Source organism: Argiope bruennichi, chromosome 8 (genome assembly GCF_947563725.1).
Source record: "Argiope bruennichi chromosome 8, qqArgBrue1.1, whole genome shotgun sequence".
In the NCBI taxonomy this organism is placed as follows: Eukaryota; Metazoa; Arthropoda; class Arachnida; order Araneae; family Araneidae; genus Argiope; species Argiope bruennichi.
This window is the reverse complement of record NC_079158.1, coordinates 10,079,140-10,367,497: the sequence shown is the minus strand read 5'-3', so window position 1 is coordinate 10,367,497 and position 288,358 is coordinate 10,079,140. Positions and strand designations below refer to the sequence as shown.

Here is a 288,358-nt window from a genome sequence, read left to right as displayed (position 1 = left end):
TTAAAATTTATTATAACCAATTTTCTCCATCATTCCTACAGTTAAAGTGAATTATTCCAAGTCATATACGTCAAAAATAGAATTTAATTAAAAGAAATTTCTATATTTATTCGAAATTTTAGTTGCCGAGTTCACGCATATGCGCAGAATTCTTTCGTATTCTTAGCATTGTGCTTTTAGAAAAGATTTACACCGTATATAAATTTTTGCTGGACTGTCGTAATGAAAATCTTAGACCTTTCAAAAGAGCTCGGGTTACGACGCTTGGTGGCTGGATCGGCAGAGTGTGGCACTTAGTTTTGCAGCTCTTCAGTTCGAGGCTCGAAGCCGACCAATGTTTTTATATATTTTTCTTTTTTTTTTAATTTATTATAACCAATTTTCTCCATTATTCCTACAGTTAAAGTGAATTATTCCAAGTCATATACGTCAAAAATAGAATTTAATTAAAAAAAATTTCTACATTTATTCGAAAATTTAGTTGCCTAGTTCACGCACATGAGCAGAATTCATTCTTATTCTTAGCATTGTGCTTTTAGACCGGATTGACACCGTATATAAAATTTTGCTGGACAGCCGTAATGAGAATCTTAGACCTTTCAAAAGAGCTGGGGTTACCAGGCTTTGTGGCTGGATCGGCAGAGTGTGGCACTTAGTTTTGCAGATCTTCAGTTCGAGACTCGAAGCCAACAAATGTTTTTATATATTTTTCTTTTCTTTTTTTTTAATTTATTATAATTAATTATATCTATCATTCCTACAGTTAAAGTGAATTATTCAAAGTCATATACGTCAAAAATAGAAATTAATTAAAAAAAATTTCTACATTTATTCGAAATTTTAGTTGCCGAGTTCACGCACATGCGCAGAATTCATTCGTATTCTTAGCATTGTGCTTTGAGACCAACACCATATTTAAAATTTTGCTGGACAGCCGTAATAAGAATCTTAGAACTTTCAGAAGAGCTAGGGTTACGAGGCTTGGTGGCTGGATCGGCAGAGTGTGGCACTTAGTTTTGCAGCTGTTCAGTTCGAGGCTCGAAGCCGACAAATGTTTTTATATATATATATATTTTTTTAATTTATGAAAACCAATTTTCTCTATCATTCCTACAGTTAAAGTGAATTATTCCAAGTCATATACGTCAAAAATAGAATTTAATTAAAAGAAATTTCTATATTTATTCGAAATTTTAGTTGCCGAGTTCACGCACATGCGCAGAATTCTTTCGTATTCATAGCATTGTGCTTTTAGAAAAGATTTACACCGTATATAAATTTTTGCTGGACAGCCATAATGAAAATCTTAGACCTTTCAAAAGAGCTCGGGTTACGAGGCTTGGTGGCTGGATCGGCAGATTGTTGCGCCTAGTTTAGCAGGTCTTCAGTTCGAGGCTCGAAGCCGACCAATGTTTTTATATATTTTTCTTTTTTTTTAATTTATTATAACCAATTTTCTCCATTATTCCTACAGTTAAAGTGAATTATTCCAAGTCATATACGTCAAAAATAGAATTTAATTAAAAAAAATTTCTACATTTATTCGAAATTTTAGTTCCCGAGTTCACGCACATGCGCAGAATTCATTCGTATTCTTAGCATTGTGCTTTGAGACCAGATTGACACCGTATTTAAAATTTTGCTGGACAGCCGTAATAAGAATCTTAGAACTTTCAGAAGAGCTAGGGTTACGAGGCTTGGTGGCTGGATCGGCAGAGTGTGGCACTTAGTTTTGCAGCTCTTCAGTTCGAGGCTCGAAGCCGACAAATGTTTATATATATATATATATATATATATATTTTTAATTTATTAAAACCAATTTTCTCTATCATTCCTACAGTTAAAGTGAATTATTCCAAGTCATATACGTCAAAAATAGAATTTAATTAAAAGAAATTTCTATATTTATTCGAAATTTTAGTTGCCGAGTTCACGCACATGCGCAGAATTCATTCGTATTCTTAGCATTGTGCTTTTAGAAAAGATTTACACCGTATATAAATTTTTGCTGGACAGCCGTAATGAAAATCTTAGACCTTTCAAAAGAGCTCGGGTTACGAGGCTTGGTGGCTGGATCGGCAGATTGTGGCACTTAGTTTTGCAGTTCTACAGTTCGAGGCTTTATACGACAAATGTTTTTATATATTTTCCTTCCTTTTTTTTAAAATTTATTATAACCAATTTTCTCCATCATTCCTACAGTTAAAGTGAATTATTCCAAGTCATAGACGTCGAAAATAGAATTTAATTAAAAAAAATTTCTACATTTATTCGAAATTTTAGTTGCCGAGTTCACGCGCATGCGCAGAATTCATTCCTATTCTTAGTATTGTGCTTTTAGAAAAAATTGACACCGTATATAAAATTTTGATGGACAGCCATAATGAAAATCCTAGACCTTTCAGAAGAGCTCGGGTTTCGAGGCTTGGTGGCTGGATCGGCAGATTGTGGCACTTAGTTTTGCAGGTCTACAGTTCGAGGCTTTATACGACAAATGTTTTTATATATTTTCCTTCCTTTTTTTTAAAATTTATTATAACCAATTTTCTCCATCATTCCTACAGTTAAAGTGAATTATTCCAAGTCATATACGTCAAAAATAGAATTTAATTAAAAGAAATTTCTATATTTATTCGAAATTTTAGTTGCCGAGTTCACGCATATGCGCAGAATTCTTTCGTATTCTTAGCATTGTGCTTTTAGAAAAGATTTACACCGTATATAAATTTTTGCTGGACTGTCGTAATGAAAATCTTAGACCTTTCAAAAGAGCTCGGGTTACGACGCTTGGTGGCTGGATCGGCAGAGTGTGGCACTTAGTTTTGCAGCTCTTCAGTTCGAGGCTCGAAGCCGACCAATGTTTTTATATATTTTTCTTTTTTTTTTTAATTTATTATAACCAATTTTCTCCATTATTCCTACAGTTAAAGTGAATTATTCCAAGTCATATACGTCAAAAATAGAATTTAATTAAAAAAAATTTCTACATTTATTCGAAAATTTAGTTGCCTAGTTCACGCACATGAGCAGAATTCATTCTTATTCTTAGCATTGTGCTTTTAGACCGGATTGACACCGTATATAAAATTTTGCTGGACAGCCGTAATGAGAATCTTAGACCTTTCAAAAGAGCTGGGGTTACCAGGCTTTGTGGCTGGATCGGCAGAGTGTGGCACTTAGTTTTGCAGATCTTCAGTTCGAGACTCGAAGCCAACAAATGTTTTTATATATTTTTCTTTTCTTTTTTTTTTAATTTATTATAATTAATTATATCTATCATTCCTACAGTTAAAGTGAATTATTCAAAGTCATATACGTCAAAAATAGAAATTAATTAAAAAAAATTTCTACATTTATTCGAAATTTTAGTTGCCGAGTTCACGCACATGCGCAGAATTCATTCGTATTCTTAGCATTGTGCTTTGAGACCAACACCATATTTAAAATTTTGCTGGACAGCCGTAATAAGAATCTTAGAACTTTCAGAAGAGCTAGGGTTACGAGGCTTGGTGGCTGGATCGGCAGAGTGTGGCACTTAGTTTTGCAGCTGTTCAGTTCGAGGCTCGAAGCCGACAAATGTTTTTATATATATATATATTTTTTTAATTTATGAAAACCAATTTTCTCTATCATTCCTACAGTTAAAGTGAATTATTCCAAGTCATATACGTCAAAAATAGAATTTAATTAAAAGAAATTTCTATATTTATTCGAAATTTTAGTTGCCGAGTTCACGCACATGCGCAGAATTCATTCGTATTCTTAGCATTGTGCTTTTAGAAAAGATTTACACCGTATATAAATTTTTGCTGGACAGCCGTAATGAAAATCTTAGACCTTTCAAAAGAGCTCGGGTTACGAGGCTTGGTGGCTGGATCGGCAGATTGTGGCACTTAGTTTTGCAGTTCTACAGTTCGAGGCTTTATACGACAAATGTTTTTATATATTTTCCTTCCTTTTTTTTAAAATTTATTATAACCAATTTTCTCCATCATTCCTACAGTTAAAGTGAATTATTCCAAGTCATAGACGTCGAAAATAGAATTTAATTAAAAAAAATTTCTACATTTATTCGAAATTTTAGTTGCCGAGTTCACGCGCATGCGCAGAATTCATTCCTATTCTTAGTATTGTGCTTTTAGAAAAAATTGACACCGTATATAAAATTTTGATGGACAGCCATAATGAAAATCCTAGACCTTTCAGAAGAGCTCGGGTTTCGAGGCTTGGTGGCTGGATCGGCAGATTGTGGCACTTAGTTTTGCAGGTCTACAGTTCGAGGCTTTATACGACAAATGTTTTTATATATTTTCCTTCCTTTTTTTTAAAATTTATTATAACCAATTTTCTCCATCATTCCTACAGTTAAAGTGAATTATTCCAAGTCATATACGTCAAAAATAGAATTTAATTAAAAGAAATTTCTATATTTATTCGAAATTTTAGTTGCCGAGTTCACGCATATGCGCAGAATTCTTTCGTATTCTTAGCATTGTGCTTTTAGAAAAGATTTACACCGTATATAAATTTTTGCTGGACTGTCGTAATGAAAATCTTAGACCTTTCAAAAGAGCTCGGGTTACGACGCTTGGTGGCTGGATCGGCAGAGTGTGGCACTTAGTTTTGCAGCTCTTCAGTTCGAGGCTCGAAGCCGACCAATGTTTTTATATATTTTTCTTTTTTTTTTTAATTTATTATAACCAATTTTCTCCATTATTCCTACAGTTAAAGTGAATTATTCCAAGTCATATACGTCAAAAATAGAATTTAATTAAAAAAAATTTCTACATTTATTCGAAAATTTAGTTGCCTAGTTCACGCACATGAGCAGAATTCATTCTTATTCTTAGCATTGTGCTTTTAGACCGGATTGACACCGTATATAAAATTTTGCTGGACAGCCGTAATGAGAATCTTAGACCTTTCAAAAGAGCTGGGGTTACCAGGCTTTGTGGCTGGATCGGCAGAGTGTGGCACTTAGTTTTGCAGATCTTCAGTTCGAGACTCGAAGCCAACAAATGTTTTTATATATTTTTCTTTTCTTTTTTTTTTAATTTATTATAATTAATTATATCTATCATTCCTACAGTTAAAGTGAATTATTCAAAGTCATATACGTCAAAAATAGAAATTAATTAAAAAAAATTTCTACATTTATTCGAAATTTTAGTTGCCGAGTTCACGCACATGCGCAGAATTCATTCGTATTCTTAGCATTGTGCTTTGAGACCAACACCATATTTAAAATTTTGCTGGACAGCCGTAATAAGAATCTTAGAACTTTCAGAAGAGCTAGGGTTACGAGGCTTGGTGGCTGGATCGGCAGAGTGTGGCACTTAGTTTTGCAGCTGTTCAGTTCGAGGCTCGAAGCCGACAAATGTTTTTATATATATATATATTTTTTTAATTTATGAAAACCAATTTTCTCTATCATTCCTACAGTTAAAGTGAATTATTCCAAGTCATATACGTCAAAAATAGAATTTAATTAAAAGAAATTTCTATATTTATTCGAAATTTTAGTTGCCGAGTTCACGCACATGCGCAGAATTCTTTCGTATTCATAGCATTGTGCTTTTAGAAAAGATTTACACCGTATATAAATTTTTGCTGGACAGCCATAATGAAAATCTTAGACCTTTCAAAAGAGCTCGGGTTACGAGGCTTGGTGGCTGGATCGGCAGATTGTTGCGCCTAGTTTAGCAGGTCTTCAGTTCGAGGCTCGAAGCCGACCAATGTTTTTATATATTTTTCTTTTTTTTTAATTTATTATAACCAATTTTCTCCATTATTCCTACAGTTAAAGTGAATTATTCCAAGTCATATACGTCAAAAATAGAATTTAATTAAAAAAAATTTCTACATTTATTCGAAATTTTAGTTCCCGAGTTCACGCACATGCGCAGAATTCATTCGTATTCTTAGCATTGTGCTTTGAGACCAGATTGACACCGTATTTAAAATTTTGCTGGACAGCCGTAATAAGAATCTTAGAACTTTCAGAAGAGCTAGGGTTACGAGGCTTGGTGGCTGGATCGGCAGAGTGTGGCACTTAGTTTTGCAGCTCTTCAGTTCGAGGCTCGAAGCCGACAAATGTTTATATATATATATATATATATATATATTTTTAATTTATTAAAACCAATTTTCTCTATCATTCCTACAGTTAAAGTGAATTATTCCAAGTCATATACGTCAAAAATAGAATTTAATTAAAAGAAATTTCTATATTTATTCGAAATTTTAGTTGCCGAGTTCACGCACATGCGCAGAATTCATTCGTATTCTTAGCATTGTGCTTTTAGAAAAGATTTACACCGTATATAAATTTTTGCTGGACAGCCGTAATGAAAATCTTAGACCTTTCAAAAGAGCTCGGGTTACGAGGCTTGGTGGCTGGATCGGCAGATTGTGGCACTTAGTTTTGCAGTTCTACAGTTCGAGGCTTTATACGACAAATGTTTTTATATATTTTCCTTCCTTTTTTTTAAAATTTATTATAACCAATTTTCTCCATCATTCCTACAGTTAAAGTGAATTATTCCAAGTCATAGACGTCGAAAATAGAATTTAATTAAAAAAAATTTCTACATTTATTCGAAATTTTAGTTGCCGAGTTCACGCGCATGCGCAGAATTCATTCCTATTCTTAGTATTGTGCTTTTAGAAAAAATTGACACCGTATATAAAATTTTGATGGACAGCCATAATGAAAATCTTAGACCTTTCAGAAGAGCTCGGGTTTGGAGGCTTGGTGGCTGGATCGGCAGATTGTGGCACTTAGTTTTGCAGGTCTACAGTTCGAGGCTTTATACGACAAATGTTTTTATATATTTTCCTTCCTTTTTTTTTAAATTTATTATAACCAATTTTCTCCATCATTCCTACAGTTAAAGTGAATTATTCCAAGTCATATACGTCAAAAATAGAATTTAATTAAAAGAAATTTCTATATTTATTCGAAATTTTAGTTGCCGAGTTCACGCATATGCGCAGAATTCTTTCGTATTCTTAGCATTGTGCTTTTAGAAAAGATTTACACCGTATATAAATTTTTGCTGGACTGCCGTAATGAAAATCTTAGACCTTTCAAAAGAGCTCGGGTTACGACGCTTGGTGGCTGGATCGGCAGAGTGTGGCACTTAGTTTTGCAGCTCTTCAGTTCGAGGCTCGAAGCCGACCAATGTTTTTATATATTTTTCTTTTTTTTTAATTTATTATAACCAATTTTCTCCATTATTCCTACAGTTAAAGTGAATTATTCCAAGTCATATACGTCAAAAATAGAATTTAATTAAAAAAAATTTCTACATTTATTCGAAATTTTAAATGCCTAGTTCACGCACATGAGCAGAATTCATTCTTATTCTTAGCATTGTGCTTTTAGACCGGATTGACACCGTATATAAATTTTTGCTGGACAGCCATAATGAAAATCTTAGACTTTTCAAAAGAGCTCGGGTTACGAGGCTTGGTGGCTGGATCGGCAGATTGTGGCACTTAGTTTTGCAGTTCTACAGTTCGAGGCTTTATACGACAAATGTTTTTATATATTTTCCTTCCTTTTTTTAAAATTCATTATAACCAATTTTCTCCATCATTCCTACAGTTAAAGTGAATTATTCCAAGTCATATATGTCAAAAATAGAATTTAATTAAAAAGAAATTCTACATTTATTCGAAAATTTATTTGCCTAGTTCACGCACATGAGCAGAATTCATTCTTATTCTTAGCATTGTGCTTTTAGACCGGATTGACACCGTATATAAAATTTTGCTGGACAGCCGTAATAAGAATCTTAGAACTTTCAGAAGAGCTAGGGTTACGAGGCTTGGTGGCTGGATCGGCAGAGTGTGGTACTTAGTTTTGCAGCTCTTCAGTTCGAGGCTCGAAGCCGACAAATGTTTTTCTATATATATATATATTTTTAATTTATGAAAACCAATTTTCTCTATCATTCCTACAGTTAAAGTGAATTATTCCAAGTCATACACGTCAAAAATAGAATTTAATTAAAAGAAATTTCTATATTTATTCCAAATTTTAGTTGCCGAGTTCACGCACATGCGCAGAATTTTTTCGTATTCATAGCATTGTGCTTTTAGAAAAGATTTACACCGTATATAAATTTTTGCTGGACAGCCGTAATGAAAATCTTAGACCTTTCAAAAGAGCTCGGGTTACGAGGCTTGGTGGCTGGATCGGCAGATTGTGGCACTTAGTTTTGCAGTTCTACAGTTCGAGGCTTTATACGACAAATGTTTTTATATATTTTCCTTCCTTTTTTTTAAAATTTATTATAACCAATTTTCTCCATCATTCCTACAGTTAAAGTGAATTATTCCAAGTCATAGACGTCGAAAATAGAATTTAATTAAAAAAATTTCTACATTTATTCGAAATTTTAGTTGCCGAGTTCACGCGCATGCGCAGAATTCATTCCTATTCTTAGTATTGTGCTTTTAGAAAAAATTGACACCGTATACAAAATTTTGATGGACAGCCATAATGAAAATCTTAGACCTTTCATAAGAGCTCGGGTTTCGAGGCTTGGTGGCTGGATCGGCAGATTGTGGCACTTAATTTTGCAGGTCTACAGTTCGAGGCTTTATACGACAAATGTTTTTATATATTTTCCTTCCTTTTTTTTTAAATTTATTATAACCAATTTTCTCCATCATTCCTACAGTTAAAGTGAATTATTCCAAGTCATATACGTCAGAAATAGAATTTAATTAAAAAAAATTTCTACATTTATTCGAAATTTTAGTTGCCTAGTTCACGCACATGAGCAGAATTCATTCTTATTCTTAGCATTGTGCTTTTAGACCGGATTGACACCGTATATAAAATTTTGCTGGACAGCCGTAATGAGAATCTTAGACCTTTCAAAAGAGCTAGGGTTACGAGGCTTGGTGGCTGGATCGGCAGAGTGTGGCACTTAGTTTTGCAGCTCTTCAGTTCGAGGCTCGAAGCCGACAAATGTTTATATATATATATATATATATTTTAATTTATTAAAACCAATTTTCTCTATCATTCCTACAGTTAAAGTGAATTATTCCAAATCATATACGTCAGAAATAGAATTTAATTAAAAGAAATTTCTATATTTATTCGAAATTTTAGTTGCCGAGTTCACGCACATGCGCAGAATTCATTCGCATGCTTAGCATTGTGCTTTTAGAAAAGATTTACACCGTATATAAATTTTTGCTGGACAGCCGTAATGAAAATCTTAGACATTTCAAAAGAGCTCTGGTTACAAGGCTTGGTGGCTGGATCGGCAGAGTGTGGCACTTAGTTTTTCAGCTCTTCAGTTCGAGGCTCGAAGCCGACAAATGTTTTTTTATATATATATATATTTTTTTTAATTTATTAAAACCAATTTTCTCTATCATTACTACAGTTAAAGTGAATTATTCCAAATCATATACGTCAAAAATAGAATTTAATTAAAAGAAATTCCTATATTTATTCGAAATTTTAGTTGCCGAGTTCACGCACATGCGCAGAATTCATTCGCATTCTTAGCATTGTGCTTTTAGAAAAGATTTACACCGTATATAAAATTTTGCTGGACTGCCATAATGAAAATCTTAGACCTTTCAAAAGAGCTAGGGTTACGAGGCTTGGTGGCTGGATCGGCAGAGTGTGGCACTTAGTTTTGCAGCTCTTCAGTTCGAGGCTCGAAGCCGACCAATGTTTTTATATATTTTTCTTTTTTAATTTATTATAACCAATTTTCTCCATCATTCCTACAGTTAAAGTGAATTATTCCAAGTCATATACGTCAAAAATAGAATTTAATTTAAAAAAATTCTATATTTATTCGAAATTTTAGTTGCCGAGTTCACGCACATGAGCAGAATTCATTCGTATTCTTAGCATTGTGCTTTTAGAAAAGATTGACACCGTATATAAAATTTTGCTGGACAGCCGTAATGAAAATCTTAGACCTTTCAAAAGAGCTCGGGTTACGAGGCTTGGTGGCTGGATCGGCAGATTGTGGCACTTAGTTTTGCAGTTCTTCAGTTCGAGGCTCGAAGCGGACAAATGTTTTTATATATTTTTCTTTTCTTTTTTTTAAATTTATTATAACCAATTTTCTCCATCATTCCTACAATTATAGTGAATTATTCCAAGTCATATACGTCAAAAATAGAATTTAATTAAATGAAATTTCTATATTTATTCGAAATTTTAGTTGCCGAGTTCACGCACATGCGCAGAATTCATTCGTATTCTTAGCATTGTGCTTTGAGACCAGATTGACACCGTATTTAAAATTTTGCTGAACAGCCGTAATAAGAATCTTAGAACTTTCAGAAGAGCTAGGGTTACGAGGCTTGGTGGCTCGATCGGCAGAGTGTGGCACGTAGTTTTGCAGATCTTCAGTTCGAGGCTCGAAGCCGACAGATGTTTTTATATATTTTTCTTTTCTTTTTTTTTAATTTATTATATCCAATTTTCTCCATCATTCCTACAGTTAAAAGGAATTATTCCAAGCCATATACGTCAAAAATAGAATTTAATTAAAAAGAATTTCTACATTTATTCGAAATTTCAGTTGCCGAGTTCACGCGCATGCGCAGAATTCATTCGTATTAGCATTGTGCTTTTTGAAAAATTTGACACCGTATATAAAAGTTTGATGGACAGCCGTAATGAAAATCTTAGACCTTTCAGAAGAGCTCGGGTTACGAGGCTTGGTGGCTGGATCGGCAGATTGTGGCGCTTAGTTTTGCATGTCTTCAGTTCGAGGCTCGAAGCCGACAATTGTTTTTATATATTTTTCTTTTTTTTTTAATTTATTATAACCAATTTTCTCCATCATTCCTACAATTAAAGTGAATTATTCCAAGTGATAAACGTCAAAAATAGAATTTAATTAAAAGAAATTTCTATATTTATTCGAAATTTTAGTTGCCGAGTTCACGCACATGCGCAGAATTCATTCGTATTCTTAGCATTGTGCTTTTAGAAAAGATTGACACCGTATATCAAATTTTGCTGGACAGCCGTAATGAAAATCTTAGACCTTTCAAAAGAGCTCGGGTTACGAGGCTTGGTGGCTGGATCGGCAGATTGTGGCTCTTAGTTTTGCAGATCTTCAGTTCGAGGCTCGAAGCCGACAAATGTTTTTATATATATATATATATTTTAATTCATTAAAACCAATTTTCTCTATCATTCCTACAGTTAAAGTGAATTATTCCAAGTCATATACGTCAAAAATAGAATTTAATTAAAAGAAATTTCTATATTTATTCGAAATTTTAGTTGCCGAGTTCACGCACATGCGCAGAATTCATTCGTAATCTTAGCATTGTGCTTTTAGAAAAGATTGACACCGTATATCAAATTTTGCTGGGCAGCCGTAATGAAAATCTTAGACCTTTCAAAAGAGCTGGGGTTACCAGGCTTTGTGGCTGGATCGGCAGAGTGTGGAACTTAGTTTTGCAGCTCTTCAGTTCGAGGCTCGAAGCCGACCAATGTTTTTATATATTTTTCTTTTTTTTAAATTTATTATAACCAATTTTCTCCATTATTCCTAAAGTTAAAGTGAATTATTCCAAGTCATATACTTCAAAAATAGAATTTAATTTAAAAAAATTCTACATTTATTCGAAATTTTAGTTGCCTAGTTCACGCACATGAGCAGAATTAATTCGTATTCTTAGCATTGTGCTTTTAGACCGGATTGACACAGTATATAAAATTTTGCTGCACAGCGTAATGAAAATCTTAGACCTTTCAAAAGAGCTCGGGTTACGAGGCTTGGTGGCTGGATCGGCAGATTGTGGCACTTAGTTTTGCAGGTTTTCAGTTCGAGGCTCGAAGCCGACAATTGTTTTTATATATTTTTCTTTTTTTTAATTTATTATAACCAATTTTCTCCATCATTCCTACAGTTAAAGTGAATTATTCCAAGTCATATACGTCATAAATAGAATTTAATTAAAAAAAATTTCTACATTTATTCGAAATTTTAGTTGCCTAGTTCACGCACATGAGCAGAATTCATTCTTATTCTTAGCATTGTGCTTTTAGACCGGATTGACACCGTATATAAAATTTTGCTGGACAGCCGTAATGAGAATCTTAGACCTTTCAAAAGAGCTAGGGTTACGAGGCTTGGTGGCTGGATCGGCAGAGTGTGGCACTTAGTTTTGCAGCTCTTCAGTTCGAGGCTCGAAGCCGACAAATGTTTATATATATATATATATATATTTTAATTTATTAAAACCAATTTTCTCTATCATTCCTACAGTTAAAGTGAATTATTCCAAATCATATACGTCAAAAATAGAATTTAATTAAAAGAAATTTCTATATTTATTCGAAATTTTAGTTGCCGAGTTCACGCACATGCGCAGAATTCATTCGCATTCTTAGCATTGTGCTTTTAGAAAAGATTTACACCGTATATAAATTTTTGCTGGACAGCCGTAATGAAAATCTTAGACCTTTCAAAAGAGCTCTGGTTACAAGGCTTGGTGGCTGGATCGGCAGAGTGTGGCACTTAGTTTTGCAGCTCTTCAGTTCGGGGCTCGAAGCCGACAAATGTTTTTTTATATATATATATATTTTTTTTTAATTTATTAAAACCAATTTTCTCTATCATTACTACAGTTAAAGTGAATTATTCCAAATCATATACGTCAAAAATAGAATTTAATTAAAAGAAATTCCTATATTTATTCGAAATTTTAGTTGCCGAGTTCACGCACATGCGCAGAATTCATTCGCATTCTTAGCATTGTGCTTTTAGAAAAGATTTACACCGTATATAAAATTTTGCTGGACTGCCGTAATGAAAATCTTAGACCTTTCAAAAGAGCTAGGGTTACGAGGCTTGGTGGCTGGATCGGCAGAGTGTGGCACTTAGTTTTGCAGCTCTTCAGTTCGAGGCTCGAAGCCGACCAATGTTTTTATATATTTTTCTTTTTTAATTTATTATAACCAATTTCTCCATCATTCCTACAGTTAAAGTGAATTATTCCAAGTCATATACGTCAAAAATAGAATTTAATTTAAAAAAATTCTATATTTATTCGAAATTTTAGTTGCCGAGTTCACGCACATGAGCAGAATTCATTCGTATTCTTAGCATTGTGCTTTTAGAAAAGATTGACACCGTATATAAAATTTTGCTGGACAGCCGTAATGAAAATCTTAGACCTTTCAAAAGAGCTCGGGTTACGAGGCTTGGTGGCTGGATCGGCAGATTGTGGCACTTAGTTTTGCAGTTCTTCAGTTCGAGGCTCGAAGCGGACAAATGTTTTTATATATTTTTCTTTTCTTTTTTTTAAATTTTATCATAACCAATTTTCTCCATCATTCCTACAGTTATAGTGAATTATTCCAAGTCATATACGTCAAAAATAGAATTTAATTAAATGAAATTTCTATATTTATTCGAAATTTTAGTTGCCGAGTTCACGCACATGCGCAGAATTCATTCGTATTCTTAGCATTGTGCTTTGAGACCAGATTGACACCGTATTTAAAATTTTGCTGGACAGCCGTAATAAGAATCTTAGAACTTTCAGAAGAGCTAGGGTTACGAGGCTTGGTGGCTCGATCGGCAGAGTGTGGCACGTAGTTTTGCAGCTCTTCAGTTCGAGGCTCGAAGCCGACAGATGTTTTTATATATTTTTCTTTTCTTTTTTTTTAATTTATTATATCCAATTTTCTCCATCATTCCTACAGTTAAAGTGAATTATTCCAAGCCATATACGTCAAAAATAGAATTTAATTAAAAAGAATTTCTACATTTATTCGAAATTTCAGTTGCCGAGTTCACGCGCATACGCAGAATTCATTCGTATTAGCATTGTGCTTTTTGAAAAATTTGACACCGTATATAAAAGTTTGATGGACAGCCGTAATGAAAATCTTAGACCTTTCAGAAGAGCTCGGGTTACGAGGCTTGGTGGCTGGATCGGCAGATTGTGGCGCTTAGTTTTGCATGTCTTCAGTTCGAGGCTCGAAGCCGACAATTGTTTTTATATATTTTTCTTTTTTTTTTAATTTATTATAACCAATTTTCTCCATCATTCCTACAATTAAAGTGAATTATTCCAAGTGATAAACGTCAAAAATAGAATTTAATTAAAAGAAATTTCTATATTTATTCGAAATTTTAGTTGCCGAGTTCACGCACATGCGCAGAATTCATTCGTAATCTTAGCATTGTGCTTTTAGAAAAGATTGACACCGTATATCAAATTTTGCTGGGCAGCCGTAATGAAAATCTTAGACCTTTCAAAAGAGCTGGGGTTACCAGGCTTTGTGGCTGGATCGGCAGAGTGTGGAACTTAGTTTTGCAGCTCTTCAGTTCGAGGCTCGAAGCCGACCAATGTTTTTATATATTTTTCTTTTTTTTAAATTTATTATAACCAATTTTCTCCATTATTCCTAAAGTTAAAGTGAATTATTCCAAGTCATATACTTCAAAAATAGAATTTAATTTAAAAAAATTCTACATTTATTCGAAATTTTAGTTGCCTAGTTCACGCACATGAGCAGAATTAATTCGTATTCTTAGCATTGTGCTTTTAGACCGGATTGACACAGTATATAAAATTTTGCTGCACAGCGTAATGAAAATCTTAGACCTTTCAAAAGAGCTCGGGTTACGAGGCTTGGTGGCTGGATCGGCAGATTGTGGCACTTAGTTTTGCAGGTTTTCAGTTCGAGGCTCGAAGCCGACAATTGTTTTTATATATTTTTCTTTTTTTTAATTTATTATAACCAATTTTCTCCATCATTCCTACAGTTAAAGTGAATTATTCCAAGTCATATACGTCATAAATAGAATATAATTAAAAAAAATTTCTACATTTATTCGAAATTTTAGTTGCCTAGTTCACGCACATGAGCAGAATTCATTCTTATTCTTAGCATTGTGCTTTTAGACCGGATTGACACCGTATATAAAATTTTGCTGGACAGCCGTAATGAGAATCTTAGACCTTTCAAAAGAGCTAGGGTTACGAGGCTTGGTGGCTGGATCGGCAGAGTGTGGCACTTAGTTTTGCAGCTCTTCAGTTCGAGGCTCGAAGCCGACAAATGTTTATATATATATATATATATATTTTAATTTATTAAAACCAATTTTCTCTATCATTCCTACAGTTAAAGTGAATTATTCCAAATCATATACGTCAAAAATAGAATTTAATTAAAAGAAATTTCTATATTTATTCGAAATTTTAGTTGCCGAGTTCACGCACATGCGCAGAATTCATTCGCATTCTTAGCATTGTGCTTTTAGAAAAGATTTACACCGTATATAAATTTTTGCTGGACAGCCGTAATGAAAATCTTAGACCTTTCAAAAGAGCTCTGGTTACAAGGCTTGGTGGCTGGATCGGCAGAGTGTGGCACTTAGTTTTGCAGCTCTTCAGTTCGGGGCTCGAAGCCGACAAATGTTTTTTTATATATATATATATTTTTTTTTAATTTATTAAAACCAATTTTCTCTATCATTACTACAGTTAAAGTGAATTATTCCAAATCATATACGTCAAAAATAGAATTTAATTAAAAGAAATTCCTATATTTATTCGAAATTTTAGTTGCCGAGTTCACGCACATGCGCAGAATTCATTCGCATTCTTAGCATTGTGCTTTTAGAAAAGATTTACACCGTATATAAAATTTTGCTGGACTGCCGTAATGAAAATCTTAGACCTTTCAAAAGAGCTAGGGTTACGAGGCTTGGTGGCTGGATCGGCAGAGTGTGGCACTTAGTTTTGCAGCTCTTCAGTTCGAGGCTCGAAGCCGACCAATGTTTTTATATATTTTTCTTTTTTAATTTATTATAACCAATTTCTCCATCATTCCTACAGTTAAAGTGAATTATTCCAAGTCATATACGTCAAAAATAGAATTTAATTTAAAAAAATTCTATATTTATTCGAAATTTTAGTTGCCGAGTTCACGCACATGAGCAGAATTCATTCGTATTCTTAGCATTGTGCTTTTAGAAAAGATTGACACCGTATATAAAATTTTGCTGGACAGCCGTAATGAAAATCTTAGACCTTTCAAAAGAGCTCGGGTTACGAGGCTTGGTGGCTGGATCGGCAGATTGTGGCACTTAGTTTTGCAGTTCTTCAGTTCGAGGCTCGAAGCGGACAAATGTTTTTATATATTTTTCTTTTCTTTTTTTTAAATTTTATCATAACCAATTTTCTCCATCATTCCTACAGTTATAGTGAATTATTCCAAGTCATATACGTCAAAAATAGAATTTAATTAAATGAAATTTCTATATTTATTCGAAATTTTAGTTGCCGAGTTCACGCACATGCGCAGAATTCATTCGTATTCTTAGCATTGTGCTTTGAGACCAGATTGACACCGTATTTAAAATTTTGCTGGACAGCCGTAATAAGAATCTTAGAACTTTCAGAAGAGCTAGGGTTACGAGGCTTGGTGGCTCGATCGGCAGAGTGTGGCACGTAGTTTTGCAGCTCTTCAGTTCGAGGCTCGAAGCCGACAGATGTTTTTATATATTTTTCTTTTCTTTTTTTTTAATTTATTATATCCAATTTTCTCCATCATTCCTACAGTTAAAGTGAATTATTCCAAGCCATATACGTCAAAAATAGAATTTAATTAAAAAGAATTTCTACATTTATTCGAAATTTCAGTTGCCGAGTTCACGCGCATACGCAGAATTCATTCGTATTAGCATTGTGCTTTTTGAAAAATTTGACACCGTATATAAAAGTTTGATGGACAGCCGTAATGAAAATCTTAGACCTTTCAGAAGAGCTCGGGTTACGAGGCTTGGTGGCTGGATCGGCAGATTGTGGCGCTTAGTTTTGCATGTCTTCAGTTCGAGGCTCGAAGCCGACAATTGTTTTTATATATTTTTCTTTTTTTTTTAATTTATTATAACCAATTTTCTCCATCATTCCTACAATTAAAGTGAATTATTCCAAGTGATAAACGTCAAAAATAGAATTTAATTAAAAGAAATTTCTATATTTATTCGAAATTTTAGTTGCCGAGTTCACGCACATGCGCAGAATTCATTCGTAATCTTAGCATTGTGCTTTTAGAAAAGATTGACACCGTATATCAAATTTTGCTGGGCAGCCGTAATGAAAATCTTAGACCTTTCAAAAGAGCTGGGGTTACCAGGCTTTGTGGCTGGATCGGCAGAGTGTGGAACTTAGTTTTGCAGCTCTTCAGTTCGAGGCTCGAAGCCGACCAATGTTTTTATATATTTTTCTTTTTTTTAAATTTATTATAACCAATTTTCTCCATTATTCCTAAAGTTAAAGTGAATTATTCCAAGTCATATACTTCAAAAATAGAATTTAATTTTAAAAAATTCTACATTTATTCGAAATTTTAGTTGCCTAGTTCACGCACATGAGCAGAATTAATTCGTATTCTTAGCATTGTGCTTTTAGACCGGATTGACACAGTATATAAAATATTGCTGGACAACGTAATGAAAATCTTAGACCTTCCAAAAGAGCTCGGGTTACGAGGCTTGGTGGCTGGATCGGCAGATTGTGGCACTTAGTTTTGCAGGTTTTCAGTTCGAGGCTCGAAGCCGACAATTGTTTTTATATATTTTTCTTTTTTTTAATTTATTATAACCAATTTTCTCCATCATTCCTACAGTTAAAGTGAATTATTCCAAGTCATATACGTCAAAAATAGAATTTAATTAAAAAAAATTTCTACATTTATTCGAAATTTTATTTGCCGAGTTCACGCACATGCGCAGAATTCATTCGTATTCTTAGCATTGTGCTTTTAGACCAGATTGACACCGTATATAAAATTTTGCTGGACAACCGTAATGAGAATCTTAGACTTTTCAGAAGAGCTCGGGTTACAAGGTTTGTTGGCTGGATCAGCAGATTGTTGCGCTTAGTTTTGCAGATCTTCAGTTCGAGGCTCGAAGCCGACAAATGTTTATATATATATATATATATATATATATATATATATATTTTAATTTATTAAAACCAATTTTCTCTATCATTCCTACAGTTAAAGTGAATTATTCCAAGTCATATACGTCAAAAATAGAATTTAATTAAAAGAAATTTCTATATTTATTCGAAATTTTAGTTGCTGAGTTCACGCACATGCCCAGAATTCATTCGTATTCTTAGCATTGTTCTTTCAGAAAAGATTTACACCGTATATAAATTTTTGCTGGACAGCCGTAATGAAAATCTTAGACCTTTCAAAAGAGCTCGGGGTTACGAGGCTTGGTGGCTGGATCGGCAGATTGTGGCACTTAGTTTTGCAAGTCTACAGTTCGAGGCTTTATACGACAAATGTTTTTATATATTTTACTTCCTTTTTTTTAAAATTTATTATAACCAATTTTCTCCATCATTCCTACAGTTAAAGTGAATTATTCCAAGCCATATACGTCAAAAATAGAATTTAATTAAAAAGAATTTCTACATTTATTCGAAATTTCAGTTGCCGAGTTCACGCGCATGCGCAGAATTCATTCGTATTAGCATTGTGCTTTTTGAAAAATTTGACACCGTATATAAAAGTTTGGTGGACAGCCGTAATGAAAATCTTAGACCTTTCAGAAGAGCTCGGGTTACGAGGCTTGGTGGCTGGATCGGCAGACTGAGGCGCTTAGTTTTGCAGGTCTTCAGTTCGAGGCTCGAAGCCGACAAATGTTTATGTATATATATATATATATATATATATATATATATATATATATATATATATATATATATATATATATATATATATATATATATATATATATATATATATATTAATTTATTATAGCCAATTCTCCATCATTCCTACAGTTAAAGTGAATTATTCCAAGTCATATACGTCAAAAATAGAATTTAATGAAAAAAAATTTCTATATTTATTCGAAATTTTATTTGCCGAGTTCACGCACATGCGCAGAATTCATTCGTATCCTTAACATTGTTCTTTTAGACTTGATTGATACCGTAAATAAAATTTTACTGGACAGCCGTAATCAGAATCATAGAGCTCTCAAAAGCGCCTGGGTTACGAGGCTTCGTATCTTTATCGACTGAGTGTGGCACTTAGTTCTGCAGGTCTTCAGTTCGAGGCTCGAAGCCGACAAATGTTTCTATATATTTTTCTTTTTTTTAAATTTATTATAACCAATTTTCTCCATCATTCCTACAGTTAAAGTGAATTATTCGAAGTCATATACGTCAAAAATAGAATTTAATTTTAAAAAAATTTTATATTTATTCGTAATTTTAGTTGCCGAGTTCACGAACATGGGCCGAATTCATTCGTATTCTTAGCATTGTGTTTTTAGACCAGATTGACACCGTATATAAAATTTTGTTGGACAGCCGTAATGAGAATCTTAGACCTTTCAGAAGAGCTCGGGTTACGAAGCTTGGTTGCTGGATCGACAGATTGTGGCACTTAGTTTTGCAGGTCTTCTGTTCGAGGCTCGAAGCCAACAAATGTTTTTATATATTTTTCTTTTTTTCTTAATTTATTATAACCAATTTTCACCATCATTCCTACAGTTAAAGTGAATTATTCCAAGTCATATACGTCAAAAATAGAATTAATTATAAAAAATTTCTATATTTGTTCGAAATTTTAATTGTCGAGTTCACGCACATGAACAGAATTCATTCGTATTCTTAGCATTGTGCTTTTAGACCAGATTGACACCGTATATAAAATTTTGCTGGATAGCAGTAATAAGAATCTTAGACCTTTCAGAAGCACTCAGGTTACGGTGCTTGGTGGCTGGATCGGAAGAGTGTGGGACTTAGTTTTCAGGTCTTCAGTTTGACTCTCGAAGCCGACAAATGTTTTAATATATTTTTCTTTTTTTAAAAAAAAAATTATTGTAACCAATTTTTGCCATCAGTCCTACAGTTAAAATGAGTTATTCCAAATCATATACGTCAAAAATAGAATTTAATTAAAAAAAATTCTATATTTCTTCGAAATTTTAGTTGCCGAGTTCACGCACATGAGCAGAATTCATTCGTATTCTTAGCATTGTGCTTTTAGACAAGATTGACACCTTATATAAAATTTTGCTTGACAGGCGTAAAGAGAATCTTAGATATTTCAGAAGCTCTCGGGTTACGAGGCTTGGTGGCTTGATCGGCAGAGTGTGGAACTTAGTTTCGAAGTTTTTCAGCTCGAAGCCGACAAATGTTTTTATATATATTTTTCTTCTTTTTTTTTTTAATTTATTTTAAATAGTTTTCTACATTATTCCTACAGTTAAAATGAATTATTACAAATTATATACGTCAAAAATACAATTTAATTTAAAAAAAATTCTATATTTATTCGAAATTTTAATGGTCGAGTTCACCCACATTTGCAGAATTCATTCTTTTTCTTAGCATTACTTTTAGACCAGATTGACACCGTATATCAAATTTACTGGACAGCCGCAATGAGAATATTAGACCTTTCAGAAGCACTCGGGTTACGAGGCTTTGTGGCTGGATTGGCAGAGTACGGCCGTTAGTTTTCCAGGTCTTCAGTTCGAGGCTCGAATTCAACAAAAGTTTATATATATATGTATATATTTTTTTAATTTATGAGAACCAGTTTTCTCCATCATTCCTACATTTAAAATGCATTATTCCAAGTCATATACGTTGAAAATAGAATTTAATTAAAAAAATTTCTATATTTATTCGGAATTTTAATAGACCAGTTCACGCACATGCGCAGATTTCATTCGTATTCTTAGCATTGTGCTTTTAGACCAGATTGACACCGTATATAAAATTTACTGGACAGCCGTAATGAGAAATTTACACGCTTCAGAAGCGAGGCTTGGTGGCTGTATCGGCAGAGTGTGGCACTTAGTTTTGCTGGTCTTCAGTTCGAGGCTCGAAAATGAGAAAAGTTTTTATATATTTTTCTTTTTTTAAAAAAAATTTATTAAACCAGTTTTCTCCATCTTTCCTACAGTTAAAATGAATTATTCCAAGTCATATACGTCAAAAATAGAATTTAATTTTTAAAAAATTCTATATTTATTCGAAATTTTAATTGCAGAGTTCTTGCACATGCGCAGAATTCATTCATATTCTTAGCATTGTGCTTTTAGACCAGATTGACAACATATATATATTTTTGCTGGACAGCCGTAATGAGAATCTTAGACCTTTCAGAAGAGCTCGGGTTACGATGCTTGGTGGCTGGATCGGCAGAGTGTGGCACTTAGTTTTGCAGGTCTTCAGTTCGAGGCTCGAAGAAGACAAATGTTTTTATATATTTTTCTTTTCTTTTTTTTAAAAATTTATTATAACCAATTTTCTCCATCATTCCTACAATTACAGTGAATTATTCCAAGTCATATACTTCAAAAATAGAATTTAATGAAAAAAAAATTCTATATTTATTCGAAATTTTAGTTGTCGAGTTCACGCACATGCGCAGAATTTATTCGTATTCGTAGCATTGTGCTTTGAGACCAGATTGACACCGTATATAAAATTTTGCTGGACAGGCGTAAGGAGAATCTTAGACCTTTCAGAAGAGCTCGGGTTACGAGGCTTGGTGGCTGGATCGGCAGAGTGTTGCACTTAGTTTTGCAGGTCTTCAGTTCGAGGCTCGAAGCCGATAAATGTTTTTATATATTTTTCTTTTTTTTTAATTTGTTATAACCAATTTTCTCCATCATTCCTACAGTTAAAGTGAATTATTCCAAGTCATATACGTCAAAAATAGAATTTAATTAAAAAAAAATTTCTATATTTATTCGAAATTTTAGTTGCCGAGTTCACGCATATGGGCAGAATTCATTCGTATTCTTAACATTGTGCTTTTAGACCAGATTGACACCGTTTATAAAATTTTGCTGGACAGCCGTAATGAGAATCTCAGACCTTTCAGAAGAGCTAGGGTTACGATGCTTGGTGGCTGGATCGGCAGAGTGTGGCACTCAATTTTGCAGGTCTACAGTTCAAGGCTTTATACGACAAATGTTTTTATATATTTTTCTTTCCTTTTTTTTTAAATTTATTATAACCAATTTTCTCCATCATTCCTACAGTTAAAGTGAATTATTCCAAATCATATACGTCAAAAATAGAATTTAATTAAAAAAAATTTCTATATTTATTCGAAATTTAAGTTGCCGAGTTCACGCAGATGCGCAGAATTCATTCGTATTCTTAGCATTGTGCTTTTAGACCAGATTGACACCGTTTATAAAATTTTGCTGGACAGCCATAATGAGAATCTCAGACCTTTCAGAAGAGCTCGGGTTACAAAGCTTGGTGGCGGGATCGGCAGAGTGTGGCCCTTAATTTTGCAGGTCTTCAGTTCGAGGCTCGAAGCCGACAAATGTTTTTATATATTTTTTTCTTTTTTTTTAATTCAATATAACCAATTTTCTCCATTATTCCTACAGTTAAAGTGAATTATTCCAAGTCATATACGTTGAAAATAGAATTTAATTAAAAAAATTTCTATATTTATTCGGAATTTTAATAGACCAGTTCACGCACATGCGCAGATTTCATTCGTATTCTTAGCATTGTGCTTTTAGACCAGATTGACACCGTATATATAATTTTACTGGACAGCCGTAATGAGAATCTTACACCTTTCAGAAGCGCTCGGGGCACGAGGCTTGGTGGCTGGATCGGCAGAGTGTGGCACTTAGTGTTGATTGTCTTGAGGTCGAGGCTCGAAGCCGACAAATGTTTTTATATATATATTTATTTATTTTAACCAGTTTTCTCCATAATTCCTACAGTTAAAATGAATTATTCCAAGTCATATACGTCAAAAGTAGAATTTAATTTTAAAAAATTCTATAATTATTCGAAATTTTAATAGTCGGGTTCACGCACATCCGCAGAATTCATTGGTATTCTTAGCATTGTGCTTTTAGACCAGATTGGCAAAGTATATCAAATTTGGCTTTGTGGCTGAATCGGCAGAGTGTGGGACTTAGTTTCGCAGGCGTTCAGTTCGAGGCTCGATCCCGACAAATGTTTTTAAATATTTTTCTTTCTTTTTTTTAAATTTATTATAACCAGTTTTCTCCATCTTTCCTACACTTAAAGTGAATTATTCCAAGTCATATACTTCAAAAATATAATTTAATTAAAAAAAATGTGTACATTTATTCGAAACTTTTTCGAAGAGTTCACGCACATGCGCAGAATTCATTCGTATTCTTAGAATTGTGCTTTTAGACCAGATTGACACCGTATATAAAATTTTACTGGACAGGCGTAAAGAGAATCTTAGACCTTTCAGAAGCGCTCGGGTTGCGAGGCTTGGTGGTTCGATCGGCAGAGTGTGGAATTTAGTTTTTCAGGTCTTCAGTTCGAGGCCCGATGCCGACAAAAGTTTTTATATATATTTGTTTTTTTTAAATTTATTTTAGTGAGTTTTCTCCATCATTCCTACAGTTAAAATGAATTATTCCAAGTCATATACGTCAAAAATACAATTTAATTTTTAAAAATTTCTACATTTTTTGGAAATTTCGCAGAAATCATTCATATGCTTAGCATTGTGCTTTTAGACCAGATTGACACCGTATATAATATTTTATTAGACAGCGGTAATGAGAATCTTAGGCCTTGCAGAAGCGCTCGAGTTACGATCCTTTTTGGCTGGATCGGCAGAGTGTGGCACTTAGTTTTGTAGGTCTTCAGTTCGAGGCTCGAAGCCGATAAATGTTTTTATATATTTTTCTTTTTTTTTAATTTGTTATAACCAATTTTCTCCATCATTCCTACAGTTAAAGTGAATTATTCCAAGTCATATACGTCAAAAATAGAATTTAATTAAAAAAAAATTTCTATATTTATTCGAAATTTTAGTTGCCAAGTTCACGCATATGGGCAGAATTCATTCGTATTCTTAACATTGTGCTTTTAGACCAGATTGACACCGTTTATAAAATTTTGCTGGACAGCCGTAATGAGAATCTCAGACCTTTCAGAAGAGCTAGGGTTACGATGCTTGGTGGCTGGATCGGCAGAGTGTGGCACTCAATTTTGCAGGTCTACAGTTCAAGGCTTTATACGACAAATGTTTTTATATATTTTTCTTTCCTTTTTTTTTAAATTTATTATAACCAATTTTCTCCATCATTCCTACAGTTAAAGTGAATTATTCCAAATCATATACGTCAAAAATAGAATTTAATTAAAAAAAATTTCTATATTTATTCGAAATTTAAGTTGCCGAGTTCACGCAGATGCGCAGAATTCATTCGTATTCTTAGCATTGTGCTTTTAGACCAGATTGACACCGTTTATAAAATTTTGCTGGACAGCCATAATGAGAATCTCAGACCTTTCAGAAGAGCTCGGGTTACAAGGCTTGGTGGCGGGATCGGCAGAGTGTGGCCCTTAATTTTGCAGGTCTTCAGTTCGAGGCTCGAAGCCGACAAATGTTTTTATATATTTTTTTCTTTTTTTTTAATTCAATATAACCAATTTTCTCCATTATTCCTACAGTTAAAGTGAATTATTCCAAGTCATATACGTTGAAAATAGAATTTAATTAAAAAAATTTCTATATTTATTCGGAATTTTAATAGACCAGTTCACGCACATGCGCAGATTTCATTCGTATTCTTAGCATTGTGCTTTTAGACCAGATTGACACCGTATATATAATTTTACTGGACAGCCGTAATGAGAATCTTACACCTTTCAGAAGCGCTCGGGGCACGAGGCTTGGTGGCTGGATCGGCAGAGTGTGGCACTTAGTTTTGATTGTCTTGAGTCGAGGCTCGAAGCCGACAAATGTTTTTATATATATATTTATTTATTTTAACCAGTTTTCTCCATAATTCCTACAGTTAAAATGAATTATTCCAAGTCATATACGTCAAAAGTAGAATTTAATTTTAAAAAATTCTATAATTATTCGAAATTTTAATAGTCGGGTTCACGCACATCCGCAGAATTCATTGGTATTCTTAGCATTGTGCTTTTAGACCAGATTGGCAAAGTATATCAAATTTGGCTTTGTGGCTGAATCGGCAGAGTGTGGGACTTAGTTTCGCAGGCGTTCAGTTCGAGGCTCGATCCCGACAAATGTTTTTAAATATTTTTCTTTCTTTTTTTTAAATTTATTATAACCAGTTTTCTCCATCTTTCCTACACTTAAAGTGAATTATTCCAAGTCATATACTTCAAAAATATAATTTAATTAAAAAAAATGTGTACATTTATTCGAAACTTTTTCGAAGAGTTCACGCACATGCGCAGAATTCATTCGTATTCTTAGAATTGTGCTTTTAGACCAGATTGACACCGTATATAAAATTTTACTGGACAGGCGTAAAGAGAATCTTAGACCTTTCAGAAGCGCTCGGGTTGCGAGGCTTGGTGGTTCGATCGGCAGAGTGTGGAATTTAGTTTTTCAGGTCTTCAGTTCGAGGCCCGATGCCGACAAAAGTTTTTATATATATTTGTTTTTTTTAAATTTATTTTAGTGAGTTTTCTCCATCATTCCTACAGTTAAAATGAATTATTCCAAGTCATATACGTCAAAAATACAATTTAATTTTTAAAAATTTCTACATTTTTTGGAAATTTCGCAGAAATCATTCATATGCTTAGCATTGTGCTTTTAGACCAGATTGACACCGTATATAATATTTTATTAGACAGCGGTAATGAGAATCTTAGGCCTTGCAGAAGCGCTCGAGTTACGATCCTTTTTGGCTGGATCGGCAGAGTGTGGCACTTAGTTTTGTAGGTCTTCAGTTCGAGGCTCGAAGCCGATAAATGTTTTTATATATTTTTCTTTTTTTTTAATTTGTTATAACCAATTTTCTCCATCATTCCTACAGTTAAAGTGAATTATTCCAAGTCATATACGTCAAAAATAGAATTTAATTAAAAAAAAATTTCTATATTTATTCGAAATTTTAGTTGCCGAGTTCACGCATATGGGCAGAATTCATTCGTATTCTTAACATTGTGCTTTTAGACCAGATTGACACCGTTTATAAAATTTTGCTGGACAGCCGTAATGAGAATCTCAGACCTTTCAGAAGAGCTAGGGTTACGATGCTTGGTGGCTGGATCGGCAGAGTGTGGCACTCAATTTTGCAGGTCTACAGTTCAAGGCTTTATACGACAAATGTTTTTATATATTTTTCTTTCCTTTTTTTTTAAATTTATTATAACCAATTTTCTCCATCATTCCTACAGTTAAAGTGAATTATTCCAAATCATATACGTCAAAAATAGAATTTAATTAAAAAAAATTTCTATATTTATTCGAAATTTAAGTTGCCGAGTTCACGCAGATGCGCAGAATTCATTCGTATTCTTAGCATTGTGCTTTTAGACCAGATTGACACCGTTTATAAAATTTTGCTGGACAGCCATAATGAGAATCTCAGACCTTTCAGAAGAGCTCGGGTTACAAGGCTTGGTGGCGGGATCGGCAGACTGTGGCCCTTAATTTTGCAGGTCTTCAGTTCGAGGCTCGAAGCCGACAAATGTTTTTATATATTTTTTTCTTTTTTTTTAATTCAATATAACCAATTTTCTCCATTATTCCTACAGTTAAAGTGAATTATTCCAAGTCATATACGTTGAAAATAGAATTTAATTAAAAAAATTTCTATATTTATTCGGAATTTTAATAGACCAGTTCACGCACATGCGCAGATTTCATTCGTATTCTTAGCATTGTGCTTTTAGACCAGATTGACACCGTATATATAATTTTACTGGACAGCCGTAATGAGAATCTTACACCTTTCAGAAGCGCTCGGGGCACGAGGCTTGGTGGCTGGATCGGCAGAGTGTGGCACTTAGTTTTGATTGTCTTGAGGTCGAGGCTCGAAGCCGACAAATGTTTTTATATATATATTTATTTATTTTAACCAGTTTTCTCCATAATTCCTACAGTTAAAATGAATTATTCCAAGTCATATACGTCAAAAGTAGAATTTAATTTTAAAAAATTCTATAATTATTCGAAATTTTAATAGTCGGGTTCACGCACATCCGCAGAATTCATTGGTATTCTTAGCATTGTGCTTTTAGACCAGATTGGCAAAGTATATCAAATTTGGCTTTGTGGCTGAATCGGCAGAGTGTGGGACTTAGTTTCGCAGGCGTTCAGTTCGAGGCTCGATCCCGACAAATGTTTTTAAATATTTTTCTTTCTTTTTTTTAAATTTATTATAACCAGTTTTCTCCATCTTTCCTACACTTAAAGTGAATTATTCCAAGTCATATACTTCAAAAATATAATTTAATTAAAAAAAATGTGTACATTTATTCGAAACTTTTTCGAAGAGTTCACGCACATGCGCAGAATTCATTCGTATTCTTAGAATTGTGCTTTTAGACCAGATTGACACCGTATATAAAATTTTACTGGACAGGCGTAAAGAGAATCTTAGACCTTTCAGAAGCGCTCGGGTTGCGAGGCTTGGTGGTTCGATCGGCAGAGTGTGGAATTTAGTTTTTCAGGTCTTCAGTTCGAGGCCCGATGCCGACAAAAGTTTTTATATATATTTGTTTTTTTTAAATTTATTTTAGTGAGTTTTCTCCATCATTCCTACAGTTAAAATGAATTATTCCAAGTCATATACGTCAAAAATACAATTTAATTTTTAAAAATTTCTACATTTTTTGGAAATTTCGCAGAAATCATTCATATGCTTAGCATTGTGCTTTTAGACCAGATTGACACCGTATATAATATTTTATTAGACAGCGGTAATGAGAATCTTAGGCCTTGCAGAAGCGCTCGAGTTACGATCCTTTTTGGCTGGATCGGCAGAGTGTGGCACTTAGTTTTGTAGGTTTTCAGTTCGAGGCTCGAAGCCGACAAATGTTTTTATATATTTTTCGTTTTTTTTTTTTAATGTATTTTTTTTTTTTTTTTTACTTATTTTAAACAGTTTTCGCCATCATTCCTACAGTTAAAATGAATTATTCCAAGTCATATACGTCAAAAATAGAATTTTATAATAAAAAATTTCTATATTTATTCGAAATTTTAATTGACAATTTCACGCACATGCGCAGAATACATTCGTATTCTTAGCATCGTGCTTTTAGACCAGATTGACACCATATATAAAATTTTGCTGGACAGCCGTAATGAGAATCTTAGACCTTTCAAAGCTCTCGGGTGACGAGGCTTGGTGGCTGGATCGGCAGAGTGTGGCACTTAGTTTTGCAGGTCTTCAGTTCGAGGCTCGAAGCCGAGAAATATTTTTATATATTTTTCTTTTTTTTAAAACTTATTTTAAAAAGTTTTCTCCATCATTCCTAAAGTTAAAATGAATTATTCCAAGTCATATGCGTCAAAAATACAATTTAATAAGAAAGAGACATTTTAAACAAAGAAATATACGCCGATTTTTTAAAGTAAACTATCAGACTCTCAATTTTAGAAATATATCATTCAGTATGTTATATTTGTATATGATGTTAACCTTTTCATGAATAAAAACTGTATAAAATATTTCGGCATTGATATGTATTCTGCTTCAATCATTATGCAAATTCTATACAAACATCTCACTGTGCAATTCTGCTGATAATTTGGAGTTAAATGTATTTCAAATTAAAGCAGTTTAACGAAGTGATTTAAAATAGAAGTTACCAAATCAAATAAATCATCATTTATTTATTTTTCTTTTTCGAAAAAGAAGCCTAGTTAAAATTCCGACAAAACGGTCATCAACATATTATCGGCGATGTGTTGCATAAACATACAATTTTTTCTTCGCGTTTAATCTTTTCAGACTCTTTGTAGCGGAATTCAGAAAAGTATTCAGAATGATTAATTTTATAATATTTCAATGCACTTTCATTTATTTTAACTCTTTCAAGCATAAATGGTTTATTTTTTGAAATGATTTATTTCATCAAAGCATTAAATGCATTGAAGTACAGTTTTTAAATTACTTAATTAAGTATATCTTTAAGGTTTAAAAATATAGTTAATAAACTTTAAACTATATTAATTTATTTGAAAATGGAGCCACTCTGCCTGAAGCAATATAATATTTGATAGAAATGATCCAGGAAATAAATCACCGCTCTTGAAATAATAGTTAAATCCATATTCATAATTTTAATTGAACATCTTAATAAGAAAATAAAGCCTGTATGGCCGACTAAAATATATATTCCGGTAAGAATAGATAGATTAGTTTTTATTACTTATGAAGGAGAATAAAGAATTTAGAAGCATAACTGAAATATATGAAATTTCAAAAGGGTGAGCATTATTAATATATTCAAAGAAGAATACTGATTGAATTGTGAGGTATTTTTATAAACAGAATAAAAGTAATTAAATAATTTTTAAGCACATTTTGATATCCTTTTTCAATTATAGAGAAAATTTTCGGCTTGCCATTTTAATAGATAGTACGGAATTTTAAAATCTGATCGACAGAAATCAGAATCTCCCACTTTTCAAATATTTTATAAAACTTATCATTTTACATTTTTTTTTTATATAATTCAAGAAAGCCCGAAAAATGTGATGTGAGTGCCGGGAAATGTGAAAGCCGAAGCAAGAAACAGCACTTGTAGGAATTCATAGCACAAAGCACACTGAGAGAATTCGCTGGTGATGAACACTCCGCCGAGATAAATCATTCGACCATCACTTCTTGCATTCGAGCCTTTGCTTTTAATGTTTCCAATGCTCGAAAAGAAATTACAAATTCTCGAGTCCTAATGCAGATATTGTCAAGATTTCCACACATTCGAGAACCTTCATTTTTGCCGCCAATTTTGTCGCCAAGGAGTCGAAAAATTCAACTACCATTGATTAGTATTCGTTAAAAATTCCTTTCACAGAATGAGACTAACGGAAATGATATTAAAGATTCATAGCAATATTTAGTATACGCGATATAATCTTTTTTCATTGGCTGCTGTTCATTATATTGAATAACTCCGTTTTTGTCCCTTTAAAAAAAATCAAAGTAAATCGGGGGAAATCATTCACATTAAACTTACCTGAGGAAGACCAACAGCAAATGTTATAAGGCCGTTTTTTTTATTTATATTTGTAACTCATTTTGCTATTTCTGATTTCGGTTTAACAAATATTCTACAGTTGCTTGTGAGTGACCTCTGAGATTGATTTGAGAGCAGCTGGTCATATTAAACCTTCTTCAATAAAATACAAAAACAATTATTTTTCCGTAAATAATGCATTGTGACTAGACTTTTATAAAACAATACCTTTTTTTTTTAATGAAACAAAGGTTGAACAATATTTCGGCAAATTAATTGTTCTTATTTTATGATCTTTTTGATAAAAACAGTTAAGGATAAAGCATTCTTCAAAAGGATTTAGAGTATCGTTTGGTGGAAATTTGAATATGCAAATCACTATTTATGTTCCAGTTACTCCAAAATCTTTTTTTATTTAAGTTTGTTTCATTAATATTATTTGCTAATTCTTAAAAGAATTTGATATTGTAAACAATAGACAAACTTGTTTTTAGTACTTTTCAACCATTTTTTATTTACTTGTATTTGAATATGGAAATGCAATGTATGCATTTCAAATTCTTATTTAGACATGTTTTATCGTTTCGGACGGTGAGAGTTTTAAAAAAAAATTTGAAGAACGTTACATTTTCTAAAAGCAAAATTACCATATTAAAGATTAAAATGGAAACTTCAATCCAGGAAAACATTAATAAAGAGACCTATTTGCTACGTTTGCTTATATTGGAATATCCCTAAATCTTTTTGTTTTAGTTTATCTCCGGCTGTTTTGAAACAACTTGTATAATTTTATGTACGGGAATTTATTTTTCGGATTCATTTAAAAGATGAAAAATAGGATGGAGAAGTCGGGGGGGGGGGACAGATGGATCCTAAAATGAATGTATACTCCTGGTGTATTCTAGTGATAAAAATATATGCTGGATTTCATCATTCCAGAACCTTGCGTGTTCGACTTATTTCACTCACATCGAACGAATACAGGCAGACAGACTATTCCAACACGAACTATCTCTAAATTAAAGGCAAGTAAATGCGCTTACCTTTGTTTTGTTGGTTGGAATCTCTTTTTGGTTACATACTGGTGTTGTTGTCTCCATCTGCAGCTGAAAATCTCAAATATCTAATTAGTGGCAGGTTCAGTGACTGTATGACTCATTAACATGGGGAACTTTTCTTTAAGAATATTATTTTAATAGTTACTTGATTATATGTTACATGATTAAGAATATATTTACAAGTTAAAAGAGTATAAAACGCGTTCGTTGGTTGCCGCCAAATCGAGAGGAAGTCAACAAACCCCTGGTGGTGAGAAGGGAAAGTTCTTCACAGTTAAAACTGGTTACAGTTAAGGCCTGGTATCCAACACTCTCCCACCTTTGAGTTTCGTAAAGGACTTTAGAAACTCAAACCAATGAGTCTAGGAGAGCATTGGGCTTTAAAAGCCGGCCATAACGGGATCTTCTTGGTTGTCTCACATCTGAAACAGCATGAGAGTCACTAGAGGTAGGTGTACCATCAGGAATCATCATTGTGGATGGAGAATCACTCTTTGGGAGACATGGGATAGCAGATTTTTCACTTTGGCTGACCTCAAGAGTTAAAAGTCTCTGGATTGGACGTAGGAAAGACCCAGATTTGGTCTGGACTTCCACGAGACGAACTTTCTTGTCTTTTCCAAGATATAATTTGATGACTCTTCCCAAAGGCCAATTTATTCGCTTGACGTTACTATCACCGATGAGAACAATGTCTCCTTCTTTAATTTTAGATTCATTACGAATCTTTGAAAATTCTCTAAGATGTCCAAGATATTCGATTCTGAAACGTTTTCTGAGATCTTGACACACTTTTTGCCTGTAGAAGAATCTTTTATTCATTCTCTTAGCATCTATTTGATCTATATCTGGAACTCCTATTTCTTTTACATCTTGTAAAAACATAGCAGGTGTTAATGCTATAAGGTCCTCATTGTCTTCACTTAAGTATGTCAAAGGTCTTGAATTTATAATGCCCTCAGCATCACATAGTACAGTGTACAATTCTTCAAATTGTAAGGAGGCCTTTCCAAGAATTTTTCTTAAGATAGATTTCAACATACCTATAAGCCTTTCCCAAAATCCACCCCACCATGGGGCTGATGGGGGGTTGAATTTCCACAGGATTTTCTTTACTGAGGCATATTCTTGTATTTTAACCCAATCAACAGATTTCAGCTCATTAGAAGTACCCACTAAGTTGGTTCCATTATCTGAATAAATTGTAGCTGGTCTTCCTCTTCTAGAAATAAACCTTCGTAAAGCTAGAATAAAACTATCTGTTGATAAACTTGTTACCAGCTCGATGTGGACTGCACGATAAACTGCGCATGTAAAAAGTACAGCCCAACATTTGCTTTTGTTTTTCAAATATAGTGGTCCGCACAAGTCAACTCCTACTACTTCAAAAACATAAGCATCTCTGACGCGATCTTCGGGTAGTGGAGCACTTGCTACTTCTAATGGCCGAGATGAAAAACGTTGGCATATTACACAAGTCCTTATTACTTGAGGTATTGTCTTTCTGCTTTTTAAGATCCAATAATTCTCCCTTAAACTCGACATCAAAATCTGTATCCCAGCATGACTAAGTTCAACATGCTTTTCAAAAATAAGTTTTCCAATAACATCATGCTTTGAAGGCAGCAAAATTGGAAATCTAAATGTCGGTAGATCACTTCTTAGAGAAATTTTGGTCTTTACTCTTAATAAACCATCTGAATCCAGGAATGTCTGTAAGTTCAGTTTTTCATTCCCCAAAAAACATTGACTTTGAACTTGTTTTAAAATGTACTTTTCTGCAGCCTCTACTTCTTCAAAATCTAGGGTACCGAATTTTCTTTCTTTTTTCTGGGTTTTAGCATTTTTATAAAAACGAAAAATCCAAGCCGTGATTCTGGTCATTTTCTGGAAAGAAGATACCTTAGAAAAGTACTCTAATTGCTCTGTCGTGGTGTTAGTGACAGACACAATAGATTTTCTCTTTTCGGAGTTTACAACGTCGAAATCTGGCATAGTTTCCGAAACAGGCCAATCTTCTATAGGCATTCTCAGCCAATTTGGACCCTTCCACCAAAGAGATTTCACAAGTTCCTCTGCATTGGAACCTCGTGATGGAAGGTCAGCTGGGTTTAATGTTCCACTTATATGCCTCCAGTCTTCAGGATTAGTGAGTTTACGGATTTCCAGTACCCTGTTGTAAACGAACATGGCCCAATTCTCATTTCTTTTGATCCAATATAAAGCATTCAAAGAGTCAGACCAGTAGAAGATTGGTATGTTCTCAAGTCCAAGTTCGGATATGTTTGCTTTTGCCAATCTAGCTCCAATAGTGCAGGACAAAAGTTCTAGCCGTGGAATAGAGATCTTTTTCAAAGGAGCAACTCTATTTCTAGCTTGTATCAACTGGCACGACGTGCTATCAGCAGATTCAGCTCTCAAGAAGATACATGTAGCGTAGGCACTCTGACTTGCGTCACAAAAAACATGGATGGAAAATCTGGAATCTTCTGCAAAGTCCTCACGTACACATCTTGGTATTTCAAGATCATTCAATTTCGGTAACTTCATCTTCCAGCGTTCGAATCTTTCAGTTATCAGCAGAGGGAGTTCAGCATCCCAGGACAGCCCCAATTTCTAGCATTCCTGCAACAAAGATTTGGGCTCTAGAGTCACTGGACAAGAAAATCCTATCGGATCAAAGATTCGATGAACGGTTGACAGGATTTTTCTTTTTGTAATAGGTCCTTTATCTTCTTTCATCAAACTTTTCGAATCTAGAGATATAGTGTCCTTCGGTCTTCTTGCCTTTCTTCAGTTTTGTCTTCAGTAGGAGAATGCTCCCACCCTCGAAGTTCAAACTTGGCAGTAGATAATAGTGCTTGTGATTCCGAAATAAATCTAGCGAGTTCTTCTTTTCTGTTGGCGCTGAAAACACAATTATCAACGTAGAAGGACCTCATAAGTTGCTGGACTGTTTCCTTGAGATGATCTGGGGCGTTTTTTAAATGAAGTTCTAATGTAGCTCCTAGAAGGAAAGGACTGGAGGAGATTCCGAACACAACTCTTTTGTGCTGCAGGATCTTGATATTTCCGTCTTTTCTTCTATCCTTCCATAAAAATCTGAGATATGGTCTATCTCGTTCTTGTAATCCAATTTGCAGAAAGGCCTTCTTGATGTCAGATATCACTCCATATTTTTCAACACGAAAGCGATTTATGAGAGATGGAATGAGTTCTACAAGATTTGGTCCCTTTTCGAGGCAGTCATTAATAGAAGGTGTATTCTTTTCTTTAGCTGAACCATCAAAAACGGGTCGAACTTTGGTCGTCGAATTCTCCTTGAAGACAGGATGGTGAGGTAAGAAATGCTGTCCTTCTTTGATTTCTTGCATAGGATCAACTTCTTCAATAATACCCTCATTCTGCCAATCCTGAAAAACATCATTATAATCGGTCAGCACGTTCTAAGGCTTTAATACAACTGTTAAGTCTTCGTTCAGCTATCTTTCTGCCATCAGGAAGAGGTGGATGATCATGTATCCACGGTAGACTGACAATGTAGCGCCCCTCGTTATCTCGTGTTACACTGCGTTCAAAATGTTCCTTAGCCGCTTCTTCTAGTTCTTTTCTAGTTTGAGTTTCCTCAGGGTCATTGATATTCAATGTATCAAGCCTCCAAAGATCGGATATATTTACGTCGTTGACAAATAGCGACATTAGCGTGCTGGAGCTATCATTTTTATTAATTCCTGATCTTCCAATAACTGTCCACCCTAACTTGGTGTTCATCGCAATTAGATCAGGCGAAAGTTTTTTAATTTCTCCTGTAAATAATCTGGCTGCCGTATCTGCCCCTAATAATATGTGAATCTCCTTGGGATCGTTTTCATACAAACAAAGATTTTCATCTAAGCAAATATCACTAACAAATATACCCAATTGTTTTACTTCTTCGATGTTTTTAGAATCTAATTTGGGAAGAGAAGTGCAAATTTTATTCTGATCCATTACTTCTACATTACAACAGAAATTATTTTCTGTATTACGCAATTTAATGGAATACATCTTGTGGTTTTCCCGCCTTTTCAGTCCTCCGAAAAGTCCATGAGTCACCGTTTGTTCCCCAAGACACTTCAATTTCATTACATCCGCTACGTATTTGCTGACATACGACCTCTGGCTTCCGAGGTCAATGATCGATCTAACATAGTGTTTTAAATCATTATTTTCGATGCTAACAATTAAAGTCTGCAGATAAACCTCCCTGGAACATAAATTATTCGCCAACACGAAAATTTCATTTAAAAGATTATTCTCATCCTTACTTTCATTAAAATGGGTATTATTTTTCGGAACAGAATTATCTTGATTGCATAATATGGATAAATGTTTTTTACCACAGAGAGTACAAACTATTTTTGACCTACAAAATTTAGCAACATGAAATTGCTTTGCACAAATAAAACACGCAGCTTTTTTAGACAGTATACGTTTCCGTTCTTCCAAACCTAAAGTACGTACGTAGTCACAATCAACAGCATCATGAAATTTATTGCAGAATAAGCATTCCGGTGTTTTTATTTTTACTTCAGAACTAATCAATTCTGAACTGCTAAATCTCTTTGCAGTGGAACATCTAGGATTATTTATTTTTCCGCTCGATGAGTCATAACGCAACGGGGGAAATGAATACTTTTCTTTTTTCGAACTCATAGGAGAAGCATACATTAACGTTCGTTCTTTTGCTTTCAGCTGAAGAGACAGGAAGTCGAGCAATTCATCTATTTCATATTTATCCGATTTCATGTTTTTATTATATTCTAAAACGAGATCGGGGGGAAGGCATTTTAACAGGATTGGGCAAAGTAAGTTTTCATAGGTTTCTTTCAAAACATTAAGAGATTCAAGAGATCGGATTTCCGTCTGTATATTATCAAACATTTTTCTGAATGATACAATATCATCTGAGTTCTTTAATGGGCAGATACGCAGTAAATTATTCAAATGGGTATTAATGAGAACATCTGATCTTCCGAAGCGTTCTTTAAGCAATTTTATGGCGATTTCGTAATTTTCTGGTGTTAACGCAAATCCTTCTATGGTACTAAGGGCAGAACCACCTAGGTGTGCTTTTAAGTAATTAAATTTACTGACTTCACTTAATGAATCATTTTCATGTATGGCTGATTCAAAGGAGTTCCAAAATGAAAGCCATAAACTTGATAGAATTTAGATATCGCAAGTTTTGGCAATTTAATGTTCGATGATTCTTTATAACAGGAACTTGGAACATTCAAAGAATCAACATTTTTTTTGTTCGTTCGCGAATTTTTTTGGTCGCTCTAAATTTCCAAGTTATAATTTTTTGGGTGCATTCCGATACTTCTTTTACTTCTTTTTCTAATTTGTCCTCGGAAACGAATTCTTCAATTTGTGAATCTAGATTCTTTAATTCACTTGACTCAACCGCAAGCTGCTCTAACATTTCTTCTAACATATCGACATTTACATCTGTTTTCGTTAGTTCTGTTTCAATAGTTTTACAAATTTTGGTAACAGATGTTCTCAATACTCCCCGTTTCTTTCTTAACCTGCCACTTTTATCATCCATTTTTAGAATTGAACAGTTCGAAATTTATATTCAGTAAGATTCAATCATATATAAATTCAATAATAATAATAAATCAGTTCAAAATTCTAATATATATTTTTCAGCTCTAAATTGGAATAAACCACACCAATTATCCCGGCAGGGATGCCAAATAATATTCCAACACGAACTATCTCTAAATTAAAGGCAAGTAAATGCGCTTACCTTTGTTTTGATGGTTGGAATCTCTTTTTGGTTACATACTGGTGTTGTTGTTAACAGCTGAAAATCTCAAATATCTAATTAGTGGCAGGTTCAGTGACTGTATGACTCATTAACATGGGGAACTTTTCTTTAAGAATATTATTTTAATAGTTACTTGATTATATGTTACATGATTAAGAATATATTTACAAGTTAAAAGAGTATAAAACGCGTTCGTTGGTTGCCGCCAAATCGAGAGGAAGTCAACAAACCCCTGGTGGTGAGAAGGGAAAGTTCTTCACAGTTAAAACTGGTTACAGTTAAGGCCTGGTATCCAACACAGACATTGTTCACCAGAATGCATTTCGTTCCGAATTTGATAGAAATCAACGATTTTTCTGCTTCGTATCGAATTCCATTCGTCAGGCTTTTGAGTTGCTATGTTCCCAAACCTATAGACTAGCAACGAAAAACCCTTCTGAAATGGGCTCTAGATTTATAGAGTCCTAAAACGGAAAAATTTTCCAAAATTTTAAGGGTGGATTCTTTGACAAATATGAAATTTTCTCTTTGTAAATTGTGTAGACACGAAGTAAAAATATCATATTTTTACAATAACTGCAATGGGGCTCTTATAGTAACAACTGAAGAGCTGTTATATGAAAATCTTGCCTATTTTTTTACTATTCGACTATAAGCTGATCTGCATTGTTTGTGATCGGTGCCTATTAGTTTTGGACTTCACTCGTGTAAAATCGATTGCTCAACTTATTCCATCCAAGCTACGAGTTAGAAGAAAATAATTTCCTATTTCATAATTTATTAAATTAAATAATTTAGGAATGAAAATACATTTTCATTTCTTTAAAAAACTCTAATTCCATGTTATACTTTTTTTCACTTTTTACAAACAGCGCTATATAAATTTAAATTAAGATACATTTTCTTTAAACCGAAAATAGAAAAATCTTTTTTTAGTTAAAATACAAAAGATAATTCTGAATTTAATTTTAAAATGGTTAAATGTTGAAAATAAGAGAATGGAGAAATCTAGTTCAAGAACACATCTAAAAATAGTTAACATCAACGTTTTTTTAAAAATCAAATCAGAGCCATCAGTTGAAATTTAAATTGATTATTTTCAATTCTTTTTGTTTAATATTAAAGATATAACTAGGGTAAATTTTCACAAGAACTTTAAAATAAAAAAAAATTAAAAATATTATTTTGAAATTAAAGACAATAAGATAAAATTTCCGCAATCGTTTTTTGAAAAATAAAATTAAGATTTCGATAAAAAACTTTGTATGAAAATATCTTGAATTTGAATGAGGTAAAGAAATTGCTCGATTATTTATTCAACGCCAAATATTATGCAGCAATTAAATGATTATTGGCTCTGCAATTAAACCAGTTTGTAATTTTAGCGAATGATTCATCTTCAAGTACAACGCTAAGTTATTTGACCAAAACCTGTCAGTGTTTCTTACGTTCTATTATGACGCTAGCTTCATAAGCCAGTTAACAGCCTCTGGACAGAGGGGATCACTTTTGACTAGTGGTTAAGTTACGAGGCTATGGAGCCTAGAGTCGCTTTTTCATTCTAGCCTTGAAAACATCAGATGAATAATTCCTTATTCTTTCAATGCTATCTTCAATCTTAGCAGGGCTCTTGTTGCTTATTATTTTCACACTTGGGCACTGTCATTATTTGTGAAACTTATATCCTTTCTTCTTATTCAGTTTTAGTTTATAGCAATCTAAACTATATGTTAGTTATTTATATAACACTAATCATTATTTTCCTTATCGATAGATGTTAAATTTTTGGTGAACAGAAATACGATCACCTGAACTTATTTATACTAAACGATTTCAAGTTAATTTTGTTTTATCCAATACTACTTCATGATTTTTTAAAAATATTATTTCGTTATATCTACCTTTACTCATTAATGTTAAGATGTTTTCAAACGTCCCCGATTTGATTATGAGCTTCAGAAACGAAATTAAAGTACAGAAAGAAAGTCAGAAACGAAATTAAAGTTTAAGTAATTTTAAGATAACTGATATTAAGATATTAAATAACTTCATCTAGATATTAAATAACTTCATTTTTGTTTTCAAAAAGGTTAATTTTAGTTTGGGGAAAAAAGAGTAAAAAAAGTGTTTTTATTCTTAAATGCGATTCATTTGATCCACAGTAGATACCCCTGGCAACTGCACCAAGGGCATTTGCCTCGCCTGCCCCAGTCTAACTGTCACTGTGAGATTCCATTTCTACTCGAAAGAGAAAGCAACTGTGCGTAGACAAAAAACGCTCCATTTGGGAGGATGCGAAAAAGAAAACTATTCAATAAGCCTTCCTCTAACTTCATTTTCTGTAATAAGAGATTTTTTTCCCAATCCACTTTTAATTCGGTCGAGATCCCTTAATCTTTTGGAACAATTCAATTAAGGAAGGATTCTGAAGTCATTCATTAATGAGTTTTTCCAGTTACGCGCCCTTTCTTCTTGATAAAGAGAGATGATGAGTTTTTTAAATCTTCTCTGACAATTACATTTCCTGGACTTGCCTTCAAATCCTTTTTTTTTTTTTTTTTTTTTTTGTCAACATGATCACGTCTATACGTTGTACAACGTATGTGATGAAAAATCCGCTCAATATTTTCCGCAATGCAGATCGTTAGACTTGAAGCTATCAAATTTAAATTGTAGTTAACTTCTGAGGAGTAGATGCTACTCTATGAAAGGAATTTTCAAAATTTTAATTAGATATTTAATTAAAATAAATTAAAACGTTAACTTTTCCTATACATTTCAAAGCATATTATTGTACATACACACACACAAAAAAAAAATTCTTGTTTACACCGTCAATAAAACATTTTGATTTGTTATTTTAAATTAAATTTTCGTGAGTTATTTCTTCAATTGCGCCGAATTTTGTTCTCATTAAGCCTTTCTTTGTTTAAATTTAAAACTAATTTTGTACACAATTTTGAGAGAATGTCTTTTCTTTATAGAATTCAATACAACAAAATAAGAAAATTACGATTAATCGAATTGAATGTTTTAATCGTACTCGTAAGGTGAAGAAAATGTAAATACAATAATTTAATGTCCCAATTATTCTGGTACAGTCGCTAATAAATGAAATGGGACACTTCTATAACTTTTTTATATTTTTTATCGCATGTTATTCATAAAATTGAAATCAACCGAAATGACTCCAGCAGGCAGCTTTAATTTAAACAAGAAACTGATTAGCCAAGGAAATTAACATAATTACTATCTCAATTTATTTTTTATTGTAATCACTTTTTTTGCCGAATTGATTGACCTTTTCGAAATTCATCTAATAATAAATTGTTATCATAAAAAAAAATCTAGACACGTAGTTTTGAAAAGTGATGATTCCAATGTTAAATGCGTCTTACGAACTCTTTACAATATCTCTGAAACTATCATATATTTATCAAAAAATTTCTCTCACTTAAAGAGCATTAACTTATTTCCAAAAATTACAAACTAATTGCATTCATAACAAAATTTTAATATTTTTAATAAATTTTCGAATATAAATGGTGAAAAAAGTGAATTGTAATACACTAACATTTTTACACAAAAACAAAATTGACTTCCTAAAATATCGAATATTTAGATTACAGCATTTAGCATTTGTGCAATACGTGAAGTGAAATTTACGAAATTTTCTGTTGATATATTCGGAATAATATGTACAATAGTGTAAAAAACTTTTAAAAAAAGAAATTCTCAATAACACGTTTCAAATTTGAACTGGGATACAATCTGCAAAATAAAAAAAATTCTACTGCCATCATACTGCCATCTACTGCCATCAAGCCTCGTATACATACAACATCACTTCATGCCCCTGCAACTATAACCTACTGTTTATTTAAACAGTATAATAAGAACAAAGTGGGAAAGACATTGAAAGACTCTCCTGTTCTATTCATCGCTGTGACTATCACGCAAATTGTTCGACGTCTGATATTTACTGATTAAAATTTGGTAAGGGTATTTGAATATTGAATAAAAAACAAAAGCTGAGAGCAATGAGCTGGTTGAAACTCCATTGGGAAGTGGCCCTGGCTTATAAAGTAAGCTATCAAAGAGAAACTGAAAACTTATGCTAAACTACATAAACAAACTTACAGTTTGTGTGTAATAACAAAATTCCGGAAAAAATAATAATAATAAAATTATTAACAATTCAAACTTGAAATGGTAAATCGTATTAAGAATCTTAGACCTTCATGATGCGAGTGGAATGTGTGGCCTAGTGGATAGAACGCCGGCATCCTTTCCTTTACCTTTTACTGGACTTCAGTTCGAATCTGGAAGCCACCGAACAGTTTTACATATTTTTATTCTTTTTTTTTATTTTTATATTCCATTATTATTCTACATACTATATCCACAGTTAAGACGAAATCGACCCATATCCATACTTCATAAATTAGAATTTGACTTCAAATTTACTATATATTTATTTAAAATTTGAAGTGCCGAGATCTTGCCCATGCGCAGAGAGCATCCGTATTCTTAGCATTATGCTTTTACACCAGATTTCAATTACATTTCAAACTTCAAATGTTAAATCTTATTAAAAAACTTGGACTACTACGTTGCGAGAGGGATGTGTGGCTTGATGGAAAGAACGGAAGGAGCCCACCGTCGCTTTTTGCTGGTCTCCAGTTCGAATGTGGAAACCGTCGAACAATTTTATATTTTGTTTTTCTTTTTTTTTATATATGTTTCATTATTATTCTACATAACATATCTACGAATTCCACCAATATTCATACATCATATAATAAAATTTGATTTCAAAATATCTATAATTTTAATCGAAATTTTAAGTGTCGAGATCATACACAAGCGCGGAAATGATCCGTATTCTTAGCATTGTGCTTTTACACCAGATTTCCATTGCATTTGATTCTTAAAGTGGTAAATCAAATTAAGAATCTTTGACTCCCTGATCTCCCATACGGATGTGTGGCCTATTGGATAGAATGCCAGGGTGCTCACTGTTGCCCTCTGCTGGTCTTCAGTTCGAATTTGGAAACCTACGAATAGTTATATACATTTTATGTTTCATTATTATTTTACATACTAGATCTACATTTACTACGAATTCGAACCATATTCATATATCATATAATAACATTTGACTTAAATATTTGTAAAAATTTATTTGAAATTTTAAGTGTCGAGATCTTGCACATGCGCAGACATCATCTTTATTCTTAGCATTGTACCTTTACACCAGATTTAAATCGCATTTCAAACTTGTAGTGGTAAATCGTATTAAGAAACATAAGTCTCCGAAACGTCAGCGGAATATATGGCCTGGTGGATAGAACGACAGAACGTTTTCTGTTGGTTTTTAATTCGAATCTGGAAACCGACAAATGATTTTATATATTCTCATTCTTTTTTTTATTTTTATTTCTCATTATTATTCGGCATACTAGATCTACAGCTATTACAAAGTCGACCCATATTCATACTTCATAAAATAAAATTTGACTTCAAAATATCTATCATTTTAATTGCAATTTTAAGTGTAGAGATCTTGCACGTGCGCAGAGATCATCCGTATGCTTAGCATTGTGCTTTTAGAGCAGAATTCCATCGCATTTCAAACTTGAAGTTATAAATCGTATTAAGAATGCGTGAGCACTGTGCTGCGAGAAGGATGTGTGATAGGGTGGATGTAACGCTATAGTGCTTTTCGCAGCCTTTAGCTGATCTTCAGTTCGAGTCTGAAAACCGGCGAAAATTTTATTCCTTTTTTTTTTTTTTTTTCATTATTATTCTATTTGATTCATACATGAATGATATACAGTCATGTTATCATGTTGCGTGTTGCTTTAAGAACAAATATAGAAATATCACGACAGGTGCAATTCAAAAGCTGCAATTATTGTTTTATTTTATACTAGCAGCCTTTGGCGACCAGCCGGTTCGCCAATCTTAATGTTCGTTTAAATTTTAATAATTAAATATTTTACGCAATTCCAACTTTAATAGATTCTTCATCAAAATATTTTAAAACTTCAAATTTTGATAGTCGTATAATTCACCCATAATATTATAAAGGCCTTCAGTCATAACGTAATATGTATCTCTCTAATTTTCTGTTACCTCTCGTAGAATTTATGCTTTAAATTAAAGTGGAAAGAATTAATCTGCAATGAATATAATAATATTTTTTACTGAAACAAAGCATTTTTTTATAATATGATTACTAATAAGAGAGTCACTGAGCGTTTAAACTTTATGGGCACTAAAGAATATCTTTCTTAATTTATTTATTATCTCAAGAATTTGTCAACAAAATTTTCTCAGATTCATCATGAACAGATCGATTAATGAACAATGTTTAATTTTAAATGCATCAAACACTAAGAAAATAAAATGAATCGTTTAAAATAATCGGTCGAAAACAGGTTGAAAAAACTACTTAAAAAACAATGTACTTAAAACTATAAGCATATACAAAAAATATATAACTAACATAAATACAATTTAATTACAAAAGCATGCAACTAAACGAAAAATAATTTAAATCATCCGTTGATAATGGTTGCCATGTCAACAATCAGAACACAATACGCATGCGTGAATTTTCAACGCCAGTTATGGTAACGCAAATGCGTGAACTTTTTTTCGCCAGTTGGGATAACGCTATGCAGATTAGACATTTTTAATTTCCTTTATTTTGTGTTATTTTAATTCAAAAGTACTTCAGAATGAATCTGAAAGATCGATTAAGTAACAATGTTTAATTTTAAATGCGTAAAACATTAAGAAAATAAACAGAATCGTTTGAAATAATCCGCCGAAAAATGTTAACCCTAGCCTCATTACTGTTATGAGAAAGAAAAAAAACTGAAGCCTTACTCATTTGGCGGTGGGAAAAATGGAAGATTTTTTTGGCGGGAAAGTTAGTTTTTAATTAATAATTAAAATTCTAATTAAAAATTCGAAAAAAGGGACCCCAGGTGCACATTCCCGACCTCTAAGGTATACATGTACCAAATTTGGTAGCTGTAGGTCAAATGACCTGGCCTGTAGAGCGCCATCACACACACACACACATTGAGCTTTATTTATAAGAATATATTATGAATGTTTTGTGATAATTATTTAATGGGAATTGTTGTGATTTTTACATATTATGAATTTTTTTATATTAATATGTATTGTGAATGTTGGCGATTTTTTTGTTACGAATTTTTGAGATTGCTAAATATTATGAATTATTGGGCTGCATCGGTTCATGATTAATACTTCAAATTGTTATGTTGATAAATAATATGGGGGGTTGGTATTTACTTACTCGTAAAGCATGGAATATAATATTGAAGTACTTTTTGTTTACTACCTTACTTATGCAGTGTTTTTCCAATATCATGCAAGATAGGATAACGTGAATTTATATGCATACAAAACATGCTTTAGATATTTATTTCTAGAAAAAGAATCAATTTATGTGAAACTTCGGTCGTATACAAATTTATAATTTTGTAAATGTAGAAATACATTGTTTTTGTTGGAATCAAAGAAGAAAAAAGGATATTAAATCTCTGTACTATATTTTAAAAAAATTCCGCATATCTGAAACAAGAAATTTCTAAAACAGCAATAAAAGATGCGTACATTTCAGAATTAATAAAATGTATTTAGCTTTAATTAATTCTTATGGTGATATAAGTTCTAAGCAAAGTTGAAATTTATGTGGAATGAAATGTTCATTTGTAATTTTCTAAGAAAATCGTTAATATTTTTAGGCGCTATTGGACGTTCTTTAGGATATTTCGCTGTATGTTTCAGTTCGACCGTTTCAATGCGGTTTTCGGAAATTGTGAAAACAAACGGGAGGAAAAATCTCTAAATATGCGAAATAGAAAAAAATGCGAACCAAAGTAAAAATTATCATAAATCAATCGGTCAGATTACAAATTCGAAACTAATTGTAAAATAAGAACATTTTTATTAGTATTTAATTTGATAAATTTGTGAAATTAAGTTAGTAATTGTAACCGTTTAAACGTGATCATTACTTTTTGATAAAATATATACAGTGGCTCAAAAAAATTGAGAGTACACCTTACTTTTACTTGATAAATTCGCCTTTTAATATAAATAACACATTACCGAGAAGAGCAAACATGTTTTTATTTTTACCCATAACAAATGGTTTAATTTAGAGTAAATATAAAGAAAAATCAACGGAAAACTTCTAAATTGAAACATTTCAGAAGCATTTTAAATAAACATACTCAGATTTTTGCCTCAAAAAATGGAGAATACACCAATAAAATTTTTGCAATATCTCGCATAGAAACAAAGTGTCACCGTTAAGTTGTATGTCTTTTGGCTGTTATAATGGCCTCTAGACGTCATGGTACCGATTCGACCCATTTTTGGTGGTATCTGAAGATTTTTTTTTTTTTTTTTTTTTTTTTTTCCTATTCTTCTTGCAACACTTGGTTTAAATGGGTTTTGTTTCTAATTTTGTGTTTTTGAACCTCTTTTTCGAGTATGGTCCACGAATATTCAATGGCATTGATGTCGGGGTACTGTGGTGGTGTGTGTAACTGCTGTTTACAATGAAAAAGACATCACATTTTGACGTTTCTGTTTGGGGTTTCTGAGCATTCTGTTTGGGGTAGTTGTCCTACTGGAAAATGAAATTTCCATCTAAACACAAATTTTTAGCACTCTACTTTAGATTGCTGCGAAGTATATCCAATATGGTTTTTAATGCCATCTATAAGAATTAAATTTCCTATTCCGGATGAAGCCATGGAACTTCGAATCATGACGGAGTCAGCGCCATGTTTAACTGTAGAATGTATATTTTTTGGATCCAAAGCAATATTAGACTTTCTCCATACAGAACGAGGGCATCCGGCAGCATCCAATACGGATGACTGTAAATCAGTCTTTCTTATGATGACACTATTCGTGCTGGAAAGCAAAATTTCACGTTTGTAACAGTATGCTTTAGATTTATTTAAAAAAAAGTATCAAAATATATAAAAAATTATTTCTAATCTTTCAAATATGTAAATTGTTGGCTATTTCAGAATACGGTTTATGATGGCTCTATCAATAAAGAAAGTGCTTGTGTCCTACATGAAGCATTAGTAAAATAGTTTTTTATGAATTTCCGGAAACAAAAAAAAAAATTATTATTTCAAAATTGATTCAAAGTGAATGTCGGCAATTCTGAATATAGCAGAAGACTTATTTCTATCATAAGTTAAATTAGTAGCATACTTCTAAAAGTGGAATAATTCTTTACGCCTTCCTTAAAATGGAATAATTCCTTTCGTGAGTTTTGAGTAGACTGACAAGCATTTATAAAATTCAAGCATCTCAATTTCACTGAAATCTAAACAACACTAGCTCCATTTGCTTATATAATTTGGTACTTCTTCTATATCTAAAGAAAAAATAATTTACGAAAATAAAGAAAAAGTTTCTTTTAAGTATTCAAGTTTTTTAATTCTATTTTTTTATATTTGTTCGGCTGTTAAATATTTGTTGTCACATAAAATGTAGCGTTATTTTATTGCCTTCTAAAATATTTACTAATGTTAAAATGGCACGTCGACATAACATGATTAATAAATGATCATTGTGTAAATATTATGGTTCATTTTAAACCAAAACAGCTTTCCTTCATCGAATCCATAATTACAAACAATAATAGCAAAAAAAAAAAAAAAAAAAGATTTCTGTTCATTGTTATTTTTATTCCAAGCAGTCACTAAAAAGCAAGAAAGTGAAATGATGCGAACTTTTTATAGCATATGTTTTGTGCATATTTAATTCATCAAATTAGAAAAAGTAAACCTAATTTTAATTGAAATTACATCAATTACTTGTTTGAAAAGCTAGCAAATTTAGCAATAAACGGAGAATTTATTTCATTATCTTCATTAGGATTGCATTTTTTATAAAAAGAGTGTATATATTAGAAACTTATATTGAAATTAAAATTTAAATAATAATATTTAGCTAATTCGAATTTGGGAGAAAAAAAAATATTCTTAAGAGAATCGCTTATCTATCCTAATTGCCTTTGATTGTTTTTGAGGATGACCACTTCATTAAAATCGATTACTAATGGTTGACGGTGACGGGAAAAAAATTCAATATTTTTGTTAAATTTCACAAATGCATTAAATAAGTAGAGCAGTTTAGAAATTCAAAAATAAATTCTTAATAAAAAACACTTTATAGACATTTAATATGGCATAGTTCTTAAAGTATTAAACTGAAAATTTACTTATTTTGAAGCATTTAAGAGCAAAGATATATCACTTTTCAATTAAAAAAATAATAATAATGCTCAAAAAGTGATAAAGAATTTTTGAAAAAAATGCAATGGGATACTTTTGGGTATGGGTCAATAGTACCTAAGTATCTAATTATGTGGCTATAGAATTGTTTATTTTTTTCCAGCTATCTAGTCATTTTATCAAAATTTATTATTATAGATCAAAATTTATTATTATAGATTATCACTCAAGAATTTTATTTTATTATTATAGATGATGAGGCTACTGCTTCTGAAATTTATTATATGCTATTATTTGAACGTCTGAGATTACCAAAATTATTTAGTTCCTGCTCTGGGCAAATACTAATTAATATATTGCAAATGTTGATTGCTCAATACAAAAACATTACAAATAAAGATATATTTCAAACAATAATAAGTGAATCTAAAAGCAATTTTAATCCTTCATAAATCCTAAAAATTTTAGTCATTTAATTTGTCATAATATATATATATATATACAGTAGACTCCCGATTATCCGCGGGCGGGTTATCCGCGCCTGCCGCCCAAAGTTTTTTTGACTGATTTCTTCAAAAAGGTGCAGTTTTACAGTTATGCTTTTGTTATTACATAATACATTACAATATTAAAATAGTACATATGTATTAATTTTTCTGTGTATCCTTGACGCCTCTCGTAAGTACAAAGCACTTTTCTGTTTTCATTAACAAAATGCCTTTTAGGTTAGTTTTGAGTGATATACTAAAATATTAAGCGTTAGTTAAACATTTCCTGCTGTTTATTTTACGTTTTATTGTACATAAAACGATTTTTCAAAGTTGGAATGACTGTTTTCTCTTTTGCTATACCCATTTTTAGCTTTTTTCGGATTATCCGCGATTTTCGTCGGCCGCGCCACCCAATTCCGCGGATAATCGGGAGTGTACTGTATATACACGCCAACCATCTAATGGGAATTTTTGAGCATACAGTTACCAGCAGAAATTAAGACAAAATCTCCCTGTTTATATTTATGCTGGACAACTACTCGTATATCGACATTATCACTCGACGATCGAAGTTTAAATGCTGCGGAACTTTCGTCCCTTACAGTATTCCTAGAAACATCTGACTTTTGTAACCGCGCGCAATAAACGAAAGCAATAAAATACGACTTGAATGAACGGTCATTTGTAGCCTGGGGACGGACGGCCGCACAAAACGTAGAGAGGGGTAGAAACTGCCGGCACTCTCAGTGCATTTCTATTGAAAAACCCCTGCGTGTTTTCAACAGTTTTCTCGTATTTCTACTGCCGATTTTTGAAAAGTTTTACACACAGAATGAAACCACCCAAAGGGTTAAAAAAAGAAAATCTGAAAGGTATTTTTTCAGATTCGAAATGAAGATCTGCAAAATAAGAGCAAGTCCACTGCATCATACCACCATGCAACGTAATGCGTTTTGGTTGATAAAAAATAACTTCTATCTTGGGAAAGGACTTCATTTACTATATGATGTTATCTGTATTCTAAAGGAACAATGTATGGGTGAGGAGCATAAATTGCACATGTGCGAGTACCCTGGCATCTAAAAATTATAATTCTTGTACAGATATTTTGCAGATTCGCAAATTTCTATTATTTGAAGTGAAAATGATGGAATATTTTGTAAATATATTCCGAATTATATGTACAATAGTACAAAAAAAATTTTAAAAAATGAAATTCTGAATGACAGGATTCAGATTCGTACTGAAGACCTGCAAAATAATAGCAAGTCATCATACCCCCACGCCACCTACAAAGCAGCGGACGAGAAGAAATAACTTCTAACTTGAGAACATGACTTTGTTTACTATTTGATTGTATATCTATCCTTCATTCAAAATGTGTTGGATAGAAGCACGTATTGCGCATGCGCGAAATACATGCTTCGAAATACATGAAATTTACGTAATGCTCTGTAAAAATGTTCGTCATTTTAAGTACAATAATATAAAAACAAACAAAAAAGAGATTCTGTATGATAGGTTTCAAATTCGAACTCTTTCGGGCGCAACGGCTCGGTACTGAATTCGAAAGTTTAGATCCCGTTTATGAAGTTGAAAGAGAAGTGTGACTTGCAATTAAATATGTATTTTGTTTCACTTTATTGATATTCTGAAACAATATAGGCATTTTCATTATAACAATTTGAAGAAGAATCAAAAATGTGTCATAACAGAAAGTCTATCATCCATTTTCTCACCATCTTACAATGGAATTTTTTTCTGGTGTCTTCATCCCGGTGAAGCCCCTTTCTTAAAAATTCTATTTTCTCTATTGTTAACGTTTTCCTATCACCATTTTTCCAAATGTTTAGTAATTCCTTTAAAAAAATTTATTCAAAAATAAACACTTTAATTTCGAACTCACAGATAAGAAAGGTGTATTTGTACAGTGAAATATCAAACAGATTTTCTTCTGTTGATTTTCCGAATAACAAAATTTTTCGGAACGGTTCATCTTCTCTTCTCAAAGGTTTCTTAATATTCAGATATTTTTATGGCAAAGGTAATAAAATAGGTCTTATGTGTTAGACCATTGCTATAGGAATTTATTTTCCCCTCCAACAACATTTCAGTTCTTTTATTAATTGGAAAAACACATCAGCCAGAAAACGCTCATTTTTGTTTTCGCTAAAAAGCTTTCGTCTTGCATAGGAGTATTATCTTGTGACATACGCATATGTTGGTAGCATATGTGTTCGAATTCGAACACATATTGTGGAATGCCCTAAGTAACATCTGATAGTTGGAAATACATCGAACATGAACAAAAATAAATGATGGGACTCACGCCGTAATTTTCGCGATAAGGTGCATGTGTGTGTGTGTGGGCGTGTAAGTGCTCTGTTGCCCGATCGTGTGACTACAGCTGTAAATTTTGGCTCATGCATACCATGGAGGTCAGGAATCTGCACCTTGGAGTGACTTTTAAAAAAAATTTCATTACTTAAAAATTAAACTGAATTTTGATGTTTCCCCTCGATAATTTCCAAATTATCGTAAAAAAAAGTAAACTTTATGACTTTTCAAAATTTAAAAAAAAAAAAATCTTAATTTGGCTTTTTAAATTCGTGATTTTAATTTTTTCTCCCCAACCTACTCCTGAGGGAAGAGCGGTCCATGCTAAATTTTAAATCTCCCATTTTATAAAAATGTTTCTCCGTCGATGCACGAATCGTCAATAATTTCATCCAAACGAAATGCGCCACAAAATCCGGTGGCTTATGGGCGAGCCTTCCGTTGCTTTCAAAAGTTCTTTCTAGAAAGCGTTTTTACTCTCTTTCGCACTTCCAATTAGCGAAAAGTTTAATGAATCGTGACATCGTTAAACAAGGAAGACCTGATTTGCTTTAATTAGGGGAACCGGCACTTCGTTTTTTTATTTTTTTTATTTCTGAGCTTCGCCAGTTTTTTTAATTTAATTTCATCCTCTTGAATTTTAATTTGACGCAAAGCTTCGTGGAGAGCGTCTTTTGACAAAGTGGCGGAATCCAGCTATTCACGCAGAACGTTAGAATTTTTTTGTATAGAAATTTCGGACACTTCTTTTTTGAAACAGGATTTTGAACTAGTGCGCTTCGTCTAATTAATTTTGAAATTTATTCCATAAATTTCATCGGAAGAGAAAATAGATAAATAAAAAGAAATGGTCTCCGCTTTCGCTGAGTCTAGTTCCTTTTGCGTTTAAATATGGCCTTCTAAATTGAATCTTTTTGTTTGCAGTTTTCTTTTTATTTTGCCTGAATGTATAGATCATTAACTTTAGAACAGAGTAATAATGTATTTCAAAATTTTTTTCCTATCAATAAAGGCGTTTTTCTAACCAGTTTATTGATTGATTACATAACTACCGCTTACTCCTCGGAAGCTTAAAATATTTGACAAAACAAAAAAATTCATATGTACCAAAAATTCCTCTGTGTGTGTGTGCGTGTGTGTGTGTGTGTGCGTGCGTGTGTGTGTGTGTATGCGTGTGCGTGTGTGCGTGCGTGCATGAGTGTGTGTCAACAGTTATCAAATCTGGCTTATGTATATTTTAGAGGGTGGAAATGTTCATCTCAAACCACTTTTTCAGAATTTTAATTCAAAATTAAGCGCACTTTCGGTATTTATTTGTGATAAGTTCCGAAAATATTTCGGCACATTCGACCTCGTAATTTTGAACCACGGTCAGATGACGAGGACGACATCTGAACTGGAAGCCCCCCCCCTCTGTCCCCACCACACCAGCTGGAGGACATTTGGCCCGGACGAATTTAACGTGCACCAGACCCGCTTACACGACAGTTCTTCAGTGAAATCCGATCACTAACCTAAAACCTACCGGTTCCGAAGCCGGGACCTTACCACCAGGCTATCGCGGCACTCATTGTCGTTTATGCGAATGTGATCGCTGAGGAACGATTAAAATTCTTAGGGATACAAAAAATTAAACCTCATCATGATTATTTAAACGATAGTGACTACTTTATAAGAAGTGAGCTAACCGAGACACAGTGGTCAAAGGGTATTGTTCGCTCTCGAGTATAAAACTCATCTTAAAAGAGGTCGGGTAACTAATCCAGATAATGACAAATCTGATGGCATCTAACAACTATAATTTTACGAATATAGCGACAAAGGACAAGATGCAATACATTTCTGTGTCATACATGGTCCTGAAATATACTGAAGAGTTTCGATATCCATGCTGACTGATGTGACCTTCTATTCGCATTTATTCCACAGACACCCTCTATTGACAAAGTATAGAACTAAAACAAAAGGTTTAAAGAAATAGCTTTTTATTTCTAATTTCTTAGAAAACCTTTTATATAAATAAATAAATAAAGTAAAATGCTTTAAATAAAATAAAATTTAAATAAGTAACTTAAATCAATCCCATTTTGCTTAAATTAAAAAATTAAATATAATTATTAATAATAATTTTTATCAATAATAATAAAGATTTTAAAATTAAAAGTGTGATTGAAATAAAAATTATTTCGGATAAACAATTTAAAAGCAATACAAGGGGCTTATGTAATGAAAGAATCTGTCAATCTTGCCATGCAGTTGCAGTAATAAATGGATAATAAAGAAGTCTGTGAGATACTTGAAAAAGAATTGACAGTCGATGTACAAGAGACGTGGAATTTCATCGTTATTCTAGAAGTCGGTACATCCATTGCAGATCGACTGGAAATGTAAGTGACGGTGAATCAATAGTTTTAAGAAGCGAAAAAGGCAAAAAGTTGAAACATGTGCACGAGATTTAAAACATTGAGTTGTATATAAACGCACTGCTAGCTATCACCGACGAGAATGATCGCTTCGAAATTTCTTCGCATACTTTCTACTAAAGATATTAGCGCCTTCTTTCTGCATAAATTTGTGGACCTTGAGCAAGGCCATAAACGCCACATGTACTCGGAATTTTCTTTTCTTTGACCTACACATAAGCGTACTTCGTAATAGAATAGAGAAAGACGAGAGCCCTTTGGAGGTCTTTTTTTTTTGGAACGATTTAAATCAAAATCTGCCGCAAAACAATGCTTTTAGTATCAGGATCACATACCAAATTTCATTAATTGCGGAATTAGACTTCATCAATGCGAGATGGGAAATTGTGAAGAAGTTCAAATAACTTCTTAACCATAAGAAGTTATTTTCAAGCAAATATGATGTAAAAAAAAAAATTATTTTGCAAAAATCGTTAAGTAAAATATATCATAAACAATAACATGAATAATTTATAGTTAGATGTCTTTCTACTAATAATAAAATTTTAATGCATATATGAGGGAGGAAATAACAGACGTAATAAAATTTCTGAAAATTAAATTATTTTCTGACTTGGAAATAAATGCTATTATATTATTATGACAAATTATCAAAAAACAACTATTTTTATTCACATATGGCATTGTTTTACAAGATCGGTTAAGTGGAATAAATTTACAGTAACCAACAGCACGAATAGTTCATGATCCAGTATATTGCCATGAATAATATATCCAGTATTTATTTCCACTACTAATAAAGGAAATTATTACTATAGGTCAGATCGTTGAAATTAGAGCCACCAAATTTGTCATATATATATATATATATACTTTTAAGAGTGAAAATTTGAGGAACTATTTTTTTACTATCATCTTTAGAAAAGTATGAAAAGGTAATTAAAAATTAAACGTTTGATATGCTTCAGCTGTCTTTTAAAGGCTCTTTCTTAAAAATGGATTTTACACTTTCTTAAAACTCGGAACGTTTTATTTTTGCAAGTACAATTTCATATCTCTACACTTTTTTTCTCAAATGCTATAAAATTTTTAATAATGAATTTAATTTTTAAAAAATTAAATTTAAATGAATTTTTAATACTAAAATTTGAGGAAACCCTTTTAATCGCTTAACTATTTTGCCCGTATGCCATACATGCATCGATTTATCCAATTTTATAGTTGTAAGCACAAAAATAAACCATTCATAACGATTATAATTCAATATTAAAATTACTTTGAATATATAGATAAGTCAAGTATTCAATGGATTTCCATTTGAATCAAAATAAGAAAATATTCCCAAAATAGAAGGTGTTATCTTATTAGATAGTAAAGAAAATAAAACACTTAAGTGTTAATTATAATGATTAAATTAGATTCATTTTTTCAGGGAAATTCAGCTTAAAACAATTGTATGTATTTATTTTTTAGTGTAAGAAACAAGTCCATGAATTAAGTGAATAATTATGCATCGAATTACTTTTCCTAATGCAAAGAGTTAAATATTCATACGCTTGAATTTCTTCCATATCGCAAAATTTAGAAGAGAGACGAACACGATATTTACGTTTTTAATAGTGCTATGATGTTATAGAACTGTTCTCCATTGGGAAGTTTCATGTGTACGAAAAGCAGAACTTGAGTACAAGAAATAAAATAACAAGCCTTTGATTTCAGAATTATGAATATGATCTAAACGATTTGTTCAAATTCAAATATAACCAATTTTCTTGGAGAAGCATCTGGTCATCTGAAGAGACAAGTAATAGATAAAAACTCATACCTCATACATTTTCATGAAATACCTCATACATTTTCAAAAAATCAACCTAAAATAAATCATCAACATACTAAATAAATTAAAATTGATCAGAGTTTTAAAAAAGCGGTCGTAAGAGAAATGTCTCGGGCTAAAACCACAAAATACCTAAATCTGCCACTTATAAGCTACAAACAAATTACTAGAATTTTTAAAAAATCTCATATTGTTGCAAAAAAAACCATATAAAGGTATCTAAAAACTTAACAAAGCGCGTCAAAGTTTACCAGCGAGTTGTGGGAATAATTCTATAATTCTATATTTGGCATGCAAGAAAATTAACAATGCTTAATATTACTTGCAATTTCTTAGATTTTATAGAATTACTTGCAAGATTTAACCCATTCATGAAATATTTGGTCCATTCTGTAGAATTAGAATAGTGGTTTTCATTTATCTCATGAGTCAAATGGTTTCTGCTTTGACTCAATTAGCTTTCCTAACTAACTTTTTTTATTTCGTCTTCAGGCATTTCCCAATTTCTTTAGATAAAAACCATTGCGAACAATGATCACTTCTTCGAAGATAAATACAATGTACAAGAATGATATATTTGTTTTGAAACAGAAAAAGATATCAAAACCAGAAATTGAGAGAGTATTAGAATAGAAAGAAATCGGGTAACTGAGGAGGGTAAGAATTCTACAATGGAATTATTAGCAAAGACGTAAAAACGTGCTGGCATTCAACCAACAGAATTAAAAAGCACGGTATATGCATGGGATACTTGGAATTAATTTTAATTTCCGGAGATACTTCAACGTCGCCATTTCTTTAAAGTTCATTGGAATGATTTTAAATCATATATATTTTTGCAATTTCTTCTATTGGCTGGAGCACATTAAAAGGGTATGTTGAATGTTTTCTTTCAAACCCACGATAAAAAAATGAGGCAGGGATGTCACCTCAAATATGGTAAAGCCTCAAGATATCAAAATTGATTTTTCTGTAACTTTAAAATACTTGGAACAGAAATCTAATCGATTAAAAATAAGGTCTATTCATTTCAGTCACTTACATTATTTCTTGTTCAATTGAATTAGATCTCTTTATCAATAAGACAAGATATATATTCAAATCCAGCATTGATGGTTATACGTTATACGTTAGCATTATTTTTTTTTCTAAATATAGAAATTGGATTTTTTTTTTAGTAATAGCAAAGAAAATAACCAGATATTAAAAATGAAAGGAAGGGACAAAAACGTTAAGATTTTGTGGAGGAACCTATTTCATCTAATCAAGTATATTTTTCGTTTCTTTTCCGTTATAGTGATTAGTTCTTCGAAGAAATCGAAATTTATCGAGTAATCCTATATTTTATATATAAATCGGATTCATTCATTCATGAAAACGATTATAATCGAATGAATTCATCTACTTAAATGCGACTTCGTAAACCGATAAAGAAAGACATAGAGTCATTTTACTTCCTACTTATTTATAGAAATGACATTCAAATTTCGATTCTATTCTAAAAATATAGACTTTAGCGATGAATGTCATAGCTGCAGATGTTTTTGAACACTGAAAACAAGAAAAAAATGAGATGTTCATTTTTAACTAAATTTAGATCTCAAATAGCCATTTTATTTTAATATCAACTCCCCCCCCCCCTCTGCTACAAAAGCTTGAAACTTACATTAATGAAATTGCTACAGAATTTTCAAAAATGAATTAAAAATCCCTTATTTTATTCCAGTTTAAATAAACTGCACACGAAACTTATTTTATAAATTTACGAAACGATTACTTTGGCAGCAAAATGCAAATTAGTTTCGATTCATTTATAATTGAGTTTTTTGATAAAATAATTTAACTACTTATCAATGCATATTCTGTGAAGCTACTATACGCAGTTGGGACGCTACATACAAACAACAAAATGAAATAAAATCATTCGATGAGCAGATTCGTCAAACTCACAATTCCAAATTTTTTTACGATTACATTTCTTTCTCTTTACACTTATGTATGATAAAGTAAGAAAGGAATATCTGACATGAATGAAATTGTATATATGACCTTGTCACTAAAATTATCATTCTATTTCAGATTTTGATTGCTAAGGGTTAGGAGGAAAGGTGTTTAAAATGCATACTCTTTTTCTTCATTGTAATATAAAGTCCAAAATGCTCATGTATAGGACCATGAAAATAAAATATGAGCACTCATGACGTTCATCAATTGTTAAGTGGGGACCTTTTTTACTTTATCATCTACGTAAGTAGTATATACAGTGGCTCCCAAAATTGAGTATACACTATACTCTTTCTTCTTTAATTTTATTCTTTTTGATCTTAACATTTCTACTTATGGCTAATATTTATAAAAACGACAAAATATACATTAACAAGAGTATTAGGCTGAAAAACAAAACGGAGGAATCAATAATATTTTTATTACAGTAATTTTTATGTCAAAGTTGCAAATTCCAAAGTCACAAAATTGGATATACATCTAGCAAAATCTGTCAACAAAAAGAGGAAAAGATAAATTAATATTTTGTTGCATATCCTTTTGCATTTAGAACAGCTTGTAAACGGTGTGGCATTGAGTTGATAAGAGTTTGAGTTGTTTCGACGGATATTTTCGACCATATTTCTTGTAGTACTCTTTTTAAGTGTTCCTTGCTCCTAATAACGTGTTCTTGAACTGATTTTCCTAATTGTGCCCACAAATTTTCAATCACATTGAGATCTGGAGATTGAGGAGGGGTGTGCAGTTGCATTTTACAATTATACAACAACCATAACTTAACTATTTTAGCTGTATGTTTCGGGTCATTATCTTATTGAAATATTAAACTAGACCCTAAACCCAAATTCTGGGCACTTTGTTTTAAATTGTTCTTCAATATATCCAAATATTTAATTCTGTCCATGATTCCATCAATGAAAATTAAATTTCCCACTCCTTTTGCAGACATACAGCCCCATACAAGAAGTGAACCACCTCTATGCTTGACAGAAGAATGAATGACAGAATTGGGCTTTCTCCAAACATAACATCGACCATCACTACCAAAAACATTGAACTTACTTTCATCACTGAATATTACTTGAGGAAGCTTTGAAATATGCCTTTTAGCAAATGAAATTCTTTTCTCTCGATTTACTTTGGAAATGAATGATTTTGTTCTGGCTGTGCGACCATTACGATTTGCTTTTCGGATTACTCTTCGAATTGTTTCTGCAGAGACACACTTTCCAATTGTTCTTGAAATAGATGTAGCGATTTTTGTAGCACTCACCTGAGGACTGTTTGCTACCTCTCGAATAACTCTTCTCTTGGTCGTGGCACTGATGATTTCTTTTCTTCCTCTTCCAGGTTTATTAGCAATTTGTCCCATACATTTTATACTTCTGGATAATTTTTTGAACGCATCCGTGACAGCGTTGAATTTTCCTTGCAATTTCTCGTAGAGATTTACCATCTTCAGACAATCGAATAACAAGTTTTCGAATTTCGTTTCATTTCATTTATTTCTTTTCTAGAGCTCATTATGATAACCAAAACGTTTGTTTTCGCTTGGAAATCAATGATTGCCAATTAGAGTAGCAAAACTATTTTACTTATGCATTTGAAAATAACTAGTGGTAGTCAAGTCGCATATTTTATAAGATGTATACTCAATTTTGTGACTTTGGAATTTGTAACTTTGACATAAAAATTGCTGTAATAAAAATATTATTTATTCCTCCGTTTTGTTTTTTATCCTAATACTTTTGTTAATGTATATTTTGTCTTTCTTATAAATATAAGCCATAAATAGGAATGTTAAGATCAAAAAGAATAAAATTAAAGAAAAAAGAGTTTAGTGTATACTCAATTTTGGGAGCCACTGTACGTAGTATAGAGAAACTTTCGAACTCGAGTTTTTGTCGAATCCTCACCTTTCAGGACTCCCTGAGTTCGAAAAACATATCTTTGGAAAATGTCCGCGTGTCTGTCTTAACAAAGAAAATTCAAAAACGCTTTGAACTAGATGGTTGAAATTTAGTATATGATATTTATACCTAATTTGTAGATTTCTATCAGATTTCGAGGAAAATCTGTTCTGAGGATGTGTGTCTGACCGAATATAAGTTAACACGATAGCTAAGAAATACAGAGAGATAAGATTCGGTACACAGATTTAACATCTATACAGTATAAACCTGTAAAAGTTTGAGGTAAAACCAACAAATGGTTGACCGTTTGTCGGTCTGTATTTTCAGAAACATGTAAATGCGATAGCTAAAAACCTCAATGGCTTAAATATATCAAATTAGGTATGGAATTTGGTGACTACAAATCTTTGTTTCAGTCGATTGAGAAAAAAATATTTAAAGCACAAATCGGTTTTTGGATGTCTATTAACAGAACTATTTACCGCGTGCCAGGGATTAATCGCCAAAAAATCTCCAAGGAGCGCACTATAGATTCAGTAAAAATGCTGAATTCACGCCAAAAGTAAATATTTCTTAACTATTATACGCCATCGTTATGCAAGGTGTTTTCTGGCATGAACAAGTTTATTTAGAGAATATGCGAGAAAGTTTTAAGGAGACCACTCCGGCTAGTTACATTTTTAATATCGGGGAGTTCATTTTGTTAGTTTCTTTTTCATGCTTGAATTCATCTCTGTGTAATGGCATACAAAGCTGCTTGGGTTTTTTAAAAAAATTTTTAATGTTTTTTAGTTTAACAATTTTACTTTATTTTTCAATTAATATTGTTACGAAATTTCCCGGGGTTCGTTTGGATAATGGGAGTTATATGGTGTGGAGAACACTCAATCAGCAGGCTGCAGTAGAAAATAAAACAACGAGGTTGAAGTGGTTGAAGTTAAAGGAGAGCCCGCTTCCAACAGAAGCTATCTCCTGTAGATGGCTAGTAAGTAGATGCAAGTTGACTTGGCTTCACATGAATGCCGTGGACTTTTTACTTCGAGAGGAGCGGTCCGAAGGATCGTCCTCTCCAGTTGCAAGAAAGAAATGAGGCTTGGCCGGGTGGGACCCGGTGAAGCAGAAGAGAGAAGGGGAGTAGGTGCGGCGGTGTCCAATCAGGAACGACTGGCTGGAGGGGTGCGGGTGAGGGAGTTGTTGACATTTTCTTGGCAGTTTTCGGAGCCAGGTGGTGGATAGTCTATTGTCTGTGGAGGACGAATCAGGAGCTTGTTTATGGGAGGTGGGCGGGTGAGTCTGGACTTAGTCGAGGAGTGCGTTGAGAAGGATCAGTTTTCTTTCATCTTTGGATTTAGTTTCTTTTAATTTGGCTGCAACTGTTAGTAATCCGGGAAATTCTTTCAATAGGTTTCTTATTTCTTTAAATGCTTCAAATAGTTCCTTCATCTCCGAGATGTTAATTTGGGGGTTGTGGATTTCTAAAGTTGGGGCAGGATCAGGTAGCTGTTGTTGGTGCTGAGGTCTCTGTCTGGGTGCAGGTGGGTTTTGGGCTGTTTCGGAGGCTTTTTCAGGGTTACTATTTTTATTTCCAAGGATGTCTGCATAGGATCTTCTATTTCTAGTCGATGGGGCTGTTGTAGGATAGGCAGGACAACCTTTCCAGGAGGCCAGGTGACCTGTGTTTTTGCAGTTAATGCATAAAGGCTCTTGGATTTTTTCCTTCAGTAGGCATTCGTTGGTCATGTGATCCCCGTTGCATTTTATACAGCGCGGATTGCATCTGCAATTCCTAGCGCTGTGGTGAAACCCAGCACATCTGAAGCACATCGTGGCCTTTGCCGGTCTCCTGTATGTTTCAATTTTGACTCTGATATAGGATAGGTGGGTGATGTTATAGACGTTGTTGAAATTCCCAGTTTTCTTGATTTCCACGAGGAAGATGGGGTAGTAGGTCTTGTTTCTATAGTTTTTTAGCTGAGAGATGCGTCCAATTTTAAATTGCAGGGCTTCGAATTCTTGTTTTAACTCGTTTATGTCGTGGTTTATTGGCAGTCCCTTGAAGATGATTTTCAGCGGTCTTTCAGCAGGGTCTTCGGTCAAAACATACTCAAGCTTCTTTTCGCTAAGGATTTCAAGGATTCCTGTTCTTTCAGCGTCGGTATTGGGGGCGATTTTGATGAATCCGTTGTTATAAATATTATCTGTGTTGGGGAATGTTCTGTTTATTTCTTGCAATACCAGGTTGTATCCTTCTTGTAACATGTTGTAAAGTATTTCACTCTGTTTATTTTTTTGTCTTATGTATGTGTTCAATTTAAGATTGTGCAATATTATTTTCAATGTCTGAATACAAACCGTCCACCTATAACCTAAGAATTATTTGTTTTGTTTTGATTTAGCTTGTACTGTATGGCAACATCTTGTAAATAGTGTAGTTTGTTTTGAATGTGTTTGTCCGTTAATAAAGAGCTGTGATATGCAATCAGGTCGTTAATTGCATTTAAGAACACTGCTTAATACACTTTTTCGTGAGTATATCACTCATCTGGAGATCTTTTGATCATTTGAGTGAATTGTAATAGAAAAGGCGTCCGCAACGATATTTTTACTGCCATTGTTTACACTTCTGTTAGCTTAAGATGAATGGGGGGAATATCTTTTCTTGGTTGCGCTGTATCCTCTAGGATTTGAAATTTATTGCAGGTGGCTATGTCTGGGTTATCAGTGGATGTGGATGTTTTTCTTTTTGCCGCGTGTCTCTTGTCGATAGGTTGGAAGGGCTGCTCAATTTCAATATCCATCTGTGCAGGCTGATCCTCGATTTCGGGGGTGTGTTTGTCACAATTCATGACAGGGCACGGGCCTAACTCTCCATCTATGTTGTCGATGTCAGCTTGTATCTCTTTAAGTTTGGCGTAGTCATCAAGGTATTGAGTTGTGTTATCAAGGTTGTTTTCTCTCATTTGCTTTAAGGTGTCGATAAAGGTAATTGCAATGGTTTGTTGTTGCTGGATTCTGGTTTGGAGATGTTTGATGTGTGCACATAGATTTTTGTCCCAACTATGTACGCGGCAATTTCTCTTGATCCAGGGTTTTGAATTCTTTAGCTTCCCCTCACATGTGGATATTCGTATTTTGAACTCCTCTATCCATGATTGTCTGTCACTCTCGTTCATTATGTAACTGGGAAGGTTTTGTCGTAACTCAAATTCCTTTAATCTTTTCTCAGCATCTTTCCGGTTCCTGTACGCTTGGCACAGAGTATTACAGCGCAGCTCTATCTCTCTGATAAATTCAGTGGGCTGAGAGAGGTCTCCTGGATAAACACTCCTCACACTACATTTGCTACTCGTACTAGATGCGTCCGAGCGACCGCCTCCTTCCATGGCTGGAGACGGAATGAAACTAGAAAAATGAAAATGACTGAAAATACTGAAAAAAAACAACGAGGTTCTGCGGCTGCTTCCTTTTATAGGTCTCAGGAGGCGGGGCTAGAAGCCTCTCAACCAATCAGGAACGTTCAAGGCGTAACTCGGTTCCTACTGGACGGTCGGGAAAATTCTCGATGTTTCGGATATAATCTATTTTGGCGCCAAAGTCGCCAAGCTCTGGGACCTCCTATGGAACTAACTATGGTGGGAAGCCGCATCACAGGTTCGTAACAATAAGTTTGCAGTAGCGCTTTTCCATTTGAGACAGGAAATTTTGTGGTCATCGAAAACATTTGGATTTCAGAGATTAAGTGGAAATCTCAAGTTCGAGTTTTAAAATTGGAATCCACTAAAGAGAGCTGCTGTGCAAATAAGCCTTCGGGCCAAATGTCCTTACGCTGGTGTTGTGCGGAATTTTTGAGAGAGACACTTTGATCATGATTAAAAATGACGAGGTCGTTTCTTCAATTATTCGTCCTTTTGCTTTAATAAATGACGTTAATGTAATTAAACTGAAAACTTTTGCTATCTTCGTTTGCATATAGTTTTTTTTACTTTCTCGTATAAGAGGTATAGCTGTTGTTGTTTCTAATGACTCTTGTCATAGACAAGCCCACTGACTTTAGAAGTCAGTGATTTTAAGCCAAAGATGCTCTTGTTTTTTAATTAGGGCCAAGAGTACGGCTTAGCTGCACATATGTCACAACCCTTTTTACGGAGCGGTCTTTCATTCTTGCATTTCTTTCACTCATCCACATATCGTAATTTAGACCCGAATCAGGGAACAGTCACCCCTGATCTAGCACTCCTAGTGGTATTGCTCTCGACATGGACTTTGTGTTCACGACAGATTTATACGTGCGCCAGCCACCCCACACGCGGAGAGTCCTCGGCCGGCAGGGCTCGAACTCGCAACTCAACGGATATGAGTCCAACGCCCTACCAACCAGGCTATCCCGACCCTAATAAGAAGTATAGAGGAAGTATTATAAAAGTCAGAAATTCGATACAGATTTTCACAAATCCTTATGCTTCAGACCTGATTTCGGAAAACATATTTTTTGGCGTTATGTCTATTGTCTGTCTGTGGACACGATACTTCAGGATACTTTGAGCTAGAAGGATAGAATTTGGTACATAGACTTACTAAATAATTTATAGATTTCTTTCACATTTTGAATAAAATCCGATCTGAGAAAGTCTGTTCGTCTGTTTTACTATTTGAGTGCAAGGAAATGAGAAACTACAAAGCATAAAGAGCGGGGGGGGGGGGGTAGTTAACTTTTGGTATGAAGGTCTCGTATCTAAAATATAGATGCTTATCAAATTTTTATCTAAATATGTCAAAGGGTCTGTCTATAATTGTACACGCTTGAAAACGCAATAAATCCCTTACATACATTATCTTTTAATTGCATTTGTAGTTCTATGTTAAATTTTGGTTTATTGGTCGGCATAAAAGCATTCAAATGGGGTCAATTCACGGTCACGTGTCAGGTACCAAACAAACCGTATCTGTTCAATTTTCAACCGTTCTGCGCATGTCGGGATGTCTGCCTATAACGTTGATGAAACCATTTTTTAGTAAATGTTACGCTAGCCGATCAATTATTAAAAACTTCTGATTTTTCTTTTTAAGATATTATTTTGAATTATTTTCTCCAAATTTTCGTAGTTATATGATTTTATTTCTTATATTAAAATTTTAATTAGTATTTTCAATGGAATTATTGTTTTTGCATAATTAATTAACGTCGCTTTTTAATTCGTTTGGTGCTGCTTTATTCTTTCCTTTCCCATATCCTTTTTTTATCCAAAGGATACATTTTGACAAATAACTATGGCAGTGTTTTTGAAAAATTACATATGTTCTTTTTTTACATATTATTTAAATATTATTGAATGTTGAATCTTATAAATATAGTTCTTTTTAAAAATAAATTATTACTCTTAGATAAGTTAATATTTTAAAGCTTACTAATAAAATTATTAAATTTTTTCCTATGTAATGATTTTTATTAATATTGAGACTTTGATGTTTTCAGTTTGCTCAGAGGAAAGAACATGAAACTCAAATTAGTATATATTGAAGAAATTATGTTTACAATTTCAAATTATGAAATAGATACCAATGTATAGATATGTATGTATATATTATGTATAGATACCTTTTTTTAAATCTATGCAACTTATGAATCAGTTTATTTCATTTTAATTTGTAGAAATCATTAAATGAAAACAAACAAAATTACACTTGCATATTTTTTATTTACACATTACAAAAAAATATATAGATAGATAGATAAAATATATATGATAATTATTTGAAAAAATGTGATCAAATGGATGTTTCAATGTACTCACTAATTCAAAAAACTATTTATCAACATTTATTTTTCTAGACACTTAGAAAAAATATAAACGCAGTATGACAAGAATGTCAATGTAAATGATGAAATCAATTTTATTAAACAGAAACATTCTAAATACTAAACAACAGTTTTTTTTTATCACGAATAAAAACATTATGTTGAACAATATACTTTTAAAGCAGAACATTTATAAAAAAAATTTTTAATGTTAAAGTTGCATTGAATGAATATCATAAAATAAAACATACAATACAGTAAATTTAATAAACAAGAATATGTATATATAGAGAGAGAATATATATACATATATAGAGAGAGAAAGAGAGAATATATATATATATATATATATATATAGAGAGAGAGAGAGAGAGAGAAGTTAAATAGGATATAAAGATGAGTTAGAAGAAACACTTTTATGCTTTTACAGAATTTTATAATTCAAAATTGATACGTTAAAAAAATAGAAAAAAAAAAAGTGAAACATGCATGTAGCAATGAAGTTGGGAATAAAAATTATATAATAAATGCTGATATGGAAATTGATTTCCAATGAAAAGACCTGTATTTCTTAAAACAGAAATCACTGAAGTGCACAATGGTATAACATGATATTATGATAACAGTCAATTTCAGTTTAAATACAATAAACTATTGACATTACATTTTTAGCAATAGAAAAGTTGTTTGATATAAATTCACTTTGAATCCATCACAAATCTGCAAATGTAATTAGAAAACTAGTAATAATGCTTTCTGGAGCCATCTATTTTGCTCTTTTGTTATTAGACATGATTACCCAGCAATAACTGAATAACATGAATTAATAAAAGATAAAGAAAACTTTAAGGCTCATAATAAAAAAGTAAAGCATCATAATGCATTTTATTATAATGCCAAAAACTAAAAATCAAATGCAAAAATTATTTGACATTAATTAATGGTTTTTATACTTCACTAATTTATATACTTAATTAAATGACACGTGTTTTCAAAACTTAAATATATATATATTTCTTATATATAGCATTCAATTTATCAAATTAAGAGCACGTTTAATAAAATACATCAATTATATATACATATTATAACAGTCAATAAGAAAATTCAATTTTCAGTAGTTAGTAAAGATTTCACTTCTTAAATAAATCTTTAAGAAATTTATTCACTTCCACCTAAGTTTAGCATTATAGCAGTTGTTATTTTTGAAGTAGGAGTTTGTTTACTTACATTAATTAAATTTTGATAAGATTTTTTAGAAAATGCAATGTAATATTCATGTAAACATTTTAAAACCTTCTAAGCATATTCAAAATTATCAGAAATTTCATCAAATGTGAATAAAGTGAATTAGAAATGCTCTCACGATTTTGTTTGATAGTTTTTGTTGGCAAATCGCTTACCAAATTCTTTTTTTCGAAGAATTTTTCTAAAAAATTATTGAAACATTTGCGGTTACTGGAATTCCATTTACGATTTAATAAATGAACACACACTGAATGAATTCTTCAAAATGATCGAAGCATATCACCGACTTCGAAGGCTTGAAAAAATCTATACCAAAGGTACCAACCCTAGGCAGGATTGTTGAAAGGAAAATAAGAAAACATTTTATCATGACAGTCACTCTTGTGCTTCGCATTAAAACATCCATCAGCATTTCCTCTTTTAACACATAATAAGAGGAAAGAAAATGACTCAAAAATTATAACTTCAAATGTAAACAAAAAAAATCCGCTTCATACTCGGCGGAGAACGTTAATGGCAGACTACTCGACGAAAGCGGTGCGGATGAAACTTAAATGCCATGCGCGGATAGCTCATGACATGTGACTTTTACGTCACATGAATTGACCCCATTGCATATACGCTCGACAGATTCATAAAAATGTTAGATGCATGCCAAAGATTTATGTGGCATAGCCATTGTTCGCTAATGTCATGTAAAGAATTTGCGGCTTTACTCATGGTCCAGAACTTTATGCGGGGTGAGGGGGATAAGACCTTGATTGGAGAGTATACGAGAGAGTTTCGGGGTGAATACTACCATTGATTTAAATGGATACGATAACAACTAGCCAATGAATAATATATATGTTTTAAGATTAATCAACTACTTTGAAATATAAATATTACCATAAGCAAACAAGTTTCAATTGCTCTCTTATTCACTGATCTTCCTGGGTAACTGTTCAGAACGGAACAGTACTCGACTGTAGATCACTGGCCCACATATTACTATTGCTGCTAATTTGCGAAAAAAAAAAAAAAAAAAAAAAAAAAAAAAAGGACCATTTTTTTATAATAATACCATAATCATTTTCGAAGCCAAACATTAATGTGCATGAAAATCAAGCTAAATTGAGAAATTTCATTGTGTTTTTAATTTGGGTTCTTCGAATACTTTTAAATTGATTACATCCATCACTTGAATAAATGATCTCATTTCCTGGACATAATAATAAAAGAATAGCCGATAGTTAGTTTTATTATGTTTAATTTAAATCCAAAACAAAAAAATATTAAATTATAAAAAATCTTTTTGTTTATCCAAATTGTTTGTTTAACTGTATCCCCGCCTATCATGAATAAATAATTCTTTTTTTTAAAAAATCTTCAGTTGAGGTGAAGGATGAATTGCTGTACAATACCAGCGGGAATGGTCCTCCTCAAACATTTCTCGCATACTCTGTCATAAAGCTATTATTTCCGAGAACGCCTTGCATGGCTCAGGTGTACGATAACTATGAAATAGTGCCTCTTGGCGTGAATTTAACATTTTAATTGTAACTATCGTGCAATCCTTGGCAAATATTTTGCACAATGGAAAGTTTTTGGTTTATGCACTTGCTCAATGAAATAACAACTTATTGTTTCCAGCTTCGGTCTAAGTCTTCGTGAAATGGGAAACTCTCTTCACGTGACCAGTAAGTCCTGCGACAATAATTGGGGGAGAGGGGAGATCTTTTTCTGGAAAGTGCGTACCTTGAGTCCCACTCATTTCGCCATTTTCCCCCTCACTTGTGGTTTTCCGGGTTTTTTTTTATATCTATTTATTTTACCGACAATATATGGGAAGTTCCCTATCGACGTCCACAAGCGAGAGTGGTCCTACAATGTGTCAGAGGACAGATTTATGAGCATAGCTATAAAGGCAACGGGCCGTTGGAGCGGGACTTTCTCTATGCATGGCTGAATTCTTGTTCTTTAGCTTTCATTGGTCAGATCGTATCTGTAATGGCAAATAATAAAGCTTTATAAGTCAGATAACAGCTCCTGGACAGGAGTGATTGCTTTTGTCTAGTGGTCATGTTACTCGGCTACGAACCCAAACTTTGCGAGTTCGATCCCCGTTATCTCCAATCGCTATATATATATTGTTACTTTATAGCGTGATTCAAGACCTGTAATCAAAATATCATCAGTAAAATCATATGAAGGATTTGAATCACACTTTTCTTTGAAAAGTATTGGTCATTGGTGGTTGTAACTTTTGATATTGGTTATATGAATGCTTTAATTATTCTTTTTACTCCCTCAATTAAAGAATGCTTTCTTTTTGGCTCTGTAGCGCGAATATTTTTCTTTAATTGTTTTAAATTTTTAATTTTTGTATTTCACGAGAAAGGCTTCTTTTTTTTTTACTTAATCTTTATTTTACAATTAATTGCTTCTCATTACAAAAACCTACATCTTTTATCCTCTTTTAATTAGTAAATTTAATTAGTAACTATTAATTAGTAAAATTAAAAGTTATATTTGAATTTATCTAATTCACACGTAAAGTTGCATAGATCGCTTTGAATCAATGCCACAATTTTACTTTCATTCATTTTCTCTGCTTTAATCTCTCTTCACTTCTAATTCGTAGCTTTATTCCTGTTGCAAAGATTTTGCAGCAATAAACAACCAAATTTTCACTTGTTGAATAAATGTTTATGTAAACAAACAAGAACCGCTTCAGGGATGTTATGTTTATACCTTTTTGAGATGTAGAATTATATTCTTAACTTATTGTGGTTATGGATTTATATGCGATTGGTAATCAGAAAGAAAAAAAATTACCGCTTTCATTATTTTAGTTTTTATAAGAGATGTTGTTTTTGTAATAGCTTTTTTGATCATATAAAATAACAAATAATTTTTTTAATTAAATCTTTGAATAATTTTTGTGACATTGTTTTGACTTCCGTGTGAAAGTGAATGTGAATAAGTTACTTTGCCTTCCTTTAAAAATCTAGTGGCCTACGTTAAATAAATAAAAGCATAAGTAGAAAAACATTTTATGAACTTTATTCAATTCATGTTTACATTAATGATGTTCAGGCATTTTTTTTTTTAATTAAACAACTTATATGCATATAAATCATATAAAATGAGGAATTTATAATTTAAACTCATGATAGTAATAGTGAGTTGCAAGAATATACGTTTTTAGCATGATAAATGCTTCATTTTTAACTTTAATATTTTTAATGAATTTGCATTAGTAGAATTAAATTTATAGTAATCCAAGGTACTTAAGATTTTAATTCTATGTTATTTTATGTCAATTTAAACTTTTAAAATCTTCTCTGTAGTTTCCTTATAGAATAGATTAAAACAAAATCAAATTAATTTGAATGAAAACTGAACACAGTAAACATTTACTAAATAATCATAACCAAATATTTATTTTTTATTTATTTCAGATGGGAAGACTATATTTTAAAATGGCAGTGTTTTCAAATTTAATTAGAAAATGTCATTCTTTTTTTCATCCTCCTCCTCCATATTTCTTTTATGGAATGTTAAAAAGCATCTTGCGGTTTCATAGTATTAAAATACTTGAAAGACAAATGTAGATAAAATTAGTCTGTTTGAGTGCAGTAAAAAGTATTTAAAATGCTATTTTAACTAATCACTTAACATTTTATTATTTAGAGAATAAAATCCAAGCGTTAACCCTGAAAGACCAACATTTTCAAACTTCTGTTGCCAGTAAGTATTTAGCTGTTATTTTTCATCTTATTTTTTGCATACTATACTTATTTCATATTTGCAAAGAAGGAATTTTGCAATTAATTGCATCCTATTATAATAGAATTTGGCATCCTATTATAATAGAATTTCAAAATTTTGTGCACTTGTTTATTCTTAATGATTATACTCTACTTTGATAATTACAGTTAATAGATTACATTTAATTCAATATCTGCTGCAAACTTGTTGGTAATTTGAGAGGAAAATAATTTTTGTATTTCATAATATTTTTGTAACAATGAATTATGAATAAAAGACTAAAAAAATGAGAAATTATTTTTTTAAAATGTCTATTTTTTATTATGCTAATAAATTAATAAGTGCTGAAAAAATATACTTTGAAAAAAACATAACATTTCTTTATGAAGCATTTAGTCGAAACAATATCTCAAGATAACTCATAAAGTTTTCTCTTTTTCAAGATTTTTTTAATGTTTTATAATTATTGAAATCTAGAATTTCTGAATTTTTTAAATTTTAGTTCATTACATTTTTCACATATAATTTTATTACAAATATATCATTTGGATTACTTAAAATTGTTATTCAGACCATATTAAATTCAAATTAAAAGTAAAATTTATTATGTTATTTATTTTAGATTACCTTTAATATTTCACTTAATCTCTTTGAGTAAAAAGAACATGTAAAGTGTTTTTTTCATAAAAATCCCTCTCAAGACATATTGGTAAGGAATTTATGATAGTTAATTTGGATACTAGAAAAGCTTCTAAAATTCTGTTCATTTACCATAAGCCATTTTCTTTTCAATATCAATTCTGATAACCAACATCTGTTGATATCTACTCTTCAGGTTTAATTTAATAGTAATTGAAATGTTAAATAAAAAACCAGAATCTGTATCCAAATTTCATATTAGTTTTGTTTCAGCTGTTAGCAAAGAAAAATATAAATGCAGTATTTTCCAGAATTTTATCCCTAATGAATTTAATATTAAGAAACTAAAAAAAGCCTGTTAAAAGGATGCAGTAAAATATGAATTAGTTTTTAATGACTTAAGATTTATAAATACTTTTTTACTTCATTGATGAAATTATTTAAAGTCATCAAAAATTTTGCTAGGTATACTATTTGTTTTGAAAATTGGTATACTATTTGTTTTGAATTATAATAGAATTGCAAGCCCTTTTAAATAATTCTGTTTAAAGAAATTTTATTTGATATATTTTGTTTTAAAAATTATATATATCTTTTTTTTTTTTCTAGCAGAAAATTCTGAATACTATTATTCTCTTTTTAACAAAGATGAACAGGATGGGAATCTCCGAAGAAAAATATATGTAAAGGAATTTCTTAATATTTTTAAATATTTATGTTTTGTGCTTTTCTGCATTTAATAACTTTATAAAAAGTAAAGTATACTGGACATTTCATATACAAGCTAGTAGAAATTATTATTTTAGAAATAATAATTATTTTTGTGACAAAAGAAATCATGGAAAAATTTGTAACAATCTTTTAATAATAATGAAAGGAATAATTTTTGTTAGTTTTTTTTTTCCCTTTCTTTTTGTACTTTTAAATCTTTAATAATTCCATAAATTTATGTTAAAAATTCAAAAGTGTTTTTTATTAATATATTTTCATATTCATAAAATTTTAGAAAACACTATGAAATTTTAATATAACACATCAATAACATATGCAGTACAATTTTAAAAAAACACTATATTTCTTTTCATATTAAACATTTTAAAAGAATATTATATACTTACTAATACTTTTTACCTTTTATTTAGCCAGCCATTTTTATGTTTATTTTTAAAAATAGCCACTCTAGGGAGAGAGAAAAAATCTATGCAGGCACTTAGAAATATCTCTCTATATTTATTTTTCAGACAGAACTTAAACCTGTGTATCAAATTTCTTAGCTACAAATGCAGTCTATTTGTCTGGACATCATGACACATATATACACTTTTCCTTTATAAGCATGGATTATTTATTTTGTACTCTTTATAATTATTTATCTATTTTTAATTTATTTTTACCATCACATTTTTAATATTATTTATATTGCATATTATAATTCCTATTATCTATTTAATACTATCAAAAAGTCCTAAAAGCCTGCAACTTTTTTAAGGTAAAAATAAATGAAACTATGTAAAAAAGTAAAGATAAACTATGGTGAAACTAAAATTTATATGGCTCTTAGACAATGTCAGTTTTGCTTATAAAAATAAACAAATGGAATATGAGAGGAATAAGCAGGTGGAGCTTGTTTCTTTCGTTTGCTTGTTTTATTGTTTTGCTTCCTTCGTACATATGCTGATATCAAACCTGTGAGAAATAATATAATGATTTCAGGTATAAACATTGATTATGAAATCAAAGTCAAATCTTACTAACTTAAAAAAAAGTAACCTCTTTAAATCACTAACAAAGCAGAAAATGTGACATTTCTTTTAAAGAAATTTATATGTTTTATTAATATTGATTCTAAAATATCCATTTATTACCAGCATCAAACTTGAATACTATTACAGAAATCATCCCTTTTGCAACATTTACTTTTTTATTGTTTCCTATGAGCTTGCTTTAGTATCTGATCAGTATCATATATTACTTACTTGATATAGTATCATATATTACTTACTTACAAACTTGAGTACTACTACAGAAGTCATCCCTTTTGCAACATTTACTTTTTTATTGTTTCCTATGAGCTTGCTTTAGTATCTGATTTAGTATCATATATATATATATATATATATACATATATATGAACCTTTTTTGTGACTTAACTGATGAGTTATTTTATTTTACAGTTTTTATTTTAACTTCAAATAATGTATCATTGGTATTTTTTCAATTTTTAAAAATGTAATCTTGGATCTGATATCTTGTTTAGAAAGGAAAATATTTTTTCTCAATTGTGTGCTGCTTACTTTTAATATACTTTATAATTATGAGAAATAGGGAGATGTTTCAGAATTTAAAATATAGTTTTATATTCTTTTTTATCTTTGCTTATCTATCACATATTTGATTCACCTTGAACAAACATGGCACTTGAATTAATCTGTATCAGAGAAGCAATATTCAAATTTTAACTAATGCAGTTTTGTCAACAATCTCAGTGCAATCATTTTTTTTTTGTTGTTAATATTTCAATTCTTGAATTTTCAATGCATGATTTTTGCAGCTTTGTATCATGGATCAGTTGCAACGAGAAAGAGAGGACACCACTTTCTCCAGAAACTGTCTCTTCTGCAAAAAGCATTTCACTGGAAACAGGTAAATTTCTCTAATCAGATCATCTGTTTGATTTCTAGCAAGAATGAATGTCAAATAAAATTTATGTAATTTTGTTTTTAAGTCTTTAAAATATATTATTTTTTATTCAAAGTATTGATATTTATTTAGTGTTATTGTTAAAAGTAAGCTTAAAGAAAAATTTAACTTAGAGCAAATATTATATAAGTATTTAACTGATGATAATAAGAAGGAAATGTTTTAAATCTTGTAATAATATAAACCTATGCTAAATGCTGTTAAATATGCAATTAACGTTTCATTAATTAATCACAAAATGAAAATTTCTTTGAATATTATATTATTTTAATTAATTAAAAGCCAATTTAAAAAAAAGAAATATTTTGAGATGCATTTCAGCTCTCTCATGCTTGAAAGTTGGTAGTCCCTGGTAAATCTGTTTATCTTCATAGTAACAAAACATCATCTTCTTTTAATTCGTTAGAGATTAGCTGATATGTATGATTTGCACGAAGTGAAAATATTTTCATGTCTTTTATTAATAAAATATTAAATATTACTCACTATTCATAAAATTTTCATTATTTAATAGCAAGATTTCAATTATAATAAAAGTCACTGTTATTGTATATCAGATTAGCTTTTGTGTGACTATTCTATTTCAATATTTTTAAAATTTAATTATTAATCATCAATTCATTTAATTAAATTTTAATTCCATGTGAGTTCTACCACTTGTAGGTGAATTTAAGAAAAAGAATGGATCTCAAGATTTTGTAATATACAAGCATAAAATTAAACATTAAGAAATTGATAAAAATAAGATATGACAATTTTTACTTTTTAATTCAGTCTAATTCATTTCTAACAACAGACTGCCTTTACTTGAAAATTGATATGTCTGAACTGGTTTTTCAACGTTTTATGCGATATTGAAATAATAAATTTCTATATATTTTTTTTAATTTTAGGTAGTGAATAAGCTATTATTTGAATGAATATAATTTAGTTGCTTTATTTCCTATTTTAAGTATTAAAAAGGAATGTCAATTTTTTAACCTCTTAAAAACTTCACGTATTTGATTTCTTAAAAAATCTTATATCATATGTTAATTAATAATTTGCCTTATAAAGTGCAAGGCAGTTATTGATGTTTCTTCAATAAAGAAAGTTCATTTTTTTCACTTCTTACCTTCCTTTTTGGCTATGTTTTAAAATTCTGTTATCATAAATTAAAAATTCTGTCTGGTTGTAATTTTCTTTCTTTTACTTTTTATATAGATCTAATCTACTTGCCCACTTAAAGGAACAGCACAATTTTTACATTGGAGATCCAAATAACATTGGTAAACAGATTTCATTCAATATTTGTTAAAAACCTTGTGACATTCACTCATGTTAATAACTTCTTTTCCTCTATTTCAGTGTTTATAAATGAATTGTTAGATCACCTGGAACAAATGCTAAAGGGGTAGGTATTTCTTAATCATGTTTTATCATTCCACCACGTCTATGACTTATTATCACAGTGTGAAAACAAATCAGTAGTAGCCATTGGTCTTCAGCTTAAATGCCTAATAGACATCTGATCATTTAGATGTACTTGACACTGATAAAATTATCAATTCTGTTTTGAAAATGAACTAGTCATTTCCATAAAAAAAGAAGTTATTATTGCTATTACATATTTTAGTGTTTCATTTTATTTATTTATTTATTGCATAATTTTCAACAGTTACTTTTATATTTGCAATGAAATTCAAATGGCTTTTGTTGTTTCATGAAATATTTAATCATGTGGAGTTTTTTCATTTCTTAAAAGGCAAGGAGACAAATTCTGTTTTATTACCAAAAGTTCAGAAATTGAAGCCATGCTCATTGGTGAGCAAAGTAGTATAGCTTCGCCTCTAAGAATATGAAGCAAAGGGAGAATGAAAAAGCAAGCAATCATTCAGGAAGGGGATTCTTTGTTTCTGCCATTGACACTGTAACTGATATAAAAGAATTATTAGGACAGTTAATGTAACCATTGTTGCATCCTGATAGGCTTGGGAAATCTGTGCAATTGTGAAGTTAAAGTGTATTTTTAGGTTTAAATATAATTTGGTGAGAAAACATTTTATGAACGAGGTCAAAATAAAATTATTACATATGCATACTATATGATGAAAATAACTGAATACATTTGAATTTACACATTCCCCCCTCTCCCCCTCCCTAGGATGGAGGAACTTAATCTGGCATTATTTATTTTCATTTTAAAAATTAATATTTACAATTCTATTCATAAAGATGTTGCCATTTTCAAAAAAGGAATTTCATTTTGTGTGCAACAAAGGAGTTAATTTTGGCTCAGTATCAGTAGCACTTTTCACAATGAGCCCAAACCATTTCTTTCTCCATAATTTTTTAGACAGATCTACAAAAGTGCATATAATTGAATCGTCATTGAATTCCTACATATTGTGAAGATTCAGGAGAAATTTACCCGACCTTTTATGGAGAAATTTTTTAAAAAATAATTGAGATTTCTTATTATTGTTTCATTTTAAAAGTTTTCAAATACTTTTAATCAGTACCGTATCTTAACAATTTAAACTGCAGCTTTTTCACAAAGAAAAAAAATGCATTTCTGATGTTTTACTTAATGGAGTCATTTAGAGGGGAGGGGAGGATGGTTAGAAATCAAAATTAAATGACTAGGTCACTAGATGAAAGTTTGAAAGAAAAACAATTATTTAAATTGCAATCGCGTGAGAAACAATATTCAGTGTGGATCCCACATTGATCAGAAACTATTATAAAAGAAGGAAATTTAATTAGATTAATTTTCAGTATTCCAAAGTTTACTAAAAAGAATTGAAGGAGAGGAGAAATAATAAATTATGATTGTCTGTATATAAAATATTCTGAAATTTGCTGTATAAATAAAATAAATTGCTGTTATTAAAGGAAGGAAAATTGCATGAAATTTGTTTTTCGTTTCTGTCAATATTAAGGAGCTATCACTGTTTGGATAAAAATTACTGTTTTGAATTTGGATAAAAGAAATTAGTATTCTTTTCCTGTACTAGAAATGAAGGATTCTATTCATTTATTCTCTTTATTATTTACTGAAGCGCCTCTTAATATTTATGTCTCAAAATTTAAAAGTTGGCACTGTTGTTATTTCTAATCAATAAAAAGATGAATAATTGTTGTTGAGTGCCATATTCATGCTGAATTAATTCAATACCAGTTGAAGATTGAAGATTCATTAATATGAGTTTAATAGTCAAACTTTTCAGTTTCGAAGCAAGTTTATACTTTCAAGGAAACAGATTTCTTTGCTTTTATTCTTCTTTTTTTTTCTCCTAGTTCGCAGTGCTTCTTTTGTGAAAGGATATATAGAGATTACCTTACTTTAAAGGAGCACATGAGGAAAAAGCAACATAAAAAAATCGATCCACTTAACAAATACTACGACAGATTTTATTCAATTAATTATTTGGTAAGTTGTGTTTTTCTTCTGCCATTTGTCTATCTTGCTTTTTCTTGATTATTATCATATGTGAACATAATGTTGTTTTGGTTAGGGAGTTTTGAAGCTCGAAATAGTGTAGGCAATGAATAAAGCATGAATGGAAATTCTCAATCATCATCTTTTAATCACATATATTTTTTAGCTGCTTTTACCAGTACTGCTTTATTATTACGTATGCTTCTTTGACAGAAGATGCCTTTTTAAAAGGTTGACATAGAACTATGACATCATAGCTATTATTTCATATCAAAATCGGTCAAGCTTCAAAACTTTGTTTGCTGGCTAGAAAAATTGAAAATGAAAGTTTAAAAAAATTATATATATAGGAATAGAGACCGATAGAGAAGTCTCGTGATTGTTTCAAACCTGGTTTAAACTAATTAATGATTTTAATTAATTAAGACAAATAATTCATAGATTTCATTTTAATTTTTCTCCAGTTTTGTATATTTACTTAGTCTTTGTTTAGCACCCGACCAAAAACATTTCTCCAAATTTATGCTCCTCCTCAAAGCAAGGTTATGGAATGTTACTGGTGAATTTACAATAATTTTTAATTCATAGAGGATAATTGCAGAAATCAGGTTTTAGAAATTTAGATTCTGCCATCAGGCAAACATGGCAAAATATTTAAAGTATTTAAAAGATGAAGTATTCTATTTTGGTTTTGTTTTAGTAAAAAAAAGAAAAGAATCCATTATTAAATGTAGCTCATTAAAGTGTTTATTCTTTTATCCTAATTTGTGTTCTCTTCTTTTTTAATTGCTGTGCTAGCTTATAAAGCGAATTTATAAATTGTTCTTCTCTTTCTTTTTTTAAAAATTGATTTTCAGAAAGAAAAAAAAAGACGTAATGAAAATTTTATGAGATTTATGCTGGGAAGGAAAAAAAAAAAAATTATACTGCAAAACTATGCTGACACAAAGAAAAATAAATAATATCTACCTTGAAGAGGCCATGCCTCATATCTGAGACTAATTGCTATGAATCCTAGAAGTCAGGGATTTTATATAAAAAAAAAAAAAAACCCATGAGAAATAAGATTTAGTTAGAATATTCTCCCTTCAGGATTTCTTTTTTTAAATACTAACATAATACATTTTATGCTTTCTAATGCAGTGATGAAAACTGAGTGTGGATATTGAGCATCTTCCTTTGTACCAAATATTCATGCAGATTTACAATATTACTTACCAAGACCATGTACTAAATCATTGCATTTCCATGTTAATGTATGTGCAGATAATCAGTAGGTAGTAAAACTTAGTGTTTAATATTGTGTCTGCTTAGTTATTTGTATTTTTAAATTATTGTGTTTACGTAAGCACGAAGAAATGGACTTCTCATAGATTGATTTGGAAAAATGTCACATACCGAATTTCATGCTGTAGCTCTTCCGAATAATTCCAATAATGTATTTTTTGAGCCCAAGGAGGTTTGAAATCTTGAAATTCATCGAAATCTTGAGATTTATTTTTTTAATAGTTGTAATTTTTTTTCATATATCATGAAAAAAAGTTAATTAATTAATTTTAGAATGATACAGATTTAATATAAAATGATTCTCTACATACAACTATTAATGTCACAATGTCAACACCTTATTCAAATGCTGTCATAAATAAATCATGAGTGATATCACACAAATCCATTTCCTTCTAAAGTGGGAATGCCTTCAAAGTCATCCACCCTTATTCCAATGGATTTATTCTTGTGCAGTCGTCATGCAGTGTCTGTAAAACTGTGTTATCCTTTTTTACATATCTTTAACATCTGAAGTGTTCAACGAAAAGTTTTAACCTGAGATCTGTGTATATTACTGTTACATTGCTCCCAGAAAATGCTTTATTATTGTTACCACTATATCACAATGTCCTACTATTTTGCACACTTCTTAATATAATATTAGTTTTATTAATTTATTAGCTTGCTTCAGAAAATACCATACTTCTTCTCTCTTTCCATGAGATACTTATTGAAGTGACAGAATGTCACTAAATTTGGATTCTAGGACCTCTAGTTAAGTTATCAGTGCATGTGTAGAGTTATTTATATTAACTTTAAATAATGCCCTACCAAATTGCGTGAAAGAAAGTCATAAAATATTCCATTTCAAGACTGTCAAAATTTCCATGTTCCTCTTAGTCAGAAAGGAAGAACGAAATAAAAGATTCTTAAAATTATGCCTGTCTTTCAGCACGATAATTCAAAGAGATCATGAACAAGAAGTACAAAATTTTATAAGATGTCTCCACACCTAAATTTCAGACACCTCTCACATTTCAGAGAATTAATAATTTAACTTGGAAATAAATGTTCTTAATGAATCTTCCATACTCCTTAATAAAGATTTACAGAATTGGGTATGAACATAAAATAAACCCTGGAATTCAGATCTTAAAAAAATAAAAGTATATTTATCGGCAGTATTTTCGTATTTTTTTACAAGAAACATTTCATTAAACAGTAATTTTAAAATTTTTATAATTAATTAATTTTTTTTTTTTAATTTTGGGTTTTGAAAAATTTTCTGCTATGCAGAAATGTTAGCTTCTAGCATCATTAGGAAGCGATTCAAACGTCCGGTAGAAGACTCTGCTAAAGAGCCAGGAGTTTATCTCTGTACAAAGAGAGATAATACTTCACTTGAAATTTACTTTAGATTGTTAGTGAATTTAGACAGAAGAACGTGCAGAACTAAATAAATTAGGGATTAAGTTTGTGCACTGAGAAAAATTGATGGTGCACAAACGATTTCTAATAGGAGTGTCATGTAAGCATACTGAATGTTGTTTAATTTAAGTAGAATGATTCTAATTAAAGACATGAAATAAAATTGAAATGGCAGACATGCTCGAAGAAAAATTTTATCAGCAGTTTATTTACAGACGAAATTTCTATGATTCTGTCTACGATGTTATAACTTTCAAACTGATCAAACCTATGATTAAAGATATTCAGGTGCACTCTATGAAAATCATTAAATTTCATTTACTTTTATTTAGCTTGCATTGTTTCATATTTGTGTAGATGAGAACCGCAGTCCCTTCCTGTTTTCTCGTATATGGAATCCAGAGAAAGCATTGTAATCGTCAAAAAATTTGACCTCAAGATTTTGGCGAAACTCATCATTTTAGGCTTTCCTGAGTTCGAAAAGTGTGGACTTAGTTATCATTATGTCTGTCTGTACTGTCTGTGGTATAATGTTGATTACTATGGTATTAGGTTGATCTGTAAAACGCTTTTAGCTAGATGAATGAAATTTAATGTATGTTCTTTGCGACAAATTTGTAGACTGCTATTAGTTTGTGAGCGAAACGTATTCTGTGGAAGTCTGTCTGTCCAAATATAGGTTAATACAAAAACTACAAAGCAAAGAGAGCTATATGTATAAAATTTGATACACGCATTTAACCTCTCAAATGCAGTTAACATTAAAATTTTGAACTAAATCCATCAAGGATTGGGCTGACTTTTTGTCGGTCTGTAAACGCTACATTTAAGAAATGCAATGATTTAAATATATCAAATTCGGTCTGTGATTTTGTGACTAAAATTGCAGTTTTGTGTCAAATTCTGGCTTTAATCGATAGGAAAAAACGGACGGAATCAATTGTATTGTGCTATGTATTGATTGCCAAAAACATCGCTAAGGATCACACGATAACTTCAATAAAAATTCAAAATTTGTGAAAAAAATTAATATTACTTAACTATTATTCGCCAGTTTCTTGCAAAGCATTTGTAGCTTTATCCATGGCCCGCAGTTTTATAGTAGGTAGATCGGTTTAACACCTTTATTTAGAGAGTACCCGACCCCCACTGCTTCACTTACTCCCTCGTGCATTTTATTTCGTACAGTTGCATGCTGTGGATGACAGTGCAATATTTTGAAATTTCTAAAATATAATTACTGTTTAATTAATATAATAAAGTTTTGGTTCCATGACCAGGGTGTAACCGTGTTTTTAATTTGGGGGAAAGAAAAGGAAAAAAAACTTCGAGATATTAGCATATTTATGATAATGAATATAAGACAAAACAAAAAAATTGGAAATAGGAAAAATAAAATTTTTTTTACAGAATACTAAGAACAATATTTGTTTAAAATATAGTTGTAGGGTTTTATATATTTTGCATATGTTTAAAATAGGGCGAACAGTTTATGAAATATTTATTAAAACCTATGTTAAAATTGTTTGAACTTTTTCCTGCTCAGTTAGAATTGATAAGACTTTTACAATTTGTAATTCTTTTTTTTTTTGGGGGGGGGAAATACATCTTTACTTTAAAGTTCTTTGACATTTTTTTTTTTTTTTGTAAAATTTATTAAAATTTAGAAATGACATATTGCCGCGTCAATGCGTGTGTCGGCATTTTTATCATTCTTCAGATTGATTAGTTTTCTTTCGTGTAATGATTCTATAATATTTTTAATATTTCAAACGCTTTTTATCGAAATTTATGCATTTTATTGTTCAGTTTAGCTTGCTTATTTTATTTCTTAGTGTCTGCATTTCATATAATTCATTGTTTTATGAAGTTCAACTTTCTATCTTCTAAGCCGGTGTCATGTTCGAATGTGTGAATTTTTCTCTAAATGTGTCTCATTGGTCCACATTCCATAATAGGAATCAGGCAAAACATGGAAAGATGTTGAAAAAGAAGCTGATGATTATTCTCAAGACAGTGGAAAGTGAGTGTGTTTGAATCTATGATTTCTGTTATTTGTTAATTTTTTATTAAATAAAGAAATTCTGTAAAATTTCTAAAGATTAATATCTAAAAAGTTATTCGCTATTTTACCAAAAATAAGCTTTCTTTATTTGAAAATTGATTATTAAAGAGAAAATAGTTAAAGACAAAAAATTCTAAAGCTGTCAGTGTTTGTTGCATCATTTTAATTTTAAAACAAACTAACCTCAGCCTTCTTTTTTGAATATTATAATGATAGGTTACGCTTCATGGTGTAGTCAAGGAAAGTGTGAATGTCTTCTTTTGCAGTTTCGATGACACATCCGCATACCTATTTTCTTTTTTCGAAATTGTAACTTATTTGTGTTCTCATGCACATGGACATCTTACTAATTTTGATGTGTTTATTTCATTATATTTTCGATAGATAGGCATGTGTCCCCCTTTCTTCCTAAGATATCTGAAAAATGAAGATGCATTCAAATTTCGAGTTCTAATTTCTTCATAATTGTTAATATTTTCTTTTTCTATTCTTCAAGACAGCAAATATCGGTGTCCTGTTTTATTTATGTAAAACATTGACTCGACTCCTAAAACTCTTTTATGACTATTTTCTCCACACCTGCCTCAATGCAGACAATTGTTCCTTTCTCAAATTAAAATATTTGATAATCATGAATATTTTAGGGAACTGATGGATTGGGGTGATTGCAGTGTCACCTATGTTTGCTTGTTCTGCTCAGATTCTGCTTGTGATTTCAACCAAGCCTGGCAGCATATGAAGGTCCGTATATTTCCCACTTAAACTTTCTTTTGCTGTTATTAAAATTGTGGAGGAATTTGTCACTCAAGCATATATTTACAGACATGAAAATATTAAAGTTATACTAAATGATATGAATTGCATTTTATTTCTAATCAAAATGAATGTGAATCAGTCATTTCATCATATATTTCATGCGAAGTTTGCTTGCAATTATAAAATGTGTAGATGATGCATGTCTTTAGTTTGAAAGAACTCAATGGCTTTGCAAAATGACAGAAAGAAAAACAGAAAAAAATTGATGGAACAGAAAGAAAAAAAATCAGTTGTATAATTGAATTTCTGAGTAAGTGAGATAATTTTTCTTAGCCTTATTTTTTCATGTATGTGATGCCATCTATAAAAATTTCAGCATATTAAATTTGTTGATCACATTTTTCAATCTATCGAAATATACAATTATTCAGGGGTGTTTGTGCTCCGGGGAAACCCCGGAATTCCGGGGATTTTGAACTTCGATACCCGGAAATTCCGGGGATCGTCGTTCAAAAGGAAGTAGGAATAATAATGAATTATTTATTTTGATCTGGGCGATTTTGTTTGCTTTGAAAGCAGAAAACGCAAGGTCAGCGTGTGTGGTGAAAACTTTTCCTTTCTTTCTCCAAAGGCAGTGATAATGCGTGAAAAGGGGGGAAAAACTTCTTTTTTGTTCTTTCCTTATTGCGAGTTATGACTCATTCCCCCGGTTCTCGGATATTCTCTTCTGGATTCTTTTCGGCAAGTAGGCGCGGCAGAAAAAAAAGGGAGAGACTTCGCGACCAGATGTGCGATCACGTGACTCTGGGTTCAAAGGTCTTATCTCTCCTGGCATGGCGCCAATAAGTAGAGAAGGGGGATTTTTCGCCGTATTAGCTATTTGTCATTGATCGCTTCGCAACTTTTTTTTCTCCGCTGTGTAAAATTTTCGTTTCATTTATTGATGCACGTGTAAATTTTTCGTTTCTCTTATTGAAATATTTTTTTATTTATGTACGCAAGAGAATTTCACTTTGAAATTTCAGCATATGAAACAGAAATTACCCCTTAAAAATTCATATCTAATTAGTTTTACAGCATTAGATTCAGAGCTAAGAGGTAAAACCAGTACAATATTAGCTTTTGAAAAATTATCATCTTTTATGTCCCATATTTTTAGTGATAATGAAAAGTCAAAAGTAGAAGCTGAAATAAGGTTATACCAGAGTGATATTGATATCACCAAAGAAATGCTCTACACATCTGATGAAAGTGGAAATCAAGTCAAGTGTACAATTGATAAATATTGGTCTAAAGTTTTTAATTTAAAAGATGATTTCACAAATGATTATAAGTATACTACATTGGCTAAATTGGTCAAAGCCTGCCTTAGCTGCTTCCATGGCCCATTAGTGGAAAGTGCATTCAACTTAATGGATACACTTGTCACTGACTATAGAACCTCTCTTAAGATTGATTCCCTAGATGCAGTGCAGACTATTAAATATGATTTAATGGCTTCTAAAGAAACCTCATGTGAAAAATATGGCTCAAAAAATCCAATGACTGATCCAATTCACAAAGATCTCTTACTGAATATGAACAGAAGTTGGAAAACATATCAAGAGGACTTAAAAACATGTATTTCAGATGAGTCACCTATAAAAGTCTCTGAAAAACCTTCTACATTAGCAGAAAAGCAAACTGCTTCTACCTCTGCATGTGCAGTTCTCGAGGAAATTTCTTCAACTGTAAATGAGGAAAATAAAAGTCAATCTTCCTGCAATTATGAAGTTCACCACAAAAGAAAGACAAGCCCACAAACATCAGAAAATAAAAAAAAAGCAGCAGAAATTAGATAATTTTTTTAAAGAATTAATTCAGGTAATTTAAAATATTTGCATAAAATGTAGTAGTTTATATGTTTGAAAATTTATGGTTATTAATTTTGCAAAAAAAGTAATTAATTCATTGAACTTTTATAATTTGGTCATTCAATATTTCATAATTGTAATTTTTCATTTCTCCCCCCCCCCCTTCTCGAAACTCCAAAATGCCGGTAGTAAGTCCGTAAAAGTTTCAGGGGATTTTTTGGGGTCCCACAAACACCCCTGTAATTATATAGCTAATCAAAAGTCATAAAAGATTTTTAAACATTAAAATGCAGGCAAAATTTTATATCTCAGTTACATTTTAAAATTGCCACCATAGATACTGCATGAAAATTGTGATGTCTGCCTGCTTACTAAATTGTCACCTGAGTTCATGACATCTTGTGCTAATATAGCTGAAAATTATTTGGAGTAATTACCTGGCAAATTTTATGGAAGTCATTTTCTTGTTCTGTGTGACATGTCTATCGAAAGAGGACAAGATTCGTATTTCTCTTCTTTGACCCAAAGTTGGTTTAAACTTCTGACTTGAAAATTGCGATTATTTTGGTACTGCTGTGTGTTGGTTATGTGGCAAATCAAAAAATGCCCCTGATGATTTTAAAATTTTCTGATTTCAGGAAGTACATGGTTTTGACTTTAAGCAGTTGAAGACGGCTCATCAGTTAAATTTTTATCAGCAAATCAGATTAGTCAACTACATACGGAAAAAGGTAAATACATTTTTTGTTAAATTAAAATGAGAACGCTATGATATATAATTAAAGTGCCACAAATGAATACAAAAACTGACTTTAGAAGAAAATGTGTCGCTGAAAATAATATTTTTTTGTAGATGTTCATATATTATTCTACTATGCAGAGAATAAACAATTATTTACGAACATTTCAGCTGCGTTAGTATTTTTGCAGTTTACTTTATCTCCCTTATACAAACTCATCAACAGATTTGACTCTGAGAGTTCGATCTGTTTTATCAATTTTTTCTGAGTCCGAAGATGATTTTTTCTTGGGGGGGGGGGGTCATGACAGTGCATTTGCGAATGCCACAACTCAAAAACACAACTTTAAATGATGAAATACGGAATGTAATCTTAGAACTTTAAATGAGCAGTTCTTGTATAAATGTATTATATATTTCTTGCATATGCTTGCATACAAATTTATTTCGTGTAGCACGGAAATGTCTCTAACGATTTGGATCAAATTTTATATTTAGTTAATGTTTTGCTTTTTAAGTCCTGAAAATAAAAAACGCGATTTGACACGCTCAAAAATTTATAATTAACTATTGGAGCCTTTTTCTATCTGCTCATATGCTGACGATGTCATACAGCACCATCTCATAAATTTTTGTGATACTTGCATTGTTGCTATAGGATACATAATAACCTACTGGTTCCTCAAAATTTTGTGAGATGGCGCTGATGGATGTTAGATGAAATAAGATTGAAAAATATTAATATGTAAACAGTATGTGATACGTATTTAAATATTTTCTCCAATAAAACATAATTTTACAAAAAAAAAAAAAAAAACACTACCGAACGAAGTTTCGTTTTTCAAGTACTCTAATATTAACAGTACAGATTTGTTTCAAATTTCGTATTAAATCCAACGATGGATTAATTGTCTATATATTTACATGCGTATGAATGGCGCTACTAAAAAAATGTAGCGATTTAGACGGATGGAATTTAGTATGCAATCTTGTCATGAAATTTTTAAATCTAAAATAAATTTTGGAACCTTAAGGAAGATGTTTAAAATGAATACTCGGTATTCTTCATTATACATGGAAGAGTGAGAAAAACTAATGTATGCATGCAACTAAAGGAGCTATGCAACTCATCAACGTAATAGGATGTGGTCTGCGCCTATATAAGGCAATAAGTGTCTTGCAGAGCTGTTAGATCGATTCTGGCTGCTGTCATGACAGGTTATCAAGATTTAAATGATTTTGAATGTTTCATTAAATTTGACACTCTAGAGATGGGACTTAACATGTTCGAGTTAGCGACAAAATATGTTTTCGTGTACTACAATTTCGTGAGTATCTAATATCCGACAAAACATCAAATCTTCAAAATCGACACGGCGGGAAAAAGATCTCGGGAAAAAACGCAACCATCGTCGACTGATGAGAATTTTTAAACGAAGTAGACGTGCAAAACTTCTACAAATTTCCTCTGATTTCAATGTTGGGTATAAACAAGTGTCAGCTTTCGAACTGTTCTTGATCTCGAACTGATTTTGGAGTCAAAAGCCTACTCGAATATTATTTTGACTGCACGTTACAAAGATTTACGCCTCCTAGGACCACCAACAATGCTGTCCTATTGAATTGTCGATGACTCGAAACACTTTGATGAATCTCGTTTCCAATTGTACCGGGCGGATGGACGGGTATAAAGACAACCTCATGAATCCATGAACTTTACATATTGTAGGGGATGGTTCAATATAGTAGTCTTTGAGATGGTATAGGAGGTGTGTAATTGGTGTGATGCGGAATTCCTAATATGTTAAAAGATGATTCTGAGAAGTGACCGTCCTGTCCGTTTACCTACACCCATTCAAATGTATTGTGCATTTCGATGGATTTCGATAATTCCACCAGGACAATGTGACATCCCATAAGTCGATAATTACTATCGAGTAGCTCAAGGAGCACTCTCTTTCCTTTAGACACTTCTGATGGTCACCTAAATAAGTCCGCAAGCCTTAACATTATTGAACTTATATGTGATACCTTATAACGCGCTACTTAGAAGAGACCTCCTACAGATTTGTGAATTGCCCTGCAAAGTTTATGATGTTTGTTTCTTCCGGTATATTTTCAGACATTTGTTGAGCCCATACCACTTTATTTTGCGGCATTTCTGCGTGCTCTTGATGGCTCAGTGGGCCATTTTTTCTTCTCGTCAGACCGTTCTTCCGTGTTTTCCAAAGCATGGTTCATTCTGTAGGAAAAAGATAAGTTCAAGGAGCTGAGAAAAGCCATAGAAACCCATCTTAAAACATTTTATCAATTTTTTTTTAAAAAAATATTTAATTAATATATTTAAAATATTTTTAATAATATTTAGTAACAATATTTGTAATTTATTTTATCCAAAAATATGTAATTTTTAAAAAATATCATATCAAAATAATGCTCTTGGTGTGCTGCACGTGGTTTTTACCAAAAGCATCTCTTTTGGGATGACACGCTACTGATTTGTCGTATTCTCCTGCCGGAAGTCAATTGTAGCAAGAGCAGGAAGCCTGGCGTAGTTGTTTGCTGCATTTTTTTTTAACTTGGGGATGTTGGATGTTTTTATTACGAGAGCTGCAGTTTTTGTTCCTACCTCTTACTCATTAAACCAGGACCCATCGCGCGAAATGGCAGTGTTGAGAAAGTTAAAACTCATTGGCATGTCTTGTACGATCTCTAAACGGAATTGTTTTAGCTGCATCATTAACAGTGTTGATAGAAACTTCGCTAAGATATTCTTTTGAGCCCATATCAACAATCAAGATAGAATGAATGAATTCTTACTTGGTCTACAATTTCTCTGTTAGTTCCCCAGAGATTTTCCATCCTTCTATGGCATATGATTGATGGTCATGGGGGTATACATGCCTCTAGCGCTAGACTTAGAGGGCGGCATGGCGACAAAACATTAGTGTAATTATGAAAGTTTTTTAAATTAAATATGACAAGGGGGAAAAAATAACCTCATGCTTTGGTGCCATTTCACTTGCTAAACTGATGTTTATCAAGGGCGGAAAAATCATATTATTGTCCAGCCGCTATTTGCCCTTGCTTCGCTACTGCCAAGGCTCTGAGTTGACGAGCTCAGCTTTATATGTTGAGGACCCACCAGAACGTACTTCGCTCTCCATTTATGAGTGATCATCTTTGGAACTATCCCTGATGGCCATTTACCGATTAGGAATACTCAAAATCCGACTCAGTAGTATTATTTATGTTTTCTAGTCATTTTAACAAAATGAAGATCAAACAACTTCCCAAATTATCATTCGTCTGCTGTGACTATTATCAGCTGTCTACAGGGGATTAATTTACTGCAGATACAAAAAAAAAAAAAAAAGTCAAGCTTGTGCGTTATAGTATCCTTCACATCTGCTTCAACGATACTTTCCTTGCTTCACTTGTTTACACACACACACTTGGAGGAGTAGCACCAGTTGCTGCATAATTATTTTTCTTTTTCATCACATACTTTTTTTTTTTCATATGTATGCCTCACAACATATTATTCTCAAAAGATGTTTTCTGGATGCAGATGCATGAGAAAGAGTGTATTTCCTGTGACTTAAAGTTCGACTTCCATGTAGACTTGCTGACACACTTAACGATGTCTGGCCACCTAACCATCTTGCCCCACCCATCTCTCTGGGATCAGCCCATGTGAGTCAGCTTTGTGTTTACATTATCATTTAAATAAATAATTACTTTAGATATTTTTTTTTAATCGAATATAATCGTATCTGCAACGATGTATGTTCAGATTTAACTAAACAAAAATCTTGAAAGGGAAGCAATTTCAAATATAGAAAAATAAATTAGTAATTTTAAAGATTTTATTAATTAGATTGAATGAAATTACACAATGTAATGACTAGGAACATGGAAAATAAATTTTTGCCATATGATCAATCTTCATAATGTATAATTTATTCATGTAATAGTTAAAATTGTTGAATTTAATTATTTAAATTGAGGATTTATCATTTGTAAGCATTTGCGAGTCCACCTATTCGAACGGTTAATACTCCATCAATTTATCATTCTTTCTGTCAGTCCCTTTTTATATTAATAATTTATTCTTTACACCCTATTAACTTCTGTCCATTCATAATGAGTGGCATTTTTTTATTGTAATTTATTTGAAAATTAGGACGGAAAACAAAATAACCCCTTTGCCAAAGACACATTTTAATAATGAAGTTAATCCTACTAGATGCTAAGGAATAAATGTGTCAAATTTCGGTCGAATCTATTCAAAGGATGCCAAATTTTATTTGTTTCTGTTGGACATCAAACCTCTCTGTCCTAAAATTGTTACGTAGGCTGTCAAAGCTGCGCATGCGTCAGATACTTGACGTTTACATCATATGCATTCTTCATGATTCTGATTATGTTCTTATTATGTGTTTCTGTATAAATAAGTACTTTTGCTGTTTTGCTGCATAAATCTCCTATTGCATAGTTTATTTTCGTTATAAACTCCGTGATTATTTTCTATTTATTACGGCTTCGAAGAGAATTTACTTTGAAAAGCAAAATTCAATTTCAGAATGAGTTTTTAAATGTATTTTTAAAATTATTTCAGGTATTATTTTCCAACTTTTGAGAACGACAGCCTGCTGTGCGCTCTGGAGGACGAAAACTCGGACTGCGAAGAAGGAGCAATCTACCCCGAAGACATTCCAGTGTGATCAGGTGTAAATAGAAATCGTTTGTTTAGTGCACACTTTCTAATTTGTAATTTATTGTTATTGGGACATTTGTGTGTTTTCAAAAATAGTGCACGATTTTAATGTTTTCAAAAATTAATTGTTTGTGTTTGTTAATGTACCAACTGATAATAATTTAAGAATTATATTACTGCATAGTGAAATACATTAAGGTCTGCAATAAAAGCACAATTATAATTATTCCAAATGTGTACAAAATAATTATTTTTAAATCTGGTGGTCTAGCCAATAATTATAACTGCATGAGCCGGTGAAAATGATACAGTAAGAAAATGACATCACAGTGATTATGAAGGAGAAAAAAATTTTGACATATTCATTCGAAATGAAAATATGAAATGCTTATTCCAATTTCCTTAAAAATACAGTCGAACCTCCCTTCAATGAGAAGAACAAAGCGTCAAAAACTGACTCGCTTGCAGAGCGAGTAGCAAGGGGACACTATAATGTCGCATGCTGGATTGAGCTGCACCAGTTTGTGCTGCACAGAACCCTTAGAAGAAGCTTAGTTAGATAGCGTTATCGAAAGCGACTCCGAGGGGTTTTAGCAAGTGCCTGTGAGGCCTTAATCGATGAGATTGCGTCTCTGGTCAATATTATAACACTAGAGGTAGATAGCCATGGGGTCGATGGAAGGAAGAAGAGCAGAATCACTAAAGAACTTACGGAGCTGCATTCTGTGCCACAGCAAAAGGCTGCGGAGGAAATAAAAGACTCGGCAGAGCAGCAACTTTCTAGTTAAATAAGGGAGTTGCTGAAAGAATGTAAAATTATTGCGTTGTAGGCATCACCATAATAAGGCAGTAGCTGTGCGCGTTACAAATTCATTTAACGGTAACGTTGCGTCTATTCTTTGCTAAATTTTGGAGCGTAGCTAAAGACAAATATCTTTAGGCGATTTTCTCTTTAAAAAAAGCATGCAATATATAAATATGAAATACATAATTATAAATTTGTTTCAGTACTTTTTCTATTTACTTCTGGATTCCTGTGGGGGAAATTGTTTCGCTTAGCAGGTGTTTCATATTGCGAAAGAGTTATGCTCGTCAAACGATCGCTTCACTTCCTTGATAAAAGAGCTGCATTTGTATCAGCTCCTTTGCAGTTTTTTTTTTTTTCTTTTGGTCGTAAGTTTTTTGATAAAAGAAATTAATTTGCACACTTTAATACTAATAAAAGTGTCCTTTACAAAATAAAAAAAAATAAAATAAAAAAAACTTTATTTCCATTTATATAAGTCCTGTTCATTTCGATCTCTGCAATCAATTACAGAAGGAACGGCGTGAAGAATATGATCTAGCCACGAAGCGATATTAGGAGCTTCGCAATGAGCAGGGCCCTTTTTCATTATCGTAATGATGGTCTCGGCTACGGGGCCAAGGGAGGGGGGGTTCAGGTTTGAAATCCGACTCTATCAAAGAATCACCGTATAAATGAGCTTCCATCGGGATCCGTTGCCCTCCTTATGGTATGACGCCGAAGTTTAGAGAAGGGACGGGAGGGGGGAGGGATATCGATTGAAATGTCATTCCCATTGTCAAACTACAGTCCAAAATTGCAAGGTCTGTTCCGAAATAGTTCTCGTGTTGATTCTAAATGGGATGTGAATGGTATGATCAAATCATGCTAAACTCCTGATCGCGGGAAAGTTGCGCTTGTAAGGTTGAATTCTTGCAATTGGTGCTTGAAGTCTGTCGATAATCAAAATTTCTGAATAAACGGTAATGTGCATTACAATTCATTTTTTGACATCACTAACGCTTTCTTGTAGACATTGCTGTAATCGCCGAGTCCATTTTCGGTATTATATCTGCCGGTCACCATGATAATCTGAGTTAGACAAATGAAATTCGATATACAGTCTTTACATGAAAGTCATAGATTTGTCCTCAGATTTTAAACGAAATTTATCAGTCATCACGAAATCTAAATTCTGTACACGACAAGCTAGATGTTTGACATTTGTCATGTAGTCTGGTCACCAAAGTTGAATTCTATCAAATTTTGATTCAAGGGAAGAAATTCATCTACACATACAATTTATTTCGCTGCAATAGAAATCGATTGCTCATCGTGAAATAAATTTCCAGCAAAAATATTTCAAGTTTTTTGAAAATTTCGATAGTTATTTGAAAAATAATACCCCCATTGTTAAATGAATTACAAAAACTTTTGGTGATATCTTGAAAACTCATATATATTTTTCAAATATTTTATCTGATTAATAGAGCATTATTTTATTGCATAAAGTGATGGATAAAATTCATAAATAAAAATAAATTAATATATTTTTTTAATTTTTAAGTACGAATGTGAGATAAAAAATGAATTCTAACAGTAAAATGTTTACATGAGAACAAACCTGAGATTCCGAAATATCAAAATTCTAAAAATTAAGAGCATTTATCTGTCATAGTTTTTAAAATATTCACCAAAAGAAAACTGCAAAATTCCCGTTGCTGTCGCCTTAATACGTCTACATGTTATGAACCTCTTGATAATTCTGATTGCATCTAATTCTGTCGATCCTCTCATCGTGAAGTGCGAGCATTAACTGTGCCATTGTAAAATCGTCATTGGTCAGATGATTTTTATATAAAATGGAATTTTCTTTTTCATCAAAAAATAAACATATTTAATCAGTTGATATAAAAGATATAGAATATGAAATAAAATTTATGATTGGGAGAAAGATTTTATGTTGTTTAAATGCGATCGTTAAAAAATCATTTATATTTTCATATCTTTTCCTGTGAAGATTTAATTATCAGTCTTGTTGTTCATTCTATAGATATTTATGAAATTTTAAATAAAATGTATGCATAAATAAATATTTTCAATATTTGAGATTACATTTGATATGAGGATTTAGAATAACAGTGCTGAACACTGTCCCATTTATAAATGAAAGTTAGTGACAAATTTTTGCTTTGCAAAATTCATAGATAGCATCATTTAAGAAATATGGAATACAGGTATATGATGTGATGTGCGTCAAAGCCACTAATCGGTTTTATGGCAACTTTCCTCTCTTCTAACATGATTGTGGATTTTTATGTACATTCACTTTATGTCTCTCCTGAGGCCATTCGCTTATATTGTAATCTCTCGTTTTATAGCACTGAAAACATCTCGTTATTCATTACCTTAATTTGATTGTGTGATTAGTTATAGCAGCACTATTGTCATTCGCATTCAAACTACACAAAAAATGTGCCATATGTTCTCAATGCACAACAGTATTGCATGAAGGTAATTGAAATAGAGTTTTAAAAAGACAAAAATTGTTATTAAAAAATTCGATGATGTGTCTGTTGCCTATATTGGATATAATCCTGCTAAATTGCATCTATTTTCGCGCTTCTTTCTGAAGGTTTGTAATCGGATTCGATTAAAAAGTTCCAATATCGCAAAGCTTATATTGTTATGAGTATATAATATTGCTTGCCCGCACAGTTAGTTACATCGTAAGAAAGACAGTTTTACAGACAGCTCTGATGGATGCTGATTGGATGTCGGTTTAATGACCGAAGGATTGCACCATTTGGCAACTAATTTGACGACAAAATGGAAGCTTTTAGAATCTAGGAATTTTGGCGATATGACTAGTAAGAGGCTAATAATGCTGATCCTTCTAAAACTTTCTAAACCCTGCTCCAAAAGCTATAAAAAACGGATAAACCAAGCTGGAGTCGGTTGGAATCAGTCCTGTGAAGTGCAAGCGTTGAGTGGAACTCAAGCGATTAGTGAATTGAGGATAGAGCCCTGCGTTGATCCTTAGAATTAAATATTGAAACAGCCATCGAGTCGTGTAGCAGTAAATCTACAGCTGAATACAACTAAAGTGAGTTGAATGGCAGTCATTATTATTTATAAGTGGTAAACGAGATTGATCGAAAATATCCCTTTATTATTAATAATAACCTGTTTATCACTTTGACCTTAACACATACACAGAATTTGAATTTTCTTCGATTATCTTTGTTTTACTTTAATTTTAACACATTTGCAGTTCTTAAAATAACTATAATAATACCTTAAAATAACTCTATCTTTGAAATAAGATCAAAGTCCCCGTATAAAAGAATCTGACATAAAATACTGTGAAAAAAATTTCATTTCCAGGATTAAAGGACTGAATAATGAGAAGAAGAAATGAAGCCAAATTTGTTTTATATGAACTCGTATATTCAAAAATTCCACTGCCACATGCTAAAATTCGACCCAATCTAGACACTGGAGGAGTATACTATGTATGATTAGGCTCTCTGAAATTACGATACGGTCGCCAAATTTAGTTGTCTCTTTCAAGCGATAATTCACCAAATGTAGCAATTCAAAAATTTCAATTGTAACCCGAAAAAGCGAAAATAAATATTTTTCAAGCTGATCGACTAAAGTTTTATGAGTGGGGAGAGCGTACCGTAAGTTTAAGTCTTAACATTTTTGTAAACGCAATACATTTTCTTCTTTATACTATGAAACCCACGAAAAATAAAAATATTATTTATAACTTTCACTGCCAACTTTTGTATACTTCATTTTTTTTTTTAATAAGGTCCATGTTCGTTCGTCAAAACATGATTATTATAACTATGTTGCGAAGAAAGATTGATTTTCCTAATTGAGGTGAATATTCAGCATCTGTTTGCCTTAATCATTGGAAATTACATTAATTCATAAGCAAAAAGAGACTGCGTGAGCTACCAACTAATTTGTTGGTGATAGAATGACACAATTGATAAAATGTCTTTGATCCATATTTTAACCAAGTGACTTGTAAGTGAGTATGACAATGTAATGTTTACTATCCACATCAGTCATCTGTAGATTTCTTGGAGTTTTTACTTTTCATTCAATATCAACGAAATGCAAAAACTTTACGCAGATCAGCTGAAAAAATCAACAGAAATGGTCAAATTTTGGCGGCTGCCTCATGATTTTACATGTTAATATTGAACGTTACTAACAGAAAAGTATTCGCGAGTTATTATCGTAGTGGCAGTATCTCCTAAAATATCCAGTTCTCTTATCATCTGAGCCGCGGTCCGCTTTCAAACTTTGATGAAATTAGTGCAGCCTTTCAACTTTATTTTGAAACGTAAATCTTTAAGCAGTTTTCTAAGAACTAGGGAAAATTCGATTTATAATAATTTTCGTAAAATATTTTTGGATAAAAAATTACTATCGATTCTATTTCGTGGACTTATGAATCGTTAATAAACATAAAAATCGACGAATCTACTTTGGCACTCAGCCGCTTAAATAGAAATGTATTCGGTACACTCATTTTCCCTCATCATAAGAAACTGAAATAAGCATTAATATAAACCTGCTGTATCTGAGTGATAATTTCCATTAACAAATCATAGCGATGAATTTCATCCCTTACAGAATAGCGCCAAAGTGTGGCCAATGATTGGCAGCTATCTGTATCGGAATAGTACTAAAACTGCAATGCAATGAAATTTTGTTCAACTCCTATAAAACATGGGTACAAAACATTGATAACTAATGGTTACATCGATTTATTTCATAAAATTAAATTCGTGGTGGTCGTTTGTAAAGTCGAAGGTGATAAATGAGTTTTTAAAAGATATAAGAATATAATTATCAAAATAACGAATACTGCTATCAGAATGGCCAGTGTCCACCAAAGTACTCTTTGTTCACTTTTGTCATCAATTTTCCGCCCTTTGATGTTGATACAGTTTCCTGCACCATCGCAACGGAAATTTCCCGAATCACTGCAGTGGCTCCTGGCTAATGCTGCGAAAATATCCGTCCAGGGATTTTTTAGAGCAATCGTGTGTGCCGGTTGGCATTTGTTGCCTTTCTCGCAGCACACAAAGCAGGCCAAATGTTTTTCCTTGCAAGTGCAGTTTTTCAGGCCATTGTCCTGGCAGATCGAGCTGTTGCATGCGCCTCTGTGGCACGTCTTGGAAGTGCCTTGGCAAGGATATCCTTCTGGAGCCTGTTGGGGCTCAGGACATGTTGATGAATTTGTCTCGCAGTAGCTGATGAGGCAAGCCGCGTCGCTCTTGTAGCACACTCTATCGATGTTGGCATTCATTGAGCAATCGTCAGAGCAGCAAGGGCTTTCTTTGGGACTGCAATGAGCGCCTGTTAACCTCCGTATTGTGCATGGCTTCTCTGGAGATTTCGCATCTACTGGTGTGCAGCAGGGGTCCAAAGACTTGCAGATCCCTTCCCACCCACAATCGCATTCCTCGTCACCCTCCCGAATCCCATTGCCGCAAGTTCCAGCGTAAATTTTCAAGCACTCGCCCTGTTCTTGCAGGATGCGGTAAATTTCCTGTCGACTACAAGGAGAGAAGACGTTGCTGTTTTCTCTCAGCACTCTAGTAGTCTTAGGATGCATCAGATAATAACCTTTCTCTCCTCCAGGAGAACATAATAAGTTGTCCATGGGATCATGGTCACTGCCGAAAGAATGGCCTATTTCATGAGTGACGGCAAGAAGAGTAGTTATGAGAGGTAAAGTCTGACCGCGGGAATTGCGGATTGTCACAGCGGCTGTATTGAGGCTTCTCGGAACATAGGTCAGTCTGCCGGTCTTGAGTTTGAGAACTTTTTGACATATCCCACCTGGCGTACCTCTGATGCCGGGGGTCGGCTTGTAAGCTCGACCAATGGCATTTGAGGAGTAGCGCCTGTAGCAAAGACAGACAGATAGACAGTGGTTTTGAATCCTTCTGGTGAACCTTTTTAAGAAGTCTAATAAATCAGCAGCGTACGCCATCGGATAATCGGCATCATTTTCGCTCTTATACACGAAAATCTTTTTCACTATAATTCTTATATTATCTTTCAACCCATCACCATCAAAATCGGTTTTTCTAAAAACTGAATCTGCGTACTTCCCATGTAAATACAGAAAAGCGCTTAGTGCATCTGTATCTTTGTTGAAATAATGATAAATTGTATGGTCGGCGACCATTTCAATTCGGCATGCGTAATCTGCATCGGGTTGGGCGCTTCTGTCGATTCCTTTTGGATAATTAAATCGGCCGAAATAATTTCCTGTGAAGGGAAATAATAAATTTCTGAGTAAATATGATTTAAAAGTTGGACGCTCCTGCGAATCTTTGAATTCATGCTTATGTGGCTCTTCTATAAAACCTTCGACATCTTCACTTCTATAAATGACGGCGCTTCCGTAATAAGAAGAATTTGAAAGAAAGAATTCTGCCGATTCCATGAAGTATACGTCACCACCTTCCACAAAAGTTCCGCAAAAAACTTGGTTGCACAAATATCCAGCGATAGTTACGTCAGAAGTCGTGTCATTTGTAGCCCCTTCGAAAAACGCCGAATTGATTCTAGCAGACGTGAATGATCCGCTATTTTCAAATGATACGACTTCCACATCTTGGAATCCTACATCTTCGTGGAGAAACAAACAGAAGCTTCTGTTGAAGGCTCGGAATTGAATCTCTAGTTCGGCCGTCGTATTTCGGCTCGCTACAAAGCTTGGTGTGATTATTTCGTAATTCTTGACTTTGTGGTCGTACATGCTTTTGGCATATGCCGGACGACTTGCTGTTGCAATGAAGAGAAACAACCAGCCTGCAGGCAGGTATAAAACAAGAGAAAAACTGCCAATGTGCATTGAAATAGCTTACAACTAATATCAAATCATTTGCTGGTGAGTTTCAAAATAAAGTTTGAGTATTGCCATTGGGAAAAATTTTAAATATGGTAAAAAAAAAAAAAAAAAAAAAAAACCCAGTAAATTATATTGCTATTTTAAGCTGTAAGCCAAGCATATGAGATGCATAACTTTTAACACATATCTTTGAAAGTCCTCTTTCTAGTCACTATAAAAATTGATAATTACAGGATTTTTTAAAAATTTTATTTTGTATTTGCAACAAACAAAGACGGCGAACAAACAAAGAAATTGAGCCTCGAGATCTTCCATTTTAAGGTGAACTGTGATTAAATGATGACAACTTACTTTCTTACTGAACGCGACTTAACACCGCCCTAATTTTAGGGGGAAAGAAAATTTGATTCACTTAGATAATTCATTTGAGTGCAATGGCAAAGCACTTTTCCTCAACATGAACGTGACAACGAGATCTTATATAATTCTCTGAAATATACTTAACAAGCATTTGAAGTCTGGTTACAGCAATTGCTTAGAATGTGGTTAGGAAGTATTGACTAATTTTGAGTTTGCAGTGCAAAAGAATTTATCACGGATTATCTCAAATTAGGGCAGTTTTAGAGAAAGGACCCATTTAGTAATTCCGTGACAACCTTCCCGATGTAATTTTCAATTCTATAAATTTTCAGATCGATATGTATGAATGACATTATTTCCCACATCTTCAGATGCATTTATCATGATAGGAGGAATTTTAATCAGTAAAATTTGAACTTTCCAAAAGAAATCTAGACTGAAAATTACTACCCACTAACCGTGAAACTGAGCAAAGCATCCGCATTAACTTACTGTTGGGATAGTTTCATTATCATCCAATTTACTCATATTTTTATGTAGTAATTAATCTACGGGAAAAAGTAGGCAGGCAGTTATATTTTGTAAATTATGCTTTGTATTTCGATCCTCTTGATCTAAATTTATTTTTTTACATTGTTTAACTATATTTTCTTTTATTTTAAATGACTAATTTAATGAATAAAACAGTTTTTAACGATTTTTGATGTGTGTGAAAATAAGACACATGCTAAAATAATTGGAAGATATTGTAAACCTTAGTTTTGGAAGATATTGTAAACCTTAAAAGTGAGTGTTTCATTCATTTTAACTGTTTTTGCTCAAACAAATATGCCATTTTATTGAAAGCTGTCTTTTTCAGAATGCTTAGCGTAAAATCTATTAGTGAATTTCAAAAAGATCAAATGTTTACCTACAAAAATGATGATAAAAATATTAGAGAGATAACATTCCAGCTTAACTAGCTCTCTGTGTTTCAGATATAAACAAATATTAAGCAGCGCAACACTGAAATTTTCAGTGGCGCATTGGAGCTAAAAATTCAGCTATAAAATTCTTTCTATACATATAACATACGTTATGCACTTGGCCCACCATGGGTTTTTTGCATAAATGCACGTGTGAAATGAAACTTTATGAAAATATTATATTTTCTGTAGTATGCAGTTTTATATTTCTAACAAGTTAACACAATGTATAATTTTTCTTGTTTTAAGTCATTAGAAAATGCTCTTTTCAAACTTCCTAAAATATCTTTTTGCTAAAATGTTTTATTTTGTACATCAGATAAAGATTATTTTTAATGGATAAATGCTTATTATTACAATTTATTTAATTTCCGCTTTTTTCAGATTTTCACGTAGTTTAAAAATGTTTTCTTTCTCTTCCCTTTTTTTTTAAATTCATGTGCTTTTTTTTCCCCAAATATACAATATTTATTTGATTAATTTAAAAAGTCCTGCATTTAATTGGCTTAAGAAATTTTTTGTGAAATAGTTATTTTTCTGTTTTTAAGATAAAGATTATTTTAGAGATAATTATTTAATCTTTAACTGTTTTTATATAACCCTTTTTTTATTTTATTCCCTCCCTTCATTTTAATTTTTTTTTTAATTTTATTTCGAATTTTATATGCCAAAGTGATGATAGAATAATTAGAAACAATAGATAGATAATTAGCTAATTTTAATATTCTGGTACATAGAGTTTTATTTGAGTTTTGGTAATTTTTTCTTCGATATTAATGATGATATATAATGGCATATTTTTCTTTTGCTTGATCATGTTATTTCACAATTGAACGAAAATTGGAAGACCTTTTCTAAAGCTTTTAAGATATTACAGCATTCTTTCGAAAATAAATTTACACACCGTAATATATGTGTTATTAATGTTTTACTCATTTCAGAATTGCCATTTTTCGTCTTTTGAATTTTAAAATGTTAATTGTATGAAAGACTCTTTAATTTGAATGATTTTATTTACCTATTGTTAAAATTCTAGTGCATATTCAAATTAAATATATCAATAATACTTATAAACTAAAAATAAAAATTTATTTAATTCATATACATAATTAATTTTTCAAGACTTTCGATTTCGAATTCGAGTTTTATTAAAACCTCTCAATTTCACCTGTTAAAAGCATTATTTTAATCGGCTTTTTTTTTTTTTTTGTCTTTTTTTATGAAGAATGAAAGAAACTGGCGTTTTCTAAATCAGCAATAAAAAAGGTAAAATTTTAAAAATGACTATATAAATGAAAAAAAAAACGGAGTATGATAAATTGTAAAATGCCAGGCATTCTATTGATATTGATATACTTTATTGAAGGAGTTTTAACATAATTATTTTCTAAATATTTTTAATGAAAAAAATATGAATATTTTTTATATATATATAATGGAAATCCCTTTTATTTGGAGTCGTTCTGGTTGTCAGCATGAAATATTTATAATTTATAATAGGAATAAATAAATAATGAAATGAAGATATACTGAGAAACATCGATATATGTTTGACGACATATAGCGATGATGAAGTTTGGTCATCGACCACCCCTAATACAAAGTCACAATGACTCTTATTTATATTAAGATAAAGCAGCATCATTCTCTTAACCATGACTCCAATCACCCTTAAATAACATTGAAAAATAGTATTTGTATTGGAAATTGAACTTCTCATGTAAATGTTACATCATAAATTTTACAAGAAGGAAAAATAGTGCAAATTTTCTTCTTGTCCATTCAGTTGAAATTCTCTGGATTCTTGGTTTTCATGTTTCTAAGAAATTTTTCCTTTCAAACTCATTTCTTTTTTTAAAAAAAATAAAAAATTTAGACTTTATGTTAACATAATAATCAATCCCTTTATTTCAGATTAACAATTCGATTATAAAAGGCACCGTTGATTAAGCACAAAATAATGGATGCACACACACATTTTGTGATATTTTATTAAAGCTTTTAATAAATTGTCAGGTGTCAGTCGATGATCACAATATGTAACCGGCCACGCATAAAGAACAAGCTCAGCACCTTCGAATGAGAAGATCACGATTATCACACTTTGAATGAATCTGCAGGTCACATCACTGGCGGATAGATGCGACTATTTTAACAATTATTAATAATTTGCCTCATTTTTATTCATTCTGCATTAACTTCCCGGTTTAATAATAGCGTCTCTTTAATACTGATTTCACTTGATTTATTTTTGCTTGTAAATGTTGAAAGAAGAATGTCCAGCGAAAACTGTAGAGACCCCCAATATTTTCTGTGCAATCTCGTTCGGAGGAAATACAAGAAATCGCTGTTTGAAAGATACATGCTTTAGGAGTTTTGAACGCGTTACAGATGGTCGATTAAAAATTTGATTTATCCTGATTTATCATTCAGAAGATATGAAAAGCGTTTTGCCGAAGCAGCAATATGCGTTACGTGGGCATTCATTTGGATCCGACCTCGCGATACTTCTTAACAGATTGAACAATTATGAAGCTCTATTACATCTACGATGAGAGTAGTTCGATTATTCGAACTAACGAGAAAGGGGGGAAGATCACTTTAATTGAAATACGATGGTAATTCGGAAAGTAAGCTCCATTTGTGCTGACAACTGAGAAAATAGCAATGTCACGAATAGCCACTGATATGTGGTAGAGCAAGTTCAACTGAAAAATGAACGCAAAACATTTTTCGGCATTTGGAATTCATTGTGAGCCATAAGAACGATTTACAGGCTTGTCAAGGTCCAGTTTGGTCTTCGTTCATGGTAATGTTCCCCAAAAAATTTTGCCATTATTCCTTTTGTATGTTTTTGATCATCCCCTCATCTTGTCCAGATTTGGCACTGAATGGTTAATACCCTTCCAGCCCGCATCGCAGTACCATTTGAACGACGCATCCCGAAGTGTTGTCACAGACTGACCTTATTCTCTGGTGGCCAACTTTCTTTGAAAAATGAAATTCAGACCTTGTAAAAAGTTCTGACAAGTGTCTCAATTTGAATGACAGTTATGTTGAGAAGTAATGCGGTTTCTTTCTTCCTTTTTTTTTTTTTTTTTTTTTTTAATGCGCATAATAAGAGCTCTGTTTGCCAATTTTTACTTAACGGAGCTAATTTTCCAAATTACCCTCGTTTCAACATCACTGCACTGCAGCTACTTTAAATTGTTTTAGGACTTTCATGATCAATGTCCAATTTTAATTCGTTTTTTACTGCGTTAGTTAACGGTGTTCCAAACACTTAATAATTAATTTTATATTATTTTGTTTAGAAAGCAAAAGTATCAATAACCGAAATTTTCTATTTTTATAATGTTTAGCTATTAGTTACTTGAATGGCATTACACGATAAATGTCAGAGAAATCAAAACCACAACAACATAAAATAAAGTTATAAAAATGAAATCAAACGAATAAATTGTATTGATTTTATGGGCATACTGTAATTCGCAATGGTGACATAGCATGCTAAAATGCAGATGATAGAAATCGAAATAAGTAACTAAAAATGAAGACATGATTAAAAAAAAAGAAAAGAAAGAAAGAGACAGTGAAATTAGAAAAGTAGCCTTAATTCTTAAAATTTTTTGAATAAACTATTTTTTTTAAATCTTAAAATTCGGTACATTATGCTAAATGGCTAAAATAAATTTTATTAGAAAAAAAATCAAATACAAATTCCATTCAATGTTGCATCGATTTCTTTTATATTCATGAGAAATAGTACATCGGAACAAAAACATGGAGAAATTTGTTGAAAACAGCACAAAATATTAAATAAAAAAAATGTCTATATTAAATGTTAAATTCATGTTCCGAAGTTCATTGAATCACTATTACATATCTCAAGGCTAGGAGTGCGAAAAATCCTTTTATAAGTATAGATTACATATCGACGCGCCTAATAATGATTGCTTGATGAGACCCGCCTGTGTTCACTGCTTGCTTACACCCTAATAATAAGAAAAAAGATTTTTTCGAAGTCTGTTTTCAGACACAGAATACATAATTTTTTTAAAAAAGAAATTGAAGCAAATTGAAACTCTTTCAAACGTGAGAATCGTGAACTTCTGCAGCACCAAATAAATGAAAACACAGACAGGACCAAGAAAAATGTAACAGATTCGCAGACATATTGATGGTAACATAAAACAAAAGGCCTTTAAAAGAGACCCATGAGGATTGGCCGAAAAAGAACATTCCGGTGAAAACTAATTAATATATGATTAGTAGCTTAATCATAAAGTTAGCACTTTTCATACTGTTTTAAAGTTTCAAATTAATATTATCTAGACACTGGGTTTTTTATTTCTAAATGAATAAAAAACTCATTGAAAAGCAAATTGTGAGTTAGACATTTTGTAACATTTTTTTCCAATAAAAATTGCATAAATCAAAATAAATAAATGCGACGAATACGGAAAAAGTAATTAGAATTTTAATCTCAATTAAAAATAGACTTAGATAGTTTCTTGTTTATTTGCTATAGAACTTTTTCTTTTCAAACCAAAAATGAAGTAAGCTCAAGATATTATTTAGTCGGATTAAAAACCTCCAAAAATGGCATTGCTGTCAATATCTGCAGTGTATGGCTAAAACTTGAAAGCGCTATGTATGACGCTTCAGGCCAATCCTCACAATTTTCTTGCGCATTGAAGATTAAAATGGAATCAATTCATGTTCCAATTTGGAATCCACTGCGCATCGCGGCATAAAGTTAAGAAACATTTCTTTTTCTATTTAAAACAATTATTTAATTTTTTCATCGTACTTTCTCTGACCATGTGATTATAGTTTTCAAATTAATCGATGTTTTTTATTAGTTCAGTTATTTTATTTAATGAATTTTTTAAATTTACATTCAATTATTTGTATTTATTAGAGTGAAGGAATATAAATTCTATACTTTTTCAAATTTTTAGTTAATTTTCCTCTTTTATGATTTTTCCTTTTTTTCTATTATGATTTAATTAGCAGATATGTATGTAGAGAACACAATGTCTTTGAATACTCACAATTCATGATTTAATAAAATAAAATTGTTAAAAAGTGTTTTCATAACAATATTTTTTCACATTATTGTATTGTTTCTATATTAAAAAAAAAAGCCGTGAAGAAAAATGTGAATTGAAATGTGCTTTCTTTATGGAATATTTAATTGGATGATATTCATCATGACGTCATGAATTGACTCCATTACTGCAATGAGGAAGGGGTTGGGGGGCACCATGTTAGACCAGAAGTTTAAGGCAAGTGGCATCTTAGAATGGTAGCATATAACATGTAAACTACATGCACATTTATCGGAGGGAAACAAAAAAGAAGAAAAAAAGAAAGAAAAAAAAAAAAAAAAAAAAAAAACGTCAAACGACGCGTGCTCATTCAGAGTTTTATCCTAGAAGCACTTGGTGTGTGTATCCAACAGTCATATCTAAACTGTACAAGTCGTCGGTGCATCGTCGCTAAGGGATTCGGCACAAATCTACGCCGAGCCGGTCTGCATCCAAACATCTTTAAAATGCTTCATCACAATCAGTAGGGATGTTATGCCTACAGTGCATGAACTGGATGCATTCGGTTTCCTAATACGTAAAACTTCACCGAAAACAACAAATACGAACTGCGTTGCTATTGCATACGAACATTTGCTAGACAAGCTATGTAGACATGACAATACTTTCTTTCTGAAAATTAATTTAGAGCAAACCGCGACGCTCGTAGAATTTTGTCGGATCCTAAAGTGCATTTTACATGGCTCCCACACCGTAGTTCTGTCGCTAAAATAAAAAGAAACCTTTTCAAAACTTTTTTTTCGCTTTATGAAAAAGAAAATAAGTGTTTGCTAAGTATCTTCATAATATTTAAGTTTAATTGATGCTATGAAATTACATCCCAACATATTTTGGTCATAAATCTCGACCCATTTAAGTTAATCTTCAGAGCTATTACTGCAATTTTTCAATAAAGAGTCTCTATTTATAGATCTATAGAAGTGGATGAATAAGAAACAACAATGCAAGAGTAAGCATACTCGAATTCTTTCTATAACTTCCCCCTGAAAGTAAAATTTCAACCGATTTCGTACTGCGACATCAAAACGAAACACTACCGGCGAGTAGGAACCATGTGCTACAGTTGCAACAGATTTCCTCACCTGAAAATGAAGTGTTGTTTCACGATATAAAAGAGAACATTCTATTTCTAGACGTTCTGTCTGCCGAATATTGGAAAACGAAGAAGACCGCTAAGTGTTTTCACATCGATACTGAAAAAGACCTGTAAAAAGCTGCCGTCAAAGAAAGAAGAGATCTGAGGCTAGTTTTCCAGATGCACGGGCGACAGTAACTGCCAGCAGGTTTGCCGCAAGCTTCAAATGCAGAAGAACGTGGAATGTCGATGCAGATGGCGCCTTTTTCTTATTAGCAAATACAGCCGCCTTCGTCGTCCTTCGGTTCTTTCGGGGGCTCCTGGGGCTTCAGAGGAATAGCTAGAGAAGATTTAGGAAAATTTTCCAACAAAAAAAAAACAAACATATGAACTGCTTAAAACTCTTTGCCATAGGACGTGTTAAGAAAATACAACAAACCTTAATTGAAAAAAAAAATAATTGAATAATATTTTAAATTAATTGAATAACATTTTTATATGTTATACGATAACATTAAATTTATCTTAGAATCTATTTGAAAATCATGGTGAAAACAAAAGACGAAAATAAAGCTGCAACGTTATAGGAATTGAATAACTACGGCATACAATTCATATATTAATATCAATCAATTACCCATTGTCAAAATGATCAAATGAAATATACAAATGACCAAAATGCTACTAACACGTCATTATACATCTAATTAACTTTTTAAAATTAATTAAAACAATTCTAAATAAGAGTTTTTTGGTTTTTTTTGGTTTGACTCATCATTTTCCAATGTTTGGCTTAAAAATCATTTGGAAAAAGATTGTGTGAATTTGTCTTGTTCAAAACATTCCTTTCACTTGCTTAGGAAATAAAGAGAAAAAGTTTTTTTTTTTTTTTAATTTTTATTCAAAGGATTAAATTTTGATTGCAGTCATCAGAGGTGGATTTCGACAAGCCACAAATATGAAATGATTTTGAGGTTTTTTCCAAAAAAATTCTGTTGAAGATAAAAATATAAAATGTCATGTTAAATTACGTATACTTTTAGTGCTACAAGGCCAATGCTTATCATCTAACATTATTCGGTATTTCTGTTAAAGGCAATTGTTTTAATGTTATTACTTACTGGGTTCCTTCAGTTTTTATAAAGAATACACTTAATTGTACATTCTTCATTTATACAAAGTGTATATGCTATGCCATTTTTCATAACATATATCAAAGAGATAAAAGAATTATAATACCTTGACCGCTCTTTACATTTATTATTTTAATCTCAACATTTCTTTTTCTTTTTTATTTTAATGCAAAAAAAAAAAAAAATAAAGCCATGGTGATTTTTTTCTTCAGTCTGCGTTTGTTTTGATGGGTTGGACATAACAGTGACCAAACATTCGAATTTTGTATTAAACAGAAATAAAGCTTGAAAAAAAAGTTATCAATAATTACATCTGTTTCAAGTTTTTTTTTTTTTTTAAGGCATTTATTCAATTAAAAAACGGGGGAAATGCAAGCTCATTAATCTTCATAACTTACTTTTTTTAAACAGCGCTTTAAGACAGTTTAAAATATTTCTTAAAAAGTATTATCTACTGGTGAGTATAAAGTAAAATCTCTAAACAGGACTGCTTCCGACGAGGTTTCCTTCTTAAGCACTCAAGTTCAGGAAGTTAACAGTGTCGGCGATTAGCAACAGACCGCACTTTCCTCTCCGGAACCGAGAACAAAATAAGCATTTCTACTTCAAAGAACACCTATAAATGCAATGAACAGATCATCGCATTCTGAGTACAATGGCATTTTGATTAGTTCGTTCTGTTTAGACAGCACCATCATTTCCCTTGTGATCAGACAGGGATTTTATAAGTAATGATACTTAGACTTAACATTCCGTTTAGCTGTTTTCATCCATTTGCTTACTTTTTAAAGAAAAAGAATGGTGGAAAAAGTTTTTATGTGGAGTATATAATTCTTGTAATCAGATGGCAAATTCGCGTCAGCGTAGCATAACAATGTAATTGGAAAATATTTTGAATTTCAAAATTGCATAATAAAGGTACAGAATTTTATAACATCGATGAAAAACACTTGCAGGACGTTAGCACAAAACAAATTGTACGGTTCTCGATTATAGTGAGTAAATGTCTAGGAATACTTCTCCAGCAATGCATTTCATGTTTGTGATTCATGTGTCAGACTTCATTTTAAGGGGAAGATTGGTAATATGAAGAAATTATAATGCTACTGTATTGCAATACAAAATTTTTTTGCCTTTTCCTTTTACAAAATTTGATCCAAAATAGTTTTGATCAAGGTCTTTCTTTGTTTCCTCGTAAACAAAGTACAAGGTAATCACAAAATAATTATCAAATTCCGAAAATATAATTTTACACCGTTCATGTTTAAACAGGAGTAAGAAAAGGTAAAAGAGGTTCTCTTCCCGCTGGACATGTTTTGAAAAGCCATTAGCATTTTTTAATAGAATGATGAATGCCGTCGTTGTTTTGGCAAATGTGTGCGGAAAAAGTACGGAGCCGGGTCATTAGTTTTGTCAATTGATTTTGCTTTTAATAAGCCAAATAGGACATAAAATATTTATAAATGAATTCTTTGGAGATGACAAAGCTTTTGTTTTTAAATGATTCATGTTCAAATAAAATAAATATTGCTTTTGTAAATTAAAGTAAGTTGTTAAGATCATTAAACCTAGTGAATAAGATGACACTTTATTCACCCATTTTTCGTTGATTCTCATTTTCATATGCAGGGACGACCTCAGGATATTAGGGGCCCAATTGGAAACAATTTTCGATAGTACATGGTGCGCAGACAACTTTCACCCAGAATATAAAGTAAATTCAATAAATAAATACTTTTTAAAAAGCATGTTTATTAGCGAACAAAGAAGCAGAAGATTTCTTTACTTTATATATATATATATAAATTTTTAGTCATTAATTATTATTATATACTAGTCATTAATTAATGCTATTATGGAATCTTAAAATAATTTTTTTTCAAACTTAACTACTAGATGGTACTATTCACAGGGAATTAAAATTTAAGTAAATTGATTGGTCAATTCATAAATAAATTCGGAAAAAAATTAAAATTGTGTATAGTCATACAGAATATAAACATGTGTACAATTTCAAAATTCTACTAAGAAGTAAGAAAAAGAAGTGATAATTCTCATGAAACAAGTAAGCATTTTGTTACAAAGACATTCCATTAATTACAAATTGCATTAGAAAGAGAAAAGTGTCAAATAAATAATATGCTATAAAGATAAATATTTTTCAGATTTAAATCAATATGTTTATGACTACTTAAATGTCTCTGCAACTTGCAACGTTTTGCGTTGAGATGTGTTCCCACTGAAGAAGATTCACTCACCAAATGGGAAGGGGGAGGGCGGACGTAACGATGTTAGTGGCGATAGCAAAAGATTACTGTAAAGCAAATCTGAATGTTTAAATTTCAAAACTTAATGAAACTACCTACTTAAAAAGCTACATCTTTTTCGAGATGATATAATTGCTCAGAAATACGAATACTGCTGACAGTTGTTGTTGTTGGGGGGGGGGGGGAGGGGGAGGACAAGGCATATGTAACTTTCCGGTTTAAATCCAATTGAAAATCCAAATTCTGCTGTTGTGTTTAATCCCAGTGGGTTAAAGGACCCGTGCGGCTTTTTTAAAAATTTCAATTTTCTTATTTGTAAAAAAATACTGGGCGTTTCTTCAATTTGAAAGTAACTTCAAAAACCAATAATTCATTAATAACTGAAGATATATTTTGCACAGAAGAGAGTGGAAATGAATTTCATGCACTTTAATTAAGGTGTAATGTTATTCACACCATCAGATGATTTTGCACCGTAGTGCATGGAATAAGAATATAAGTGAGGTAACGGCATACAAATGATGCACGAGAAATTCTTCATTCCGGTTCACAAGGAATCGCACTTTTTGCAGTATTAAGAACCGATTCAGATGGTGTGGCAAAACATGAACAACAGAAAATAATTTTTATTTTTTAATTTTTTTTGTAACACCTTGTCTGAAATCGAAGCTCTTGAATGAAGGATGATACACTGAACATTATCTGCCGATACGTTTATTATTCTCCCATTCCTTTATGAATATTTACTGTTTATTGAAAAGGTTACTTCCGAATATATCAAAAATGTATTGGACTCTCTGGAACATTTTTTTTTTTTTTTTTGGCGAATGTGTTACATAACAAATTTGAATCTGGCGTGTTCTAGCGATAATGCACAAATACTAAGGACCGAACCGAGTACGGCCTTCTTTCGATATTTGCTTTTAGAGTACTATTTGCCTGATAAAGAATCTGGGTTCATTTGTAATTGAAAAGTTTCATTACGATTATTAAATAATTAGTAGAAGATATCTATATAAAGTGCAAATAGTAATTATTTTATCTAATTTAAACTGAGCAAAGAAACTGGACACTTAAAAAATTCTGTAGCGGCTTTATCTCAAAAATTACAACAGCCAGACCTAACCAAATGAGTGGGGGATTGGAACAAAGATGGGACCTATAAATAGCCGAAAGGGATCACATAATAATCCCAGTTTACATGATGAAAATTAAACGGAGATTTAATAAAAGCCACTTTTTTGAAACGTATTACTTTATCAGTTGTATTCATCAGATATTACTCGTTCAGATAATCAATACACAAAGTGATTCGGCTCTTGTACGGTTATTAGCCGCCTTCGAAGACCAGCTTGTTCGACGGGAATACTGATTAACGTTAATGTTTTTTTATAATAAATAATTTCAATTTTCAAATTTCGATAAACATTTAACCCGCAATTTTTTAAGCATTTAAAATTTAACAATGAAGGTTAATGTGATCTTTGCTCAAAATTTTAGTACAGTTCAATATCTAATTAGTGCTTTTTGCATGAACACCAGTTCACCTTTTCCAAATCACAAGCTGGCCTCAGTTTCTAATAATATTTTTAACTGTCCTTTTCTATAACCTTCCTGCAATGGAATTAAGGGGGAAAAACCTCTGGCTTACAATTCCTCCATTTTCTACCTCTCCCTTTTGAAATCTTCAAGAGGCGTTTCTTTTCGAAAAAGAAATCTTTTTCTTTCCGAACAGAATTTTTTCCCGTACATACCGACGAAATAGCTGGGTGGTGGTTTTCTTATAAGCATTCCTGCTAATATGTCCAGTAGAATAATTCCCAACAATATTAAAGACCTGAATCTGGAGCTTTTGACAGTCGAAGTACAGTTCCAAAATACCAAATTTAACATTATTAATTCATATGCTCCACAAGATTTTGATATTGATCAAACAAAACATTTCTTTAATTCTTTGTCCCTGCCTACTTCCACCCTGGACAATTTTAATTTGCACCACACCCTTTGGGGAACATCTCGTTGATTGGCTAACTTATTCGGGTCACATAATTCTTAATACAACTACTCCCACACACAGTTCATTCGGAACTTAATGAATCTCATATCTTACTCTTTGTTTATCTGATATTCATAAACAAACCTCTTACTATGTAATGGATTCAAGTTTCAATAGCGATCACAATCCTATAATTGTTTCCCGGTCGGTGATAGAAAGTATAATTAAAAACAATTAATGAGTCGAGGATTACACAACAAACACATAAAAATTTTAATAATGCCAAATAACGTTCCGTAGAAGGAATTATAATAATTGCAACTAAGATAAAAATTCAAAATACTTGATTTAAACTATTGTCACATAAGAGTTACCCTCCTTGGTGGCATCTTTTTTGGCATAATTATGAAAAGCTCAATAAATAATTTCGAAAAAAAAAGAAAGAAAGAAAAGAAAAAGAAACAACCAGAAACATTTCTGTGACAAATTGGATACAACAGAAAAAATGTGCAAGTCCGTTTCGTTTTCGCATAAAAAAGGCGAAAAGAGAATATTGGGACAAAATTTACATAATATTTAGCAATCCAAAAAGTTTTATAAAATCCTAAATATACTTTCGAATCAGAAAATTCGAACTCTAAACACAGCAACATTATTATACAAAACAATCACTATATTTGCGATCCAGCACATCCAAGTGAATTATTTGCAAATAAATGTTCTAAACAAAATACAAATATTGAACCTATTACCTTGGACTTCTATAGAATAAACTCCTTCCTCAACAACCAATTCGAAATTTGAGATTTTAAAAAAGCAATCCATAAAACTAAAAACTTTATTTCTGAGGCTGACAACATCCCAACCATCTAGTTTAAAAATCTCAATAATGATCAACTTCAAATTATTTTGAAATTATTTCAACACCAGTTTAATTCGGGTGATATCCTCAAACAATGGAGAAAAGCTCTAACATTTCGATTCTGAAACCAAACAAAGACAAAACCAAAGTTTCTTCCCACCGCCCACATCTCAGTTTTTTTTTTTTGCAAAGTCTTTGACCGTATCCTCATTCAACGCATTACTTATTATTTAACTTGTAACAAAAGGCTTCACAATAGCCTACATGGTTTCACACCCTTCAGAGATAATCAAACTGCTATTTACAATATTCAAGCAAAAATCACAGAAACTCACGAACAAAGACGTTGGTGTAAATCTCGATATCACAAGTGCATATGATTCTGTCCAAAATTGACAGCTTTATTTTTAAATGCTTACAATTTGGTATTATAGGCAACATGGCAAGTGGTTGTTCAACTTCCTTCAACCCAGAACTTTCCAGATTCGCTGGAACCACTCTCTTTCTAGTATCAAAACACTGAACAAAGCCTTACCTCAAGGCAGTATTCTTTCACCCATTCTGTTCATCTTTATGCACGACTTCCACGAAACCATAGAAGATGGGAGTAGAATGTATTCTTTTTGAGGATGATATCTTTGTTTTCTGTAGCCATCATTCCTGGGAAATCATTATCAAAAAAGTTCAAAACACATTTCGAAACATATACAAGCAGTGCAATTGCAGGAAACTAGAAGTCACTCCAGAGAAAAATGCAACAGCTGAATTGTCCTAGAAAAAAATTGAATGTATCCACATGTTTCTTACGCAGGCCACCGTTTAAAATGGAATGAAACGAATAAATTTCTTAGTATACATTTTCCTAAAAAGAATCAAAACTTATGTAAGTAATTCTCAAATACCTCAGAAATCATGCACTCAAAAAGATAAATAGTCTCAAGATATTTGCATTAAAACATCATGGCCCCAGAACTAAGGATATTATCAATACCACAACTAACAGAATTTTTAACATATTTTACTATGGTTGCACAGTAATCAACAAGTTTTCTGAGACATTTTAAAGTATGGAATTCTATTCAAACAATAGCTCTGAGAAACGTTCTAAGTCTCTCAAAATGGACCTCGAATATTGTCCTCCTGAAAATTGCTTCACAAGAAATGATGAAAAATTCAAGAGACTGGCATCCCAATTTTTCATTAAGCAAACCCCTAACGGTTTACGTTCCCGGCTTCTAACAGAGCGATAATCATAATAATCGAGAAATTCAATCAAGTATCAAAGACAAAAAGTCCATTTCGTTTATTCTCAAGAATTTAAACGAATCTTCGGGTCACATTATCACCTTGCCTGAAATCCCACTGACTACCTCTAATCATTCCGAAATTTTTTCTAACAGATTTTATATTTCAAAAAAAAAAAAAAAAATTACCATTGATTGAAATAAATAACTTTCAATGAATGCATTCGGAATTTCTTTCCTGATCATTTTATTATTGCTACTGATGCATCCAAAACACTTTAACACACCTCAACTGCTGATTTTTCCTCTATTCAAAAATTGATGCTTCGAAGCCATCCTAATAATTCCATTTTTAATGCAAAAAGTTTAATCATTTCTGAAACACTAGATGTTTTCGTCGTTCCTACAAATGATTGCTTGATTCTTATATATGACTACTCCGAGCCTACATTCTTGAAAAATATTTCCATCCAGTCGCCAAAAAACGTATAATCTCCAAAGTAGGAGATTTAATCAAACTAAACCAAAGAATATCTCTTTCTATGGGCGCCTGGTCACTCGGATATAATCAGGGACGAGCTTACAGTCATTTAGCCGAAGAAGTTACAGAAAATACACCTTGGATTGAATGGATCTCTCCTGAAGATATTTCAAGCCTCAAGAAAGCAACATATCCGATCACAATCAATAATTACCGAAACAGCAAGTATTTCACCTCCTTAGGAGACATTCCTAGCATTGGAGCACTCTCTTCCTGGTCCAGATATCAGGGGATGTTGTTGTTTTGGCCAGACTATTCAGCAAAACAGTTATAACACCAAAACCTTCGAATCATTTTAACCTCCAAAATGATCCACTTTGTCATGAATGTAACAACATTAATGATACTGAACACAAAATTCTTTCGCGCAAAAAGTACACTTATTATAGGAACAAGTTGTGGACGTTTCTACAATTAGATAAACAAGATATCTTCACACATGCTTTGGGAAAAATATATCAAACAAAACCAATCTTCAATATCTGCTAACTTCATTGATCACATTCTGCTGCAAAGTTGCTCTGTAACTGACTGAAACTTCAATCTGTTTGTGTGCGCGTTCTTGTGTTTATAGATGAAATTTCTTGCTCTCTCCATCAGGGATAGCAGCCATTCTAGATAGAAATTCCAACCTCTTACCTTCCTTGTGATTATACGAACTTAATAACAAATAGTTTAGAAAAGATTAAAAGAAACTGCCAAATATTACTTTTAAACCTTTTTCTTCCAACACATCAGAAGAAATTACTTCCTCTAATAATAATAAAAAACTCATGCTTTTATCTTTAAATTATACCATTCCACTAACATCTAACAAATTTGGAACCTGTATACCATGGAGTTCAGAAATATGCACCTCGAAGCGATTTTTAAAAAATTTAATTAGAATTTCAGTTAATTAAAATTAAGCGAAATTTCGGCGTTTTTCTGCAATAACATCGGAAAATGTTACCATACAAACATAATTTTTAGATCCAGTAAAAGTTTAAAAATTTTTCTTTTTAATTATACCAATGTTTTAACTTATAAATTAAGTTTTTATTTTCATTCATTTTTTAAAAAAAATACTTTAATTATATTTTTCAACATTTCGCACCAAATAAAAACAAATTTAACCTGCACGAACACGTTTCGGGTGCATGTGAAAAAAAATTTAGTTTGTATCAATATGTTGCCATCCCATTGATAAAACCTCAAATTAAAAAATAAATTAACTGTTACTGGAAATTAAATCTAGATGTCTGCACATGTTTGTATGAAATGAAATAAATAAGAAATATAATATTTTCTGAAAAATAAATGCTAGAAAAAAATTTCAGACTTTTTACAACATTTATATTATTAATTCAGTAAATCAGTTTTATTCAAGACAAATGTGGTTTAATATATATACAGGATATCCATCTTAATAAGCGCCAAAGAGCTATTATGTAAACCTTTAATAAAAGACTTACATCTGCTAACAAAATGGTCTAAATGAAATAAATAAATTATATTTTATGTAACTTAAGTCAATAAATGTTTTAATGAATTACGAATTTTAAATTTTTCATAAACCATCGCCCTGTGAATCATATTTAACAAAATATTATTGAAACACTAATATTTTAAATAAAAAGAGCTTCTCCCATTAAATTAATTCCTAAAACTTACTGATTTAGAAGTATCACTATTCTATAAATAGGCACAATTTTAGACCTTTCCATCCACCGTCTTAAAGAAAATATGTCACTCCATGCCCAGGCTTTCTACGGCCAGATCATATGACCTACAGCTACCAAACTAGGCCCATATATACGTTAAAGAACAAGGATATGTACCTCAAGAGTGATTTTTTAAAAATTTTAATTAATTAAAAATTAATCGAAATTTTGTTGTTTTCCCTCGATTATTTCCGAAAATATTACAACACAAAATTGATCTTTACATCATCTTAAAAGTTCAGAAAATAATCTTCCATTGCTAACAATGTTTTAACTTAAAAATTAAGTTTCTACTTTTTAAAAATTATTTTCATTACATTTTCCAACAATTCATTTCGCACAGAATGAAAATACAATTTAATCTTTCTGAGGATATTATGAGTATGTGGGAACAATTAGCGTTTATCAGCGCGTTACCACCACGTTGACAAATCTCAAATTACAAGATTAAATTAACTCTTACTGCAAACTAAACCTAAGAAAGCAATTTTCAACACGTGTTTGTATGAAATAGAATAAATATAAAATAAGATATTTTCTTTAAAAAAAAAGGAAAAAAAAAAGTTTCTGCCAATTTAAAATGGCTATATTATTGATTCAGTTATATTGAAGGCACACACAGGATATCCACTCTACTTGGAGCCCAACAGTTAATTTCTAAACCTTCATTAAATGCAATATATATTTAATAAAAATGGTCAAAATGAAATAAATAGTTTTATTTTATGTAGTTTGAATCAATAAATGTTCTGAAGAATGACGAAATTTTAAATTTTTATACAAATCCTCTGTTTTGTGAATCATATTTAGTAAAAGATTCTCGAGATATTAATACTTTAAAGAAAAAAAAAAAATCCAAATTTTTTCAATTAAAACTTAAATTTTGAAAATATGAATGTCTCTATTCCAGAAAAACGCGGGATTTTAGACCTCTTGAAGAAAATACGCCATTCAGGCCTTGAACTTTCCTCAAGAATAATAAAATCTAAATGTAATTGTCAATTATCTTAAAATAATGATATTCAAAGCTTTATAACTCGATCGCAGAAGAATGGAAAGATAAGACTGTCACAATAATTTTACTTCATATGATTCATAAGATCGAAGGATTGTATAAAATTTAGACTTCATAACTGTTTTCAAAATGACATTTATTGATCGAAATAAAATATTATTCTCCGCATTTAAATCATTTTGAAGATAAAACTGAATTTTACGAAGAATCAGAAAATTTTTAATGAACCAAAACAACATCTTGTTCTCACATAATAATAATAAAAAAATTAGCAGCTCTAAATCTCAGCGAACAAAGTAGTCTTAAAAGACGGCTAGTTTAAATTAGTTCTTGATTATATAAAGTTAATATTTTAAATCCAGTTTAAAATAGCATCAAAAACTAAAAATACATAATTTCTTTCGTTTTCGAAACACGTAATGTGATTGACTTGATGTTAATGGGATAAATAAAAGGTCGATATTAGTTTCTTTTTCGTGAAAAAGATTATGAAAGTTGAAAATCATAACAGCAACAAGACTTGGGTCTTAGTTACGTTACCTTCTTCAGAAAACGAAAAAGCAAAACTAATTTAGCTAATTATACCAACTATTATTTGACGTCGTGGAGGGGGGGGGGGGGTAACGAAAGTTTTTAGGGAACATATTTATATATATATGCAATAAATTAGATATATTAGAGTTTTTTATTCTCCACTGCAATTCCGAATAACCAACTTTACAATTCCTAAATTGTTTTGATTATGAATACATTTGCTAAATTGAGCGTTAATCGTAACTCAAAACGACAAATTAAAATTACACCGAATTATCATTATAAAATCATAAATTAAAAGCGGGGAATTGCAATGAAAGGGTAAATTTTTTTAAAGAATATATTGATAAACAGATAATACAGAACAATTGGATGCAGAATTCGTCCTAAATTTTATGCATGATATCTGTATTCAGAATTGAAATAACTTCCTATATATGGCTCTAACGATCCTACTTAGCTGAAATTTGGAAACTGAATTCGGAGTGATATTTAATATGATGGTAACATATTTCTAGGACGTTTTATTCTATAAAATACTGGTGCAACAGCCAGCTAATTCTAAGAAAATGGCCCTCAAACTTCCATTAAGTTAGTTCATAATTATTTGTCACTATGCCTGAGTATCGAGATGTGGGATTCGTTAAACATTAACATCTACAAGGTCAAGGGTCTCGAGCTACGTTTAAGTAATTTCAGATTAAACTAAGAATATCTATAGAGCAATTAATTTCGTGTAATTGATTTTCCCCCCACAAAAATAAATGTTTAACCACATGGGACTTGAATTACATTTAAGATAAATTAAATAGATTATAAAGATATAAGATAATTAATTAGATTATAAATAATTTTAATATCTATTATCCTCTTAAGAAGTTTTCAATTTTTGGATTTCAATGGCGAGAAATTATTTGCTCGTCGAAACCCCGTATTTGTCTCGGGAACTGAAGAGAACAGTTTACAATTTATTAAATCCATAAGCAAATGTAGAAAGTAAGTGATATGTTATCGATACAAAGCAACACGACGGTAACGGTACAAAGCAACACGAATAAGAATTTATACATATTATATATATATATATATACACGAAGTAATGAAAAAGACTAATGGAATAATGTTTTATAAATTTCGTTAGACTGAAATTCTTCTGCAGGAACATTTTTCTACCCTTTCTGTTATAAGAAGTTTGAGAAAATGAAGCGGTTCTTTTCAGCTTTTGTATCCATTGGAGATTCTCATATCGCCCTTTAATTCAATATAATACAGATAATGAACATATTCGTGAATACGGATAATAATAGTTTATAAAATGAAACCACTCTAGAATCAAAGTTGAGATTAAAGTATGAAGTTACTTATAATTAAGGTTTGCAAGCGAAAAATAATTGGACTTTATCTGTATCCTCAGGTTCAATTTCTCATGAAGCGTTACTGATGGCTGACGAAATTTATGAATGTAGAATAAATACCTAGAATTAATGATTAATTTTTTCGATGTGAGTAATTATAGGTAATATTTATCACAATTAAAGTAATATTTTTCTGTTTGAAAATAAATATTAAACTAATACTTTTTAATAAAAATAACTTTAAAAATGATAAATTAATTTCGTTTATGATTCATATATTAGGCGAGTGAATGTTTATTAGTACATTAAAATGAAAACATATCAATAGAACCTATTTGTAAATTTTTAATTTAAACTGAAATACGTTTGAAATGAAATTTAAAAAAAAAATCCTAGTTCACGATCGAACTTCGATCCCGCGCATGAGTATGCCTTCGGGACAAATAATAATACGCGGAGCTGAAAGTTTGTGGGCCTTTTCCGCAGAATTGGCTGCCTTTGAATTTTGATATTTTATTGAATGAACAATCTGAAAGCATGTTATAATTATTGTACTAATTCTCATTCCGAACTCAATCTTCCAGCCAGCATCCTCTTCTTGTCAAAAACTTAAATGCAAACATTCTATTGCTTGGGCATGAGTTAAAACAAAGAAAATCTCCGCTCCTTACTGTCGCAAATGACCGATTTTCACTTGTTGCAAACAATGCTTCATTCCATTTACAAAAGAAGGGGGAGAAGCAGCAAATAGCAAGATCGATAAGAATTATTAAAATAAATTTATTTTACTTTTCCCAATCTTCCTGATCATTCCCAGTTGACTGGCCACCCTATAAAGGTTTTTCATAGTCATTTTATTGAAATATATGTTGGAATAATAAAATCAACTATTTTCTTCAAGGCTAAATAGAGTCAAATGGCATATTTTTCTGGAATATACCGATTGATCCATTAGGCATATTCCAGATAATATTCCAAATAATATTCTTTCACATTCAAATTTTTACATACACACTTGAGCAGAGACACTGTTTAACTAAATGTAATAATAGGTGATTAATTAAAAACCTAGCAGAAAAACCTAATAGAAAAAAAAAAAAAAAAAAAAACTAAATGCAGAGGAGAATAAAAACCAAATTCCTAAGGAAATATCAAACTCATCTTCACAAAACCTTTTTCTTCAAGACAAAATATAACAGACAAAACCTCCCATATGAAGAGTCGCACCAAACACGTATATCAATAAAGTTATTACAAAATTTCACAGCGACATAAATACACATATCCTGCTAATATATTAGAATTATTAATTCAAAAACACTTAATATTTCTTATGAAAACTTCAGCAAAATAAATAACAGCACTGTGATTCAACAGTAATACGATCCCATCAGTCATAAAAACACAAGGGCACAAGTACACAGATATGAACCATGATCCCACTGAACTCACCTTTACTCTTAATGACCCCAGAGGGAAAATTAAAAATCAAAGCTTTATTTCAGAGTATATTTTTATAAGTTTTTTTTATATATAAAGTTAAGTTTTTTATATGATATATCAAATATTCAATAAAATGCAGGTTTTGAAGTTAGAGGAATACAAACACCTTGATATTTCTACTTACACCTAACATCTAATTTAAAGCTATATGAAAACTTATTTTAGAATCATTTTGAGCTTTCAGAAGAGATGTTTCCCTCTCCAAACATCTGTATCACACCAATGAGAGACCCTAACATGCATTAGGCCTGTATACAGCGATTCCAGTTTTGAACCAAAACTATACCATGACGATTCTGTAACATGCTGTTCCTTGCTTCTTACTTAAAAGAAACAAGAATTGAAATAGATTTTTTTCTTTCATTCTTTAACTTCAAAAAGATAAATTTAATTGATAATTTGAATTTAATAAAAATAATTTTACAGAAATCAATAAAATGAAATGAAAAAAAAAGTTATCCAATTGTTTTAATACTTTGATCACAAATACTACACAACAAATAGTTTTATTTGTAATCATATTCAAAAGCAATTTTAATTTGGACATACCAAGTAAAATAAAAAATTAAACACTATAATACAATAAATTTTACAATAATTATAAAAATCATGATAAAAATTTATAAATTCTAAAAGAAACTGAATTAAACAAATAAAATTTCTATTTTAATTCATTTTAAAAACTGCAGATTATAATCTTCATAAATTCAGCATTGTTCTTTACTTTCTTTTACAGTAATTTTTAAGCTTTTACTGATCTTATTGAAATGGATGCTATATTCCCCATTTAAATCTCATAAAATATTAAAATCCTAGCAAGTTTAAATTTGATTACTCTTATTACAAATGGTTATCACTTTCTTATGGAAGAAATATGCATATGATCAAATTAAAAAAAAAAAGAATTTCAAAATTTTGTTGGTGCATTCAAAATAATAGTCCATATGATTATCATTTATCACATGGAAAATATCCAAGCATTAGTCTATTTTATTATGATTTGAAGCATTCTCTTGGAGACATAATGAAATGATTAATTTGCACAGTTCATTCAATCATTATAGGTAAAAGAGGCATTCAAACAAAATCTTCAACATATTCCCATGAAATACAACGCGAGAAGCAATGCAAGATAATATAAACGGCCTCATATAGAATTAAATTCAATTGGACAAAGTATTGAAGATATACAAAGAATGCAATGTACATGTTTTTTTTTTCTCTAATTATTATGGCATTAATGAATGAAAATAAGTTTCCCTTCCAAATACCGACATTTAGGGTGCCATTATTAAGTAAATAATTTTTCTTCCTGAAATATAGCCATTTGTAATCAGAGCAATTATTCTGAATTATCCACATAAGATTGATGAAAATTTCTTATAACTAAAATCTTTATAAAAAGTATAAAATAGCTTTCAAGGTAAAAATTTAAACTATCATTTTATTATTATGTTTAAATAATGAATGAAATTTTCAGCAATATGTAAGCATCTCACATTACCACTGCTGTAGTAATTATAATGAATGTACTAGTGTTAGATTTTTTTAGAGTAGCAGCAAAAGTTATTTTTCCCTTAACTGCTCATGAATTTATATAATTTCAAACAATATCAACTAAAATTGACAATTTCTAATTATCTGAGAAATTATATTATAGATTTTGCACAGAATTAAAGTTTTTAAACTGAATATTTCATTTGATTTTGAGCAGAAGCCAACTATTTTTTTTAATACAATTCAATATTACCACCTTTAAATGAAAGAACAAATGTTAATGCTTTAAGATAATAAAAATTGCAATGGAAAAAGGTATTAAATTAAAAACCATTTCCAGAATATTATACCTCAGTTTCTCTAATGTATGTAGAAATCTACATTCAAAGAACTGTTATAAAAAAAATCCATGATAAGAATGGCTTTGAATGATTGTTATTAAAAAAGTAAGATAAGAATAGCTTTGAATGATTGTTCATAACCTAGAACAGATTTATAACTATTGTTACAGCATAGTGAAACAATTCAACACAACACCAAAGTATATACAACTTCAACTTAAATTATATATATCTACAAAAATATCCGACGTGTTTCGTTATTTACAAAGACACACCTAAGCACATACCAGGTACCAATATACAATATAATTATGCAGACACAGATTTCCCCAACAAGTAGGCTAATAGTGATCACATTTAACAAATGAATTTGAAAATTTAAGATTAATTAAAGATACATGCTCAAGATGCAAACAAAAGAAATAGCTTTCATAAAAATTATATCATGTAGTTCAGAAAAGTTAATATGTAAAGATTTTTTTTTTTTTTCCCAATCCTTAAAATGAAAAGTGCTATTCTATTTAAACATCATCACTGTAAGAAATATTTGACACTGTTGTTCATGAAAATATCAGAAGCTAAAAGAACTGCTGAAGAATCTCATTTTGGGGCAAGTATCTTTAATTATCTACAAAAATCTCAGCCTACCAGCAACAAAGAAGTTGTTGGATATTTTAAATTTATTATTTCTTTTCTCCTTCAAGTACAATTAGCAGAGCACAAATACAATTGTTAGCATGCAAAATAAACACAAAATATGTGCAAAAATAATAGAGCAAAATAAATATATCATTAAAGCACACTAGTGTTCTTTTACACACATTTTAAAAAGAGGCTTTTTATCACAGGGCATACGTTTTCTAACAAGGATCTATCGATGTTATAAAATGTCATACTATAAATATTTTCTTGGTAGTATTTTTCAGGAATATTCACAGTCTATCAACACAGTAAGAAAGTGGAATTCTTGAATTCATTATTCACTATCCGTAAGCAATATATTCATGCATGGATATAAGCAAGAGAAGGGGAAGGGAGAAAAGGATAGCTGCTCATACTAGATTTATAAAAAAGTGAAAAACAGTATACTTATTGTTTAATGTCATATCTTAAAAAGCAGATGATGACAACAGACATACCATTCTCCAAAAATAGTGTTAAAAAGGGAAATATTTACAAAAGAAAAAGTCAAAAAACAACATCTAAAGTATATGAAAAATGTAATTGTTTGTACATGTAATAATGTAAAAACATTCATCCATTGAGGGCAAAATGACATTAAACAAATATTAAAAAACAAACAAAGTTCAAAGTTAAGTTTTCAGAATATTATGACCTTCTGTTAGCAGAAACGTACATTTAATGAATTGTGTTAAAAGGGAAATAAAGTAGCTCACATCAAATTTCAATAAATTAAAAAAAATATATGGATATGACTTCCAGAATTAATATTTCAGGTATTGTAAATATAATCACATTTTTGGATCATGAAAACAAAAAGACAGTATTATAATCAGCATTACAACCTATAAAATTAAGGAGTCTTTAATAATGCATGATATATCTATAGGTAACAAATAAAAATAAGACCAATAAATGACATAACTATAAAAAAATTACAAAATCTATAAAATCTAGGACAAGTGCTCATACAATTAAATCTCATAACTTTGATTGAAAAGTCATAAATAAAAAAAATAAAGGAGGATTTCAGCATTAAATAAAAGTCTTTAGTTTAAGTGGGGAGAAGTGGCATGTCTGCAAGAGCATTATACAAAAATGCTAATCTTCCGAAGAGGGCACAGTTACAGTTAAGTACAAAAGTGGACAGGCAGCCAAAGCTTAGTGTGAGGCTTGGTTCTAACACATGCAACCTCCGTCAGTCTTCGGAGGCTCACTTGGGGCGTCTTTCAGATCCACATCCACAACTGAAGAACACGAGTCAAGGAACAAACAAAAAAAAGGAAGGGGAAAAATACAAATTCATGCTGCATGGAACAAAATCATTTTGAACATAAAAGTGCCAAGTTACAGAAATAACAGTAAGGCTAAAAGCAGTTTAGGAGGGAGGAAATCTCATTCTAAGAAAGAATTTAAAAAAAAAAAAAAATCTAAAAATAAAGATGCTGTTTTAAAGTGTTTTAGTATTTAGCACACAGCTTTTAGACATATGTTTTTATCTTTCGAAGCCTCATTCCAAACACAAATAAAATGCACTCTTTAAAAAGCAATAGTTGATAAGCATACAGGTATTCTAATATACTTCCTACAATGGGGCAGAACTTTTGTATTATGCATTAAGCCATGGAAAAAGGCAATTACAACTAGTGACGTAAATAAAAGCGATTGCACGCTAATAAAGTTAAAAAAGGAAATAATTCTAAAAAAGCCAATATTTTACCTATACTCTTTTAAATATACTATCAATTTGAGTGTTAGAGATATCACAAATTTATATTTACAAGTGACGGACTTTCACGAAAACAATGTAAATTTGTTTAATCAAATTATAAATAACATCAGTTTATTCTTTCAACTAATATTATAAGATCTATTTTGTTTATTTACTTATAATTAATAAAGACAATTGTGTTTCTAAATCAAAATTAATTTTATAAAACTTTTTTGGTTTTTAAAAAATAGGTAATTTTTTTTTCAAAACCTCCACCCAACACTGCATTCAATATGAAGAAACAAAAAATTAGTCTAATTAGACTAATTTTGAAATAACATAAAAGTTTTGTAAAAGAGCCCAATAAATCGAAAAAAGATTTTTAAAAATAAGATTCTGCATGAAAAGCAAAAAGAAAAGGATACTATCCTCTTTTGTCCGCTCTGGAGTTTCCATTCCAGGTAATGCAGCTGCTACACGCCTAAACAACTATTAAAAAAAACATTGACTCATTAAAACAGTAACATGACACTAAAATTTAATAAAGACAGATTTTACAAACATAATTCAATTAGTAAACTTAAAAGTAAAAATTTTAATTTTTCTACTCTAATCTTTAATTTAGTATTGTATATATTATACAATCTCAAAATCATCCCTTCCGAAATTTCCCTTCACGAGGGGATTCCTGCCATGGAATCAAAATTTAACCATATTAATCTGTTCGATGACAATTAAACTCATATTCCAGAGTCTATTAAAAGTGCGAAAAATTTCAAAACTAATACATAAGAAAGTGAGAACAAAATCAATTACAAAATCCCATCACTTTTTATGATGAACATACTTTAAAAGATGAACGTACTTTTAGAGATGGTGGTGGGAAAAATTGTAATGTAACAATCAGGGAACAAGGAATTTAAATCTGAAAGAAGGAGGGAAAATGTATGGCTATCTCATATTTTCTCCCTCTAGTTTAGCAAGTATTAGCTGTTAGGTGGTAGAAAAAAAAGGGAATTATGTACTCTCGGTAGTAAGTTTCTTAAGTACTTCTCAAAATACTTGAAAACAACAAATTCAGTCATAAAAATAGGTTGTATAAAAATCAGCAAAAAAAAAAAAAAAAAATTATAGATTTTGCTGTAGAATTAGTAGGCCTTATTAAATCTGCAATGTCTTATCAATTAAAAAAATCGACACACACACATTCTTATACCAATACCAAACAGTTAATGTGAAATGGAAATTTACAGAAATCCTTCCAGCTAAGATTATATCATATTTAATTCACCACTGTTGAAATTGTAAAATCCTTACTAAAATAGCTTCCTGCAGCTTTTAAACAGGATATTTTATGTTTAACAAACCAATACCAGAATAAAAATATAAATTAAAACATTTTTTTTAAAAAAAAGTAAGGAAGAGATATGAAGTAGAAGCACATGGAACTTCTATTCATTAAAGGCAACATTTCGCAAATTTAATGCACTTTGTTAGACGAGGAATTTATTTCATTTGTAATAATGCAAGAGTCTTTATATGATGGTTAAACAAAAATTTCTTATTATCATTATGCCATTCGGCAATACCACAATGGTGTTAGTGTTACTTAGTATGTTAGCAAAACTTGACAATTTATAATCTCCAGATAACCTCAAAAAACTGCCAATGACAAGCAAAGTAATTTTAATTAGTATTGCCGGTGCCAAGTGAAGAAATTTTTACGAGACATGCAGATGGCAAAGTGTTAAACACAAAAAAATTCGAAATTAATTTTGTGCATAAAAAAAAATCTCAACGACTTTTCTTCTATTGCTTTTATATTGTTATTTACAAGGCCAGTGGCTATTGAATTTATTAATCCATCAAAACCATGACCCACTAGATATTAAGATTGTAGTTCGACATTTTCTTGAATATTCATGTGACTTTCAAAGCATTTTTTTTACTATCAATATAAATACAAATGTTCGTTTGTTCAAAATCTTCACTCTCCGAGTGTTTTTCACTGCTTGCATTGAAACTTTGACACAACTTTGCATTTAAATATACACGTTTTTATATACATATATAAATGCCACATCGATGACAAGTTTAAAAGAAAAAAAAAAAGCTTTCTAAAAAACAGCACCAATTCTTGAAAGTAAAAGAAAAATACGCTATACCAAAATTTTACGATTCCATTTCAATGTTTCCGATTAACATTTCCTTTGCGATTTCCGATTTTATGATTCAATTTCAATATATCCCGATTGCATTGTCAAATTGAATTTTCAAAGATACCGATTTTTCTTTTCTTTTTCCATTTTGATTTAGTTATTTTATGTTACATAGTGTTGGAATTGCACTATGTCACCTATAATGTTTGTTTTGAGAGTTCAGTTTATTTTTAAAAATATTCTTCATAGTTTTTTATATATATATATATATATTTTTAAAACTATTTTTCTTATTTTGCAATGCATTTTGAAGTGTTATTAAGTTGTGTCTTTTATTTTTTTTTATCTGAATTCAAACTATCAGGGTTACCTCTCAAATCTGGAAAAAAAAATATTTCTGTTTTTATCCTTTATGTGCATTAAGGATACAAGAAAATGCACTTATGTGCTAGTTATAATATAATATGGATTTAAGGAGTGGAAAAAGCAAGGAAAGTAAGCATACAAATTAACATTATTCAAAATAATAGCATATTAAAAGAAGGTTTAAATTTACATAATAAAAAAATTCTCTTTAATTAAAATCTGGAATTTAACAAGTAAATATTTAAGTATTAAGGCCGGTATATAATACCTCTCGCGCTCTTTGAATGTAAGTTGTACAAAATTAAGGACTCAGGTGAAATAAAGTACAAAACATTTTTATTATCATGATACAAATCATTTAATAATAATTTAAACAAAAAAAAAATTACAAAGCAAGATTACTTTTCTTTATTTATTCATTTTTCAAATTCAAGTATTTAGGGATCAATTTCTGCAAATTTTTCAGCCATCAATTTCATATAGCTAATGGATCTAAAAATGTAACAAATAAGGCATGACATTTCTGTACTGCCTAAAGTACATTTTTCAGCTATTCCATTTTCAGTGAAAATATGTGAAGATATTTTCAATATATCATTTAATACCTTAAAGAATGAATATGATGCAAAAAGTTTTAATGCCCATAAAAATTCAACTTCAAATGATTGTCCTTGAACTAAGAAGTTCGAAATCAGTTTATTTTTGGAAAATAAATCTGATGTTTTCGGATTTGATTTATATCATCTTTTCCTGTACTCCTTTTAGATACTAAGCTCAACATGAATGATGACTTTTCGGAACTGCATGCAGTCTTGTATGTTTTCATTTTTTGGCATGACTAGTAAGTATCTATTTTCCAATATTACGTAGTCTTATTTTCTTATAAAGCAAGCAGTACGCAATAAATGGAGTTTGCAGAACTTATCAAATACATTTAGCAAAATCAAAATTGATTTTTTTTTAAGTCCGTGCAAATTGTATCAAATACAGATTTTGAGCAGTTCATTGTTTTTAAAAAAATTTTCTAATCTACACTGAATAAGCTCACAATTTTCCAAATAGTAAACAAACCCTCCAATAAATTCATGTGTCAGTGAATAAACATTACTGCGATGCAATGTTTCTGCAGAAATTTAATCTACTCCCCCCGAGTAGTTTCCGTCGTCTCGTGCATGCTCATTAGCTGCAATTCGAGAATCTCATAGAGAAAGAACAACTGCCTCGCAAACTGAAAATGGAATGATCAATACAGAAAAAAAGGGTCAAGTATCTCCGTTACATAAATGTGAATGGTATTGTTTGGTTTTTCAAAATTATGATTATGATCTTTTATCTTGCAATCTTGAGAAATCGGCATTTTTAAGATGGGGAAAAAATAATTACTAAGAAACTAAAATTCCCTGTATTTTCCTGGTTTTATGAAGATTTTCAAATTTCCTTGCATTTTCCCGTTTTTTTTAAAAAGAATATTTTTAAATTCCCTGTGTTTTCCTAGTGGCATTGCAAATTTGAGTTGCATTGTGAAATTGACCTCTTCGTGTGCTGGTGGTTCGAGTGGATTGAAATATTTTCTTTCTCATAGAGTTGGAATACAGCTGTGCAATATGCATACATATTTTTATAATCTCTTATGCATATTTTACATATATATTATATATATTTGCATATAATGCTTTGTCCATGCTGTCTTGTTAACATATGAGCAAACATTTTGGATAAATTTATAGTCGATATAGTTCAAAGTAGTGGTGGTGGAAATGGCAGCGAGGTGAAATTTTCTTTCCTTCTTCACAATTGAAGATTAAAAAAAAAGAAAAAAGAATTAGATAGATTTGTGTCTTATTAAGCCAAACAACTTGCATTCTAAAAATGTTTTGATAACATTAACTGCTTAGAAAGAATACTAGGAACGAAAAATTTTACTTCAACTACTTTGAATATGATCTGTATTGCCATACTTAAATAAATAAACCTTCTATACTTCCTCTTCTTAATTTAAAATTGTTTATATGCATGTGAGTGAAGTTTAATAGCTTGTAAAAAAATAGCAATGAATATTTATTATAAACATTATTTAAAAATGGCCAGGTTTAGATAATTTTAGAATCTGTACATATTTTAGTTCTTTAGAATACATTTGATTATAATTATTTATTTAAATAAGGGAATACAGATCATCTTAAGTAATCATTTTGTAGTAAATGTTGTATTATGTAAAATAAAGTCATATCTATGGTCATTTCCATATGCAATATTCCACAGTTTTTGCCTAAAGATTTAAAGGAATTGAATATAAAAGCACTCACTTAGATAAGGAATCTGTCTTCCAGCTTACCAAAAGATTTTTTAATTTAAATTTTTTTAGAGTAAATCCAACTATAGACAACGTACATTTTCAGTTACCAAATATGTAATTAATGATTTATAATGCACAAAAGTATTCCACAATATTAGTTCTTTGAAAATTACCCAATCAAACAATGGACTCGTACTTTCTTATTCTTCCCTATAGGCTTTTTGTTTCCTTTCTATAATGAATGAAATCAATATTCAGTTGAATATTGCTCCACTTGCAATCCAATTTCATAAATGAAAGCTAAAAATGTAGGTATATTTGAAACCATACAGCCATATGGTTTCAAATCATCCCATTGTAGGATTGTCTCTGCTTAACTGTCAAATCTGATGCAGAGAAACTGGACAACATTCTACCACTGAATTTAATTTATTCAGATATAGTCTATTTTGTTATATAATATGTTAAATTTGTACTTCATATTGACTAGATGAATTGGCAGATCATTTGGTTCTAAGTATATAATGAACTTTACTATTGGTTCAGAAATGCAAAACAAATTTCAACATAGCATTAAGAATTATTATTTAAAGTGTCACCAAACTACAAAAAGTAATGGTATGTTTTTACTATAATTTGGTCAAAGTTTTGATTTAAAAACATTGTGCATTAAGTTGTGGCAAAATTTTTGATGCAAAAGAGATGATAAAAATTTTACCACTAGAAAATGGGCTACCAGTAAAGATTTAATAATTGCAAAATAACTCCATAATGACTAGTTAAATAGAATACAACAAAAGACCTGAATGGAAATATTAGGTAATGCAAACAAATTAGTGAGGAATTATTCCATTTTTTAAAAAATAAGTATATAATATCAATTTTGAAGATTATATCTAGAATAGAAAATTTAACAGTATTTATAATTTAAATTTTTTTTATACACAATGAAGCACAAAAACCAGCCCTAATATTGATAAATACATGCCTTAATCATTTCCAAATATCTGTTAACAGAAATGAGTTAAAACTGAAGACTTTGTTATGCAACACATATTCATTTTATTTTCTAACATGTTACAAAACTATTTAAAAAAAATGTAAAAGCCCATAAAAAATTTTCAAGCTTGAAATTAAAAAAACTATTCATTATACATCAATAATAAGAAGTTGTAACTACTTTAAAATATTGAGGAAAACTTACTTGTTTTACATTATATCCTGATTTAGCACTAGTTTCTATAAACATTACATTCAATTCTTTAGCTTTCCTCTCACCTTCTTCAGTAGTCACTTGTCTAGCAAATAAGAATTGTTGTATAGACACAAAACAAAGATCATAAATTGAATAATAAAACAAAATATTTTCAATTTTTTGCAATTATACAAGAATTATAATCAGTTATTTTAGTTTATTTTTTCTTTGGAATACAATATTATTTTCATGATCCTCTTTGTCATAAATATAATGAGAGTTATTTCAATTTTATATAAAACTGAATATTTTTTGTTCAAAACTTTCGCCTAAATAAAATTTAAATATTTGTCAATGCATGGTATTTAATTGTTATTGCCAGAAACCAAAAACCTGCTTGATTTCTAAACAATCTTCATCCATTAATCACTTATTGTTTCTACAATGTAAAGTGCAATAATGATAATATGAATGAAAAAGTTTCTCTATTAATAACAGATTATGGTAACAAATCAAAAATAGTTCCAACTTCTAAGAAGCAAAACCTTGTTTATATAGAGATTGTTACCTGCCAGACAATTTTCCCTATTTTTGCTTTAATAAAATTTATGAAAATTTAATTAGTTAGACAACTACAGATCCAATAATTATACTACAGGTTTAGATGATTACAATGAAACACAGGGACAGATTTTCAAAAAAAAATATATATATATTATTAATTCAAAGCAGGAATATTAAGTATCTTACAAAATAATAATTCTTTTTGTAATGCAATCTTTCATACAACTGTAACAAATTTCTAAAATATAATCTGTAACAATTGTTTTGATTATTCAAATTTATTTGACAACTTTTCCAAAAAATGTCAGTATGTAAACAGATGTTTTACTTTAATTGAATGCATTAAAAATGTATTTCCTTATGTAGGGTATTAATCTTGACATATAATTTAGATGCTACTTAAAATAAAGTTCCAAAATTTGAAAGAGGACCTAAAGTTATAATACATACTAAGTTACTATATAAGTTAAGTTTAGTAATAGTATAATAGAACTAAGTTACTAATGTAATTATGTATATATCAAACAAACCAATGCTCACCTCTTATCAGCAAGATCCGTTTTATTTCCCACCAACATGATAATGACATCATTTCCACGCTCAGTTCTGACATCGTCAATCCACTTAGAAGTCTGATGAAAAGAATTTGAATCTGGGGGAAAAAAAATTATTTTCAATTTATAAAAATCATTATTCAAACCATAAAAACTATTTCACATGAATTAGACCGTGTGTCCCATTCATATATAAAAATAGATCTAAAATTAAAAGAACTCTTTGCACAATTTTTATTAATAAGATTTCCAAGAATATTAAAATTTTTGCTTTTATTATAAAATTGAATTTTATTATAATATATTCTCATACATTGTTCAGAAAGAAAAAAAAAAACTGTTTTAATTCATATTATATATACATACACACACAAAGTGTCCTGAAATAGACCAATGATTTTTAAAAATGTATAACAGGAAGACATTAAGGTAAAATAAATAAATAAAAATCACTTCTTGCAGCAAATTTATGTGGCAGGACAAATTTGTTTACACACAGTTTTGAGTTTAGTTCCAAAAGTTTTCAACACTGTACAACACAAGACACTGTAGACAAACATGTAAATAAAGCCATAACTGAAAATCGCATCATAATCTTTCAAAATCTTTTAATAAATGAAAATTACATTACAATATTTTCAAAATGTCCACTATCAGATGCATTCACATATCGTCATTGGAGGACGAAATTAGTAGATATTTTCTAGAAATAGCCACTTTCTTTCTTTCATCACTGATAATTTCTTCAAGTTTCTCAAGTGTAAGAGATTTGTCTGGTACAACGAAACCTTCAAATGATCCCAGAGGAAGAAACCATAAGGATTAAGATTAATATGGTTGCCAGTGTGTCCTTTCAAGAGAATCAATTGATAAAGCAATTACATGGTTATCAAAATATTCCTCTAAGAAATGGAAAACATCAACAGTATGACAAGGCCTTGTGCCCTCTAGCAGTCACGAGGATGTTATGGGTGGTTCAAATAAAACATTTTCAATGGCCACAAAATCCCGCAAAATTTGAATATATTGTTGTATTGTATGGGGCAGAAAAAAAGGTATAATGTAAAAAAAAAAAAAGGGTCCAATTACACCTCTGCTAAAGATAGCTCCCCATAAAGTCACTTTTTGAGAATGGAGTTTTTTGGAACACACACATGTTCCTCATTTTCGCCAATTTTGCTTCTTAACGAATCCACTGACATGAAAATGTGCTTCATCTGAAACCATATAGAGTTCATATCAATATTGCCAACATCAATCATGCCTATCAATTCATTCATAAACATGTTCCTTTTCTCCACATATTTGGTATTCAGTGGTTGCACAGTAACAAGGCTAAGCACTCATGCATTATCTTATATGTCATAATTTAACTCAACATGCAACTGCAATTTTTCAGACTTCATTTCTAGGCAAGTGTGCAAACGCTTCCTCACGGCCTGTACATTTGCTTCTGAAATAGCCGAATGGTGTCATCCAAGAGTTCTAACATTTTCATCCGCAAAATTACCTGTTCGTTTAATTTCTCATACAACTGCGTCATTTTATTTATCTGCGGACCCTTAATGATTTGGAATTTGCACTGAAAGCTTCTTGCTGCAGTAATATTCTCCTCCAATCGGTGGAATTCCAATACAAGAAAAATCCTTTCCTCTAATGAATACATCATTTTCAAAACTTTCCTACTGAATCTGTTGTTAAACTCTCTACTGCTAGTTCTGTCAGAGAACACTGCTTTAAAAGTCAAAATAGTAACCCCTTCTGAGGCTGCATATTTTGATGATTTGCTTGAGGGAGGGACAATAAAAGGAACTTGCAGCTCCATCTATCAACAAATTCTGGAACAAAAACCAAAAACTGGGTAGGAAAAATGAATTTTTGAATTGAAAACATAAATCTGTGTTAAGTTAATTTAAAAAAAAAAAAACATTAATTATTTTCCTGTTATGTATTTTTGAAAATCGTAATCTATTTCAGGATACCTTTAAAGTGTGTGTGTACACACTGTACAAAGTCTGTCAGCATTTCTTTTTCTCGACTAATACACAGTATACAATAATATAGTATTATTCAATAGTTTTTTAAAAATCAATTTCAATTGTAGCATAATCATTTTGCATTAAAATATTGTTTTTTTCAAAATTTTAATCAAGATAATTTTTATTAGTGAATTATTAACTCTTTTTCATTCAGCCAATTTAATGTAATTCATGTGATAAGCATTGGGAATTCAAATAAAACATTTGCTGCACATGTTTTAGCAAAAGGGAAAATGATATAATAATAAATATTAGATCATGTCATTGCAAGTTGTATCATTTGTATTCAATGTTTTGATAGCCAGAAAATTTGACTTTTATTATTTATTTTGTCTTATTATCACAAAATTTTTATTGAATTAATAGATGTGATTCTTTTACTTTTAATAAAAATGAAATAACAGATTTAAAAAAAAATGTGTTACAATTTTTTTCAATTCATTTATAATTGTTATTCTGATATTTAATGTAGAAAACGAATTGAAAAACATGAAAGGCCGACAACAAACAAGACATCTGGCAGAGAACAAGAATGGCTTGAAACACTAAGAAGTTCTCATCAGAAGCAAGTTGATCAACTACAACCCTAAGCAACAATCAGAACAAATGATGAAGAAAGAGCAGCTGAAAGCTTGAAAATTACAGTTGATTGTTGAAATAAAGATTGAAATAAAATGCAGAACAATCAACTAATGGCATTTTGTCATAAAAAGCTTTTGCAAAGTATTAATATTGACATTAATAGTCCAATTGAATAAATTTGCAAGCATTGTCAGCTTTGTCGTTTCAAGTATGAGAATAACTGCATCAAACCAAAAGTTGCTCCATATGTTAAACATTTTCTTTCCCCTATTTCCCCGATTATTTCACTTATTCAACAATGGCACTTCCCATTTATACTAGGTGAGTGAAGTTCTACCATGCATACTTTCCAGTAAATTCTTATTCCAATTTTTACAAATATAGAAAAACTATCCCTAATCTAATTATGTGAATTTAAACATATTATAGAGGGAATTCTTAAAAGTCCAAATATACATTTTCTAAAAAAATTCTATTTCCATTTTACAAAGAAATGGAAATTCTAAAATAGTTTCTTCCAAATTCATAAAAAATTCTACTTATTTTCCAGAGAAAATATACATAATCTATCAGATTAAATATTCTTACTTGTAATGTCATAAACCACCACAGCAACTGTTGAATCTCTGATATAGCTAGGTATTAAACTACGGAAACGTTCTTGACCAGCTGTGTCCCATAGTTGAAGTCTCACCTGAAAATAATTTTACATTAGAAAATGCAATAACTCTGAATTATTATAAAATAGGCATGCTGTGAAAAACGATCTTTTACTCTAATTCTATAATTCATTCATATTTCTGGTAAATTGAGCATTAAAAAGAATGAGTTATTCTGAAAAGTATTCATTTTTAGAAGACAATATACAATTAAAGAAAATCTTATTATTGTGACACCATAAATTTTAAAATTTATATTAAAAAAACATTTAATTCAAAGAATTTTGTTTTTGTAAAACAATACAATTTATGTTTGAGATTTTCTATTTTTCTTAGAAGTAAAATTTTTTCTCCAATTTTTACAATCTTAAAAATTCTTAAACAGTTCTGTTTACATCTTGAAAGTAAGAAATTTAACACTTTTTTCATTAATAATAAATAACTATAATATAATATTTCTGAAGCAAAACTTCTATGCTCTAGATTAAATTTAGCAACACTTGCTTTCTGGAAAAAAAAAAAAAAAAAAAAAAAAAAGGAAAAAAAAGGAGGGAATGGGGTGGGGGAGAATATCTCATTTCAGTAGTAAGTGAATTTACTTATCTTTCCATATGATAAAAAGAATAATTAATTTTGGTTTAATTTTTGAGTCTATGTACTTTCTGCTTTCTTTTCTACCTTCCCCATTCTCTTTATAGAAAAACCAAAGTCAGGAGAACATAATGAATGGATATTCACCCTTTCCCTTCAGAGAAATTGAAGTGACTGTCAAAGGGTTATCGTACTTCTATGGGCAGAAATATCAGGGTCAAACAAAAGAGGACATTAAGATGCTTCAAGAAGTTTTATTTCATCTTAAATTTTGAAATACTTCAAAGAGTAGTTTTGCAATGTTGTATTTTATTTTTTACCAATATTTATCAGATTGATAACATTTATACAATTTTAACTACTTAACTACTTTAAACTGCCCCCATTTTTTAAAAATTATTATAGTAGAAACACTCAATAGAAGTAGAACTTTTAAATATCTATTTAATAAATATACAGAACATTAATTTAAAAAATATATTTCATTTCAATATAAAACAAAAATAAATTAAGAGGAATGCAAAAATATAAAATAATTAATTATGAAACTTACTGTTCTGTCTTCAAGATACATAGTTTTTGACAAAAAGTCAATACCTATAGTTGCCTAAAAAAATAAAAAGATAAAATAGGTTCAGATATCACTTTTAATCATACATAAATGAATAATAAAAAAAAATTGCATAATCAATTTGTTATGAGAAAAAATATTAAAACAAAGAACTTTCTTTAATAATTCTTCACTTGTAATAGTACTGTTTAAAAGAGTACATGATGTCAATTTTAAAATTTTGTCATATTATGATACAGATATTACTTTTAAAGATTGATTTGTCGATATAGTGTTCAGGCAGTTAAAGACTTTTCCTTCTTGCTGTAAAATTAACACTACATAATATGAAAAGTATGATGATGTTTAATTTTTCACCATATTTTTTAATAATAGTTAGAAATATCATCAACAACAAAAAATTACTATTTAAAAGAATTAACTAAATTGAGCTTATTTGTATATTTTAAAAAGTATATTATTTATATGTTAAATTAACCTAATAACTTATTCTAATTTGATGTTATTATCAAATGATATTTCAGTATTCTAAATTTGCATACAAAAAATATATATAAACTTACTTGATAAGTATTATCAAAACTATCATACATGAATCGAGTTATCAATGAAGTTTTACCCACTGTAAAATAAAGAAGTAATAAATTTACTGGTTTCCAGGAAAATGTAATATTACATAATACATAACAAAACATTTTAATTAAAGATGGCTTGATGAACTTAGAAACCAAATAGCACTAAAAGTATTTAACAGCATTTAAAGAACAGCAATATTTTACGGAAAGGCACTTCAATGTTTACATATTGCATTAAATTTTCTGTATTTTAACAGCATTAAAAACAAAGAGCTGAAACAGTGCAATCTACTGCAGAATTATGCACAATGATAAAGATGTGCTCATCTAAAAATGCATTTCAAAACTTTTTAACCGACATACTACAAAAACAATTATCTTTATTAAATAATGATTCAAAATAAGATAGAAATTGAAATATGAATACAACAAGAACAAGAACTCAATCCCAGAATATCCAGAAATGCTCTTTTTTTTTTAAAAGCAGGGTTCTCACTTTTATTGAAGGGGAGAAGGAGGAATTCAAGGATTTGCCAATGACCTTTTTTGGGGAATTGAAAGACTATAAAAATACAGACTTTATATATAGAAATTCAAATAATAAATTTAAATAAAATATTCTCACTATTAATTTTCAAACATATGATTACTTTTTTTGTTTGATACCCCTATATGTTTAAGGGAAGCACAGTAAAGAGACTTATTAAGCTCATCTTCAGTTAATAATGAAAAGGCAATAAGCTAAAACTTACAGCTCAGAGTGGATTTCGAGATCACAATGCAAGCATCTTTACTGTTAGCCACCACATAATTTTATACAAATTACTAAAAAGTACTGGCTTCACACACATGTATTCACATTTTAATTGAAATAAAATTCATTAAAAATATTAGTTTCATAAGAATCTCTTAAATTCATTTTGACCAATACTTTACAGAATAAAAGCAGAAAAGCAAGAGACATACAAATTATGAAATTTTTATTTTAATTTAAACAAATGAAATGGAACAGCGTTTTTTCAAAATATTTTAAATTTACATTTTAGATAACTCTGTTAAAGCTTCAACTCCCAAAATTATTCGATTCTGCTATATTGAAAATATATAACAGATTATCTTCTGCCTTTTAATTAGTTTGTTTGTTCTAATTTTTGATTTCTGCAGTGCAAAAATCACCTTTTCAATTTTCATCCTTTCTGATTTTAATTACTTTAGTCTAACAGTAATGCATTTCCTTTCATTATGTTTATCATCATTTTGAGATTGTAATCTTCAGTTGTTGACCCCCCCCCCGACATATTTAGAGCAAGAATTTTTCTGCATACATAACTTATTTTGTGATTCGGAAGTTCTTTATTTTGCTACCTTTTTTCAATTCAGCTGAAATCTAAATGTTTTAGAATATATATTTCTCCCTTAAATTGTTCACATTTCATTACTTTGATTTGAAAAAAATACCCATTCCACTATGTTCTAGCCATGGGATAGTAAGATTAGAATTTTGATTATTTTCCACAGTTTTTGATAAAAATTTTAATCTTTTCATTTTCTGAAGAAAATTGACAGTTTGATTTTTGGACACTTTTTTCATTCTACTGAATAACAGGCAACATCGAGATAACAAATAGAATTCATCTCGTTACAAGAGGGCTTATTTGGCTGTTCTCCTCAAATCTAAATACATATCAATTCTTAGAAATTTCTGGTAAGTATATAATTGAGAAGGAAATTATCCAAAACATTAGAAGTCACACATCTAACCTTTTTATTTTCATTCGAAAACAAAGTGTAAATTTGTTTGCTTTGTTTTGCTTTTAAGGATTAGCCAAATGCTAATAAAGTAATTGACTATATGTATTAAGATCAACCACCTCTTATATAGAACATCCTGAAAGGATGGAACAATGCCAAATATAAATATATTACTACAAGAGTTATGTAAATAATAACTATCCTCACAGCTCAAAGCTGATTTCAGTTAATTATTATTAAATGAATTATCAGTTATTTATTATTAAATGAATTAATTATTATCTAATTGTATTAAGACAATATTATTTCCAGCTGCCGAGCCTATTGAAAATTCCTTCCTTGTATGGTAATCCTGTTTTCTGCACCCTCATAATCCCTTCTGCACTTGAAACTACACAGAATGAAAAGATTGACAATCAAAACTCTTCCATACCAATACCTCTCTTTTATGTTGGTGCAATTAAGACAAAACCAACAGAAATTCACAAATGTCAGTGAAAAAAACAGCCGAAAAATGTCTAGAAGTGCTTTTATAATTGCCTAAATAAGTGGACCAAAAAAAATCCTCTAAAAAAAATGTTCTTCGGTTTCAGATGGTATAAATGTCAGAAAAAAATAGCCATTGAGGACAGTCTTCAAAATTTTCTTGCATATCTCCCAATAAAATTATCCCACTCTTCCTGCATACAGCTGTGGACCTTGGTTAAGGTAGTGAATACCTTGTATAGCACTGGTGAACAATAATTAGGAAATATCATATGAATCTAATAGTCTTAATGAATCCATCATGAAAATATGTATTTTGAATGCCTTATTGCTGATCAATTGACACCAAAATTTGATAAAGAATTACAATTATAATAAATGATAACATATCTAATTCTACTATTATTACATTTACAAGCATGCAAAAGCACAGATCTGATTCAAAATTCAGTAAGAATCTATCATTTAGATGCTAAAACTGGGTAAAATTTTTTTTACTTATTGAGCTTCAAAAAATTAAAATTTTCGAGTTCACTTCCACAGGAAAAATCAATTTGTTCTAAATTTGATAGAAATTTACAATTTGATTTTAAATCCATATACTAAATTTCAACCAACTAGTTCAAAATGTTTTACAGTTACATGATGTCATTTAAAACCATTACATGATTATGTTTACAAACATGAGCCAAAAATGTGTTTTTCAGACTTGAGGTGGTCTGAAACAGAGATTTGTGATAATCAGAAGTTTGAATTTTTCGAACAATTACAATATTTTTCTATACTTTGCATAAAAAAAGCAAAATCTTGCTTAGTGGTTACTGGATTAAATTTAAATAGTAGCTTTTCCATCATACAAAAATCAGAAGGCGAGTTTTTTCAATGGAATATTCAAATTTATTAATAGCTATTTCATCAAATCAAAACACCTCATTCATTGTATAGCAAGCAATCCATATTTTTGATCAGTCTGCATCACATAAAATTTATACACTTATTAAAACAATGTTTAGTAACTTGAATGGTGTTGTTAATCACCCATATTATTTAAACAGTAGTCCATGTATCATATAGATTAGTACTGTTTAAATAATAAAACTGCTCCTTGCTAAAGATAGGACTTATATTTTCATTATTGAAGCTTTAATTTTATATTAAAACTGAAATAGAAAAATAAAATCATGTGATCTTTATCTCTGTTAGATTAGCACTTCATTTTGCAGCTACAAGAAAACTGTTTTGGAATTAATCCCAGAAATTTGAATCATGGTTAATAGCCCGAAACCTGACACTACTCTCCAAACTTCCTTCCCATGTCAACATGGAAATTCTGGACTATAAGAATAAAAGGTGAAAATATTATAATTAACATAAATTAAATTATGCATAATTATTAGATTAAATTAGTTGAAACGTTAAAAATATAAGTACAGGCAGTAGTGGCTCATTTCAATAAGTTTGCAACTCTCTGGTTAATATTATTAAAGGTTAATTTTTTTTAATTCAATTTTCCGACTTTTCTACTTTAAGACAACACTTCTCTTACCTTTCCTTATCACTCTAAGAATAGGATGAAAAATAATAATAGAAAAAAAGCAATAAATGTGACAAAATACGACAAGAAGTAGATCAACAAGCAACAAAAACTAAAAGAGTATACAACTGATTGCCTGATTTGAAGACAAAAACAACTCTTTTCTCCCTTTATTTAGAGGTGCTTACGCTACAATTAGAGCAGACACAACTTTGAGCAATGATTTTCTACAAAAAAAAACTCTTCTAACATTTACTTTCATTCTCCTATTCATTCTTATTATCACTGAATGTTTATAAATCTGGTTACGAATTCTTATTTTTTAAAAAGCATATAACTCTATTCATAATCCATTTTCTCTTGCCAGAGATTACTATGCAAGTATTTTTCTGAAACAGTATTCAGATAAAAATTTTCATGAGATTAATTATTAATGTTGCTACATGAAAAAAAAAAAAAAAAAAAAGAAAATGATTATGACACATCATTTACTGTATGTGTATCTGATATTCATTTCTTGCAGAGCATTATCAAGCTAACTGGATGAAGATGGAAACTTGCAGGGGAAAATGGCTCAAATATTTTTATCTGTTAAAATATCACTTCACCATTCACATTAATTTTCAATAATAAGATAATAAGGCTACCTGGTATTTATACCATATATAATTTATTTAATATGTTTAAATTAAAATATATGTTTAATATGTTAAAATTGAATTTTAAAAGTTTTGGCTACTCATGAATGATTTTTTTTCTGAAGTTGCAATTGCACCACTGAGCAAAAGATTTAGCATTTCACATTGCATCCTTTGCCTTAAAGGTAACTTTGAATATTTTACAAAATAACAATGAAAGCAATATTATATTTAATTTAAGAAAAAAGGAAGAAATTAAAAAAATTTCAAAGAGTGTATATTAAATACAAATATTAAAATGACCATTAAAAACTAGAACAATTCTTATATAAATATAAATTTTCTCCCATTTTGAAAGGAAGAAAATGCACTTTTTAAAAATAGAAATTGAGGGGAAAAGTTATAATACAAATAATAATTTTCTATGTTGCCTTTCTCAATAATGATGATAGAATGTTAGAAGCATCATTCTGATGAATATAATCCTGGAACAATGATGAATAAATATTTATTTTCCTGTGTATAATACTGTAGTTTAACAAATGTTACATCGTTACAGCAATGCATAATTGTTTCAACCCAATCTGTTTCTCCTTTATTTACCTTTCTGCCTTCAATGAAACTGTGTTAAATTTATCGTTTCAATGCTAATAACATTAAAACTTTAACAATTGCAAGAAAATATATAAATATTTCTAATTTTTGAGGAAAGTTCTTGCTAAGATATGTATTTTCCTTGATTTAAAATGATTTGTGCGTTCATTTTAATGATACATTATATATTTTATATAAGAAGGGATGCAATTTTCAAGCTATTCAGAAATAAATGTTATTAAAAAGAAAATATTTATTGATTTATTACCACAAGTGGGTAATTCATAATTTAACAAAGAGGGGAAAAAAATGTAAAGATTTCTTTTTAGTAAGCTGAAAAATAAAAATGACAGTTAGCAGTTGAAGCTGGATTAATAAGGTATTAATGATCATTTGAAATAATCATCTTTGATTTGAACTATGAATGTTCACTTGTTAGTATATATTTCCATTAATTTTTGGAGTTAAAAAGCTTTTATTCTTCACAGAATTAACATCCAATATAGAGATAAATTTCAATCAAAAAGAAATTTCTTTATTCCATACTTTTTTTGAGCTGAATTCAATAAATAAAAATTGTTTTATTAAAGAAATCAGAGAAAACGTTAATAAATAAAAGTCTAGTAATTTATAATCTTTATTCATTACAGTCAACTGGCAGTTTATCAATAATCAGATTCTTTAGAATGTTAATAAATAATCAATAGCTATGTGAAACATGGCACAAACCAACTGCTATAAATACTTTTATAGAAACATAGAAGGTCCAAACAAAAATTAATGGTCATTTGTATAACTGGAATTATTTACAGAAAAATCTTAAAATGTATTCTGAAATAATCTTTAAGATGCAATCCCAAGATAATTAATAAATATCATGGTTTGTGCAAAATGTGACTCACAACCTTAACAGCTATATAGGAGCCATATATACAGATGCAAGAGATAGTAATCTATAAGCACCAGAAAATGTTATTCATGTATGAATCTTTCTTTAGTAAAAATTGAGCCATGAAATATTAACACACAAATACATACATGGAGATTAACAGATATTTTTATATGTAAAAAAAATTATTTCATATACAATACAATTATTTCATTAAAAAAAATCCGAACGTTTTCAGATATACAGAAAATTTTTGATATTATTGTTGAGAATCATATTTGTAACTGAAATGCAACTTATAGGTATAAAAAATAATTAAAAATTATAGGAATGTTTCATACTTGTTGTAAAAGAATAATTGTGTCATAATTTTGGGGTCAAAATGCCACTCCACATATGTTAAATTTTCAAAATTGTATATGTGTGCAAAAGGGTTATTGACCTCTAGGAAATAACTATTTGACAATAGATTTCTGCACAACAGTTTACCATGTGCTGCCCAAAAAGATAATAAATTATGGACATCTTATAAGATTCAATTTAATAACACACCGTTTTTGTTAATTTAGTCTGCAAAAAAAAAAAAAAAAGACAGAATTTATGTGTGTGTATTTGATGATTATTGTAAAACACTTGCTGTAGAACAATTTTACAAAAGCTTTTCTGGTTTTATTATATCAGTGTGACCCAAATCATCACCTTGCTTGAATGTTAATTCTAAAAGAATAGCACTGATGTTAGCATCAAAATTTTATATTTTTCTGGGACTCCACTAATTGAACTGCAATGTAAAAGAATTGATGCTGTGCTAAACAATTAAAGGATTGAAGCTTTAAGTATAAATGATTTTATACTTCTACACAAACATGTTTATTACAAACAATATGCATATTGTTTTTGACAAAGAAAAGATTTGAAATTGTTCACCAAAGAGTGAATGTTAATTTAAATTATCAGATAAGGGTAGGAAATAATTCAAATCTAATGAATTAATGTCAAATTTATTTGTGTGAAAAATATATTTCTTTATATTTTCCTAATAAAGCAATTCCAATAAAAATATCTACATATTATTAATATTATACAAAATATCCAACGTATAGACCATTAAATTGTATGTATTTAATGAAAAAGACAAGAATAATGCACTAAATCTAACATCCACAGTGAGTTTTGTAATAACAACAATGTACATCTAATATACATTATGTCTGGAAAAAATCAAAGGAAAAGGAACAGTAATGGAGAACAAATATTAAAATAATACAGAAAGGGGCCCAAAAGAAATTTATATTATTTTCTGCGTCAACATATAAAGAAATTCCAAAATGAAAGCGGCAACTCTTAAAGTATAATTTTTATATTAAATAAATTAGGCTTAGTTTTCTAGATATATGGAACTCACCACTTTGTTCCCCTAAAAAGACTAATTTAAATTTTCTTAGAGGATTTCCAAAATCGCCCGACGTCGACATTTTAATGTTCAAAATTAATCTAAGTGACAGACAGCGTTCGGACGATGAATAAGAATATCGATGAAACACACCCGAAACCAGACAACACGTCTTCAACAACCAGTCAACATATTCCTAACCGAACCAAAATTTTTGATAGGAAAACTGCTCTTGTGGCTCATTCAGTAACTTATTTTTATATTTTTTCCCCTTATTTTTCAATAATTAAATAGAGTTATTATTTTTTTATTTAAATTCTTAAATATTTCAAGAATTATTATCACTTTAGATATTCACACTGTTAATAGTAGTGAAGAAGCTTTTTTTTTTTAAAAAAAAGACAGGACTTATTTGTTATGTGAATACATTGTTCGTTCTCTGAGGTACTAACTGTAACCAAGCATGTTTGTTTTCAATATCGAAAAAGTAGTCTGCAGTTATGTCGTGTTACGCTATTCTCTTAAATTTGTTCTGAGTTGTATTACCTTTCTCTATGTAGTTAGTTTCAACTAAGTTACAATTCTGACTTATAATTAATTTCTTTTAAGTTGTGTAACTTCATTCTTCGATTTCAATTAATCCTTGTACTTTGTGAAATTTCCAGAAATCATGGATCTTGTTTCATTCTCTCCGAAATACACATAATGTTTCTTTGTAAAATTTTAAGTATTGCTAATTTTTAGTTATTTATTAAATAACTTTCTAAGGTTCCTTGCTGTCAAGTGTTTGATGGGTAAGTGCTTTTAAGATGCTTTTATTTTATATATTTATTGCTTATTATTTCTCTTTTTTAATATTTATGTTGTAAATTAGTTAATTAAAAAATTGTTCCGATCAGTTTGAAAAATATTAAATAATGTTGATAGTTTCTTATTTTCTTTTTATCAAAAATTGTTTTCATTTTATATAGCCGGATTAATAATAATTTTTATTTTTCAATAATTATATTAATATTAAATAGTTTAAAACCCTCAATAGATAACATACACATAAACTCACTTCCTGTTATAAGTATAGATAGCCTTTGTGACCGTAGGACGATATATTAATTCTTAATGTTGTTAGTACATTTAGAAAATTAATTGTACAATATTATTATACATTAATTTATAAAAAATTCTTAGTAAATGCTATTATTACTTCTTTAAAAAAAATCTCATATGACATATTTAAAATGCATTATTGCCTCTACAAACTCACTCTCAGTATCCTCTGAATAAATCTAAATTTGTTATTTATTCCAAAGATACCAAATTAGATGTTCTCTTAATTTATGAGCAAATCCTTTAATTTCAATATTGGTCTTTTTTTAGAAAACAACCAAAAATCCATGCATGGAAATAATTTTACTTACACTTCTAAATGCTGCAAAAATTTTGACTATAGTGTATCCAACTGAGGTAAATATATTTCAAATTTCAACCATTCTTTTGTATTTAGTACACCTACCCTCTTATCAACTTCAAAATGTTTTTTTCCACCTTTTTCATACACGTCAACCCCTATTGCTATATTGAGCATCAGTTATCTCATTTGCTTTTTGCTGTATTAAAAATTGCAGCAATTTATTTAAAAAGATCGACATTCATTCTAAGGTGATTTTTTGTTTTTTTTTTTGTTTGAGAGATATATTGATCTTAATATCAGAAAGTGCTTCATAAAATGTTGTTAATATATTTATTCAAAAATTTCATACATGTAGAGATAAAAATTGAAGTTTTGAATTAAGTCTTCATAGATGTTTAATATGTGCTCTTTGTATTGCATGTCATGCATTATATCTGTAACACAGTTCTTGCAAAATCTTATGTGGTTTATCTGCATCCATGCTGTTGATACTAGCTGTGATATGTGTTTTCAAATCAATTAGGTCACAAGACCTCGAAGCACAAATACATAATCCTTTACAATCCACTCCCCAAGGAAACATCACCTTAGCATTGAATTTATTGTATATCTGCTCTAAACAAAGTATTGTTATCTTGGGCATCTAAATCTCATCCTATGTAATTTTTTTATGTAGGTATTTGTAAAGGATCTTGCCTCCAGATCCTACAATAAAGACTGTTTTGAAAGCCTATATCATAGCTGCTATTATTAGCACTGATACAGAAATGCTACATAAGGTTTAAAGAAAATAACAATCCAGGCTTGATGTATGTCATATAATGAAAGCAGTGCATATTACACATTTATAAGGGTGTAAATCCATATTTGAAATACATGGCCTTTACGTGTTTGTATCTCTTGAATAAATACATTAGTTATATTTTGTGTAATTAAGTTTTGATGTCCTGACAATCATTTTGAATTACCCTGTATTTTTTTTTTTTTTAATCAAATTGCTTAATAGATATTTGGCCTCATTAACTGTTTTTCTTACTTCCATTACTTTTTTTAATACTAACTGGAAATAATTGTGTGAAATGTTGATGACATCTCAGTTTCATTAGTTTTTTACATCCTCTTGAGTTGGCCACTTATTTTAAGACCAACAACAAGTCTTACCTATTTTTACCATCTTTCTTTTTGAAGATGTGGTAACATATTCTCTCATTAACTGACTGTCTGGTGCTGGTAAAAAAATTGTACTGAACTTAAGAAATAAGAGAACTCCAATATAACTTTCCATAACTTAATTCAGAAAATAATCATGGTGTTGCTTCAGAATGATATGCTAATATAATTAAATAAACTAAACCAATCTATTGTGTGAATATATTGTGCAAGTTAATATATTTTGATGATATGGACTTGGGAACATTGTAGGAACTAGACATATGTGAAGCATTGTAGTAGGATTGACTTTTCATATTTCCTTTGTCAATGCTATGTTTCTTCAAAAAATTTAAATTAGCCATGGTTAATTGCTTCTCCATTGTTGTTTTTTATGGGTGTGGCAGTCAGAATCTATGGTCAGACAGTATGGAGGGATCTGAAAATATTGGTTACCAGGTAGAAAGGAGATAATACATTTACTGATATACAATATATATACAATTAAACTTGATTGATAAATATATTTCCAATTTAAAAAATGTGTTGGATATATTACTAATTACAGGATGCATAGATATACATTTAAAGAAGTAAGAAATATTGAATAAAAATGAAAATTAATATTAGATTTTATATTAATTTTTGATAGATGTATAGCATAGTGATATTTTTGACTATATTATTATTTTCAATTTTTTAAAAAAAATCCAAGCTTAAAATAAAATACAAACTATCTACAAGTTTCAATATTTTTGAAGAATACTTCTTATTGCCAAATATTAAAAGTAAAAAAAAATAAATAATAATAATAATAATAAATAAAAATATTACATGTGATGTACTTTAAAGAAAAATCATCAAATATTTTAATTAATAATTTGATAAATGTAGATAATTTTATAAATCTATCAATTATATCTGCATCCAAATAATCTAATAATTCTCTTTCAATTCAAAGCAATTCATATTATTTCAAATTCTCCTCAGACAATGAATTCTTCTTTTCTAGATATTCTTAATGATCTTCAGCTTTGAAAATGTCCTTGCATTGATCATTTGAAGGACTGATAGGGTTCAAGTGACTTTATAATGTACATAAAGTATGTTATATATTTTATCATGAAGCTTCTTTGAGGTTAAAATCTGTAACGTGCATGCTGTACAAACACTGTAATTTTTAAAATTTATTCCTCTGGGATCCATCAAATTTCTCATCAGTGTTTCAAATAGTACCAATTTAGTTGCCATGCTGTTTTGTAGTTAATTTTTCAGAAAGTTTTAAGCAATATTTTTATCAGTGCTTTGCAATATTGTAATGAATATTGAATTAATTTTATTGTTTCATCAAATTGGTAATTCTAATGTTGCTCTTCTGTTAAAAACATGAGTACAAAATATATTTTAATCCTTATTCTTTATTTTCTTATAATAAAATGCACTCCATTTTTATTGTTCCACCAACTTTTTTTATTCCAATTTCTTTTCTTTTTTCATTTCTTCAACTAAATTTTTTTAAGTAGTTCAATTATGTTATTTTGATAGATTTCCCTTATATTCTTTCTGATAATTATGTTATTCATTTATTTGTGTCAGCAGTCTTTGATGACCAGTTATTTGGTCAGAATTGGTGATTACAAAATTTTCAATTAAATATTTTTTGTTGCTTCTTATAATGATTTAATTAACAAATTATTATTTTAAAATTTCAAATTTAGATAAAGCAATATGTTATGCATTTCTCTAATTTTCTGTTATCTTACATAGTATGTGAGCTATAGTTTGAAATTGAAATGAATAAACTACGAATCATTATATATATATATATATATATATAACCAATCTAAAGTAAGAAAAAGTTTGAAAACGAAACTAAAATGAAAACGAAACAAAACAGTTTCGAAATCGCAACTAAAATTTATTACCTATTTAAACTAAAACCAAAAAAAAACTTCATAGTATTTAGAGAGCGCAATTGCAGCTACTTCTAAAACACAGATGAATTGATACAAAAGTATTAGAATCAAGGTAATAGGGAAAACAAAAAATCAAATAAAAATTAAACCAAAAAAATTATAAAAAATATAAAAAAAGAATCCGACCTGAAGACTTTTTCAAGGTCACTCTCATTCAGGGATTCAAAGAAAGGGATCAAACCATACCTTGGGATTAATCCTTTGGCTTAAATAAAAATAGAACTTTCCTTGCATATTGGATCACTTAATAAATGGCGCTGGGAGCCTGCATCTGTTTACATAATTTACCGTTAGTTTTTTAAAAACGGAATTACAATCGATAGTTTAAAGTTTCCTTGACTGTTGATGGTATGTTCTGGCCTTTTCATTTTTAATTTTAGTGCTATTTTTTGTTTTCATTGTTATTTTTGTTATTGTATTTTTACTTTGTTGTGGTTATTTTCTTATAATTTGTTGTTTTGTACTAATTAGTAATAAATACCAAGTTAAAAGGAAAAATAGAATCAAAATTAAACCAAATAAAATAATAATCCGGCCTGAAGACTTTCTCAAGGGTTACCCTCATGCAGGGATTCAAAATAAGGGATTTTTTTTTTCTGTAAGGAATTGGACTTTAGTCCAACAGTATTGACCTAATTACTGAAAACCAATTATTTTAATTTAATTAATTATTTAATTTAATTAATTATTTTAATTTTTATGTTACTGTATTTTTGCTTAATTGATGGTCGTATTCTTTTAATTTATTGTTTTGTTTCTTTTCTGTAAAAAATGGTGTATCTCTTTGGCCTTAATTTCAGGGGAGTTTCAGGTCACGAGTGGTCAATACTGTTGGACTAAAGTCTAATTCCTCACAGAAAAAAATCCTTATTTTGAATTCCTGCCTGAGAAAGTCTTCAGGCCGGATTTTTATTTTATTTGGGTTTAATTTGGATTCTATTCTTCCTTTTAAGTTGGTATTTATTTATTTACTAGCCGCCTTTGGAGACCAGCCGGCAATCTTAATGCTCGTTAAAATTTTAATAACTAAATATTTTATATAATTCCTACTTTAATAGCTTCTTCATTAAAATATTTCAAAACTTCAAATTTTGATAGTTATATAATTTACTCATAATGTTATATAGGCCCTCAGTCATAACGTAATATGTATCTCTCTAATTTTCTGTTAGCTGCCGTAGAATTTATGCTGTAAATTAAACTGGAAATGATTAATCTGCAATTAATATAATAATATTTTTTTACTGAAACAAAGCATTTTTTTTTAATAATATGATTACTGAAAACAGAGTCACTGAGCATTTAAACCTTATGGGCACTAAAGAATATATTTCTTAATATATGTAATACAGTACACTCCCAATTATCCGCGGAATTGGGTGGCGCAGCCGCCGCGGATAACAAAATTCGCGGATAATCCGAAAAAAGCTAAAAACGGGTATAGCAAAAGAGAAAGCAGTCATTCCAACTTTGAAAAATCGTTTTATGTACAATAAAACGTAAAATAAACAGCAGGAAATGTTTAACTAACGCTTAATATTTTAGTATATCACTCAAAACTAACCTAAATTGCATTTTGTTAATGAAAACAGAAAAGTGCTTTGTATTTACGAGAGGCGTCAAGGATACATAGAAAAATTAATACATATGTACTGTTTTAATACTGTAATGTATTATGTAATTACAAAAGCATAACTGTAAAACTGCACCTTTTTGAAAAAAATCAGTCAAAAAAAAAAAAAAAAAACACTTTGTGCGGAAGGCGCGGATAACCCGCCCGCGGATAATCGGGAGTCTACTGTACCTCAAGAATGTGTCAACAAAATTTTCTCAGATTCATCATGAGCAGATCGATTAATTAACATTGTTTGATTTTAAAGGCATCAAGCACTAAGAAAATAAACAGAATCGTTTAAAATAATCGATCGAAAACAGGTTTAAAAAAAACTACATAAAAAACGATGTACTTAAAGCTATAAGCATGTACAAAAATATACGACTAACATAAATACCATTTAATTACAAAAGCATAAAACTAACCTAAAAATAATTGAAATCAAGTCCGCAGTTAAAAATACTTGTCAACAATCAGAACACAATGCGCATGCGTGAATTTTCTACGCCAGTTGGGGCAACGCTATGCAGATTAGAAATTTTTAATTTCCTTTATTCTGTTTTATTTTAATTCAAAAGTACTTCAGAATGAATCTGAAAAATCGATTAATTAACAATGTTTAATTTTAAATGCATCAAACACTAAGAAAATAAACAGAATCGTTTGAAATAATCGGCCGAAAAATGTTAACACTAGCCTCATTACTGTTAGGGAAAAAAACTGAATCCTTACTCATTTGGCGGTGGGAAAAATGGAAGATCTTTTTGGCGGGAAAGTTAGTTTTTAATTAATGATTAAAATTCTAATTAAAAATTCGAAAAAAGTGACCCCAGGTGTACATTCTCGACCTCCAAGATATGCATGTGCCAAATTTGGTACCTGTAGGTCGAACGATTTGGCCTGTAGAGCGCCAACACACACACACACACACACACACACACACACACACACACACACACATTGAGCTGAATATAAGTATAGATAGATTACTAATAAGTCTAGATTCATCTGTGTTTTAGCAGTAGCTGCATTTGCACTCTGTAAATACAATGGTGCTTTTTCTGTTCTTTTATTTTTTTAGTTTGATTACGAAATAATTTTTTAATTTCGATTCCGAAATAATTTTAGTTTCTTTTCCGAAATAATTGTAGTTTTCGTTTCCGAAATAATTTTAATTTTAGAATGTTTCAGAAATAGGTTTTAATTTCCTAATGCTTATATTTTTTATTACTTATATCCAGTGGAAGTTATTTAAAAATGGGCTGTACAAATTTTCCCATCGTTACTTACTTTTAAAATTAAGTTTAATTGCAAGTATAAGAAGATTTCAAAAAGTTTTGTAAAAACATATTCAGAACAGAAACCTACTCATCATTGAAAAATAAAACGCACCTTCAAATTTTTACTGCCCACAAAGAAAGAAAAATCATGAATGAAATTAAAAGTACTTGAAATGAGTCTTCGTGTGGGATTTTCAATCTTTCAGCAAGTTTACATGTTTGTACCAGGCTAAAAATTCATTGCATATGTCTGGTGGAAGCACATCAACACAATTAATTTTTCTTTTCCATGTTTTTTAAAAAAATGAGCTTTGGAATCGGACTAGTTGGACTCGTGAATCCTATTGGATCATATATTCTTTGAGCAACAGATAACAGTGCTCGTTTAGTAATATTTTTTTCTGATATTTTTACAGCATTGCTACTAGGAAGTTCATTTTCAATATGCAGGGTGATTATAATTAAAATTACGATTTCAAAAATCATAATTTTAAAACTACGGAATGACTTGATATTTTAGAACAATCGTGAGGCAATGGAATTTTGTTCGGCGAAGGGAAAAAATAGTTTTAATATGTGCCGATAGATGGCGCTTCCCGGGGAATGACTAAATATGGATTCGTTAAATACTGGAATATTTTTAGTCAAAAGGAAACAATAGAGTTCAGGGTTTACTAAAAATTTATTAATGATAAGACAAGAATACTTATTTATAGCAACAACAGGGATAATCGCAAAAAGAAAAAAAGCTTCATGGAACAAACACCTTACTGATGGGTGGTTAAGGCATAAGTTGTTCAATAGGCTCTCCACCTTTTTCCGCTACTAATTGGAAGCGCAAAACAGCATGCTACACAAGAGATCGGAGGATATCTGTACTGACACAATGGATGTAGTGTATATGATGCTTGCCTTCAAGTCTGCTAGATTCTCAATCCACCAACTATAAACAACATTCTTTAGGTAGCCCTAATCCAGAAATCACACAGGTTTAAGTCGGCGGAACGTGGCGGCCACCAAGAAATCGCAGTGCAAAAAATTCAATACTTCCAGGTTAGCAGGTAGCAACTGCTGCACATGAGTTAACTTGTACGGATAACAGCGCAAGATGTTCCATAGAACTTTACGCTCCATGGCATACCCAGCATTTGACTAACTCCCCGTGCACTGCTGATTCCAGCATCACTGTTAGTCTGCTCTTGTAATGCAGTAGCCACATCATCCATTGTCGAAGCCGAAACTGGTTTTTTTTCTTCTATTTCGTTCACATCAAATGAACGGGTCTCTTCGAATTTAGCAATCATTTTTCGCAGACCATTTGTGGTTATTGGACCCGATGTTATGGTTTTTAATGTCCGAAACTTCCTGATAGCTGTAAGTGCATAGTCACCGTTCTTATAAAAAAGTTTCAAGAGCAGAGCACGATCCTTCATTGTCAGAGTCATGATAAAGCATTTAGGCAAAAAGCTAGTACTCTTCATTTTTATAGCAGCTATGTCTGCGGTGCGCATGTCACATATAAGTAATTCGCATATCTCCAGACAATCTTAACCCTGACAGCGCCATCTTTTGGCACATTTTTGAACTATTTTTTCCGTCGCCAAACAAAATTACATTGCCTCACGATTGTTCTGCTAAAACATCAAATCATTCGGACCAATATTTTTAAAAGTATCGATTTTTGAAATCTAACTTTAACTATAACACCTTGTACTAAGAAAGTCCTAGTATTGAAATAATATACTGTGTGTTACTTCTACAATTATTTCAAAAGTAATCCATCTTCGTAGTTCAAATTTACTTGAAGACATCGTTTCCTTAGTTTCAGAAATAAATTTGATTGCCTTTTCCTTAGTTTCTAAACTGCATTATTTCGAGTTTAGTTTAGTTGTAATTCGTATGACGCATATAATCTCGTTTAACAAGAAAAAGAGAGGAAAACATTTTACCGCCACGAATCACTGCCACACACCATCAGATGCCCGCCAAATAAGTTTCCAGTGCGAGTGGTAACGCTCTGAATGGAGTATTACCGCTGCCATTGGAAAAATATAGCCTAATAGTATTACTGAAAAGAAACAACACAGAGACATTCATCTTTATTTGTTGTAATAATATTAAATTTAACTAATAAGTTATATAATTATAATTTAAATCCATTTTATTATATCTTTATTGAATAAATTATCCTTAATTACCTTCATCGAATATAATGGTTCTTTAATTTGTTTTATTGTGCATAAAAAATTTACTTCAAATATCAGTGCATTTTTATGTGTAACTAATTCATTTCTTGCCCTTTTGTAATGATTAATTCTTTAATCTTAGATTGCATCAAGTTTGCAAATTTAAAATTGATTAATATGATTATATTAATGCAAATAATAAGATGTGTTATTCAGTCGGTTGTCGCATGTGGCCAGTGTTTTAATACAGCAAAAGCAAAGTATAAATAGGAAAAAAAAGAAAAGAAAAAAAAAACCTTCAGCATATGCATGTCTTAATCTCTTCTTACTTAAAACATGAATACCACATCTTTCACCAACTATTTGTTTCTAAAAGAATATTGTGAAATCTATTCAATAAGATAGAAAACCCTTTGCCTTCCCAGCAACACTGTTATTACATGATCAAATAAATATCTTTAAATACATAAATCTAAAAAAGGCATCCTTCTCAAATGTGGTTTTGGTCATCAAATATATAATTCTTCTGCACCCTTGTAAAGATTTTAACCATCCGAAGTTTTTGTTTTGTTTTTGTTTAAAAAAGCTAATTAGATCGTCTATCAGTTTTATGATAGTAAAATGGAGTTATAAAAAATAAATAAGTAAAAGAGAGAGAGAAAAAAAAGGTGTCGTTTAGTAACACCTTTCAAGGATCGCATGCTACAAAGAGGAATATCATCCGTTCCCTTTCGCCGCAGGATATCGACAGGTAAGAATCTGAGAAATCATTGTAGTCAAACCTCAGAAGAGATAGTTGTTTGTACCAACATATAATTTCCCCCATTTGTTTACTTAGTTTTTAAAGGCAAAGGGAATTCTAGGAAGTTTCTTTTAGAGCTTTCGCTTTCTCACACCATCCAAGAGACCCATATTGTTTTATGTGTTAAGGAGCCCATTTGCCACTGAGCAAACTGGCAATCCACCGCTGCAATCAAGACTTCAAAAAATCATGCTACCGCAGTTAGTTGATCAATATGATATATGTATGGTGTGTAATCAACATTTTATTAAAAATTCTTTCTTCAAGGATTTCTTTAATAATATTTTACAACAGGTCATTTTGAAATTGTGTCAGTTATTTCTTTGCAAGTTGTTGTAGATAAATAAAATGGTTTTCTTGTATTTTCATTATCATATTTAGATAAATGAAAATAGAGAAAGGAATTATACCGTGCATTTAATTCTAAATTTCCAAATAGTTGCCGTTTAGTTGATAACTAAGAATTTCATTATCACCATGAAATAAATTTTATTACTGATGTCATTCTTTCTAAAACCTTAATCCTGTATTTGGGTTCTTCGGTGTGTTGAATTTCCTATGATTCAACTATTAGTTCATGATTTTACTGTCTACAGTTCATTGTTCATACTCAATGCAGTGTCTCTATCCTCATATATTTCATTTACTGAAATGCATCGAAAATCCACTTGAAAAATTATGTTTGATTTTGGACTTCATTAAAAAGAATGCCCAAGGAACAGTACGCATCTACTATTCATTCACCATTTACATGTTTTGGAAAGCAAAGATGGGAAAAAAAAAAAAATGCTTTTTACAATCGCGATATTTTTTTTTTAATTGGTAAAATTCTGATGAAGATGAGGATAAAGTCTTTACTACAGTGAAAAACTTGTACTTTTTATTAATGTTTTGATATAATCTAATGTCATTTTAGAATTGTATGCCCATAATAATTCTATTTTGATTAAATGATGAAAACTGGTTTTAATTTCATCTTCAAGCTCTAATTTGTATTGCGAGTCGGGTCAGACTGGAAGTGGATGACAAATGGCCATGGCAGATATTATGGAGCGATGAAATTCACTTTCATGAGAAAAGATCAAATAACGTTACACGTCAGACGAATCAATGCTGATATGCTGTAACCCACCATCGGAAACCTCGTGTACTTCATTTTAAAGTTTAACGTTTTTCATTGGTATTTGTTGTGTTGTTATTTACTGTTTCCATTGGCGGTTATGTATTCTTTTTTCACACATTATGCACTTGTAGCGCCAGGATTTCCCCTATCGACGTTTTTTTTTTTTTGTACTGATTTTTTTTTTTTTTTTTTTTTTTGTCGACATATCGAAACCGCGTGCTTTAATGTGTATGATGGCCCAATTTTGTTAAATTTCGTCCAGTATATGACATGCTACAGGGCTCCAAACATTTCCTGTTATTTCTTGATCACCCTGTATATTCACTCCGATTATGGTATGTGGACAAAAAAAAAGTATTCGACCACCTAATTACAGATCTCGATCATTTTAAAATATTCCCTAATTGGCTTTTAATTATCAAATATAGTCAAAATTCCAATTATTTTATGCTTAGATTTTTGCAATCAAATTTCAGTTTTACCATGAATTAAATTTCCATATTTTGAAAATCTCTCTTTACTAAACTTTTTTCAGTAATTGATTTTCAGTGAAAACTATTTCTATATTTCAAATGCAGTTTCTATATATGGATTTTTTTTATTTTTTTTTTGCATAAAATGATATTTATACTTTATAATAAAAAAATGACCATTGATTCCATAAGAATTAATTAAGAAATAATAAACTGTTTCATTGACTGCTAACTGCAGTAGAAATTTCAAAAGATTTAAAGTTGTTTATGAAGAAGCTATAAATACTTCCAGTGAGTCATTTTATTTTTAACTTCTCTTATATGAAAATGTTTCTTCATTTGGAGCAAGATTTTTACTTTAAATCAGAGTAGTTTTACTTTTCTTATAAGTATGTTTTTTGAAGATAAATCTTAAAGTGTGAAAGGAAAGTTGAGCTTAATAAAGGATATCGAAAGAAGAATGCAAAATGAAGACCTGTCGGGAAAAAAAAGAAAAGAAAAGAAACTTCGGCATACATGAATTAATAGTTTGAAAAATCGTTATTTAAGCATGTTTTTAAATATATTTCTTTAGTGTTTTAGTTCTTGTAAGTCTTCTTTAATCTTAAAAAATAATATTCTTAATTATTTTTTATAAATAAATGTAAATTTTGCTGTGTGTATTGAAATGTCCATATGCCTAATTTTTTTTCGGCCTAAGTGAAGATTAGTGTGCACCAGCCGATTGTCGCCAATATTGCAACCCATCGGATCCCTCTTATAGCAACCGTACTGCTGTTTTGTTTACTACTTTTTGCAATGGTTGAGTTGTTCTTAAACTACAATTAAATTATGAAAAATGTTAAATTAAAAATATTAAAAAAATATCGATTAAAGATTTTACTTTTGTTCTTTATTATAAAGAAATTTAAGCTTATATTAAAAGTTATTTTCTTCTTTCTTTTTTTAATGTGAATACGAACAGAAAATATTTATTCTTTTGCAATTTTTAATTGTCAATATTCGCGTTAAAAAAATCGTCTGCATTCTCACTTTCAAAGACAGCTGCAAATGGAATTCTTCGCAGTTCTCGTAATTCTTTTGGTGTTATAACGGTTGGTTCCCTTCATAATTTGTTATGTCGGGATTATTTCGAACCTGTAGAATGGATGAAGATCGAGTTAAATATGCATACATATATATTTTACGAGTTAAGGAAATTAGGAAAGGATGCTTGTTTGAAATTTTGTATTGAGAATGGTTTGATATCGAACCGGCAGAATGGATGGAAGGTGAGTGGAATATATTCTTTTACAAGTTGATGAAGGTGGGGAAAGTATGTTTGTTTGAAATTTTGTATGGAGAATGTTCCGATTGCTTATTTCTCCGTTTTTTCTTTTCTCTTGGTTATGTACTGTTTCTGTTTTCCACACAGTCTTTATGTTCAATGTGCTAGCGAAGCTACTAGGTTCCCGCTCCCGCTGCTAGCGAAGCCGTAGGATGTTTTTTTTTTAAGTTAAAAAATTCTGCCCGGTGCCTTCTACAGATGCCCAAGGCATCTGTAGAAGGCACCGGGCAGTATGAAAAAAAAAAAAAAAAAAATACTTATCAGTAAAAAGTTCTAATTAGATGGCGGGAAATAGTAACCGTAACTGTTCCGCGGAAGTATTTGTTTATTTTGTCCGCCACCTTTATTGGCGACTTGGCATTGTTGGCGCAGCTGGGTGCACACTAAAATTCACTTTTACCTTTTTTTCTTCTAAAAATCTTCCATTTGTGTTATACAGAGGATTAAATGGAATTGATTTATCTTTTTGTTATTTTTATCATGAAAAACAAAAATAAGACATTTGGTATTTTATAACTAAGTTTATTTCTTAAGTAATTGTATTAAATAATTTAGGATTTACCACTTTTTCACACTGATTTTGAGATGAGCATGTAAGATACAAAGTAACATGTGTATAACAAAATGCCTCACACTTTCTAAACACAATCGTTGACAAATTCAACAAGATCTTGTTAGAAAATGCAAACATGAGTCAGAAATAATTTATAAATAAGTTATAAATGGATAAATAAGTCTGTTTTCCAATAAAGTGGTTAATATATGAAAATAGATATTGGTGAAATATTGTTTTGAAAAGCAGTACTGTTTATTATCACTAATTTTCCATTAAGAAAGAAAATCACCGTATCTTGCTTTTTGTGAGCAAAATCAGAGTTAAGGTTATGAACAAATTAGTGTATTGAAAATTACTTTTCTAAGGCAAATATGTTAAAACCAGGATTTTATTCATAAGTTTCTTATACAGCTACTAGTTAAATGAAAGATTAAACGAAATTTGTTTAGAAAGTGGGCTATTAGAGTCAAGTACTATTTGATTACGGTTTATCGTCATTTCAAAATGGCCATAATATAATTCATTTGCATTATATTATGTGGGCAATATTTCCACCGGAAAAGAAATTTTTCCTTTGTTTTATTATGATTACATCATCATATATTACCAAAATTGGCAATGAATGCCACTGACATTGAAAGAAAAAGGAGAAGTATAATGAATTATTGGAATATAAAAACAAAGCTATGTAGCAAAGTAATCAGAAGTTTTGTCCATTAGTGGAACAGTATAAAAATATGGAGATTATATTTCTTATATATTTCTCATAACTGATTAATCTCACTCTCGGTTATGGAAAACTCTACAACTATCAATTAAAAAATTTAATTAAATACCCACACATGAGGAAATCTAATCTACCAGAAGAAAACTAATAAAAAGCATCAATATATTATTTTGACATCTACTTTATTATGGAAAAAAAAAATTGTGAGTTATATCTATAAATATAGTATAAAGTATAAATTGGCAAATTTGAAATGTAAGATAAGCTAACTGTGCTTTCCTTTGCAAAATTTTAAATAAAGTATCTAAACGATTAAATTGCATTTAAGCTTTTAATTGTATATTAACAAAGTATTCTGTTAAAATAACTTCTGTTTAGTAAACATTGTACAGTAACTTTTCTAAAATAATACTTTTAATAGATTCATTAGAATTTAATAGATTTGAAAGTGAAAGAGTAATACATAATTAATATATTAAATATTTCAAGGATTTATTACAAAATCTCAATCATAATTTTAATGATTCTATTGAAAAAAATAAAATCATTCTATTTCAGATAGTTAAAATTGTTATAATAGACAAAAAAAATTACCTATTTATGAAAAAAGTTTCAAAATTCGCCTGAAACTAAATTTCCATTCTTTAATATTTTCATGACATTTAAATGAAATAAATGTGTTTTTTCCCCCTTATGATAAACATTCACTAGTAATTTATATATATGTATATTTGCAGATGCATTTAATCATGCTTTCATAAGCAAATGATAAGAAGAATTTCATGCACCTCTTTCAAAGAAAATTTAGTGTAATTATAGAAAACTTTTATGTATTTTTTAAAACCAAAATCATGTAGCTGTTTCAAATAGAAAAAAGAAATGCCAATGCCTTATCTTTCAAAATGTTACATTGAAACATTATTAACAATTTTTAGTATTTGTCCAGTTAAAATTTGGGAACTTCTATTATGTAAAAGAATAATTGCGTCCCTTGCATACATAAATTTATAAAGGACATTAGCGAATATCATTTATTTAAGAGTGATAAATTCTATTCTATTCGATGTAGCAAATTTTTCTTTCTTTATTTTATGAAAGCAGAAAAACTTACTAGGATTATAGATTTTTAAGTCAACATGGCTATTAAATTAAAAGTTAATTTAAAACATGAAATAATTTCTAAGACCAATATTCAAAAATTTAAAGGATGTTTAGCAAGAGGAAATTCTTGCAAGCTCTTCAAAATTTTAAAATCTATAAATAGTTGCCTATTTGATTATCCGATTGGTTAATATTCGATACCATCTTCTTAATTTGGAAAAATTGTGGCTAATGGGTAAACTGTAACAAGTTTAATTTATTTTTCCATACCTTAAACTTTTTCATGTGTCCAAGTAAATATTTCATTTTGAAGACTGCTATGCAATATACAAGATTGCTTTTGTTAAATTAAAAGAAACAGAATCTATAGAAAATAATGGGAACAAAAGTGTTGATAAGAAGATTTTATAAACTATTTTGGGACGTATGTTTTGTAGTTAAGAGATATAACATTATTATATATTTTAACTTAGAGTATAACTCTTGCAGTTAAGAGGTATATTGTTAATTTGAACAGATTTTTCTGTTCGAATTAACAATCAACCTCTTTATTAGGATAGATATCGAATTAGTGATGCGAGTTAGGAACTAGAAGTGAAGATACAGGTTCTTTTATTTCCAGATTCATTTTTTATTCATTTTAATTATTAATTGTAATAGTAGATAGTTTGATATTTTACACGGAATAAACATGGAGTTTTAAAAAATTAGTTAAAATGCTGTGTGCCGATTCTGTGAGTAAGATATGACTGTTTAATTTGAAATTTTTGATGTGATAATTCAATAAATTTGGCATTAAATTTGATTCAATTAAGAGTGCTTGCTTGGCAAAAATTTTTGGAATTTGATGGCTGGTCTGTTTTTAAATCGGATTTTATGATTACTGGTTGAAGCATTAAAATCATTTATTGCTTTACATGCATAGTATTTATATTCTCGGCATATTGAAAAATTAACCAAGTCAAAAGAAAAGTAGTTAAAGTATTCTTATTTTAAGGTGCCATTTCCATAATAGAAAATATTATGCATATCAATATATGTGCAGCATTTATTGTATACTTATAATAGATTTGTATATGTGCTTTTCCTTATTACTGAGACAACACTTTAAAGTAAAAACAACAAAAAAAGAAAGAATAGAAAAATAATTTTTCTTTTTCTTTTGTTTTTATATATTTTGGTAAATCACATTATAATTTCGTTAATTTATGTTTATAATTTCGACCTCAAATAATCCTTACTTTGTAAAGAAATAAGTAGTAATTTCAAATTAATATGATTGGCAAGTTACATCTAGTTTCAGCGATGTGTTTGGAAACTGCCGTGCTAAATTCTTACGGGAAAGAGAATTTTGATAGTAAACCAGGTTGGAACATAACTGACACCACATGCGTTGCAAAAATAATTTTTCAGAATGAGATTCCATTGAAACATATAGATGTAGAATACGACTAGCCTAGCACGTTACCCATCTATCATTAAAAGAAAGTAAGAAATACCAGACGATTTATTTACTCAATCCTTTGGAAATATGTCTGTTGAAATTTTTGAGGCTGTTCTGTAGATTTTTTTTCGGTCTATGCTATGTCTTTGAAGAGTTATCTGGGGTATTCTGTTGAAAAAGTTTGAAAAGGGACACCACCCCCGCCCCCTCTTTTGCCCCGCACGGATTTGTTTGATCCGTGCTATGCCCTTGAAGTGAAAACTGCCGAAATTCTATTGAAATACGTACTTTAAAAAGATAGCGAGGTTTTTTTTTTTTTTTTTTCCCTGGCTCATTTTTACTTTTGCCGATATTCCGTAAAAATGTCTTGGTTCCAGATGTGTTGCCATCTATACGTTAAAGCAAGTGTCAGTTTGTTCATCCGCAATAGGCAAATAATCCATTGCAATTAAAGGTTACCTAACATTTTTCAAGCAAACATATTGCTCATCCATATTTACCAACGTTAACTATTGTACCATTTCACCCAACCACCAATTAAGATTCCATGCATATTTCTAAATCTAGCAAAACATCAGTGATTGCTTCTTGTATGTATTGAGATGCACCAGAAGCTGCTGTAATATATTCCAAGTACTTCGACTCTGGCTCCATAATCAATGAAATATGCTCTTCAGTAATGCTCTATCCTTTTGCAATATAATTAATCTTTCTACTTTATATATTTAAAATTATAATATAATTAAAAATCCGGTTTTTATTTATTGATATGTTCCAAAAAAATTCTTTGCTGATTTTTTTTTCAGTTTCCATTTATTTTCTAGTTAAGATAAGACACTTTATGCAATTTCATTTAATTAATTGTTATTAGCACTCTCACCGTTTGTCAACTAATCACATTGGCTATGTGATGTGATGAATAGATCACATCGATTCTCTCTGGTATTTCCGAGAATCGATAAATAATTAAAACAGTAATATGAACTGATCACTCATCTATATAAAAATAAAGCATTTTTCCATCTACTATTAAAAAGTTGATTTTGGGGAGTATGAGCGGTGCATTCATATGAAAAAGAAGCGGCATTCATTCTGCATTGCAAATACTATTTTCGCAGAGACGACAACATTTTCTTTCGATAACTAACTTATTTCAAAACATTTCCATAACATATTTTACAAAAATACCGACTTCATATTTTACAAAAATACCGACTTGAAGAAAAGTAAAATTTTACTATCCTTTTCTTTTTTCTTTTTTTTTTTCGTACTATAATCATATTTGTCCACATGCCATCGATGCCCATGAACTCCGATTTTTTTCCCTCGCATTTTTCTTCCAAAATATTCATTATTTTATTTGTTGTAAGCAATGTCCACATAATTCATTCATGTTTTTTAACTAGCTGGCTGAAATATCAAACTGGGATTTTTTTCCTATCATGGTGGAACTCTTTTAACTTATTCTTTAATATTTTAGGGTGAGATTTTGAAAGGCTTTTGCATCTCAGATGATACATCTTCAATATTGCTTTCATATGTTTGTGTTGGATTGTAGGAATTGAAATGTTTGACTTTACATCTTCAACTTTTGGCTCAGCGATGTCTTGAAGCTCCTTATACATATTCGCTTTATGAGTTTCGTTATCATGTTTTATGATAAACTGGTTCCACTCATGAAATTTCATAATATCCTCGTAAGTTAGAACCACATTGAACTTAATATTACTTAAATTACCAAGTAATGGACACTTCTATGTTGAAATAATGCAATCTATGATTAAAATAGTTAATCAGCGGGAGTAGTGTTCCCACAACTTTCTCGAATATTATATAATAAAAACGCTAACACAGAGAACACCTTTCATGACATTGGCGTAAAATAATTACGAAAAATTAACATTTAGCGTCTTTAATGAATACATCGCGTTATCCGTGGCGATTAATCCCTGGCCTAATATCCGAGAATCGACGTGTTTCAGAGGCCTTTCCCCAACCGATTGGAACCAAAATTTGACACAGAATCCCAATTTGCGTTTTTAAGTTATCGCATTTACAAGTAGTCGAGAAAGTACAGTCTGACAAACAGTCAACTCTTTGTTGAATTTGGCTCAAAATTTGATAGGTGACTACATCATAGATGTTAAATCTTGTACCGAATATTATTCATCTAGCTCGTTTCGTTTTGTTTTTATTGTATTACTAGCCTCCTTTGGCGACCAGCCGGTTCGCCAATCTTAATGTTCGTTAAAATTTTAATAATTAAATATTTTATGCAATTCCTACTTTAATAACTTGATTTTGATAGTCATATAATTCACTCATAATATTATAAAGTCCTTCAGTCATAACGTAAAATGTATCTCTCTAAGTTTCTGTTAGCTCCCGTAGAATTTATGCTTTAAATTAAAGTGGAAAGGATGAATCTGCAATTAATATAATAATATTTTTTACTGAAACAAAGCATTTTTTTATAATATGATTACTGAAAACAAAGTCACTGAGCGTTTAAACTTTATGGTCACTAAAGAATATATATCTTAATTTATGTAATATCTAAAGAATTTGTCAACAAAATTTTCTCAGATTCATCATGAGCAGATTGATTAATTAACAATATTTAATTTTAAATGCATCAAACGCCGGCGTCCTGGCATAGGGGTAGCGCGTCTTCCCCGTGATCTGGGCGTCCCGGGTTCGAGTCCCGGTTTGAGCATGGTTGTTCTTCTGTTGTTCTATCTGTGAGATGTGTGAATGTGCCCTCCTGTAAAAAGGGGTTGTGCAAGCGAATGAGTGATGCGTGAGTAGCAAAATCGTACTCTTGGCCCTAGTTGGCGCTGCTATTAAAAATAAGAGACGTTCCCCCTCAGGCTTAAATCGCTGTCTTCGTAACAGCGGGCTTGTCAGTGGCAAGTGCCATAAGAAACAAACAACAACAAACAAATGCATCAAACACTAAAATAATAAACAGAATCGTTTAAAATAATCGGTCGAAAACAGGTTTAAAAAAACGATATGCTTAAAACTATAAGCATATACAAAAAATATATAACTAACATAAATACAATTTAATTACAAAAGCACACAACTAACCTAAAAATAATTTAAATCAAGTCCGAATCTGTTGAAAATCCGTTGAATCCGTTGTCAACAATCAGAACACAATGCGCATGCGTGAATTTTCAACGCCAGTTACGGTAACACAAATGCGTGAATTTTTCTACGCCAGTTGGGGTAACGCTATGCAGATTATAAATTTTTAATTTCCTTCATTCTGTTTTATTTTAATTCAAAAGTACTTCAGAATGAATCTGAAAGATCGATTCATTAACAATGTTTCATTTTAAATGCATCAAACATTAAGAAAATAAACAGAATCGTTTGAAATAATCGGCCGAAAAATGTTAACCGTAGCCTCTTTAGTGTGGGGAAAAAAAAAAAAAAAAAACTGAAGCCTTACTCATTTGGCGTTGGGGAAAAATGAAAAGTTATTTTGGTGGGAAAGTTAGTTTTTAATTAATAATTAAAATTCTAATTAAAAATTCAAAAAAAGGGACCCCAGTTGCACATTCCCGACCTCCAAGATATACATGTACCAAATTTGGTAGCTGTAGGTCAAAGGGTCTGGCCTGTAGTGCGCCAACACACACGCACACACACACACACACACACATTGAACTGTATATAAGTATAGATATTAGACAAACAAACTTCTCCTGAGCAGATTTTGCTCAAAATTTGATAGAAATTTACAAATTTTGTGTAAAGACCATGCACCAAATTTCATCCTTCTAATTCAAAGCGTTTTTGAGTTATCTTTGTCACAGACCGACCGACATTATACTAAAAATATATTTTTCGAACTCAGAGAGGTCTAAAAGTGGGGATTCGTTAAAATCTCGTTCGAATTTTTTGACGATTATTATGTTTTCTCTATACTTCATATACGAGAAAGTGAAAAAGAGGGCTCACGGAACGGCTAAATCACTCGTCTATCTCTTCTGTTGATCTCTTTCCTCAGGCAAGACTATTGTAGTGGATGTTGGCTGTTCCATTGTGTTCACTTGCATTTATGGCAGTGTCCTACAGTTATGACGAATATTCGATTTTGTCCATAGTTTAAACTGAAAACCATTTCGATAATCGAAACTTTGAAAACAATCCGAGGACAATTTGTAAAATTATTATAATTAAATAATATTTATCACATTACATTGAGGCCATTTAGCACTGTTTTATCATTTGCCCTATAAAAAAAAATGTAAAGATTTTTTCGACCCACCCTTTTGTACGTACAATAACTCGGAAATGCTATAAGCTATAGTGATGAATTTTGTTACGAAATGGTCACTTTGAGAATATTTCTATTGGGTTTACACTGAACTCTTTTTTGATAGAGAGGATATTGGAAATGTATTCACATTTTTTTAATGCCATATAATTTTGTAGCCTTTTCTACATTGAAAAGAACTAAATTCATCAACATAATACTTTTATAAATAAATGTAACTATAAATAAACTTAATTCTTGCTGCTTCATATTAAAGTCTGTGCTGAAATTCTATCTAGCTAATCATTTATAATCTTCAGCGTTAAAAAAAACCATAATGATTAGTAATTCATTCTGCTAACAGAAACTCTTTCATCTTGAATTTTTTGATGTATAAAAAATTTACATTCTTTTACACTCATTGTTTAATTTACTGGTATAGGAGGTTATTTATTTACTCTTTTAATTCTTTAAAATATATATGTTGATTTTTAAAAATAGGTCTCTCATTTTTCAATTTAAAGTATCTATTTGATATTTCTTTACTGTATTCAAATGTATTATTATTTTATATTTAGAAGAATTGTTGTATAATAAATTTATATCTGCTGAAGATGAAATGGCAATTTGTAACCTAAAAAGTATCCTCCAAATTTCATTGAAATAAATTGCTTTCTTTTAAATTTATTTTGATTATAATTCACAGAACATGATGTTATGCATTTTATAATATGAATCTTTTAGTAAACCTTTTTTTCTTTCTTTCTATGAAAGCATTCTAACATGCAGGTACGAATAAATGAACTAGCAATATGTTTGTTAGATTTAAGTGAACAAAAAGTTTCATTCCAAAATGGAAATTATCTTTTCAAAGTTTAAGCCATTTTCCAGTTTCATTTATTTTCAACGATATATATATATACTTGTTTTGAAATATGTTGACATTCTTTTACCTTGAATGTCACAGTACAAGAGTTAAATGCATCTCTGCTATCACGATTTGAGAGATGTAAATATCAACACATTACATAAAAAAAATTAGTTACAAAGCAAATTAATGTGAAAAAAGTCACATTTGCATGTGTATTTGAAAGGAGATGTCAAAATTGAAATAAAAAGAGAGTTAAAAAAAAGATTTATAAATTACAAAGTTGAATGATTATAAGATTTTGAGTTTTACAATTGTGCTGGAGCCTTATAATGCTATGGTAATATTTCCGTAAATTTATGTTAAGTTTCAGATTCTTTGAATAATAAAAATATATATAAGTGTAAAGGAAAAAATGTTAACTTTATTTGAAGTATATTTTTTTAATATATAATTATAAAAAGTTTTGAAAATTATTTTTATGAATCAATATGGATGTTATGTTTTTGTAGGTGTACAAAGTTCCTCAATGTCTTACACGGAATTGGAGCAAGGTTATCAAGGGTTGAAACAATCGCGTCCGTATTTTTACATTGGAGAGGATGAGTACCCATCATCACACAAAACCCTCAAGGTGATTAATTCCTTACATATTTTTTTCCTTTCAATACATTTTGTAATGTCTCTGATTTGTACTTTAAGAAATAAAAAGAAATTAGAATGAAATACCTATATCCCTTTGTATTGCTTTTATAAATGACTTCCATGCATCATTGTTGAAGACAATGGAATTTAACTTGAATCTCTTCTTTATTTAGTTATAATTGTTTGATGTTTCTTCAAGCTTTTTATGCAGTTGATCTGTACTGTTTTGTATGAGAACAAATGGAGCATTTCAACTCTTCTTCTTTCTCAAGGAGAATTAAATATAAACTAATATCTCTTTCTTGAATATTGAACTTGTGAAAACTTTTTGAAAATTATAATTCCTCTTTATTGGCGATCTGATCGAAATTACTATTTCTGATATGTAATTTTCATTTTGTTATTTTCTTAATAATTTCCGAGTCCTTTGTGCTCTCTGAAATTCTAATTCTTCTGCTAATTTCTTAGTTCTGTCTGTTCTTTTATTAATAATTCTTTTTACCTTTAATTTGGCATATTCATCACAAGTTTTTTAAGTTTTAAGATCTTTTTTCATTCTTTTGTTAAATTCATCCTTTAATTTTTTGGTTGATATTTACAAATCGTCTTTGTTATGTAAAGATAATTTAAATGTAGTTCATAGTTTGCATTAGAAATAAATACAATGTGACGATTCCCGTAATTAAATTTCCTTATTTAAAACTGGTTATAGTTTTAAACATTCGTAAAAAAAAGTATGAAATTCTGTGCATGGTTAATCAAAGGAAGGGAAAAATATTTAGCAGATAAGAAATTTCCAAATATCATCACAAAGGGTATATGAACTTCAAATCTAGTTTTGCCTTTTTTTTATGGCATGATTCCTACATCAGCATTTGGGAAAAATTCTTGAAATATAGATTGTTTGTTTTGTTTTTAAATGTATTGGCTGTTACAGATAGTATCAAATACTCATTTTGAAAGTCCTATTTGAGAAATATCATGGGATAACAGAATTTTCATTATTTAGCAATATGAACAGAGACATTTTGCCATCTGAACATTGAATTTTGAAGAAGTAATTAGCTTTTGCTGAAATAAAAAATCAAAATAACCCTTTATAAATTAAACTCAAAATATTTGTAATTAAAATAATAAACAAAATGTGGTGTCAAACGAAAATATAAATTAATATTGTTATTATCAACTTCCTTCTAAGCCATAATATCATTAAAAATTTACTCACAATACTTACTATATCAAAGTTAATTAAGCATCAAAGTAATGAAGTACCTTTGTAATTAGTGACCATAATGAGTTTAAGTATCTAAGAGATCCATCTTAAATACTTGTCAGAGCCGGATAACCTGTTTAACACTAAATGTACTAGTAGTTCACCAATACATTGGAAAAACAACATTTGACTGCCCGCAGTAGGTTTGATGTTAATTACACCATTGCTGGTCTGATGTGTGATTGGGACATATGTACGTAAGTGTAACTTCAGTTTACTGTTTATTATCTAATATCAACATAAGTCCATCTTTAATTATTTTATCAGCAGATTTGAAACAGCTTGGGGTTTGTACGGTCATACTTTTGGTTTGATTTCCGTCTCTCTAGAAATTTTTATAATGCAGATCTCAATTAACTGATAATAAATAAATATTGTTTTTCTCAGAAGAAAGTTTAATAACTTTTCAGTTTAAATGAAAAATGTAATCACAAATGAAGGACAACAACTCAGATCAAATGAAGTTACTAATGATGCAATTATAATCGTTTTTTGATGACATTTTAATTAACATGATAAATTGATTAGTCTTTGTTTTCTGAAGTCTCCCCCTCCCTAAATGTTTATTTTAAATGTTTTATGACATTTTAATTCTTAAGAATATTCTTAAAAAATTACATAAATGCTTTTAGTTTTTGATATCTCTTGTACAGATATTTTTTTATGGTTAGAAGGGTGGTAGAAAGGTTTTTTATGGTTAGAAGGGTATTCTGTTGCTTTTAGTGCTTATTCATTGGTTCCAAATTAGGAAATTTTTTTAAAAATTAGCATTTGCATGCATACAATGTAACAAATAACTTAATTGCTAAACTATAGGTAAATGAAAATTCACATTACTTTATAATTGCCTGAAGTGACAGTTTTCTTTTGAATTTTTTTTCCTAAATGTAAAAATTTATACTATTAAATAGAGTCATCGGTATTTCCCGAAAAACTGAGGCAGGGCTTCGGAGCCCTAAGCGTAACGACAAGAAGGAAGAGATACATAATTTTTTTTATATTGGTGTTTTTATTTAAAAAATGTAAAATAAAACTTTGTTAAAAATATATTAATCTCATTTTTCAAGCCAGAAAATTATTTACAAATATGTGCTTCTTTCATGGATCCACGATTTCCCGCTTTTTTTAATATCTTTTTTCTCTATTTTAACAAATAAATAAATAAATAAAGACAGGGAAGAAAGAAAGGGGGGGGGGAAGCAGCAATTTATTACAGAAGAAATAATCCACCTAGAAAATCTGTATTAACAGGGGATAGCTTTAAAAGGCTTTCAACTTGCAAAAGAAAATGCCCTTTGATAATTTGCTGCTGCAATCTGCACCGCTAATTGATCCTATTTGTTAAAACATTCTCTTTCTTTCACATTAATGAAAGAATTTCCTGATCTGGCAACTAATGTTCTTAGTGTTGCAAAAAGAGGTGCTTATGAGATACATAAGTATCTTTCTACCAGTTTACAGCAACCGCAGCAGAAGGAATCAGTGGATAATTATGAGTAGAAATTGAAAATTTCAGACAATTTTCATTAATGTCAAAAGGGTCATGTGTCATTCTCATCTGTTTTCATGGGCCAAAAATTGAGTTGAGTTTTAGCATTATGACCTCAGTTGTCACTTCTGAAACAAATAGACTAAGTGCAGAATCACTTTCCTTTCAGATTGTGAAGTATGGATATGTGTCTCAAAAGAAATCATGCTTAAAAAGAAGTTGCAAAAAAGGAAGAATTATTTAAAGATTAAGTGGACTGAAATCTCTGTAAAAATATGAATTCAGCAGCAATGAACTACAGCAAAAGTATTTAGGGAAAAAAAAATGTATGTAGCAAGCAGTAAAGTCCAAAGAAAGTACTAGTGTCAATAAAAGCTGCAAAGGAAATATCTGAGATAGTTGTCAAATTGCAGAGAAATATTTATCTGAAAAAATAAGGTCCCAAGTTTCAAAAACTTTTTCCACATCTAAATCTTGTACACAGAATAAGGATACATGCTGTACCAATTTGACTGATCCTCAGAAGCAAACTATGAAACATCTACTGAGTAAGGTCAATGAAAAGACAGTAAAACAAACAAAAAGAAACAGTAATGTGTCTGAGATATCCCACAAAGGTCCATTGATCATTAAAGAAATGTTTTCTCAATTATGCTCATGAGGTATATTTGTAATAAAGTACTAGTTTTCCTCGCATATTTGTTTTCCTATTTGCATTTATATTTGTCTAGGTCAACAAACTTCATAAGGTATCTTTTTGAAAATCATATTCTATTGATTTCTTACTGTTATAAACATTTTCAATGAATATAAAAGACAATTGGGCTATAGTTTTCATAATTTATTTAATACACTGACTATTTAATTCATACTTTTTGTATATTTTTCTCTTCATGCGTTGTTTTATGTCACATTTTTGGATTTACATTTTTTATTTATTTATTGCCTTTTGGTCAAATAACTTCGTTGTATTTATCCAAGTAAAAATAAAGTTTGTTTTTAATTAAAAACAAAATACCTGCCTATGTATGCAATGACTTATCAGATTATGTCATTCCTGCTTTAAAGTGGCACCATGATACTAATTTAGACCAAAAGATTTTAGAAGAAACAAGTGGTTATTAGTAAGTATAATGGAAAAAAAAAAAGATGCTTCTAAAAGTGCTTCTTCTAAATCATTAAATAAGAAAAGGCAAATCAAAAATCAGAAATGAAACTGTTCTATTCTTCATTATGATAAAGCAAAAGTTTTTAAATTTTTAAATATCGTATGAAAGTCTTGGCAATCCAACTGAAACTATAGACCTGTTATGATCATATGGAATATTGAAGAACACCTTGCATAAAATTACTGAAAAGCGAAAAAAAATTTGAGATCTGGTGACTTTTACTTTGGAGATCTTTCGACCTTGGAGAATAATACAGGAGAGTAAGGTTAGGAATATAAAAAATAATGATTAATTATATGAATATGAGTTATTAAAAGACTCAGAATCTTATTTCAGGGTAAACATGTAGTGGTCAATGATAGATAATTCATGCACTTATCTTCATTGTTGTTTTAAGGTATGAAAAATGTTCTTAATATTTCCAAAATATTTCATCCCAAATTTCTGAAGAAATTAAATAAAAAATAGATCCATGTGAAAACCATTGATTTTGTGCAAATATTTCCTAAAGAGATCCCCTGAATATTTAAGTTCCTGTTATTTTAAGTTAAAATTTAAAAAATAATAATTAAATAGTGTTTATAATAACTAAATAGTATTTATTTAAAATAATAAAATTTTTATAGTTTTAAAGTTTTGGTAGAATTGTTGATAATAAATCATTGTTCATTTTCCTTGAAATTTTTTGAGATACACATCGGGTATGAGGTGTTTAAAGATTCTTGAAACTGTAGTTGAGACTAAATGATTAAAAATGGAATAAATAAATTACATGCAAAGCAATATGAAACAAAAAAAATGCTCATTTAATTTTACTGTCAAATGTGAATAGTTGAGCCTAAAAAAATAATCTTAAAAATTATTAATGAACATGCATCTTTAACTGTCAAAGAATAGAATTTTGTAATTCAAGTTCAAAAATATAGCAACACAATAATTTGCTACTGAACATTTTATTTTAATTATGTTGTATATGTTTCATATTGCTTTTTGTATATAAAATAACCAATTCTTAGAATATGATACCTAAATAGCTTCGGATATATATATCCTGTGGTGGTGCTTAGTGGAAATTTTAATGTAATACATATCTACAATACATTTATTGAAAACTTTTCATTCCATTGAAATGTATAACAAATTACTAAGAAAAATTAATGATCAATCTTAAAAAAAGTAAATCAATATAGTGGAGAGATATAAAAAAAGGGGAGGATACGCTAAGTCTAATGATAATCCTGCTGTTAATAAATTGAATAGCTTTTAACTGTGACAAACAAGTTAACTTTATTGATCATTGAATTATTGATTCATTTTTCTATATCCATTAATCAACTTCAATCTTTTATAATCAGGTATTTTAACAAATATAAATTAGAAGTAAACTTTTGAAAATGAACTTTTTATGATTTTTTAAAAATCTTCTTTTAACCTCTGGTGTTTCTCTGACTTTTCATTCACTTTTTCAAAAGAAGTTTTTAAGCATGCTTTAAAATTTAATTTAACAATGAAACTTCATATCAATTAAATGTTTATAGTTTAAAAAAAGTTGTGAACCATTTTTGTGAAATGAAATTATTTCATAAAAAATATAAACATGAGCATAAAACATACAAAATAACAAAATATAAACATAAAACATACAAAATATAAACATTTTTATAAACAAATTTTGGTAAAAATTTGAACATTTAAATCCTTTCTTAAATTTCATATCACAAGCTATTTTATCATGAAATTTTAAAATTTTAGTTCACTTTTTAACTTTTTTTTCTTGTCATAGTGTTTGATTTTTCTGAAAAGTTAAAATACAAACAAAGAAAATTCTGTGATTATTAAGATATAAAACTACAATGGTGACATTTTCTGTTATCTTTTAAAATTCTTCCTAATAATATTGTATATTAATAATTGTATATGGCAATTTTAGAATGTCTCTAAATTTTGATTAATTATGCCCTTGAATTAGTTTTTAAATTCATATTGTTGATTCTCTAGTTTTTTTTGTTCATCTTTTGAAAAATATTTTTAAAAACTATCCACATGAATTGATGTATATTTCACTTGGCATCTTGTACTTAAAATTATTGCAGTTTTTTTCATAGCATTGCAAATATCTGAAAAAATATAAGTAAGCCTTAAACTGCTGTTATGTAGTGAAAGATCATTTTGTATTACCTTAAAAAATATATTATTAAAAAGTTCTTATCAATAAAAATATCCGTTGCTCATTAAAAAGATCATTTTGGAAATCTGTGGATCATTTGGATGGCTCACTTTTATGAAACATAGGAACTTTAAAGACTATCTATTAAATAAGATAATTTTTTTTAACTTTAAAAACAACTTAAAAATTTTACAGAATTTGAACTTTCTAATAAATTATTAGGAAGCTAGTAAAGTGCATAATAGTCTATGTTAAAAATTCTAAAGATGCTTATCATGTTTAGTTTTACTTTTTAAGTTAAGATTTTTATTAGTTCAGTGAATTAACTAATATTGAATGCAGAGAATAATTTTTCTCGTTTAACTATTGCAGAGTAATTTATAATAAGAAGAAATGTTGTTTAAAGTAATTTTATTATAATCCATTTTTTAAAAAACAATGTAATAAAAATCATATTGAATTTTTAAAGAAAGCTTTTTTTTAATTTATAAGAAACAAAGCAATTAATATTGAATTTTCAGTTTTTAAATTTACTAAAAGGAAATTTATTGCATGTATTTCAAGAAAATAATGCAATATACATTTAATGAGTGGAATTTTTTCTGCTTTACAGAATGGGGTAGAAACATAAGCCACTTGAAGTTTACAAAAATGTTTTTGGAACTTTTTGCGAGAATTGCATAGTTTCTAACTTTGCTTAATTACTTAAAACAAACAAATTTTGATTAGTGCAATAAAATTAGCTGATTAGGTACATTCTTGCCTTATAATGTTAAAATTATTAAAAGTTTTTATAAGGAATAAAAAAAATGTTATATTCTGTGATAGATAGATGATATTTTAAAAGACTTTGTGTATAAAAGCTCTGATTCTGTTCTTGATTTTTTTTTTTTTTTTTTTTTTTTTTTTTGAAATGCTGAGCAAGATGCAAGAAATGGGGTTAGTGGAGATATGCACAACAAAATAAATGCTGTTGTCTCTGAAACATTTTTTTTAATTCCAAAGGAAGTTTACTTTTTTAGTTGATACTCATTTCTAATAATGCTAGATTTATTGTTTAATTGAAATTTTGAATATCTTGCAAGTTTACATTTTAAATTTGCAAGACATTTTTCATTTCCCCCTCATTTTTACCTTAATATTGTATGAGCAATTCTCAGATTATTTTAGCTTTTATAATTGTATCTCTATATATTTTTTCCTTCAATCTGATAATTTCAGTGCTTATGAAGTACTTTTTATTGTCTTTCATTCTTTGAGAAAAGTTCCTGCTGTTTTTGTATTTACTTTTAATTCTAAAATATGCTTTTCACATAAAAGATTATATCATTTGGAAAGCAGAGTCATTTAAAATTCTTGAACTATTAATATATATTATCTACCAATAAGTAATTGGACACCTGAGATAAAAACGATAAACACAATTTATTCATATTCAGTAGTTGGTAGAGCCTCCACCTGAGGGAATTGCACTGTGGGGCAGGCTTTCCACAAGTATTTAGATGGATGTATTCTTGGCTTGGAGAAATAATGTATGTTCTTTCACCGATTTTGGATAGTTGTTGTCCCCCTTAATTCGGTGATCCTACTTGCCCCAGAGGTTTTCTATAGGATTCAAGTCTGGACTCTGGCCAGGCTAGTCCAATCGGTTCACTCCATTTTTATCATACCAATTCATGGTGGACCTCACAATATGACAAGTGGTGTTGTCATCCTATAAATGACAATCATCCAACTCGTAAAATTGCCACAGCGTAGGAAGCACATTGTTGTCTAAAATAGTGGAGTAGGAGTAGGCTTTGAGCTTACCATGAATTGGGGTCAAGTGTCCCAATCATACCACCAGAAACATCCCCAGGCCATAATTCCATTTCCACCAAACTTTACTGAAAGCACAATGCATTCTGACAAAAGGCGTTCTCCATGCATACGCCAAACACAAACTCTGCCATCCGACTGATAGAGATTGAACCTTGATTCATCACATCAAACAACTGGTTTCAATTCGTCTATGGTCCAATTTCGATGCGCCTTGCACCACCTTAACCGAGTGGCGCGGCTGGAATTTGTAATCAAAGGCTTATGGGCGGCAACACGATCATGGAAACCAAGCAAATGTGCTTCCTTGCGGATGGTGTTTATCGAAACAACAGTCCCGGATGCTTGTTGGAACTCCTTGTGGGTACGTGGGTCATCGGTTTGGTGCGGTTTTTCTAAATTTCTTTGGACAGCACTCATCGGTCTCTATATCTTAATTTCGTGGTTCTGCTGATCAAGGCACAATCCAACAATCAACACTCACTTTCCACTTCTTAATAACAAAAGCCACTGTCGATCTTGGAATGTTTAACTCACTAGATATGTCCTTTAAAGATCGGTCATTTCTATGATATCCGACAGTTATATCTTTCTCTTAGTCAGACAGCTCTGAATTTCGTAAAATTTTGCATGCGGTTAATGCCAATGCGGTTCCCTAAACGATATTTAAGTACAGAAGGCGTGCCGTAAATCAGAACCGCAGTTATCCTCATTTGCATGGGTGTCCAATAGGGTGGAAAGAAAAAAATCACTTTTGATTTTTAGTTTGTAATAGCGCGGAAAAGATGTCTTTTGGTGTACATAAAATAAAGTATAAATATGAAAAATATTGGAGTAGGTCTTGAGGTGCCGCAAGCACGTTAAAGTTTCATAAAATTGAAATTTTGGTTCATTTTAAAGTTTTTTACGAAATAATCCACTTTTGATTTTTAATTTGTAATACCGCGGAAAAGTTGCCTTTTGGTACAGATGAGATAAATAAAAATTATTAATATATATATATATATATATATATATATATATATATCTTAATATATATAAATTATGTGTCACGTTGTTTGTCCGCGATGGACTCCTAAACTACTCAACCGATTTTAATCAAATTTGCACACCGTGTGCAGTTTGATCTAACTTAAAAGATAGGATAGCCCTTTTTTTGAATTTTTAATTAGAATTTTAATTATTAATTAAAAACTAACTCTTTCCCGCCAAAAAGATAGGATAGCCCTTTTTTTGAATTTTTAATTAGAATTTTAATTATTAATTAAAAACTAACTTTCCCGCCAAAAAATCGTTTCATTTTCCCCACCGCCAAATGAGTACGGTTTCAGTTTTTTTCCCCAAGAGTCATGAGGCTAGGCTTAAGATTTTTCGGCTGATTATTTGAAACGATTCTATTTATTTTTTTAATGTTTGATGCATTTAAAATTAAACATTGTTAATGAATCGATGTTTCACATTCATTCTTAAGTACTTTTGAATTAAAATAAAACAGAATAAAGGAAATTAAAAATTTCTAATCTGCATAGCGTTACCCCAACTGGCGTAGAAACACTCACGCATTTGCGTTACGTTTCGAATCCGAATGTTCGAATTATTCATGATCCTATCCGAAAACGTCTCTCAGGAATAAGATATCATGTTCCACAATTATTTTTTAATGCATACAATAAATTTGATACGTTGCAACGGATAAAGTATCACGATCTTATGTTTGAATTTTGTATTATTGTGCACGGTGGCAATTCTCAGAAATAAGATATTTTATTTGAAAATGATTAATTACAAACGTTTTAACGAATCACTGATTAATATAACATACTAAAATTCTGCTTTTTTTTAATTATAAAGAAGTTTGGAAAAATACTTGGAGGTGCACACGGATAATTATTACTTTTCGTTTTGAATGAATTCCGATTCTTTATTTGAATGTTTACTAAGAAAAATGTTGTACGGCAATAACATTTGTTACCTTCATTGAATTTTCAATTAAATGATTTTATTTCTTTTGTTAAGCATATCGTAAAAAAGGTAAGTGAACGAGCCAATAATAAGTTCCTCTAATCGGATAATAAAAAAAAATATTAACTCATTTGTATGCTAAATGAAATTTAATCTTTTTTATATAAATTATGGAAGATATGATAATAAAAAATGGTTACAATAATCGTTTCAGTTTTTCATTTCTTTACTAATAAACTGCATGTACGTATCAAGTTATGTCAGCTATCATTCACTTCAGCTACAATGCTTATCATTATTTAATAAATGTTTCTGAAACTGATTTCATTTTGTAAATGAATTCTGAATTATTGCAACAGACAAATGTATCAATGACGGAATAAATCTCATGGCAATTTCATGTGTGGAATATAGAACTTTTTTTTTAAATCTTTCCTTTAAGCTGAGGAAGCCAGAATCGGTATCACTGAAGTTAGAGGATTTATTATACATCATAAAGGGTTTATACTAAGAAGGAAGGTTTTAAGAAGGAACAAATTATTTGTTCATTATTTGACAGTCACAATTATCTGTTAGCTCCAAGCGATTCTAACAGATGGCGGTATCTGTTGACTGGATTGAGTAAGTATTCTAACAGATGGCGCTGTGTTAAAAGTACCAACGTTTCACATAAGCTACAATTTAATGGCATAACCACCACGTGCTGCTGAGGCTAAAGTATAAGTTAAATTTATTTCGTAGTAAACGCAATACAATGAAATTCAATTGTTCTTACTTTTTCAATTTTTGGTATTAGCATAGCCGACCACGTGTTATTTAGACTGAAGTATAAATTGAATTCATATTATAGTAAAAGTAATACAGTGCAATTCTTCTTGCTTTTTAATTATTAGTGTTTCATTGTTCAACAATCTTTAATTAAAATGCATGTTTAAAACAATCTTTCTTATGGCGAAGTGTTGAAACACTTCGATTGGCCATAAACATGCGCGTACAATTGCAAAATGATCCATCAGCACAAATATTTTCTGAACAATTACTAGATATTGGGAACGGTAAAATAGAACTGCAACCAAATACGAAATGCATTAAACTGCCAGATAATTTCTGCACTGTTCTTGAGGGGAAAATGAATTGATTCAGAGTATTTTTCCGGATATACAGAGTAATTACTTGAATCATAACTGGCTCAGTTATCGGGCTATTTTGGCAGCCAAAAATGTTGATGTTGACGAAATTAACCACATAACCTTCGATTAAAGATTGGTTCACCTATTCTCCTGCGTAATTTGAATCCATCTCGATTATGCAACGGTACGCGTTTAGTCATCAAAAAGATTACCGGAAATATACTTGAAGCTACCATTTTAACTGGAAAGTTTAAAGGAGAAGTGGTCCTGTTGCCACGTGTTCGGATGATACCATCAGAATCTACGATACCCTTCAAAAGGTTACAGTTTCCAATTCGTTTAGCTTTTGCCATGTCTATAAATAAGTCTCAAGGCCAAACAATGTCCATTTGTGGTTTAGATTTGGAAAATCCATGTTTTTTTCATGGGCAACTATATGTTGCATGTTCACGTGTAGGAAAACCGTCAAATCTATTTAAGTTAGCTAAAGACAGGTTAACCAAAAATATTGTGCACCGATTAGGGCTAAATTAAATTGAAATTAAAAGTATTTATAATTCAAAATAATAAACATTAAGAGAGTTTTAAATCTTTTATTAATAAACATTAATAAAAGATTTAAAACTATCTGCCCTACCTACCTCATTTATAAGTTTAAGTGTTACGTGTTTTTTACTAACAACTTTGTAATGTACTCATTTGTTACAAACTTGAAAACAAAAAATAAAGAAATTTAAATTTATTTTTTTTGTATTGATTTTTGCTCAATATCAACGGTAGTAGAAAATCAATCATAGAGGTCCCCATGTTTTTTTTTTTTTTTTTTTTTTTACAAATGGCATCTGTGTAAAAAAGCATGGTGGTCCCCATGATTGGTGTTCTCCTACCGTTTCCCTTGAATAGTTTACTACTATGTAATATAACAAAAACCTTAGCCACAGCAACGAGTGGGCGGGTCTGCTAGTATATATATATATATTAGGGTATATCTGTATATCTTGAGGTGCCGCAAGGACGTTAAAGTTTCATAAAAACACACTTTTAAGGATGCAACTTTTTAAGGATGTTTGCTTGTCTCGCTTATGAAATAAAAAGCTTTCATTAGACATTGTCATATGAATAAAAGTATAAAAACGTTTTGGCAACAAAGTATAAAACGTGAATGGCAACAACCACTTTTTCCTTGCGCAAATTGATCAGCGTTTTGAAAAACCACAAATGGCGTTGGAACGATTAGCGTGACAAAAATTTCTGCCGTAAAGCATTTGCATAATAAAGGACTAAGCATTGCATTATAAAGGACTAATGACAACACAGAGAGGTAAGAGGAAAAAAAAGCTTTTATTGGAATGGAAAGTTATAATTACAGGCTTTCAACGTGTTCACCTTCGTAGGCGACAGCGCATTGTATTCGGGAGATTGTGGACAACAATGCCGAACGTAACATGAAAGGAGGAATCTGCATAACTTCACGTGTTATGGCATCTTCCATATCTGACACATCTCGTGGACCAGGCGTGTACATCTTAGATTTCAGATAACCCCAGAACCAGAAATTCATAGGAATGAGTCGGGGGATCGCGGTGGCCACGAAACTGCAAAGTTACTAGAGATGACTATCAGCAAAGTTTTGTTGCAGCACTGGTTGAACACATTGGGCGATGTGTGGAGGAGCCCCATCTTGCATCCATACAATGTCCCTAATGACATTTCGTTGCTGCAATTCAAGAATAACGGAATTCTACAACTATGTCAGAATTGAAAGATGCGATAACACGTTAAGTTATGCAGATTCCTCCTTTCATGTTACGTTCGGCATTGTTGTCCACAATCTCCCGAATGCAATGCGTTGTCGCCTGCGAAGATGAACACGTTGAAAACCTGTAATTATAACTTTCATTACAATAAAAACTTTTTTTCTCTTTCCTCTCTGTGTTGTCATTAGTCCTTTATAATGCTCTTCTTTGCATATGCTTTACGGTGGCAATTTTCGTCACACGCTAATCGTTCCAACGCCATTTGTAGTTTTTCAATACGCTGATCAATTTGTGCAAGGAAAAAGTGGGTGTTGCCATTCGAAAATTTCAAAATTCTCTCACTGTAACCGTAACCGTGAACTCTGTGTTGTTTAGAATCATCACAATCTCCGGCGCATACCTTCAAACAACCATGTCTGAAATTTTGGTTCGATTGGTTGAGCGAATAGGCCGCTAGGGTTTCATATATAGGGGAAGGTTTTTTTTTGACCACCCTGTATTTAAAATCATGTTTGTAGCATTATATAAAAGAAAAATCCATAAAAATATTTTATCAAAGTTTATAATTTTTAAATTTTTTTTACAAACTTTAAGCTCTTTTCGGCAACTTGAGATATTGCGGTATTGCAATCAGAATTTTTTAAAATTATTTTTGAACCATAAAGCTTACTTTTTCCGCACCATTACATAAGTAAAATCTAAGAAAAATTTTTAAATGTCCTTTTTAAAAATTTCATTTTTTTTTTTCAATTTTTTTACAAATTGCAAGCTTTTTGCGGCACCTCAAGATAATTAATATTGCAACCAAATTTTTTAATATTGTTTTTGAACCTAAAAGGCAGCTTTTCCGCACTATTACCAAACTAAAATCTAAATAATAATAATAATAATGCCATTTTCGTCCCACCCTAGTGTCCAAATACTTATTGATAGATAGTGTGTATATATATACACACTATTCACTAGAAGCATCCACAAGGATATTTTAATTTTTTGACCAGCCGTTTATTTTTCATTAGAAAATATTTTTCAATTTCTGAAAAACTCCTCTTGCAGCTTCCTGTATTTCCACGATGAATGGAAATGATTTGTGTATAGATATGAGAAAAAAGAGATTGTTCATTTTTAACTAAAGTTTTAGGTCATAATTACTCTTTTTGCATGCACCAGTAGTGTGTTAATTTTATTTAATGTTATGATTACGATAAAAAAAATGCAAATTATTAAAATGTAATATTTTAATTATAAGTTTTTAAATAAGCAATTTTTATACAAAAAAAAAAAAACTACCCTTTTGTAAGATACATTTTATATGAATAAAATGAATTAAAAAATTAATGCAAGAAAAATAAAGATACTTTAGCATGTTGTCTGTGTTCTTATTAAAATTCACATGTGCATTTAAAATAACTTTATATGCATGAAAAAATTGTTCATATGCTCAAGAAAATTGATTTTCATCTCAAGAGCCAATAAAATAATGACAAAATTACCTGCAGTTTTAAGTCGAAACGATTTGATGTGTTGAAAAATTGATTAAAGCTAGTTCAGAAGATAAAATAGATATAAAATTTTGCATTATTCCACTTTTCTTTAGAGTGGAAGCATAAAATATTAGATGACTTTCAACTCCTGCAATTCTTTCCCATTAATTGTTCATATTGTATTTCATGTTTGATCCTGCTTTTATGGCAACCCTTGTAAAAGATGAAACCTATTTTTCTCTTTTCCAGAATTTTTAAACCTTGCACTGCTGCCCTGCATACCCTCAGCCATGGTTCCCACACGCCTAACAAATGTTAGTTCTGCAATATTTTTTGTTTTTCATCCTCTTTTGTTTGTCTGCTTGTCTCCTTTTTTTGCATTGTTTTTGATAAAATTTTCACTTTTCATGAAAGTGAGAGCTTTTTCTTCCTCCTCAAATGCATCTTATAAGTTGTTTAAAAAATCAATTGGAAGTTGATTTTTTAAACAGCTTATCAACAACAACCAAGTATATCCTGTTGGTTATCATTTTAGAATTTTTACAAATTTACTCTATGTGTCATTGCTTACAAATATGCTTTTTATATATTGTTAAAAGTTTATAGTGAACCACTTGAAGTCTGTGATTCTAATAGCATTATTCTATGTAGTAGAATTTTGAGATTTCTCTGGCGAATGACATTACATTCCAGGAGAAATCTGATATGAAATATTTATCATTGGATGAAGTAAGAGTAACAAAACAAATAATGTTGTGTTGTATTTTCTTCCAATACGCTCAATTTATAGATAAATATGTGTGGAACTGAGAATATGTTATGAAATCCAATTTCTCAATGGTGAAATGATCTATACACTAACAACTGCAGTTGACTAGTTTGTAGCATGCTATTCTCAGCATCTTGCCTCACCAGAAAATAGCACTTTGTGAAATACATTCAGTCCTACACACATTAAAGTCTAAATACTAGAATCCTATTTAGAGACATCCATAGTATATTGTTATATATTTTGTCACTGTTGTTTCATTTAGTGGCAACTACTACCAATAATTTCATTCCAATTTTTTTTTTTTTTTTTCATGTCTGATGCATCTGTTAGATAAAGCTCAAAGTTCTATCACATGGAATAATGCTTCTAGAACTGCAATCTCATTTTCATTTGGGTATACCCTACATTTTTGTCTAAAATAATCCCTTCTGTTAAGTGTATAAGAATTGATAATGCAAATTAATATGATAATTTGAATTTTTTTAAATTAAATAATTAATATTTGTTCAGTGAAAATCTTTTTGGCATGACTCTCTCAGTGATATTGGATTGTATTCTCTGATTGGGATTTAACCAATGGAAGGTTGAAATAAAATAAAACAAATAAAAATAAAAAATGAAAAACACATGCACATCTTTTGCTGTATGTACTTCCCATATGTACCAGTTGAAATTTGAACTAGTATTATTTGTAAGTATTATGAACATGTCCTATTTATGATCTATATTATGTTTGTCTACCAAGTCATTTCAAAAACTTGTGCATTGTGCTTTATATGTAACTATTTAATCAAAAAGTGCTTGCATTTGAAAATGAACTCTATTTTATATGCATTTTTGAAAAGTCTGCTTAAGAATTCCGATCATTATTTTCTCTTAACTTCATATTTGGAAAACATGAAACAGTATTGGCTATTGTAACCAGACCATTTGAAAGTTTTTCATTTTATTCTGATTACAAATTGTTTTCAAATGCTGCCATTGCTTTTATATAAAAGCATGTATGAATGTTAGTCAAAAACTTATGCATGGCTAATTCTGGCATTTGTAAATACTAGAGAAATGAAATTAATTTTGTAGGTCCTTTAATTCTTTGGAAATATTCACTCAATATGTGATCCATTTTCTAAAGCCATCTCCATTTTTAAGACATAAATGATCATTCTAAAAAACTTTTGACATTGGTCATTATACTACTTTTTCATACATAATAGGAATCTTTATCATCTTGTGCCTGCTTCATATGCAGATAAACATTCATGTTTTTGGAAGGGGTAGAAGTGATGCAAGCATGGAACTCTGTGGAGTGGCACCATTCCCATTGGCCAATCTTCTAAACTGTCGTGTGTGCAGCATACAGTTGTATGTTGTTGTGGCCCATGTTGATGTCCATTGCATGTTATTTTGATCTCTTTGTTGGTAAGATACGCTGCAACCTTCCAATCAGTATTATTTATATTTTTTTTATCTTATGGTATAATGATCTTTCAAAAATCACTCCTGTGATCCCTATAGAATGATCTGGTGAGTTATTGCTTGTCTTGATATAGAAACTCTGAATGCTCTCAAGGGAAATTTGTACACCATGTTTCTGCAATGTTGGTAATGCATGGTGGCTTTACAGAATTTTGCATTAGAATTGGAATTCTTTTTTATTTTAGCAAAAATCACTAGAGATCTTTTTCAATTTGTTTAAAGTGATATACAACTATAATTGTCTACATGCAGTGTTTAAAGTTTTCTAAAATAGTAGTTTGTTAATATTTTTAGCTGTAAAGTTCATAATGGCATTTAGTGCATTAAGCTGTGCATTTTTAGTATTAAATTATTTTTGTTGATTATTTGAAAATATTTCATACTTTGCAGTTTGACTTGTGAACATGATATTTTCCTCTCACTTAGTTCACTACACTGTCATCATCTGTTAAGTTGACAAACGTTTTTGAAATGTTCAGCTCTTAGTTTTAAAGGATTGTAAAAGAAATTGTCTGAATTGCCAAATTTGATGAATTGTCACTGGAAATTTTTTTAATTTGGCTGTAGTATAGTTTTTTTAAGTCAAATCAAAACTTCGTTTGACCAGATATTTGAGTTAAATATCTATCCGTAGATGCCAGAAATATTGTCTTTTGTAACACACTTTATTGCATCTTTTCTTTCTGTAATGAAATTGAAAAATCCATTATTAAGCCAAATATTTAAAACCTAGTATTTGCTTTACCATGGTCACAACTTAATTCTTAAACACAATATTTCTCGTCTACCAATAGGAATTCTGACTTCCTATCTATCTACCTTTAATGAAATGGCGAATAACGGTATCTTTTAATCTGCAGGCAGTGCCTGTCATGAGCATAAATTTTCGCCATTTTAATATTTTTGTCTGTGATGAAAAGTATTTTTATGTGTCACATTTCTGTTTCAAAGATGCCCAGGTTGATCAGTTGTATAATGTAGCCGGAGTGGCAAAATTTCACAATATCACAATAATTGTGATCTGAACTAAAGAGACAGAGACTGATAAAACCCCTGTATCGTCTCCTGCCGAGAACCGAAACATTGATGATGTCTTAATATAGCCACAGCATATATATGAAAATATGCGATTGTTGCTGATTCAACAAGGCCAGGAAATTTAGTATATAAATACTAACTTCGCTATAGTGTCAGCAGCAACACATTCAGAGTCGTACTCTTTAATATCGAAAGGAGAGACAAGACAACTTACTTAAAAATGATTTTATCGCATATTGACTAAATGCGAAAAGGTCTCACAAATATGGGTGGCTTATTCTCATTTCAAAGCATTTCAGTTTTGTTTGTACTATCATTTATTTGAGACACGTCGAATGGATAAAAAGCTTTCTCATCTGATGACACTGAATTCTGAAGTTTCAAGTTACTGTTCCAGTACACTACACAATCAAGATTATTGCAAATGCAAACAGTTGGAAACCAAACTTCAAAAAAGAGAGACTATCAACAGGAAAGAGAAAATCTTTAGGGCAAAGGAAAAAGATATGAAAGGCAAATTCTTAGCAAAAAACTTAAGAAAAAAAGGGTTGCGAAATTTGTCACTTATGACACCAGAAATTCAACCTAATTTATTACAATTTTGGGAGATAAAGTTTTTTGGGAGATATTGGATTTATCTTCCCCCACCCTTTCCCCCAGTGATTGAAGAACCATATTAGTTCAGCTAATATATATTTTTTTTTTAATTCGCAGTGTAAAAAATATACACAAATATTTTAAATGGAAAACATATACGATTCACAAAATACATATTTCTAAATTTCAAATGTACGTAAAAAACATTTTTTTTTAATACCTAAGAAGTCAATTTCTTGGAAAAATTTATACGCCTTCTAAATTTCGTCACAACTGTGAATGGAACATTTGTGAATGTATTTTTATCAGCTGCAATGCTGACCATAGCTGATTGGACCGATTGCATTCTATAAGGCCCCGCGCCAGAATGCTCCAAAACTGCACTCGAATTTATTTAAAGTAAAAATCAAATATCGGTTTATTTTTAGATAATTTTAGAATTTTTTTTTATATTTTTAAATTTGCTTGCAACCTGTGTTTTTATTTTACAGCTGTCAGTTCTACGATAATGAATGCAAATGCAAAAAAAGAAGGGGGAAAAAATGCGATAAAAAGCACGTTTTTGGCAGGGACCGCTGTTTTCTGCATTTCCTTCTGCCTTTCTACAGACATGCACCGCCACAAATCCGTGTAATCCTTCTCTAGAAGAGGCTGTTTGTGTAGAAGGGAATTTATTGTTATTTTGTTTGTTTGGTGAAAGAGAGGTACGAGAAATTCTAACAATCTTCTGCTGAAGCAAATTCGTCCCTTTCTTCCTATCACATTAGCATCCTGGGAGGTTAAATGGATTCTTTTACCGTCGGGCAAGCTGGCAGTTCGACTCTGAGGCAGTTTGATGGTGCCTTCGGATTATAACATTTGTGAAAAAAGGGCTCAGTCCTCATATATGCATTCTCGGGGAATGCATGCATATACAGGGTGTTGTCGAATTCGATTGACAAATTGAGAGAGGTGAGACAGTAGGCATCACGAGGATAAAAAATCACCATTCAGCATAGGTTCCCAAACGACGATTTTTTTTTAAGTATAAGCACATTCTTAAAAGTTTGCTTTTATGTGGGTAACGTGCCAATTTGATGATCCAAGGGGACCTAAATTACTGAAAATGAGGTAGTAATTTGGAACCATTACTTGCAAAAATATTAAAATTTGAAGAAAACTAAAAGCATGAAAACGTAATGAATTTTACACATTATAATTTGATATAAGTATGTAGTGTGAAAACCGAACAGTTTGTAAGATATTCAAAAAAAAAAAAAAAAAAAAAAAAAAATTAAAACCAAAAAACGCGAATTGACTGCTTTTCTGTAGCAACATCGATGCCCATATTTGTAGAGGTGAATCGAATTCTGCCGAAAAATTCAGTAGGCAACAAGAAGATAAGAATTTCCAACGAACACAAGATCACAAACAACCGTTATTTAATGTAAATCGCAGTACATCATACAAGTACAGCACAGACATTTTAACATCAGAAAAGAGACGATGAGAAACTTTTATAAAAGTTGCTCTATGTTGTGGTCGTGAAGGTCATTGCACAGCCGACACAGACGTTTAGAGGATCGTCCGACGCGTTCAAATGCACCCGTTGTGCTTGCGAGTCTCCAGTAGCGACGACGATCCGTGTCGCAAGATCTCAAGATCTCCCTCTGTGTCCAAAGGCGTCTGATAAACAAGCGATTTCATGTTGCCTCAAAAGTCATATCACTAACTCTCCGACCTGCACGAATGCTGAATGACCGGACCGCCGCAACAGCAACATTGGCGGGAACTGTGGTTGAGTTCAAAGGGCCATCACCGGCCACGGTACAACCCTTCATGAAGGAAGTACGTCCCTTTATCGATGGGAGAAGTAAGATCCCCCATCTTTTTGTGTACCCTCCAGGGTGCCGAGATCCAACCACCATACCGTAAGCATCTCTCCTTCAATTCGAGGTGCCCTCCCGGGGGGTTCATGTGGCCTCAGAAGAAGAAATCCAAGGCATCGGGATCCGGGGAACGCGGAGCACGCGGCTGAATGTTTTGATGGATGAATTTAAATTCCATCCTAAGTTTTAAAAACACGCGGTTTATGTCAAGAGTCATTTCACTTATTTGGCGAATTTGTCCTCTCCCGATATCGGCTGGGATAATAGGAGAGGTCGTCAGATTTTGAAATATTCTTACGATTGTTGATATGACTTGTTGTAACAAAGATTACATTACTTTGAATTTATCAAACTTCTTAATCTTCTGGGTCTTTATTAATAAGTATAAAATATTTCAACTACAAAAGTGAGTTCATTCAACAGGTCTACAACTATATATAAATGCCTAATATTGGATAATGATAACATATGCAATATACTTGATAAAATGAAATAAATAAATCTAAAAATTCACAAAGTTTTCTTGAATTGAATAGTTAATTTTCAAGAAATAATTAACAAGAATAGTTAATTTACTTGAAAATAAACGCTGCTTCTACTATGTATGATTATACAGAAAGAATGAATGTCCAAGACAAACTCCTTACGATTCAGGAAGAAAAGAAATATATATATATTTAACAACGAACGGTATCTTGTTGAAAATTAGAGATTTCATCGACTTTATGCAAGGAACTTTTTTTTAGTAATTTCTCATGGATTCTTCCTTTTCTTTACTCCCATTTCTAAGATCGGAGTTGCATAATTTTGTTGTACTTAATTCAAGATGCTTCACATTTATGTGTCTTTTAGTGTAAACACGTTCAGCTCTGTGTCGATTGCACCATAAATGGTATCTTTTGCTAAATGAACGAAAGTGTGCTCTTATAATAGAGGCTATATAAAATGAATGTAGAAACAAAATTTAAACAGTTTTATAAAAGAAACTTTTCATGAATCCAGATCCTATCCTATTATCCAATATGTATTAAAAATTGGAAGTACTTATATAGTTTTTATCATGAAGAGAGACTGAAAGAAAATTGAGAAGGAAAAAAAAAAATATTACACTCCCAGATTGTATAGTTCTAATACTGAATGTAGAATTCGAAAAAATTAGGTACTAATTTATTTAACAAGTTTTATGTTATACTTCGATAAACTTTTTTAGCGTAGCTGCTGTATCATATATATTTGTTTAGTTGGCATCAACTGCATTTAGTAATATTTCACTAGTGAAATAAAACTGTATGTAAATAAATAAGATTGCAAAAAACAGATATTTCACTGTTAAATAAATCTAATTCACAATTACGCAATTTATTTACTCTAGTGATTTAAAAGGAATTTGGTTACTCCAAGACCATTTTTTTTACCACGCATACTGCCTAAGAGTGTCGATAATAATTGCCCAAGTTTTATTAAAATTTCTTTAACCATTTTTTTAAGTTAGGGAGTTATTATCATGAAATAAGTATAATAGATTAGAAAAACTTGGAAATTTTTTGTCGAAGTAACAATTAAATGAATAGAATAACGATTTTTTTTTTCCCGAGCCATTCAGTGAATTCTGAATCAGGAAAACAACCCTTTCATGTATAGTATAAATTCTCCAGTTAGCCAAAAAAATTACGAGAGATAATCGAAATAGTAGATAAGAAATAAAAAAAATTCATAATTCTGCATGAAATCTTAGCTCAAAGACAATGAATAGTCGACAAAAGTGCGACATCGTATTCACTTGTCGTTATTCTGTCAAATATAGTACAAAATATAAGCGGAATCAGCGTCGTCAACATCCATCACATTGAATTCTTAGTCGACCGACCAAAATTTATCGGCAATATACTACATCTTATTGACTTGCCGTACTGTTGACTATTTTGCTAAATGAAGTTATTATGCCGACTTAAACCTCTACTTTGATATTTTGATTGCTTGTAATATATTAAATTTAAGTTGATTTTTAAATTATTATATTCGTTAATGCTCAGCTATTAACAACCATTTCGAAGCGATGAAGATTTTTGCCAAATAATTTTTCAATTTCTCGCCGACGGGGGAGCGGGGGCAGGGGCAAGCAGTTATCAACAAGGGGCAATTCTTGCAAAATAGTGCTGAGCATTCTTATGAGGAAAGTCGAAGGCTGTAGTATAGGATTGGATTTCATAAATCTTCTCATTTCTATAATTTCTATATAGTTACAAACCTGTAATTTTGCTTTAATAGTGTCATCATAAGAAAGACTGTCGTACGATCAGCTCTGTGGGTACTGATCGGATGCCGCGTCAATGACCTCAGAGCTTGGCGATGAATTTGGCGACAAAATGGATAATGCTCGAAACATCGAGAATTTTCACGATCCGTCCAATAGGAACTGAGATACGCCCAGATACTCCTAATTAGCCCAGAAGGTTCTCGCACTGCCTCCTGGGAACTATAAATCTGGACACTCTCAAACTGAAGGTCGTCGTGAATTGAAGTGTAGTCGGGATCGTAGACGAGTAACGAGTCTTCGAGAGGATAGTGAAGCAACGGCGGAGTGCCAGCGTTGCGTGGAGGTGCTGAACTACTGTGTGCCGAGTCCTGTTGTCTACTGTGGAAGAGCGTCGTATCTTTTGTGTAGTAGCCAGTTGTGAGAAGTAGTGAGTCGGCAGCTAAGGCGAGGAGACAGTGAGAAGTTCAGCCGTTGGAGAGACCGTAGAGAGAAGCTCCGAAGATCCCCTCTCCTGCTGGATTCTGTCTAGCCGCTTTGTGTGTTGTGGTCGAATACTACTTGTGGGCTACTGTTTGCTGCTGTGTGCTGTCCTATGTTCGTCTCGGCTGTAAATATTTGTCGTCTGTGTACTCTTGTCTTTCGTGTAAATAAACGTCGTTGTTTTTTACTGAGGCCTGCTGATTGTGTTCTCATACTATACACCCACTATCAAAGCGAACCCGGCGGTGAAATTCGTAACAGTATCATTGTTACGTTCAAGTTCTGTTAGCTGAGTTTAAGTGAGAATATAAAAAAATTATCAATGCCATTTTCCCAAATAACAAGGGTGTAACTGAAGTTTCAAGAATTTACTCTCAAATTAAGACTTGGGCTGAACATACGGGATCCGTTGTTGTGAAGATAATTTTTCCTTGTCTTACGAGCTTCCTATTCGAAATGTTATTGTGCCGATTTATATGTTATTTCACTCTTTGCACTTTTAGAAGTAATTCGATGCTTAATTACTCACCTAATACAAGAATTTGTTTATTTCTTCACACACACATATAATTAAGTTGAAATTATTCGATGTACAACTTCTTAGCACTCTGTAGGTACTTTTAACAATAATAATAATGAATGGATAAAACGTCAAAATGATGCAACCCCTTGAAAATTGCTAAAAGAGACATTTGAGTGCAAAGAATTAATATAGTTTTATATAAGGAACGAGTTTGTACAGGGTATGTAACATCTCTGTGGTTCACATTTATGTTAATCGCTTCATATTACCTTTGGCCTATTAGGATGGAAGTTCGTAAGTGGATATCATACTTTAAAAAAACATGTTTGAATTAGGATGCATATTTTCACTTGCAGAACTTGACATTACCGATGAAATATTTTCCAACAATAGGAAAATAGGAAATTCCGAATATTTCAGTTTATTAGACCGAAGACTACAAAAAGTGCATAAGAAATAGAGCAGATAAACTTACCTCCTCCTTGAGAACAAGAAAAAAGACTGTGGAAAAGCATATTTATTCTCAGCGAAATTGAATTGAAAAAAAAAAAATGTTTTTTGCTTATATTCTAAACTCAGTGTGTAGAAGCAATACAAAACTGTTGAAATCAAATCGGAATTTTTGAATGTAACTGTAAAATTCTTATAAAGTTTTGTTAATATCTTAATCTTTGTTGAATAATAATCTTTTAAACTACACAGATATTAAACAGAAACCTTGCTATTTACCTTTCAACAATGGAAAAAAATGCAATCATTAGTTGATGAAACAATGAAAACAATTTGAACTGTTTCATCATTGTTCAGGGCAACATGTAATTTTATTTTTGAAGTCTAGCAGAAAAAATGTTTTTAAAAAAATTCGCATAACTATTAAACAAATATAACAAAAAAGATTTTTTTTTTTTTTTTTTTTTTTTTTTTTTGCATTTTGAAACAATAGTTTTCGAATTTTATATTTAAATAATATTTATCTAATAATATGGAAATTGATAGAATATTATATTTTCTATTCAATGTTACGTAAATATCGATTATTAGTATTTAAAATTAAATAAGGACTATTCAGAAACTTTGTGTAACTTCAAAAATTGATAATTGATGACAAATGAATAAAGATTGAAAGTTGCCATTTTTGTACATGAAAGGCTGAAATAAAACTGAAATTTGTAAATTTTGTTATAATATATATATATATATATATATATATATATATATATATTAATTTAGACCACCAGATGTTTTTGCAGTTGTCAAAAATATAAGAGAAAATTATAGGTGGACAAACTATAGCTCACAGACTAAATCTGGCCTGTCACAAATATAAAAATTGTACTATGTATAATATCGTATATAGCAATGGCTTAAAAATGTTCATTTGGTCATTTCCCGTCAATCACCTATGGTATGAAAGAACATGAGTAGCAGAAGTGTTGTTTATGGCTGTGATAAAGAATGATTCATCATTTGCCAACTACATTCCCAATTAGAGGATGATTTACTGAACAGTGTCAAGAAGCCTTTTTCATCTAAGTAGTGCATCTCTCCAACTGCAGAACTACCTGATAGTTTAAATTGCGAACTTTGCTATCGATGAATTTTAATTTCAACTACTGATTTCATATAACTCATTCTATTTTATCTTTCTATCTTGATTCATTTTCGAATTATTTATTCTTGAAGTTTCTGTGAAATACCGTGGTGCCCATTTATGAATTTTTTTTAATCACTCTGTATTTAAAGATAATTGCACTAATAATAGATGGCTAAAACTGCTTTGTAAACAATGAATAGTACTGTGGCATTGTACGCAATACAAAAAGAACACTAACCGTTCATTTCTTAATGAAATAACAGCTCATTATGTCTACTTTTCCTCACACGGTCAACACCCAATTTGCGATCTTATGAAGTATTTTTGATTACTATTTTCAGTTCATTTGCTGCTGCATGCAAATGAGACTTGAAAAAGAAGTCTGTTCTTTGAAAGGAAGGCATACGATGTATTTTGAGATGACTGTATGTGAAAGCATATCAGAGATTGTGAAGATGCTTGGATGGGCATGAACATCGCAAATAAAATCTGAGTCTTATTTTTTTTTTTCTTTTCATCATTGTTTATATTAGAGTTATATTCATTTGCAATCGTTTAGAATCGCATTGTATTGCAATACTTATATTTAGATCTACTTTATTGTTTTCCTATAGTTTTGTCTACTTGGATTATTTCAGGACTCGGATCGAGACGATGAGGATCTGTCTGAAGGCAAACAGGTTCTCGTGGGAATTTGTGCCATGGAGAAAAAATCCCAGTCGAAACCTATGAAGGAGATTCTGACACGATTGGAAGAATTTGAATACTTGAAAACTGTTGTAATTCCCGAAGACGTTATATTAAATGTAAGCATGAATCTCTCTCTCTCTCACACACACACACACATACACTCACACAGTGTATCATAAATTCATGCGAACTTCGAAATAAATCATAATAAAAAAAGTATTGCTGGAAAAAATTGCACTTTGCGGGAATATGTTCGGAGAGCTTTTGAATTTTTTTGGAAAATTAATTTTAAAAAAGGACCGATCGATGATGCTCACACGTCAAACTGAGATGGTCTATGCAAATCAAGAAAAAAGAGCATAGTAATTTAACTGAACACATTTTATTTTAAAGTTAAATATGTTCCACATAACAGCCACCACGTGATATTAAGCAAATGAGGTGCGTAACTACGCCTATTATAGCTGAGTATAGCATATCGACACGTTGAATGGTGTTTTTCAGTTCCACCAAAGTGACTGGAGAACCTCGATGGACACAAGACTTTAGGTATCCCAACAAACAAACGTCTGGTGATAGTGAGGACCACTTAATTTTACATCTTCGGTTTATCACTCGGTCCTTAGTGAATGTGTCTAAGAGGAACGTCTTGACGAAATGAGCAAAGTGAAATGGTGCGTCATCCTACATGAAGGTTCTCTACGTGCATGAAGGTTCTTCAGGTCAAAGCAGGCACAACGTGGCCTCGCGCAAGATACCGTTCCGCAGTGATGTAACAAGTTTCTCAAGCGGACATAGGACAACGCTCTTCGAAAAAGAAAGGGCTTATAAGGATGCGGTAAACCGCATCAAACAATCATACGCGGTGAATGTAGTGATTTGGTCGTGTATTTACTAGGTTTTGATGTCACCTAGATACGATTGTTTTGTGTATTGACGTCACCGTGCAATGAAAAATGGGCTTCATCTGTACACTTATTTTCATCTGTTGTGGGTCACGTTCCATTTGTGCAAGCGCCCGAAGTGCAAAGACTTGTCTTTCATCGGAATCTGCTGGCAATAATTGGTGGAAGTGCTTGTATCTTGTACGGATGCAGATTCAAAATTCCGTGCAAAATGCGTCGGATCGATTTTCCTGGAATCCCTTTGCTTTCTCAGTTTCACGTGCACTGCTACTCCCCGTTGTTGTCTTGGCTGACAAATTTCCCATGACACTTTGTACAACAGGGGAGCGATACGCATTGGCGGATGGTCTGTCACTTCGGTTTACGATCCTCCAAGCTCCCCGTTTCCTTAAAGTGGCATGCTAAATTCGGTATCCCATTCGATGAAATAGGGCTTTTATTCACCTTAATTCCTTTCACCCAGCTGAACTTTCGCAATGCTTTAGTCATGGATTCGCTGGCATCGAATGACAAATTCATTTGCAGATTTGTGTTTTATAGCTATCTTGATTTGCATAAATCGTCTCAGTTTGATATGTGAGCGCAGCGCCCTCTAAGTCATTTTTAAATTAATGAGGATGGGACCCCCAGACGTTTTGAACATATTCCCGCAAACTGCAAATTTTTTTTCGAACATTATATATATATATATTTTTTTTATTTATGATTTTTTGAAGTTAGCATGACTTTATGACGCACTATATGTGTGCGCCATATAGAAAATGCATATATAAAATTTTATTTAAGTCATGGATTTTGTTTTGAATTTGCATAGACGTGTCATTTGGAAGGAAAAAAGCAAAGCGTGTATATTATTGTATATAAAAAGTATAAGCGTGTATATTAATGTTTTCTAATATTTCATTAGACTTGATATTCAAACTGCTGTAATTTAATATCCCATTTATGTATGCATTAAAGCCGGGATAGCTTGGTTGGTAGGGCGTTGGATTCGCTTCCCTTGGGTTGCGAGTTCGAACCCCGCCGGCCGAAGACTCCCCGCGTGTGTGGTGGCTGACGCGCGTATAAATCTGTCGTGGTCACAAAGTCCTCTGTGTCGAGAGTAATACCACTGGGGGTGCTCGATCAGGGGTGATCGTTCTCTGATTCAGGTCTAAATTACTATCTGTTCTTGAGTGAAGGAAATGCATGAATGAAGTCCGCCCCGTAAAAAAGGTTGTGATGTGTGTGTAGCTAAGTCGTTCTGTTGGCTCTAGATGGCGCTACTGAAAAAACAAGAGACGTAACCTTGGCTTAAACCACAAATGACTTCGTAAAGTCTGTGGGCTTGTCTAGACAAGATCCATTAGAAACAAAAACAACAACAGGTATGTATTAGCTGTTATCACAACTAATTTATTCACTTATTTATGGCCTGAAAAGAGTTATGGAATATATAGAAAAATTTCAAGCTGATATTGCTTGATGCTGCTTCAAGAGCGCTTAAAAACATTATATGAATGAATTTTTCAACTATAACATCTAAATCACATCGAAAGCAATGACTCTTTCTCTCCCTGCTTTCTTTGTTGTTGAAAAGAAAAAAAGGGGACTGATAAGGTAATCAAACAATGTAAAAAATGTTTTTAGTTTAAATTCAGTGTTCAGTACTGCTCAGTTTTACAGCTCAAAATTCACTGTGGTTATTCTTTGATTTCACGTCCTCATGAGCTTTGTTTGTTTCAAACATACAAATCAGTTATGTATGTAAAAAGCGAGATATAAAGACGTTTCCTGATTTTCTTAGAAAATATTCGCGATTTACATACTGTACATCTGTAAAGATGACAGAAGTCGGAACAAGTATTATCTTCTTTTTATTATTATTATTATGCACAATTAAAAAGTAATTTCTAGAACCAATTGAATGTATGATGGTCCAAGAATGCAAAACCTCCTATTGAAAAAACATTAATTACACTTCTGAGTTCAGGAAATGTTATACATTTATCTTGTCGCAATGAATCAGAAAAATATTTTGTAATGGTATCAAGAATACAGTTACATATCTGTCAAGAAGAAATACATGTTAGCAAAAAAGATTCCAATTGTATCCTATATTTTTTTACTCTTGCATAAATGCATTTTATGTGTACAAATTGCCACCTTGTAACTTGAAGTAACTATTTATAAATATATAAGTGTTTTTTATGCGATGTTTTTTCTTCCAGGAACCTGTTGAAAAATGGCCAATTTGTGACTGTCTCATTTCATTTCATTCAAAAGGATTTCCCTTGGCAAAAGCCATCCAATATGCCAACTTGAGGAAGCCATTTATTATTAATGATTTGTTTATGCAGTATGACATCCAAGATAGGTACTTTTTGAAAAATGTTTATTGCACTTTCCCTTTTTTTTTTCCAAATATGTGACAAAAGTTGTATAAGTAAAGGAATTCCCTTGTTACCTTTAAAAAAAAGCCGTGTCTCCGAATATAATGGATTTACATCCAAACTGAATCTATACGCTGAAGAAATTACTTTTCAAACATAGACGTTATTCATAAAAAATAAACCCATCATCAGGGTATATTTGGAAAAAGTAATAAAGAGAGGATTTCTCTCTTGCCGTTGGAGTTCAATTTGCCACATGGACATTAGGTATTTCTTGGAATCCGGTAGTAGTCGCTCCTCTCATGTTGAGGTCGTTGGCATCCGCCATATTATTTGTATAACCAGATCCTCATTTTGAAACCGGCAGTTTTTATAAAATCTTATAAAGAATAGATGAGCCAACATAATTGTTAAAACACCTTAAATTGATTTTTATTTCAGTTGCTCAGTAGGTGAATTGATGACTTTCTTCTAACTGACTCTATAATATAAAAGGATCTAAATAATTTTCCGAGAGAAATTGTTTAGATTCTTTTATATCATAGAATACTCATTGCTTTTTTCCTCCAAGCTTTGGTTTTTTTGTGTCACGCTGAAATGTCCATAAAATAGAAAATGCAAGCTTGCATTTTTAATAATTCTAATAATCTGCAAGTAAATTTGCTGAATTAATACCTTTTCTGGTGATATTAAACTGTTATTTAAAACATGCCGTCTGATTTCGAGCATGATCATATGACTAGAGCAGCGTATGAGTTTATAGCTCATTATTCAAATTTTAATATGGCGTTTCAGTGCATCAATATGGTATTTAATGGTATTCAATACATCAATATAACGTTTTTTAATTATTGATTGGATTTAAAACTGCTATTTCCGTCTATTTCTTAAATTTATTTGTGAGTAATTAAACTAAATTACTTCCAACTGAAATTTTTTAAGAGAGCTTTAGCACTCACATACACACACACAAAGGTTTACATTTTTTTGTGAAAAGTAAATCAATACTAAATTTTGTTTTAAAGCATTTTTATTGGTGTGTGTGTGGATTGTCTTTAGTTGCTTTAAGTCTTTAGCCATTTAATTCCATAGACAATCGAAAGTTACTATACTTTGAACTTTCGTTGAATCTAAACACAGATTCTCATTACAATAACATGAACAGAAACAATTAGACGATTAATAACTTGGAGATGAGTAACTCAATTGAAAGTTACTCTGAATAGAAACTCTGCGTTATTATAAAACAAAAAGCATCCTATCTGTAGAAAGTATGCTGATCTATGTATGCTTGCATGTTCAAAGATGCTTGAATATTTTGGCTAAGGTGCTTAAGATATGCTTAATTTTTTGCAGCAATTTTTTGCTACGAACTTGTAAAAACGACACGTATTAAAAATACGCCAAAATGCCAAAGCATGGCATCGCAGTAAACCATTGATATCGAAGTATTTCTTTTGAGACGCTCTGTAGCAATCAGTTGTTAAATCAATAGTTTATTACAGTTAAAAATGTCATTATTTGACTAAAAAAATTTTATACAATCTTTTTCGAATGATTATTTTATAGTGGTTTCAATTTTTTTAGACGAAAAGTGTATAGTATTTTAGAAAATGAAGGCATTGAACTTCCAAGGTATGCTGTATTAGATAGAGAATCTGAACACCCTTCAGGTGAGATAATTTATTCCTCACAGAATATTTATTTTAATTTGGTTGTTTATCCATTGTTACAAGGCTATTATTTTTTTTTAATCTATCTGCTTTAACTTTTCTTTGAAATAAAGGGATGAAATCGTAAAAATTATTTCAAGTTTTGTGACTATTTGCTTAAAAATAGTTGGTTGTTATTCACGAAAACATTATGAACGATAAAATAATCTTAATTCGCTATTTATAATTTAAAGAAGTAATATCCTTTGCGATTCATATCAGAATAAAGAATTTTACTTCTTTTTTTTTTATACATATAAATTACTCTGTGCAATATATATGCTAATATTTTAATTAAGATTTTCGACTATGTTGAAAACATTGATTTCCGGTCATTTTAATGAAAAAAAAATTAGATACCCCCCTTTTTTTTGCAGATCACTCTCCCTCCCCCCCCCCAAAAAAAAATTGCTTGTCATTTTTTCTTAAGTGTATTTGAAAAAAAAATTACAGTGATTATAATGTACTTTGTCAGAAGCAAAATCAAACTCGAAATATTTATCTAAAACAAAAATTAACCTTAATGAATACACACGCACTAAATTTATGTCGATAGCTCTCACATTATTAAAAAATCACAACACAAGAATAAATTTGGACTCTTTTTCCTTTTATTCTGGTCATCATTGCTTAGCAGGCGCTGCCTTGCTACCGCACACACACTCGCTAACGCTACACGATACACTGAAGTGTTTTTCCCTTTGCCGCAAGAGGGCAGCACAGTAACAGGTCGGAACACTTAAAATTGCAATTTTTTTTTTTTTTTTTTTTTTTTTTTTTTTTTTTTGCGTTTTTATGTATAATATTCACTAGACGACATTTATGGTGTAAAACATGTGAAAAAATTAGAATGTATTGGGAGCTCTCTTTCAGAAACTGAAAAAATTTATGAAGCCGCTAGGTGGGAAAGGACATATCCCTTCTCCGATAAATTTCAAAATTATTTCGGCATTATAATTGGTTCTGTGAGGTTTTTTTTTGTTACATTGTCAATGCCCGAAAGATGTTGCCTCTAAAGAAGCAAAGACTTTTGGCTAGTACAAACGTATGATAGATATGTTAAGGCTTATTTTTAAAATGTTATGAGATCAGCCATTACTCTCAAAGTGTCTGCATGTAAAAACGCAAAACAAAATGAGTATTTTAATCGAAATAGCATTTTTTATAGTACAATCAGTTCACTTGGGATAATTTATATTCGTGCTGTAATTGAATTAGGGTTGTAAGGTTATTTTAGTAGTTTTAAAACAATTTAAAGTGGAGATTTGGAAGTTAAAGGTCAAGTTTATTGCCATTAATTGAGAATGAGTTAATGAATGATTCCAAAAGACTTTTCCTGGGCAGAAAAAAAAATCCTCTGTGAAAAAAAACATTTTGCCCAGCTAAATAAGGAACGCTTGCAAAGTAAGAAAAAGGAAGGACCGTTTCATTATTGTGTTTAATTTCCTATGACAACAGGAACGGTGTTTTTCAATAAATCTTTAACTTCCATTTTTTCAAAATTTTGTTTTTCATAAAAATTCCTCACCTTTAACATGATAACTCGAAACTTTATTCAGATAATTGCCTGAAAGTTACAATGTGGATTTTAAATTATGTGGGCTATGAAATGAGGCAACGATTTTACAGTGGGTGCTATGCTTTTTCCATTTATTAGCGTTTATACCAAAATTTAGTTGTAAATGAATGGAAAATGCATTTCTTTTCCTTTTTTTTTTTTTTTTTAAGATACTGTGTTTTTTTCATGGATTATCATTGCTTATTAAGATGTAGGCAAAGCTATTTGCGATTGCAGCATTACAGTTTGGCGTAGAGTGGTAGCCATTTTGTTCAAAGTTTCATTAAAATTCATTACAAATGCTCCTGCTTGTCAAAAAAATATTATATTTATAAAAGAAAAAAAAAACATTTTTCGTCAAGTTCTTGTTTATAATTATCTGAGTATCTAAAAATAATGAAAAATTATTAAAAATTCAGTTAAAAATCTTTTTGTTTCGAACGTCATCGGTCACCTTAAAGCAGTTAGAAAAAGAAGAAAAAAAAAATCCTGAAGTTTATAATACCTTAGTTGTAGCAAATGAGTAGTGTTGCTCATAGACATGTTTGTTTAATTTAGAAAAATATATATATTTGAATAAACTTGTAAAAAATTAGTTTCAATAAATCATAAAAATAGTATGATATCTAGGTAACGTTTTATCTTCACTAAATATAATATATTCTTGTCCTTAAATTTCAATATGCGAGTTGAATTATCTTTATTAATGCTTAAAGTTCTTTAGGACTTACTGTAAATTCATTTTTTATTATGTTCGTTATTGTTATGTCCTTTTAATTTGCAAAAGCCAGTTTTAATTTCATCCGATTTATTTTAATGTTTTAAATATGCTTATAAAAGAAATTATGTAAAATTTCAGATCGTGTTTCTGAATATTAAAAATTGATTAATCATTTAACTGTATGTTTCTTAATTTGGCAAATTTTTTCCTGCTGATTAAAGAAACGATGTAAAGTAAGAACAATGTATTAAAATAAAATTATGAATGTAAAAAAAATTCCCAAATATACTTATTCTACTTCTTTCTGATAAAAGATTTAGGAAAGACTTTTGAGTTTCAGTGTAATGCTTATCATGCCGTAGTTGCTTTCAACGTGAATTTCTCCCATTCTGATAAAGGTAGCCATCTACTTTTCACAGAGCTTGTAGAAAGTGAGGACCATGTGGAGGTGGACGGCGTGGTCTTCAACAAGCCGTTTGTGGAGAAGCCCATCTCTGCTGAAGATCATAACATCTATATCTACTATCCCACATCAGCAGGAGGTGGAAGCCAAAGGCTTTTCAGAAAGGTAGCGCAGAAAGTCGTATTAACATTACTTTACATTGTTTGATGTAGTTTTAAATAGGTAGAACTGAACAAATTTATATAGTGATTAATTTATTCAGCATGATTGTTCATTGTTCCTAATGCAATAAATGTTCACTTTTTCATCTTTGTAATATGTACTTTTTGGAGAATATTCAGTAATGATATATTTTTGGACGTCAGATTGATCTCTATAGTTCTTCAGTAAAGGATTATGCCAGAAGTAAAAAGGGATTTTATTTTATCATGATTAGTTATTATTGACTATACATTATTCAGGAATACTATGCTAATCTTTAGTGTGTATACTTTTTGCAGTTTTTCTCCGGAGATTTCTTCTATGAAGATATTTTGATGGTTAAAAGCTTTCTCCCCTTTTTTCCCCCCTCGTACATTAGGAATGAAGACTAAAATGAATTTTAAAAAAATTAGAATGCCAAGCAATAAATAGTTCCAATGTCCTACAGTGGCTTACTTATATAAAAGGGCATTCCAGGGCAAATACAAAACTGTACCTTTCCTTTTTTCTTTTTTTTTTTTTTACTTTTATACCAAAGAGTGCAGAGATTGAAGGAGAAATTAAACCTAAATAATAATTATTATTTTGGAATTGATATAATCTGAATATTACAAATAACTTCATAATGGCCATTATTTACAGACAGTCCAAGAATATAAAATGTATCGGATGAATATTTAAAAAATATACATGAAAAATAAATTTCATTAAATTAATTTGAAAGTTTTATGTTAAGCTTACATAGAGAATTTTTTTCCATTCTAATTTTAATAAGCCGGATTTAATTTTAAATTTTGAAATCTTTCTTCAAAGCCGGCTAAATACAGGGAATTTTAAATTTCTTAGGTGTTTTTTTTTATTTAAAAAATTTCAACCTATTTAAACATTGATCGTCGCCATAGCATTTTAAAAATTGTGCCCGTTAACTAGTGGAAACTCATCCCTTTTCACTCCTTTTTCTTCTATATAGATTTCTAATCCTGAGAAAAAAAAATACTGATATTGGAATAGAGACTATAAACTACTGAATGAATATTAGTGGAGCAGAATGTTATATATATATATATATATATATATGAATGTGTATCTAAAAATTTTCCTGTTTTAAAAGTTACGTATCTAAGTTTTAAAAGTTTAAAAGTATCTTGTTTAAATCCATTATTCCATTATTGAACATGCATTGGAAATTATGTGAAGAGCAACTGATTGATTTGTTTCAACTTCTTTAGCCCAAAGCACAAATTTTTAATGCATGTTCAGAACATGCAAGGAGTCAATTAGAAATTTTTCTGAAAGAATTAAAAAATGAATACAAAGAACAGCTTGATTAGTTTAATGAAAATATTCGTTTAGACGATTTCTTGTTTTGAGCTCCGGGAAATTTCCTGAATTTTGGTAAGTCATAAAAATATTTCTTGTTTTGTCATATAGCAAAGTGGCTGGGGGAAACTGAATTCAGTATCAATAAGGAAATGATTTCGTAAGAAAATCTGAAAACAGATTCTTCAATTGGTCTAATAACCGTTCATTGTGTCATAAATTTTTATGGAGGTGTCTTAAATGTTCCGATCTGAAAGGATTTACTTCAGTATGCAAAATTAACGCATGTGGAGTATTATGAAGCTTTAGAAAAGTTAAAAGAAAGAAAAAAGTTAAGGGTAGGAGATGCTTATGTAAAAAGATTTTCACATAGAAGCTTTCCATATTAAATCGTTGAAAAAAAAAGAAATTGATGACACAAAAATTTTTAGAAAACGATGCTCAGATATATAAATTTGAAAGAAAAAAGATTGTAATACTTTTTTTTGTTAAATAATTATTAAATGGTTTACCTTATAATTAATTATTTACGCGTATTTAACAGTAAAACTTAGGTTTACCATGTAACTTTTTGTTTACATTTAAAATATGTTTTATATGTTTTGAAGTTTTTCAAAATTCTTCAACTTCTATTGTATATATATGAGAGAGACAAACTATTTTTTATTAATAAGGAAATGATTAAAAATATATTTAGCATGTGTTTGAGGATATTTTCCATCATTGTATAATATTTGAACCTAGATATCATTTTTTATATTTTGCCAGTTTTGTCATTTGAATACTGAATGCAAATGAGGTAGCTTTTTGTAGCCTTTCTTTGAAATAGTCTTTCTCTTCCAGATTGGAAGCCGCAGTAGTGTTTATTCTCCTGAAAGTCGTGTCAGAAAATCCGGTTCTTTCATTTATGAAGAGTTTATGCCCACAGATGGAACAGACGTGAAGGTCAGTTGCTAGTCAAGTTCTTTTATTCTGTAACTGTGTTATTTTGAAATATCATAAAGAAATTCGCTATTAAATATATCTTTAATGCTGCTGATTCTGTTTCTGTAATTTGAATGCTTCATAACGCGTGCTTATAAAATGGATGCAGTGGGTTCACTTCATTGTAAAGCTTAATGTTTTTGAATGCACCGAGGAGCCTGTGTTTAATTTACACAAGAAATTACAATAATGGAGTACGAAAAAGTTATTAATCATGTGCTGCGCTTCCAGAGTTTGCTTACCGTCATGTGGTTTGGGTTTTGATGAAGAATTCTACTCAAGAATTTTAATTTAGGTTTGGCTTTTGTGAATCCACTCTCCCTCTTGAGAGTTTTATTTTGACTGTGTTGTATTGCTGTTCGATTTCTGGTGACATCATATAAAATGATGAGAGAGCATCATCTTGCTTAGAATTAATTCCCACAATACTATTATTGTGTTTATTCCCACAATATTGTATTATTGTGTTTAGTCCCACAATATTGTATTATTGTGTTTAGTCCCACAATATTGTATTATTGTGTTTATTCTCACAATATTGTATTATTGTGTTTATTCCCACAATATTGAAAAAATTTAAGTGCAGTCTTAGCATAGTAAAAGATGGAAGATACAAAAAATCGTTTAACGGTATTATTCTGTTGAATAACTGGAACTTTAATTAACGAGATTTTAAACCTGTTAAGAAGTTCAAGATTTTTTTTTCCTGACTTGTAGATTTGAGCTATTGATGCTTAAATGATTATTTGGTATATTTTGGAAAAAATTCACCATTAGCTTATTTGTAGTTTTTTTTATACTTCATTATAACTATAGTCATGTTGACTATTACATTTTTGAATTAGACTTATAATAAATAATCTTATTAAGCCATTAGAAAATTATAAAAATAAATTAATCAATTAATTTATTAATCCCTTTTTTTTAAGTAGGTTGCTAAGAATCGGAAGAAATTGAGTGAAATTTCGAGAACAGTTTGCAATCAACTCCGGTAGCTAACTTGATTGCTATTGGTAACCATTTTGGTGGTTTATATTTGTTGATGATTTTATAACACTTTTCTGTGTTTTGATCTGAATTTCAATTTATATTCTGTTGTAGTTTATGTAGTTGTGAAACTTTCTTGCTACTGCTTGTGCATCTTATAATCTTTTGGTTAGATTAAACTACTGAGGGTTATGTAGGTCTTGGTATTTAATCTGATGCATGAAAACTTTTGTTGCTGGCTTAAAAACTTTTGAATGATTGACTTAGTCCATATAAACATTCTGTTAAGTTAAAGTTCTTTTGAGAGGCGTTATTAAATATGCAAGTAATATGGCCCCTCATCTGTACTAGGAACCGAGACCTAAAGATTCTTTTAAAGAATTGTTTTTGAAGTCAAGCCTCGTCGAGAAATTATGTAAGCAATCTTCTCTTTAAAATGTTGATCGCATTCCAAAACAGTGACGCCGAGCGCTGTTAAATTGATGCGGTCATTTAATTAGTAATTTACTGTTTGTTTCTGTCTAACCAATTTCTACAAGATCTGTTCTTGGCGCTCGCCTTGACTTTGTTTTTTTCGTCGAACTTGTTCTGCACACCACTTTTCGTAAAATTGGTATCGAATTTTTTTTTTTTCGATGTAGGGTGTTGACGAGACCTGTAACGGAGATTTTTGAGGATGCTGTTCTTCAGAAATCTTAGCTTGCTAATAGGCTTCTACAAAAGCTATAGAAGAGAAAATGGGACAAATGCAAAAAGAAATAAAGAATCTGATCCGATTTGGAAAGGTAGATTTGAGAGTCTAAGTAAGAAATAAATAAATATGTTGACAGAAGGTTAGAAAGGAAAGAAGTCCACAGTTTCAAAAGAGAGATTGCAGAAGTAACGAGCGAATTTGAAGGAAGAGCAAAGGCATCGAGAAGAGATTTGGTAATCTTGAGGAGAAACGAAACGATTTTCCTACAAATTTAGAATTCATAGATTCCAAACCAAATATCACACCCTTAACATTCGACTGACAAATATTATGAACTGTTTTCAGGATTTAGTTTGAAGTTGTGAGTTTTGTAAATGAATGAAAAAGTCAGTTAAGCGGAATAGATCCCTCGCGTAATCTCAGCTAATAAGTTAACGAACCTAATAAGCGGACCATTGAGAAGCCACCATAAGAAATTCTTAAAAAATAACTATTTATTTAGTTCATTTTAATTTATCATAGGATTTATTTCATAAAATGATCACATTATTTAAGATTTAGTTAAGAATTCCATTTTTTTATTAAAAAAAAATGAAAATGATTCTAATTGAAAATGCCTAATATCACTTAAAATGCTAATTAAAGCGTTCAAATTAGCTTGATTTAAAATTTACTATTTTAAATCAAGTGCGAATATTTCATTTCATCCACTTAATTAAATTATTACTCCTTTTTAGAGCGAGAAGGTGAACTAAATTATAAATTTAATAGGTACACTGACGCTCTGTTTACTTAAAACTATTATTCTTTTTTATTTGTTGGTTCTATATTTTTGTCAAAGCCACTGATGGAAAATCCCAAACTGCATTGGGGTGACACATGTTGAGAGATAAATAAATTTGTCCTCTCATTTTAAATATAATTGATTTGTAATTTATATTTGTTTATTTTGGAAGGCAGTTTATTTATATATTGTTATGCATGTAGGTATATACTGTGGGTCCAGACTACGCCCATGCAGAGGCTCGAAAGTCTCCAGCTTTGGATGGAAAAGTGGAGAGAGATAAAGAGGGGAAGGAAGTTCGATATCCCGTTATTCTCAGTAATGCTGAAAAACTAATTGCTAGAAAAGTCTGCCTGGCATTTAAGGTGATTCAGTTGTTTCTTTTGCTTGGGAAACTATTCTGTATAAAAAAGCATTAGCTTAATCCTCATACATATGAGGCTTTCTGAGTTACGTGTTACTTTGGTAGCGTCTGGATAAGATTTTTTTTTTTCTTTTTGAGCAAAAGGTTTTTGTATAAAATATTATTATTAACAAAATTCTCTTATTATCTGCAATTTTATTTTTAATTAAAACTAGAATGCTAGTTGCACCTAACAGTTTTAAAATATATAGTATACTAGTAAAATACATCTTGTACCAAATGATTTTTAAAAGACCATTTTTATTAATATTTTTTTTTAAAAAAATGACGCAAATAGAATTTTAGAGGTAAATAAATAAAATGGTATAATATATTTTTTAATAACATTTTCATGCAGTAGGAATGATGTACATGAAGATAAAATCATTTTTCTCCCATGTGGAATTTTTTTTTTTTTTCAATTTATAGAAAATTATCCATTTAAGTGCCATACGTCCTCTATTTTAATTTATGAATAAGATACTAGAAAAAATCCACACAGAAGTTCCGATTTGTGTATTGTATAAACATGATGCATTTCTGTGGAAATATAGATTTAGTTTTTTCGGAATCTTTAACTTTTTGTCATTCTTTAATTCGATTAGTTACCTTTTATATAATAGTTCTACAATATTTTTAATTTCTAAAGCCTTTTTGTATAAATTTATTTATTTTTTCAATTAATGATAAGTATTCGGCTTCTTTGTCATTATGCTTACCATTATTTACAGGGTTGCCACACTGCCCCAGGAAAACACAGAATTTGAAAATCTTTTTTAAAAAGGGGGAAAAGGCAGGGAAATTAGTAAATTTTCGTAAAAACAGGAAAAATACGGTGAATTTTAATATTTTTCACATCTAAAAAATGCCGATCTTTAAAGATTGCTAGAATGAAAGATCGTGGTCATAGTTCCAAAACCGAAACAATACCTTTCGCAATTGTGTAATGTGGAAATCACAACTTTTTTCTCTCCTTTTTTCCCTGTATAAATCAGTTTCGATCTGCGTGACAATTGTTCTTTTTTCCATGAAATTCCAGAAATGCAGCTAATGAGCATGGACGAGATTTCTGTAACTGCGTGAAAGAATAGAATACATTTCTCTGGCGGAGACATTCAACTTGCGGTGCAGTAGTGTTTAGTTTACCATGCTTACTTTATTGAATGGTTTGTTTATTATTTGAGAAACTGCGAGCTTATTCAAAATAAGTTAGAGGATTTTTTTAAATTAATGAGCTGCTCAAAATCGTATTAAATACGAATTGGATAGATTAAAAAAAAAATCCTGAAAATAAACATACAAAACTACGTACAAGTTCAAAAGAGGCATCATTGATGTTAGAGTTAATATCTAAAAAGAATGACTTGTTAAATTTAAAAGCATCCAGTTTAATGTCCGAAATTATGCCGATTTCGAACTTTTTAGTTCAAGAATAATAATTTAAAGCTGACTTGTTTTTGGATATTAAAACTTTTTGCATCACATTTTTCCTTTAATATATTCAATGATGTATTGGGAATGTTTTCAAATATGTTCTCTGAAATTAGGTTACACAGAAATGTGCTTTACGTGTTACAGATTAGGTCTATTAGCTCAATGAAACTGATGGCTGAAAAAAATCTGCAGAAATTGATACCAAAATAATTGAATTGCGAAAAATGAATAAATAAGAAAAAAGTAATCTTGCTTTGTGAAGTTTTTGTTAAATAATCATTAATATAATAAATAAAGATATAAAAAATGTATGTAAATATAATACTTCCTTTAATCTGCTATTATTTCGAATAATTTTAAATTGTTGCTTCCTTTCTTTGGTTTTTTCACGCCTTAAAATCATGTTCGATTATAACTAGCATATAAGTGCTAGTCACTCACTTCCTCATATCTTGAATATACATACAGGGTAAACACAGGGAAAATTTTCTCTACATTTGAGTGGCAACTCTGATTCGTTATTTTATAAAGTTTAGCTCCCCCTACCCCTTCTCCCCCCTCTTTTTTTGTTCCAAGTCTGTATTATGTATGACACTATTTATAAATTTTCATCTCTATGAAATTTGAGTGAAATTTTTGAGATATGTGTTGTAAGTTATATTATTCATAACTAACATTTTTTGACATTACTTTCTTAGTATATTTTATTTCTATTTACCACTATTATCTATCCTCTACTTTTAGTTAAGTGTGACTCGTCTTTAAAAATTTCTGATAAAAGGGACAATTAATTTTCTTTTCGTATTAGTTATTTTATTAAAAAAAGTTTGCATGACTTCAAAATGACAATTGCTATGAACTGAGTTTAATTTAAAAAATAGTTTTTAGAATTATTTAAGTTGTCGGATCAAATTTTACTAGCCTATTTAGAAATGTTTGATTTGTAAATTATTTAATTCATTTTCCTTTCATTAATTTTACAAATATAGTAAATCCATAGATCTTTGATAAAATTATTCTCTTTAACTGTTTATTACTTATCTTAATTTTCATCATTTTTCATTAAAATTCTTTTATTTTTTGTTTATTAGCAAACCGTATGTGGTTTTGACCTTTTGAGAGCTAATGGAAAATCATATGTATGTGATGTGAATGGATTTAGTTTTGTAAAGAACTCAATGAAGTATTATGACGATTGTTCCAAAATACTAGGGTATGTTATTTATTAGATTTGGGTTGAAATGAAATCTTTTACTTGGGAACCAATTATTCTTTAATACTTTTCTGAAATTCTGGTTAATTAAGTGATTATCGTACTTGCCTTTTTAAACATAAGAAAAATTGGTGATTAAAACATAAGAAAATTTTTACGGTCCTATAAAGTAATGATAGGATTAAACGTTATAATGTGACTAAGTAATTATTGTAACTATCTTTTCCATTATCTGAATCACATCTGGTTAAGCTTTTATAGGCACATTGTTATACTGATTTTTAAGTAAATGGAGTGGGCATAGTAAAAAAGAAAAATATTATCTTTTCATAAACTATGTTATATCTCTAAAATTCAAGAATTTTTCAAGATTTTGCACGATTTAATGACAAGTTACTAAATTTATATAAATGAGTAATTGTTTTTCAACCATCTAAGTAAAATAATTTAATTTTACTTTAAATTCAGGATATTGGAAACTTCTGTAAAGATAGAAAATTTTGCATTTGGCAAAAGAAGAATTTCTAAATTATCAGTTTAAATAGTAGTATCATTTAGTTTAAATTTAATGTGACATTCAGAAAAAATTTTAAAAAATTATCATATGTCAATATGATTATAAATAAAATAACTTTGAGTTTTCAGTACTTTTCTCCAAAGTTTGTATAAATGTGAATGAATCATCCTTTATTGTAATTTTGTGTTAAAATGTTTTTTGCATTTGTATGTGCTGGAGTGTTTAATTATATTTTTTTCCTCTTAAACTGATAACTTTTTATTGTACAGAGAGTAACTGTGCTGATTTAATGTGTTTAAGGAACATGATCCTTAGGGAACTGACACCTCAGCTGCACATTCCTTGGTCAATGCCATTTCAATTAGATGATCCTCCCATTGTGCCAACTACCTTTGGGAAGATGTGAGTAGAAAAATAATCATGGGAATTTCTTATTATCTTTTCCTCATTCATTGTTTTTCCCCCTTCATTCTTGAACTGCATGTGTTTTATATGATAAAAAGGTTAGATCACATCATATCAAACAATAGCTAAAATAATATCTGCTTAAAAAATTGGTTTCCAATAAGCTCATCTTCCAGTAAAATTGCTATGTAATTTTTGTGAAAAATTGGAGCAATCTCAAAGTAATCAATTTTAAATGCTACTCTATTAGAATTGCTATGTCAAGTAACTTTCCAAACCCAAAAAACAACAACTTATAATGTGATTTCAACAATCCAGTTTATTAATGACATTATTATTATTATTTTGAGATTATAAAGTGTCAATGCTTAAAACTGAAAAGAGAATTGATATAAGTTCTTATCTCCAAATTTTTCAATGAAACAGGAACCCAGATCCTTCTTATCACAAACCATGTCTTAAATTTGTTGATTAATTATTAATTAATGAAATTTATTTTAATTTATAAAAGCAAAATGAACTTCCCTTCTACTTCAATCTTTATTTAAAAAATATTTTAATGCACCATTACTATAAAAAATTAGCCCTTTCAATAGATAATTTACATTTATACAATGTGTTATGAATAGTACATGAAAATAGGTTTGAATGGAAGGCAGGCCATCAGATATCATTCAATTTTATTTTTCTATTTGTAATAGTGTTAACAAATGTAAACTATTTCACTCTGCATCTAATTTTGTAGTTTCATTTTTCCCGATTATATCATAAATTGGAATTGCTTCTGAATTTATGAGAAAATAGATAAATTATGTCCTCTTATCAATCTGGTGAGTTTAGTATTGATATTTCTCATAGAATCACAGGTTTTAAAATTCTTTATGACCATCTATTTATATTTTTCAAACATTTGTATTGCTTTATTGAATGCAGTTCAGGAGTTTAAATGTGTTTAAAATTTTCAATTGAAAAAAGGATATATATAATATATATTATATTAATCAAAAATGATGTTTTTGATTAATTACGTATCCATTATTCTAATAATTATTTATTCTTTAAGGGTTTGTAAGTAAGCTTATAAAATCAAATATGAATTTAAATACTCACTTATGAAAGTTTATTTCTTTTTTTAACATCTTAGATCATTTTAATTGAGTGATATTTTATTATGCTTACTTTCGTATCATATTATAGTTGCACCAGCAATGCTTCTAGATATAAAACAAGAATTATTACTATTTTCAAATCATGCTTAAGGATAAATTAATTTTTTACCGCTTTTACATAACATATTATATCCAAGTTGCATATTAGATTAGATGCCTTGGCAGTAAAGTCTCAGCTTCTGAATTAGAGTGTTCTGAATTCAAAACTGAGTTCCTTCAAAGATGCATTGTATAGATGTGACTGGCTTATGTAATTTCTGTTGTTGTTCTGTTAACACTCTATTGCATATGTGGTACAAAATTTTAAATGGTTTGTCATCTTGTGTTTTGTTATCACCTGACTATGGTTCAAAATTTTAAGATTCATTCTATTATTATCTTTGTATTGCTTCTAGGTGAGATATAAGCATAAATTAAAACAAGATTACGTTGTTTGTGTTGCTTATTCTCTATTCTCAAAATGGAAAAAAATGCATATCCCTTTCTTTCTATTTAATTTGAAGAATTTGAATTTATCTAAATAATTTGATTATACTATCTGAAAAAAAATTAAGCTGATGTGAATTCTAGTGTATGAATCACCATTTCTATAAATACATTATTGCTTCATAATATGTAATAAATATATTATCAATTATACATTATTGTTGTACATCCTTTGCTGAATATAGCTGTGTATTGTTTGGATTATTACCAGTTCGATTTTATTTATTTTTGCTTGGGTTTTATTTTAAATTTAGTACTAAGTATTCAATAAAAGAAGAACCCTAATGTTTTGATAATTCTGTTTCTTTCTTCCATCCACTACAACCAGATTTTTGCAATATTACATTCAAACAATTTTATCTGAACAATGAAAAGAAAATTTTAATTTCTTTTCTTTCTGTTTTCAACCTTTAGTAATTAAAGATACAGATTTCTTTCTCTCTGTGTCAGTTTGATCAGATACGCTGAATGAAAACGAAATTTTGGCTCTATCTAAATAATTTTTTACCTACAGTTTGCATTCAGATTGACACCTGCATGATTGCTTTTGAAAGTAATGTGCTGATCCTTGACATCTTTTTCCTTGCTTGTGCTTGATCCAGTGACTTTCCTCTCCTGGCCAATGTTTAGTGATTCTAAGGGACTGGTAACATGGATGAGAGGTCGTTATACAGAATATGTGGAAAGACTTCTCATAGAAATTGTGCTAGCAGGTCATCTTGGCCACACGTCCTCGAGTAGCATCATTATTATTTTTTTTTAATCTGATAGTGCATTTAGGCTTCAGAAGTTGCAGTACTATTTCTGCCCATTTCAAATGAGCAATATGTGGAAGTCTTTTTTTTTTTTTAAATCAATTCAGCATTATCTTTCTGGTCTTCATGACAAAAGTAATTTTGCTTTAAATCTTTTCTTTATTCATCGTTAGCAGTAATTGTATGCTTTTTAAATAGTGTACCTAAATAATTTATTAGTATTTGAAACTTCATTATTATCACCATTTTAAAAAAATGCAAATGTTTTTATTATTATTATTATTATTATTTGCGAAATGAAAATGGAAAGATTCGGATTTCCACTGATATTTTTATTTTATATGCATTAGCATTTTTATTTCTTCTGATTCAATTCTCATTCATAATCTGATACTGCTTAACAGGATGGAATTGCGCTGTGTGATTGCAGTTATACGGCATGGGGACAGGACACCTAAACAGAAGATGAAGATGGAGGTGAAACATTTTAAGTAAGAATCCTTCCTTTTTTATGCACTGAAAAAATATGACCATGAAATGATATATGTAACCCAATATACAGATGGATTAAAAATATAGTATTAGTCAGATGTTTTTTGTTTTCCAAAAATTAATGTATTTTAAATTCTAATGTATTATTCAGGAATAAAAATATTGTTGTGTTATCATTTTAGAAATCTGTTGGATCTAAATTTAACTCAAGGGCTGAATTGAGTTTAATATGCGCTTTGATCGTAATTTTAAACTTAATTTTAAAATAATTTACAGTATTGTATTAAGCAATCATATTAGGCTCTGTTAGAGAAGATAGATGGTTATGATCTGCATTAATTGAAATAATGGTGTGTGTGTGTGTGCGTGTGTGTGTGTGTGCGTGCGTGCATGCATGAGTGAGTGAGTGACTGAGAGAGAGAGACTCTGAACAATTCCATGGATTTAAGTTGTGACTTCACTTTAAACAATACAGAGTACTTAACTTTGTTAAACTTATATCATTACACTGGAAACTTTTCATAGCTTATTGTTGTGCAAAAGCAACTAATTTCAGTTTAATTTATAAGTTACATGCAATAATAGAAATATAAAAATAAATAGCTAACATAGGAGGTAAATAAATCTGTTAAGGTTTTAATTGTTTTGTTTTATTTTTTAAAGGTTTTTTGAGATTTTCCAGAAGTATAGTGGCTATAAAGATGGACATGTTAAATTAAAGAAACCAAAACAACTTCAGGTATTTATGTTATTTTCTTTGTGTTTTCCCTATGCTTTTAATTCCATTTATTTGAATCACTGAAAAAAAATTGATTTCTTTTTACTTTACAGTGACATTTTTTATAAAAATTATTATTCCAGTTTACTGAACAATTTTATGTATTATTATTATTATTATTATTATTTTCATTTAATAAAACCATGCCGATTCTGTTCACTCCCTGTGATTCAAAAATGTTACTTTTTCAAAAAAAAAACAACCCTAAAGTAGTTTTTTGTTTGTTTGTTTTTTGTTTAATTTTAATGACATATATGCTTTAAAAAAATGCAAATTTTCATTTTTCCAATTTCTTGATATTTTCCTGCACTATTGGATTTTAATAGTGTATTAAGCATCTTTGGGGGTTTATCTGTTTTGCTGTTTACATTGTCATAGTTGTATGGTTTTCCGATGTCACTACTTTACTGTTGATTAAGTCTGGATACTTTACATTGTAGTTTGAATTGATCATAGTTCTGTTACAGAAAAATCCCTCTTAAGAAAAATTTGATCATTGGTTTGAATGGTTGATCAACCATTCATCTCTACGTTTGAGAAATAAAATAATTGACATCTAAAAGTAGTGTGTGATATCTAATGGTGAGGACATGATCTTGATTCACTTTTTGAACTTTATGTTTAGTGGTCATGTAGTTTATGACTTTCATTAACTACATGAGCATAAAAAGTATGCCTTTAATTCTCTTCACTTGGACATCTAGAAAAAATTAATAAAAAAAAATAATAAATCATTTAAACATTTATAGCTGAAATATTTGGTTTAAATTCATCATTTGCAGATTTATGTCTGAATTATGTGTTTTTGAGGCTCTTGGATTTTCCGAAGAGGTCCGGGAATTTTCTCCTTCAATGAGAGTGAGAACACTTACATAACAATTACCTAGATTATTATGTTGATACAATTCCTCTCAACTCTGTCTTGAGCTAAAATTAATTTTGAATATCAATAATGCATGATTAGACTCGTGAAAGTATAATCGCAAAATGTGAATTTTTCAAGCAATAACTTGTGAAATTTGGTATTAAATTTTTTATGGTTAAAACTTTAAAAAAGGATCAAGAATACCCACCTTAATTGTAGATGGAAAAGATCAAGAATTTAACAATAAATTGAACCATATTTTTAAATGTAACCATATATTTGAAAAGAAACAATTTTTATTCTGCATAAAAATTATATTTATTGAATAAGTCATTATAGAGGCCTTTGCACACTCTTCTAAAAGGCTCCATGTTTTTTCATATCTAATATTATTTATATTTATTCTTGACTTTTTCAGTTCAAGAATTAAACACGAACATTCAAGAAGAATTTTTGTTTTATGTATACATTTTAAATTTAATAGATTAAATATAAATAAAATAAACCCAATATTTCTCTCCCTCATGTAAAGTTTCTGTTTGGGGAATTTAAGTCAGTATTGCCTTTTCTTGAAATGATTGCATTATGGTATATCACAACCATTAATTGCTAAATTTTCCTTTCATAGGAAATCTTGGACATCACAAGATCTCTTCTCAGTGAAATTGAATTGAAACCAGATCTTGAGATAGAAGAAAACAAAGCTAAATTGGAACAGCTTAAAGCTGTACTTGAAATGTAAGTTAATTATTTTTTTCTGAGACATACATAAAAAGAAAACCTTTTAAATACCAATTCCCCTAATTACAGAAGGTGTTTTGAAATTTGTAGAAGGATTTAAGGGTCATTTAAATAATGTTTCAAATATAAAGAGTCCCCCCCCCCCAATCTTTGATCAGAAGCCTTTTTCCTGAACTCTAAGTGTGCATCACGATTTGCAAGATAGAAGAGTTTTCCAACAGTATTGTTTTCCATTACTTTCCAGATTCCATCAACCATGGTAAGGTTACACATAGAAAGAATTCTTTTCAACAGACTAGTGGAGCAACAATGTCTATTGTTCACTAGTGAAGAGTCGTGGGACTTCTCAAAAGTGTATTGAAAAGATACACATGCAATACTTGTATCTATCTTCAGTTTTTCAAGGAATGCAAAGGTACTTTTCAAAGTACACTTATGCTTCATCAGTGATCACAAATTATTCCCATTTATCTCCTGTTAAATTGTTTTCTTGAAGGATTTGACAAATTATTCTATTGTGAATCACATTCCTTTGCAAAAACTAGTGATTATTTTTTAAACTGTTATAAATTGTGGACTTCGGTTCATTATGTTATTTATATTGCTGCAGAAGAGTGCAATTCATTTTTGCATTATGGACTTTCTCTTGTTACCAGCGATTTTTCGTTAGCAAAATTTGAAATAGTATGCATATTTTTTAAGTATTCATTTGGAGATTTCTTTCCACATTGAAGTAATGATTAATGGAATTTCTGTTTCTATTTTTGCACTTTGGGAAATGCAAAAACATATTCTTCAATTTATAGCTTGTTTTTATGCGACACTTTGAAAAAAAAATAATTAAAACTCGAAAACAATATTTCCCATTTCAAGTAATAAACTATTGTTAGAAATTTTTATTCCAAAACATTTATTTTAAATTTTTTTTTTTATCAAAATCGTTCTAGAAATATGTAAATATTTTCATCATACAAGGATTTTTTTTAAAAAAAACATTATGATTAAAAACATATATTTTTAAATTGGAGAATAATCATAAATTTTAATTATTTGAATTATTCTTTTTTTTTTTTTTTTTTTGTATACATGTTATCTTTGTGTTTGCTGAATGATTTTACCATTGCGTAAACAATAATAAATGACAATTAGTAATGAAATTGTATAATTCTTAAAATAATATTAATATTGAAAAGGGTTAAATGATGGTGGATCTCTTGAATTCTGATCTGTGTTTTATTTTTATCTCACTGCTGATAAGGAAGGTGCTGCTGCTAGTATAAAGTTTTTAACTAATGATTTCTTACCTCTGGTTGTTTGAGTGTGCTACAGTATCTAGACAAGTTTATATGATGATATAATGTATTACTTCTTCACATTTCATCACTACATTAAAATTCTCCCAATATTTATGACAACAAAAATACATAATTTTCAAAATATAAATACATAGATTTAAATAAATATTAAAAAATATGAAATATTTAGATTATATATAAAATTATAAGTGAAATTCTATAAGGATACATATATTATTGTGTGCATATTATTTTTATTAATTAATCGGCATTTGATTAATTCATCTTTAAGCAACCTAATTCTAGATGTTGATTGGTGCAACTCTTATGTGAATCTCAGTGAGAAAAAAGGAATTAAATATTTGATACAGAATTCAGCTATATAATAAAATTTTGCATTTGATTTTAATTTGAGTATTTGTGCACTCTAATTAAAATTCTCTCTAGTTATATCTTCTTCCAGTTTCTTCTTCTCTAGTAACATCTTAAAACATTTTAAGTAAATGCAATTGTGATAGACCCTTTGGATGTAAAATATTTCAATACCATGTCCTCAGAAGTGGCATTTATTTTCACTCCATCATTTCTATTTGTCTTGGTAGAAATCTGGTCAGAAAGAAGTTTGTTTGATAAAAAAGGTAACCAATAAGGACAAATTTTCTTGGAGACAGATTAAATTATTTCTTTCAATTGATTTTTTCCCCCAAATGCATTAAAGTGAAAAATTTTAAAGAAATTGAATATCTTTTTTTAAATATGACTTTTAAAAGTTAAATTCTCATATCGATTTTTTAGTAAGATTGAATTATAACAAATAAAATTATAATAAATAGTTATAATTTTATATTTTTAAAAATTAAAAATATTTTTTAAAATATCTCTAGCAATAATGAAATTCTTTCAGATATAATCTTTTAACAAGTGAAGTATTTTTCAGCTTAAAGTGCCTTTTAAAGTGAATAAATGAAATTCTGACCTTTAATTAGTGATAAAGTTTAAAAACTGTTTATCTAATTCATCTCTCCCTTGAAATGTTTCATTTATCTTTATTGCATTTTACAGAAAGAAGACTGAAATAAAATTAATATTGAGCCTGTTTTTATGAAATTGAATTTTTATACTAGTAAAAAATACTTTCTTTCAAGTATTTCTAGAGTTTTTAGTGATTAGGAGACAAAATTATAATTTAGAAATAGTTCTTCATTTGAAAGATATGTACTTTAGGCCAAAAATATGCATATTGACATAAAAGGCATTCCTTTCTTTTTCTCTTCATATTCAATTCCACTATTAAATTATGTCCAAACTATTTTGTGTGTGTTAGAGATAAGAAAGTTACAATACGACTTAAAGTATACGTGCTTTTCAGGTACGGACATTTTTCTGGAATCAACAGAAAGGTACAATTGAAATATCAGCCTCAAGGAAGACCGAGAAGATCCAGCAGTGATGAAGGTGGATACTTTTATTTGTGTTTTTAAACTTTTTTTAGTTTTTAAAGTATTTGAAATTGTTTTTTTTTTTTTTTTTAAATAATTTCTGATTCGGTAGTGTTTAATATTTAGTAGAATAAATAGGTTGAATGTATCAAATCATTATGTTGAGTATAGTTTCAATTGATTGTGTCATGAGTAATTTGAAGTTCTTTTTGTTAAACAAAAATTAACCAGAGTTCTAACCAGTTTCTAAAATATTATGTGTATTATGAAAAAAACCTTTAATTTAAATCGTCATTAAATTGATTTCTTCTTTAATAATTTTTTAATGCTTTGTGTAAAAATATCTATGATTTTTGTCAGATTTTCATCAAATTCATTTGCGAAAAATTTCATTCATTTACTCAATAAAGTAATTGTTGTAAATATTTTCGATTTTATCAGTAAGTATGATTTTAATAAAAAAAAATAAAATTTCACAATTGTCAAATTTATTTTGTTATATCTTGCTCTCAAAACCAAAACGGGAAAACTGACAAGTGAATTAATTTTCTTCCACACTGCCTTTAATCACAAAATTGTTTTAATTTTCTTTCTTTAGTTTAGTTTTATTAACGTCAAAATTCAAAGCAACAGAGGCTGTTTTGGAATGAATCTTATAAAACTGAACCACTGTTTGATGGTAAGATGTTACTTATAATGCCATCTCCATCGTCAAACTTTCATAACACATCAAAGAGAGGACATTTCAGCCACATCAGGTACTGGGCCCACATGCAAGATTGATCTTTAGTGAATTGTGTCTGGAAACCTCCTGCCTTATTTCAAAATTATCAATATCATTATTTTATAAAAATGCACCATTTTAGATCAACCCTGTGGATGTCTTGAAGAAGATACACTGATTAATTCCTAGAATTTCTCCAAGACTGATTGCCCTTAAATAAGCTTCATAATTTGGTCATATTTGATATCGCAGAAGATTAGAACCATTCTTTTTTATTTAAAATTTATTTATTTATTAAAGAATATTTTACTGAATATGATTCATAGGGATCAAAGGCTGTATAAAATCTATAATTTTTCAGAAGTATATTAATTGACAGATGCAAAATAAAATATTATTGTATATATTAGTTTAAGCTTTTTTTCAGTTGAAAGAATATAGATATTCTGAATAGTTTAAAAATCCTTTATTTAAATTTATATCAATACACTATTTAGGAGCAATTTATATTAATACACCAAGTAATAAATTGAGTCATCAGCTTCAATTCTGTTAACACTTTTGATATCTTGAAATAAAATTTAATTCCTTTAAAAAGCTAGTAAGAACTTAGAAATTCAGTGTTTCTCTAAAGGCCAATTTTATGTTATTAATTGCAAGCTTTCTTTATGTATATACATATATATTGTTTACTAAGTTTGGGACTAAAAATGTCGTTTATCTAAAATCTTTAAATTTGTAGTTAAATAATTACATTTGAGTGCCTATAAACTTCTTTAGGGTATGAATGTGAAATTATACTACATGTTTTGCTTTTTGTTTGCCTACATGTGCATAAATGTAGGCACAAATTCAGTGGTTTCTCAATTATGAATGAAATACTGAACAGTGAAAAGTAATTGAGATAAAATAAATTAATCCTTTTAAATCCACCAACATTTTTTTATTATTATTTCCAGACACTCCTCGTGAACCCTCCCTTGTGCTCATCTTGAAGTGGGGAGGCGAGTTGACACCTGCAGGACGAGTTCAAGCTGAAGAACTGGGTCGGGTCTTCCGATGTATGTACCCTGGTGGGCAAGGTAGGCACCCGTAACTGCTTGGCACTTGATTCCTTCTTTCTCAGTAGAAATAACAAGGCTTGCTTTTAACATAGGTGCATTAAAAAATTCTTGTGGATGGTGGCATTTGGGAATATCTCAGATAAGTGTTATACTGTACTTAAAAAAAAAGTAGGGTTGTGGATTAGTTAACTCTGAGTTACATCAATTTATGTTTTCAATATATATTGAGCATAGTTTAATGTTTTTACATATTTATTAGCAGACAAAAGTACATTATGTTTAATGAGAAGCCTAAACAAGAATGTTTTACTTCAGCAGTAAAACTTTTCTTTACTTTTGCTTCAAATTCAAAATTGTTTAATAACTGATAAAGTGACCCTTTATAGTGAAAAAAATAAACCATTATTAATCAAATGTAATAAAAAGCTCAAAAATAGACAGAAAAATTATTATGGCTTTGTGGAACGTAGAGTGTGACTTTTTTGTTTTTAAAATTCAGAACTTCTGAGATAGCACTGAAATAATACATGTGGCTTGTAACTTTTGTGTGAGCAAGGCTCATCAACGTCCATTTTTTTTAATATTAATGTAACTGTTTTGAAAATTACTAACCTTTTAATGAGATTTGTTTTTTATCATAAATATCTGAAAATATTGTTAATTCCAATTAAATTTTTACAATAGATTAACTTTAGATATTTTTGAAAGATATTACATTTTAGAACCTTTTAGGAACAAAATATTCAATGTTCTAAAATATTGAAAACACATTTTTACTTACAAATTATGAAATATTGTGAAGCATTCCTGAAAGAAAAAAAGAATATCACTTCTGTTTAATTATTTTGTTAGCATTAACTTTAGCACCAAGTAACATTAAAATAATTCTTTACATTTTTAAAGAAAAAGAATCAAGAAAATATTAAATATATTTGAGTTTTCTGAAATACTAAAAATCAGTTTAAAATTAACTTATTTTCTATGCTATATCCAGCAACTCTTTTTTTCTGATAGAAATTGGGTGGTTATTCTATTATAACTGGCAAGAGCGCTGTCCACGTTTCCTCATATACTACACACATCACTCACACACACACACACATATATATATATATATATATACAAGGAAAACACAGAGTATTTCTTTTTCTGAGTTGAGTGGCAGTCTTGATACTTACATAACCAGTTACATATAAAATAAAATTTTCTGATTTTTGAAAATTTGATTTGTAATAAATTTTTCAATTATCATATTTGTTTTTTTTTAAGCGAATCAAAATGAAAATGCAAGGTTTTCATCATAAAACTTTGGTTTCAGTAAAATTATCAAATTTATGTGCATATGTGTCTAAAATACTGGAAATTTTCAAAATGACTTTACATTACAAATTACTTTGAAAAAAATTCATTTAGAAGATTAAAAATGAGACAAAAAGAATAAAATATAAAACTATATAAAATTTGATAATTCTTTCTTTTTTTAGATTAATTTAAAACTTTTCAATTCTTTTAAATGGGTTTCATTTGATTACTCATAAATTTAGAAAGTTTTTGTCTTTAGGAGGGAAAATTGCAGATTCTTAACTTTAAAAAGAATTTCCTGCCTTTCCCTTTCTATTTCATTTGATTGGCTTTTAGTAGTTTTTTTATTTAATTGCATGGAACATGCATTTGCATATATTAAAGAAATTTTGATGTTTTTTTTCATAAATTATTCAGAATATATGTGTTATTTTTAACAACTCTTTCTTTTTTTATATATATTTTGAATTCTTTTTTGTTTATAAATTTCAGATTTTTGGTTCTGTTTTGCTTCTTTTGATGGCTTATGAGTCTTTGTGTTCTTTTATTGCTAATACAGAGAGACATGCATTTGTTTAGATGTAGTTATTATAAAGTTAGAGGCTTTGAAAAATATTTTAATTTCAGGCATGAAAGTGCAAAGGCCAGCAGAAACTCATTTCAGTAGAATTATTCACATTGTTCTTCCATTTCCTTCTTTCTGAAATTGTGAACATTTCTTAGCAAGCTCGTAATTGCATGCAGAAGATATTTAGTGATTATTTTCTTAAATGTGTAGTCTTTCCATCTTACATTTTCATAGTAGATAAAATATTAAGCGTATATTTTTTAAAAGCTATTAATGAAATTAATTGACTGCTGAATATTTATCAGTTTATGAAAAAGCTTTTGCTTCTCTAGTTTAACTTTCCACTAATACCTCCTTTTCAAAGAAGAATCAGGAAGAAGGAAACAATCAATTGGCTACTTCCTTATTTTCAGGGTTCTCATTGCTATTTATTTCCTTAAGGAAGTTATTCTTGATAATACCTTCATTCCATTTTCAATTAAGTTGTATTATTGAGTAATTCCAGAGGTTAGCCCTGATTTCAAATAGCTATAAATTCCTTGTGAATTGTGATAAGAAAACAATGACCTGAAATATACTGAATACACTGAAGTTTGAAGATGAAAAAGATTTTTGTATACAGCTATCCTTGACCATTTAAGAAAAATTCAAACCATAATCTATTTTAGACATTGTGAAGCATATTTGTGCCTGTGGCTGCCTGTCCATTCTTTGTGTTAACTTTTTTACATTATTGCTGGCTTGTGCAATGTATATACAGAATCGAGAGCCATTAAGAAAATTAATTTTAATATGTAAAATGTGCAAATTTTCTAGTAGTATGCCAAAGATTCTGTCTTAACATCTCATTGGTTTTTATCATTGAATGAATTGTCCATGTGATAATCTTCACAGTGAGAAAGGTTTTCTGCTTGGATGTTGTTTGTGGGGTCGCATTGAGCATTATTGTTATCTTCAGTATTGTGCTTAAATTTTATCTTTATATTAATATTTACAAAGAAGTTATAGCCGTTATAATCAGGGTATATCATAAAAATTTAATTTTATAGGGGTTTTTTTCGCAGTGATGCAGTTTGGTTGAAATTCTACTCAGACTGAAAATTCTATATAAAAAATTTGAGTATTTTGGATAATTTAACCTTTTTTTAATAGAATTCAGAATTAATAAAAATAGGAGAAGAAAATTCCAAATGCAAAAATGGGATGTGAGAACCCTGTTTTGAATTTTATTTCAAGTAGCCTTATAAGCTTTTTTTCTTCAATCTGATTGCCAAGCATTTATGAAGTCCTTCCTCCATTTATATTTTTAATAATATAAAAATGTTTGTTTATGTTTATACCATTGTATACCAACTCAGTGGTCCCTAGATAGCACATCATTTTGTTGGATTTTAGATATTTCACAGGACAAAAATATAATCTCTTCTACATCATGCATTAATCGCAGTATTTTATCAACTAAGCTGTAACAATGTTGGTTCAAAAGTAAATTTTATTTTTCTTTTAATGTAAAATGTATAGCTTAAATTATTTCTTTGCTAAGAATCATTTCAGACTAAACAGAACTGTGCAGAATTGAAATACATTTTGGTCAGATGTATTAACTTATCAGAATCTATAAACGATATTAATCTTATGTAGTAGAAATATAAGGAGCTATTCATTTTTAATAAAAAAATCATAATCCAATTTGAATTTTAATTGTAGTGCCTTAAATTTTACAAGGCAATTAAACTTCATTGGAGGTGATATAAAAATAGTCAGATTAATAGATTCAAGTGCTCGACATTCTTTAAGCATTCATTATTTAAAAAACACATATTTTTCTAATTAAACAGCATATTTAAAATGTCTAAAATTCAAAATTTAAATGATATTTAAATATTCTGTATCCGAACCTTAATCTTGTAAATAAAGTTTTCAATGATGATAAATTTGAAAAAAATAAAAATGCATCTAAAATATTTCATTAATAAGAATTTTTAAATAGTTCTTAATAGTAGATGAAATATTTTAATAATTTTTAAAATGCTTGAATAAGTTAATTTTTTCCCACTTTATAGCATTTGGAGCTATTTCTATTCAGGAACTTTAATTTTTAGATGATTATACAAAACAAAATATTTTGCTAAAGAAGCTATTTAAAATAAATAATATCTTGAGCTTTATTTTCAAGTTAGAAAACTTGAAAATGAATAATAACTTCTTTAGAAATTAATGGTGAAATGTTAACTTTGAATTTCTTTGTATTGCATAAGGTTTTAAAAATAAACCCAGAAAGTGATGTGCATTAAAGGGACTTCTATTTGTTGTTTATGTTTATATGATTCCTTTTATGTGTCTCCTTTGTGTATGTATCTAGAGTTTGTGTGCCTGAATTGTGGAAGTTTTCTTTTGATCCATGCATGAAGATCAAAGGTAAAATGTGGAAAGAAAATTGACCAGTAGAAGTCTTATTTTGTTTAAATTTTATATTTTTGACAAATTTTAATTGTGAAAATAAACACCTTCAATTTAAGATTTTTGAACTGTAATTAATGAAATATAGAACAATCTTTCTGCAAGTAGCAAAATTTAGTAGTTTTTATTTAACATTTTAGAAAAAAAAATATCTATTTATAAAAATATATTTGAAAACTTATCAACAAAACATCAGTTTATAAATATTATTTGAGGTGAAGTGAAAATAATTAGGAATTAATTTTAGTTAAACAACTAGGAACATATAGATTTATAGTTTGGTTAATCAGTTTATTTTTTTCATGCATTTAACAATTAATTTGTAATAAACTTTACATTTTAGTTATATTTATTTGTTTTTAAAGATGATTTTTTTTTTTTTACATTAATAATCCTATGACTGATAATATAAACATGGAAGAAAAAGTTTAAGAAAAATATTATTGGAAAACCTTATATGAATTAGCAGTAATGTTTTTGAAAATAAATTTAATTAGGAAATTGAAATATTGCATTAGCAAATTAAAGACTTCACTATCCAAGCTTAGATTATGTATGTTAAAGGAGAAGTATTTATTGGTTTTATTTAACTGAATTGGAAATGATAAAATGTTATATTTTTTTCAATTTGTTCATATTAATCTCTGTAATGTTCACCTTTTTAGCTAAATATGCATATCCTTAAAGCAGAAGTCAGCAAATATTTTTTTTTTATAATGAGCCATTTTACTATTATATTTACTGAAATGATAATTATGAAGGCCCAACTTAGTAATCTGAATTTGGAATATATGTTTGTTATTTTCGTTGTTTTATAAATGAATTTATTTTTGTCTGCTTAAAGTTTACAAATAAAATATACTATCATTCATTAATTTGATTTTAATCACCCGTAATAACAGTCATAGTTCTAAAATATAATTGTTAAAGATTTCAAACATTCTTTCTTATTATTTAATTTTCTCTCATCAAGCAGTAATCTAAGATTTCAAATGCTTTATTATATATTTAACTTGTGTGGATTATAAAATTTTAAAAAACTAATATATAGTTTCTAATGAAATTTCTATCGCTGAATTTCTGTCATATTCCGTGAATGTTTCATTATTTCCATTTTCAAGCAAGATGCATAATGCTGAATACAGTATACAAAATCTCTTGTAGGGCCATTCTATGTCAATTCAATACTCACCATCTCAGAATTGCATGAAACTTGGTACATATATATTATTAATATAGACTTGGAAAAATATAAAATTTTATTGAGATATGTGAAGTCGTTTTTGAATTATATATCTTAAAGCTCTCAGAAATGGGGTTAAAAACAATAAATAGTAATTATAAAAGCTTTCCTAATTGAATTAGAGATCTGTGATAGGTGATATTTTACAGCCTTTTTCATACTCTTTGCTATTATATGCAACATTGTATATGTTCAGGTAAGAAAAAATTTCTTAAAATATAATTCAAAATTTTAATTTAGACACAGCCTCTTCGAAAGCTTTTGAATCCAAAGAAAAGCTTTACACTAATATTTTAGATGTAAATATGGAAATTAATGCATGGTACTGTTCTTTGAAGGACAATGTTTGATCAAAGCAGTGCATCAAAAAATACTCTGATGCAGCATAATCTTCTTGATTTGAATATGAAACGTCTATGTTGAGACTATTTTAATCGCCCATTCAAAAAATTGTAGTGATGTTTGAATTTGGTTTTCATAATAACTTTACTAACTGACATGAGCTACCAGTCCATTACTCTATCACAAGTCTCATTTTCACCTTCACGTAAAAAATACTGAAATCCTTTCATTTTACCGATTGAGTTACTGCCTGTTGATTACAATTTTCATTACAAACTGCTAAAACTCTATTTAAAGTATTAAAAATTAATTAAATTTAATAATTAATGAATTAATATTTGAAAAAACTGTATTAACATCAAGTGTCATCCACTAAAAGTTTTAAAAAATATATTTGAACTTAAGTGGATGAATAAAAAGTATTTTATTAACGATTGAAAATTGGAACAAGATATATAAATATATATAGGGTGAGTGTGAGCTAATAGTAGAAATTGAAAAGGGCCACTCTCCTTCCACTTTAAAATCTTTTTGATAAAAGCAGATGTTTAAGAAATTTTGTTTTTAATTTTGTGTTGACAGCTGATCCATCTGAAACCTATGATATTTTTTTATAAGATTTCAGATTTGACTTTCAAAAAAGATATGTTTCTTTTGAACTGCAACACAGCAACTGTATTGTTCTCTAGGAATCAGAAATAATTACTTAACTGAAATGTTGAACTTTGTTTTCCTCTTTGAAATATATAACCAAAGAATAGATTCTGACCTACTGGCTTGCCCAGTGGTCAACCAGTAGGTCTGACCTCTGTGCTTCATCTTATGTTGTAATTTTCAAAAAATCTTAGATAACAACAAACTTAGATATATTTTACTTTAAATGTGCTATAATGCTTACATATCAATCTGCTATTTTCCACTATTTCATTAAAACTATTTATTATATACATCATGATTAGAATTATTATTAGTTTAATGAATTTAATATTTAAATTTCATTAAAATCCTTATTTTATAAAAAGGAGAGCTAGTTTTCATTTTTTAACAATAAAACCATTATTATCCGAAATTTGCGTTTTTCCCTTTATAGTAATTCATACTATTCTTAGAATTAATTAGAAAATTTTTAAATATATACTTTTTGAAAAAATTTAATTTAATTTTCAGAAGTTTATTTGAACCTATATGATGTTGCATATCAGAGGGAAGAACATATAAGAAGCTGCCAAATGTCTCCTACCTCTAGCTTCTGACCAAATTAAGAAAGCTTTTATAACTATTTAAAAGAATGCTGTTTTTTGTTTTAGCACCGTTTCTGAGAAATTTAGAACTCTATAATTCATTAACGACTTAACATATCTAAGTAAAATTTCGTATTTTCCTTAGTCTATATCAATAGTACATATGTTCTAAATTTCAAGAAACTCTGAGTTGATAAGGATAAAAAAAAATTTTTTTTCTGCCTTATTAAATTGACATGGAATGACTCTATAGTGTTTGAATCTATAAATTCGAAAAATTTTGTGCTAAATAATCATAAAAAAACCCACTGATGCTGCTTAAATATTGATTACTGTGATAAGTGCAATCTCAATTCTTCAAACAGCATCAGAACCAAGTTAACTTATTACTTTAAATATCATAGTGCATACTGATTTTTGTGCAATAGAGCATTATTGCAGTTGCATTAATTAAGTCACTTAGTCACAGGATAGAGTACAAAAATGTATTTGCATAATAAGTTCTCAACACTTTTAAAATTACTTGCACTCATTCATCTATTCTTTCTTTTATTTTGCTTAATTCTTCAGTAAACGCACTTATTTTTGGAATTTTAACACGCTATCGAAGCTATTTTGATCTCAAATTGTTTGACAGTTATTTCTTAATTTATTGATTCTTCTTTTAGAACAATAAAAAGTTGCCAAACAACAAAAAATTGCAAAAATAGAAATTCAATTTTTAACAAGTTGTCTTTAATCTGTCTTTTTATTTGTTCTCTGTGCTCATTCTTTCTTTTCCCATTCTTATAAAAAATTTTATTTATAGAATAAATCATTTCTTCTGTTTAAAAACATTATCTAAAGTAAAATTCTTGCTTAAATAATCGTGTTTAATCTATCACGCTCAGAGACAGGCTGACATAATGCCAAAAATGTATTTTTCAGATCCACAGAGCTCTAAACTGTGAGATTCGTCGAAATCTTGAATTGGAATGTTTTACAATACTTTATCTCTGCATACTTCATACATCAGAAAGCAAAAATATCTCCATTATTAAAATATACATGTTTTGCATGATCTCTTTCTTCGAAATCGTAATGAAGGTACAGGGTGTGACGATGCAATTTTTGGTAAATTCCTGTAAATAAAGGAAAACGATCCGTGGTTTTAGGTTAAAGAATATAGCATCAATAGAAAGACTATAATTAGTGCCAAATGTGTTTCTATCTTTAATTTTAAGATGAGTTCCATTTCAATGCAGGTGAGTACGCTGGTACCCAAGGCCTTGGCCTGTTGCGTCTCCACAGTACATATCGTCATGACCTCAAGATTTATGCCTCAGATGAAGGGAGAGTTCAAATGACGGCTGCTGCCTTTGCAAAAGTAATATATTTTTGATACTAATAAGAATGTTTCAAAGATATTTCTAATAAACTATCAGACCTCCACTTTCATCTTATACCATGCATGAAATATCGTGCGGTTTATGATGAAGAGAACTGAGTATGTATTTGGATCCATTAACCTTAATTTGGTAGAAATTGTAATGCCAAATTTCATTCATTTCGCATGTTGGCTTTTTTAAATACTCATGAAGAGTCAGATCGACTGATTTGGCCCTCATTTTGAAACGTTCTATTTATAATATTGTAAGCTAACTTTCTCGTTCATTTCATGTTTTTTTTATATTGGTGAGATGGCACACGCTCATTGACAGTATTGTTTAAAAAAATCAGCATTATTCAGAAACTGGTACTTTAATAATTAATGTATTACTTATTGTAATTAGTTTGACATGCAAAAGATTGTATATGACTTGCAGAAATTTTCCTGCAATACTAGAAATTTTCCTGCAATACTTTCCCATGTGCTAGGTGTGCGGGTTGAGGTTCGAACTCGCAACGTTAGGGTTCATAGCCGAGTAACATAACCACTAGACAAAAGAGTACTCTCTTCTCCGGAAGTTGTTATCTGGCTTATAATATTACCACCACAACAGTCCCCCACCAGTGAGTCGGTAGAGTTTATCGCGCCAGGCGTTATGGCGAGCGACGAACGTTGATACCGCGCCAAGTGTTATGGCGAGCGACGGCGAGTGTGTGTGAGTGGTTGCTGCCGGTAGATGGAGCCACGACAGCAGAATGAAGGATGCGGTTGTTCAGAACCAGGGTCACCAATGTGCGGGTTGAGGTTCGAACTCGCAACGTTAGGGTTCATAGCCGAGTAACATAACCACTAGACAAAAGAGTACTCTCTTCTCCGGAAGTTGTTATCTGGCTTATAATATTACCACCACACTAGGATTAAAGTTATATCAAGTGATACTTAAGGCTCCAAAAATCTTTGACCAGCAGAAGTTTGACAACTTGTGCAACTCATTGACAACCTATATTTGATCATGTCTTTGACCCCTGTAGTTTTGGGGGAATTAGACATAACAACAAAATTGACCTAGAGGATGCTTGGATTTCACCTTGATAAATAAATATAAATGGAAACATTTTGAGGAAAATATCCTTTACATTTATATAGTATATACAATTTTATCCAAGCCTAACAGGGTAATATCAGGAGAAAATGATGTATACTCTATGTCTATACTATATTATATTGTTACGACTTTCCTGCGATGTGCTTAGAGTAAATTCAATAAGCAGAATCCTTTTAAAAAAAAATAAATAAAGCTATTTATTTAACGAAGACTACAAGAATAACACTGCGCATTCAATAGCTCAGTCACCAGCCTACAGCTTGCTTGCTGTCTAAGGCTCCAATACCACTCCTAATCTTTCGTGCTTGTTTTTATATGCTCTCTGCCGGAAGTGACGTCACTAACAGGAAGTTATGTCATATTAGAAAAATCCAGAACCTTGGAGAGAATTCAAGAAATCAGGATCCCTCTAGAAAATTCTCTCTGTCGCCAAGGTTTCCAACTTCCGTCGCCAAACTTGGCGAAATGTCGCCAAATCTGGCGACAAAAATTAGTTGCCTAAAACATCGCCAATGAGCCAATATCTCGCCAATTTGGCGACTTGCTATTGAAATACAATGGGATACATATAACATTCATTATCATAAGACAAATTACACCAATCCACAGAATTCGTAACATTGCCCCCCTCTCAAGGACTGCACGTCCCGGGCAGTACAATCCTTGAATAGGTAAAAATTATTTACAAGTATATACAATGGTCGACAGTACACAGTTACATACAAGCATATAAGTGGCTCTTTTGATCAGCTAGTTTCGTCCCTAGAGTTACAAAAATAAGGGGCCAGCCGATCACAATGCACTACCCTAGGCCTTGAGTTCTTAGATTTTTGGATACGAATCACAACGTCATTTAGTCTTTTTAGGACTGTATATGGACCGTCCCAATTTGTCTGTAACTTTGGAGAAAGTCCTTTTCGTCGAATCGGGTTCCAAAACCAAACCTTGTCACCTTCGTGAAATTCATGTCCTGTAGCTCTCGTGTCGTACCTGGTCTTCATCTTTTCCGTTGCGATGTCGATCCGATTACGGGCGAACTCGTGCACACTTTCTAAACGTTCCTGTAGTTCATGGACATATTCTTCAGGAGAAGAAGGCACATCAGGAGGGCGCCCAAACAGGAGATCACAGGGCAGACGGAGTTCACGACCGAAGAGCATCTGGGAGGGAGTGAATCCAGTGGTTTCATGGACGGCACTTCGATAGGCAAGCAGGAACATAGGAAGCTTCCGATCCCAGTCTTGTTGATTCATGGAAACGTGGATAGAGAGATGGTTTAAGATCGTTCTATTAAATCTCTCAACCATGCCGTCTGACTGGGGATGTAAGGGGGTAGTTTGTGTCTTATCAATCTTAAGAAGGACACAAAGTGCCTTGAATACAGCAGAAGTGAAATTTCTGCCTTGATCAGAGTGCATCTGAAGGGGCGTCCCATAGCGAGAAATCCAGTTCTGCAGTAATACTTCGGCAACTGTTGTAGCTTCTTGATCAGCGATCGGGTAAGCCTCGGGCCACTTGGTAAAATAATCCTTGACAACTAAGATGTATTTGTAGCCATCATTTGAACGTGGGAGAGGCCCTAAGATGTCCAACGCGATTCTTTCAAATGGTGCCCCTACATTATAGCGCCGTAATTTTCTACGGCATCGTGTTTTGGGTCCTTTTCGGGCCCCACATGCATCGCAGGACTTGCACCATCTTTCTACGTCATCTCTTACTTTGCTCCAGAAAAACCGCTCCCGAACCTTTTGGATGGTCTTCAATATTCCAAAATGACCTCCGGTTGGACTACTGTGTAATTGTTCCAACACTTCCGGTATTCTTGATCGTGGGAGTACTAATTGCCATTTTGATGTTTTGCCATCCTCAGACTCCCATTTTCTGTATAATACACCATTACGAATATGGAGTGAATCCCAGAGAGCCCAATAGCGTTTGCTATCCGGACGATAGCTGGAGATATCTTGCCAACTGGGTCTAGTGCTAGATGTTTCAAGAAGTTCCAAGATAGGTTTTATGTCGGGATCCGTAAGTTGAGCTTCTCTGACTTCTTTATCGCTCCAACGGTCTATTTGTGTCGATACCGAATCCTTTATTTGACGAATGACAGGTGTTATCATGTCATATTTCTTCTCGACTGTAGTGCAGTAAGAACAAGCATTCGAGCATGGTCTTCTTGATAAGGCGTCAGCATTACCATGAAGGGACCCCTTGCGATGTTTGATCTCGAAATCGTACTCTTCAAGTTTCTGAATCCATCTAGCTATCTGGCCTTCGGTGTTCTTAAAATTTAAAAGCCATGTCAGGGACGCATGATCCGTTCGGAGCAGAAACTTCCGACCGTAAAGATAACTATGAAAGTTCTCAACAGCTTTTACAATGGCCAGTAATTCTTTTCTGGTGACGCAGTAATTTCTTTCAGGCTTTGAAAGACACTTGCTCCAGTATGCGATGACATGTTCTTGGCCGTTAATTTCTTGGGATAAAACTGCTCCGACACTTTCATGGCTTGCGTCCGTGTCAAGAATGAATTGCTTTTCGGGATCCGGATAAACTAGAATGGGAGACGATGTTAGAGCCGCCTTCAAGCTATTAAATGCTTCCTCGCATTCGTCTGTCCACAAGAACTTCTGTTTGTTTTCAGTCAGCCTGTGGAGAGGTCTCGCGATTGAAGAAAATCCTTTAACAAATCTTCTGTAATATGTGCACAGACCGAGAAAACTTCTAAGCTCATGCACATTTTTAGGGCGCCTCCAGTCTTTTACAGCTGACACTTTCTGTGGATCAGTTCTAACACCATCAGCAGAAATTATGTGACCCAGATAATTCACCTCGTGACGGAATAAGTTGCATTTGGAGGGGTTTAGCTTCAATTTGGCCTCTTTCAATTTTTCAAATACTCTCCTTAGGTTGCTGAGGTGTTCCTCGAAACTTTTCCCTACAATGATGATGTCGTCTAAATAAACAAGGCAAGCTTCAGGAGTGAGTCCGTTCAACACTGTCTCCATGAGGCGTTCGAAGGTAGCTGGTGCATTACAGAGACCAAACGGCATGACCTTAAACTGCCAAAGTCCTTGTCCTCCTGTCGTGAATGCTGTCTTTTCACGGTCTTCAGGATGTATCTCTATTTGCCAATAGCCGCTTTTCAAATCCAAGGTAGAGAACCACTTGTTTCCGCTAAGAATGTCTAACGTGTCATCGATTCGTGGAAGTGGATAACTGTCCTTTTTTGTGACATCATTGAGCCGTCGATAGTCTACACAAAATCTCGTAGATCCATCTTTCTTTCGGGCTAACACGATGGGAGAAGCCCAGGGACTCGACGAAGGCTCGATGACATCTCGTTCCTGCATGTCCCTTAGTAGATCTTTAACTTCTGTTGTCTTAGCAATTGGTAGTCTTCGGGGATTCTGTTTAATAGGAGAGTGATTCCCAGTTTCAATTCGATGTTGAGCCAATTTTGTTCTCCCGAGGTCACCGGATGTACAGGAAAACAGTTCCTCGTATTCGTCAATAAGCATCCATGCTACACTTTTCTGTTCCTCATTCAATTCAGTGGGCTTCAACAGATTCAGTTCGAGTTCTTTAGAAGGCTTTTTCGACATGATTTCGGGATGTTTCTGTATACAGGTGACTGGAGCACATGTTGCTAATACGTCGCCTTTCCTGATTGTTTTAGGATTACCAGTTAGATTAACAACTCTGACTGGTACAGTTTCCTTCGAAAGATCTACCAGTGTGGAAGCAACCAATACACCTTTTGGAAAATTTTCAGAGTCCGGAAATTCAGTTAGACCATGTCGAAAGTTTTGACTTTTCTCAGCGGCCCCTCTTACAAGCATCTCAATTCGAGCTGGAATAGTAATATCACTTTTACAAGTTATTCGATGACACGGTTCTCTTTCAACAGCTCCTAACTGGAATAACGCTACATCTTCCGAATTTGAGCGTAGCACATTATTCTCAAAGTCAATTACAAAATTATGTTTTGTTAAGAAGTCCAAACCGAGTATAAAAATGTCGGTGATTTTGGCTACAAACACGGTATGGCCATATAACACATTTCCAAACTTAATTGTTATATGCATCTTGCCAATAATGGGGATTTTATCCCCTTTCACGGTCTGAAGGGTAACGCAGGGCGGTGTCCGAAGAATTTTTACGCCAAGTTGTTGTGCTAAATCTTGGCGCAAAATGGTGACATTGGCCCCTGTGTCAACGACCATTCGACACGGAAATCCATTTACATTCGCTTCAATAAACAGTCCATTCTCGCTGCTTGATGAAATTTGTAACACTTCAAAATGGGGCTTTTCATTCTCTGGCAACCTCCGCCCCGCGAGACCGCCACTACCTAGTTTTCCTGAGTATTATTCCTCGACAGGCTCCTAGGCCGTTGATCTTGGCGAGCCTGGCATTGCCTTTGGAGATGGCCTTCTGCTCCACATTTCCAGCAACGGGCGTTGTTTCTTTTAAATTTGCCTGTCTCCTCTCCAGACCTCTGCTTCATCCCCCGGAACTCCTCTAACAGTTGTGTCATAACTTTAAGTAAAGGATCCTCATCTCGTTTCACCTCCGCACCTCTGATAAAGTGACGATCCCTTCTCGATGCTTGTTGTGCCGCTTCAAACTTGATCGCGTAGACTAAAGCGGACTTCAGATCCTTAGTTTCCGCCATTCGTAGTGCCTTTTGTATTTCTACGTCTCTGACGCCATCGACGAAATACTGCACAGCTAAAGTCTCTCTTACTTCAGTAGGACAATCGGAGAAGGCGAGGTGGGACAGCTTTTCAATGTCCGTTGCGAGCTCTTGAAGGGTTTCGTTGGGTTTTTGTTGGCGAGTCTTTAACTGAAGTCGGCTATAATCCTTCAGGCATTTCTCGCCGAAACGCAACTCTAGGGCACTTGAAAGAGCATCAAAATTTAACTGTTCATTATCGGGAATGGTCCTCAGTATATCTGCAGCTTCGGCTCGGAGAGAAGAAGCCAATTGGCGAGCTTTGGTAATTGGATCCCAGCCATTAGCTTCTGCGACAATGGCGAACTGCGTCTTATACACCTGCTAAGATGTTTGTCCGTCATACGGCAGTAATTTCATACAGGGTCTGTTGACAACAGGCATATATAGAGCATTTTGAGATTGATTTGCAGCAGCCAATCCAAATTCTTGAGGAGTTTCATAGGACTCTCTTGATTCTTCAGTAACTTGAACTTCCATTTCTTGCTTCAATTTCTCAAATTTCTTTTCCATTTCTTCTAATCTTCCTTCAAATTCCTCTACTTTAGCATTGGCTACCTTCACGGCGTTATTAATTTCCTTCATCTCAGATTTCATTTCTGCTTGTCCTGCTTTCATTTCGACTTGTCCTGCTTTCATTTCTGTTTTCATTTCAACTTGTCCAGCTTTCATTTCTGTCATGAATGACAAAAGTTGCGTTAATTTGTCTTCCAATGCGGATTCTTCCTTCTGCTTTTCTTCCGCAGCTTTCTTACTCTGCTCATTCGTTTCACCAACGTTGTCGGATATACCACCACAACTTTGCTCTCTTTCAAGAGCTTCTCGAAGACGTTCGATCAAGTCATCTTTCAGTCCTGATGTGGGCAAATTCCTCGCCGACAGTTCGTCTTTCAATGCGGCCACAGTGAGTTTCGACAGAGATTCTCGATGAAGATCAGCCATTTTCCTTTATCTTCACTATTCGATCCCACTTCTGACGCCAATTTGTTACGACTTTCCTGCGATGTGCTTAGAGTAAATTCAATAAGCAGAATCCTTTTTAAAAAAATAAATAAATCTATTTATTTAACGAAGACTACAAGAATAACACTGCGCATTCAATAGCTCAGTCACCAGCCTACAGCTTGCTTGCTGTCTAAGGCTCCAATACCACTCCTAGCTTGATGGTTGGGTTGACGGGGCGCCTAGCCCCGGCAGGGGCTTATCCCCGGTAAGGAGAGACTTCACAGTGCTTTGCTGTCTATACTTTGCCGTGGCCGTCTTCGACGAAATTTGGAGATGACGAGTGTCAGGACTCATTGTAAAGGCTCCAATACCACTCCTAATCTTTCGTGCTTGTTTTTATATGCTCTCTGCCGGAAGTGACGTCACTAACAGGAAGTTATGTCATATTAGAAAAATCCAGAACCTTGGAGAGAATTCAAGAAATCAGGATCCCTCTAGAAAATTCTCTCTGTCGCCAAGGTTTCCAACTTCCGTCGCCAAACTTGGCGAAATGTCGCCAAATCTGGCGACAAAAATTAGTTGCCTAAAACATCGCCAATGAGCCAATATCTCGCCAATTTGGCGACTTGCTATTGAAATACAATGGGATACATATAACATTCATTATCATAAGACAAATTACACCAATCCACAGAATTCGTAACAATATATATATTTATCTTTATATGTATTTAATAAATAATTTAAAGACAGTTCTTGAAAATAGCCTTGGTATATGTTGCATGTGAATATATTTATTAAGTATAATATTCTATAGAATGAATATGTCACAAAGTTCTCAGGAAATAACAAAATATACAATTTCTTCATTAATTCTAAGAATCAATCAGGACTTGAAGTTGTCGTGTTCTTGGATTGTTCTAATGCAATGAAATACATTTTAATATCATTCTGGAATTACAATTTTGGAAAACACTTTAGAAAGAAACTAGCAGATTAGTTTATTTACATTGACTCCAATATAATTAAAAATGCAGTTATTATCATATATTTTAAAGAAAGTTTAATTATAAACCATCATATCTTCTTCATAAGAAAAAATGGTTTCATTGTGATTTTATTGATTTTTTTCAGCTTTTCTTAGTTTTTAAATATTGAATGTACTTCTTGAGTTTCCACCATTTTTTTCATTTGGGAATGAATTGCCTGTATTTGTTTTCTATTAGTATGATTGAAAAAATAAAATTGAGAAGCGATTGGATTGAATTGTTTTATTATTAAATTTGCTTATTTTATTGATTAATTTATAAAACGATTTTAATCATATAAAATTAAAAATCTTAGCTTTTTATAAGCATACAATTTTTTTTGAATTTAGAAATTCCAATAATCTTTGATTTTAGTATTAAATATTATTTAATTAATATTCTATGACCGAAGTTTAGCTACCTGTGATAAATTGGTTAATAAATAAACCAATGCTGCTTCAAAACAACCCTGGCTTTAGATGATAAGGTTCAGTTTGATTTAATTATGCTTTTTATATGCAGTTTGAAATAAATTTATATATATAGTTGAAAAAAAAATTAAATTTATTTTTTACTTATGTTTGTATTAAGTGATTCTATGACATTAATTTTTTTAATTTATAAATAAAATGAAAGACAATAAAAAAAATAGGGGAAACATTTTCAGACAATTTTTATGATAGACTTAAAATTAAAATAAAGAGGAATTCATCCTTTGTAAGCATTTATAAAAAAAGATTTTATTTTGTTATTAATTAATATTTAACAAAGTATTTGCAAACTGATTGTGAAATTCCTTGAATTTCTCCTTCCCCCCCTTTTTAAAGGGCCTTTTAGCATTAGAAGGAGAGCTGACACCCATCTTGGTACAAATGGTGAAGAGTGCAAACACCAATGGTCTTCTGGATAATGACTGTGATTCTAGCAATTATCAGAATATGTAAGCATTATTGTTTTCTTTACACTTAGGCGATTTTTCCACAGCCTTAAATTATTTTTATTCTTGCAATAAAATTTCTGTTTTAATGATTGCTGTCTGTTAATTGAAATTTTTAAAGACTGAGCAATTTTTTTTTTTTTTTTTTTTTTTTTTTTTGTCCATTTCTACTTACAGCTTCAGATATGTGTTTGCATATTATTAATACATTTTTGTTCATCAGTTGGCTGTTGAGTATAATCTTGGTTACTTCTCCTTGCATGTCTCATCAAGAATGAGAAAAAAAATTAAATTTTATTTTTAAAGAATAATAATATCTGTGTAACTTGGTTGTAATGAAAGATTATAATTATAATTTTGATTGTAGTAAAAATGCTTAAAGAGATGCCTTGTCAGATCTCACTAAGTAAATACTTAAATATTGATACTTTAATAATGTCATGGAATCAGAAAGTTCAGCATGATTTCAACTTAATTATGCACTAAATCGGCGTCTGTGACTTGATTGATGTTTGTATAGTTTTTTCACTGCTTTCTATTCACTTTAATTCCGTTGTTCCTTATCATTTCATAAAGAAAGATGTTTTTTCAATGTTAGTTTCAATAGCCATTTTCAATGGTAGTTTCAATAGCCATTTTCAATTATATTTCTTATCAGAGAATGCATGCTAAGATCACTCACTCCTGATCTTATTCTTCATAGTCACATATAGTGATCCAAACATTACAATCAATGTTATGTTTTAATCACGTTGTAATTATTGAATCCTTGTAAGCATGTCAATCAAAATGCTTATTTTCCCACTTAGTAAGGAGTGATTTTGCTATTAACTGATATAGTGAAGAAGAGTTTTTTTTTTTTTACCATCTAGTGAAATTTCAAAATTTATCAACATACAATTTATATTATTTTGATAGTTTTCTTTGCAATTTCAAGAAGTTTTGCAAGCTTGCTGGCTATACTTAGAACCAGGGCGAAAATAGTTAGCAAATCTTTAAAATATGGTCATCCTAAAAATTGCTGTCTTCAATCATATTCATTTTACAAATAAAAGATCATTTATAGGAATTTTTACCTCAAAGCATAAACACTTTCAATTCTTTAAAGGGTGAAACAACGACTTCATGAAACTTTGCAGATTGACCGAGAGTTTACTGAAGAAGATTTTGAAAAAGTAAGTGAAGTAGTGTTACTTTATTTTTATTGTTTTAATGAAATTTATCAGAACACTAGATAAATAGGTAATTAAAATGGCATTTATTTTTTTTAACAATAACACATATAAAATCAATTAAAATAGCTAGGAAAAAATTTTGTGGACATCATTGTTTTTTTTTTTTTTCAATTTAAAATGATAGTATTGGATAAAAGCAATAACTTTTAGTCCCCAAAATTTATCAATTAACCAATCTCATTTATGGAAGTATTCCCATGTATCTTATATTTTTCCACTTTAGTGATTATACCGAATCCAATTTTCCAAACATAATTCTTGTTCAATTCCTAACTGAACAAGAATCATGTGTGTCCTTACATAACTGGGCATGATGCCTATAAAAATGTTAATACTTCAAACAGCAGAACTGTTTGTACTTTTGTTCCTTTCTTCAAGATTGTCGCGTTATTAAAAGAAATGCCTTTGTTTGCTTCGCCCTATATTAATTTTATAAATATTGTTTTGATCAACATCATATCATTAGTTAGAGTTTTATTTTATACTATTTTCTTTTTACTAAGAATGAATAAAACGAAAATAAATGATAGACTAATAGCTGCCTATATTATGTTGCGTTTTTTTTCAATAAATACATATAAATTTCTAAAGTAATTATGCTAAGTTTTTCTATTCGTACTGCAACTGATGTAAGGAGGTGAATTGTTCATTCCCTGGAAATTATTTTTTCTTGTCTCTTGAAGATATAATTAACATAATTCTAAATTTTATCTGATTCTAATTTATTTCAATTAATTTGAAGTCAAAACTAAAAAGTGTGAAATTTATTTCTGCTATTTAAATATGTGCATATCTTGCATCCTCAGTGATCATAAATAAATAACAATTTTAAAAAATCCCTTATTGCTTTAAAAATATTCGAACATATCACCTAATTTTTTTATTATTATTATTTTTTGTATTAAGATTGGTTACTGCTTATGTATTAAATATGTATTATTTAAAAATGTTAACTATTAAGAAGTAGATTTTTACTGACATCTTTATATCAGAAATTGTCATTTTTTTCATACTGTTCTCATTTTCAGATGCAATTTTTGATAAATGATATTTTGGATAAATCTAATTTTTCTGTGCTTTGAATTAGCCAATTTACACTGCACCAAGAATTGATTTATGAACAGTATTAAATACTTTATACTTAGTATTATTTTCTGGAAAAAAATTTTTGCAGCTAAACCCTACAAAAGCACGATCAATCCACAATGCATTGCAGTTCATAAAGAACCCTGTCAGAGCGTGTGAGCATGTCCATGAACTCCTCCAGGAGATAAATCAGCTCATCAAAAGAAAGAAGGAAGATCCGAGACTCCAAGGTGAGATATTGAAAGGTTTATCTTCCTTTAATGAAGGACCTTATTAGTGAATACTTGTGAGAAAATCAGTCATTTCTCTTTAGGGCATATAAAAATTAATTGAAAATATATTTTAGATCACATTTAAACAAGCTTTAATAATCATCGGGATGAATAAGCCTGTTTATCACGATACATTCTTCTCATTTAATTGAACTTCCTAATTTGCTTCCAATACTGCCATCAGTTATTTCTACTTCACGGCAATCAAAAATAGTAATAAAATTTTCTAAAATTTAATAGTTTTAAAAATATTTTTTTATATGCCTTATTTAATGAAAGGTATGTATTTTCCTTATTTAATTATTTGCATAAAAAGGGGGGAAAAAAACTGCTTCTGCTATCTAATACTTTTTCTCTGGCATTTGACTTTTGCACACTGAAAAGATTGCATAAACTGTTAACTCAATTAACCGAGCCCATTTATGTATAAATTCATTAAAAATATAAATAGAATCATTTATTATCTTGTACCATCAAAGAATATTATATAATATTTTCAAAGCTTGCACTTTGGGAATCACTACCCTAAGTTCTAAAGAAAGAAAATTTCTGATCAATCATCTCATTGAAAGTGGCTACTGTAATGGATTTCATTGTTGTCCTTTGGATTTTGAACATACAGGGTGTCTCAAATACCTTGACCACGGCTTTTGTTCTTTAAATATTGGTCTTATATACTGTAAATTACAAAGTTGCATAAAAAAAGATGCAAAATGTAATGAAATCTATTAACATTTTCAGGGGAATAAACTTTAAAAAATACAAAATTTAAATTTTTATACTGACCGTGTAAAAAAAAAAAAAAAAAATTGCAGTGAGTAAAATGTGCCCCATCCTCTAATAAGGTAATGTACAAAATTTCAGAATTTTATCATGAAAATTCTCAAAGATATGTTGAAACAAAGTTGGAGAAGGATTAATCACAAATTAAAATGCAAATGTTTACAGCTTCAGTGCAGATGAAGCGAAGCAGGAATGCATCATAAGAAAATTAAATATGCTTCATATCTTTAGTTTTAAATACAAATTTTAAAATTTATGCTTCCTGAAAAATACTTTAAAATTTTATATCATGAATTACAGAATATAACTTAAAAATAGCACAGTCAGTGAACTTGTAAAAAATCGTATGTAATCTTTCCTTTAAGTTATTATTTTTACACATTTTTAATACTTTTGAACCAATAAATAGTAAAATTATTATTTATTTCTTCAATCATTACTTTCTTTGTTAATTTGTGTACGATCCCTAAAACACGAACATCCGACATGATTTTTTCTCTTTGCGAAATCATATTCAGGCATCGAAAAGTGGTTTAAGTTAAAAGTGGTATGTAGTCAGTGTTGTATTTTCCCCATTTATCTCAGTTTGTTTTCTATTTATTTTAGGCCATGAAAATACTTGTGCAGCTTACTTCCTATATTTTTAGAGTTTGCCGATATAGCAATTTTGTTTGCATATGTGGATTAAAATTTTCCAAAACTTATGCAAATTATATATATAACTATATGCTTATGAATAATTATAAGTTTTTAAATATAAGTGCATTTGCATTCTACGTCTGGAACATGTATACATCCTGTATATGTGTCTTCAATGAAATATTTCTCAGTCAAAGAGCATTTGTTTAGAACACTAACTTGCTGATACAGCTTGGAAAAAGAATTGATTTTCATTGATCAGTGAATTTCATACTTTTATTCTTCTCTAGCAGAAAGGTATTAATTTTAAAATTAAAATAATTTTTATTTGAAATAAAAAAAATATTTAATTTTATTTCTTATGCTCATGCTACAAATCATTCCTTTCAGTGCTTTCAGCACAATGGTGAATCGGACTCGGTTCAATTTAAATAAAACTTTCAATGCTGTTGAATAGTTTGATGAAAAAGAATAAAACCTCCCAGAAATTTTCACTTTAAATATTTTGTCATTCTTGAAACAGCAATCAATTTTAATGTGTATAATGTATAACTTTTCAGATGCTTTTATAGAGCCACAAAAATAAAAATACTATTACTGACGTCCAAATAATATCTGAACTTATACATTTAAATATGAAAATAAGCCCTTAGCAGAAAATGTTTGATATTGGCCAATGTAACCACAGTATATCAATCAAAATTTGTATTCTGACAACTTTTTTCATGTTAGAATCTTATCATGACGTCAAAAAAGGGTATTTCCCTAGGAAATTTTTAAGGTTATCCAATTTTAGATATATAAACAATCCCCTACGAGTATTTTAGACATAGCATGTTTTAGTATACAGTGCTAGCTTTAAAATAGTATTTTCAGTTTTCATGCGCAATAACTGACAGCAGAATAAAAATGAGTGCCTCTCACCCCTCCCCCATGACTGTACCTTGGTATGATGTATCTGAAAAATGCATAGTTCATTGACCTTAGGAATAATACTATTAATAAAGATTTACATAAAGATGATACCTATACTGGACCAAGAAACTACCATTCCTCCTTTGACTGTCTCTTTATTTCTGGGGAAAATTTCATCCTCTTGGCATACTGTTTGTCAATTTAATATTCTTTATGACTCTTATTATCACATTTAGTCAATATTAAATTATTTGTTGAATGACCTGATTGACCCATTTTATATTTACGGTGATTTCTTTCAATAGAAGCCCCTTTGTATCACGGTGAGACTTGGGATCTGATGCAGCGTCGTTGGTCCAAACTTGAGAAAGATTTCCAGATGAAGAATGGAAGATTTGACATTAGCAAGGTGCCTGACATTTATGACTGCATCAAGTATGACCTTCAGCACAATCACCATAGCCTTCAGTTTCCTCGTGCACAAGAGCTTTATGTTTATGCAAAAGCGCTAGCTGACATAGTGATACCACAGGTTAGTATTGGGCAATTAGTGTAAGTATTATTTATTTGATGGACTGCTTTATGAAATTATATTAATTGCTAAAAAATTAGTGTATTAATTCTACTGATTTTTCATGTCACTGGAGAGCATGTTGAAGTTTTTTCAAATGCAACACTTTTCATGTAGATGGAAGGAGGATTCATGACATCAAGTATGCAAAAAAATAAAAATGAAATAAAATAAAATATGATCACAGTATGTAAAAGTAGAAAAACAATATTTGATTACAATAGTTCCTTAGAATATTTATATGCTAATATCAAAGAATATAAACATATTTGTATTTAGATCCTTTATCTTAAGATTCTGTAAGTTATTCTTATTCCATAAACAAAAGATTTGTGGCATAGAATAGTGCAAAGATGCCTGGTTTGTGGCATAGAATATTGCAATCCTATTAATAATTTTGTGAAACAATAATTTCTTAAAACTTAATTTAACACATTAAACATTGAAACTACATTTTTAGATTGTTGGAAGAATTCTGCAAAATGTTAATAGAAATGTAATTCTTTTTTTAATGCATTGTTCAAATGCTGCGTTTGTGTTTTAATTTCTGTGTGTTTTAAAATTTATGTTGTAAAAATTTAAGCCTTTATCTTAAAATATTTTAGAAATAGTCTTTGAATTTTTATTGATTATTTGCACCTAAGTTTATCTACTAGAATTTTTCTAAAAGCAAAAAGTTAGAAAAATTTAATTTTCTCCAATAAGTAATAAGCAGTTTTAATATTTAACAGCTTTAATTTTTTTTCAAATTCAAGTAATTGATGCTGAAAATTTTTTATTGTCTCTCTAAAACATATAAAAAAGGAAATTTTGTTTGCTTCCTAGCCTAATAAAAGTTTTTATTCATTCATTTCAATTTTCAGAAATAATTTTAAAGAACGATTTTGAAAAATTCTCTAGATGTGTATAAAAATCTTGTTTTGATTCTCTGAAATTAATTTGCTATGAGTAAATTTTTTTTTTAATTTAACATTTGAAGATTTCTTATTGTGTTAGCCTGTTCATTTCTACTCTTTTAAAAATATGGTAGTAAATATCTTACTGTTTTGTGTGTATGTATATTTATATATCCTCATGAATTATATATTAATAACAAATATCATCAAATATAATTTTCAAAGAATTTTTGATTATTTTAAAATAAAAGCTGCTTTTCAGTGTCTTGATATTTAAGTTTTATATATCTGCATGCTTCCATCTTTTCCCATCAAATATGATTTCAAATAAAAGTCTTAAAGTATTTTATAATGTTGATATGTGAACTCGCTATACAATATTTTATTATTGTTATTTTCTTTGACGAAGCTACATTTGAATCAGTGCACATTATGCAGAGAATGACTTTTATTATGATTATTTGATATATTTTTGTGATTGTTATGGCTTATTATATTACTAACTAGATTTTTATACATTGTAGCTGGCCTAAAAAACTAAGGAAAAAAGATAAAATTCTTTAAAGTAAAATTTTATAAACACATTTTTCATGAATTTTATTTTTGTCCTGTAGACTAGGTTGGCAGCTCTGTGGAAAGTGTATAAACTTTTAGTCACTTGTCAATAAATAATCTTTTACTGAATTTTGGAAAAAAAAGATGTTATTTATTTTGATGTATGTACCTACTTTTAATGCTGTGATTATTTAGGCAATATTTTGAAGAACAATTGTTCTATTTGGCATTTCTTATAGAATTTTGTGCTGTCTCTATCATGTTTGACTATCATTTAAGTCCTATTATTGAAATTAAATTACCTAAATAAAAGTTAACATTCTTTCAGGAATATGGCATCAACCAACAAGAAAAACTGACCATTGGTCTGGGTATCTGCACTCCCTTGCTCAAGAAGATCCGGGCAGACCTCCACAGGAACATTGATCCTGAAGGAGATGAAACAGAGAATGTCAATAGACTCAACCCTATGTATGAGAGTTATTGCTTCTCTGTCTAGATTAATTTTGGCTGTTTAATATATTTATATTATTATACCTATATATGGCATTGCTTAAGATGGATTTATATTTATCTCTTTTATGATTCAGACATAAAAACTACACTAAAATTTATTTATGCTTCATAGTATATGTGATCAAAAATTTCATGAAAATCCATTAATACAACTGATTTGGATGGATTCCTTGTCTAGTTTAGACACAAAGGCTTTACATAAGAATGCTATGTGTACATGCTAGAAACTGCTATTATTTTAAAGTGAATTGAACACTTGAAACCTTCATTGTTCTACTGAGACATATAGCAAAAGTGGTAAAACATTGTTAGACATGCATTTAGTGTATGAACAATAAGTGGAAATGAGCCTTTATATCAAGATTTCCAAATAGATTGTTTCTTGCACTTTGTTATTTATGTGTAACTATTTCTCATTAAAGCAGCAAATGGAATGTTTGAAAATTTTTGCTTCTCCATAATTTGGTGCTGTAGATAGCAGTAGTTGTTTCTGGCAATATTGTGTGCTCATAATTTGATAAACTTCTTTTATAAATCTTATCTCCATTAAATTTATTTTTATTATTATATAGCTGACTTGCTCACATGGTAATTCAATTAGTGTTTTCTAATTTAATGTTGATATGTATTGATATGCCTAATATATCTATCCTTAAACTTTTTTTAACCTTCAGTCACTATCTATGTCTGTTCCATTAAGAAGTGAAAATAATTCTGAAAGTACTGAGGTCAGATGAAACTGTATGATCCATTTATAGTAATTGTTTTGTTAAGACAATGAAATAATTAATTCAATCTAAAAAGACTTTCATTTGAATTTTATTAGGTATCAAGCTGTGTTTTTGATCAGGCAGTGAACTATTGTTAAAAGGAATTCAAATTTAATACAGTAAAATAACTTCACTAATTTGAACGTATTTTATTTGAATTTTTCTCTAATCCCTTCTTAATTTTTTTATAATTTATATAAATGATGTAATGTCATTTATAATTTGAATATTTTATTGTTAATTTGAAATAAAAATTGTATATTTTTAAAATTTCTGAATTGTTTTTGTGATTAAAATATATTTCTATTTTCTGTATTTAGTAATGGTAAACTAATAATTTTTTTCAAGACTCTAATTTTTATAAGAATTTTTTTGCTATGTAATGCTATGTAAATTTTTCTGCTATGGAGTATATTTAATCAAATAAGCAGTAAAACATTTTTCACTTGAAAAAATTCTTTTTGCACATTAAATTCAAATGTACTTTATATATATTGAAGTTTTATTTACATTTTATACTGAAGTTTTATTGTATACTGTTTTTTAATTAAATTGATGTATTAAACGTTTTATTTAATTTTTTAAAAATAGGATTACTATTAAATTATTTATTAAAATTACATACAGCTTATTCATCAGTCAATTATAATTTAATAAAATTTGTAAATAATAAATTTTATTTTTAAAAATTATTAATTTTTGTTTCTAGCATTATTATTATTTTAAATAGCATTTTCTCTTTTGCTCTGCTCTCATTGGTTTCAAATTAGTTGAGTTCCACTATTTAACTTCAATTTCATTTGATCCATGTAGTTAACACCTACAGAGTAAAAGGCAATAAATAATTAAAAAATAAGAAGTCTTACTTCTGCGGTTCAAGATTTATATTGATTATTGAATGAGGACAATAGCAAAAAATTATGGCCAGATTTCTTTGAATAGTTCCTTTTGGTGTAAGATCTTACACTGGCATTATTATACATTTTTAAATTTCAAATAGTTCTTTTTAATATTATAACTTTTATTCTGATATTATTTAAGTTTTATATATATATAAAACCTGATTTAGAATTTTTCTGTTTTAAATTTACATTTCTATGTTGGAGAATAGTAATTGTTCCACATTTCTTACATTATTTTTATCATCATTATTATTTTTCAATTAACACCCAACAAAAATAATAAATTTGGATAATAATATTTCTCACTGCATTCAAAATTCTCCTTTTATCTTTATCTCTCTACCGTCTCATGCACACAAATAAAATCTCATGCACACAATTGAAATTTTTGTGGATTGCTACTTTTTAGAATAATAAACATTTGAGCAGAGTAATTGAAAAAATTGCAAATCAGTCAGATGAGATTTCACATACTATTTTATCATTAGTATTGTAGGTCTATACCAGATTTTGGACCATATATATTTAATGCTTGATTGTCCTTTTTAAATCTTAAATATATGCATGCTCCAACTTAAAAATGAAACACACCAGAAAAATTAGATGCAATTTGTGGACTTTTCACTAAAATTATAGATGAATAGATATAAAAGACCCAAATTGTCACAGAAAAAAAATGATATTTGCTTTTGCTTCCTATGTTACAAAACTAAAATTACACTCTATTCAAGTAACAAGGGGAAAGCAATCCTGATAATTCTTATTTTAATGTTTCTTTTACAGATACTCTCATGGCGTATCTTCTCCTGAAAGGCACGTGAGAACCCGTCTTTATTTCACAAGTGAAAGTCATATCCACTCCCTGCTCACTGTATTGCGCTATGGAGGGCTTCTCGATGTAAGCTTTGCTTCATTTGTCTCATTATTATGTATTTTGTTAAGCAGTAGTATTGTTTTAAATGTGGCATCTTAACTTTAAAAAGCCCTTGAATAATCAAGTTACTTGAATACTAGAGGTAAATTTTATTAACACTAGTTTTCCTGGTCTTTTTATCTTATCCTAGAATATACTAGAAATTTTGGACAATCTTTTATGAAGTTAAGGGATTAATAAAGCTCTATTGTAATATATTTGCTTATATGAAAAATGTTCTCAAACATTTTTTATGAGATTTCTTTGATTTTTACACACTTTTATTTTATTTGACTTAATTGTGTGGATGGAATTATGCCACCAATTTTTTTTACTTCTTCCTGATTTGCTAGTGTTTTTAAAATCTGTACACTTGTTCTTCTAGATGACAATACAATATTCTAATATTGATAGAACTACATTGTTTATTTTATTTAATTTAATTTAATTATGATTCAAATCTTTTTATGCTACCTGATAATGAATTTTAGAAAAAAAGATTTCATGCTTCTAGAATAATTGAAATGAGATATATTAAGGAATAAAAATATAGAAATAATAAAATTAAAGAAGTTTTTCAAGGTGTTTATTCTCTTTAGTGTGTTAAAAAAATTTCAATTTTAAAAGTCTATTTTTTATTCTAATAATTGAATTTTTTTTTTTATTTAAAAGAATTAAAAATTTTAACGTCAAGACAAAAATGTACAATCAAGGGTGCTGAAACCTGTTTTCAAAGAGAATAAACACTCTTTTTATTATAAAAAAAGGAAATTTCTAAGTATTAATTAAAAATTAAATGTATTATATATGTTAAAGAAATTTCATTTTTCTTAGAATAAAATTATTAGATTTCAGTCATTTTTATTCATGATTTTATTGTTTTACTTTGCTTCCCTTTCAAATGTTTGATGAATGAAAGTTTGTTTTTGAAAACTTTTTATATTAATTACTAGCTGTCTTTGGGGACAGTCTGGTTCATCAGGAATAATAATTTGTTTGTTTTATATCAATTAAATCTCTAATGAGTGATTTGATATTCATAATTCTTTTGGCAAAATAGTTTAAATATCAGATTGTAATAAACATTAAAGTCATGTTTTTTTTAAAGCCTAACACTTGTTTTTGTTATTGCATGAACATTCCTAATGGAGCGAAGCTGCAGAGCTTCATAATCTTATTGAAAACATATCTGTCCCATTAATCTATCTTTTATTTATATGTTGGCTTTCATGGTATTGAAACTACATTTACAAGATGTAAATACAATCCTTTTTCCTTAATTTTCAGCAAAGGACGAAAATCACATTGTGAAATATTCAATGAAAATAGTTTTAAATTCATTCTTATAATGAATAAGTATTGCTGAAAATTATACAAAGGAAATTGAAATTCAGGAAGAAATTGAAAAATAATTAAAATTTAATTACTTAGATTTTAAAATGATATTAAAATCGGCCAGGCATAGTAAGCATAGTTATTGTATTAAAACTTCAAAATGTTGTTTAATTTTTAGTTAATTAAAATTTTAATAAATTTTTTTTAACGAATTGCTCAGAGGTGCATATTTTCACTTTGCAGTATTTATTCGTTCCAAAATTTGTAGTTCTAGATCAGACGATCTAATCTGTAAAACATCAAAAACCAGATACTCATTCCTCCTTATTATTTGAAGAATTATTTGGTAAAGCAGAATTTTTGTTTTACTCCTTCATTCAGTGGCCTGAGCCAAGTCTTTTGTGTAGCTGCTTACCCGAAGATATTCAAGATGAACAATGGCGAAGGGCAATGGAATATGTTTCTGCAGTTTCAGAGCTTAACTACATGACTCAGGTGGTCATCATGCTTTATGAGGATCCCACAAAGGTGATTGTCTACTCTTACATAAAATTCGTATTTTATTACTTTTTCTCAGATTTTATTCCATCTAATATTATTTTAAAATGAACTTTCCCAGGTTAAAAAATGTAGAAATTCCTTTTATTTATAGAGATAAATGAAACTATATAAACTGTACCACAATTTCATCTATTTAAATATATAAAATGTAAATCATAATCAAATTTTGAAACAAATACATTAATAGATCGACCATCTGTTGGTGTATATACATTTACATGCATGTATTCTCAAAAATTGTAAGATTGCATTTTGTTTGGAACACTAGTTGTTACGTAATGCTTAATAAATACTTGATGATACCATCGTATGGCAAACTAAATCGTTGTTTTGAGCTAGACTAAAATAAATAAAATTTAGCACTATATGATCTTGTGATTTCAAACTTTTTACTATTTTTTTTCTATTAAAAAAAAGAACACATCCTTTTTTAGAATTGAAACAATGTTGCCATACAGTAAAAAATAATACGATGTTGCCATTCAAAGAATAAACTATGAATAATAAAGTAAATAATAATTATAATTAATTATGACAACTTACTTAATATTATGACAATACTTAATAGTAGTTACCAGACATAATAAATTTTTCAACATCTTTATTCATATAGATATATCACTGAATCATTAAATAAATGTTATTAGATTTCTCTTCCCACATATTACAAAAAAGCATGCTGTTTTGCTTTTTCTTAAATTATGAATTCCGAAAAGATTAATTGTTAAATGGAATAAATATCTTGCATGAGTATATGAGACAAAGAAACACATGTCATAAAATCAATAATAAACAGTTATTTTATCATTCTTGTACAGACTTTTTAAATTTTATTATGATGGTGACAATGTTTAATACAGACAGGTAATAAGTCACATACTTGTACACATTTTATAGTAAACAAGAATTTTAATCCAGCCCCCAAAGCAAAACAGTTAATTGAACATGTTCATTTTCTGCAGTAAAATTATATGTATGAAATTTAGCTAGTTAATTAACTAAGAAATTCGGACTTATTCTCTTTCTGTAATTATTGACTTATTCAGAGCAAAAACTTTTTCTTTGGCATAATGCTTTAAAGTGGCAACATAATAATAATTTTTTTCAAAAAGTTATAAAAGATCAATAAGAAAGTCTAATGCATTATAAGAATTATATATGCATAGAAAATGGCAAAGTGTACATATTATGCAGTGACATTAAAAATAATACACTCTGATCATTTTTATTAAATTTGTGTCTCTGAGAGCCAGTCTAAAAAAATAAACACAATTATTCATACGCAATTTTGTTCAAATGCATTTGATTAATGCCTTGCCAGAAGAATTAGGGCATTCCTTTTATCAAAATAAAATACACTATGCCCTGGAAGACAGAAAAAATAATGTTTTTTTGTATGTATGTATGTATGTATGTATGTATGTGCGTGTGGAAAAAGATCCGACTAGAATGGAGGAAAAAAGTTACACTATTACAACACTTTTACTACAATTTATAGAAACCAGCTTAAATAAGCAACGACTCTGTGCCAAATATGACAAGAATGATTTTCATTATACTCCATTCTTATATCACCCAATTTGATTATCTTCTTGAAAAATATACTGAAAAAGCAACAGCAGTTATGATTAGAAAATGCAGGACACTATTGGAAACTAGATCTATAAGTGACCTTGAAAGATTAGGTCCCTATTAAATTGACTGGAAGGATATCAATGGTATTTATATGTAGATATCATGTGAATAGCATTTTAAAAAATCCTTTAGACTTAACTTCCCATTTAGTGTACTTTCTATTATTATCATTCAGTTTGAGAGTCGACTTTGTGCTTTTCATCCATAGGATATCTGTTCTGAAGAGCGTTTCCATGTGGAGTTGCATTTCAGTCCAGGTGTTGTGTGCTGTGTTCAGAAAAATCTACCTCCTGGACCAGGTTTTAGACCTCAATCTCGAAATGGACCAGTAAGTTGCCAATTTCCTTTTCTTCTCTATTTTCCTTGTAGTATTTAATTAACTTCATTCTACTTTGACAAACATGCCTTTTCATGCACTTTTATTTAGCTGGAATTGTTTAATGTTTTGAAAGATGAAATTTATTCCACATTTTTTTCACTGACTTCCTAATGGACTGGAGATTTGAAATTTCAAACATTTATATATTATTGATGATAATGCTTTATTTTAATGCTTTCAAAATTTAATACCGATTAATTTATCTGAAATTTATTTGACACCACCCAGTAGTGAATTGGTGAAAAATTTTTGTGATAAATTATAAATTAAAGAATCTGTAGAAAATATTTTAAACAGAAATAAATTTTACTTTTTGGACACATTAATAAAAGAGTGTTTTTAAAAATTGTTTTGATCAAGCAAGTTTATTTCTTACATTTACCAAATACAATGCAGAATAGCTTAAAATTTAAATTATTAAATCCATGGAGTTTGTTAGTTTCGAAGAATAAGAAAATTGGATGCCAAAAAGTGAATTATAGTACTCAAGCTGTTGCTGAAAGTATATGTATGGGAAAATTGAATGATTTCAGTTAAAAATATTGATTTCATATAATATTTCATCATATTTTACACATCTTAAAATTTCTATTTTCCTGATTTTTGTTATTATGTTTTAATTCAGTAAATATCTTTTTTTTAAATAAATTATTCCACAACATTCTCATTTTTATATCTATATCAATATTATTGAAGAATGTAAAAATTTAAAAAGGGAAAGAAAAGAAAGAGTTTTAATGATGGTATTTGGCAATAACTTTGTTTTTATTCAGTGTTCTTTTGTTCCTTTGTTATTTTTATTCAGATGCTTTTAATGTTCATTCATAATTCTTATACATCTTTGTATTCTTGTTCGTGTTTACTTGTCAATTTTATTGTGAAAATAAAATATGATGATTAATTGCTGTGAAAGCTTTGTTATTGTTCATCTGCTATATTTCTAAGCATAGTTTTATTGAAAATATTATCCACTATAGTTAGGTGACAATTTAAAATATTTACTATAATATAAACTTCTAATTAGAACTACTTCAATAATAGAGGTATGGGTGAAAATTTGTTACTGCTGGATATTTATTTAGTTAATTTTAATTGAGAAGATCTGTAATTTTTTTGTGTCTACTTTAACAATTTATACGATAAATAATTTATTGTAACTGTCAAATCTTTCTCTTTTTTTTTTTTTTTTGTTAATGATCGTTCTAATAAATCATTAAATAATTCAAATCTGATTGGAGATACTTGTTAATTGTTTGTTAATGATATATTAGCTAATTCCACAAAGAGTCGAATGAAGAAAAAAAAATCTGTCTTTTTTTCCAGTTCCCAGTGATTCTTTATTTCTTAATATTATTTTCAACTGAATGGCTAACTCATACCTGTGTTAATTTCCTAAACTATGGATAGCAAGTCATTTCAATTGTAACAATAAGGAAAACCACTTTGTATTGAAATGTGTAAATAATTGTATTGAAATGAGGCTCCCTTTAGCTTCTTTTTTAGTCAACATAGCATTCTTTCCACTGTACATTCAAAGAAGTCTTATACAGGTTCTTTAAAAAATGGTTTTTTAACCATTCAACATAGTAATTTCATTGCATTGATACTTGCATGTCTTTATTCGTAATTTAGCAAAAAGTGTTTTTTTTTTAATTTCAAAATAATTTGATTTACTATATTATTTTACGAAATTGTATATCTTTTTGATTTAAAAAATAAATTGCTTGGCTCAATTTGTTTTTCTTTTGGTTACATATCAACAGATTTGAAGATAAGAAAAACTTTCATGGAATCTAAATTATTATAACAATTAGTCCAACCGTATAAAGAATTATTTGTGCAGTCTTCATTATAGTTCCTTGAGACTAATATTGTACACCCATAAATTCATTTATGTTTTTGTTTATTTCGAATGAATAATATTTTGCTATCTGAACAGCATCTAGTCTTTCGATATTTTAACATTTCGTTGAAATAACACTTTTATGATTTATCTCTGAAGGATAATACAAAATTCGAGAAAAAAATAAGTCCATTAATATTTATTCTTTAGAAAGAGCGTTTAAGCTGTCCTTCTTTGACTTTGACTGGTGACCGTCACAGCAGCTACGATTGCGAAAAACAGACTCCTCGCATCGACGAAGAGGAAGATGACCTGACATTGGAAGAAGAAATCAACTGCCCCAGTGATCCTGTAAGTGGACATTTTTGTTTGTCATTCAGTGAAAATAGGAATTTGTTTAAGGCAACTATAAAATTCAATTTATTAAAAAAAAGTTAAATTAAGAAAAAAATTTCTAAAAATTAGTGTAACAAGTAAAATTGTTATATTTTAGATTAACACAGCTGTGGAGATTGGGTTTTTTTTTTTATGTCCAATAGTTATAACATATAATGCATTATTGGTAAGTAAATTAAATAAATGAAGTAATACTGTAGTATTTTTCCACTTTCTAAGGGACCAAAGAAATCGTGATGTAAATCACTAAATTCAAAAAATTACTCACATTATTTTTACCTAAGCTTATTCTAAAGGAACCAAAAAAAATTGTAAAAAACGAAAAGAAAATATTAAAAATGGAAATATGAAAGCAGGGTAATTATTTATTGATATAAAAAAATTGTTGATTTAAAAAATAATAATTGCAATAAATTTAATAATTTTTTTAATTTAATTAATTTTTGTATGCAAGATTTACAATTTAGCATCTAATCACTTTCAATGTAAAAAATCGTAAAATAAAACTTTAAAATGAATTATCTAATTCACATTTAACAAATTCAATTTTTGAAAGAAGGGAGAGTTATTATTATTTATTTATTTATTTATTGTACTAAACTGGATTTACGGTGACAACTATGAAGATAAGAAAGTGTGAATAGTTTCTTTTTCCATGAAAGAAAAAACCTTATACTATGTAGCGAAAAGTCAGTGAGGACGCCACGACGAGCACTCATGGAACAGCCAAGAAGGGAAGGGATTTAATTTAATGCATTATTTGCGTTCTTTCTGGTATTGTTTTTTAAAACGTGATATGAATTTTAACTTATAACTAATAACATTTCTTCACTTTTTTTTATGATGCTAATACATTAATGACTTCGCAGAGCTTTCAAAATCATAAAAATTTAAAGAAATATATATTTTTGCGATAAAGAAAATAATTTAAAAGTTATTTAAGAAATAAATTATTTTGCAAAACTTTTTTGAACCATTTCTTAAAGGATATTTTAAAGCAGAAAAATGTACAGAAATCTCTGAGCTGCCAATGTGAATCAGTACAAATCAGAAGTAAATGCTATAAATGCGTTTGGAATTTTCTTTCAATTATATAACTATATCACAATATAAGCATGAGGATAAAATTAAAAATTTGTCACTGCTTGTAATCAGTAGATTTTTTGGGATAAATGAAATCTTTTTGGGCTGTAGTCATGAGATTGCAAGAATCGCCCCATGCCTTTAACAACCGAATGAGTCAAAAAAGTGTTAAAGGTCCAAAAGAGCTATGATTCTGCGTCATGAAATATGAAATGCTCCACGCCATGTAACATGCACAATCCAAACTTTCTTTGTAAAATACGAAGCCGGTGCAATGGATGTAATTTCCGATCAGTTTATCAGAGTCGCTCTCTCGAACGGCTATTAAGGCAAAGATGGGGGGAGGATGGAAATAGATGTACATTTTGTGCTTTATTTTATATGTAGTGTCTATTTTTAATGGCTGTTTGTTGATTAAATTGGTACTAGGCAACTTTGTTACCAATTTGTTTGGGATTTCGTTCATTAAGGGGAGAGCTCAGTACTTGAGTGGACATCCTTCGCTCTCGCTTCTTTGGCAGAAATCATTTCCATAATTCTTAATTTATCATACTTCATTGAAAAAATGTCCACTTTCAGTTTTATGCTACAGATGTCGTTACAATGTTAACAGTATTTTTTCCCTTCAAATAATAGGATTCGCCAACCATCTTTGAAGAAAACGACATGAAAGAAGAAAAGAAGTTTATTTTGGCGCGCACTAAGGCTTCTGAACCTATTCCTATCCAAAGGGTGACCTCCAAAGTTTCTACCAGTGAGTATCAGCTGATTGATTGTAGAAATGGGTGCAAAATGCTTATTCTTAAACTCCTGAATAGGAAATAACGAGGACAATAAAATATTGTTTTTCCTCTGTATATATTTATCTTTTAGGTTACTAACAGTTCTGAAATCTGACAAAATTCTTATTTATTTTCTATTGATCTGAATAATTTTAAGTTGTTTCGTGAAAATTAATGCATTTTTACGGATTTTTTTAAAAAATGTATTTGTTTCATGTTTGTAAAAATAATCCCTGATGTTCTAAAGCAGTGATTCTCAGCCTTTTTTTTTCTTCTTTCTACTGTATCCCTTGATTATTTCCTTCCAATTAGCCTCCTCTCTCTGTGCATAATAAATCCACTACAATGGTCTTTGCACCTGTCTAATCACTAAGTGTTCCATTTTTATTAATTTTCACCCCCCTTCTATGACTCCTTTCCTCCAAGGGGGAAAAAAAAGTTGCTTCCTTGCAATTTTTTTATTACACAGATTTCACAAATTTCATAATTTTTGTCAATAAATCTAATAAAAATTATAGCTCAGTTATATTGATGAAAAATACTACATGCAACAGATTAAATTGACAACAAATAAATTTACTTAAAAAGCAATTAATAAAAATAATTAAGACATTAATATTCTCTAAAAAAACTAAAAGTGAAAGAAAAACATTATCTTACTGTTTACAGTAGTTGACAACAACTATTGTTTATTTGCTGAACTCTAATATTTGTGTCATGTATAATAATAAGCACCTTTCCTAACTATCCTGTTATTTTTTTAACTCTCTATTTTGATTATTGGCAATAGCTTAGAAATTGCTAAAAATTGAAGAAAGAATCAGCAAGAAAAGAATTTCTTGCTGATGAAATAAAACAATGTATAAATTTGCCTATAAAATATGTAGATGTAGTTAAGTGTTTAATACATTTGAAATGATAATAAGTATAAGAGATAATGTCTGAAAAGTGTAAGTAGCAATTGATTAAGAGGAGTTTATATCTGTGAGTTTCATTTATTATAAATGTAATAAAACAGCTTCATTAAATTGATATAATCAATTCCAAATATTTATGTGTATATTACACATTGCAATTTGCATGTATTAAATATTATTAAAAATTTAAGATGTAAACACAAATTTTGGCTGAATTTTGAGTAATTTCTTGGTGAATGTCTAACCAGCATATAGCCATTTTAGAATTGTATTTTTGTTTTAGGAATTTTTTAACTTTTGAAAATAAAGTTTTGTCAAAAATTGCCAAAGTCTAGAGTAAAGTAAAAATAGAAGTTGCAGCTACTCATCATTTTGCTATATCAGTTTACATCGAATGCAAACAAGGGACATAACTTTTTGTAAAAACATGTTAACACCCATATTATGTTATGAACTTTTTTTCTACCCCTTGTAGTTTCTATTTATATTTTTTGCTAGCCACTTTTGGTGACAGCTGGTTCACCAGGAATACTGATTATATTCTCTTTCAATTATATTTCTTATGCATATGTTCATGATTCCTTCACAAAATTATTTTTATTAACTGTGGCAAAATTTTAAAAACATGTTAGTTTAATATCCTTACATTTATTCTGTTCATTGTGTATATGAATTAGCTTTGTTTATGAATTCAGCTCCCTGAAATTATAATGTTCTTAAAGATATAAATACCTATTTCATCTATCTTATAACTTTCGCGATACTGTAAAGTCAGTTTCACCTTCGTCATGTAAAGTACAGAACTATTAATCAGAATCTTTCTTTCTTAAATGCTAACAATGGAAGAAAATCATGTGATTAAATATTTGATAAAACAATGAAACAGTTTGAATTTTAGTGTAAACAATATAATCTATTGCTGTAAATTAAGCATAAAAAAAAGACAAAATTCAGGAAGTATTTGCAGAATTATTAAATTAGTATTATTAAAAAGATAATTTTTTAGAGATGTATAAAAATTGATTCGTGTTTTAATATTTTGGTTCTTGTAGATAACACTAAACTTTTCTTTAATTTTTTCATTTATTAAAATGCTCTGAGACCTTTCCAAAGTACATCTTTACCAAATGTGCCATCTCTTCATCTATCACACACACTTAAATTCATCTTTATTATTAGTAGAGATAGGTTACTAATAATGCTTCTGGAGACTAACTTGTTCACTCAGAGTATTGACTATTTTGCTATTAAACAATTAATAAAAAATACATTTTACCTTTAAAGTTTTATAAGATTGGAAAAATATAAATTAAATATCAATTAAAATTTGTACCAAATTGATTTGCTCTTTTTCATTTGCTATCATATTAAAATATTAAGTATTTTGAAATGATGTTTGTGTCAGGTCAACTTAAGCAGGAAAATTAATAATGAGAAAGATACAGTAGACTCCCGATTATCCGCGGGCGGGTTATCCGCGCCTGCCGCACAAAGTTTTTTTTTTTTTTTTTTTTTTTTTACTGATTTTTTCAAAAAGGTGCAGTTTTACAGTTATGCCTTTGTAATTACATAATACATTACAGTATTAAAACAGTACATATGTATTAATTTTTCTGTGTATCCTTGACGCCTCTCGTAAGTACTAAACACTTTTCTGTTTTCATTAACAAAATGCATTTTAGGTTAGTTTTGAGTGATATACTAAAATATTATGCATTAGTTAAACATTTCCTGCTGTTTATTTTACGTTTTATTGTACATAAAACGATTTTTCAAAGTTGGAATGACTGTTTTCTTTTTTGCTATACCCGTTTTTAGCTTTTTTCGGATTATCCGCGATTTTTGTTATCCGCGGCGGCCGCGCCACCCAATTCCGCAGATAATCGGGAGTGTACTGTACAACATATTATCCCATCATTTTACATATTGGATGAAAATATAATATGGTATTTTTAAAAAATAAACGAAATAATCTGAAATAGAAACTAAATTTCTAAAAAGAATAACAAGAAAAATGTTAACAGTATCGTTTGAAAGAGGTGAAGAGCATACTAAAAGATATTGTACCTTAAAATATTCATAAAGCATTGTCTACATATTTAAAATTGCACAAACTCTGAAGCTAATTGTAGCAAACCCTGTTTGGTGTCATGCCTTAATTTCACGTGGAAAAATTACTTGATGCACAAATTTTGATTAAAATATTTTTTTGAGATATATTTGATATTGTCTGTTGGATATCGTTTCCATATTTTGATCTGTAGATTTTTTAAAAAATTCTGTGGAAGTCAGTAATAGAATTATTTATTTTGCAGCACTTGAAAAACATCTGTAAAATTATTTTCTATATTGTAACAATTGATTGCTGCTTGATACAAGACGAAATATTTAGAGTGAAAATTTCTGGTAGAAGTTTGATTCTTTTCCACAGAAAAATATTCAAGGCCATTAAAAGTTTTGTCTTAAATACATCTGAGATTGAATTGACATCGTGCTCAAAATACCAAAATGGAAAATTTTGTTGCATGAGTTAAAAATATAAAATCAAAAAGATCTTTAATTTTTTGAAATTAGTATTAATTTTAGTGTTAAAGTGAATAAATCAATCGAGAAAGAAAAAAAAAATTAATTTTAATTCTTTTTTCCCTATATTCCTGCATTTCTTTATCAGTATAAGCAGGCCGTAGTGGCCTATTCGTTAGGTCTCGACTTCGAAACCGGAGGATTTCAGGTTCGAGACCCGATTCCACCGAACCGTCGTGTAAACGGGTATGATGCGTGTTAAATCCGTCAGGGACAAGCGCCCACCCGCAAGTGTGGTGTGGAATTTTGAAGAGAGGGTGAAAACTGGTGTCGTCCTCGTCATCTGACCGCGGTTCAGAAATCGATATCCTTCCCAATATAGCCCTAGTGTTGCTTTAAAAACGTGACGTTAATATAACAGAACTTATCAGTATAAACCTTCTCTATTATATTTACTTATTACTCATCGATATTAAATCACGCACCATTGTGTTTTAAGAGCACATACAAAAAGTAATGCATTTCAATCTCTGATGAATGTAGATCAGTTTTTTTCCATGTTTTAGCGGCAATACCTTTTGATTGAGAAAGATTTTATTATATGAATACACGAATGCAGGATTTGTGTATATTACAGACGTGGAAAGTAAATTGCAGAACATCGCTCTATATGTTCTTATCTTTCATCTCCAGTATTGTAGCACCTTTTTTAAGTTTTTGTTCATCATATATTTTGCTGCTTCAGAAATGAATAAAAATTTGAAAGCAGATATAATTATATGAATACTTTTAATACATATGTGATATATAAATATTTGAGAATAATTATTACTTATGCCATTAAGAAATAACGATCTTAATATGCAGTAATAGAATCTTTTTTTTTTTTTTTTTTTTTTTTTGCATTACAAAGTACACGCATATATTTTTGTTCCACATTTATTGCATTTACAGGTAATTTCAGACTGAGTATATCTTGACTTTTGGTAGAATATATGAGCGTCAACAGTTTGTGCACAAAGTTCCATTTCCAGGCCTGATAGATTCAAAATTTGTTCTTGCCATGTTTGCTGCTGATGGATTGTTCAACCGAAATTTCATTGTGGTCGGAAGTTTCGGCAACAGGATTCGTTTTACCTGCTAGTCGATGAAAGCAGTCATATTTCGTCTTATTTAAGGGTTTTTTTTTTTTTTTTTCCCTTCGTTGAAAAGGTGTGACGCAATGATGAATCTATTTTTCTTGTTCCATGCCACTATAAGGAAAGCTCCGACTACTGAAGATTTCAGTTATATTTAACAGGTATTCTGGCTGAACAAATGGATTGCCTGCAGTTTCTCCTTCCCGAATTTGGGTCATAAGAACTAGAAACAGAAATGAAGTCTGGCAGTCATTCGGAATATTAGAATTCCATAGTCATCTATTAAAAAAACAGCGATAGAAACCTTTTCCTTATAAATTGCGTCCAGTATTGAAGGTTTCTCATTAGCATTTATAAGGGCAAATTACACCTGTTCATGTTTAAATGTCAGAAGCTGTCCCGCATGATTCTCTTCAAGTACACCCATATCTTCGAACAATTGACAAGACTTGCTGTAAAGGAAATGCCCTGTTACAAGAAATATCTGAAGCATTTCTCTTACACTTTCTAGAATAAGGTGATATGGGAAGGCTAATGATTCAAAGTATTAAAGGCATGATCGAGATATATTCCTGATTCAATTTACGTCGTTGAAAAACTGTTTTCTTATCTTTATAACAACTTGAAACGTCCATTCATCTATTATTATTTCTGAAATAGATTTAGAGTTGTAAAGTGTAAGATAGTTCTTTCATAAATGTGACCTGAAGCTTGTGGAATATTCATTCTACAGATTATGCAATTTCACATAACTAAAAAAGAGTTCAATTGCTCTTTATTAAAATGCCGATTGATCCAAAATATTCCGAAAAGTCGAAAAACCTTCTGATTGAATGTTGGCATTCGAAAATATTTCATTTCATTTCTGCATAATCTGTGCTGCACTATAAAGTGCAAGAACTGCCAAAATCAAAATTGTAATTCCTAATACCGCAGCGATATACGTCGTCGAAGAAGAAAATAATGATATTATACAATAAAGTTCATATTTTGCTGTTATTTTTGAATCTGCCCTACATATGAGTTTTAATCAATGTAATAATGTATAGAATAATTAATGACCTATATTTACACGAAATAATACTTATAACTTGTTTTATAAGAAAATATAGCCATTTTACGGCTTCACTTTTTCGAATTTTTATCGGGGATAAGGGGGTAGAACTCGCCGTCAGAGATGGGAACTTTTCGATTCTCATTTCAAAGGAATATTATAGATATAATCAATATCTATAACAATCGGTCAGAGATTAATGTTCAGATACAATCAATTTTTGACAAAAATTTAAAAATTTTCTTCCAATATGTCTAATTATAATGCAATGGAAATTTGAAAATGAATGTTTATGCTAAAGATCAGTCTAAATCAGTCTTTATTATTATTATTATTATTTGAAATCTCACGAAAAAAAACGAAAAAAGAAATGCATTTTTTGCTTTTAGAAATCTGATATTTTCTTAATAGATGCTTTTAGTGGGTTAGTTGTTTGCAAGCGCAGTTTTAAAAAAGACAAAACTGATTATATCTGAAGAACTGTAGCAAATTTTGGAAGGAAATTTGATAGAAAAGGACATGCTAGATCGAATTATTAAAAAAATCTCATTATTTCCGTAATGGGGAAACTGTGATACTGATTAATTAACTATGTGAATTAAGTCTTAATCAGTTTTTGTCTAGATAAACCTTTCTTTGTTGATGTAATTTACATGGACATCCCTTGTCTACTGTATCATTTGCAGTAGATATTTCCTTTTTGTCCTACTGTATCATATGCATACATATGTAGTGCATGCGCTTATATAATTTACTATGTGTGAATGCACTAAGTGCTATATACATTTTCATACGAATGTATATAATTTATTATGTGCTTATACAGGCATAAGTATATAACAATGCAAATTCATATGCGTATATATAAAAAAAGTGACCAAAATTGTGAAACCCTTTTGGAGGAAGTGCATTTTGGAACTTTGAGGGCTTAGAAAAACATATATGTGCATCAGTACCCTAAAGCTTTTTAGGAATTTAAGGATAACTTAAACAAGAATGCCATTCATTGAATTATAGTCAATTGCCACTATAATAATTTCAAAGTTATGATTAAATAAGCAAAATAAAGTAGTAAACTTTGCTTAAGTCAACAAGTCATAGCATTTCTTCATTTAAATGTATTCAATGCGTACGAGTTTGTAGAAAGCCAATAAAGTGACACCGATAGAATTCAACAAGAGCTGAGAGGAAATTTTGTTATTATTATTATTATTATTATTTTGTGCATGTGTGTAATCAAATATATTATTATTCCATTTCTTAAGTTGTCAGAACGTAAAAAAATAAAATAAATTATGTGAAGAACTGACTGGTCAGCCAAAAAATGTACTACTGCATAAACAAGGTTTTAGTTATAAGGAAATTAGACAAAAAGTGGATGGAAATATAACCAAAGGCGGTATTCCTAAATTTTTGAGAAAGTGTAAGGAAATTCAGTCACTAGAAAAGTAAATTGATAAAGACAGAAAAAGGCAACACCTAGTGATGATAGATTAATAAAAGACTTTGTATACGCGATAGAAGAAAAATAATTCGGGATGATAAAAAAATGAAAATGGCGCAATGCAATGTGATGTTGAGTGTGATGGTCATTCTTTTCAAATGCAAGAATTCCTCGGAAAACGCCATCCGAAACCAAATTTGAAAAGGATTAAGCTTAGCAAAACCTCATGCTAAATGGGCAGTGTGAATCGGAGAGACGAGAGCACAATTTCACCATTTATTAAATATTTCCTTCCTGCTTGCATTAAACCTTCTGTTTAACAGGCAATTAGTGTTATAACTGGGGCTGTATGACAGCAAAATCCATTGGCAAAATGATTGGGATTGATTGTAATATAGATGTCCAAAAATGCATAAATGAAATACTCATTCCTAAATTGCTGTAATCTTTTCGCAGACAATGAATAATTTATAATTCCTTAGGAATTAACTCCATATCATGTTGCCATTGCATGTAGAAATTGTTTTCAAGATCATTTTATTTCGCTACTGAAATGGCCTGGAATAGCTCGGGCAATCACCCAGTCGAAAGATATGTAGGAGAGACTAAAGAAACTTTCTACACATAAACAACCCAACAATAAAACCCAATTAAATGAATCAATAATTCGGTCATGGTATCACATAATGTAAGCTGAGAACTAAAAGCATGGGTAAACTTCATGAAATGATGTTTCAAAACCTTAATTACTACCTAATTATTAAGTACCATAAATAAAAATTCTTGTATACCTCATTATTCCTACATTTCTATTTTATAACTCCTTTCCAATGCAAATATCCATTATAAAAATTATTTTCTTAAATTCTTCGTTCATTTTTGAAAATGAAATACAAGATAATTCTCTGAATAAAATTGCTATTATGAGCTATCAAACTTGAAAAACACATTTCTTCCAAACGACTTTGGCTACTATTGTATATAACGCTATAAGTGCATGCATACATGTGCACTGAATATATGCAATGTATTAAATGCGCGCAGAACATAATGTATACACCATGTACCTATTAAGCTTCACTCGTCTGGGTGAATACATGCATATGTACGGACATAAGCACTGATAATAAATGCATGCACACAGAGAAGTAGGTTTATGTATATATTCATACATGTTTGATTTGCATTTGCATCAGAGGTCGTCGCACCACCGTCTGCCGTTGGTTATATTGCTTATATGAAAACTAACGATATTTCTAAGTTATCAATAGCTTTGATACTATTTTGAGCAAATGTAACTTTAAAAAAAAAAGTCTGATACTATTGATATGTATTTTTATCTTTCAATATGACGATACTTTAGATCATTTTTAAGATTTTTTGTTACTTACTTAATGTTTTTTTACTTCAAAAAGTATTAAAAAATAACCAAGCTTTTGTTTAAATTTTTACAAATATATTTTTTAAAAAATTTAGTGTCAAAATGTAATGATACTGCATTATAAACAAAAGGATTTAATATTTTATTTTATTCAATGATATTTTATTTATTCATATATTTTACATCTTACGATCTTTTATAAGTAACGATTCCCCCCACACCTGTGTATATATATATTAAATATCTAAAGTAATGTTTGAAAGGTACACTTTGTCGTATTTTCTCCTTTTATATAATTATATATGACCTCACCCTGCATAGGAATCTGATCATTTGAACTATAGTCGTCATTACAATTACACGGAAAACAGGTTAACCGAACAGATATTCGCACTAAATGTTTATAAGAATGAAATACCTCTGACTAACACCCATTCGGCCGCGACTTGTACCAAGAAATTCTATGAGGAAATAATATGTGATCTATGATATCAAAGTAAGTAATAAAAGTCCTGCCGGATCAGTACACTAGAAATTTTAAACAATATTTATGATCCTATTGCACTGTAACTTTACTCGCACGACGAGTCATTGTGCGTTATTGTATGACATGGAAAACGAATGACGCCCCATACACGTCATTAACCTTCATTTGACCGGAAGGGGTTAAGCTGGATAACGGTTTCAGCTTATTCCCTTCATTACTAGATGCTTATAAGCTAAATTAAAGTTCTAAACCATATTCATTTGATACGTCTTAGTTGTGGATACTTTCTAATAATTTTCAGTATCAATTAATGGAATTTTAACGTTTTCCCTCGGTAATTCCCACAAAAACCGTTTTCTTATGTTAAGCTTCACAGTAGAGGGAAGAAACCGAACATGCATTTTGGAATTGCTATATGGGTCGATTATATTCAAAATCCGATAATAAACTGCAAGACCACGTATCCCATTTCATTTATGTAGCTTGTTACGTATTTGAGTTGTCTATTTTTTTTTTTTTTTTTTTTTTTTTTTTTTCACATAGACAGGAATAGGCATTTCTACTGGAGATTGGGTACAAAATTCATCATGGATGTACAATTTCGGTAATAAAATTACACATCATCATTTTATGTATCATTATATTGAGCTTCTGAATTATTGTATTCATATGCTAGTGACTTCCCGTTGTCGGATTCTGCCAACAATAAATTCCATATTTTTGCAATGCGGAAATTTCATTCTTATGACTTTTTTGGGGCTATAGATATCACAAATACACAAACTGGCATAGACTTTTTTTTAATGCGATTCAGTGAGATCTACAACTCATAAGTTCATGAGAAGTCGCAAATATTTTATGTTAAGTATGCCTAGAAAAATTAAAATGTAAGGACATGATATTGATTTTTTAGCTTTTTTTTTTTTTTTACCCTTACCTCTTTTTTTTTTTTTTTAACCTCATTACCTTTCTTTATTAGTCAGAAATCTTTTCTCTTAAATCTCCGTTATACATGTAGCATGAACAAAGAAAAGGAACCGATATATTAATTTTTTCAATTATTTATTTTGTTATAAGTAAGAGAAAAAGGAATAATTTCTTAAATCAGCATATTGAAACGAATAACATTTCAAGAAACGATTGGAAAAATAACAGAAGATAGTTGGCGGAGAGCTTATTCGATTCATAACGGAAATTCCGTTGAGTTTTTCTAAGGAACATCTTCTTAATGGACGCATTGTGTTTCAGGTCTGCCCCACAAGCCATGCGTCCTGATCAAGAGCAGCAGCGACAGCTCGAGGCCTCGGAGCTTGGACAGCGAGAGCAATAAAGCCTCCAAGACGGAGAAGAGTAAGTGCACGCTCAACGCGATTTCTAAGTTTTATTGAAGCCCGATTTAGGCGCTTTTCATCGAGGAAAAACTCTTAAATCAGGGCCTGACTTTGCATGCAAACACACTTGAATTAGAAGTGAGGACTCAAAACGTAGTTGTTCTAATAAAAAATATGCCACGGTTTTTTTTTTTTTTTTTTTTTTTTTTTTTTTTTTCCCATATCGACGGTGAATAGCTGCGTATCACTTGGTTCTGGGAAGAGAATCATTTTTATATTTCTTACTAAATAACAAGTCTTAAAAAATATTGTGTTAATACCTTAAGTTTTACTATTTTTGGAATATTTTTTAAGATTTTTTAAATTATCTTTTAAATTAACAGGCTGTTAAGAAATAAATAAAATGTGCCACCAAGTAACGCCTTTCCCAATTGGATAGATGTCATATCCAAGCTGTATTTCCTGTGACGTTAGCAACTGAAATATGCAATATCCTCTAGTAGTACATATATTTATACATTTCGAAAGTATTTCATGAACTTGCACTCCTAACGAATCCTAAAGTGTGACAACAATGTAAAAAAGAAAAAAATCATTTTACGAGAACAAGTTTTTTTTTAACTATCTCATCCATCCCCTCCCTCCCCTGTATACAGCATCACTTTCCCTACAAATTCCCTTTCTATTTACTCAGAACCATACAGCCGATAATGGTATACCTGTAAGTCTGTTTCGAGAACTTTCTTTAAGTTTTCGGCATTTAATCATTCTTTCAATTTTTCAACATTAATTAATTAAAAAAAAAACCTTCGACTTTAAGATACGCGTATGCTCTGCTCTCTTGTACTTTCGGAATTTTTTCGATTTCAGATCCTCAAATGAATACTATGAATAGCAGCTAAAGCATTTCAGGGGGGGGGGGCGTGATTGAAAATAATGATGTGATGAAAATTGAAATGAACATGAGGCGAGACTCATTCAGAAGCTTTTTCCATTTCCGTTACTTTCGGCCATTCTATTGTATTATTTCAGTTAAACAAAAATAATTTTACTGTTTTAAATTATTTTTCTATCCAGCTAACAAATGGGCGTAGAATAGAAGCTTCCCTTTTTGTCTATTGTGTGAAAATGAATGTTAATTAGCCGCAAAAATTCGTATTTCTAGATCTACAGATCTGGTGATAAAACTGTGTACCAGATTTCATCCATCTAACTAGTAAGCTACCTGGAGTATTTCTGCCCCTCCAACACCACCGACTTTAACGTCACAGTGTGGCACATTTTATATTTAAAAGCATAATAGAGAAAATCGCATATACATTTTGGATATCGCCTTTTCAATCGACCCAAACAGGAATTTGATAAAAACCTGCAATCTGTAGACGATCACCCAAAGTTCTTTTATGTTAGTCGTTGCATTTTTTGAGTTTTTCGTGTTTGCTTGTGTATATCAACTTCAGATGGATTTGACTCCAAAATTTGATGCAGATTTACAGATCTGGGGATAAAACTGAGTACCAAATTTCATCCGTCTAGTTCTTTATGATTTTTAGCTATCGTGTTCATGTGCCCTCAAACGATTAGATATGAATCCTCTTGATGCATTTCGTCCACTTGTAATAAAAATTGTGCAAGATCATATTCCAAATTTAATCCATCTAGCTTAACGCATTTTAAGCTATCGTGGTTACAAAATAGCCAAAGATTGACTTATATCCAAAATTGTATTTTTCGGACTCAAGGAAGCCTAAAATATAGAGATTCACGTAGAAAGTTATTACATTTATTCATAAAATATAGAGGTCGAATTTTTTTTATGATTACCTACAGTACTTTATAAATTAAAAAGTAAAAAAAAAAAAAAAAAAAAAAAAAAAAAAAAAAAAAACTCTAGTAGGAAGAGCATTGATGTAGTTATTTAGCAATTTTGGAAGAACTCTGAGTAAAGTATACACCTTCGAGTCAGCGTATCCAAGACGGTTGTGGCTGTCTTGGATTAGAGTGCAATTTAAAATAAGCAAACTTGTTTCGATGTCAGTGGCCTCGTAAAACCTAACAAAATTCAATGATACTCTTCACGTGAAATTTCTATAAAGCTATCATTTCTTGGGTCGCTTTGTTAGAATCTCCAAAGACTTTTTCAAGTAAGCCGAAACCCATTGTCATTGGTGGATTCTACAGTATCCGTTTGTTCTGATATTTCATCGAATGTCAGCTGTTTGGTATGCCAGTCCAGCAGCTCATTGACGTCAGCTTGTGAAGAGTGGTAAATTCCTTTGCATGAAAAGTATCATAAATTCCTTTTGTTTTTGAGAAGGAATGCACATTCAATCACCACTCGAGTGGTCTTTTTTGGGAAGTGAGTGAATCCAGGAATGGTCATCTAATTGCATTCCAAAATGCCAAGTGGGAAGGGAGCTCGCGAAGGTAGGAATCGCTAGCAATCTTTTGACCATCCGCTCCGTCGAATCGTTGTTGTCCATTCGAGTTCCTCATGCAGTTGCTTCTGTATTTGCAGGTAGCCCTCACACCCAGAGCTTGGAAGACGTGTCCGTCAACTGTAAAACTTCTCACGAACGACGAGGTAAGACACCGCTTTCGTATTTAGTTGCGGACTCCCAGCTAGGCAGCTTGGGTGAGCTGGGTGATTAAAAAAATTATTTTCCTAATTGTCAAGTATATTAATTTGAAAAAAAATGTAAATTCTATAAATTATAAGATAATATGAGTACTTCAAATATAATTGGTCAAGTTTCTGCATGCCTCATGGCATTCACTTTTTTATGAAAATACTAAGATTAAGATTAAAATATTGCTTTCTTTAGACATTAACTCCTCAGTAGGATTTTCACTTTTGTTTCGTAGTATATACATTTTAATTTGCACCCATAGTAATGAGTGGCATGTTGATTCAATTAAATTCATGTTTTTCAGTCCTTTCAAATAACATGATGAAATCTTTTTTAAAAAAACCGCATTCCGTATTAATCGTTTCATTGCTTGAAAAGTCAATAATCGGAGCGAACAAGCTGGCCGTCAAAAGTGTCTCGTAGGTAAATAAAAACTGATGCATTTTCACATTGTTAATAAAATTAAAAAAAAAAAAACTAAACATAAGTCATTACCATATTAAAAGGTTTTGAAATGTTAAACTAAATTGGCCAATTTATTAATAGGGCTTCACAATATGCACTTCCGTAAAGCGCTTAAATTCACTCCTCTTCATATTTCATATACAACTTCTAATGCCTTGAAAACGTCTGTTTTACTTTTTCAGAAAGTTTCCAGCACAGGCACTCTATACCAGGCCAGCTGAGCTCTTACCTGCGCATGTGCAGTGCAGCGGATCTGCCCAAGGTATACGGTAAGTTATTCCTTCCAGGTATCTTAGGAGTCATTTCATTTGATCCTTTTCCCTACAAAATGGAATTTTCTCTTCCTGAAGGTCAGTTAGCAAGTATAACAATAAGACAACGGGCGAGGTGAAATTTTAGCGCAGTGATATCAGGGAAACAAATTTAAATTTAAAAAATCTCAAGTAATGGCCTATCAGATTTCCTAAAATATTTTTGCTTTTGACGTTCTCTTATATGTATACGGCAATATAAATTATAAAACAATTTTCAAATTTGAATCAACATTTGTAAAAAAAAAAAAAAAAAAAATCGATTTTTTTTTTTTTTTTTTTAAAAATATACCAAACGTATGTTATTGCATAGATGGTCATTGTTAACTTTTAAAAGAGAATGAAGAAGCAGTAAATTTAAAAAAACTTATTGAAACATCAAAATTGAATTTAATTAGAAGCTTACCCTGGCTTAAGAAAGACTGAGTAGTGTGAGAATGAACTTAAAGACCTTCAAAAGGTCGCTAAAGAATGAAAGATTAGTTTCAGCTAATAAGTACTAAACTAACATGTGTAAATATATTAACAAGTATGTTGACGAATTATTAATGCTTAGAATGCAAATTATTATCAAGTATGTTGACGAATTATTAATGCTTAGAATGCAAATTATATGCAGTTTAATCCATCTAGTTGAAAACGACAATGCTTACGAACAGACATGATTTTCAGAATTGTGTTTTAAGGCAATCTTGAGTGAATGATAACAAGACTTTCTTCTTAGATACGAAAAATATAAATGCTTTCCTCTAATATAATTTAATTAATAACATTTTATTCCTTTGTTTTATTAGGAAAAAAAATTAAAAATCAAAAACTATAAGCATTCAATACATGTAACAAAATACATACGGAATCTGCATCAAATTTTTCAATTTGGTTTGTTTCAATTTGGAGAAAACCCTACTACATGAACAGTCACTTTCGAGAAATTAAATATATTACCATTCGTATTATTGCAAAGTAGATAAAATAAAATCTGATACCGGCTTGTTTCTTTGCTGAGCGAGAGCAGTCATTTGAAGAATATTCTTTTGCACCGTAGATCTATCAATGTTTCGTACGGAGTACTCATTCCACTTTTTCGAAGATGCTCAACATATGACTCTATCTGGATTTCTACTTGATTATTTTTGGAAGAATCTCTTTCGTGATGGTTCCAGCTCACAATTTTTATTCAGTCACGTAGTATATAAAAGTATAAGGTTATTGGATACGGGTATCCTTGGGAGTGGGTTACCGGATTTAACACCATTAGATTACTTCCTTTAGGGTAGCTTACAGAATTAAATCTGGGAAAGAAAATCCTTGATTAGAGTAAGCGGATTTGATTAATCATATTGTTATGGTGCATGAATTTGTTAACCGGTAATATAGCCCAATATCGGAGTACTCACTAATGGTGCTCCTTTTAATCGATGACCGAAGGAATTAATGGAATTATGAAGATACTGTATTTATAGAGAATTACAGAGAATGCAAAAACAGAACCATTTCTTTGGATTTTGAAATAAATATAAAAGAGCTGGAAGATTTTAATTTTGTTTGTTTTTTTAATCTTTACTTTTTTTTTATTTATTTGTTTATTTATTTATTTATTTATTTTTATTTGTCTACTTATTTATTTATTTATTTATTTTTATTTATTTATTTGTTTGTTTATTTATTTTTATTTGTTTATTTATTTATTTATTTTTGTTTATTTATTTTTATTTGTTTATTTATTTATTTTTATTTGTTTATTTATTTATTTATTTTTCTGTCACTGTTTAAAAGTGCTCAATATAAAGGGAAAGAAAAGATTTTTCTTCTGCTTCTGTTGGGGGAAATCGTGATGTAAGGAAAAGTGGCAAAAACTGAGACCATTGTGTCTATATTATTAGAAATGTTCGATAATTATGGTATGTAGACAAATGGAAAGAAAAAGAAAAAAATATTTTGGAGGCGGTAGTGCGGAAAACGTTGCATTTAGAAGAAAGAAAAAACTTAGTGTCGAAAAAAAAATAAATGTTGGATATGCTATTCGAAGAACTTTCGTGGCATTTTGAAGCATATAATAAATTTAATTTTTGTATTTTTGGTTAATTTTCCAAAAAAGACCCAACGTTGAAATTAAGGAAGCTGATCAAAAACCCAAAGAACATTATTCATAGAATGTCGAATATGAATTTACTAATAAATGGAATGGTCTTCATCTGACATCTTCTCGGAAACAGATAAAGAAAAATAGTACTTGCAGTGCCTGAAGGAATTCTTATGACCTGATGTACGGTACAATCAACTTGTTCGAATGTGTGGAAAATGTACAGATGCCAAATGATCACAAATGCGAGTGGTGAACGAAATTTCATGAAACTGAAGCTGCTAAAAAAATAATTGTCGATCATTCAAGAATGCCTGAACAACATAATGCATTAAAAAAATTGATTTCAGAAGTAATTTTACTGAATATATATAAAGCAAATTGAGGAAAGTTACAATATGAGATTCAATATAATAATAAAAGAAATAAAATATGATAATTTTATAAGATAATGCTATTTTTAACTGTAAAAATACCAAATCTTATAATTAAAGAATATTTAAGCTGTGTTAAAAAGTTTGGAATCGTTTTGCTATTTTGTTGGAAATAAAATATATGTTACTACATATATTTTAAATTCGATTCTAAATTTCTTAGTTAAAAATTCTTATTAAAAATATGTGTCGATAATTTCCAAATAATTAATTTATAGTATTAGATCATTTTAAATTTATTATTTTTAATAGTAATAATAACTTTAATGACATAAATTTAAAATGAAGTTAAACATTAATTCATTTAAGTAAGATAATAATACGAATTCTTGTAATATGCATTTTTACTAAAAAAATCAACATACAAATATGAAATTGAATAAAAAATACCATTCAACAACGAAACTTTGACACTGTTTATTCCAGTTCGAAAGAATGTAAATAGAAATATTTTCCATTAATATATAGTATATAATAAAACTCTTTATAGTTTATAAAAAAAAAGTGGCGATTTATGAACTCAAGCTGGATTTTTTAAAATTGTATAAGCTGTCTTATTTTTAAAACTTAAAGAAAAACAAAAATGATATATTTGTCAAAAATAATTTTTCAGTTTCAAAAGTTGAATGATTGTAATGTAATTTAAAATAAATATGCAAATACAGGAAGAAATCTCTGTCACTTTATCCTATTATGTTATTAAAAAAGTGGAATAAAAAATAATGATAAAGGGCAGAAACTTTATTTATTTTTTGTCATATAAATAAAATAAACATAAAATCGAATCGCAAATAAGTTTCATTCACAATACTTTCTAATCTTTAATACAATTTACCTGGAAAGGAACCTCAGAATAATTTAACGTCTGTGACCTCAAAGTTATCAACATCCGCCATTGCCTCTGTGGATGACTCATACAAGCTTTTCTGCCTTGTTGCCGAAAAGAGTTCAGCGCTATTAGGAAAACAATTCATTGAAATTTAATGACAGAAAATATTTCGGACTTTCTTTTTTAAATGAGAGAGAAAATCGAAAACAATTTCAAAAAATTTGAAAGAGGTAACGAAATTGGAGGGTCGGATACAGAAATTTTAGTTTTATTTCTTAAAATTTAAAAAAAAAGGACTATTTTTAAAAATTTCTCAAAATTCAATCAATAATGTTAGAAGTATGAAGCTCATTTCTTTAAAGCAATCGGCCCAAGCAGCAGAGGTAGTGGTATAAATTCCCGGGAGGCGAAACATTTCTGCTTCTAGGCTACTTTTTAAACAGACAGATATGGAAGGGTGAAAAAAATAACAGCTAATAAGCAATAATTTTATAACTAAATAATATAATTATAGTTTTGTTGTCAGATATACTTGGACAATCTTTCCAAAATTGCCACATTGACTCAACAAATACGGTGGTTTTTAATACTCATGATAAAAGGATCATTGTATGTTCATACTTTATTATCAAATCTACACCATCAGAAAATTATACATTATATTCGTCTGTAAATGGCGTATTCATTGACACATTCTGCCAGCCGCTCTGAGTTTCTTTGGATTTCGCCGCTGCTTCTGTCAACCGTTTGGTATCAGATTTCCGCCAAAGATATTTCCTGCACTTGAATTAACACAACATCCCATATTCATCGGGGAGCGCCTTATATTTAATTGGCGAAAAGTGAGTTGTAGATAAAAAATATTCTAGATCACCCTAAACTAATAATGTCTAATGGTTCTTGCTCGCTTGTGTCGAATGAAAATTGAGTTTATCTTTCTTTGCAGGATCCACCAACAGCTTGTTCAGCACTGCTGTCATCAGCGGATCCTCCAGTGCTCCAGAATTAAAAAACGTCGTTGCGCCGTCTTCTGCAGGTAAATATATTGCACGCATTTGTTTTAACAAAATCCCCCCCCCTTCTTTCCGAACTCTTTAGTATCATGGCTTGGGAACTTTTTTGATCGCACCGTTTAACTTTAAAAAAAAATCCTAACAAATTTTCAAAAATGCATTTTTACATCCATTGTTTTGACAAAGGATTTAGAAGAAAGGAATAAGAGATGACGAGTGAGTCCTCTTTGAATCTGGTGGGAAGGTGTGTTCGTATGTGTCAGCTTCATTTTATCTCATCGGTCTAACAAGCAAAAGTCCGAGGTACATTCTTACAAGTGTTCTCCTTGATAATGAAAACAATGATAGCTGAGATTCGCAAAAGGAATTCCCATTTCCACCTAAAGCCTCATTCCCATAACCCATTGCCTTCTTAAATGTGCCATCCAACCCATCGTGGGACCGTTCTCTCCCATCGCTTGTCACTACGCATGTGGACGTCAGGAGTTTCCTGAAAACTGTCGGTAAAATGAACTGACATCAAGAATAAGCATACGATTTATTTTTTTCGTCTTTACTCTTGTGCCGAGAATGTCTTATAAATAAAGTCTTTCCATATTGAAAACGAAACGAAATAGTTTCGGAATCGCAACTCAAAATTATTTCTTATTCAAACTAAAACCAAAAAAGGAACACGAAAAACTTCGTAGTATTTAGAGAGCGCAAATGCAGCTGTTGTTGAGTGTTTTTATATGGTATTTTTGTTATTATTGTTATTTTTATTTTTGTATTTTTACTTGTTAGTGGATATTTTCTTCTCATTTGTTGTTTTGTATTTCCCTTTCTGTTTAAATGGTATATCTCTTGAGCCTAATTTTAAGGGGATTTTCAGGTCACGAGGAATCATTATTAGACTATTTAGTCTGCATTCCTTCACAGAAAAAAAATCCCTTTTTTTTTTAATCCCTGCCTGAGAATGACCATTGAAAAAGTCTTCAAGCCAGATTCTTTTTTTATTTGATTTTCCTATTAACTTGATTTTATTAGTTTTATATATATATTATAGAAGCTTATTAACTGTAAGAAGAACATTGTAAGTGTTTTCCTTATCCTGGACATATTTCAGTCCGTCATTTATTCTTGCTGGTGATTATAGTTTAGCATTTGAAAATGTAACTTTTTTCCCGGTTGAATGCCTGGTATGGCTTAATTTTTTTCTGTAGTCATTGAAGGAGTTTTCCAAATGTATTTCTAGCTGAGTGTCATTATTCCGAAGATCAATTTTCATCCATTCATTCCTCATGATTCTGTAGATTAATCGCTTCCCTCTAAGTAGAACTAAAACGCCTGGAAATACTTCCTCGAACTGATTTTAGTTATCTGTTTTGTCTTTTTCCACTCAATTAAGAAAATAGTAATATTAAATTCAGTTTAGGTGGCTGGTCATGTATCAATTAGCTTATGCATGCACAACTGCCATGTCTCAGAATTTAAAAAAAAATGACAAAATTAGATCGTCATATTGCTTGAATATGCTTGAAAATTTCTGTAATATTATAAAAATGAAAATTAATGAAAACAATCTATGCCATTTTTCCCGTGCTCTTTCAGTAGTAATTTTCATTTTGAGCTGGCATCAAAGACAATATTATCAGATATGATAGTATTAAATAAATTTTAGAACAAACACATAAAATATAAAAAAAAGAAATAAATAGTGGATTCCTTAATTTTTTTTTAAAAAAACCTTTCATTTTTGAGGCGAAAAGGAAGGGGGAAATCTGCCAACTGAAATGAAAGAGTCTCTAAAAGGATAAATATTAGCAAAAACGGAGCACCGACTTTAATGTATAAGATGCTTAAATTTTGTGATGCAATAATGGAAATATTTCCCCTAGTAAAAAGTTTTTATGTTCTGCTTTCTTGAATGAAAGCACTTTGACATTAGACCTCATATTAGCAAATTCTATTGGTATGAGTGGGATGTTGTGAAGCCTTCTTTACATAATATTATACAGAAAGATGTGAGTGTGTGTATCTTAAGACATGTGGCTGAAGCTTTCGTTTCTAAAGTAGTTTTATTATTTCATTATACATGAATTTGTAAGCAAGTCCCTTATGGAGACACATTCACTTTAATTTATCTACACTGCATACGAAGGCTGCCTTGTCTAGTTCGTTCTCCAAATGTCGTGAGTTACCGCCTTTGTGAACTTTTAGCAATTGCTGTGAAACTGAATATGTGTAAAGTATCAACAAATAAATTTTCTCTATCTCTTTTATTGCCTTGTCATTTCAACATGTCCATGTTTCCTCTAACTTCTTTGGGTGACATTTCCAATTTTACATTCCAGTGTGATTCTGGCTTGTCTTTACGTTACCTCTTCTAACTTTGAATTTGAATTTGTAACTTGAATAATAACTCTTGTAATTTGAATTTGATATCATCCTGTTAAGGCACTATTTATTAGATTTTACATACATTTCATGGTTTTTTTCATGTGCTGAAATTATACATCGGAAAATATTCCCAACTGAAATGGTAACTCTCTATTGCAGATGGCTTCTGCCAGGTACCTACCATCCGTCCGTTGGAGACGCTGCACAACGCTCTTTCCCTCAAGCAGCTGGACTCGTTTCTGGAGCGAATGACCTCCTCCTCCTTCCGGATGTCTCTGCAGTCTCTCTGCAAGCTTCCCTCGTCTTCGTCCTCCACCTCCTCCTGTTCACAGCCGACCAACATCCTGCCTATCGTCTCCCCTTCCAACAGTGAGTGGATTGTCCTTCTCTCGCAAATGATTAGACAAAATTCGACAGTGCGTCGATCATCCTAGACAGTCGTAACCAGCATTCCCCAAATAACTTAAATGTCCTTCTTTCGTGTCCTTGCGGTGACTCATTCAATATTTAAAAATGAAGCTGATTCGTATATAAATCTTTTAAGTTTTAAGATAATAGAACTGTTGCTGCCATATTTTCTGAATTAAATATTGCTATATTTATATTTATTAATAGACTACCATAAGACTACCGTCTGTTTTAAAAAGAATTTTTAAAGATCCCTGTCATCTCTGAAAATGTTCAATGTTCTAAATGATAATTTTCATTTTTTCATTTCATTTAATAAATATAGAAATGGATAGTAATGCAAACGTCAAAGAATAAAGCTTCTAGATTTCGATAAATCTCCACGTTTTAAACATACCTGAATTCTTCAAAAGCATGTTTGGGATTATATCTCTCAATCTATAATCACGGGAGTTGAGAAACTCAGAGAGTTAGTTAGATGAAATTTAGCACTTTGTTTAATTACTAAAATTGTAAATTTTTCATTGGATCCTTTAAGGAGGTGACCGTCTGTCTTGTGCTTGTCTTTTCATTTGTAAACAAGATGAAGTCATAAATATAGTGAGCTAAAGAATCATGAATTAATACTTACTCAACAATTGTTGAAGATCTGTCACAAATTACGGATTAATTCGATTAAATGGGGGGGATATACACTGAATTCTTTTTACTGAACGACGAAGTTGAGCACTAAATGCGCCACAATGAGAAAGTTAAAGGGGGCAGCTCCTTTGGTTGATACTGATAGGTTGATTGATTAATCACTTTATAGTAGAATTCTTCTCTTGAATACAAAATTGTCTTCATTTTAATTTATAATAAAGCTTTATAATGTAAAAATGCATTATTTCTTCAGTCAAATTTAAAAAAATTTAATAAATCATTTAAGTTTGTTTGTTTTGCGTTGTTGTATTACTAAAGAAAGCAGAATGATTGCACTTTCAGCTGCATCAAGCGAAATAATAGTTGTAAAGTAATGCGAATCAGCGATGGGCTGGATTATTTCGTGATCTCAACGAATTTGTGATGAAAGTGCTTTGATCCTCCCAAAAATAATAAATAATACTTTTCATAAGAAAAAAGATTGTTGGCTTTCAGTGGTCTAGCATGGACATATCAGAGGTAAGTATCTTTCTTTATGTAACTTCTGCCTTACGCCAAATTTTGGAGTTATCAATGCATCTAACTCGAGCTTTCGCTTTACAAACACACCAAATGGGCGAATTTGATCAGTTATGAAATTGAATGCTCACTTTCACTCCGCGTTAGATCGATAGACTTCTCATTGGCGGATTTCATATAAAATTTGATAGCGATGTACATTTTTGGCGCCACAGGGTGCATAACATCATTAAAAATCCTTAAAACTGCTTATTTTTAGTGGTCCTTATATAAGGAGACAAAAAATGCTTATATTTTTGCACATATATTTTTTTCTGATGAGAAAAAAAAAATTATTTTCCCACCCATGATTTGCCCGACTGTAAGCTATTTCTTTGCAGTGTCAGATCTTTCAATGCTTAACGGATTTAATGAATGCGGGGGCCAATGGAAAAGATTTTATCTCAGTTTATGGAAATGCTGATAGAATGGGGAAAATATATCCTTTTCATTTACTTGACTCTTCTTTCACTTCCTTTTGCTTGTTTAGATAAGAGAAAAATCCATCCTTTTTAGAAATAATTTTATGTGATCATGTTACGTTTTTAACAGTAACTTCAATTCATCCTGCTCTTCTGTACGTGATTACTTGGTTGCAGAGCATTTGTTAGTTATACATCAACGTCGTTTAGTGATGCTCCATTTGTGAATTATTTATTTCAATTAATTTTGCTGCAAAAGTTTAGAACTTTACAATATGCTGAAAAATGTGCATTTGATTCATTATGGACTTTTAAAAGTGAATACACTGAATGATTCAAGGCTTCCGAAAATAAAAAATAAAATAAAATGTTTATGGCGCTCAAAAGTCACTCGTGGGTCATTTGTTACTCTTGCCAAAAGGTACCGAAAATAATACCAATAAAATTCCTTTTACGAACTATTCAAAGAGAAAGAATTGCAACTGCCAAAATATTCGAACTCGAGATTTTGCCCTACCCCTATGATTCAAACCTCCACTTAACACATTTTTGATGTTATGTCTATATGTGAACACGAAAAATGTGTTGAGTTGGAATGTCTTAAAACTACGTTTGCAGATTTCAACCACATTTTTAGCTGAAATCATTTCTGCTGTCTGTTTGTCCGACGGCACGTGAACAGGATAACTTGAAAGCGCGAAGTGCTGCATCGATAAAATTGTCGCACGCAGTTTCAGCATATAGATCATTATCAAAATTTCGAACCAAATCTATCAATGAGTTGACCATCTCTCGGTCTGTACATTCGTATGCATGTAAACAATGTGACAAAATAACGCAATTTAGATAAATGAAATTTGTTCAATTATCTTGCTTCTCAAAACGTAGCTCTGTCGCAAGGTTTGGATTTAATGGGTCGGCTAAAAAGTTTCAGAGCATACTTTCTTCTTTTTTTCTTTCTTTGCTGGTATTCTAAAAATAAAACCATATGTACTCGGGACATTTAGGGCCTTGATTTAGGTATCTATTTTTATGGCAGAGGGGTGAGTGATAACCTTCTTTAAGAAGTATGCAATGAAGCAGTGGTGGAACATTCTCAGCTGGTTTCCCATTTATTTATGGTAAGCCATTTCTTCAAATGTATCAGTCATCGCCCACTTTCGCCTTTTTACTTTCTCGTTTGCGTGGTATAGAGAAAGTATGGCAATCGCCACAAAATTTCGATCTCGAGATTTTAACGAATCTCCATGTTTTAGATTTCCCTCAGTTCGAAAGACACATTTTTGAAAACTGTCTGTCTGTGACAAAGATAACTCAAAAATGCTTTGAGATAGACAAATGAAACTTGGTATAGGGTCTTTATACCAAATTTGTAGATTTGTATCAAATTTTGAGCAAAGGCCGTTCAGAGGAAGTCTGTCAGTCCATTTGTTCGAATATAAATTAACACGATAACTACAAAACAAAGAGAGGTAGGCAGTTAAAATTCGGTGCATAGAATTTACATTTACGGTGTAGATACCTGTCAGAGTTTAGCCAAGGGGTTGATCATCTGTCGATCTTATCGATTGTTTCACTCGATTGGAAAAAATCACGTCATTCGATTGGAAAAGCAAAATTCGATTCTCGGATGCAATGAACCGCATGCCAAGGATAATCGCCAAGAAAGATACGAAGATTCATGAAGATATTAAATTCACATGTAAGGTTAATATTTCTTTGATAAAAGCTAACTTTTCCCACGCATGTAAAACGTGTTCGAGCCGGTTAAATTTTATTTTTATTTTGTTCGAAATTGTTGAAAAATATGATTAATTTTTTTTAATTCATTGAAAATAGAAATTTAATTTATAGGTTAAAACATTAGTAACGTTAAAAAGGTAATTTTTTGAATTTTAATTTTATATAAAAATTACATTTAAGTGATTATATTTTTGGAAGTTATAGTTTAAAAGACACCAACATTTCGCCTAATTTTTAATCAATTAACATTCTAATTAAAAATTTAAAAAATCGTTGCGATGTGCATATTTCCGACCTCTAAGGTATACGTATGCTAAATTTGGTAGCTGTAGGTCAAACAATCTGGTCTGTAGAGCGCCAACACACACACTTACACATTCAGCTTTATTATAAGTATATATTGATATAGATGAATCATTTTTTAAAATTCTATTTTTCAGCAGGAGATTATGATAATCGTTTAATAGAGCATTTAGAAGAAAATTAAATTTGAATTCAGCTAACATCTCTTACAGATTTTCGCAACAGCAAATGATTAGTTAGTGAAATATTAATATATTTCTGTATCAATTGGTTCTATATTTTTATGCTCTCTTTCATGTACAAAACGAATATGCAATATTTCATATACAAAATGAAAAGCCATATAACAAACAAATAATTTATCCGTATCAGAGAACAAATTTTAAAAAAAATTCAACAACATTAAAATTAAATCTACGATGATAGTTAGAAATGTTTAAATAATAGTACTTGTAATAATGTAATACTAATTCTACTCTGAAAGCTAATTTTTTAAACTGATGTAACATGCCATCTCATGGAAACATAAAAACCATATTTGGAAGTTTTTCTAACTATTTATAGCATTTCAAGATTATTCTTTTTGCAGCTATCCCCTTCTTAGAAAACATTCAAATACCACTAATCTCAATTAATTGTGCTTTAAAATTAAGAAACAACTTTTTTTACGTGCCTATATTTAAATAACATATATTTCAGTGTTCGAATTTATTTAATTAAAGAAATGAATCAAGAAGAAATAAGGTAAAAACTGATACATTCAGAACGCTTTCGATGAATGAAAATTGTTGTAGGTATATAAAGTAATACATTTGTTATCTAAAATAGAGAAGATGTGATTATTGTTTTGAAATAGATATAGTATTTATATGAGAATAAATATCATTCGTCATCAATTTTTATCATACTTTTTTGAATAAATACATTGAAAAGAAGTTCATCCTTCAGAAAATACTGAGTGGAAAGTATTCAGATTGTATTAAAACGCATTAAATTATATTAAAAAACATGCCATTAAGTATTGAAAATTGTATTAAGCGTCATGTTACATTTCGCAAAATCTGACACCTTTTAGATAACGTTTATAACGTTGTATCTCTTTTAGAACTGATTCTTATCAGTAATACAACCTGCTTGTAAACAGTACCATTGATGGATAGTTTTATGACCGATACGGAAATGGCCTACTTTTGGAGGAAACAAATGGCGAAAGAAATAGTTGCCAATGGTATAAAGAAAATTAAACTTTGATTTTTTTTAAGGGAAAAGAAATTTCTCTTCGAAAAGGAAATTGAATCTAAAGCTAATGCACTTGTTCGACAAGCCAGAAACTTTTCATTGCTAGCAAAATTAATGAATTGGGAAAAGTTATTGATAATAAAATTGAATGAATTGACAGTGTTTGGAAAAATTTCTGAAGAGAAATAACCTTTTATTTACATATTTAATAAAACTGGCATGAATTTTATATCCTAGATTTCTTTACTTATGTTCTTGACATTTTTCGAAGAATTGGAATGTTAATAAAGTGGCAATGTAAATCCCCCTCCCCCTGATATTACTCATTGCGGTGCAGTTAAATAATTTAAGATATCCGTTGAAAGTCCTTTAATAAGTCTTTCAAATGAAACATGCATGAAAAAAAATTCAATCACTTAGTTTCAATGTAAGTGAAAATGATTCAGTGATTTGATAATATTTTTTGTGTATTAAAATTTGATTTTTACTTAGTTAATACTTCATTTATTTCATTCGAACTTATAACTCTATAATAAAAATATTAGTTTAAGGCTGGTTTTTATTTTTTCTTTAGATGTTCTTAAAATGTACTTATGTAATGCTTTTATTTTAAGATAAAATGAGTCTACGCACCTGGTACCAAATTTCATCTTATTGCTCGCAGACCGACAGGCATGATTCTCAGGTCTTTCAGGGGAGGTCTTTAATGTGAGGATTCATCAAAATCTATGTGTTGAAAACTAGACTACTTCTTATGTTAGAAAAGGTACATTCCAAATACTGTTATAGAACTATGGAAAGGCCGCAATTTCAACCTGTTTCGAGGGCGCCAACTCAGACTGCCCTCGGAACGCCCGACTGCTATCTAAGGTGCTGCGTATCCGTAACCCACTCGAAAGATACGCTATCTTGCTCAGGTGAATCTTTCTTGTAATCAGTTCCTGCTTCGCTTTTCAACGCAGCCGCAAGTGAACATTTTGCTTCAAAGGAAAAGCTTTATGGAAGCTCTCTCGTCTCTCTCTCTCTCTCTCTCTCTCTCTCTCTCTCTGTTCATTTTTACTATGGTTAAAAACTAATTCATTTAGAAATACTTCATTAAAACTAAACTTCATTCAACTCATTCATTTACAAATACTTCAATTAAAATCTAATAGTTTCTTTTAAAAAATTACGGATTCTCCCTAACGAATTTTAAAAACTTCAATGCCAATAGGATGAAACAGATCTTATTTAAATATGAAAATAAAAGTAATGGAAGCAAAAAATAAAAACACAAAACTATTAAAATAACTTAAATCGTTAGAATTTTTTTTTTTTTTTTCTTCAAGGGAAAATATTGCGATTAGAGGATTACGCATAGGAGAGGATTGCACAAAACTAATTTCAAGTAGGAAAAGCTTGGGCATAATATATAAAAAGCGAAGTGTGACTCGACTAAAACAATGTCTAATTGTGTCTTATTTTTGACAATGAGATTTTAAAACCCGAAATGAAAGAGAAATTGGGATTTCTTTTTCTTTTTTGCGCAGCAATGTTAGAGTTTTTGCATATTATTTTATTTCTGAAATGAATGCATTTTTTTAAAGTAAGAATGATTTCACCAATAAGATAAAATATTAGATTAAAAATGTGGTTTAATCCATTTTATAAAAAAAAATTCGGAGATATCATTGCTTTCTCATATGCGAAATACGCATAAAATTATAACTGTCAGATATTCGAATTCTATTATTTGAGGAATCTTCACGTTTGAGACCTCCCCCTTAAAGCGCAATGAATCAAACGGACAAAATTTGACATGTGATCATTATACCAAAATGGTGTGTTGATATCGGGTATTGCGCGAAATTCATCGACGGGAAGTCCGTCCATTTGCATGTAAGAACATTAACTGTATATCAGATGATTTTATTGCTAGAATTGAATGTCCTTATCAGATTTTGAACTGTATGGTCCATTGGCTAGTATTGTCTATCGCAATAATAAATGAACGATATTTATTCCGTCACCTCGCAGCATCCAACTTTCCATTTCCAGATCGAAAATTGTCATCCAGAGAGCTGATCTTTGTTCCAGTCCAACCAAAGATAGGCATCCACTCGGTTTCATTACTTGCTGCGAAGCGAGTAGCGCGCCATATTGTGTGTTCATGTACGAAAGAATCAGCTGGTTATTAATATTTTCCTATAAACGCCAACAATTGGAAGAATAGACTGCTCTTTGTTTTGAGATATTGTGAATCATTTATGTGACTGACCATTGCGCGTTTTTTTCTTGCAGGCGCTCTGTGGAGCGGTCCGCCATCCTTTGTCTCGAGCAGCGGACCTTCCTCGCCCAACTCCTCCACGCTGGACATCTGGGCCCGCTGGAGAGCTATGACAGAAGTGGACTCCGCGCTGCTCGACTACTCGGGGTCTCGCAGCAGCCTCAGTAATCCCCCTTCGCCGCACGATCCTCATTACCACAACAACAGCCTTTGACACATCCTCCGATACGGCGGGTCAGGGGTGACAGCCACTGCTGCTCCCCCTCTCGCTGAGATTCCAAAGCTGACACTATTTCACTGCATTTATTTTCTGCATGTCACACTTTTATGTTGTACTCTCTTATTACCTAACTCATTCAATAGAACTTGGCTAATTCGAATGTTTTAAATTCAAATAACCAAATACATTTTTAAAAAATCAAAATACAGTCCAATATTTTAAATTCAAATCCGTCAATAGTTTCGGAGTTGTTAATTTTAGAAGGGGAGATTTATTAAATTTTGTTTTTAGCGCAATGTTAAAATATTGTTTGTGATTTAAATGTCTTTTAATTTTATTGAAGTTAGGTAAAAAAAAAATTATTTGTATTTCTGAATTATCTGAATTATTTCTAGTGGGTTTCCTCAATAATCATAAATAAAAAATTTTTTACTTCAAGTTTTTTTTTTTTTACTACAACAAAATTTTTGCTACCCTCTATTTACTACAAGATATGATTATTTTCTCTTTTATGCTCATTATTGGATTCATTTTTACAAATTTTTAGACTGTTTTGTTTCCACCGTCTTTGAAATGGCCGAATCCCTTTGCTGACTTCACATGTTACCTTCAGCACACACAGGGGCTTTCTTAATGTTTTGCCCTGCAACTCTTTTTTAGGGAAGAAATCTCATTTTGCTCCAAAATGGTTGGTTAAGATCCTGAAAAAAGTATAAAAATCAGTGATAAAGAAACTGAATATAAAATGATTATGAAGGGATGTTCGATAAAAGTGTTGTAGCTTTGCGTACCAGATGAATGAATGGATTAAATTAAAAAATTTGTAAATTTTCCAATTCTAAATGTTTATTGCCTCTTGAATGAACGAAGAGTGCTATTGATCAAATAGGGTGAAGAATTTTTCAGGCACCAGTTTAAAAAAAAAAGGATGCTTTTATACTCTTATGTTAATGTTGAAGATGTTTTTGTCAAAAAAGTTTGAGTTTACAGCAAGAATCGCAAAAACATGAAATACCGATATAAATACTGTCAGTAAATTGAATTTTATATCTCATTCTCAGTATGTTTTATTCATGAATTTTTTTCCTTTAACATTCTTTATGTTCTTATTTTCTGGACATTTCCAATTCTTTGAATTTCAGATTTCTGATAAAAGAAATAATTATTTCCAACATCTTACGACGCTAGAAAAGCTTATTTTCAAAAAGATTTTCATTTTCTACTTGAATCTATAATAATTTTAAGAATTTTTTATTATATGATGGAATTTTGTAATCAATATTTTTTTTTAAATGCCGTCTTAAACAGTGCCTGTCGTTGTATCAAAACTAAATAATTTGCTGGCAATCGAGTGGGGAAGATATTCAGAGGGACTGTACAGAACTATTAGGAGTAAATGAAAAATTGATTACAAAATTCCATCTTCATCAATATGGATCAATTTTTATTATTAATTGTCTCAAACATTTGTGCTTGCAAAAAGCAAAGAAAGTGGTTTCAGCAAATGACGACTACCTCATGTTTTCTGCCACTCAGCTATATATGTAGTGTCCTTCGTTACGTGCTGTTTTGGCAGTGACGATTGTAAAGATCTGATATTGAAGCAAAATTATCCTTGCTTTTTCTGATATGACGACATTAAGCGACATTGCGCAAGGATTTTGTATGGCTCCGATGTAGTTAAAATATTAGTATGTATTACGTTTGGAAGTCGAATGGATATTCCTATTTGATTTCCGCCTTAGTTTTTTGAAATCTTTACAAATGACATCTTTTCTGACAATAAAAATGCAATCTACATTGCAAACTGTGATAATCGATGGCATGTTGATACTCATCAATATTCAGTCTCTGTTAAGAGATTAAATGATTGTGATTGAAATCATTGGCCGATGAATTAGAAAACTCTGTTGAATATTATACTAGAAGCCCAAATGGCAGGCCGGATTAGCAAGAATTCTACCCATTTCCAGCTAATTTTTTTTTTTATTGAGTAATCATATTATTTTTTATATTTTCCATTCCCTTACTATCATCAAACGTCGTAAGCTATTAATTACTCTAGGGGCTTTAGAGCTAAACGGGCAAGATCTACTATATTTATTTTTCATTTAATTTCATTTTTTATGATAATAGTTCGATGGCTAAACAAATGAAGATAATATTGAAATAATTTTATATTGTCTATCCAAAAACTGGTCATTCATTCTTGTGGCAATCAGCTATTCACGCCTCTTTTTAAATGCAGTATTTGCAAGTTGCTGAATTTACCCAGCTAAAAGATATAGAATCGGTGACTGTATATGTGCGTAGGTCCTTCGGCTGCAGACAGGGAAAGTTCTTCCGGAAGTACGAATTTTGGTGGAGTGGCTGAACCTCTTTTGATCTTTGCTGCAGCCCCGAATGAAAGTACTCGAGACCAAATCCAACGAGTACCATAACAGATCTTCCAACAGACAAAGTATAACATGCATTTATTCAGCGATAATATTGTTGCTTATTTAAAATGTGAGGACGAATGAAAAGGAATGCAAATACATTTGTTATTCATAAAATAATATAACAGAGTTCGGCTCGATGTGATATTTTTCGAAGCAGTCCCCTTTCAAGTGGTGTATATTTGAATCAACAATTCAGGAACCCAGCTTCTTAAGAACGCATCTGCTTTCTTCTAAATAGCCATGCCTAAGTCAAATCAAAGGCTTGTACTTCCAATCTCAAATGAGGGAGTAAATGAATGTAATATGGAGCTTGACAAAGACTGTGTGGATAGAGCTGCTGACATTCAGTATTTTGTCTCACCAGAATGTCGTGCGAAACATGACAGCATGCGGTGAGAACTAATTGCTATTACAGTATTCCCCATAGAATGCATGTGCATTTTTAGGAATCCATAGAAAAGTGAAATCAAGATACGTTTTGCCTTTTTTATTTCATCTACCTCTAGAAAATGATTAGTCTCATTCTCAGTCTAGACAAAAAATATCATGCCTTGATGTTGATGGCATTTCTCAATATGTTTGTGTTTTGTTAAAGATTTTAATACTGTAATTAATATCATGCTCGTTATTTTTCTTTTGCTTTTCAACTGTTCAATGAAACTGTGATATGAATCACGCGCTGGACTGACTGACGAAACGGTTATCGAATTTATTTCCGGATTTTTTTAAAAAAAGAAATCCGGATTCTCAACGGTATTTAGATTTTAATGGTCGTAGCAAACTGAATTGTACTTTTCTAGCACAGATGTCTCTTCGGAGTGTTTCACCCAATCACCAGTATTTTATATGTACCTATTTTGTATAGATGTATTCCCTCTCTGTTAAATACTTTTCTATATATTGTATTCTTTTTTTTTCTAGAAACTTTTGTTTGTTCCCAAAATAAATATATTAAAATTTGTTGAAAACTATCAAAAAAAAAAAGGAAGAAAATAATAAAATGATTATTTATTTCATTTGTCGACTTTTTGATTTTGCATAATATACAAACAAACGCTTTTTCATTATACCGTGTTTCTAAAATCATAGAGCAAACTTTAACTCTTTATCTACGAATAAAATTATACACACTTACAACGCCAAACGCAAAAAAAAAAAAAAAAAAAAAAAAAAAAAAAAAAAAAATCAGTTTATAAGTATGTGAAATTATTGGTGGATATCTGTTTATCGCCAATCGCCGAAATACTGTGCTGACTTTCTAAATCACTTATTGGCAATAGCCGGTATTAAAAGATTAAGAGTAGGCCAGACGCACCAAAACGAGACATAAAGCATGGTGTAGAAAACACTGGTGGGAAGGGAGGTTGCAGAGGTCTTTATCAGTCAATTAAGTGAAAGAAAGGGGAATACAACACGAATTGAATATAATAAAGTTACACCACAGTATCATATCTACCATGCATGGTATCTAGATATGATACTGACAAGTAAGGCAACAAACTCTTTGAGGAAGTATATTTTTAAAATTACTATAACGCCAATATATTTTATAAAAATCTCACTTTAGAAAATGTATAGATGAAACTAATTCCTTGGCAATAAAATATTTTACACCTAAACAATTTTTCCTGTATTTAGCTTTCTCACGAGGTGGTAAACAAATCACATTTGAATATTCCCCGAAAGCCTTCCGTTGCAGTCAACCCTAAGAGCAGAAAATTTGTTTCCCTGTCTATTTTCTTCAAATCCCAGGAAAGTGTATGTGACTAGGATAGTAATAATAATAATAATAATTCCTGCAATCACTCTCGAATCTTATATAGTATTTTGAGGAATGTCTTTAATAAGCGGTTCCCACACTCCTAGTGAAGGAATAAGCACATTCTTTTAAAAGATCCCGAAGACTCCCTTAATTGTGATTGACATGTGATGGAAATCCCTATTAAAATCACACAGTATATTTTCACAGGGATAAAATTTTCGTTAGCTTTTCCTCATTTCGTGTTGTGTCGTTCTGTGTTAAACACTTACACATCATTTTTTTAAAAAAAATCATGCTGATTTCCATACAAAAAGCAAAATTCAAATATTTGCAATACAAAAAAAAAAAAAAGTTTTTCTTACTTTAATCTGAATAACAAACACAGTGATGAAGTGGATTTTAATTTCTGACTTTCATGTCCAATCACTGTTCTTGTTCTGGGAAGCAATCAAATAGTAATAACTGCTAGCAGAAGCTGACATCATGTTTAAAGTAGGAACAAGTCATTATTGTGCTTTTTTCTGCAGAAGAAAGATTTTTTTTATGTAATCAAATTGCAAGTTAGAAATTTTGTTAAACTTTTTAATATATATATGGAATATTTCTAATATTTAGTCAATAAGCAATGACATGAAATAAAGGAATAGGTTGGACACCTAAAAAGGGAACTAAGATTATTGTGCTATAAAAATGTGGTTTTTCCTATGCTGAAATTGCAAGACAGGTGGGTGGTTCAGTAAGTACATCTAGAGTTCGAAAGTTTTGTTTACGATATCGGGAGTCAAATTCAATGAAAAAAATAAAGCAAGAAATGGCTGAAAAAGGTGCATCACATCTATTCATGACAAAAGAATAAAAAGACTATGTCTCCAAGATAGAAGAATGTCATCAGCGGCCACTAAGTCATTTGAATGATGCTGGCATTTATGTCAGTTCAAGAACAATCAGGAGAAGATTATAAGATGTTATACTAAGAGGTAGCATTCAACGAAATATTCCTTATCTCAATTTACAACAGTATGTAAAAACATTAATTAGACAGATGATCAGTGATCACAAGTTATAAGTAGTGATGAAACAAAGATATTGTTATTCAGTAGTGATGACGAAAATATGTAATACATAGGCAAAGAGCTACATTCTGACGGCATTCTGGCAACTATGAAGAACTCAGTGTAATGATTTGGTCATGCATGTCAACAGACGGTGTCCCTCATGTTATCGATGGGACATTAAATGCAAGAAAATACATTGACATTTTTCTAGAGCCAAAACTTACACCTTCCATCAGTGAACTTATGGCACTGTTTGAAAACTCTTATACATATAAAGCGTTCATCAAATAAAAGAGGATCAATTGAGACTATAATTGTTTCCTGGCATCATGCAATAACGAAAGAAGAGTTTAAAACTCTCATCGATCGATGAAACATCAGTGTGAAACTGTAATAAAATATAAAGGCTACCCTACTTAGTACTGATAAGTCACTGCAATCTTCAACATCTAATGCATATCGATAATTATTGTCCCCTCCTTCTAAAAATTCAAAAACTCAAAAAAAAAAAAAAATCGAACTCAATATTTTTTGGAATTATGTCTGTCTGTCTGTGAAAACGATAACTATATAGACTTGACACATCATAATAGACTTTTATCTAATTTTTAGTGAAATCCTTCAGAGTGTAAAGTACTGAAATCAAATTTTCAAGTACACAATAACGTACAACTATTATCTAGAATAAATTAATTTATTTACTCTATGTACAATCCCCATTATGGGAATAATAATATCCAAAAATTTCCTTTTTAAAAGCCCGAAACAAACAAATTTGAACAATAACGAGTTTGCCTGCTTCAATGAAATTCCCGAAAGTGAACAGAAAGATGAATTTTGTCACCGTCCGAACAAATTCGGCTTCTCCGCTTCTGTTTCATATTCCCAAAGAATCCAGATTCAATCGGGACCATCCATCAGTGAACTTATGGCACTGTTTGAAAACTCTTATACATATAAAGCGTTCATCAAATAAATATAGCATCTGGCTTTCATCTCTTAAGCGGCGTTCCTACGACCTGTCCAAGCGGTAGACGAGGCACGCGTCCCCCCCCTCGGCCCTCTTGTGGTTTTCTGGAGTGTTTTGATGTTTGTCCAGTTTACCGACAATTTGACGGTAAACTGGACAAACCTGTCTAGTTTACCGACAATTTGTCGGTAAACTAGACAGGCATCAAAGCACTCCAGAAAACAGCGAGGGGTCAAAAGGTGGACGTGTGGTCAGTCTGAAGATTCTCCGGTCGCAGGAACGCCGCTTTAAAATAAGAGCCTCCTCCCCCCCCCCCCTCCCAAAGAGTGTCGCATCCTTGGCCCTGTGACGGTAAGCGAAAACGCCTGCAGACTCAGTACCCGCCTTAGGAAGTGCGTGACCTTTTAAGCCGCGTTCCGACGACCTGCGGCCTTATGGATTTGGTCATGAATCTGCCAACTGACCCATTGTTAGACTACCCCAGTCTAGAGGGCGTCGGTCCGGAGTTTCCCTGGACTGGAAGTTGTCTGTAAAATGAAGTGACATAAGAAAACTCCAGAAAACCACAAGAAAGGGGAAAGGGGGCAAATGTGTCAGACTCAAGGCGGGTATAAGTTGTTAGAGCAGGACTTTTTTAATAACAATTTTCGGAATGAAACTTGACTGGTTCATTGTCACCTTTCACCTAGAGTGTAACATAAAATTAATTTTTAAAAAAACGCCTTTTAAAAAGCACGTTTATTAGTGAATTGAAAAATAGAATTTTTTTATTTTATTTTAATGGGTGTTTTTATTTTTTATTCATCAGTTATTATTATATACATTAAATAAATAAATAACTTTTAAAAAATTTCAATTTTATTATTAGGTGGTACTACTGACATGGAATTAAAATCTAATTAAATTGACAAATCAATTCTTTATCAAGTTTTGAGAAAAAAAAATTATTTTCAGCCATAGAGAATATAAATATGTTTATAATTTTAAAACTCTACTGCATCAAGAAGTGATCGAAAATCCTACACACACAACAAAAAAAAGACAAGTTATACAATTTAAGACATTCCATTAATTACTTATTAAAGTAATAATTTATAAAAATAAATATTTTCTAGATTTAAATCATAATTATTGGTATTATTTATATGACTTTGCAGAAAATAGCCAAATCAGGCTATCAGAGGCTATTTCAAGCTACGAAATTTTCTATAAAGGACAAAAAATAATTACCTCATTATTTTGAAAAATGATTTGAAATTCAACTGAAATTAAATTTCCATTCATCATCAATATATTTAAGGAATAAAAAAATAAATAAATGAAAATAAGAATTCTTATTTCTCATTCGGATATGGCAAAATTTTTCTTTTCTCTTTTATCAGAATATCCAATTGTATTTTATATATGTATATGTTACGATGAAAAACCGAAATTGGAGAGTACGAATTTCACAGGTGAATGTCAACACATGTCAAATAAGTCGATGAAAGATCAAATATTTGATTATAATCTTGTACATTCAGGCCATCGCCGGTGTATGTCGGCAAGCACAGGCATCTTTGATGGAAGTCGAAAAGTATAAGAATTGATCAAAGTCTACATATTCGCACCCCTGATATTTGTGTGAAACCCTGTATCCCCCCCACCTTACTTCATTCACAAAGAACAGTCGAGAATGAATAAAAATAATTGCTCATATGTTCCTTAGAAATTCCCTTCTATTAGGGTTTCCATCTATATCATAGATTCTTCTTCCGGATTCCAAATGGAACGGTCGCAAATTTCGCACTCTCCATTTGGAACGAAGCAGCTGCTCCTCGCCCACCCATCCAAATGCCGTGACCTCTTCCCAACTAATCCTTCTCACGACACGTTTAAAGGAAGTGCTACAAAATGCGCATGAAAATGATGTGACGATGAATAAGGATATTCCATCAACACAATCATTCTCACCAATCATGCCTTTCCTTCCACAAGGAGCACCAGAATAATTCAAGGCCGTCCTAATAACTGTCAAGTACATCGAATGGACGAGCTGCCAAATGAGCCATCCAATTACATTACGTAAC

The 288,358-nt window shown here is 30.5% G+C and overlaps 6 protein-coding genes and 1 long non-coding RNA gene across 21 annotated transcripts; 2 read left to right on the top strand and 5 right to left on the bottom strand.

Moving 5' to 3' along the window:
• Positions 1–31,397: 31,397 nt before the first annotated feature.
• LOC129981461 (uncharacterized) lies at positions 31,398–33,599 on the bottom strand. The gene is made up of 2 exons (XM_056092306.1): positions 32,952–33,599; positions 31,398–32,762 (listed from the first exon to the last, which is right to left on the bottom strand). Exons 1-2 carry the CDS (start codon positions 33,597–33,599, stop codon positions 31,398–31,400), a joined length of 2,013 nt encoding a protein of 670 aa, XP_055948281.1.
• A 206-nt stretch (positions 33,600–33,805) lies between these two features.
• Positions 33,806–34,423, bottom strand: LOC129981460 (uncharacterized). The gene has a single exon (XM_056092305.1). It carries the CDS (start codon positions 34,421–34,423, stop codon positions 33,806–33,808), a length of 618 nt encoding a protein of 205 aa, XP_055948280.1.
• Positions 34,424–67,822: 33,399 nt separating this feature from the next.
• Positions 67,823–88,803, top strand: LOC129981068 (zinc finger protein 277-like). Of its 3 annotated transcripts, none has more exons than XR_008785286.1 (12): positions 67,823–68,020; positions 68,903–68,959; positions 70,229–70,302; positions 72,171–72,262; positions 73,523–73,587; positions 73,667–73,712; positions 75,599–75,731; positions 80,396–80,460; positions 81,147–81,243; positions 83,750–83,842; positions 87,405–87,546; positions 88,472–88,803. XR_008785286.1 is itself a non-coding variant. In XM_056091711.1 (12 exons), the coding sequence occupies exons 1-12, from the start codon at positions 68,002–68,004 to the stop codon at positions 88,575–88,577; spliced, it is 969 nt and encodes a 322-aa protein (XP_055947686.1). In that variant the 5' UTR covers positions 67,825–68,001; the 3' UTR covers positions 88,578–88,803. The 3 variants fall into 3 exon arrangements, 2 of the variants coding, with proteins under 2 accessions (XP_055947686.1, XP_055947685.1); XM_056091711.1 differs by having other exon boundaries at positions 67,825–68,020; positions 70,232–70,302; positions 87,422–87,546; XM_056091710.1 differs by having other exon boundaries at positions 67,826–68,020; positions 87,422–87,546.
• A 5,346-nt stretch (positions 88,804–94,149) lies between these two features.
• LOC129981456 (disintegrin and metalloproteinase domain-containing protein 10 homolog) lies at positions 94,150–96,249 on the bottom strand. Its single transcript, XM_056092301.1, has one exon. The coding sequence runs from the start codon at positions 96,247–96,249 to the stop codon at positions 94,150–94,152; it is 2,100 nt and encodes a 699-aa protein (XP_055948276.1).
• Positions 96,250–99,544: 3,295 nt separating this feature from the next.
• On the bottom strand, positions 99,545–141,771 carry LOC129980488 (ras-related protein Rab-6A). Of its 2 annotated transcripts, none has more exons than XM_056090806.1 (8): positions 141,593–141,771; positions 134,283–134,341; positions 133,702–133,755; positions 132,487–132,592; positions 129,264–129,375; positions 128,169–128,262; positions 122,569–122,632; positions 99,545–104,100 (listed from the first exon to the last, which is right to left on the bottom strand). In XM_056090806.1, the coding sequence occupies exons 1-8, from the start codon at positions 141,660–141,662 to the stop codon at positions 104,033–104,035; spliced, it is 627 nt and encodes a 208-aa protein (XP_055946781.1). In that variant the 5' UTR covers positions 141,663–141,771; the 3' UTR covers positions 99,545–104,032. The 2 variants fall into 2 exon arrangements, with proteins under 2 accessions (XP_055946781.1, XP_055946780.1); XM_056090805.1 differs by lacking the exon at positions 99,545–104,100 and adding an exon at positions 118,478–121,679 and having other exon boundaries at positions 141,593–141,770.
• Positions 141,772–142,066: 295 nt separating this feature from the next.
• Positions 142,067–283,518, top strand: LOC129981809 (inositol hexakisphosphate and diphosphoinositol-pentakisphosphate kinase-like). 8 transcript variants are annotated; one of them, XM_056092830.1, is made up of 33 exons: positions 142,067–142,374; positions 142,955–143,041; positions 164,398–164,519; positions 190,023–190,190; positions 193,190–193,335; positions 194,939–195,024; positions 197,741–197,910; positions 200,110–200,211; positions 202,919–203,080; positions 205,644–205,765; positions 206,583–206,684; positions 209,502–209,588; positions 210,253–210,328; positions 211,861–211,970; positions 214,638–214,723; positions 216,391–216,513; positions 224,896–225,017; positions 233,664–233,776; positions 234,882–234,948; positions 236,183–236,324; positions 239,009–239,235; positions 241,054–241,196; positions 243,697–243,811; positions 245,543–245,689; positions 247,566–247,685; positions 249,790–249,930; positions 251,695–251,812; positions 262,034–262,135; positions 264,635–264,700; positions 265,394–265,480; positions 269,815–269,904; positions 272,420–272,629; positions 279,856–283,518. In XM_056092830.1, the coding sequence occupies exons 3-33, from the start codon at positions 164,415–164,417 to the stop codon at positions 280,053–280,055; spliced, it is 3,855 nt and encodes a 1,284-aa protein (XP_055948805.1). In that variant the 5' UTR covers positions 142,067–142,374; positions 142,955–143,041; positions 164,398–164,414; the 3' UTR covers positions 280,056–283,518. The 8 variants fall into 8 exon arrangements, with proteins under 8 accessions (XP_055948805.1, XP_055948807.1, XP_055948804.1 ...); XM_056092833.1 differs by lacking the exon at positions 142,955–143,041 and adding an exon at positions 179,029–179,093 and having other exon boundaries at positions 142,359–142,374; XM_056092832.1 differs by lacking the exon at positions 142,955–143,041 and having other exon boundaries at positions 197,762–197,910; positions 216,391–216,492.
• LOC129981810 (uncharacterized) lies at positions 249,797–278,350 on the bottom strand. Of its 5 annotated transcripts, none has more exons than XR_008785367.1 (3): positions 278,209–278,350; positions 268,875–268,993; positions 249,797–249,928 (listed from the first exon to the last, which is right to left on the bottom strand). It is a non-coding gene; the product is annotated as an uncharacterized LOC129981810 (long non-coding RNA). The 5 variants fall into 5 exon arrangements; XR_008785369.1 differs by lacking the exon at positions 249,797–249,928 and adding an exon at positions 256,165–256,642; XR_008785365.1 differs by lacking the exon at positions 249,797–249,928 and adding an exon at positions 263,987–264,756.
• Positions 283,519–288,358: the final 4,840 nt, after the last annotated feature.

Coding starts and splice junctions, on each gene's coding strand:
- LOC129981461 (XM_056092306.1), bottom strand. CDS start 33,599: ATGAAGTTACCGAAATTGAATGATCTTGAAATACCAAGATGTGTACGT. Junction 32,763..32,951: donor AATTAGAGTACTTTTCTAAG/GTATCTTCTTTC, acceptor CTGAACTTACAG/ACATTCCTGGATTCAGATGG.
- LOC129981460 (XM_056092305.1), bottom strand. CDS start 34,423: ATGCAAGAAATCAAAGAAGGACAGCATTTCTTACCTCACCATCCTGTC.
- LOC129981068 (XM_056091710.1), top strand. Junction 68,960..70,228: donor TTTTCAAACTTCTGTTGCCA/GTAAGTATTTAG, acceptor TTTTTTTTCTAG/CAGAAAATTCTGAATACTAT. Junction 80,461..81,146: donor TATTCTCAAGACAGTGGAAA/GTGAGTGTGTTT, acceptor TGAATATTTTAG/GGAACTGATGGATTGGGGTG.
- LOC129981456 (XM_056092301.1), bottom strand. CDS start 96,249: ATGCACATTGGCAGTTTTTCTCTTGTTTTATACCTGCCTGCAGGCTGG.
- LOC129980488 (XM_056090806.1), bottom strand. CDS start 141,662: ATGTCGACGTCGGGCGATTTTGGAAATCCTCTAAGAAAATTTAAATTA. Junction 133,756..134,282: donor GTTTTGATAATACTTATCAA/GTAAGTTTATAT, acceptor TTATTTTTTTAG/GCAACTATAGGTATTGACTT. Junction 129,376..132,486: donor GGTGGTTTATGACATTACAA/GTAAGAATATTT, acceptor TTTTTCCCCCAG/ATTCAAATTCTTTTCATCAG.
- LOC129981809 (XM_056092828.1), top strand. Junction 190,191..193,189: donor CCGAAGACGTTATATTAAAT/GTAAGCATGAAT, acceptor TTTTTCTTCCAG/GAACCTGTTGAAAAATGGCC. Junction 251,813..262,033: donor GACCTCCAAAGTTTCTACCA/GTGAGTATCAGC, acceptor ATTGTGTTTCAG/GTCTGCCCCACAAGCCATGC.